This window comes from Eupeodes corollae, chromosome 1 (assembly GCF_945859685.1).
Source record: "Eupeodes corollae chromosome 1, idEupCoro1.1, whole genome shotgun sequence".
In the NCBI taxonomy this organism is placed as follows: domain Eukaryota; kingdom Metazoa; phylum Arthropoda; class Insecta; order Diptera; family Syrphidae; genus Eupeodes; species Eupeodes corollae.
Window position 1 is genome coordinate 160,239,467 of NC_079147.1, and position 288,358 is coordinate 160,527,824.

Genomic DNA, 288,358 nt, shown 5'->3' on the forward strand with positions numbered 1-288,358 from the left:
CCTAACTCGCATCCACCCCAAATCCTATAGTGAGCCCAAGCAGGGGGGTTGCAGGGGGGCAGCATGCCCCCCCTTACGGATCCCACTGTTGCATACAACCAAACTTGCACCTACCATTGTTACTATCAAAATAAGATTTTTGAAGCAAAAAAAAAGAATTAAATTAAAATAGTAGTTGTGGTTATTTTCAATTTTCTCAAAAACTAAAAGACATAAAATCATCTAGTTTTCAGTTTTCGATCAAAAATAAATAAGGGCAATGTATTCTAAAAAAAAAAATTGTAGATAATCTAAAAGTTTCGAAATATTACACTCTAAACCATATTTTTAACTTTTTTTTTGACCAAATTTTGAGTTTAAAACAGTGTTTTTCGCAAACTATGCATAGTTTTGACTTGATTTAAAAACAAGCTACTAGACACAAGTGTTGGCTTTAAAAAAAGGTATAATACTTAATTGTAAGTATTACCGTTATTTTTTAATTATTTTTTTTCCATTTAAAGTACATGTTTTTTTAAATTGCCCCTACCGCCTAAACGGGGGGAGATAGACCCCCCCCTCCCATAGTAAAAAATGCTTGTATTAAGCCCCTCTACCAAAAACCGTTATTATATCTCGGCGCCAAAGTTATCGTACTCGTGCCAAAAAAAATAAGGTGGGTCGACTTTCCATTACCGCAGCATGAATTTCCTTCTGATTTTTTTTTACAGATAGGTAGGGGTCTCAATATAACATGTTTTAAATATTCAGTCGAGGAAACAACTTTAAGTCATAGAAAAATATATTTTCTTTTTCGGAACTAACCCTACTTTTTTTGTATTGCATGTTTTGAGCCTTAAACAAGTTTTTTTTTAATTGATAGCACGGGGTACTAACAGCTAGGAATGTAAGGGGGCATACTGCCCCCTGCTTGGGATTACTATAGGATTTGGGGTGGGTGCAAGTTTGGGTACATGCAAAGTACTTTTTGCATTTGAGCACTAAAATAAAAGAAATACCCAAAAAAAGCAAGTATGACAACACTGAACTAAAAACATGGAAGAAGTGTCAAAATCAACCATTTTTGCGTGTTTTGTATGTAAAAAAGTGAACTTTGAAAATTAATTAAAAATAGAAATAAATAATGTATCCTTGCTCTAAAATTGCTATAGTTATTATTTATTTGCACATATCTATCAAATAAAAAAAACCGCAAATCGAACTTCGTGCTGCGGTAATGGAAAGTCGAGCCCCTATCATTGGTTTTCATCATTGAAAAACATTGGAATGTTTTTACAGGTCATTTATAGCTATCCTTAAAAATGCTTAAAAATGTCTGTCATTGAAAAAAATTTCCTGATTGAAATCCACCGAAAAAAAATTGAAAAATACACTTTTAGAGAAAAATAAATTTGCAATTACACTTTTTTTTCTCAAAATAAATTCTTTGTGAGATTTCCGATCGATCGTATATAATTTTTATTTCTAATCAAAGGAAAACACCGTCAAATATCGATATAAACATTTTTCCGGATCGATTTCAATGATAGCTATAACTGGCGCCTTAACATCATTCGGTTTTTTAAAGATTTTGATACCAGAGAAGACGCTTGTCTAGTACCTTTTCCAGAATAGTTTAAGTACATGGTAATAACGAGATAGGTCTATACTCGTCGACTTTATATATCTCCTTTTTTGATTTATTATTTTTACATATATTCTTTCTTAAAAAGTTTAATTTATTGTTAACGTGACATAATTGTTATAAATGAGTTTAAAATTGTACATCATCATCATCTAGTTCAACAAGATCTGCGAAATCATATTCAATTTCTTCTGAAACGATATTATTTCGATTCTTAAGTAAATCCATCCAAATCACCCTCTCTCCACACATAGGGCACTCTCCTTCGATTGGGATGTAATGTCCCTTATGAGGTTCATTCGACGTTAACATATGTTCTGCCATACAGACAATGTGGCAGGTTAATTTGCATTTAGCATTCAAACAACCAATTCGGGATCTTTCTGGATTTTCGATTGGCTTCATGCAAAGATGACATTCTAAAGCCCACATATGAGTGGGTAGTTCTTCCACATTTTTCTTCGTTTGTTTGTCGATTTTTATTCTTCCACCAATAATTTTCATGTGTTTCGGCGGTTGGTACTGTGGAAGGAAAGACAATGATTATAAAATATTTTTCTAAAATAAATCTCCAACCTTAAAAGGCATCTCTTTGTTGGTCTCAAGCCATCTTATAGTCAATGGCAGACGATTCCAAGGACCAGTTCCGAGCATAACAGACAAAATACGAAAATTATATTGCAGATGACTTTCTTTGTTATTTTTTCTCTTCAATTCGAAATTGTACTTAAGACGGGACGAGAGTGTTGGCTGTTGCCAAGCCCATTCAAACTTGAATTAAAAAAAGGAATTAGATCTGAACAACAAAATTTGGGAAAAGACTAAATTAGAATTAAAAGAGATAATTACTTGCAAAGCAGATATATTGTTTGGGAAACCATAGACAATCATTATCATTCTCCAAGGGCCTTTATTGGATGTTTTTTTAGCTCCGCCAAAATCCCGACCACGATTGTGTTGGTTTATTCGTCGGTTTGGGTTAACAGTATAGCCAATGTAACATTTACCATTGTATTTCTTTTCTTCACTATCGCTGCATAGTAAGTATACTCCATAAAAATCAGATTTAATAATTTCAGTGGTTGCCATTGCGGAGATTTAAAACTGTAAGAAATAAACACAAAATCAATTAGGTATTAGGGACTATGGGCAGATAATAATGGTTGCATTCACAAAGCTAGTGGCTACGTAGTCAAAATTCAACTAGCTTTGTGAATGAAAAACTACACTACAAAGCTAGTCAATCTGGAACTGTCATTTTATTGACAAATGCAAATATATAAAATAAAAAACATTTTTGATTTGATAACTTTAACTTATCTTTTGTGTTTTTAAATTCAAATAAATCAAATTTAAGACAAAATTTGAATGATTTATATTTGTATTTAAATATTGAACGATTTATTTCATTTTGAATTCGTGTTACTTTACCGAGCAGCTGATTGTGAAACGTCAAAATCATTCTCCACTAACTTTGTAGACAAATTTTGTACACTACCTCGGAGGGGAATTTTCAACTACTTTTGTAGTTGGATTAAGCCAATCAGAATCCCTTGACTACGTAGCCACTAGCTTTGTGAATGCGACCAATGTTATCTAAGTTATGTTCGACAGGTAATTAGGAATTTGTAATGAAATGTAATCGTTTTTTAACTGTTTCTTCTCATCTTATGTAAAAATAGTAATTTGAACATCAATTTCTCAAAAGAAAAAAAAAATTATGAAGAGCTTGCGGTCGAAGATGTTAAGAGCTTCAAAAAAAGGGAAACGAAATTCACAAGTACATAAACACCGAACCAAAAGCTGCAAGAGACGAAATTAGAAACATCATAGAAGCTGAGAATATGGAAGGACCACTTCTGCAGACTGTGTAACGGTGACAAATAACCGAATTCCGCTGTCAGCCAGGATGATCCATTCAATATCGACGACGAAAGCAAACAAATCCGTCTTCACAGCTTAGACGAAGTAATTATTGCCATATCTAAGATGGAGTCTAACAAAAACCATTGTATGTATATATATTTACTAAATATTTATTAAATATATATACAATGCAAAAACGTGGCTTGAGTACCGAGCTCTTCAAAGCAGCTGTATCAATATCATCGGAAGAAAGCATGCCCGATGAATGGAACCTTAGTATTGCTTTCCGATGCTGAAAAAAGGAGTGCTTCTAAACTGCACGAACTATAGAGCAATCAGTATACTTAACATCGCTTAAAAAATCTTCATCGTCAACAACCTAATAGGTCCTAATCAGTGTGGATATAGACCAGGAAAGTCCACAGTCGATCAAATATTCTCATTAGATCTTGGAAAAAACCTAAGAACATAAAATCGGCACTGATTTCAAGGCCGCATATACAGTATAGTTTTGACATCCCTGATAAACTCGTCCCTTTGTGCAGGATGAAGATGGACAATTCACGCTGCTCCATAAAGGTTAGAAACAACTTAACAGAATCTTTCGATGTCAAAAAAGGCTTGAGACAAGGTGATGCGCTGTCATGCAATTTTCTTAACATTGTCCTTGAAAGAATAGTGTAAACACTAGAGGCACTATCTTGCAAATCAAAGTACATGTTTTTAAGAAATGTTCTACAACACCGACGGAGAGGTCTCGGTCAAAACGTCACTATCGACAGACGTAACTTTGAGGTAGTTTAGGACTTTGTCTAACTAGGTTCTGCCACGGAATCTACGTTTACTTAACAGCGCAATACAATTATAAGTTTGTTGGATAAGGCCCTTGTCCACACAGGACTGTAGCGCAAGACATGTCGCGAATGGTCAGCCTATGCAATCTTTAAAAGTACACTTAGTTTGGTTCACCAGTATCTTAAACAAAACAAACACTAAATGCCCAGACTCTCCAAAGAAGGCCAGTTAAGATGATGATTTGATATTATGTATTGAAAGCTTGAGCTACTGATTTTATGCACAAGAAAATGTTTTGGCAATTATGCTGCACATGCCTTTTTCCTTTAAAAAAACACCCTTTAACGTCATTTATGTTTCTGATCTAAATTTTATTAAGATAACATTGGGGTACGGAATCTAAACCAATTCCGATATTGATATTCTTGCTCTGAGATCCTAAACGACCTCAAAATTGATACATCAAACGTACCTTGTGCAAACAAAAATAATTTTTCTATATTGTATGAAATTGTATCTGCCGATGCGATTCCTCCCGCCGATAACCTAATACCTGCTACGTGAGAACGCTATTGACCCGCTGTTATAAATTCTACCTCTGCTATTCCTAAAATTGAACCGCCGACTAGCCCCACCCCCTCCGAAACACGCTTCACAAAGTTTGGTTCCTGTTGGTCTAAGAGGGAATGGATAGAAAGATTCGATGAACCAGAGATGCCGGTTCCGAATGGGTCCAATCGTTCTTTATAAAGAATGACTCCATCCCCAATGTAGAATTTCATAGACTTCTGCTAATCACAACAAATAGGAACATATCAAAATGCATAGTCGATCCATCCCATGATATATCGTCTCGTTTTACTCCGAAGACTAAACTAGAAGACCTGCAGCAACTAATACCACACTAAATTAATCACCAAAACCAAACCGGAACTCAACTCCCAAAATGGGTGTATTTCCCAATTAAAAAGCTTAGACCCCCGCGAACGCATTAAATGATCTTTCAACCTCTCATAGTACTTCCGGCCCATCTAAAAAAAAAACAACTCACTCAACACCCCTCCTCTCCTATTCTCCCCGATTTCGACCTAAGAACAGGAGCTAAATATTTTAACTTCATAAGCTCCCGTACTTGAAACCCCACTCAGTTAACTAATATACCTCCCATGCGCACAGTCCTTTATCATCAACAAAATTTAGACAACTCTTTTGATCCTTTTTTACCACCAGTAGTCAAACTCACTCAGCAAAACGCGGTTTCTAGTGACAATCGGTTTGCTCTCTCTGGGCTTAGAGACAAACAAAATTATGAGAACATTCGTATTTTTCTACCATTTCTGCATAACAAGTCAGATTCTTTTTGCTACGAAGGCAACACCACATCAAGCATTTTGTTTCCATTTGACAAAAAGTTCTGTCTTCTGAATTTTCTATACTCGTGAAATTTTTTATCAAATATCATTATACTTTTATAATATACCTCCATAAAAAGGCAAGAGGAGGATTTTGGAGACTTTTGGAGTGTTGCTTAGGATGACATGAATTATTTTGGCCTTTAAACCTGTCTTTCCTAGACTTTATGGGATTTGCTTAGAAACGAAAACTCAGTGGTAGTTTAAGCGATTTGATAAGCTAAACATAATTAAATTTGTGAGGATATTTAACAATCTTATTTAATTTTTGTTTTGTATCTAAACCGATACAAATAAGTCACTCATTGCTTGAATGTTATTGTTATAAACAATCTAATTAACTTTCTGTTTCTTAATAATCAAATCAAAATTAGACTTACCTCAATCGTTTAAATCAGTGGGGCTTTAAACTGAATGATGGCAATTAGAATCACGTCCTATAAGGATTTCGATTTACTACTTGTTGTTTTTTAATTATTATCATCGGATTATTCAAAAGTAAAACGGGAATATTTCTATAGCTAAAAAAGGTAGAAAACTTTAAATAATACTACACGTCTCTAACCGTACAAGAACTTGTTTCACCTTTCTTGATGTAAAGTAACCATAAGTAACCGAATTACTTGCTTCATAACTAAATTAAATGAACCCCATATTCGTCTTTGCTGGTCAAAGAAAAAAACTACAATTTGCGAAATTTTTTTCTGAATCCTTTTAATCCTAAAACAGTGAGTTTAATAAAAAGGATTCCAAATTACTGAGCAGTATTCTAGGGAAGATCTCACATAAGCTAAAATAATGACCGAAGGGTCTTTATTTAAACTCTTTTGAGTTGCGAACTACAAACCCTAGCATAGTATTTCCTTTAGCAACCACAAAATCAATGTGGGAGTTGAAGTTTAGTTTGTATCAAATATTACACCAAGGTCTTTCTTTTCTCTAAGCTTAGTAAGTTGTGTTTTATTTATTTCGTATTGAAAACAAATAGGACTAAGACTACGAGAAAAAGATAAAGATTGGCATTTAGAAACATTAAAGAATAGCTGGTTAGCAGTACACCATACAGATAAACGCTCAAGGTCACTTTAAAGTAACAGACAATTGTCCAACGATTTAATGCAGCGGAAAATTTTGATATCATCCGCAAACATTACGCAGAGAGAATTGTTGATAACCGTTCTTATGTCATTGATTAATATCAGGAATAGAAGGGGTCCCAAGTGACTTCTTTAAGGAACACCAGAGGTTACATGAATTACTTCAGAAAATAAATTATTAACGCGGACAAACTGTGGTCTACCTATGAGATAGGACGCAAACCATTTCAAACTATTTGAATAGAATCGGATAGATTCCATATTTCTTAATAATATAAAATGGTTGACCCTATCAAAAGCCTTCGAAAAGCCCGTAAAGACTACATCAGTTTGAAAACCATTTTCGAGATTTCTAATAATTTGTGACAAAAGACTGCTAGGTTTTTGTAGTGGCTCTTCCAGTTATAAATCCATGCTGACAATATTGAGAGTAGACTCCTCTGAAGCCAAAATATCTTGAATGATTTCATATTTTCTTCTTTTTTTTGAAGTAATGAAAATGTCTCAACGTGTGTGTTCAACGAATCCCTAATTACACCTTAAGTCTGTTCCAGAGAAGTACGGGATTCTTTAATTTCAACAATTTTATTCATTTCGGAAGGAATCAATGTACGTGATCTTAGTCCAACTGGTAAGTCATCCTTACCAAGAACTTCAATTTTTGCCCTGGCCAAATTCAAGCAAGCGTGCGATCTTTGGTCGTCACAAGCGATGAATTTGAAAGTACCTTTATGCCAACCGGCATTCTTTGTGATTGGTGGGGGTCCTTGGTAGATAGCCATAAGCTTCGCTTTAACCAACTCCCATCGATCAATGGAAATAACACAATCTAAATCGCTCTTATAAATACTCACTAGAGAGATTTGGCTCAACTAGGTTGATGAAGAGGAGAGTTGATTTTAAACGCATTTACCCTGGATTCGCTCATAAGCTCGATATTATGCATAGCTGTATTCTGTAGCCCATTTAATCCTAGCAGCTTGTCTTACTCTTTTTTCGGTATTCGGCGTGTCGCAATCGTTTTTTATTAGATGAGTTTTTTATGTCTCACGATGCATCGCCCACTGTAGACAGGATTTGATAATCTGGTTAGATCAGTATTTATATTTCGACAGACATACATATAAATGCTGCTCTGACCAGGGCCAGAGGAGCCTTCGCTCTGACGAAACGGCTGTTTTTTAGCAGTCGGCTTGACCCTAGAGTGAAGGTAATTTGCTACATGGCCCTCATACGGCCGATGATCGTTTATGGTTGTCCTGTGTGGTTCAACGTTGCCCCTTCCCAGATGTAGAAGTTTCGGGTGTTCGAGCGGCAGTGTTTACGACGCTGTACCGGCTTATATCGAACAGCCGAATCTTCTTATGTGCATTACTATTCCAACTAGGTCCTATACAACGGGGCTCGAATCAACAGAATTGACAATTTCGTGATAAAACTCGTTCGAGGTCACTTTGCTAGAGCTATGTCTTCGACCAACAATTTAATTTTCGGGGCGTTCTATCCGAACGATGAGTATTTTGAAAGTGCACGCTTGAGCGGCTTTATTCCACCAAAGGCATTCCTCTTTTCAGACAAATGCGGTCTAGATTGCGGATAGATTGGCAGTTCCGATAATCTACCACGTCAGACGAAGAACCGTGGATAGGCGACTCCTGTACAATCGGGACGTATAGGGCTGTGTCCGGACGGGACCGAACTGATAGGGTGAAGCAGGAGAACCAGTTTTGTTTGGTGGCTTCAATCGGCACTTGATATTGGGTAGTCGGGATGGGGTTTAACTTTTAAGCCTTGGCCGGCTTACATACTTGTTTTATAGTTTTAGGGTTTAGTTTTAAGTAGAATAGGCATGGTGGCACAAAAAGAAGTAGAAAAAAAATACAAAACAGAAAAAAAATGCAAAACAGAAAAAAAATACAAAAAAACATTTAAAAAAAAACATGGAATAAAAAAAACAAAATTAAAAAAAGACAACAAAAATGTTAGATATTTAGACTTGCTGCTGTGGTTGTTCTAGTTTTAAGTAGTTTGTAGGTAGAATAGGTAGTTTAAGTTAGCTTTAAGTTTTATATTAAGGACCTTATTTTAAGTAGTTTTTAAGTACAAATAAAAAAGGATCTTGATATTAGTTTTTTTCAAAATTTTCTAATAAATACAGAAATAAATAAAATATAAATTGAAGTAAAATAGATCTTAGGGCCGAAAGGCATTAGTAGTTAGTGTTATAGTTTAACTTAGAGTGTCCGTATGGGACCATTAAGTTAGTTGTAAGTTATGGATAATTAGGCTAGTTTTATGAATTTTTGTCCAGCTTTAAGAAAGGTTTAAGATTGAATTAATAAAAATAATTTTAAAAAAAAATCAGGATTTGATATTGGGCAGGGACGTCTTGAGATAAGAGATTTTTCATAATTTGAATAGATATATAATATCAAAAACAGAAAGATCAGAAGGCGGCTTCTGGGTCGAATTTGCTGCCAATTCTAAAGAAAGACTCGATCTTACCATCAAAATTAGAAGAAAGAGAATTAATTTGGTTCTCACGAGTAATTGAGGAGGGCTGGTCCATCTGCACAGAGATCCGTATATGCAATCAATACTAGTTAGCGACGATTTAAAGAAGCTGAATACGATGTTCATAGCGGGGCATATCATAAGGATCATCCCAAGGAAGACCCTAAAGGACAAAGCGAATGAAATTATTACATTACATTTTACTCAGCACATACATTTACAGAGTAGAGAAGTAATAACAACACAAGACATTTATAAAAGACACAAGGACAGAAGAGGAAGAACAACAGACAGAAAAAACACATGACATCTACCTACTAATCATGCTCAATTATGCTTGATTTCGGTGATCGATGGGAACCGAAGTTTTATCAGCAACTAGGCCGTTGCCTAGAAATTAAATTATGTTGAATTGATTCAATACGTTTTCTATGAATTTCGTGACAGAATGGCTTTCATAGGGGAAAACCAGATTGAGCAACGATTAAAGACAATTTCTAAGTTTTACCTCATAGGATCTGTTTTCAAGGTAAGATATAAACCAAGCTAAGAAAAATGGTGGAAAACTAAATGCTTTAAGTTTAAATAAAATATTTCCTTTTCTATGCTCGTGTAAAGCTTTAGAAAAGTCAATGTATATACAGTCAACTTCATAACCTTGTTCTAAAGCGTTTGAATATATGTTTAAGAAACAACTTCAAAATGTTTAGGAATGTAACAAAGTTTTACAATGGGCCTGTAGTTGGGTTGCCCGCCTTCTTACCTTTCTTGAATATTGGTGTTACAAATGATTCCTTCTATGTTTTTTTTTAAGAAGTATTGCATACAAAATAATTGAACTAAATCTCTTTCTTATTATAAAAGACTAGAGACATGTCCCAATTTTCAAAAGGTACCACTTATGGCCTTTAAAATGTGTATAAAATAATGAAGAACTGAAAGAGTTCTGTTATGAATTGTCATATTTTGAGTCTCTTAGTACAAAAGTGCAAACTTACAATTTTTTTCAAAGCTATAACATATTTTGACGCCTCAATAACACGAAATTTTAAGCAATATAAAACATAACACACAAATAAGTACATTTCAGTTTTGTTTATTTCTACTTAAAATATAATATACATAAAGCAATATTAATTATAATTATATACAAAAATATTTACATTTTATATTAGGATTATTTTCGAACAGCTAGTGTTAAATTTTTTGTCCACCAGGGCCAATTCCATTTTGTTGATTAGCCACACCGTTTTGCATAAAATGCGCATTTCCAGCATTACCACCTTGCATTGAATTATTATCCTGATTTATTCCTGTGTCCGGTGGTGTTCCATTAACAGCATCAAAGAGTTTAGTACGTTTCCTTGTGTAATGTTGCCAAAGTAATATTGCTTGGTCGTCTATAAATTTCGAACATTGTGAATTGACTATTTCACGTCGAAAATGTTCGTATTGTAATAGATCCAAGAAGTACAAACACATAGGATACATTAAATATTTGGCATATTCGGGTTCTTTCCAATATTGTAGATATTTGAGATAGTTTATGAAAGCTTGATCCTTAAAGTATCCGCGTTGGGCTAAAACTAAAAATTAAAATAAATGTTAGTTTATAAATAATTCTGTCTCATTAAATATACAATACGGTTCTTATTTTTGTGATATTAAACAATGGGATGGCTATATGACTAAGTCGATTTCAATGATTGTAAACACAAAGTCTGTGCCTTTTTGGCTTATTTGTCGTTATCTTACTGAAGCGTGAGAGAAAAGCGCTACTGAACAACATTGATTGTCATTCCAATCTTATTAGTAAATTAATGCTTTTTTTAAATTTTCCTTTTAAAGAAGAAAAAGGTTAAGTGAAAATAAATACATTAGTCTTAAAAGGAAATTTTCCAGAAATCAATATATACTATTTTATATAATAATTTATAGTACCATTGTACAACTGTGAACAACTAATTTTTTAAATACATTACTTGCTTCTCATTTCACATTCACTTTGTCATGTGTGACTAGAATAGCGGTATCCTAAACGGTGTAATTGAAGCGTTATTTGATTATTGTTTCAAAAGCATCACTTCTGCATAAGTCTTTGCATAGTAAGTAGAAAAGTCTGAACTGTCTACAAACGTTTTTAAAGAATATGTTTTTAAATTTTGGAGGTGATTGCCATGGGAAAATTAAAGAGTTGTGATCCTCCTACAAGGAAAGCGATTCTTGAGCTTTGGAAACTTAAAATGTCATATAGAGCAATTACATCTCAAATGAACAGTTCTGTAAAGATAGTTTTCAATGCAATTAAGTACTTTCAAAACTTCGGGACTGCTGAAAATCTACCTCGTAAAAAACGGGCCCGTAAGACAAGCTGCCAAATGGATCGAACAATTAATAGGCTGGCCAAAAAAGACCTAAAAATAAGCTCCAAAGAGATACAACGTCAACTCTCGGTTGCATTTGATGTCCCGATAGACCCACGCACAATCAGAAGAAGATTGGTGGAAGTTGGGTTGCATGGTCGTGTTTCTCGGAAGAAACCATTAGTAACCGCAAGGCAACTTAGATTTAGAATAGAGTTCACAAGATCACACGCCAACTGGACAACATAAAAATGGAAGTACATAGTGTGGAGTGACGAAACTAAAATAAATAGGATGGGCCAAGATGGTGCACGATATGTCCGAAGGCATATCGTGCACCATCAAGGAACAGCGTCCCACCCTAAATATGTTTTGCCAGTAATTAAGCATAGAGGCGGCTCACTTAACGTTCGGGGTTGTTTCTCATGGTGTGGAGTTGGCCCAATCTATCGAATCGATGGAACGCTGACAGCCGTTAAATACATTTACATTCTTAAGGAACGATTAGTGGATTGGGTCGATGAAAACATGCCAGTGATTTGGAAGTTTCAGCAAGACAACAACCCGAAGCACACTGCACTCAAGTGCAGACTTAATCCGATAGAGCATCTTTGGGCCGATGTTAAAAAGCTTTTGCTCTCAAAAATAACACCAACAATGATGTTCTGGAACGAAGATGTCGGGAAGTTTTGAAGAAAATAGGATTCGCAACAAGGTATTTAAGGTAAATATAAGGTAAATGATATAATAAAGTCATATATTTATAATATGATGATATGATTTTTCTCTTTGTTTCTAATTAGTTGTCCATAAAAGCTGTGTTTTTCGCAGAAACTGCCATATGAAATAAATGTTATGTTTGTTTTAAGTTTAAAAAATAAGTTTTGAAAAAAAAAAATAAATATTTTTCAGAAAAAAAAATACAGATACTGCTTTAAAAGTGAATTCAATATGTGTTTCTTATTAGTTGTTCACAGCTGTATATATAAAGTGATATTACTACCGTGGAACAGACATTTTTAAAGCCTCCTACCACCTAAATGGCGTTGATCCCCCCCTTGCAGATAATTTTTTTTTTCATTTTCATAGGAACTTCCATGAATTTCAGTTTATATAATTTGTGTTGGTAAAAACCAAATAAATATTCCGTTCAATTTAACAAAACGATAGGATTCTACTATAATAACAATCAATTAAAAAACACCCTTTTATATCATCGAGAGAAATACGAACCCAACTCGACCTGAAAGTAAGCACAAGAACAATTCGAATGCGAGCTGTTGATGGTGGATTAAAATCTTTTAAAGATATAAAAAAGCCTTTTATTTCCAACAAAAAGCTGGCGAGATTAAAATTTGCTCATGACCACTTCAACCGGACCATTAGAAAATGGATTACTATTAAGGGTCCAGAACAGCCAAATCCACGTTACACCGATTCTGTGAAATACGGATGAGGTAATATAATGATGTTTTTCAGGGCATGGGCTGGGACCGATTCACCTAATAGATGGTACAATAGATCGTTTTATGTACCTATACATTATTAAAACATAATGCTGTCATACGCTGATGATCAGTTGCCTGTGAAATGAATCTTTTAGCAGGACAATGATCCAAAGCACACGTCCAATACGGTTAAGACGTGGTTTCAAGAAAACCAGATTTACGTGTAACAGTTCCCAGGTCTCAACCGAATAAAAAATCTCTGGCAAATTGTAGATCGACGAATTGTAAGGATTAATTGCAAAAATAAAACAAAAAAAATGGAAAGGGAAAGGGAAAGTATCCCAAACAACATTATAAGCAATTTAATCAACTCCATGCTGAAGTGATTAAAAACAAGGGTTTTGCTACCATATACTAGCAATATTTTAGTACGACTAAAAAAATGTATGAATTTAAAAGTTGCTTTTGTGTTGACCAGCCTAATATTGAAATAAATGTTGAGCTATATTTAATGAACTATTACAAAAACAACTATATTTTATTTACTGGAAATATTTATTTAAATTTAAAAAAAAACGAAAATATACAATTTTTGAATCCTTGTTTTTTAATTATTTAATAATCGAGGCCATAAAAGTTGCTTTTGTTTCGGCCAATACTGCAAGCACATACAGTGCGGCACTTAATTATTGGCACATCAAGCTATTTGAACTTTGAAACACCATTTTGAGCCTTGGAAACATGCTATTTTGTTAATTTTTTTTGTCTAGTAAGTCTAAGATTTTCAGGTTTAAAGAAAAAAAATATTGAAATTAAAAAACATCTTATTTCTCCAGCACAAAATTATTGGCACAGTATGTTTGTCTTAAAATAATGACAGTTCTGTCAGCCAAATTAAAAACTGCAGTAGTTATTTTGAAAAAAAAAATAGTTTTTTGCGAAAATAAAATAAAATTTATTACATTGAGCCCAAAAAATAAGGAAACCACCGAATAAGAAAGAAAAATAATTATTTACATGCATGGTCAAGACAGGTCATATGCGTAGATTGGACAAATTATGGACAGGAGCAGATACCCAATTCGCACCGTTGTGCACCGTTTCAAAGGGGAATCAAACTTCAAAAGTGAAAAACATTTTGGTCGTCCTCGTGTTTTGAATGTCCATGAATGCAGCTGCATCGTACGGAAAGTGAAAGTTAACCGTCAAATTACATCAACTAAAACAGCTGCTGAAGCCAACTAAGAATTTGGGAAATCTGTTCACCCTATGACGATAAGATAAGTACTCCATAAAGTTGAATACAACGCACGTATTGCTAGGCGTAAGCCAATGATTTCGCCAGTTAACCAAAAAAGACGTTTGGAATATGCCTTTGAGTACGGAAGCAAGCCACTCTTTTCTGAGAAGAGTAAATTTAACGTTTTCCGTTGTGATGGTCACACAAAAGTCTGGAGAAAACCAGATACAGCATAAAACAATAACTTGCAATAAAACACGGCAGTGGAGAAGTGATGGTATCGGGGTGAATGTCTGCTTTGGGTGTGGGCGAGCTTGTTTTTATCGACGGAATTATGGACAAGAATTTTTATATTAACATTTTGAAAGAAAACCTGAAAAGAGTGCTGAAAAGTTGAACTTAACTTAACACAATGACCCGAAACATACGGCTCACGACGTGCTTATGTTGTTGGCATATGACACCCTCCACAATCCCCGGATCTCAATCCAATTGAGCATTTATGGGAAGACTTGGATAGATGCGTAAAAAAGCGGGTGATATATAATAAAGCTCAACTCAAACTAGCATTGACATTGAGGAATGGCAAAAAATTGGAAAAGAAACAACCAACAATTTGGTGCATTCTATGCCAAGGCGTTTGGATGCTGTTATAAAGCAAAAGGGCATTCCTGCTTAGAACTAATACTAACTTCTATTTATCTAAATTACTCTGTTTAAAGATTTAATATATGTATGGTGCCAGTATTTTTGTGCTAGAAGAATTAGATGTTTTGTTGTTCATTATTTTTGTTTTAATCTGGACAAGTTATTTTAAATTAAACTAACTGCGTTTAATAATATATGTATATATGCATGTACCAAAGAAATGCAAATTGTTAAAATATCGTGTTTCCAAGGCCTAAAATGTTGCTTCAACGTTAAAAAATCGTGCTGATGGACATTTCTTGCAACTGGCTATTTCACTAGAGCATTGTTTATAAAAATAACGATAAAACAATGATAGGCATAAGACCTTACAAACTAACTTCTCTAGGTATTCACTCTTCCCTACTAAAGTGGCTTGAATCATATTTAGCTGGTAGAATTCAAATAGTAAAAGTTGATAGCTCGCTTTCGAAATATATCTCGGTCCCATCTGGTGTTCCACAAGGAAGCCATTTGGGTACATTATTATTCTTGTAATTTGTAAATGATATACCTGATATTTTTCATAATTCAAACTGCTTTCTTTTCGCGGATGATCTCAAACTTATCGTGAGATTTCTTGTCAAGCCGACTGTGTGCTTCTTTTTGGAAGATCTGTTAAGGCTCGATAATTGGTACAAGCTAAATCACCTACTGTTAAATGCCTCTAAATGTCAAGTCTTGTCGTGTTTCCGTAGTTCTAATCCCATAGTGTTTGATTATACTATCAACCATGTAAGTTTAGAGCGTGTAACAAGAAAGAAGGATCTAGGAGTAATCTTAGATACTAAACTTTCCTTCTTACCGCACTATGATTATATCATAAACAGAGCAAATCAAATGCTTGGTTTCTTAAAAAGAAACACCAAGGAATTCTCAGATTCATATAACTTAAAATCTTTGTACAATTCACTAGTAAGGTCAACTTTTGAATACTGTAGCATTATTTGGAACCCTTATTACAATAATTCAATAGACAGAATTGAATAAGTTCAGAAAAATTTTACAAGGTTCTCATTTTATAAGCTAAACTGGAGGATTGTAAGGCCTTCTTATTATACGCGATGCTTATTATTTGGTATGCAATCTCTTTATGAATTGTCCTCCTCTACGAAGAATAGTTAACTGTGTAAATGCAACCTCTAGAACTACACGCTACCGGTTTCATTTTATGAGCAGTTTCATCGTACAAATTATGGCAGGAATGAACTCATTACGCGTTGAACAAGAGAAGTGAATTTAATTTGCAATAGGATTGATTTTAATCTTGATTTTTCGAGAGAATCATTTAAAAAATATGTCTCAAATAATATTTAAACTGCAACATCCTAAAAAATGTTAAGACTTAATATTTTTTTTTTTTTAAATCATTAAGTTGTAAATTATAAATAAAAAATGTAATATTTATTTATTTGTATTAGTATATTTCCACCAACAATTATAGTATATTTTGTATTAGTATCTAGTCTATAAGATTGTAATCTGATTGATGAAATAAACTAAACTAAACCTTGTGGATGTGTTCAAGAGAAGCAAATGACTGGTTAAAAGAACGCTCTTCTATCATTTTCAATTCTATCTAGAAGACTCAAGTATGCAAATACCTAGAACTGAAAGCTGTCCAGTCTCCTCAATTCAGGTACCACCCATGGATTGTGATATTAGGTTAGGGTTACGCTTTTGAGACAGTAGAAAGCATTGAGTTTTGAAGCATTAAATTCTAAACGATTTTTTATTCTCCATTGGACAAGGCTGTCAAGATCAGAATTTAATGAGCTTATTATGTGCTGCTGTCGTTAATCTACATCCAAAGAACAAGGATGAGAATTTACAAACAAATATGAACATCAGGGACACAATTTACTAAGTTAACATTTTAAGATCATTTATAAAAATAAGGAAGAGCGTGGGAGAGAAATCGGAGCCCTGAGGAAAACCACTTTTTATTTTTCAGATTGAATTGAACTGTTCGAAAGCTAATTTCTAACCCAACAAAGAAGAGATTCGTCAATACCAAAAACACGTTTTTGATAAGAGACCCTGATGCCAATCTCTATCAAATCCCTTTGAAATATCATGAATGTAATAAAAATGTTTTTTTTCTCTCTCAAACTCTCTTATTGAATTATGTATTCTTATCTATTTCCTTTTCTTTAATTATTTTTTTCTATTTTTAAATTTCTGGCTCATCAATACCCCACCACATTACATTCCAAATTCTTTTAGCATTTTACCAGCAAGCGTCTTGCCGTTCGTTCCTCTTTATGATAGTACTATTCAAATATATATACAATGGTAACTGTAAAGTCAGTATTAGTAAAATTAATTTTCCGAAATCGATGTCATTAACGAGCCATCCCATTGGAAATTTCTGAAACATTTTAAGTTAGGTACTTACAATTGAGGTAATTTGGATTAGCGAGGCACTGCACAAATTCTAATTCAATTTGCCATCTTAATCTTTGATGTTCATCGGATTCAATTGAAGCTGGAAACATAAATAATTTATTAATTTATTTGTATTAAGAATTAAGTTGGGTTTGAAAATTTGTATTTTGTTTTTATTTTATCAAATAAACTAAAATATGATAGGTAGGAGAAAAAATATAAAATTAGAAATAAAAATAAAAATAATAAGAAAAAATAAATGTTCTGTTTGTTATTACATAATACATACGCATTTAGAATGTTGGTTTATTCAATAAAATAAAGTTTTTAGTATCTTAGATTTATATTTCTAACGCAATACGATATTTATTAAGTCATTTAGAGCTTGTACCTCTCTAAGAGGTAGTTAGTTCACAGTAAGTCATCTTTAATCCAAATGCCCTTGTAAACCACAACCATGTTTATAAAGGAATTTATAAAAAGTTATGGGATAAGCAACAAGAGAAACAAGGCTTGGACAAATATTATAAAAAGCGTGTGAGCTAAAGATCATAAGTATATTTTACCCTCTTTGTAGAGATTACATCTCTTTTGAATTATATATATGCCAAATAATTTAAAGATATGGAAAGTACGTTTAAGCTTGACCCCAGTAAATTTGACTTATAATAAAGATAACTTAGTTTGTACTCCATAAATTAATTAATTAATGTAACGCGTTTGTTAGCAACTTCCAGCAACCTTTCATTGTTACTATTGTGAAGATTATCCCCAGACTACCTTTAATAATGTTCAAATGACGTTAGACGAAGTTGTTTGCATTACTTGTAATTATTTAAAGATGGTTAATTTTTCTAGTCTAGATCGAATTTATCCAATTCTTAAACAAAAATGTAAATCAGTAGTGGATCTCCATATCTTCGCATATTTGCACTATCCCATTTATTTACATTTATTACACCAGTGTTTAAACAGAGTTACAAGTCTGAAATTAGTAAATACAGACCAATCTCTAAACTATCATGGTTTATCAAACTTTTTAAACAAGTTGTTTGTGATAGTTTTTGATATTTTTTTGATATTTATTTTTTTGTATGTCAGCTGAACATCAAGTTAAACTTATAAATAGTACAGGATATAAAACATTGATTTAAGATACAATTAACAAAAGATATATTTACAAAGATGTGAGAACAAAATTAACAACAAAAATTAGTTAAAATTAATTATACATTAAAAATGGACTAAAATTAAGAATTAAACATTTCAGAAAAAAAAGACATGTTAATTAAAAGTTATCTGAATTAAGAAAATAAAATTGAAAATGATTAATTTAAAAGTACGTTCAGTTCAAGTTTGAGAAATATTCAACACAAATTGCTTGAAACTTTCTGTTTTCGATTCTAGACCTCATGTGACTGGGAAGGTTATTCCACAATCTAACAGCATGAACGAAAAATTGCCTGAGCGATGTCAAACACGTAAAGGTGCACGAACGCAATAAAATGGAACGGCTAGAAACACAAAAATTAAGTCTGTTACATAGATAACTTTTAGTCTTTTTAACAATCAATTTGAAGAGTATAATACAACAACGGTATTTGAAGACAGCTACCATATCGCAATTGCAAAGCTGACGAGCTTGACAAAAGACGTGATCGAACCTACGTAGGTTAAAAACAAACCGTGCTATTGCATCAAATGCCACCTTTAGTTTGTGAGCTGATTGATTATCAAGATCAGCAAACAGATCTAACCCGTATGTTATTATAGGTAGGACAAGTGCTTTTACCAGCTTTAATTTAATATGGGTAGGTAGTATGGATTTAGTAACAGAAAGTCGTCTAAGTGAAGCATAATTCTTTGACAATTTGGGCAACATATTCAATACTACAATTATTCAACATAACGGAAGGGAAATTATCTGGGTTGGGTTTGTTTATTGAAATCGGAAGAGCTTTAGTTTTTCAAGGATTGAGTTTAAGTCCGTTCCGTATCGACCAATCATATATAGCCTGTAAATCAATGTTCATTTTCGATATTGCATCCTTAAGCATCATCTCAGGAAAACTAATATATAATTGGACATCATCTGCATAGATATGAAACAGACAGTAAGACAAAACAGAGGGCAGATCATTGATGAACAATGAAAACAGTAAAGGTCCAAGGATTGATCCTTGAGGAACACCAATATTTACAGGGAGGAACGAGGACATTCTACTATGACAAGACAAGGCTTGAATACGATTGGTCAATTATGAGTAAATAAGTTTTTAGTTGTCTCAAAAGACGACCCGTCAATTTATCACAGAGAAGATTATGGTTTAAACAGTCAAATGCCTTTGAAAAGTCAAGTAAGGCTTACACAGTTGTAAATTTATTGTCTAAAGCATGTGTCATGTCATCAGATACGTTGAGTAAAGCTGAAACACAAATATGTCCAGACCGAAATCCAGATTGCAAAGGATTCAATAATTGCTTGTCTTTTGTATGCAGAAAATTGATTGATACCTACCTGAGTTTACATTTTAACTGCAAGAATATTATGTGTAATCATTACATTACACGCTACTTAGCATGCAAATGTGCAGAGTAGAGAACACAGCACCTTGAGCGACTAGACTATGTAAGGTGATATCAACACAAGCCATTAATACAAGACAGAAGAGAAAGAACAACAGACAGACAGAACACATGACAACAGCATGCGGTAGGTTTCGAGACGGTCCCCCATCTGTTCACTAACCACGCTCACTGATGCTTGATTTCGGTGATCGATGGGAACCGAAGCTTTATCAGTGACAATGAGGGCAAGACCAAGTATATGCTGTCATCAAAAAAGGACATAGTTTCTTTGGACTTAGAAGGCAATTGAGAAGTAAAGTCCTCTCTAGAGCATCTAAAATCACCATCTATAAGACCCCCATCATCCCGGTTCTCATTTATGGCGCTGAGGCCTGGACCCTGTCAAGAAAGATGAGAACGTCTTAGGATGCTTTAAGAGAAAAATTCTTCGGGTGATTTTTGGTCCCGTACGCATAGATGGAGAATGGAGAAGATATAACGACGAACTATGGGCTGTACAGCGACAGCACAATTAAAGTCCAACGGCATAGATGGCTGGGTCATGTAGAGCGAATGGACATCAACGCTCTAGCCCGGAAGGTATTCGAATCCAATCACGAGGGTCGGCGCAGTAGAGGAAGACCGCGACTCAGGTGGCGCCCCCAGGTGGAAGAGAACCTCACAACTTGACGTGCGAAACTGGAGACAGCTAGCTAGGGACCGAGCTGGCTGGAGACGCATGTTGGTTGAGGCCCAAGTCCGCCCGGACTGTAGCGCCACCTTAAGTAAGTAAGTAAGGTCGACAATTACTTATCTACTTGCATTTTTGCATAATTTCTCAAATACTCAGCACTTTCTCATGCTTTCTTCACATTTAGGCTTAATACAATGGAGTTTCCTCCTCAGTTTATGGCAAGGATATCATCTTATCTTCAAAATAGGTCTTATTAAGTTAAAATCGCAGCACTCTATACATCGCTTTCATAGTTTTAAAGATATTGGAGTTGTTATTAATTCTAATCTAGAAATCGCGGAACATAATAATTCGATCGTTAGTAAAGCCAATTCTATGTTAGGTTAGGTTATGTTGAAGTGGCTGTCCAAAATGGAAACGGACCCACTTAGGTCAGTTTAATGGCCCATTGTAATGCCACATGAATCTTGAGGCTTCCTCCTAAGCTCAATGGAAACAGGTTGCGTACCTTACGAAACGTAAGAGGCTGATTTCACTAATATTATTTAGATCGTTAAGATCGTTAAAGAAGAATTCTCCTAGGTAATTCTTGCGTTGAGAGACTTAATTTCAGTCGTTCAGAGTACACACCTCCATCAACCCCTTCTCTTTTATTTTAGGATTAGTTACACTTTGGTCTAATGAACCTCAGGAAACCTATGTTACTCTCGGCTTCTATAACACTTTGGTCCGCCACCATCTTGAGTACGCTTCCAAGTTATAGACTCCTTTTTTACAGGATTCACAAAAAGAGAATAGAATCTCTTTATACGTTTCGCCTTAAGAGGGCTACCATGGTCTTATATCCTTATCACGTCTCTTCTTATGACCATTGGATAAACCTACTTCAAATGCAGCCTCTGTCGCAAAGGAGGGTTGATAATTATACTGATAGGCAAGCAACTTCCAACCAATTGAACACTTCTCTTAAAATGACCGTTTTTAGAAAAGATATTCAGTACTTCGGTAACAGAGAAGATGTAGACGTATAAATAGCAAAGGAACTATCTAATGGTTGCTACCGTAAAATTACAACAGCTGCAGCTCGAAGTTCTTTAGGAAACACCCTAATGTCCAAGTTTAATACAGATAGACTTAAGGATTCTGACCCGACCTCCATCGAAATATTCGATCATATTCAGCGTTGAAAGTATAGTCGTAAAGTGGTGCTTGGCTTTCTGAAGAAAATTGGATAAGGCCCAACAAAAGAAAACAACTCATAGCTCGCATCGCAGCTACTAACCCACTAACCCCATCAACGCATTGTCTAGAAAAGCAGAAGCAGCTGCTTTTAGGTGTGAAGTCAGACATTCTAAGGCAGAATTACTAAGAACTCACAGGTGCCCAGACCTCTAAACAACAACTAGTAAAAACACAAACGAATTCTTGCTAGTTTTGGATGAGGACCGACTTAAAAGGTGTAACTATGTCACTCGAATACGCACCGTATCACCCCATTAAACAAGAAATGGTTACTGCCATCAAAATTCTGAAGAGCAATCAAGCGGTTAGACTTGATGGTATTCCTGAAGTCTTGGTACGAACACCCCTAGCAACAACATTCAGCGAGCTACTACACCCACTTATTTGAACCGCTTGGCAATCAGTCTCCTTCTTCTCTGCCATAATATGTAAACCTCTAAAGCCCTTCTCCAACATGGACATGGAGCTTGATAGAATAGTGCAGAGCTCCCACATAAACACTAGAGGCACTATCTTCCAAAAGTCTATCCAATTACTAGCATATGGTGATGACATTGACATAATAGGAAGAACTCAGAGTGATGTCAATGGAGCTTTTGTGAGTATTGAGGCAGAGGCGGCGAAAATGGGTTGAAAGGTTAATCGAGCCAAACAAAACCTGCAACACCGAGGCGTCGCGTCGTCTCGATCAAAACGTTACCATCAATAGACGTAACTTTGAGATAGTTAAGAACTTTGTCTACCTAAGCTCCGCTATGAACACCTTGAGTCGTTTCGAGAGAAAAGTTCTTAGCGTGGTCTACGGTCAGGTAGGCATAAAAGGTGAGTGGAGAGGAGAAGATGGAACGATGAGTTGTACGTACAGTACAGCGACGTAGACTTAACCAAAAGGATAAAAGTCCAACGTCTGAGATGGATCGATCATGTGGAGTGCAAATAAACCAATGCTCCGGCCCGGAAAGTCTTCGAATTCACGCCCACATTACAGAGCAGTAAAGGCAGACCGTGGATCAGGTGGCGTGCAAAAGTGGGGATATAGCTAGATGGAGAAGCGTGATCTTCAATTTAATGTTCACGTTATCGGATTGCATTTTTTAAATTCTTGTTAATTCAATTTATTTTTAGGAAGGGAGCTTATGGCTTCTCATATTTTTTACTATAAAATGTGTTTTACATATTATTTAAAAAGATCGACATTTTTCCGTCTCATTTTAATATTTCAAAACTTTGTACCTTGTTTCGTAAATGTACACGGGCCAAAGCACACAAGTTATTCTAAGGCAGAGGACCATAGAGGAGGTCGAGCAGTTTAATTATCTGGGAAATCCTTTCTCCTGTGTGGAACTCTAGCAAAATATGAAACTCTTCGAATCCAAAGTCAAATCAGTGCTGTTATATGCTTCTGAAAAATGGAAATGCTCTGCCAACATCTCTAGCAGACTACAAGCTTTCGTTAACCGTTGTCTGTGCTCTGTTTTGAAGATGCGGTAGCCGCAAACCATATCTAATGTTGAGCTGTGGAATAGGACCGGACAGAAAAAATTGGACGTAGACACCATGCAACGGAAATGGCGTTGGACATACACTGAAGAAATCGGACGAAAATATACCAAAACAATCCGTCCAATGGAATCCCCAGGGTAATAGACTCGTTGGAAGACTAAAAACAACTTGGAGGTCATCAGTTTTGAAGGAGGCTCGGTCTCAAGGTATTCAATATCGGCCACAGCTGAGGTCAGTTGCCGTGAATCGGGATAGTTGGAAGGATCTTGTTGCTGCCCTATGCTCCAGGAGGAGTTAAAGCGCTGCTGTACTTGCAGTCGGACAACATATATACTGCATCTTGTCCCCGAAAAGTCAATCTGATTGCATTTAGCAATCTTATGGAACCCTTTTAACTAAAGAATTATAGAGTAAAGATCTTGGAGTAATTTTCGACACACAAGCTAACTTTCACTTAGTCACATCCATCTATGAGCTCTATCGTAGCTGAAGACTATGCATGATTTTATAGAAATTCTGAATACTTTGCAAGTCATTTCACATTTGAAGTAAGTCTGAGGTGATCTCTTTGTTAGCATACGACACAACTTTGTCTACCTCAAATAAATAGATTTCAAAAGAGTAGAAATGGGTTAGTAAACTATTGCTGCTAAACCTGGATTTTAAATATAGCACACATATTCATAAGTACATATAAATTTATATGAAAGTAATTATGTATTTTTATTTTACTTACTCTTACCTTTTCCATACATTTTTGCCATAATGAATGGAAAAAGTCGATGCAACCGAAGGATTTATTTAGAATGTATGTATTTGTCTTTTGTTTTGTTTTCAATTAATAATTTTTAAAACCAAGCAATGTTATAATTAAAGAAAAATATCAAAATCAAAACTTCAAATAAAATAAATTTTTAACACCTCTGGGAACTTATTTTAATTTTTCTTTTTAATTTTTGGTTTTTGTTATAGTTAAGAAAAAATATATGTAAAATTATGTTGGAAGTTAATCTTTTGTTTTATTTATGATTTTTCAGTGTTAGACAAGGTTTATTTACAATTTTGAATTAAAATAAAAACGCAGCAAAATCAACATGAAATATTTTTCACACGATAACTTAAAGAAAAACTCCTTTGGATTTAAAAATCGAAGGAAATAGCTGACATAAGATGCCCAAATACCACACAAATGATGTTTCTTTTTTAATTCTTCTAAACTTTTCTTGAGTTATTTTACAAACCGTATGAAATCATCGCCAAATTATGTTTCAATCACAACTCTTATTTTATTTTATTTTGTTTTATTTTCAATATATTTTGGAGTTTAGTTAAAAATATAATTGAACTGAACTTAATTTTATGAAAATTATGATTGACATCGTGTTGCTTTGAGCGTTTAGCCAGCGTCAAAATAGCGCAATTAAATTCGTATTAATGATTAAAGGTATACTTACACTCGTGCAAACTTAATGCAATAACACAATGGAAGCGATTTAAATATGCCAACCAAGCAACTTCCCACTGGACTCTTAAGTTGTGCGCAACATTGTATATGCAACTACATTTAAAAGATGTGGGCAAATGTAGTACAAAAGAAATTAATGAAGCTCTTAGTTTGATATTAGCTGTAACACATTCATTAGCGACATACTTTTTAAAAGAAAAACGGATTAAAAGAAAAAGAAGAATAATAAAGTAACACAAATTAATAGTTAAACAAAGATAGTATAAAATGCGTTTAGCTGCACCTTTTCAAAGTTAGGGGCGTTGTTGTCGGTAGAATGTCGCAACTAAAAAAAAAGGACAGTGACATCTATCTCTGAAAAAGCATACGAACATTTTGATTAGTACATTCAAATTATATGTCACCTTTGTTTATAAAATCTATAGTATTATCATTTAGCGTTTTTTTACTTTCGTCGTAGATTCAAGGTGAAATTGGAAGTTTTTTTTATAAAAACAAGTGTTTTGTAAAAACAACAGTGCAATAGGTAATGTCGCCATAGCCATTAGACGACAAACCCGTTAAAACTTTGGAATACTTACTTAAGTTGCTACTACAGTGCGGTCCGGATCTGGGCTTCAACGAACATGCGGCTCAAGCCAGCTTGGTCCTAAGCTAGCTGTCTCCAGTTCACACACCAAGTTGGTTTAGGTCTTCATCCACTTGAGTGCGCCACTTGAGTCTCGGTCTTCCTCTACTGCACCTTCCCTCGGGATTGGAATCGAAGAACTTTCGGGCTGGAGCGTTGACATGACAAGGCCATTTAAGTCGTTGGACTTTACTTTCTGTTAACCAGGTTGACAGGGTCCAGGCCTCAGCGCCTTAAATGAGAACAGGGATGATGAGTGTCTTCTAGTTTTGGAAATTGAAAATGATTAAACATTTTTCAATCGAAAGTACAACCTTTTCGGATCACATGCTGCTACTTTTAGGTACTAAAGCTTTTGAAGATACGCAAAGTTCCCCTCGTTTATTGTTGCTTCCAAAACTTAAATGGTTTAACCATGGACCGGCTTAATACATGAACAGAATTGTTGAAGTTGCTGTTCAAAAATCTTGCCTTTGGATAGTATTGAAATACGATGCAACTCCTTAAAAGAGTGTATCTATGCAGCATATGAGAACCCTATAAATACCAATGTCCAGTTTGAGCGAGAGAAACCCTGGTTTGATATGGATTGTCATAAAGCTCGAAAATCTTCACTTAAACTACTTAACATTTACAGAAAATATAATCTCGATGCAAGCGAAAAAAACTATTGCGAAGCAAATAAGAAGTACAAATCCTTATGTAGAGAAAAAACAAAGATCGTTCTACCAATGCATTTCCAGTCGACTTGCAAGTGTTAACACAGCAGAAGATTGGTGGAAACTGGCCAAAGAGAAACTCGGTAATCCTACGAATACTCGAACCCAAATTACAGCTTTTGAATTTATGTCATATTTCGAAAACTCCCATAATTCGGATCTATTAAGCAGCGGAAGATATTCCTGTGAAACAAATCTACCTGAACTTGATTACCCAATTGATTTGAATGGGGTAAATAATTGCGATTGAATCTTCAAAAGAAAACAAAGCTCTGGTTATAAGCGGCATCCCATTTGAATATGAGTTTTATAAAAATGCGAGTAATTCTTTTATTGAGGAGATTCACACTTCGCTGAAAAGGATCTACGAAACAGAAACAATACCAACATCCTTCAAAAAATCAATTATCTTTCCGCTCTACAAAAAAGGTGACGCTAGTCTTATATCTAACTATCATGGGCTTTCATTTTTAGATACTCTCTACAGATACAGTTGCCATCGTATGGGATGAAGGCAGTATCTCTTATTTCTTTAGAACGAGCAAAGGCGCTAAACAAGGTTGCGTTCGGAGCGCTCTGATTTTTGTCTTGTTCTTAAATGACCTACATTCTGAACTCCCAATAGGAATACAAGTGGAAAGAATCGGTATCAATGTTCTTTTGCATGCTGATGATATTGAAATTTTGGCTGAGAGTCCAGCTTCACTTCAAACAATTATAAACAAGTTCAGCAGCTATTGTGATAAGTGGAATATTGAAGTTAATCTTGAGAAATCTGAAATTGGCATTTTTAGGAATGGAGGCCGAAGAGCATTAAGTGAAAAATGGAATTTCAAAGTTGTAGAAGTAAAAACTACAAACGAGTATAAATATCTTGGCGTCGTCATATAATATGTCTTGGTCTGAACATCTGGCAAAGAGGCTTGTAACATCAAAAAATGCAATCATAACCTGGTCTAGGTTCCTAAAAAATAAGTTAGTGCCAAATTCAGAAAAGTTTAAAATCCATGGCTCAGCCGCCAGATCAATTATGTATTACTGTGCTCAAATATCGGTGTACAAAGAGTACATACAATGTGAAAAGCTTCAAAGGTTTTTCGTAAAAAGATGTTTCAACCTACCAAATAATACACCAAACTACGTTATAAACATCGAAATCGGTCTTCCAAAAGCGTTTCTTAGTACCTTTGAAATACATTTAAAATATTTGCGAAAAGTTTTCAGTATACTCAGCTTTAGATTACCACGCATACTTTAAGCAACTAATTTTGATTGCAAACATGCCCACAACATGCATTTGATTAAACTAAAAGAACAACAGTGAAAAGATTCTACCAAACGTGCCTTACAATCGCAATTTCACGATGAATATAGCAATGTATCATACACAGATATACCCAACTATTTTAATGACTCAAATTCACGAGAAATGATAAGTATGATCTTAGGAACGAGGTGTGGATTACTTAACTTGAATGCTAGGGCATTTCAGCATGACACTGTTGGCTTATGCACAATGTGTAATCTTGTTGCAGCTGAAAACACCTACCACTTCGTCAGCATCTGCCCTATTTTCAATTCATACCGAAGATTATTTCTAGGAGCTGAAACAATAAATCGCACCAATTTTTTTTTCAAATACAGAATAGCAAATGTTATTTAAATCTATACAAATTCTTTAAATATATTCTTAATTATCGCAATTTAATTGTTAATGAATATAATATTTCAAGTAAATTCAAGCTAAACAAAAATATAAATAGTAAAACTTTAACCTGACAGACAATTTCAACAAGTTATTGTCCTAACTAATTTTGAATAAAAGCATTATCTTGTATCTTTGTGGTTTAAGGCTCTCGAGAGAGGATTTTACTACTCAATCGCCTTCTAAGTTCAAAGAAGCAGCGATTTGCAAGTAGTTATTTTTTGTTTTATTTCAGCGTTTTCAATGCTAATGAGTCTTAATCCAACAAATACACGCTACCTTTGTTCTCATTAGCACTCGCCGTAGTATAAATCACAGTTCTTTAGTTTGCGTTTGTTCAATCCATCCCATCGCACTTCTTGGATGGCGGTAATATCTGCCTTGCATCAGCACGTGGTCTGTTAAGGGACCTAACATTCCACGTGCATATCCGAAGTTGGTTGTCCTGAATTCATTTGCGTAGGTTTTCAACAGTAAATCGTGCGTATGCGAGACTTGTTGGTGTTTTGCAACTAAGATATTTTTACGTGGCAAAAAAGTCACCCTGACGGCACAACCCCCAACCTGGAGGGCCAGATCCTTAGTATAACTCCAAGGAAGGGGAGCCGGATAAACCGCTCTTTACAGGCCTGGGCTCTAAATATGTCGAAGAAGCCCTATAAGGTATTCACTAAGTAGTTCAACCTTACTGGAACTGTAGACACCACCGTTGATTCCATCTCGGCAATTTTGGGTTTTGACTTACCCTAAAAAACACCGTTTTTTGTTGTTTCAAGCAAATTTAGAGCGTATTTAGAAAAACTTATTTGATATAAAAACTTTCTAACTTTCATTTTAAGATTAAAGAAAAACACTGTGTTCCAAATTATAGCAAACATTTTTCCGTTTTTGGTTGTCCGAAGATATTTTTCCCATTTTCTTACTATTTCACTGGTTTTGTTAGGTTTACTTTGCAACATTTTTCCTTTTTTGGTTCCACGAAGATATTTTTCCCATTTTCTTACTATTTCACTGGTTTTGTTAGGTTTACTTTGCCTGTTGTGTACTGTCAAAAAGTTATAATATTTTATAGGAAGTAGAAAAGAGTTACCACTTGTGTATTCTTTCCCACTTTCAGATGTTGGTGATATGTTATTATATCTCCCTCTCTCCACTTTTCTGTATTATGCAGCTGCAAAAACATGTAAATCCACTTTAAGAAAATTACATGAGACATTTTCTTTACATTTCTCAAAATACGGAAATATCTAAGATAACTATACAAACTGGCTCTGAGATCCTGGAAAAATAAACTAGCCAAATCAACACAAGAAAACTACACTTTTCTTCCAGTGCAGCTGATTGAACAGAGCTTTTATTTGTGACACTGACAGATGTCAGTTGATAAAACAAATACAAACCATAAACAAAAAACCATACGAACCAAAAAGGATTTAAATTTTAAAATACTCATTTAAAGAAAAAATATAACTTATCTGCTATTTTCTTTATATAAAATTGATAATTATTTTGTTATATTAATATCGAAGAGTTATTCACACACTGCCAGCAAATGCAATTATGAGTAAAAAAGATTCTAAAAACGGAAAGCAGCTTTCCTTAAGTTCATTTTTAAATTACAATGAATTAAAAAAGAAAAAAGCCGCCATAACCGAACAAAATAGTGAGTATTTATTTCAAAATCAAAGCAAAGATAATTTACATAACAAACATAACATTTATTTAGCTTCCAAAGGTCTACAAAATGTGTCTTCTGTTTCCAAGAATCCTGTTCGAAAGAAAATCAATGCATTATGTCTGGAATCTTCAGATGAAGAAATATTTGAGAATGAGTATAAGAGTTCGTCACCTGTTAAGAAAACTAACATATTTAATCGTCACACTGGGAATACATCATCACCTAAACCCTCATCAATTAATTCAGTAGCAGAAAATGTAATTGATCTTGATCTTGATCTCGATCTTGGCCTTGAAAGGCAAAAATCAATCGAAAACTTATCTCCTATGGAGAGTAAATATAAGACCAACCATTCGTTTATTAATAATCATTCACTATCTCCTGTGGAGAGTAAATACAATCTTAATAACTCAACCATATTATCACCTGATAAATTAAGTCTAGATTCTATTGATGAATTGATTCGAAATGATTCAGTTTATACTAAAGCCTTGTCCAGCATCAACAGAAATATTGAAAAAATAAACAAAATTGAAAAAATCAAAGCAACGCAGTCAACAATATCACCTGTTAAGTCAGCTCCATCGATTAAGCTTCCAATAAGCGAATTGTTGCCAAACAATAATAATAATATCAATAGTATTAACAATGAAAAGATAGGTAGTCTTAAAGAATCTCCACTGTTTTTAGAGGATCCAGTTAAACAAAATGATTCAATTAATGTTGATGACGAGAATGTTCAAGTTGATGTTCCAAAGAAGCATTCGCCAGCTGTATATGAACCTAAGACAACGGAAACTGCCTCGGATAATGCGAAGAATGATCCTGAAGTGCAAGAAGAAAAAAAACCAAAACCATTTGTTGTTTTTGAGAATGGTCTCGATGAGTATTTATGCAGTATTCTACAAACAGATGACTTTAAATCTAATATTATGATGGTAAGTACACGTTACACCAATATACCAAACAATTTATATTAAAATATTACGTACAAATATTTTCTATAAATACTCAAATATTAACAGCACATTTGGATATATGTACAATAATTAGAAAAATCATTTCAGAACAAGTTATACTTGAGGGTTATAATTCCACAGTTCCTCTTTTCCAATTGTGACAATTTGAGTAAAACGAAAAAAAAAACAATTTTAAGGAGCTTTTTTTTAAACGTCGAACTTGTCGAGTTGTAGAAGATGAGTAAGGTCAATGATTCTCGAGAGTCCTGAAACTAAAGGACGTTCTTATCCCTCTACCTTTGTAGAATCATCACCCCTTCCCACATAAACGAGGAATACAAGCCAACGTTTATGTCACCAAATCTCATCCCACCTCCCACGTTGTAATGGCGAAAAAGCTAGACAGCGCTCCTCTCTCTGGTGCTCCTTTCAACCCTAGGTAAACGTAGCTCAATTGCTGTTTACCGATCCCAATCATTTCCTTACATATCAGAATGATGTTCTTAACATCAACTGACTCCTTGTTCTTTCTCTTCCTTTCTAACCACATCTTATCTTTATTGGGCTGGATCTAAGGTGTTAAACGACCCGTGCCGATGATCAGCCTGGCTGGAGGCCCAATTCAAAAACAGCTCAGTCTCTAACGGTGTATCCGGATATCTTTCGACCTCCGGATTAACTAGCCTTATCTATATATGCGAATTTCTGTACCAACGGACCTCTCTTTCTTTGTAACTCGTGGGACCAAAAAATGAATAAAAAGAAATAGAAAAAAAGATGAGACCGGTATCTCTTCAAGACCGGGCGGCGCGCGGTTCGGCGTCAAAGCCTGTTGCCGTATCTCTTGCGGCCAACGCAGAGAAGGGAGTAGTGGCAATCCATGGACCCTCCTCTGCTGTTAGTAGAAACGAGAGTAGGAAGGTAGCAATACCTAATTCCAGTAGTAGCAGGGTTGTGAATAATGGCCCTACCACTAGTACTGAGAGTACATCCAGAAATGGAAAGGGTAACTCTCAAAAAGCCTATATAGACAAAAGGCAAGCTGCGAAAATCCTAAAGGTCTCTGGTGCATCATTGGAGGCTGAATGGACACCGCAGCAAACCGCTCGAGTTGAATGGGCAAACAGTGTTCTTGCTGCAACAAGCACTAGTAAAGACTCTACGTCTGAAAGGTCTCTTGAGGGGCCATACCGACACCAAAACGGCCTCGTGTGCACAACACCAGCACTATCCTCAATCCCATCAGGAAAACAGGCTAGTTTCAGTGACGTCACGAAGGGCAATGTCGTGGTTGCGGTCATTGACAGGAGCACAATATCGGCTGATCTTTGGCAGCTGGTCAAGGTAAAGCTCTCGGGTAGCTTTTCAAGCATTTTGAGAGAGCTTCCAGGACCACTTCCTTCCATAAGCGATGGGGTTTTTTATATGGGTCATGTCAAACTCATGGTTTGTGACGACCAGATGTCTTGTGACTTATACAAGCTCGCTGTCAGCTGGGCCAGGTGCGAAGGTCTCTAGGTCTGCTAGGAATGTCTTCCTTAGCGACAACCTCGAGACCGCATTTGGATTCCAATCGAACCTGCTGGTATCGAGGACATTCTCGAGATGATCAAAGTTTGTAATCCATCCCTTCCGACACATAACTGGAAGATAGCCAAGCTAGAATAAAACTAAAATTTGTTGCTGTATTTTATGCATTTGCACCTGATCGCTTTTCTAACCAGACAATACCCGATGGAAGCTATGTTGAAGTCTTTCTTAAGTTAAATCAATTAATTCAGCTTGCTAACGAGCAAACTCGAATGCCTGACGTTGCATTCCAATCCGCCAACACTCTAGACTTCTTTCTTACTTCTGATCCTTATAAATATACTGTCAGTGTATTATCGTCTCTAAACACATCAGACCATTGTGTCATATCTGCAAATTTCTCATGCCAAAAAACGCCAGTTAAAGTTAAAACCCCTACTAGAACCGTTTGGCAACATGAGAAAGCCAACTGGGACGGTCTCAATGATTTCTTCAGGAACTTTAACTGGTATGTTTTCTCTAAAGTGACGTAGATTCTAGCACAGATATGGTTGCAATTATATTCTTTGCGGAATGAGAAATGTTGTCCCAAACAGTGTAAAATGTATGAAACCCAAAGAGAGCTCATGATTTGATTCGAGCTGCAAAGAGGTTATTCATAAAGTCAACCCCACTGAGGAAAACCGGAATAAGTTCGAACAAGCTAGAAGGAACTATAATGGACATATACAATTTTTTCATGACTAGAAACATACTACAGTGTCCCAAAGGTAGTAAAAATGTCTGGCCATTTTGTATATAAACGTACAAAACACTACGTCATCCTCGGCTTGAAAGCTGACACACCCTATGTAAGCTCGATTGATAAAGCCAATTTACTTGCAGGACTGTTTGCTGTTGATTCCACGCTCCCAGAGAGTGTCATGAGTCCTCCTGTTCTTGAGAGCGTAAACGATTTTATGGAATACATCTGCTTTCGCTTTCCTGCAGTTAAAAGTGTGCTGAAAGGCCTTGACATACACAAATCCGCTGGCCCGGATAGTATCCCCCCATTGATTTGAAGAGATGTTCTTCAACGCCGGCAAAACCTAAGCAGTGATCTAACATCTTTCCTACTCTACAGGTCCTTTTCCGAGCCTAAAAAAGGTGAATCCTAGTCCCCCTCCAAAAATCGGCCATAGCACTCAAGTCCCTTCTATCATAAAAACCAAGCTAATTAATTATCGGCTTAAGAAATATCTTGAAGAACGAAAGCTTTTTAATTCCCGGCGGTACGGCTTTCGTAGCAATAAGTCCACCGTTAATTTGATGGTTTATCTAACCGAACAGAAGAACAAATCTTTACATCGTTTTGGAGAAAGATTATTGCACTTGATGTTTCAAAAGCATTCGATAAAGTTTGGCACCAAGCACCAAGTTCTCTTTTTGAAACTTTTGGTATCGATGAATCTGTTCTTCGTTGGATTAAAAATTAGCTGTTTAACCGTTTAAAACAAGTTGTATTCGATGGTTTCATCCCATGTCTCCGTTACGCCCCCGACTCCCTTTTCTTCCACTTCAAATCCATTAAATCGCTTCGCTGACGAAAGTACCGTATGCTTTTCATATTCGTTTCTAGATTGACATCTTTGTCCTTCGGATGTGAAACTTCAACGCTAGCCTATGTTAAGCTCAATAATTTTCAATCTCGACAGAATTGTCCATTTTCATTTGCTTCAAAAGCTCAATGCTATCTCCTGTCGTTAAAGCGTTGCCACTATCCATGAGTCGCGCTTGCATCCAGGAAAGTAATCAACTTTCAGTACTCGGTACTGATCACCTCTTATGGAATGATCAATTAATCGATATTGCCAAAAATGCTGCTAGGTGCAAGAAATTTGTCTTCCCTTTTGATCTGGCTATAATTTACAAGTTTAAGTCTTTTGGATAGGATTAAAAAAGAATTTGGAAAATGATAGACGATAGAACCGAAACAATTACGTTTTTCGAACACCGCCGCAATGTTTCATGCCTTTCGGTTTTCTACTGTTATACTGTGTTCTATCAAACGAGCCAGTGACATTCCCCCCCTCAAACAATTCATCTGTAATACTTGCACTTCTAGGAATGCTCATCAGTTTATCATTGAGCTCACTTTCAGACGTACTGTCAAGTATAGATATTCTTTTTTTAACCGCACTTGAGGATGTTTTCTCTTATCATTTTGATATTCAAAACTTCAAGATTAATGTGTATCGGTATTTCGTAAACTTTTACATGTTAAGCGTATTTATAACCACTTAAGTGCCTGTTTTGGGTTGTAGATCAGATTATTAAGTTGACACTGAAGGAAAGTGTATTATGCATTACAGGAGTCCATTCAAACATCTCACAGACACAATTTTCCATTCATACACAATTCTCTCTTTAAGTCCTCACAGATTTCTTCAAATGTTTTTGGGACTAAAGTCGATACATCAGGAAAAATTGCTTATAATTTCTCAACTGCTAAATATTTATCAATTCAATTCAACTGCTTATAAAAATAAATTTAACTAATTAATTATTTAATTTTAGGATAGTGAAATGGCTCTCGCATCGAGACTCTCATTCTTCAAATCAACTTATCTGGACCTTGTTGAAAAATACTGTAATATAATTGATCAAATACCAACTGATTTTTTCTCAGCTATTAATGGATTTCAACCTAATACTTTTCTAAAGCTTAAAATTCTTCGCCAAAAGTTTAAAGCTAAAACAAAACTTATTCAAAATACACTCTCGAAACGTAAAGAAGAGAGAGAAAAACAATTCCAACACCAAAGTTTTTCTGATAATGATGATGAGGAAAATCAGATTAGTCGTCAGCTTACAAATGTCAAAACCAACCAATTACAGTTAACAAATAAACCTGTTTACCAAAATTTCCCAGATGCGGATGAGGAAGAGGAATTGCGACAAATGGAAATTGATTCAAATGCAATTCATTCAAATTATCCAGAAGAAAATGAAGAAGAAGAAATCAGGCAGCTAGAGGAAAGGTCTCGAAAGCAGAAATGCCCAATCTCAGAAAGACAAGACAAAGATATGATAAGAAAACGGCAAGAACTCATTGATGATTTATGCGAAGAGGTACCAAGTTATATGAACGAAAGCCCCCAAGTCATTTGTCTGGACGATGATGATAGCGTTCGTGATTCGAAAGCGAATACTGACGATACTGATGAATTTGATAGTTTTCTGCACGAAATTAAAAGCCATGAAGATATGCTGCATGGTAAGAAATCCGAATATGATTCTTTTATTTATAAAGATTTTGAGGATACAAGAGTGGAAAATGACAAGGAATCCAAAACCACTGGCCAGAGAATTCTTTTCGAGGACAAACAAAGAGAACCAACACCCGAACAGGTCGATGCCGACGGATGGCAAGTGTATGATTTTGAAAAGTTCGAAAGCGCTTCACAAGTAGCAGCTGCACCAAAGAGTGCACCGAAAAGTGCACCGAAGACTGCACCTTTAATTCAGGTTCGAAGTTTCCTTGAGCTTCAAAATCCTTCGACTAGTTTAGCGATGCAAAATCGAAATTTGTATAGTCCAAGCTCATCACAGGCTTCATGTTCACCAAAAAATACTCATCTTCCAAACAAATCAGCGCAGAAAGTTGATGGAAAATTCCATTCGAACATAAACAACGATGGTATTACAGGCGAGTTCGATGGTCATAACTATCCGCATTCGAGTACTCTAATGGAGGCGTTACAATTTAGCTTTGGTCTAAAGACTTTTCGGCCGAATCAGTTACAGGTTATTAACGCAGCACTCACAAACCACGATTGTTTCGTACTAATGCCCACGGGTGGGGGTAAATCTCTATGTTATCAGCTTCCTAGTATTTTAACTGAAGGTGTCACTATTGTTGTGAGTCCCTTGAAGTCTCTAATTTTGGATCAAGTCAATAAATTAAATTCCTTGGACGTAAGTTTTATTTACCATAATTTAAACAAAAAACTAGAAATTATTTTAATGTTGTTTTCCTTCAATTTGTAGATCTATGCAAAGAATTTATCAGGGGAACAAAGTTTGAGTGAGGTGCGTGGTGTTTTTGTTGATTTAGAATGTCAGCCACCAAAAATTAAAATCCTTTATGTCACACCTGAAAAGATATCAAACTCAGTAAAGTTCCAGGTAAGTAAATTCTATTACTTTTTTATGACCGCATACCGTGAAGTTTAATTTTAAAATAACACTACTCTTGTCATCAATAATTCCCAAAGGAAAGTCTCAAAGTCATTTCGGTTTTTCTTTCTTTAACAACTTACTGAAGTCTTAAATTTTCTGAAAAATCTGCTTTGAGGTGGATTTCTTCCAGTTCGTGAGTGTAGCATATCGATCGATATTCTTCTTTTTTGTGCTAACAATATTCTTTCAAGCTTTAAAGTCGAAAGTCTTTTAACTTAGCACCTCATTACATATAGCACCATAGTTCTATACGACAGCATCTTCAAAGTGAATGTTTTTTTAATTGTGCCCTTAAAAGTGTTACTTTCTGGCGTATACGCACTTTTAATCTTATATTGTTTTTTTTAACGATACGAGATTGAAAGTAAAATTCTTTTTTAAAAAATAAATTAATATAATTGAAAATCTAATAAATGTAAATGGATATCGAAAAATCTCGTCTTTTATTGCCTAAAGACTACATCACAAAAGCCCTATTGGTTCGTAATCATATGACCATTCTGTCCCCAAACTTCGACAAGTCTATTACAGGATCGATATTCATCAAATCCTAGCTTCAATTAAAATTTGGGATGTTGGGCTCAAAATGTTCAACTATATCAAATCCTCTTTGTCAAGAAGAAAAAACTGCATTAAGTAAAATAACTATTTTTCAGAGTCTTATTCTTTCCAAAATAACATCCCCAAGGATTTCCAGATTAGTCGTGTTAGTTTTATTTGCCTTCGATGACACTCGTTCTAAATATAATAACCAAAACTTCCAATTAGATCACTATATCTACGCCGACGATGTATGTGTCATATGTAGGCACAACAGCCTGGTAGAACAGCAAACTCTTTTTTCAAATGTTCTAACAGACATTTTGACTTAGTCTGTTACCTAAGGTGCCAAATTATCTGTTGATAAATGTAAAACAATGCACGTTTGTCGTAAGCCTTTTTGTGCAGTAGTCTTTTTCAATTTCAATATTATGACCATAGAATATGTTAACAATCTAGGTATTTATTTTAATAATAAGTATAACTGTACGACCCATTGCAATTGTACTGAACTTAAAAAGAACCTAGCTGCAAACATAGTAAAATACTTATCTAGCAATAAATCGTTTGTACATATAAACACACTAAATACTATAACAAGATCTTTTGTACTGCGTAAAATAGATTATGGTCTTGTTATCTACGGCAAGTCTCCTAAATCAACTATAAACAACATCAATCTGTGCACAGAAGCATAAATGCTTTCCCAACCACTCTAATACCCAACATAATAGCACAAGCTGGTCTATAAAATAACGTATTCTAGAGACCAAACTAGCCTTCAGCGAAGGTTCTATCACCATCAGCTATTTCCACAGCAATTAGAACCAACCGGCAAGTAAATGAAAATACCTGTATTTTGAAAAAATTCTCATCCTATTTATCTTATCGTCTGCATATTCTTTTTAACGAATAACACCGATACATAAAAAGGGTAGTACAAATGAAATACAAAATTATCGTCCCATTGCAAAACTGTCCGTCAACCCTAAGTTATTTGAGCCCATTATTTGTTAAGTCGTATCGTTTAATTGTGGTCCCGTGGCATAATGGTTAGTGCGTTGGACTGTCATTCGAGAGGTCTTGGGTTCGATCCCTGCCTGTGCCACCTAATGTTTTATTCACCGGTGATGCCTCTTGCGAGGAATTGACAAATTCTCCAAGAGTAAATCTTGTCATGAAAAAGTGCTTTCTGAAATTAGCCGTTCGGATTCGGCATATAAACTGTAAGTCCCTTCCATCCCTGACTACAGTACTCGCACACAAGAATGGTTGAGATTTGTAAGTCACTAGGCCCTGGTTCTCTACGGACTGTTGCGTCACCTTATTTATTTATTTATTTAATTGTAAGTCTATAATTTGTGAAAGTCAACATGGTTTTGTTCGTTTGAAAAACGGAAAAAAGGTGACTGTGTCTTCACAGACTTCATAAGGCCTTTGACAAATTGTGTCATTAAACGTTAACTTCAAAACTTAAATCCCTAGGCTTTACCGATAAATTTGTTAGTTGGGTTTTGTCGTACTTATATAATAGATCATACAGCGTAGGTTTTAGGAATGAGCGGTCATCATATTTGTATACCAACTCTGGCGTACCACAAGGTAGCCACTTAGGACCTTTACTGTTTATTTTGTACGTTAAAGACTTAACTTCTATTATATACTCATCTGTTTTAATCCACGTTGATGACATTCATATTTTGAAACGTATTGACTCACTTGACTCCTACAAGAAGATCTAAATAGTTTTCACGAATGGTGTTTTATAAATAAGCTTTTGCTAAACATAGACAAATGTAAATCAATGTGGTTTACCCGCGACCCTTATATTTTTAAACTTTTTTATATAGCATTTGGTAGACCAATATTGGAATATGGCTGCATAATATGGGCATCCTTTTATTCAGTCCATATAATCAGAATAGAAGGAGTTCAAAGAAGATTCAAGAGCGCTTCTGCCTCCGTTTCTTCCCATGGTCCAATAGGCTCGAACTTCCGCCCTTCTATCATAGACTCACGCTCATAAATCTTCCATCGCTTTCTAAACACAGAGAGTACATTCAGCTGTGCTTTATTATAAAATTAATCTACGGGTCAGTCATATCACCATCAATTTTGGAACAATTAAACTTTATTTATAGCCGTTCAAGTATTAAAAGACAAGTTCCTTTGCGTCCTATATCGAGCAGATCGAACTATGGCAAAAACATTCCCCTCAACCAATTGATTTCAGTTTACAACAAGTATTACTTTTTGGTTAATTTCGTAAGGGATGATTTTAAAAGTAAAACATTTAAAGTAAATTTGTTCAATACTTCAGTTTAGCTTTTTTTGTAAATTGCTTAAAGCATTGTAAATCTATTAATCTAAGAATAATAAGATGTTCAAATGGTAGACATGTGCATTCAAGAGGACACAAGCGTCCACAGGTTTTTTTCTTAAAACCAACCTCTGTCTATCAACTCCTACTCTCACCTCTACGTGGTGAACATCGGGTGCCTAGTACCTCAACTGGAGATTGGGTTCCAACCCCAGTGGAAAGTTGTTGGGGGCAGCAAACGAGAGAGGTGGGGAGAGGTGTTTCCACTAAGGCACCTCTCCTTATCCAGACGGCAGCGGAGAATTCCCGAGATGGAATCAACGGTGGCGTCTACAGTTCCAGTAAGGTTGAACTACTTAGTGAACACCTTATAGGGCTTCTTCGATTTATTCGGAGCCCAGGCCTGTAAGGAGCGGTTTTATCCGGCTCCCCATCCTTGGAGTGCGTCGGGGTGACTTCCTGGCCACGTAAAAGCTTTCAAAGTTGCGAAGCACCAACAAGCCTCGGATACGGACGGATTTACTGTTGACAACCAATGCAAACGAATAAAGGAAAACGAACTTCGGATATGCACGTTAAATTTTAGGTCCCTTAACAGACTACGTGCGGCCGAAGAATTAGCGGAGGCCCTAGAACGATATAAAGCAGATATCACCGCCATCCAGGAAATACGATGGGATAGGCCGGGCAAAAAGAGGATGGAAAACTGCGATATTTACTATGGTGACTGCTACCACGAAAACCAACAGCGCTTATTTGTATGCGTATTCGTCATTGGAGCTAGACTAAGGCAAGAAGTATTGAGCTATAGGTGCATCAATGAGCGCCTCATGACCATACGCATCAAGGCTAAATTCGGCAACATTAGCCTGATATGCGCGCACGCCCCCACAGAAGAGAAAGACGACAACACCAAAGATATGTTCTTCGAGCTCTTAGACAAAACATATGAGCACTGAGCAGTGCCCTAGCTACGATATTAAAATAGTCCTGGGCGATTTTAATGCCAAGCTAGGAAGGGAAGACATCTTTGGTGGAATAATCGGGAAAAACAGCCTGCACGACAACACTTCCGACAATGGATTCAGGCTCATAGATTTTGCTGCGGGGCGAAACGTCATGGTAGCCAGTACGCGTTTTCCACACCTCAACATCCACAAAGGAACTTGGACTTCTCCAGATCAATCTACCGTCAACCAGATTGACCATATTGCGATCCACGCCAGACACGCTTCCAGCATTATGGATGTACGAACTTTCCGAGGAGCTAACATCGACTCGGACCACTACCTCGTTGTAGCCAGGGTAGCACTTCGGATCTCCAGACCCAAGGCAAAACAGGGAGGTGCTGGGAGAAGATACAACGTCGAACGGCTACAATCGCCAGAGATCGCCAAATCCTTTTCCGACCGAGTGACAAGTAACCTCTCTCGAAGTTCTCTGCCGCCAACACAATGTATCGAAAACCAGTGGCAACATTGCCAAGATGCAATCAGAGAAGCCGCCTCTGATGTGCTGGGTTTCAAACAGCCACCAACAAGGAACCCCTGGTTTGATGAGGAATGTCGGCAGGCAAATGCAGCCAAACAACAGGCACGCAAAGCGGCGCTTTTTTTTCGAATCCGCACCCACAGGACAGCGCAGTAGAGGAAGACCGCGGATCAGGTGGCGCGCACAAGTGGAAGGTGACCTCACCCAACTTGGAGCGCGTAACTGGAGACATCTAGCTAGGGACCGAGCTAGATGGAGAAGTTTGTTGGGTGAGGCCCTAGTTCACACTGGACTGTAGCGCCACCTTAAGTAAGTAAGTAAGTAATCTAAGAATAAATGTAATATTAGTCTTAAGTTCTAATGTTAGTTTGTTTAACGAATTCAATAAATAAATAAAGCAATTGCTCACCATGTTGGACACAGTGTTGTCAATTTTCAGTGTCAACCTTCGTAAATCCTGTTTTTAAAAGATCTTTTTCTTTTGCAAATTCAAAAGACTAATTTCGGCCTAACACAAATCCTTTCACTTGAGACTAAACAAGCTCTACGGGCTTGAGTTTAAGAGGGCAATCAAACAAATTAATTTTGTTCAGATTTGGTCATTTCATGCAGCACATAGCTTTCATACTTTGACTTGTAACGTTTCACTTCTCTTAACAACTCCGCTTTTACCATATCGTTTTTACAATTAGAACTCAGCCACCCTACTCATAATTTTTTTTTGTGGAAGTTCCGGATGATGAACGCAGTCCTATCGACAATCACTATTTGTGTGCTGGCCTATTTTTATAAACTAAAGAATTATTTGACATTTAAAATTGAAGTTATGTAATCCTTCCTTTAGAAAAATACCCAATTAATATTTGTATAGCTGCATTTAAACCTTTTAAAAAAATATATATAATAATTTAAACGGAAAAACAAGACACGAAAACACCTTTTTCCTTAAATTTGAAATATATACTCCCTAAAGTTATAAGAAAGCTTCATAGCAACAACCAAAGAAAGGGTATTATAATGTTTATCAACGAATAATTATTGTAACTCTGAAAAAAATATGTTCACCCCAATATATGTGAGATAAAATAACGATCAGTCTCCTTTCAGAAGGAGAATGTGGGTTTATGGAATATTACAAAAACAATTTCAGTATAACTCAGGGGTGTTGTTTTTATTTTAGTAGCTATTTCTTGAGTTGAGTGCCTTGCTCATCTATAAGGCCTGTAATGCCTATTCAAATTTAACAGAGTATAATAGTATATTGTGTGTATAAGAAGTAGTTGGTATTTAAAGTAATATTTTATTCGAATTTGTACTTGCAGGATATTTTGGATTTACTCTACAGCCGAAACTGCATCAGCCGATTTGTAATTGATGAGGCTCATTGTGTTTCTCAATGGGGACATGATTTTCGACCAGATTTCAAAAAGTTGGGAATACTTCGAAAACGGTTTCCAAATGTCCCAACAATGGCTCTAACAGCAACAGCAACCCCTCGCGTCCGTATTGATATCTTACGACAATTGGGTCTTACTCAATGCAAATGGTTTCTATCGAGTTTCAACCGACCAAATTTGCGTTATTCAGTCTTACCAAAAAAAGGTGTAAAAACTTTTGATGAAATTATAAAATTCATAAAATCTCAGCCCGTCTCGTCAAGTGGTATAATTTATTGTCTGTCGCGAAAAGAATGTGACACTGTTTCCGATAAAATGAACTCGTGTGGTATTAAATCAGCCAGTTATCATGCAGGCCTTAACGATAATCTTCGAGAATCCAGACAAAAAGATTGGATTACTAATAAATTTCGTGTTATATGTGCGACGATTGCTTTTGGCATGGGTATTGACAAACCAGATGTACGTTTTGTATTGCATTATTCAATGCCAAAGAGCATTGAAGGCTATTATCAAGAGGCTGGTCGTGCTGGACGCGACGGTGAACTTGCTCATTGCATACTCTACTATAACTATGGCGATATGTTGCGCTATAAAAAAATGATTGATGCTGACGGTAAGACAAGAATAGTAATAATAATTTTTAAATGTATATTAACAACATTTTGTTTATTGTTATTCAAGGTGGATGCGATTATAATGTTAAAAAAATTCACATAGATAATCTGAATCGAATTGTTGGGTTTTGCGAAAATGTAAGCGATTGTCGAAGGGCTCAGCAATTGGACTATTTTGGCGAACACTTCACGAGCGAACAGTGTTTACAGAATCGTCAGACGGCATGTGATAATTGCTTGAAAAAAAAAGATTATGTGGTAAGTAAACTTTTACTTGTTTAGTGAACGTAATTTTTGAAGGTTACTTTGATCTTGCAAGTGCAAATGTGCCTTAGGAATCTTTTCGTTTCTTTCGCCTTCTTTTTAACTTTTAACTTATTTAACTCAAAAACCTTTTTATTTTAACTTTTTATGAGATATTGAAAAACTGGCTAGTTTAGTGGCACTATGACTTTATAACTTTTTAAACATACATCTTAATTTAAAATTAAATATTTAACAGCCAATTTCTTAACAAGGTTCTAGTCTTTAAAACTCAATTTATTGAAAAATTGGAACTCGGTTAAGTACAATATTTCCATAGGTAGATATTTTGTTTGTTGAAAGAAGTCAAATCGTGTCTGTGGACATGGTGTCTTTAAAGATGCCATAATGTTCATTTAGTTATACTTTGTGTTCAAAAACAATAAACAAGTTACAATGAAAATTAAATTGCAGAGTAAAATATGACTAAGTCTCATTAATGTTTTTCCAACAACGAACGTGATACATTTCACCTACCCACGGTGTTAAGAAAAGTCCATAGACCTTGTTTCAGTTTCTGTATTTTTCGAAAATGTATGAAAACCAAATAAGCAAAACATTGTAAAAGCAAACAATACAAAATAATATTGGGAATACAAATAAAATAACTTCTAAACGGCAAAATTGTTCACCCCTAAATTAAAACCGACAAACATTCAAAACTTGAAAACTTACTTACTTGAGGTGGTGGTACAGTCCGCGGACCTGGGCCTCAACCAACATGCGTCTCCAGCCAGCTCGGTCCTTAGTTTCGCACGCCAAGTTGGTTGAGGTCTTCTCCCACCTGGGTGCGCTACCTGAGTCGCGGTCTTCCTCTACTGCGCCGTCCCTCAGGATTGGATTCGAAGGCCTTCCGGGCTGGAGCGTTGATGCCCATTCGCTCTACATGACACAGCCATCTACCCGTTGGACTTAATTCGTCGTTATATCTTCTCCTCCATTCTTCATCTATGCGTACGGGACCAAAAATCACCCGAAGAATTTTTCTCTCGAAGGATCCTAAGACGCTCTCAACTTTCTTTGACAGGATCCAGGCCTCAGCGCCATAAATGAGAACCGGGATGATGAGTGTCTTATAGATGGTTATTTTAGATGCTCGAGAGAGGACTTTACTTCTCAATTGCCTTCTAAGTAAAAAGAAGCAGCGATTTGCAAGAGTTATTTTTCGCTTCATTTCAGCTCTGGTGTCGTTGTCTGTGTTTATAGCGGTGCCTAGGCAGACAAAGTCCTCAACTACCTCGAGGTTATAGCTATCCATGGTGACGTTTTTTTTCAATTATGTCAATATCATCTGCGTATCCGAGTAATTGGATGGACCTTTGCAAGATTGTGCCTCTAGTGTTGACGGTTGAGTTTTGCACAATTCTTTCCAGAACGATGTTGAAGAATTCGCATCACAGTACATCGCCTTGTCTAAAACCTTTTCTGACATCAAATGCATCCGTAAGATCTTTTCCGACCTTGATAGAGCAGCGTGCATTCTCCATCGTCATTCTGCACAAACGGTTTAGGGATGCCAAAACTAGACATTGCTCTGCAGAGCTCTTCCCTATGGATGCTGTCGTACGCGGCTTTAAAATCGATAAAGAGATTGTGGGTATCGATTTGAAGATCCTGGGTTTTTTACAAGATCTGCCATAGTGTGAATATTTCGTCGATAGTGGACTTTCCTGTGTCTGACCCTCTTATATTGTTGACGATCGACTTCAGACATTCACATAATACGGCAGAGAGGATCTTATATGCAATGTTAAGGAGACTGGTCCCTCTGTAGTTGGCGCAATTTAGAGGGTCTCCTTTCTCATGTATCGTGTACAATATGCTGAGATTCCACTCATCGGGGATGCTTTCTTCCGACCATATTTTGCAGATGAGTTGGTGCATGCTCCCTACCAAGTCATCACCTGCTGCTTTAAATAGTTCGGCAGCGATGCCGTCAACTCCAGCAGCTTTGTTTGACTTCAGTTTAGATATAGCTATCTTCATTTCGTCGAGGTCGGGTAGGCGGAATTGTTGATCTGAGTCGCCTAGTTTGAGTGGTTCTACCTCCCTTACAGAGGAATTCGGTTCGTCATCGCTGTGATATAATTTGGAGAAGTGGTCTTTCCATATTATCAACATAGATTGCTGTTCTACTGCGATGTTCGCCTGATCGTCTTTACAGGCTTCGGTTCGTGGCTGGTACCCTTGGGAGTTTTTTTTACCTTTTGGTTTGTGACATCCCTCTATCTCCTCGATCGCTCGCTTTTCGTGCTCTCTTTTTTTCCATCTAAGGACCGGTGTTCCTCTCTCCTCTTCTGCTCGTAGAGCTCGCGAGCAGCTCTGGTCGTTCTGTGCTGCGCCGCGCCGTTTTGTATGCGTGTTGTTTCGCTTCGTGCGCTTGCCGGCATTCGTCGTCAAACCAGGGGGCCGTGTGAAACCTAGCACTTCAGAGGCGGCATCTCTGATGGCTGCAGGCAATGGTGCCACTGGTTTTCAATGCTTAATGCAAGCAGCATAGGATTCCTTAAGAGGTTATTAGAGACTCGATCGAAAAAGGACATGGCAGTCTCTTGCGATTGTAGCCGTCTAACGTTGAAACTTCTCACAGTTCTTCCTTGTTTTGGCTTAGACGGGGATGCCCATAGCCGTACTTTGGCTACAACGAGGTAGTGCTCCGAGTCGATGTTGGCCCCTCGGAAAGTTCGGACATCCTGTATCCTGGAGAAGTGTCGTGCGTCAACCGCAATCTGGTCAATCTGGTTGCCGGTTGATTGGTGAGGAGATTTCCATGTCCCCTTGTGGATATTAAGATGTGTGAACTGCGTACTAGCTACCAAAACGTTGTCGGAGGTGGTGTCATGCAGGCTGTATCTCCCGATTGTGCCACAAAAGATGTGTTCTCTTCCTAGCAAGCGTTAAAATCTCCTAAGATAATTTTAATGTCATAGCCAGGGCACTGCTCATAAGTCTTGTCCAAGAGCTCGAAGAATATGTCTTTGGTGTCTTTATCTTTCTTGGGCTTATTTTGGCGAATTTAGGCTTGATGCGGATTGTCGTGATGCGCTCGCTCACACTGTTGAAACTCAAGACTTTTTGCCTGAGTCTAGTTCCAACAAAAAATCCGAACCCAAATAGACGCTGATAGCAGTCGCCGTAGTGTATATCGCAGTCTTTTAGTTTGCGTTTGCCCGTTCCATCCCATCGCACTCCTTGGATAACGGTAATATCTGCCTTGCAGCAGTTTAGAGCTTCCGCTAATTGTTCGTGTTCTGTTAAGAGACCTAACATTCCACGAATAGATCCGAAGTTCGTTGTCCTTATTTTGTTTGCTTGGGTTGTCAACAGTAAATCCGTCCGTCTCCGAGTCTTATTAGTGCTTCACAACAAAGGTATTTTTTACGTGGTCAGGAAGTCACCCCGACGGCACAACCCCAACCTAGAGGGCCAGATACTTAGTATAACTCAACGGACGGGGAGCCGGATAAACCGCTCCTTGTGGGCCTAGGCTCCGAATAAGTCGTAGCAGCCCTAAAATTTGGAAACTTCAGACAATATAAGAGACTTCATTTGCAGTCAACTGCATTCTTTGAACTTCAATTTTTGCCAAGGTAAGTGGTGAGATGGTCAAGTGTAATAAACTTCAAACTTTGATCTTTACTTCACTAACATCTACTTCGGATGATCGTGTAAAAACTAACTACCTACCTAGACTGTATAGAAAAGACTTCCCAAGCATGAAATTGGCTGTAAATATTTTTTATGTACCACTACAACAATAATTTTTTAATAAAATCCAAATTTTAAATTCGCGTTCCTATGCTTACATATTGGTTGAAGACTGAATCGGAATTGAAAGTAAGTATTTAAAAGCAAGAATTAAAATATTTTGTTGTTGTATTTAATTTTTTTACGAGAACCAGTGGCAACATTATTCTTTTTTTTTAACAAGTAGTCTTTTATTTTACTTATTTATTTTATTATTTGCATATTTATTGCATGAAAAACCTATGCATGTTCAGACATTATTGTCTTATAATTTAAGTAAAAACTACAATTGAATATGCAATTTCGAAAAGGGCAAATGTTGGATATTTTGTCAAACACGTTTTTTATACCAATGTGACGTAAACGCTTGTCCACACCCATTGGCGGCGTTCAATTTGAGACAGATAGGGTATCCGGTTACCTTTTTGTTAGTGTTTTACGTTTAAAATAACAGCTGATCAAAAACAGCTGAAATGTCAACAAAGGAATCCAAAGGTATCCAAAAATGTCTGGGTATGTAGGTATCTGACAGAACAGCTGATTCAACACATGGTTGGATTTCAAGAAACTTGAAAATTGATCCTCGATTCTGTTAGGATAGTTTTTTGTTAAACGTAAATCGTTTAAAACCGGAGATTTCGCAAGTAAATTATTAATCGTATAGAATTCCAATTGAGCTAAGAGAAAATTTAACATAGATTACAGATTGAGGTTATCTCTTATTTATTAAATTGTTACGCACCTATCAATTCATCGTCGTTCGACGAATCAGTTGAATTATCCATTAAATGTTTCTTTTGCAACAGTTTTGACTTCGAAGCTTAATGTTTATCTACTTTTTGTGAACAGCTGAAAGTTGTTTTTAATTTTTGACAGTGATACCAATCGTCTAACAAGGTTTCTAAAAATCTACCTATCCAAAAATACCCTATCCAACACAATAGTTAGGGAAATTTTTCTTGACTAACTTTCCAGTCAACTTTCCATTAAAGTTCTCTTAATTGGAAGGTAATTTTTTGGCAGCTGGACAATACTTTCAAGTCCCTTATGGCGTCTGAACCTGTCCATCTAAAGCAACTTTATAGGAAAATAAGTCAAGAAAAATCTCCCTAACGATCAAGTCAATGGGCCGGTTCAGACAACATAAGGGACTTCATTCATTCTTTGAACGTGCATTTTGAGCAAGGCAACAAGTTAGTTTTTCAAGTGACGTGAATTTCAAATTCAGAACTTTTTTCGAATACTAAATGCATAAAAGCTTAGGATTATGTTAAGACAACCAGATTTAAAAAAAAAAAACACATCTAATATACATATCTTATTTTTTCAGGAATTGGATGTAACTGAAGACTGCAAGGTAGCTCTTCGCGCTATTAAAGACATTTGTTCTGGCCGTTCCAGATTTACTCTACTACACATTGGTATGGACAATTAGTAAAAATGTCACATTACAGAATAATAAAAAATATTATTTAATTTATTTTTAAACCATGTTTTTGTTTTTAGCTGACGTCCTCAAGGGATCATTGATAAAGAAAATTGTCGACAACAGACACAATACACTGCCTTTTCATGGACGTCTAAAAGATTGGGACAAAAATGACATTCAACGACTCCTACGGAAATTAGTTATTGAAGAGTTTTTGCGCGAGGACATGATATTCTCGAATGACATTCCTCAAGCCTACATTAATATTGGACCCAAAGCTCAAAGTCTAATGACTCAGAAAATTGAAATACGATTTGCCATTATGAGAACCGAAAAGGCAGCAAAGAATTCAACAACCGAAAATGATGAACCAACAACATCAGGTCAATCTCGTAATGATCGTAAATCTCCGCCAGAACTGAAATCGATTTCAGAACGTTGTTATACAGAACTTTTGGATCTGTGTAGAACTATAGCAGCAACGAAGAATGCAACAATGGCAAGTATTATGAATATTCAAGCTCTAAAAGCTATGGCAGAGTCCTTGCCAGAGACAGAAGCTGATATGCGTGCTATTCCTCATGTCACGAAAGCAAATTACGATAAATATGGTGAGAAGATGTTGGAAATCACTCGAAATCATGCCGCGGAAAAACTCTGTCTTTTAATGGATCTGGAAGAGAACACTTTGATAGAAGATGCTAGTGATGTTGAGATGACCATTCCTCCATCGCCAAAAGCTTCTGTTAGCCGGAAAAAAACAACAAAACAATCATTTGGCGACAATCAAAATAATATGCAAGATATCGATGACTTTTCTACCTCGTGGGATTCAGTTGCACCTAGTAAAACAAATGGGTACCGTGGAAAGCGGAAAGGGTCATGGCGAGGGAGTGCGGCCAAGAAGTACAAAAGAGCGGCAAACACGTCAGTTAATGGAGGAGTTTCAAGTTCATATATAGTAAAGAGTCCGAAGAAGAGGGGTGGCAGGAGAGGAGCTGCAAGGGGTGGGTCGGCAGCTGGAAGCAAGAAAACTGGAAATAGTGGTTGGATTTGCAAGAAAAACAGCAGTTCTCAAGGTTTGTATATATATACATATATATATTCACTCGCATGTGATAACTAATAATCTATTATTTATTTTTACATTGAAATATTACAAATTTTTGATTTATTACAAATCACAAATTAAACTTACCGTTTTCTATCTTTTTCTAGGTGGTTTTGATCTAATGCCGATTCCAAAGCAGAAGTAGAAAAAGTGTACCTTTTATGTTCAATGTTAAGTAATGTTAAGTTAATGCATTTAAGAAAATTAAATATTATATTTGTGAGAAAGTTCCACACAAACAGATTTCCTAATGTCCTACAGAATGTGCTTTTTCAAAATAAAGTTTCTATTTTTATAATTGTTTGTGTTTTATTACTTTTTGGTGCAATACTGAAGGGGTGTTTGTTTCTTTTTTCGGTTTTATTCGCTCGGGCACTAAAGTTGTTTTTTTTTTCAGATAGTTGCACGCTTACGTATAATTTAAATCCTAGATGGATTGCTATGAGCTACTTTTCGGATTAAGATCTTTGTCCCACTACATGAGATGGGTATTTTATTTTAGAAAAGTGAGTTCGGTTCTAGATTCGCATCATTCGGCCCTATCGAGGTAACCGTCGGTCGGAGCGGAATTCTTTCTGATTTCCTCCGAATCGGAGACATTTTGCTTTAAGGTAGTTGTCTGATCAGCTGAACGGACATTCTCTCCGACAAAATTAAATGCATGCAATTTGCATGCGATGCTTTGCGATGAAGTACTTGTTTGGTTTTATTCTTGACAGATACAAACATACAATTTTCCGAAGTCCTCCGACAAGTTCTTGTTGCGGAAAGTGTTTTCTTTTTTTTTTAAATAGTTAATTAAAATGTAAGTAATACAAAAAATAACTTTATTTTCGTTATCTTATGTTGTTAATAATGAACTGTTTGTTTTTAGGCAAAACGAAAAAACAAGGGTCAGCAATAAGAGTGAAGGGTAAATCTGCTGAGCGAATATCCAGACATACATAGCTCCAAATTATACAAAAAGGTCACCAGAAATTGTGGCTGTGTTTTGGGAAGATCTGGCCAATCAGCTAAATTCATTAGGACTAAGGCAAAGGGATGTTGGGGGATGGAAAAAAAGTACGTTCGTGATTTTATGCATTGATTCCATTGCGATTTAAGTATACATATTTCATTGATCGCATTCACAAAGCTAGTGGCTACATAGTCAAGGGATTCTGATTGGCTAAATCTAACTAGAAAAGTAGTTGAAATTTCCCCTCATACGTAGTGTTAAAATTTGTAACGAGTTTCTTCCGATGAGGTCCTTGCTGGCACAAAAAAAATATCCCTCGCTAGCTCAAGAGTGGATTCCATGACCTCCTCGTTAGCAAAAAAATATGCCAGTCTTTGCATCTAGCTGGTATTGATGCGCGAGATGCCCTCTACCCACCCTACCTGGTTGCTTTCTCGCTAAACAACCCCTTTTATTCACCTCCTCTTTTCCTCCTTCCTACCCTTTCATCTTCACTTCCTCATCTCCCCCTTTTTTAAAGCAAATTAAAATTTCATATTTTTATATAAGGTGCATATAATTTAATAATTCCATTAGGTACATTTATTTTAATTATAATTCAGGTTATTGTCATTATATTAAAACCAATATAAAAAATATATATGCTTTCAATTATTTAAAACAAGAGTAAAATTTGAAATGAAAAAGGGGGCAACGCTTGAGTGATATATATATATATATGTCAACTGGGACATGAACTACAAGAAAAACTTACCTCCAAAATTCTCGACGCAGTGGCCACTTCCTCGATGAATCCTGGCGGTTCTGATGAGCAATATGCACTTTCCTTTTTTTTTTGTTTTAAAAATCACACAAAAATTACCACCACTTTCTTTTTGAAAAATTACTTTAGCAAAATTGTTACTAAAAATTCAATTATAAGTATATGTATATATATATCTGTGTACGCATATGAATACACGCCAAGATACTGATATATATATATATATGTATATATGCACTTTTAATTAATAAAAATTGATTTTTTTGTATATGATTAATTAAGAAATTAAATTTTTTTTTTTTTTTTTTTTACAAAATTAACTAATTTATAAAAATCACTTTATGCACTTTTGCAATTAAAACAAATTTTAAAAATTGACGTTGTCTTATGCCTTGTTGAACTTTGACTTTTCTTTTCTGCTACCACTTCCTGAACCGTCATAAGGATAGGTATTCCTTTGTTCCCTTTGGTCCCTTTGTTCAGGCCGCCAAAATTTATTTTGACGACCTAGCTAGTTTAAAAAACACAATTTTTAGCGAACTGCCGGTTTATGGTAATTTTGTTATGCCAAAATAATTAGGAAACCTTACCTTAGGCGGTTTAATAGTTTAACTCCTTTTAAGGAATGTGGTGGAGTATATATGTATATATATATAAATATATATGATTATATATATCTATTCTCCCTCGTATAATGGGACGTTCGTCCTAATTTCCTTAAAATTTAAATAAGTTCTTTACTCATTTGAACTTCACTATATTGATGTAATTTACTTACTTTCAAACAAAATTTTGAATTTCCTATCTGACTTCAAAATAACCGATTGGCCAAGTCTTTTTCTGGGTGAGTATCGAAATATTTATTTAAATAAATATCGTAATAGGGTTTCCGCTGCTCGACTTGTTGTCTCTGGGGTGTCTTGGTTAAAAAAGAAACCTCCTACCAACGCTTTTTCTTTATGGACCCTATATCAACACCCACACACCTACTCCTACTTTTCCAGCCTTTGTTTCTTCCTAGGCCTACAACCATTATCCATAATGCACTTGTGGGTGAAAAGCTCCAGGTTTTTTTATACTTATACAATGTTGTTCATTAACTTGCATTCAAACAGTGTAATGCAACATGAATATGTTGCCATATGATGCGGCAACAAAGTTGCGATTTTCCATCACCGATACATCCTATAAATGGAGTGGTGAATGTCACTCAATTATAGTGCTGTCGAGTGACATTTAAAAAAAAGGGAAAACATTACACACTACACACGCATAAGACAAAAGATCTCCTTTTAGTAGGAGCAGTGCACCTATCCTAGCTTTAGAGCGAGAGGGTAGTTACATTTTGTTTACAACTTGGAATTGAAAACAGTCATACAAGAAAAAACATAAATTGAAAGCGTTCGTCGTCGTCGGTCGGTGTCAAGTGGGTTTCAAAGGTTATATTTTCGATTTTAAAAATATTTATTCAATTAGAATAAATTTAATAACAAAAGCCCATTCGGTTACAGGGCTTCGCGTTTTTCAGATAATATATCTGGAATATGCGAAACGAACCCACTTTAGTTCTTCGTGTAGCCGGGTAGTGTGTGCAAAAAAAAATTGTTCAAATGTAAACAACAGGTGCAAGTGCAAGTGCTATTTCTAGCGATGATTTCGCTTATAATCTCTTAAGCCAGTGCTATTGCGATTACTTTGTGATAATCAGTATAAGTGTTTTTTTGAAAATTTAATTCCAAAAAGTGTTTTTATTGCAAAAAATATAAAAAAAAATCGTACATAAATTTCGTTTTGGACATGTGTGACTGCGACAACCATTGTTCGGGAGCGTGTATGAATGAGATACACGATAAAAATCCGCTATGCAAAAAAAATCAAATTGCAAACCGTTTGCTCGTTTTAAAAGTTATATGATGTAATTTAACTCCGTTAAAAGACGAGAGGTCGTTCACCTCTTTCTAGAATAGGTATATTCGTGTCAAAAAAAATTGTTTGTTTATAATAAATCGATTAGAGTTGCGTTTTGCCGACGGGGTTTCAGTGATCGATTGCCGACGGGGTTTCAGTGATCGATTGCCGACGGGGTTTCAGTGATCGTTCTATGGGAACTTATAATCTCTAGTCGGTAAAGTTTTCATTTTTTTTTTTTTTTTTTGTTAATACCAGTAAATAATTACGTTTACGTATACCGGGTCGCGTTTTGTCAGTTTTTCGTTTGTGCCAGCATAAATGCTAAATGTGGGGCGCGAATCCACTTACCGGAACAGAAGAATGTAAACAAACATAATCAGATAAGTTAACAAAGTTTCTTTATAATTTGAACTCGATACTTTGTGGTCAATTTTCTTTTCTTTTCAGCATTACTGCCGAATGTCTTTGGCATGGAAAATGCCGAGAGGTTTACCAGCTCGAGTTTCCAGCTCGTACATGCAGTTGCCCACTACTTTTTTGACGCGGGATTTTAAAAATTTCGGAAGCAACTTGGCATTAATGCCTTGCGCAAAATTGCTTTGGGCGAAATTTCTATGGAACACTTCCTGACCTTCACGGTAAGGGACATTTTTCGACCTTTTATTATATTGATTCTTAGACTTAACGTATGCCCTGTCCAAATTCTCCGACAACGTCTGTCTGGCTAGTGTCAATTTAAGTACGCGCGGTTTGACCAACATTTCAGGATCGTGCAATGCGTTTAGTTTTCTTAGCAAAGAATAGGTAGAACCGTGGTTTATCATGTTTTGTCCAAACATGGCGAAATAGGGTTGACAATTGAGTGCGTCGTGCATGTCGGATCGCAACGCACATGCTATACTGGACAAGTGAAGGTCCCAGTCATTTTGCTCCTTTGAAATTAAAATTCTCAACTTGCTAAGAAAACTACGATTGACCCGCTCCGAAATGTTGGCTTGAGGCGAATACACTGCCGTTCGCACATGCTTAACGCCGTAGTTATCCAAGAAGATTTTGAAATCTTTGGACACAAATTGACGACCGTTGTCGGAGTGGATTTGTTCAGGGGTCCCGAAAGTATGGAAAATCTCTGATTCTAAATATTGAATCACACGGTTTGACGTAGCTTTTGGTAAGGCTTTGAAAAACATAAACTTTGTAAAATGGTCAACCACAATGAAAACGTAAATGTTTCCTATCTTAGTACGCGGATACGGGCCAAGGAAATCAACGTAGAGTCGTTGCATGGGCCTTTCCGTTTTTGTTTGGTTGACTATCGGTGGGCGTAGAATTTCGTTTGGCGCCTTAACCATTTTACAAACTTCACAGTTTTTCACGTAAGTCTTAACATCTCTAATCATTTTCGGCCAATAATATTTGGATCGTACGCGAGCATAAGTTTTATCAAAACCACTATGGCAACTTAATTTGGTATTATGGCACATTTCAATACACTTTTGAGTTAGTTCATCTGGAAGCCATAATCGCCAGAGTGAATCTTCTTCGTCAGCAATTCCGGTTCTAAACCTGACTCTCCGGTAAATGAATTTTCCGGACACCACGAGGTCTGGAAGGATCGATTGGTTTTCGGAGATGTTTTCTCTCAAGTGGGTATATTGTGGCGAATTGAACTCAGCCGAATCTAAATCGATATCACCGCATGTCATTATCGAAGAATCTTCACAAATCCCATTTCCCACTAACGTTCCGCTCGCTGTGATTTCATCCATGTTTATCCGTGATAGGCAGTCCGGCACTACGTTTAGGCTACCTTTGCGATGTTCGATTGAAAAGTTATACCCTTGGAGTTCTAAACTCCATCTGGCAAGTCTGCCTGATAACTCTTTCATCGACATGAGCCATTTAAGACTCGAATGGTCTGTGATGATTGTAAAGGGCAATCCGTCGACGTAAGGTCGAAATTTTCGTACGCTTAACACGGCAGCGAGACACTCTTGTTCTGTAACTGTGTAGTTTTTCTGGGATTTGTTAAGTTCTTCGACATGAAAGCGATGGGCTTCTCATTACCGTTCTCATCCACTTGAAAGAGAACGCCGCCTACTCCTTCAGACGAAGCATCGCATTGAATTATGAAGTGTTTCGAAAAGTCTGGTTCAGCTAAAACTGGAGCTGACGACAGAGCTGTTTTAAGTTTTTTGAAAGCTTTAAGTGCTTCCGACGTAAACTCAAATTTGGATCTCTTTTGAAGGCAATTGGTTAAGGGAGCGGCTAAATCGGCATAGTTCCGGATAAATCTCCTATACCAACCAGTCAGACCCAAAAATCTCCTCACTTGTCTGACAGTTGTTGGAACTGGGAAATTAACCATTGCTTCTATTTTGTCTGGGTTAGTTTTCAGGTTTCCCTGACCTACGATAAAGCCTAGGAATTTGATCTCCTTCATGCAAAATCTACTTTTTTCCAAATTGATGGTTAGATTTGCTCGGCGAAGATAAGATGCAACTTCTTTAAGGATGCGTAAATGCGACTCGAAATCCGAAGTACATATCAGTAAGTCATCTAAATAGACAAACACATTATCACGGAGATGACTAGGGATTACTTGATCCATAACTCTACATAGCGTTTGTCCAGCGTTGCTCAAACCGAATGGCATTACCTTGAACTGGTAGAGCGGCCTACCAGGTACGGCAAAAGCTGTTTTCTCCCGAGATTTTTCATGTAGAGGAATTTGCCAATAGGCGTCTTTTAGATCTATCCCCGTGATAAAGTGCGTGTCTTTTATCCGACTTAACAAACCTTCGACATGAGGCAGCGGATACGCATCCTTAACGGTGACAGCATTGACTTTTCGGAAATCTAAACAAAGGCGGACTTTACCGGGTTTCCTTACCAACACAACGGGACAACTCCATGGCGAGTTACTTACTTCTATTACTCCTAGCTCCAACATACGATCTAACTCCTTATAGACTTCGCCTTGTCGAACTGGAGACAACGGATAATGCCTAGATTTAATCGGGGCTGCATTTCCAGTGTCAACGACGTGACACCCAAGGTCTGTCTTTCCTAACCCAAGGACAACGAAATTTGGAAACTGTCTCTTGACATTTTCTAATTGAAAGGACTCTTCGTATGAAAGTTTCATCAACTCGGTTTCGTTTTTAAAGTTTTCCTCAGTTTCACCGGAGGTGAAATCCAACTCGACTTCGCTTATTTGTGGTATTAACTGAAAGCTTCGCCAGAAATTCATACCGAGATAAACTTTTTGCGTCAAATTTGGTATTAAATAAAAAGTTAAGTTCTTTGATATGCCGTTATATTTGGTCTCGATCTCGCAATATCCCACAATTTTGTGTGAATTGCCATCTGCCGTACGCACTACGTTATTGTAGGGTAACATTTCAACCCCTAACTTACGAACTAACTCGAAGCATCCCTCACCCAATACGGATATCGAGGCTCCACTGTCGAGAAGTCCAAAAACCGACTCATTATTTAAAAAGACGTTAGCATACATGCGTCCGTCTGTATTAGACGATATAATCGTTTCGACTATTTGTTTTCGAAACTTTTTTCGATTTTGAAAACGATAACGACACTTAGAAATTTTAGAACTTATTGGTTTTATGTTGGTTCCGAAGATTCGGGATCGAACCTTCTCATAATTTATTTTTCTCTCGTGAAGAGATTTAAGATTATGGAATTCCATCGGATGAAATTGTTCAATCTCGACGTTGGACCTTTCCCTTTTTAGAATTTTAATCGGACTCAGGTCTTCGTCGTTTTCATCCGTGAAATTCATTTCATGTTTGTTGTTTAATTTTGTGAGTGGTTCGTGGGATTCCTTAAGGAACGAATCTCTCCACTCCTCGTTTCGTCCCTCGGGAAGTTTCCCTTTTGGTGTTTACCGCACTGAATAGTGGTTACACCCTTTTCACCGCACAGAAAACAAAATAAATTTCTTACCTCGGATGGGCAAAAATGGTATGCATGACCTTTTTGGTCGCAATTCCAACAAATATAGTTTGCAGTTGAAATGGGTTTTTGTCTTGAAGAAATCGCTGCAACGTCTTCAACTTTTTGATCGCAATCATATTCTTCTTCGACTACGATTTCATGGACTGATCGATGACTAAAATTTCGTTTGTTTAAAAACCGTTCAGCTTCGCGAGCTTTTTGTCGAAGTTGCTCTAAGTTTTTGACTTCAGCTGACAACAAAATCTCGCCTAATTTTTCTTTCGAATTACCTCTTATAATTTCGATCAATTTCTTATCATTAAAAGGTTCTCTCAGACGGTCGTTCAAGCCACTGATTGCAACATAAAAATCGTCGAAAGATTCCTTAGGACCCTGTTTTCGACACATGAGTTTCATGTAGATGTCGATTTCAGACTCCATCCTACCGAACTCTTTCTTCATGGCTTCTTTTATAGAAGCTAAATCCGCGTTTGGATACTTCTTTACGTATCCCCAAAACCATTTATTTGGTCGGCCTTCAAGCAAAACATGAAAGTTTGCTGCGATTTGCTCGTCGGTATAAGAAGACGAAGATTGCATTCTTCCTATCTTTAAAAGGAAATCAGAAACATTATCAGATCCATCGTATTTAATGCTCCAACGATCTAGCCTACATGGACCCGAAGCGCTAAAAGTTGTTGAGCCACTTGAACTCCTGGGTAAAGGAACTTGGGCCGTCCTAGAGCTTTGCCTGTCTAATTGAGGAGGGTTGACTGTTTGTTGCGGCTGTAAGCGCAAACCTTCTAATTTTTGTAACACGTTCCCCATGAAAATATCCATTTGTTGAAAAATTCTCATTTGGTTCTGAACCATACTCCGTTCTAACCTAGAAATAATTTCTTCATTCGGATTAACATTAACTTCACCTTGATCTGTTCGTTCCTCACTAAGATCTTCTGCTTGTAACTGGCCTTCCAAAACCTGAGGATCTTCTTGATCCGCCATATTAAAAGTTGAATTCGAAATACAAGATTCTAATTCTTCTGAGAAACTGAATGAGTTATCTAGGTTGAACCTATCCACCGTATTTCTAAACCTTTGAAAAAATTCTTCGAATGTTGCTTCGTGGTGAGCGTTTATAACGTCTATGTCGTCGTAAATTGAAATCCGACGACTTCTGCTCATACTTCGGTCGAACGAACCTAACTTTAGTTAATTGTCTTTTTGACCTTTAATTGAACTAAAATTTAGGCCTCACTCTAAAAACCTACTTAAAAAAAATCGATTTCCTTCTCGAAATTGCTTCTTCAAAAACTCGATAGTAGTTTCAATTCAAAATATGTAAATGTTTGTTTTAAATCAAAAAATATTCTTAAAGTGATTTATATAAATTGTATATTAATAGAATTAATGATCTGATTATTGTAGTTCAATAAAAGAAATTTTTATATCAAAATTAATATATTATATGGTATATAATATGTATGTAAGTATGATAGGAATCGTACTTACTTACTATATATTTGTAGTTGAAACTTTAAATAAAAAAATCAATTTTTTTTTGTTTCTATCATAAAAATATAAAGGGAAGATGAGAAATGAATTCGAAAAAGGTAACTGCTGAGGATAAAAAGGAGGTTTATTTCGAGTCAACAAAAAAAAAATCAATGATAAAAAAAATTAAAATAAACTAGTGGTTTGTTTATGTAATCTGTTGTAAATTATTTCAGCTGTGATTCTTAAAACTTTTCAGGACATCAGTGACAATCAACATCATCATATGAAGACTCTGAAAAATTCCAAAAACTCAGCTGAAATTTGTGAAAATCAAAATTTTATATGGACCATCCAAGACACCACTTGCATCAAGAGGTCTCATATAAATGTGAATATAAAAAAATTTGAGATGTACCGTATCCACCTGCGATTTGGATACCTTTTTCTTCAGATGCCCAAAGACTAGGTTTTTACGGTCATTTCGTAAGCTGCAATCGACACGATGCTGAATAAAAAAAATATGAAAAGAAAAAAAAATGTTAAACTGAAATTTGTGACTCAAAAAAAATGAAAAAGTTAAAAAAAATAAATGTTTGCCTCACTATCTGCTGATAGTAGGACACCACGTTCTGGGCGCCATTTTTGTAACGAGTTTCTTCCGATGAGGTCCTTGCTGGCACAAAAAAAATATCCCTCGCTAGCTCAAGAGTGGATTCCATGACCTCCTCGTTAGCAAAAAAAATATGCCAGTCTTTGCATCTAGCTGGTATTGATGCTTTCTCGCTAAACAACCCCTTTTATTCACCTCCTCTTTTCCTCCTTCCTACCCTTTCATCTTCACTTCCTCATCTCCCCCTTTTTTAAAGCAAATTAAAATTTCATATTTTTATATAAGGTGCATATAATTTAATAATTCCATTAGGTACATTTATTTTAATTATAATTCAGGTTATTGTCATTATATTAAAACCAATATAAAAAATATATATGCTTTCAATTATTTAAAACAAGAGTAAAATTTGAAATGAAAAAGGGGGCAACGCTTGAGTGATATATATATATATATGTCAACTGGGACATGAACTACAAGAAAAACTTACCTCCAAAATTCTCGACGCAGTGGCCACTTCCTCGATGAATCCTGGCGGTTCTGATGAGCAATATGCACTTTCCTTTTTTTTTTGTTTTAAAAATCACACAAAAATTACCACCACTTTCTTTTTGAAAAATTACTTTAGCAAAATTGTTACTAAAAATTCAATTATAAGTATATGTATATATATATCTGTGTACGCATATGAATACACGCCAAGATACTGATATATATATATATATGTATATATGCACTTTTAATTAATAAAAATTGATTTTTTTGTATATGATTAATTAAGAAATTAAATTTTTTTTTTTTTTTTTTTTTACAAAATTAACTAATTTATAAAAATCACTTTATGCACTTTTGCAATTAAAACAAATTTTAAAAATTGACGTTGTCTTATGCCTTGTTGAACTTTGACTTTTCTTTTCTGCTACCACTTCCTGAACCGTCATAAGGATAGGTATTCCTTTGTTCCCTTTGGTCCCTTTGTTCAGGCCGCCAAAATTTATTTTGACGACCTAGCTAGTTTAAAAAACACAATTTTTAGCGAACTGCCGGTTTATGGTAATTTTGTTATGCCAAAATAATTAGGAAACCTTACCTTAGGCGGTTTAATAGTTTAACTCCTTTTAAGGAATGTGGTGGAGTATATATGTATATATATATAAATATATATGATTATATATATCTATTCTCCCTCGTATAATGGGACGTTCGTCCTAATTTCCTTAAAATTTAAATAAGTTCTTTACTCATTTGAACTTCACTATATTGATGTAATTTACTTACTTTCAAACAAAATTTTGAATTTCCTATCTGACTTCAAAATAACCGATTGGCCAAGTCTTTTTCTGGGTGAGTATCGAAATATTTATTTAAATAAATATCGTAATAGGGTTTCCGCTGCTCGACTTGTTGTCTCTGGGGTGTCTTGGTTAAAAAAGAAACCTCCTACCAACGCTTTTTCTTTATGGACCCTATATCAACACCCACACACCTACTCCTACTTTTCCAGCCTTTGTTTCTTCCTAGGCCTACAACCATTATCCATAATGCACTTGTGGGTGAAAAGCTCCAGGTTTTTTTATACTTATACAATGTTGTTCATTAACTTGCATTCAAACAGTGTAATGCAACATGAATATGTTGCCATATGATGCGGCAACAAAGTTGCGATTTTCCATCACCGATACATCCTATAAATGGAGTGGTGAATGTCACTCAATTATAGTGCTGTCGAGTGACATTTAAAAAAAAGGGAAAACATTACACACTACACACGCATAAGACAAAAGATCTCCTTTTAGTAGGAGCAGTGCACCTATCCTAGCTTTAGAGCGAGAGGGTAGTTACATTTTGTTTACAACTTGGAATTGAAAACAGTCATACAAGAAAAAACATAAATTGAAAGCGTTCGTCGTCGTCGGTCGGTGTCAAGTGGGTTTCAAAGGTTATATTTTCGATTTTAAAAATATTTATTCAATTAGAATAAATTTAATAACAAAAGCCCATTCGGTTACAAATTTCGGCTACAAGGTTAGTGCTCTGGTTTTGACGTTTCACAATCAGCTGCTCGGTAAGGACACAATAATTCAAAATGAAATGAACCTTTCGGTATTTAAAAACAAATATACATAAATCAATTATATTATAACTTCTATTTGGTTTCATTGAATTTAAAAAAAAAACAACTATTTAAAGGTCTAAAAACACAAATGTTTCTTATTTTTTACTTCCCATAGGAAGTTATTGTAATGGGTCCGATTTGTCAAATTGAAAATTTTGAAATTTCTCGACGTTTCAAGGTCCCTAGAGTCGAAATAAAAGATTTTTAGAAAGATGTCTGTGCGTGAGTGTGTACGTAAGTTCGTACGTCCGTACGTTCGCGACGTTTTTTTCGTCGTCCATAGCTCAAGAACCAAAAGAGATATCGACTTCAAATAAATTTTGTTATACAGATAATAAGGCAGAAAGATGCAGAAAGGGCTCTCAAGAAAATTGCGTGGGTGGTTTTTTTACCATAGCAGTTTAAAAAAAGGTGAAAATTTTGGTTAACCCTAAATATCTTACGAACCAAAAACGCTAGAGACTTGAATTAAATTTTATATAGTATATTGTAACGTGATACAAAGCAGGTATATTTTTTGAAAAAAATAAATATAACGGTTTTTTTATAAATCAAAAAAACTAGATAAAAAAATTTGTAACCTCCAAAATTTTACGACTGAAATATGGTTTCATCTCTAAAACAATTTTGTGCAACGACGAATAATGTTTTTGACATCTGATAAAATTTTGAGAAAAATCTAATTGACAGTTTTTTTAACAAAAAATAAAAACCTAAAAAAATATGTATAAAAGTTGGTAAAAATTGATTTTCGACTCAAATATCTTTTCAAAACTCTGAGATATTTATTTTAATTTACTTTTATCGGCACGAGTACGATAACTTTGGCGCCGAGATATAATAACGGTTTTTGGTAGAGGGGCTTAATACAAGCATTTTTTACTATGGGAGGGGGGGGTCTATCTCCCCCCGTTTAGGCGGTAGGGGCAATTTAAAAAAACATGTACTTTAAATGGAAAAAAAATAATTAAAAAATAACGGTAATACTTACAATTAAGTATTATACCTTTTTTTAAAGCCAACACTTGTGTCTAGTAGCTTGTTTTTAAATCAAGTCAAAACTATGCATAGTTTGCGAAAAACACTGTTTTAAACTCAAAATTTGGTCAAAAAAAAAGTTAAAAATATGGTTTAGAGTGTAATATTTCGAAACTTTTAGATTATCTACAATTTTTTTTTTTAGAATACATTGCCCTTATTTATTTTTTAACGAAAACTGAAAACTAGATGTTTCTATGTCTTCTAGTTTTTGAGAAAATTGAAAATTACCAAAACAAAATATTTCAATTAAATTACTTTTTTTATATCCAGTTTATTTAGATGCATATGAAATTTTGCATGCACTCACCGAACCTTTCACCCTCTCCACCTTGCACCCACCCTAACTCGCACCCACCCCAAATCCTATAGTGAGCCCAAGCAGGGGGGTTGCAGGGGGGCAGCATGCCCCCCCTTAGGCATCTTACTGTTTGCATTAGAAATTTCGTATATACCTACATATGTGATTGTTGTTTTATTTTGGTTTTGGGGTTTTTAAAACTACTTTTTAAAGAGTTTTTTTGGTATTTACTTTCAGGATAATTGTTAAAGATTAGGTCATTTTGTGAGTCAAGTAAAGCAATTCATTTAGCATAACCCAGAATGCACCACGAGGAGGTAGAATTGCATTGCATTCCGCGTCCCAGTCAGTTAGTTTTTAAGTAAGTCAGGAGTTATTGAAAAATAGTCACGTTAATTTTCAATGTGTTGAAGGTATGTAGGTCTCGTCAATGAATTCATCGTCCGTACTAGTGTCACTGTGGAGTTCGTTAAGTCGTCATTGATGGTCAAGAGCCGTGGTTGTTTTGGCGGTAACACATCTTCTAGGTGTTCACTGCAAACGTCGGGAGGGTCGAAGTGCTTTAGTTGCAGACCTACACTTTCTTGTCCATTAACCATAACTTGTCATATCTAGTAAGAATTCCATTATTTGGGATCCCAAATCGTCTTTATATTTTTTTTCAAGGCAATATTTTCTATAAAAGAAAAGTGCCATATATTGATGGATGTGGAGTGTGGTTTTGCGGCATAAAATTGTTTTTTTCAGAAGTTTATTTTGATTTTCTAGATCGTTTATTGTGTTAGTCTTATCGGCTTTGTCGACATATTCGCCTTTGCTGTGGTTTGTTACGCCATGACTAGTAGAACTGGAGAATAATTTTTCAACACCTATGTATTGGCGTGCGCTGTCGGTACAGATACGACTTGTATTGGGGTTAACATATTTATGAATATAAGGCCACAAATCTTCCCTACATTTGGAATTGACTTTAAAGAAACGTCCGACTTTATCTTCTTTGCAATATAGCCCCAACACTACAATTGTCATCTGTTCTGTGACACGGCCTTTGTGGTATTTTCTTTTCGTTAAAAATGTTTCATCGATTTGAACCGTTTTTTCTTCACCGCCAATATTAATATCAATATGGGAGGATATTATTTCGGCTATTTCCCGACAATAATTATAGTAATCTATGATGGTAGATTTACTTAATTTATCTTTATTGTCGTGATTTCGCCAAGCAATTAATTGCTAATTTGAGAATTTACGAAAATATTTAAAACAAAATCCTTAAATTGTAGCTTAAGATTTAATTAATTACCTGGAAAACCATGTTTACAGGCATTTTAATCACAAAAGAGATAATTATAGCAAGCACTTCATTTATCTCTAGCCGACATTGAGGGCCATGGAAAAATGTTCCTATTGATGGGTTGATTGTATTTCTACAAGTTTTGTCACCTTTTCTTTTTGAGCCCTTTTTTGAACATCGCCAAAACCAACCGAACTTTGATCTTTTTGAATTTTCCACGGTCATTAAAATATCACAACACAGAGGTGGAGTAGACGTTTTGGAGGGAATTAACCCGATTTCTTCCAAAAACGCGAAACTTTTTTCGTTTGTTGATACCAAATCCCCAAACGAACAAAAAATCGAAAAATTATTTAATTTTGGGTGAAGAAGTGGATGTTTAGCCGCCATTTTTAAAAAGGGAATCCGACTTATTCAAACGTTAAATGGAGAATGGCTTTGGTAAACAATAACCTGCACCAAACTTGTTAAAAAAAACGGTTAAACATCAAATGCTTCCTCTTGTTATTTATGATCTAACTATATAGGTACATACTTTTTACTATGGCTGCATTATATGTGTGTACATAGTTATATGCATATTTATGTATGACATAAACATATGTGCATGTTAAGAAACTACGAGAATTTGCTTCCGTTGTGTTGTTGTAAAGGTAATGCAAATTTTTTTATAATGCAATACATTTTTATGCTCAAATATATTAAATGTTAAAGTTTTTGTCAAGTACCTAACGGTATATTTAGAAAAAAAGAGATTGAAATGGACATGACATATATGTACATATGTTTATGTATATAATATCAATTATTTTTTAATTCAGCTTATTTAAATGCAAAAAAAACTTTGAATGCACCTCATCTTGCACTCACCGAACCTTGCTCCCTCCTCACTTTGCACGCACTCCAACTTGCACCCACCCCAAATCCTATAGTGAGCCCAAGCAGGGGGGTTGCAGGGGGGCAGCATGCCCTCCCTTACGGATCCCACTGTTGCATACAACCAAACTTGCACCTACCATTGTTACTATCAAAATAAGATTTTTGAAGCAAAAAAAAAGAATTAAATTAAAATAGTAGTTGTGGTTATTTTCAATTTTCTCAAAAACTAAAAGACATAAAATCATCTAGTTTTCAGTTTTCGATCAAAAATAAATAAGGGCAATGTATTCTAAAAAAAAAAATTGTAGATAATCTAAAAGTTTTGAAATATTACACTCTAAACCATATTTTTAACTTTTTTTTTTACCAAATTTTGAGTTTAAAACAGTGTTTTTCGCAAACTATGCATAGTTTTGACTTGATTTAAAAACAAGCTACTAGACACAAGTGTTGGCTTTAAAAAAAGGTATAATACTTAATTGTAAGTATTACCGTTATTTTTTAATTATTTTTTTTCCATTTAAAGTACATGTTTTTTTAAATTGCCCCTACCGCCTAAACGGGGGGAGATAGACCCCCCCCTCCCATAGTAAAAAATGCTTGTATTAAGCCCCTCTACCAAAAACCGTTATTATATCTCGGCGCCAAAGTTATCGTACTCTCCCCCTTTTATCTTTCAAAAAATCTTGTTGTCAACATTCAGTAAAATTTTGAAAAAAAATCGAATTGACAGTTTTTTTTACAAAAAAAATAAAAACCGAAACAAAATTAACAAAAGTTGGTAAAAAATTATTTTCGACTCAAATATTTTTTAAAAACTTTGAGATAATAGCTTCTAACTAATTTTATCTTATAAGAAATATTGTTTTCAACATTTGGTAAAATTTTTAAAAAAATTCAAATTGACAGATTTTTTACAAAGAATAAAACTCTAAAAAAACAATACTAAAACTTGGTAAAAATTTACTTTCGGCTCAAATAGCTTTTCAAAAATAAAAAATATTGGCTTCAAACTTATTTTATTTCACAGAAAACATTGTTTTCGATATTCAGTAATTTTTATATAAAAATCCAACAGTACATTTTTTCATAAAAAAATAAAATCTACAAAAAATAGTACGCAAATTTGGTTAAAATTGATAAGAGTACATATAGACAAACTTTCAAGCAAGACAAAACGACAGACGGGATGGGAAGTTATTAGTGTGGGTCGCATCCCAGCCTCTTTTATATATTTGTATTTGTCATTAATATGACAGTTCCGGATTGACTACCTTTGTAGTGCAATTGTGCATTCACAAAACTAGTTGAATTTTGACTACGTAGCCACTAGCTTTGTGAATGCGCCCTAGACAAATAAAATAGAAATAGCGGGTACTGGTGAGAGGACCATGCATGCAAAAGTCTTTCACCCCTTTAGAGGACGCTGTGATAACCTTAACAAATATTGGCAGCTTTGTAAGTTGCATTAGAGCGGGAAGCACATCACGCCAAGTGCCACCTGCGGAATCGTCCACATCAAATACCGCTGTCGCTGATGAGAACAAAAAAGAAGACAGCTTTTAACAAAACAGATTAAAAATCAAGAACATTTTTAAAAGGACGCAACCAAAACCTTAAAAAGGGTTTCTTGGTCACTTGAAGATGTTTACAAAATTGAAAGAGAAAAATTAAAAGAGGCCCAAACTCACAACACTGAGATGAGGAGAATAGCTTTGCAGAAGCTCCAACTGAAAAAAAAACAAAATTGGAGTTGGAAATTGCAAAAGCCAACATTTTGATGGATTGATTTTTTTTACTTATTTCAATTTGTATTTGTTTTTATTTCTAAGAAACCTAAACAACGCCATGTAGGCAAGTAATTTTTTAATTTTTTAGTTTTAATCATTTTAAGGCAAACGCCAAGGAGGCCAGTTTTTTTTGAAAAATTAGTTTTAAGAACCAAAGACAAACACCATGAAGGCTTGTGATATTTTTGTTTTCAAATATATACATTTATTTTTAATAAATGTTTATGCATTAAAGTAGATTTCAACTATTTCATTTCGAATTGTAGCTGCTTGGCTTCGAAGCAAATAAGTCTGAATTTCATGAATTTCCTCTTCCGTATTGTTTAAATCTTCATGATCGAAAATTTCATAACTTGAATCAAAATGTAAACATATGTTGTGTAAAACGCAACAATTTTCTTTATTTTGCGCCCTTAGCACATTGGATTCAATATTTAATATTCAATAGTATAAAGTCAAATAAATAAATACAAATTAAGTTTCAACAGCTTTTTTTAAATTTATATTTTTCCTTTGACACTTCAAATAGAAACAAAAACATATGTTTGAAATAGGGAGGGTACTTTATTCGATAGTTTTGATTTAAAAACCGTTGCATATAATTAAGCACTATTCACATGAGCAAGATCAACGAATGAACGAATATTCGTCGATTTTGACATTTCTATCACATGACAATTTTTAATTCGTCGCGAATGAATGAACAAGAATGATTTTTTTAGCTTAAATACGCGCGATTATTTTATTCGTGGATAATGTGGAACGAGAATAAAGTTTGACAGTTCTTATCAACTACAATCCGAAAACGGATGCGTTGCGGAGAAAATTCCGCTCCGACCGATAGGGCTTACCTAGTATAGCAGCTAAATTTAGTATAGCAGGGATTAAGAAGGTGCTTGCATTTTTAAATTGACCTTCCAACTTGTTTAATACGAATACAAACGCTGCCTTATTCAGTCGAAAATATGATCTGAAACTTAAGGAATTAATTAGAATTTAAAGAACTTCCAGTAGAAACAAAATATTTGTTCTACTCACAGATAATTAGGGAGTTCCAAGAAATTAGAGTTGTCTCAAATATTCTTACGCAGTCGAATCATTCCTCCTTTTTTTTTGGTAATTTCCGTTTTCTCCAAAAAATATACGTTGCTTATCATTTTGGTTTATTTTGCATTTTTATTAAATATGAAAATTATCAATGAATGAACACAACATTTTTTTGAAATTTCATGGGCTGACATTTATTTATGCCTGTTTTTTTTTTTTTGTAAGGTAGCACTGAATTTCGAACTCGCATTGTTAAATTCGAAGTTTCTCAAAAACAAACGGAGATTTTTTTAAATTTTCTGTAATTTTCTGTAATTGTTATTTCTTTACGTGGCTTCGTAAGAAAAACATATTTTTGTATTGCTGCGGAAAGGTACCACTCATAGAACCGTTATTTTGTTTTTTAATTTTCTAAGCAACTGATGAACAGATTTTAATAATTTGTTTTAAACGAGATCTTATATTGCCTTAACAATGTTTGTTTATCAAAAGTGATTTTTTTAGTTTTTATTTTTAAATTAATATTGAATTTCTTTTTCAAAATTCTATATCTCAAAAACGAGTCATTTTTTTACGAAATTCAAATGTACAGCTGTGTTCAAAATAATAGGAGTGCTTTTACAAAATTGGTACTGGTAAACAGTCCATTTCTCTACCGGTAAGTAAACGGGACGTTAAAGATGATAAAACAATGAACTGGTTTGCAATTCAAAACCGTTTACATTTGTAACCAGAGATCAAATGTTCTTTACTCTCAATCAGGCTATTCAAAATAATAGGAGTGTGAGTAATATTGTACATACAAAAAAATCAAAAACTTAAATAAATAAACAGTAAGTAACTAAATTCAAATAGGAATATTAAATAGTTGGAATATCGAATATCTAAACAAGTTTGGTTATTTAGTGGGCCGAGGACAGCACTGCACCTACGAAAAACGGGAAATCATAAAAAAGTTGCGAAATGAAGGAAAAACGTATAAGGATATAAAGTTGTTGTTGGGGTGCTCTGACCAAATGATCGCCAATGCTGTAAAATATGAAAAAAAGTCGAAACCGGGGGCCGGAAACGAGAAACGAGAGAAAATGACGATCGTCGTATTGTTCGCTACAGCCGAAAGGATCATTTTGCGTCCTCTAAGATGATCCAGGAAGATCTAGGACTGGCAGTAAGTAGCGTAACAATAAGAAGGCGATTGTTGGAACACAAGCGGAATATGTAGCCGCTCGTTTGAAATTTGCAAGAAGCCATGCTAATTGGCCTGCAGAGAAATGGCGAAACATTTTGTGGACTGACGAGACCAAAATTGTTTTATTCGGTGGAACTGGCTCTAGGCAATACGTCCGACGTCCAGAAAATTCTGAGTTTAAGCATCGGTACACCATTAAAACGGTAAAGCGATGGCTGCTAAAGTGATGGCATGGGGCAGTTTCTCATATGCTGGTGTTGGCCCCATACATCAAATCATTGGCACAATGGACCAGCGCGTTTATATGGATATAATGTCCAGTGTGATGCTGCCTTATGCGAGTTGGAATATGCCGTTTAAATGGGTATTTCAACAAGACAACGACCCGGAACACACCAGTAAGTCTGCCAAGGAATGGTTTCGGGTCAATGGGGTTGAGGTCATGGACTGGCCAGCTCAGTCGCCTGACCTCAATCCCAAAGAAAATTTATGGGCAGATGTTAAAAAGGTTGTTTCTCAACGAAGACCCTTGAATTCGAGGCAGTCGAGATAACATGGAACCAAATTCCAGTTGAGCGTTGGCAGGCCCTTGTGAACTCTATGTCACGCAGATGTGCAGCAATTATTAAAAACAAAATATTTTCCACAAAATACTGACAAAAAAATCTTAATATTGAATATTTTTTTTTAGTTTTTTATACTTTATTTTGTTTACTCCTATTATTTTGATCAATTCTTTTTGGCTTTATTTTGATAAAATTCATGTTTTTACTACCATATTTGTTTTAAACAAAGTAGTGTTTAAGCATAATAATAAAAGACTGGATTACCTATTTTGTACAAAAGAAAAAATAAATTTAAAAAAATTATACAACTTTTGAGTCACGATATAATCCCAAAAGAACAGGCATTCCTATTTTTTTGAACACAACTGATGCATATTGTATATTTACAAAAACTTAACAACTGCATACCAAACATATTTTTGAAACAAAATTGATAAATTGTATAGTAAGAAAACTAGCTGACCAGACACACGTTGTTTTGTCATATAAATAATTTCTACGTAGGTGTGTAAGGATGTGGTATAGACGTTGGAGAGATATAGAGCACTATAAACGGTGACAAAATATTAAAATAACAAATCACCAAACAATTTTCTTTTAATTTATTAAAATTAATTCTTTAAAATTATAAAATTTACTACAAAAGTATTCTCAAATCAAGTTCTCAAATCTAAGCCGCAGACAGGCATCTTTTGGCCTTGAGACTTATTGGTAGCCATTGGAAATGCACAATCTAATTGGAATTTTGAGTTAAATTGGCACACCGTGTGTAAAATAAAGATTCGCAGTAATAATATATTTTCACATCGGAATTTGTCATTTAGAAATATGGCTTCGATAAAAGTTTTCATTCAACCCGTGGTGGGTTCACATTACGAAGCAAAATTAAATTGTGCGGTGGCATGCCTGGTACATCCATTGAGTTCGAAAACCCAGTTGGATAATTTACAGCTTCGGTAGCATCACAAACTATATCAATAAATTTGTATGACACCTGGTAACAAATCTTCACCCTTATTGTGAAGATCAACTATCAATTAATAATTGAAATTTTTCAATCAATTTTATTAAATGGTATTGTGAGTGTTATTGTCAATGAATTGTTGATACATTGTGAATTTGTATCAATAACCTATTGTGAATGGAAAAAATTGGTATTACGAAAAAAAAATTCTTGTCAACTGGCAATTTTTTTTTTCAATCGTAACTTTGTAGTTGATGAGTTCGTGTTTGCTGAAAAAATACCAAAAAAATGTGAGTTTCGAATTATAAAAATTTATATAATCGTTTATTTCGTATTTTAAAGTTCTCAAAAAGTTATTAGTAAAAAAAAAAACAGATATGCAGATTAGTCCAGTTGATGGAACAAAATATTGAACTCTCTAAGGGATTCTGCACAAAAGCTGGAGCACATTCAAAATGAGAAAAAATTTCTGTAGAGCTGAATAGCTTAGGGCCGCCAGAACGTACTTCAGAGAAGTGGCAAAGAGTATGGGTCGACCTAAAATGCAAAACAAAGAAAAAGAAAACAAAATCGAAATATCAGCCACTGGTGGTGGTCCAAATAGACTTCACCACTTCAGCGATATGGAAAAATCTGTTGTAAGTTTATTGCGTCTAAATCCATACATGGCTTTCCAGTTCCAAAGGATTGGATGCATCTCTCAAACTCCTTTGCATTCTCGCCATTTCAATGAGTTCAGAATCATTTAATACAATAATTCAGTCGAAGTAATTTTTATTTTGTTTTTAGTTTTTTAATTTGCTTTCAAAACTTCTGTCAGTTGCAAGAATTTCACAATACCGATTTTGATTTGAATTGATATAGTCTATCAACCGTCAATCGGTTTATAGTTGATCTTCGCAATAAGGCTGGTTGTATATTGAGATTTAATTCGTTGACATCCACATCTCCGCAATCTCAGAAGATGCAACAGCCAATGCGATACCATTATTTGATGGTATTTTAGCAAGAATTAGCGAAATAAGGAATGTTTTGACAGTTCCACCTGGTGCATCAAAAAAAAACAAACCACCTTGTTCTGCCGAAACTGCGAGTGATTCTTTGTTATTTATTCTTTAGTGGGACATTGCGAGCAACAATCGCTGCCATTTTTACGGTATTGTAGTTCACGATTCAATTCAATGTCTATTAAATAAGATGCATTTTGATTTCGTGAATGCATACCGAGATGACTGAGTGATATTTTAGCAATGGCAATGATATTGCAAAGATCCTCAATAGCAATCAATGCTTCATTTTACATAGCATCTCTGAATACCATCGTATGATCGTTGCACCGTGTACGATGTTGATGCAATTAAACTATAGCACTTAGGAATATAAAAAATAGATAAAAACCTTTCTCAGACCTTATAAACTCTATGTTTGTGCTAAAAACTAGTAGGAAAGAAGGAATGTGATTGGATTGTAATACGTACCTTCTACCTACCCATAACTTTCCTTTATTATCATCAAAAACATGTCTTTATCTATCTATCTTCATAAAGCTGAGCACACGCCTATGAACTATTTTACCTTCAGATAATTTATTTTCCATCCTGGTTCTTCTAATATAAAATAAAATAAAGATATACAAAGGAAAAGGCTTTGAACGAACTAGTTGAATACACAAACAATTACAAGTATTTTTCATTTCCGGGATGAGTTGTGTCTTGGGATGAATCGCGCGGTTTGGTATTTATATCTTTGAAGACAAACTTATTTAACAGGTATATTTTTAAATCTTATATAGGTACTTTTTTAAACAACTCTTTGCATACAGGAGCAAGTTCGTGCAACCTAGTCGTGTATTTAATAATATATATAATGAAAGAGCATCATTATATACTTGTTTTGGGAGAAAAAAATTACTCTTAAACCTTACCGTTATTCTCCCACGGTAGCTTGAATAAAAACAAAAATACATTTTAAATTTAATTCTTTTGTATTAATTTTTGCTTTACAACAACTGTACCTACTAAAATTTTAAACAATTGTTTTCAAAGTCCTTCCCCTTTTAGCCAGTAAATGTGTAATGTCAATCTAATATGACGCAACGCGTGGCCGAGTCAGCTAGTAATAAAATAAAAATACATCGAATTAAAAATACAGTAAGATTTATAAAATAAAGCACAAAATCCAAAACAAATAATCACAAATGTGATTTAATCGGTTATACACTCCGCTTCAAATGAATAGACACATAAAATACCGTTTTTTTTTTCTTGCTCTTTTGAGTGAGAATTCCAATATAAAGTAATAAATTTCCAGATTATTAAAAAAACAGAAGATAGAAAAGAATGTATACAAATTCAGTGAAAGTTCGAGGGAGTCAATGAAAATACATTTTTGTTATAATTTATCATTTATATTTTGTATAATTTGTTTTTTCCATTGTTTGATTGGTTGATTGGCAATGAAATCATTTAAAAAAAACACACACAGGACAAAAAATAGAAGAAAAATTAGAATATAAACTTTTTGTGGTTGCCAATTAAAAAAATTAAGGTTTTCCCTATTTTGTTCGAATCATTTTCAAATGAGACAAATATTTTTAAAGCATGATAATAATAGTGTGAACATTTTTAACTTAACATAGAAAGTTATTGTATTGGGTCCGATCTGTCAAATTGAAAAGTTTGTCATTTCTCGACGTTTCCAGGTCCCTCGAGTCGAAATAAAAGATTTTTAGTGAGATGTCCAAGATGTTCAAGAACCAGTAGAGTTATGGCCTTGAAATACATTTTTTTATACAGATAATAATGCAGAAAGATGCAGAAAGGGCTCTCAAGAAAATTGTGTGGGTGTTTTTTTTACATAGCAATTTGAAAAAAATGTAAATATTTTGGTAAACCCTAAATATCTCATGAACGATACATTTGGAAAAATTCCAATTAACGTTTTTTTATAAATAAAAAAAAAACTGAAAAACAAAATATTTTTCACCTCGAAAATTTTACGAACAAAAAATGATTTTATCTCCAAAACAATTTTATGTAACGAAAAATAACGTTTTTGACATCTGGTAATATTATGAGAAAAATTTAATTGACGGTTTTTGTAAAAAAACATAAAAAAAATAATACTAATACTTGGTAAAAATGTACTTTTAACTCAAATACCATACAAATAAATCAATAGTAATTGAGGTGAAAATTAAAATTGACAAAGATTTAGTTAGAAATAAAAAATTAATTTAATTTTGATTTGAAATTTGATGTGTATTTCTTCAGTGTTAAGTTTTTTTCATCTTATTCCTTAGTAAAATTCCTTAAAATTGGAATGTCATTTTTGTAACGTGATTACTTAAATAATTAATTACACCTGACAAACCAAAACCATTTCCCCTTTTTCAAAGAACGCAAGAAAAAGATAGTGTAGTAAGCTTTAGCCATTTGTCCGTTTTTTGAAACAACCAAAATGAGGGTGAGGAGAACAGTAGGTTTATAAACTAATTTTGTTACCTTTTTGGTTTAATACATTAATTTAACAAAATTATTCCCTAAAAACTTCCTTACATTATGATCTACGCAACAACCTGCCAACCTAAGCACATACTATCGTACTTATTCATGTACGTATTTTAACTCCAAAAAGGATAAATATAGAAAATAATGTTTTAAAATAGGTAGACATGCATAAATTATTATAATTTTTTCCAATTTTAACACAGATGTTTCGCACTGCAAAATATTAAACGGTCAACGCGTTGTCTCTTTGACGTAAAATAGACGTCATTTGTAGATCTACAATATTTAAAAACTACACAATAATTATGTAATATGCTTACACTGTACCAATTTTAACATTTGCCCCCACCCAATACATTCCACATGCAAAACATGTGGAACGAATTGTTTAGGAAGTCGTATAAAGGTGTCAGGTCGAGCGTCCCCTCTTCATGATAGTACTATTCAAATATATATACAAAGTACAAAGGTTTTTCTTTTAATATTTTTGTATGGCTTATTTAGTAGTGGGTACTGCCACCATTATTCGTTATAACTTCGTAAATACCGTCTGGCATGGAATCGTATAGGCTCTTTAAATAGTCCAGCGAAATTTTACTCCACGCTAATTTAATAGCTGCAATAAGGGATTCTTTGTCCCCAAACTGACGGCCAGACTGATTCACTTTTCTTACCAACCACCCCCAAACATTTTCAATAAGTTTCAAGTCAGGTGAGTATGGAGGCCATTGAAGCAATTCAATATTTTGGTCTAGTATCTAACTTTTGACAATGCGCGCCGTGTGGATGGAGGCGTTGTCCTGTTGAAAATGGAAGTCAGTAGGTCCAAAAATATTGGAAAATTTCTTTCCAAAAATTCCTTTGTATGTAATTGCAGTCATTTTTGACTTTTGAAACTCAAGATCAACAGTCCCATAGTGTAGTATTTTCCAAAACGGGCAAGATTAAAACACTTTATTTTATAAGTCTAGACAAACCAAAGATATATTTTCAATGCTCAAACAGTTATCCCAAAATATCTAAAAGCCAGACAGGCCAGTTCAGCTTAGTGCTATTTTGTTTCAGCTTAGTTACAACTTAAGGGTGTGTGCACATGAAGCTGCACTACATCTCCTTTTTTTAGTTACATTTCTCGTAAATTATTATCAGTTCAACTTAAAGGTAACATTTCTATTTTTATATTTCAATTTTCTTAAAATCTAATTTTAGTTATAATTATTTTAATTAATAAAAAATAAATATAACTATTTTGCGTTTACTTTAACTTAAATATAATTTTGATAATGTATGTAAACTTAGCTTTAACATTTGTATTTTATTATATAAACGTATGTTTTTTTTTTTTTTTTTTTTTATAAACATATATATATTTTTTTTTTTTTTCAGTGTATGCCTTGAAGTTATTTTTGTTTTAACTATTGTACATAATCTTTCATCCATGTAGGTGCATTTATTTTTCGACCCGTTCTTGTTGAGGAACTAACTTCTGGAATTTCTTCATTTTCTACAGAAGGTAGCACCTCTGGATTTCTTAGATTAATATCATCTATATCATTCTCATTTTGATTTTGAACTACAATATCTTCTAGTGGACTATACAATTCTTCGGAATCACGAAAACCATGAGCATCGATATTTGGAGCTGGAATTAAATGATATCTATTTCGCCTATATTTTTCCCCGTCAGCTTGAATCAAATAAGACCGTGGTTCCTCCAATTTTCTTAAAACTCTACCGTATTTATGTAAATCTGTTATCCATACTCTGTCTCCGTTTTTTAATTCTGAAAGATCTTTAGTCCTATGTCGTTTATTATAATTTTCAATTTGCTTCTCTTTAATTATGCGTTCTTTTTCTATTACTTTTTTATTATTTCCTGTTTCTAATAAACTAGGTAGAATTGGAACCAAAGATTTAAATTTTCTCCCCATCATTAACTCGGCAGGTGAAAATCCGTTTGCTAATGGAGTTGAACGATAGTTTAGAAGACCTTCTTGAATATTAGAACATTTTTTGATTAATTTTTTTGCCATTTTAACTGCTGCTTCTGCAGCACCATTTGATTGACTGTAATAAGGGCTACTTGTTACATGTTTGAAATTATAATCAAAGGAGAATTTTTTAAATTTTGATTGAAATTGAGGACCATTGTCACTTCTACATATAGAACAAATACCGTATCTTGAAAAAAATTCTTTAACTTTTTCAATTATATCTTCTTCGGTCATAGAAGTGAGTGAAAAAAATTCGAAATATCGTGAGTAGTAATCGGTTATTATAAGATACCATTTATTCCATTTAAAGAGGTCTAATCCTATTTTTTCCATAGGTCGTGTCGGGGGATCTTCGTATTGAAATGTTTCCCTATTATTATTCCGTTCTTCAATACAATTTGGACATTTTTTTACCAAGTCTTCTAACTGAGAACTAAGGCCTAGCCACCAAACTGAAGTCTGAGCCAGCCTTCGACATTTTGTAATGCCTTGATGTCCAGAATGGATGAAACCAATTACCTCTTTCTGTAAATCGGGAGGAATAACAATTCGACTATCTTTTAATACTAGACCTTCCGTAAAGGAGATGTCAAAACGGTATTGATAGTATGGCACCATAAAATCAGGTAATTTTTCCCGAGAAGGCCAACCATCCGATGCATACTGGACCAATAGTTGACTTACTGGATCTTGTTTTTGTACTTTTATTATTTTGTCCATGTAATAATCTTTCACAGGAAGATTCTTTACTACAAAACGTACAAAAGCTTCCGTTTCCATTTCTAATTCCTGTGGTTCATTTACATTACAAGGAACTGGACTACGAGACAAAGCGTCAGCTATTTTTAAATCCTTTCCTGGTACATATACAACGGAGTAGTCATATCGCATGAGGCGCATTCTAAACCGCTGAAGTCTCGGTGTTAGCATATCTAAATTTTTTGATTGTAAGAGTTGAACCAAAGGTTTATGATCGGTTTCAAATATTACTTGAATCCCTGTTATATATTCAGCCAACTTTTCTGCTGCCCAAGTTATGCCTAAGGCTTCACGCTCAATTTGAGCATAATGTTTTTCTGTAATAGTCATAGTTCTAGAAATATATGAAACTACCTGTCTGTTTCCTTTTTCGTCAACTTGAAAAAGACATGCTCCAATGCCGTAGCATGATGCATCAGAGCTAATGATTATTTGTTTTGATGGGTCATAGTAAGCAAGAGTTGGAGTTTTTGTTAAACTGTCTTTAATCTCCAAAAACGCTTTTTCTTGAATTTTGTCCCAAACAAAATCAACTTTACCTGTTAAAACATTAATAGGTCCTAATATTTTCGAGCGATCTTGGACGAACTTTGCTACAAAATTCACCATACCAAGAAATCGCTGGACTTCTGTTTTGTTTTCTGGTCTTGGATAGTTAATAATTGCTTCAATTCGTTCTGAATCGATGGAAATACCCTTTGCTGATAGGACATAACCTAAATATGTTACTTGATCAACACCGAAACATGATTTTTCTTTGTTGATAGTTATTCCCTCTTCATCAAGACGGGTTAAAACTTTTTCAAGTGCTGCATCATGTTCATTTCGGTCTTTTCCAAAAATTAATATATCGTCCACGTGAGAGATACAATTACTAATTCCATCTAGAACTTTATAGAATTTTGAAACAAAATATTCAGGGGCACAAGAAATACCAAAAGGTAATCTCTTAAAAATAAATCGTCCGAATGGACATATAAAACAAGTGAGGAACTGACTTTCACGGCTGAGTTTAATCTGATAAAATCCTTTATTCGCATCAATTTTTGAAAAAACATTTGCTTCTTTTATCTTAGCTAGTGATAGTTCTATTTTTGGCAAACACAAAGTCTTATTTCCCTATTTGGCTTTGGAACAACTACTATTGGACTTACCCACTCCGTCACGTCCTCCATTCGTTCAATTATATCCATGCCTATTAATCTTTCAATTTCAGATTTCAATTTTGACAATAACGGAATTGGCACTCTTCTAGGGACCGTTTGAACAAAGGGAGTAACATCGCTTTTTAATTTTATATTTATTTCCCCTTTGAACTCTCCGATGTCCCGAAAAAGTCTAGGAAAATTTTCAACTATTTGAAAAGTTTTATTTTCCGAAAGGCAATAATTTTCAAGTACTGGAGGCTGTAAAATATTCAATTCAACTATAGCATTACGACTTAATATAGGAGTATTAAGTCCTTCAACTATGTATACGTCATCAGTATATTTCCTATCATTACAGATTAAAGTAACCTTAGCGAAACCCAAAACTTTAAGCGGATTTCCATCTGGTCCCTTTAAACTGGATTTTGATTGAGAAATAGATAGCTTCTCTATTTCAACAGATTTTTTTGGAATACAGACACAGTCTGCCCCCGTATCTATAAGAAAATTTAACTTTGTTTTTAATTCGGCGATCGTACACTGTACGTACCACGATTCTACACCTGATTTTTTAATATTCCCCAAGAACAATTCTTCTACTTTTCCAATTTGATACTCAAAATTTTCCCGATTCTCAGAATTGCTAGGTTTACTTTTTTGTAATGAACTATTATCAACCTGAACTGAATTTATTTTGTTAATTTTATTTGTTCTTTTATTATACAAGTTTTCATTTTTCTTAGTGCATGCATTTGAGAAATGTCCTCGAACATTACAAAAATTACAATTTTTATCTTTAGCTGGACAATCTTTTCTATTGTGTGGTTTATTGCCACAGTAATTACATTTATTCTTAAAATTATTATTATTGATACTCTTACCATACATATTCATACCCGGGATGCCTCGTTGATTATCCTGTTTTCGTTGACCACCATTTGTCTTGACCGCCTGGATGTTATAGAAATTCGTTTCTTCTTTGATGATTTTTGTCTGCATTACCTGGATCTCTGCTTGGCGCGCTGTATCCATTGCCATTTTGAGTGTTAGCTCGGATTTCAGTTGCATTTGCTCACTCACTTTTGTGTTCAGCATTCCGACGACAATTCGGTCACGGATGAGCTCTTCTTTAAGATCGCCGTAGTCACATTTTTCGGCGGAGGCATACAGGTCTGTAATAAAATTATCTACAGGTTCACCTTGCCTCTGAACCCGAGAGTTAAACTTAAATCTTTCGAAGATTATGTTTTTTTGCGGGTTGAAGTATTTGTCGAACCTATCCAAGGCATCGGACAAATTTGTTAGTGTAGCCCCTAGCTGTAACCAAATTTCTTCACTTTTTTCACCCATCACATAAAAGAGCAGATCTATCTGGTCTCCTGGTGATTTTGTTGACTGTCCAGAAACATTTATGTAGCGCTCGAACCTTTTTCGCCACTTAGCCCAATTCTCTGGTTGGGTGAAATTAAAAGGTTCTGGAGGAGCGATGTTTGCGACAAATATGTTGTCCATTTTGTCTTCCTTGGGAGGCATTTCTTTCTTTTTTTTTTTCGTTTTCTTTCTATTTAATTCTTTTTTATACTTATTTTGTTTACCGCTGCCACCATGTAGTATTTTCCAAAACGGGCAAGATTAAAACACTTTATTTTATAAGTCTAGACAAACCAAAGATATATTTTCAATGCTCAAACAGTTATCCCAAAATATCTAAAAGCCAGACAGGCCAGTTCAGCTTAGTGCTATTTTGTTTCAGCTTAGTTACAACTTAAGGGTGTGTGCACATGAAGCTGCACTACACATAGTAATTAACTGCACCCCATACCATAACTCCACTTTCCCTACTATGATGACGCTCTTAACAGTCCATTATTAATAACACAAGATAACGAAAATAAAGTTAATTTTTGTATTAGGTACTTACATTTTAATTAACTATTTAAAAAAAAAAGAAAACACTTTCCGCAACAAGAACTTGTTGGAGTACCTACTTCGGAAAATTGTGTTTGTATCTGTGAAGAATAAAACCAACCAAGTACGCAATTTGCATAAGTTGAATTTTGGCGGAGTGCATGTCTGGGCCCTTATTATAAATTACGAAACGAACGGCAGAAAAAACGAAACTCGAAGAAACGAAAGTCATGGTGAAGAGCGATTATAAGATACGAAAATAGAAAGCAAAAAAAGTTGCCAGGCAAAAACGAAAAATGATAATTTTTTAAAGGAGCAACTAACTTCACTCCTATTAACAAATGTCAAAATATAAATAGAGTCGAGGAAATTTCAAAAATAAATGTAATTTGCATAAATTCTATAAAATGTTTTTTCACTGCGACTATTTCCTTGAAAGCGAAGATGAATCCCAAACTAACGAAGAAGAGGAAATGCGTATAAAAAGAATAGTTTTAAGAGATTCATCGAACCCAATGAGCCTTCCAAGTTCTTATCAGTCAAAGCCTTCCAAAGAATTTTGAATTTGGCTTTGGCTTGGCTCGTCGGCAAGTAATTTTTTGCTATGTTTGGATTGGTTTCCATAAAAGCTACCAGCAAATCCAACTGCTTAGCATTAGTTGTAGGCCTAGAAGGTTAGAAATAACTTATTTGTATGTTTTTGACAATTTTATTTATTATTTACTTGCATTTTTTTGCGCACTTAACAAAACAAAAACCAACCAAACAAAAACAAAATAATAAATGACATTTGACATCTACCCCCAAAACGAAAGCTGAGCGAGAGCTGAAGGCACTCGTAAATAAAGATACGAGTATCGTCATTTTTACGATTCTCGTTTTTCTTAATCGCAATTTGACGATTTAGTGGCACTACAATCGTTTTTTCTAATCGCTATTTAACGAATAAGCGTTAGTTGAACTAGTTTCGTTTTTCATAATAACCCCCCTGATCAGCTGATCGGACAACTAGGTATACCTTGAAGCAAAATATCTCCGATTCGGAGGAAATCGGAGAGAATTCCGCTCCGACCATGGTTACCTCGATAAGGCCGAATTTGTGTGTCCATTCAGTTGAAGCGGAGTGTACCTATGATTTAAAAGCTGTTATTGCGGTCAGTCACTCACTATTCCGCCTTATTTTGACATTCTCTTTCGTTCGAAAGTTATTCGAATTCGTATGATACGTATTTTCACTTTCTAACGATTCGAAAGTTCATTTTAATTCGAAACTTAAGCAAAGTTTGACTTTCTAATCATTCGAAACAAATGTCATTTCATTAGCGTTCGATCCTCAAAACATGTAAGCTTTGATATTTGTGTTGAAAAATAGATAAAATAAAAATCTTTTATGAATTATTTGTGTTTTTTTTTAAATAAAGGTCGCAATCGCATTCCAATTGGACCAACCGGGAGCAGAAGGAGATTCTCATCAGATTAATGGAAGAAAATCCTGAGATAGCCAAGGGATTTTCAACAAACCGGGTTGACATCGATCGCTTTTGGAGAGATGCTGCGGAGAAGCTGAATAGCTACGGACCTCCTTCTAAAGACGGTGCGACTTGGAAAAAGGTCTATAAATTAAATTTTAACACAAAAGGTGTATAGTAACAAATGTTTGGTTTCAAGGTTTGGGCTGATTTTAAATCCAAAACAAAAAAGAAACTGGTGGTAAATAAAGTAAAAAGGAAACAGTCGGGATTCAATGACAACAATCTTGTAGCCCTAACCGAGTTCGAGGAAGCTATTGTCAGGATCACTTCACTTAAGCAGTCCGTTGAAGGCATAAGTGCCAGGGTATTTGGCATAATCCAAGTAGAGGAGAGGCATAATCCAAATGACTCGAATAGTCAAATCAAACTCTAGTATTTCACTAGTTAATTTTATTCTTTTTCATGTGAATAAACTTGTATTACGGTTCCAAAAAAAATAAATTCATGTTTTCGTTAATGCATTTCAAAATAATTAACTCATCCCAGCTTCCAGCAAAACATTAATTCGCTTTATGCTTTTGGAATATGTAGGATTAATTTTCCGAACATTTTTAACAAAAATTAAATAGTCTGCAAAAGAATCAGGTTGGTCATACTACATACAATCGAAATGTCAGTAAATTACAAGCAGCTGATTTCGAAAATAATATTCATTTAAGTTCATTTTGTGAACACATTCTACAATGAATATCTTTCGTTCGAATTTGAAAATACGTGAAGTTCATTCGAATAAATAGATCTATTCTATCGAATGAGCTATTCATTCGAATCTCAGAATAAGGCTGATTCAGTATGAAAACTCAGGCGTTTTTTTTTATATTTTTTGTAATTTTTATATTTATTCTTAAATATGGTTTTTCATTCTTTTTTACATAATTTATTTATATGTATAATATATATTACTACAATCATTCACTTTTCCTTAATAAGTTTTTTTGTATTACTTTTTTTTTTGTTGTTTTAATTATTAGTGCATTTCTTTTAAATATTGTTTCCTTATTTATATATATTTTTGTTTGTTTAAATATATATTTATATATATATATATTAATAGTATCCACCATTTATTTGCTAGAATTATTTTGTTTAATTTTTTTTTTCAAGAAGGTCTTGTTCTTCATTTTCATTTGTTAAATTAATTTACTTTTTTCATGTTTATTTTTTTTTATTTTCATTTCGATTCTTAATTAAATCTTTTATTTCTTAAATATATATTTTTTTTTTCAAGAAATTCTCTTAAATATTTTTAATAAATTACACATCATGTTTTCATGTATTTTTTTGTATAATAGTTTTTATTTGTTTAATATTTGCCAGTGAATTAATTTATATTTACTTTCAATAAACAATTTTCTTATCGTTTCCTTTGTTTTTTATTTTTAATGTTTTTTTTATCGTCGGTGTGTCGCTTTATTTCTTCTTTTTTTTTTGTTTTAATTAATGAATACTCTTTGTTTATGTACTAACGCATTTTATTTAATAATAATTAAAAACAAGTAAAAATATAAGAAATGTAAAAAGACTAATAAAAACAAAACAGAAGTATTTAGGTATACACATTCAATTATTGAAAACGGTTATATTTCTTGTAATAGTAAATAAGCATGCATTTCATTTTTGTTGTATGTTATTTTTTAAATTAATTTATATAAGTTACCGTTGAGAGGCTGTGTATAGGCGCAATATATATAAAAAATAAAAATACAGCTACATACATTTAATGTATATTATTTTTTTTTATTATTATTATTTTATGTAAAATAGTTTCATATAATAAAAAAATTTGCAAATTAAAAATAAAAATCATATACAATTACAAATAGTCGCTATAATTATTTTACATATACAATTACGATAAACATATATATTTATATATATATATATATTTTTGTTTTTTAATATATCCATTATAATTTAGTTTATATTTAATTAATATTTATAAAAATGTAAAACAAAATATGCAGTTTATTATTTTTTATAATTAAGTTTCTTTAATGTGTGTCATTGTAATGTTTTTTTCATTTATTTGTGAAATATATTTTGTTTTGATCTAAATATTGAAGAGAAAGTCAATGTTTAGATTTAATTATTTATAATTAAAGTCAATTATACATACATTTCTGAAGTTATACATATATATATTTATATTTGTTTGTTGTTGTTGTGTGTTTTTGAAGATTAAACCTTCTATGTAGATCTTTTAAAGAGAACAATTTAATATGTTTTTAATTTTTTTTGTTGTTTGTTTGAAGAAGTTATTAAATAAAACAAATAAGAAATATTAAACAAATTCTAAATACGACTACAGCTTTGATTTTTTTTTAAAAAGTATAAACATTCAGACATGCAGCAATTGTTAGCATTCACCATCAATCAGCGTTATTATTTATATTTATTTTATTTATAATAGTTAATATAAACTTTGAAAGTTGCTTATACTAAAATCTGTAGTTTAGTTTTTATTTTTTTTTAAATTTATTCTTTAAAATTTGTTTTAAGGAAATATTATGTATTGTGGAAATATTTAATAAGTGTGTGGTTTTTGTCTCAGTGTGGTTACATGTTTAATCATAATAATTACTTAAATATATAATTAAGTTACATTCATCGCATACCTACTCTTTTCTGCTAAAAACTGCAGTCAAGTAATGTTTTGTATTTTAAATATTTAAATGTTATCATATTGAATTTTTGTTCATTATTTATTTTATACAAGTTTCGTTATGTGTTTTGTGTGTTTGGGTGTGTGGTGTGTTGTGTTTTATTTTGTTTTGTTTTATTTTGATCAGTCATCATAATCAATGTGTGTTGTTTTATGTTTTGGCTGATTTCATGGATTACTTAGTCATCTCGTTTCTTTGTTTTTTTTTTTTTTAATTTTAAATTTTTTTTAAATAACAGATAGAAAAATACCCATTTTTCATTTTTACATATATTCTTATATATATATACATATTATTATATACAAATATGTATATTTATATAATATTAATTAATTTTTAATATTGAGTGCAATATTTAAGTATATTTTCTTATTGTTGCGTCACGTATACATCGCTGGCGCAGTCTCAAAGTTTTTTTTTTTATTTTGTATTTATATTCATCGAGAATTGTGTATGAAAAGAAACAAAGAAAAAAGAAAAACAATTTGCCCCGGAAAAATACTTCTTCTACTTCTTCTCATCATTATCTCTTCTTTTTATTCAATCACAGCATCGTTAAAAGCAAACATTTAAAATTAAACAAATCTTATTTCTGCTGATGAGTTGTTTTATCTTCCGCTCCATTTGTTTGTTTTGTTTTTTTTTATTAATTTCTTTCTATTTTTTTTTCTTTTTGCTATACATACATAAAAACAACCGTAAGCTACCGTTAATTCTACTACGACTACTAGCACTAATTGAATTGTGTTTTGTTTTTCTATTAATTTTATTTTAAAATCTTTGCTTTCATACAAATTTCACACACACTCTATTTCTGTTTCTATTTCTGGATCGCAAAGCTAAAATTGGTATGCTTTTGGCTGCCCTTAAGTTTCAATAACTATTTCTTTAGACCTTCCTGTAGTTGTTTTAGGATGTTACGATGATTTCTTTATTTACTCTCTATGACTCTAATATCTGTTGTGGAATATTTCAATACAAATAACAATCAATCAGTGTGGTGAATTTCTTTCTGCGTTAAAATTTAATCCCTTCTCTCAAACATTTCAGCCCCAACTAATGATTTGTAAAATAATTAATAACGACTTCGTCGACATCTTGGTTACTACGCAACAGCGGCCGTAGTTGATGCTGTCGCCGTTATGTTGCTATTATTATTGTTATTGCTACTACTGTTGCTATTGTTATTATTATTATTATTACTACTACTGCTACTATTACTACTATTTCCTGTTATTGTTGCTGTTGTTGTACTCAGGTTTTTATTATTATTGCCGACTGCAACAATCCCTCCCCCACTGCTACCCGATGTTGGATTCTCAATGCTATTGGGCGCTGTTGTTGCAGGCGTTGATGACGCAGTCGCTCCAGCAGACGATGACGCCGTTGAAGATGATGACGATGGTGAAGCTATTGATGGTGCGATAGTGGCACCGATAGGAGCAGTGATGTTGCTGCCACTGTTGCTGCTGCCACAACTGCTGTTGCTGCTATTGCTAATATCGTTAAGTGTTGCCGACGGTGGTACTACTAGGATTTCTTCGGATTTGTTACAAGTGAGGCTAGAATTGCTATAACAACTACTGCTGCTATTGCTATTACTACTATGAACATTAGATGATGAGAAGTTAGTTACTGCTATGACTGTTGCCGCAGGAGCGACATTTGCATTTGTACTTAAATCACCACCGGCAGTGGGACAACCAACTTCATCGACAACTATCGCTGGTAATTGTTGATTTACATTCTGCTGCTGCTGTTGTTGTTGCTGTTGCTGCATCAATTTCCTGTTTTCATTGGATTTTATGTTGTCTTGTTGTTGCTGATGAAGCTGTTGACGTTGCTGCAGTCGATATTCCATAGATGGCATGGGGCCAGGACCGCGGGAAACTTGAAATAGAACTCTCGAAATAATGAGAGCAACCTGCTGATCTAGTATATGGCTCATAACTAAACCCAGAAGACGAGGTTCCTGCTGCATGAACAATGACCGATTGTCTGGATGTCGAGAGAGATGGAGCAAAGTTCCTGCTGCTCGTCTTAGCATATCTAAACTCGTTCCCATTGAATCGGGATTTTCACGGAGGTAATTAATGCCGTGTTGATTTGCCACTCCGATGGCAGTTTGTTCGGCTTGCTCTATAAATGCTACTAAATATGATATACACGGTGATTGCAAGGCTACGGAACGCGCCATTGAGCTATCGGCGGCCGCGAGGTAATGCAGCAAATTTACGGAAAACTCCCTAAGAACTTGATCTTCATTGCGACAAAGGTGTCGTGTTAGAACAGCGCATAGCTTTTCGAGCCGTGAATGTGGTGGGGTAGCAATCACCAGATCAACGTTCGCATCAGTCACACACAATTTACACAATGCTTCTAGTGCTAGACGCTGTGGTGATAACGCAGAGTTTGATCCACAAGAAGGGAATGGATCTTGGCCATGCGCCGATGGACATACCGCCCAATGCAATAGGCCATCAAGTACAGGCCTAGTTATAATCTCTTCGTAACGCGACAATTCCAGATGGCCAGCAATATTGGCCACTGCCACGAGCATATTCTCTCGGATTGTAATCAAATAATCCCACCACCATTCTTTTTCTCCATGCAGCGAACTACATGAGTCAGAGAAATCAGTGTCTTCTTCCCGATCGTAGTTACGAGTTTTTGGTGTTCTTAGTAGATGCTCGTGGTTAAGTAGAAGCAGCTTTCCGAGCAGAGCGAGGAATTTCGATGATTTCGCCAGGATTGTCTCGTTTCCAGGAACGAACGTCAAATTGCGGAATATATTTGACAGACAGATGCAACGACGAGCCAGTGAATCCTGACTCTCGTTAACCAAATAGAGACTAGCTTCGTCGCGGGTGTAACACTCGTCCTCATAGCCAGACATGCGACGACGTTGAAGCACTGATGCTGGATCTCGGACGCTTGTCTTTGGATCGAAATCGGATTTCTTAGAAGGCGGTGGTGCGCCATTAAGAAGCACACGAGGATGTTCAATGTCCATGTCCACTTCTCGGCAATCGCTGTCAAGGAGATCCTTTGGCTTGACCACACTATCACTACTTTGTTCACAGATCAAACCATCGGCGCCAACAACAATATCCTCTGGTTCAACTTTCTTCACCTCTGTCTTAATTGAAACGGCAAGTGGTGATGAAAAATCAGCGCTGCTGCTTTCTTCTAAGAAATTCATTTTACTTTTTTTAGCAGATCCGACCAGATTGCTGCTGAGTCCATTTTTATTATTATTACTGCTTGTGTTGCTCGAAATACTAATGTGTCTTCGTTTTTTGTTGAACGCAAGTACTTTGTTGTTGCTATCCTCTTCATCGTCTCCTCCAACAACACCGACTTCATCACGATCCAAATAATCATGGAACAATCTGACGGATTTGTCTTTTTTACTTCTTCTGCCACCAATGTATCGCGCAAATGGAATGTCAATGATCTCAGACTTAAAAACGTCGATAACATTATCGTGTGGATCGCGTTCAATGTGATCGTACGTCCAGGCATCACTGCCGATCGGCACTGTAAGTTGGTACTTTTTGTTTGAATCAAAGTCCCAAGGCTTGAGCTGCTCTGAAACGAATATATCATCTTCGGCATTTTGTATTCGGACGGGCATGTTCTTGCGTGAGACCATTGTGTAGTTTGGGGTGTTTGAAAGGAGTAGTACCTTCTCGTCAGTGTTTGTGGGCGCCATTAGCTGACCCAAGTCCACATTGTAATTACAGTCTTTATCAGAGTTGTTTTCGTAGTGCCGCGCCCTGCTTCGGCTACAGATACTTGTGACGCAGGCATTGTTTTCATTTTCGAACATTTCGGCGAGGTTCTTTTGGAAATGCTCCAACAGAAGACTTAGTAATCCAGGCAGATGTGTCAATCCGAAGTACTGAATTGTAGAGTCGTCGTACAGCAGAATGTTGAGTATATCTAGGGCCCAGGTGCTTTCCGATAGCAGACCCGACCGGAGTGACATAAATATCCGCCATGGATCTATAGGGCACACATCGCTTTTAACCAAACGTTTTCGTCGATATAAGACCGGAGTTGTCGATTCAACGCTATCTGGTGGAAAAACAATGTCTTTCTTTTGCATTTGGGCTGTTGACGGGAATTGGCCCGGCTGCGGTGGTGGAGGTGTTGCCTTACTTCCACCGGGCATCACATTAGGTCCAGTCGGAATCGATGGACCGCTCACAGCAACTCCTGGTGGTGGTGGACCCACCGATCCAGGAGGTCCAGGTGGTGGAGCCACAGTACTACCACTGGGTTGAGGTGGCGGCATGTTGAATGGTGGCTTACCTCCTGTACTGATGGACACTGTAGGTGAAAGTCCAACAACTGTTCCACCACCGGGCAATCGTTGCGGCGGTGGCCGTAGTGGGGAACCAGGATTCTGTTGTGGTGAGGTCATGTTTGTCCAAGGTTGCTGCTGATTACCTGGATAAGGGGGTTGAGACTGTGTAGGGTAGCGGTGTTGATCCCATTGAGCTGCTGCTTGTTGATTCGGCGGCGGAGGTGGTCCAGAAGCACGCGGGGAATTGCACCATGCTTGCGGCGTAGGTGAAGGCGGGTATTGGCCACGGTACTGACCAGCACCACCTTGCCAACCACCTGTGAATTGAAAGGGAAAAAATGTTCAATCTATCTGTTTTGCACTTTTTATTTTTTACAAAATGTCTGTCAATACTTACCATACATTTGCGGTCTCTGATTGTAACCAGCATAGCCCTGAGAATCTTTAACAAAGTCTGGATGTCGCCTTGGCTGCGGACTCTGTTAAATATTTAAATTAATATTTTTTCTCTTTTCAGTATTTTTATTATACTTTACCTGCTCAGGAGGTCGATAATAATCTGGTTGTTGTGGAGCTGCAGCAGGATATGTACTTGGAGTTGCTCCAGCTCCAGTTGGAGGACCAGCGGGCGTTGTCGTGCTACCACCAGGTGGTGGAACCGTTTGTGTAGCTCCTGGAGGTGGTTGGTTATAAGGCCGACTTGCATACGCGTATGTATTTGCAGCCGGTGAAGAACTTAAAGCAGAAACAAATATTTGTTTTTGAGAAATGATGACGAAATTTATGTAAACATTTGCATCATAAAAATTATGAATTATTGACATTACAAATAATAATTATAGTTAAAAAAGAAAAAGCGAAAATTAAAGACTCACGCTTCTCCCTCCGGGCCATAGGGAGGATACATGTTACGATTTTGTGGTGGAAACTGGCCTTGACCTTGAGTAAACTGTCCGGCCGGTACTGAAGAATTATATTGTTCATTCGACCCGTATTGGTTATAGCCTGGTTGACCTGGATATGGGGCACCTAGAAACAAATTAAATTTGTGTTTATTAAAAAATATTATAACAAAGAAATAAACAACAAAATTTTGTTTTTTTTTTTAAGACAAAATATAAAGATGTACAACTCAAGTCAATGAAAATGGAAGATAAGGACATGAATTTACTAATTTTTAATTGTATGCATTCAAAACAGTAAATTATTAATAATTCAAGCAGGTTAAGCGAATTAAATCGGGAGTTGCAAAAAAAAAAACATTTAAAAATCAAAATAAAAACTTATGAATGAAGAAACAAAACTTTAAATGTTGCAGTAAATCATATTAATAAATAATTAAGCCTTTAATTAGGTTCTTAAAATCTCAGAAACGATAATTCAATTCAGTGCGAATTCTATACATTCAATTGCATCTTTCTAACTGGCCCTTGATAAACCAACCTATCAAAAACTACGGCTTCAGTTTGAAAAGGAAGGGGTGCGTTTTATTAAGGAGTATATCCTTTTATTTTAAGTTATAAACAACCGACATTTAAAACAACCACTGCATGCAAAATGTTTTCTTTAAAAGACAATTTTGTTAATTGTGTTAAAGTTTAAGTATACTGCAAACAGCTGATGATTTGATAAACTAATGTTCTTAAGTTACAATGTCTCATTTCTATTTAATACAAAATATTAAAAATGTTACGCTATTTGACAATTTTTGTTTTAAACTTACTTAGAACAGTTCATAAGAATTGGGTTTGTTAAAGAATTGAATGGTAAACCTTAAAGCCACGGTTTTCAAAAACAACGCTTTGAAATGCCGTTTCAGTTTTTAAAACTTTAAACTTTTATCTCTGAACTTAATTTTTAGTTTTGAGTAAACATAACAAAAAAAATATTTCCATGACTTAGGTTTGATCAATGGCCAATTGTGATACCACATGGATCTTGAGGCTTTCTTCTAAGCTCAATAAAACCAATTTCAGTGCCTTACGAAACATGAAACTGATTATGTTAATATTTTTGAAATCGAGAAGAATTTTCCTAGGTAATTCGTGCGTTTTTGAGCTAGATCAGGAGGTGACAACTGTTTCATCCCTTACCTTATCCATACAGCTTCTGCAATTCATTTGAGAATACGCTTAGCCGCGTGCTTTCCTATTAGACAGTGCCCGGTTATAACACTGATTATAGAACTTAAATGCGATCTGATTAGAGAAGAGATAGCAAGCACATTTAGTGCTTCAAATCTAGTGAAGGCCAAATGTATTTCGTCACCTGACACGTGGTGACGTTATTCCACCTGGTGTTTGCCTTCTTCATAGCGTCCTGCATTAGCAACAGTTTACATGTAGCGATTGGTATGACAACATTTGCCAAACGTGGTTGTACGGTGCCAATGTTGGCGAGTTCATCTGCCTTACAATGTCTCTATGGCCTGGCACCCAGCAAAGGTTAACATTAAACTGTTGTTCCATCTCCATAAGAGATGATCGACAGTTATAAACTGTTATAGAATTTTTAGATACAGAGTCCAGAGATTTGATATCTGAGAAAATGCGGATATCAGATGTTAATATCACGTTTTCTTTAAGCCAAGACAAGATAAGACATTCAAGAGATAGCAAAAGAAAGAGTTTTCTTTTCTGTTTTATAGTCGTACTACCAAGGAAGTTTTTCAAAGAGAGATATGGCAGATGGACCAGAAGAGCACAACATTTACCGTTGTGGCACTAGGCAAACTTCTCAACTGAAATCCGCAACTGGTCGTCAAGGTGAAGAACCCTAGTCGATAGAATAACGTATGTAAGAAAAGTGGGCAAATTAGATCTGTAACTACTTCATAAGGATCAGCTCTGAAGATTGAGATAGTCGGGCTTGAGTTCGTTCTAAGTAAAACTAACGAATAAAGATTTTCATGGAACTCATTGCGAACCACTTTTGAGTTCTTTGATAAAATTTTTATTGTATATCTGCCACAATTTTAAATATAGTACATTATATAAAACAAGAAGGGATGTCGGTTAAAAGTCATGTTTAAAAACTTATTTAAAATTATATTATTCGTGAAAATGTAAACAAAATATGTGATTTAAGAATAAAAACTAATAAATATGTGTTTTAGTTGTTTCCATCTTAATAGATATTTGAATTGTTGTAATTGAATTCTCGAAATTCAAAGAAATTGTTAAAAAATTGTTCATAATAAATAAAAATATCCTTTTTACTTTATTATGTATAGTTTACTTTTTAAAAATATTAAAATAAAAATAGCTAAAATTTTAATAAAGCGTATTTTTCATAAATATACAGCTGTATTAAAAAAAAACAGGAGTGCTTAAATAATCGCTAATGTCATGAATTACAAAATAACATCTAAAACCTGCGGTGGCAAATGGAAGTTATGGTATCCGAATATCTTCGTATCGTTTGCCTCAGTCTAAAGGATAATTTTTAATTTTTATTTTAATTTTTTTCTTCCTCACGGATGATGCAGGAAGATCACAATACGAAGAGGATTGCTAGAAAACAATCTAACCGCAAGAAGTCTACGAAAAGTGCCAATGCTGACAAGAAACCAAGTAGGGAGGCCAGGCCTACAATTTGCAAAAACACATGTTTACTGGCATTTAGAAAAATGGCGAATTGTGGATTTGTGGATCGATAAGACAAAAATTGTCTTATTTGGTGGATTAGGTTCCATACAATATGTGTGCCGCCCAGAAAAGAGTAAATATGAGCCCTAGTACGCCAATAAAACTAATAAACATGAAGTGGCTAAGGTCTTAGGTGATGGCATGGGGCAGTTTTTCATATAGTGGGACTGGCCTAAAAATCCAATAATTGGCACGATGGATCAGCGGGTTTATATGGACATCTTATCTACTGTGATGAAGCCTTATGCAGAGTGGAATATGCCCTTGAAATGGGTATTTCAGAAAGACAACGACCTGAAACACTCTAGTAAATCCTTAAGCAATGGTTGAGGTTGTGCAATGGCCAGCTTACTCGCCTGACCTTAACCCCATAGACAATTTTTGGGCAGATGTCAAAAAGGGTGGAAAGGAAGCATGAGATCAAATACCGCTGTCAAACTCTTATTGACACAATACCACGTATATGTGCAGCAATTATTAATAACAGAGGATTCTCAACAAAATACTTAAAGGAAGGAATTAATTTTGAGTTAATGAAGTCGTTTTATTGCCAACATTTGTTTTAGACAAAGTATTCAAAAGGCATACATAATAAGGGGCTAAAAGGCATATATTATATATATCACAGCTGCACATATATTTTGCATTTTTTTGATGAAAATCTTTTTTGATAAATAAATAATTAAAGGTACCTTGTCAATGTTAAATGATATGCGCGACTAGATCACATTAGTCTTAAAGTTGTATTCGTTGGTTTGAAAAAATCCAAACCGATTTAAATACGGTTTTAACGTTTTTCTTAGAAAAATATATGTATACATTTCTTGAACACAAACTTAACCCTCTGTGGTCACACGGGTGCAAATCGAGCTGGCCACAAATTCAAAGTTCCCGCACTCTTAGCACAAGCGCTTTAGCGCCATCTAGTGTGCATGATAATTATGTCCTACTATAGGGCTACCAACGGGTAAGTAGTGCGGCGTCAGTCGCTTGAAGGGCTTGGCACTGTAAGGATGCAAAAGTGCACATAGGCCAAATTTGTACACGTGTGACTTTAGTGTCGTAAAGTTCTGTCATTGCACGTACGGATATTGTCGAAATAAAAGCGCTCGTCGTATTTGTTATATTCGCTGGAGTATTGAAGAAAAATATGTAATCTCAGCATTCGTGACATGTAGTCAGATTTATACGGATGTGGTATATTTAAGTGCACTCTGCCAATGCAACGTTTTAAATTTTTAGTAGGTTGTTTACGTCTCGATGATAAATCAACTAGACCACAGCGTAGAATGCTAGATAAACTTTATAAATACATTTTCATAACAAATTGCCAAAAATATTATGAGCCGGGTAACAATGTTGCGAAAAAAATTTACAAAATATTGAAAATCGACGAGAGAATCATCACAAATGTCAGCATTGTGAGGGAGGAAACTCGATTAAAGTGTGGCTTGTGCACAGGGCCGCAAGCTACGCGGACTCGCAGAACACCGGGCAGGTATATGCATAAATTGTATAGATACCGTCGAATAAATTAATACCTATTATACAAACAAATATTGATGTTCCTACATATTTTGTACTTTTTTTTTACAAAATTTTATTCAATAAAAACATTTGATAAGCCTGTTTTTTACTTTTTAAAAATATGCATATTTAAGCACCCGGGAGAAATATTAAAATAGCCCTAATCAAAAAAACCTTTTTCTAATTTCTTTCTACAACTACTAATAAACTGCAAATATTCCAAATTTTAAAGCTCTATATAATGTTTTTTTTAATGCTTATATTCGTAAACCGCAATTTTTCAAAAAAATGTCATAAATCGCATTTTTTTATAAGATAAAGAATTTTTAGAATATTCTGCCTTGCATCATTGGATTCCTGAGAAAATTTCCCATAAAAAACACTGTTTTTTAATAAAAATAAATTAAAATGAATGGGAGTTTTAAGATGGCAAAAGTACAGGATCCCAATTTGCACCCGTGTGACATTTAATAGAAATATTTAAGGGTTAAAATGTTTAATAAACCTTAATTAGATGGTCTCTGCATGCTTAGAACCCGAATTTGGTCCACAGCATGTTTTTCCATTTAATTCAAAAAATTAGCCTAGTTTCAGAGGGCGAAAAAAACTAGCAACAACTCATATTGCTTTCATCGCCAAAATCCTTAACTATCATCTCCGTTTATTTGGGATCGATTTTCCCATCTTATCTAAACAAATTTGTCTTTGTTTTTCTAAAAAAACGATCAAGAAACTTTAATTCGATCACAAATACATGAAGATGATAGTTATTTTTCATCGTTTCTATTATTTTTTCTATGATTTAATATTGGAATTTAAAAACATTAAATCGATAGATAGTATTTATTCGAATGTTAACCTTAATATGATAACATTAAATATATCTGGTGTCTGCATAGGTAGGTAGCGAAAGAGCGAACTTAATGAGCGCTGTGAATAAAAACGAGTACGAGTCAATCCGAGGGTATACTAGCAAGTATTTACTCGCGAGACAACTGAATTCACAAAAAAGGCAAGTAAATACTTGTAGCGCCACACAGACTATGCATCATTTCCTGTTGTGACTGGTTCTGTTTTCGCCTAAACTAACCTTGACTCCCCGTCATTACTCACAAGTCAGTTGTCGTTCCCGTTTGTTTTTGTCCTCTTGCTCCAATACACTACAATACAAAGTCCAATACACTCGAAAATGTTCTGCTGACGGTACTTCTTTCCACCCCCATGTCGTTGGCAACACCACTTTGGAATCCTGGATCACTAACGTATCTCAGAAATTTTCCATCTTTTTCCGTGCAGTTAATCCTCCACCCCTTGCATCACTGTTTTCACCAAGAAAGTGCGAAGTGAGAAAATCTACGTTTTCGCTCTCAAACCGTATAGTCCCTTAGATAGATCAGGACTTATATCACACCGGTCTCTATAACGTTTCACACCACTCAGGTTCATAAATGCAGCCATTTTTTGTGTACAAGTACGACTGCAAGGTCGGGTTAAACGCGGTCGGGTTGACTTGCGAATAGAAGAATATTTACTTGCTACAGAAGTATTTACTTGCATCTCTTCACACCAAAATTGGCATTTGTTCGGGTTTTACTAGCCTCTCAAGTATTGAATCGCGAGTAAGAGTAAATACTTTTTTTATTCACTTGAATTTTGGCGTTATTTTGATATTCCTACTCGTTTTTATTCACACCACTCATTGAACTATTTACATTCGAGTCAATGCGACTTACGAGTAACTGGATTTTCATGCATGATAATGACCCAAAATATGCAGCAAAAATCGTGAAGGAGTAGCTTACAATCACAGTTTTTTGATTTTCTAAATAAGTAAGCTTTAATAAGTCCATAGCTGTATTTAAGTTTAGGATTAAAATTACATTTAGAAATTTATAAGGTATAGGACACATTTGATAGTTTTCTATTAAGTGTATGAGCAGAGGCAAATTTGGGGCACCCGGTCCGGTGACGAAAGTACGGACATTGGCAGCATATCTAATTTAGCTGCGTTTCTTTCGACCTTGTGACACAAATTTTTAACGTTTTTGAGGAATAATTGGAACAAGTGCCGATGCGTGGAACTACAACAGAGAAGGGCATAATTAAACTGCAAACATACAATCTTTCTTTATCCAAATTGATTTCTGTTGCAACAGATGTTGCTTCTTCAATCACCGAAAGAATAACGGTTTTGTAGCAATACTACAAAGCAAAATAAGTGAAACTTTACAGGAATCACACGCATTTTTTTATCCACCAGAGGTTTTGTGCACAAAATTAATAAACATGAAAAATGTGTTGATTTTTTTTAATTGAATTATAAATAAATAAATTGGGTGGTGCAACAGTCCGTTGAGAGCTAGGACCTAGTGACTTACCAACTCTCAACAGTTTTAAGTCGATTTCGAACGGCTTATTTGAGAAAGCACTTTTCATGACTATTTTTAATTGAATTAGTAAGTTAATATTCCGTTTGAACACACTTTTAAATTCCCAAAAGATTCTGGTATTTAAAAGAAGAAATTTGTCAATTTTTGATAACTTAAAATAAAGCCTCCAGGATATATCATGATCGGGTATGGTTGCAGGATTTATTTTTCATGATAGATTTAGATTTTGAATGTTTGAAAGCACTTATCGATGCGAGCAACTGTTTTCACTCATAAATGGGATTGAATCACTTGTGAGAATAACTGATCTACACCTGGGGTTTGTTTAAAAATTAATGACATCTAATAAAATGTACCCACAATTAGAGAAGATAATAGTAACAGAAAAGAGATGTCAAGTTTTAGTCAACCAGGTTAGGTTAGGTTAACATGGCTGCGGATTCAGAATCCACACACTTGGGCCAAAACAAAAGGCCCATTGTGATACCACATGAATCTAGAGAATTACTTTTTACTAGTAGAACCATTTTGAGCTTTTTATAAAGCGAAGAGTTCACTGGAATTATCAAAAAGGAAGTCTCCCAGATGAAGTCTGCGTATAAGTGAAAGAGCAGGGCAAATGCAGAGAAGGTGAGATATTGTTTCCTCTTCTTTCTCGTCCATACAGCTCCTGCAGAAGTCATTTGAGGCTACACCAAGTCGTATTGCTTGTTTGCCTATAAGACAGTGTTCCGTAAGGACACCTATTAGGGAGCTAATATGAAGTCTGCTTTGAGATAACAAGACTTTAGAGCGCTTTAGGTCCAGCGAGGGCCATATCAGTTTTGTGGCTGCGCCCGTTAGTACATTGTGCCACCTAGAGTTTGCTATCGCAAAAGCTGTTTCTTTTAGCTGAAATTTACATGTAACTACCGGTATACCTATCTTCTCCCTTTCAGGTGAAATAGGTATGACGGTTCCATTTTTAGCGTGTTCATCGGCTCTACAATTACCTGTGATGTCTCTGTGGCCCGGCACCCAACAGAGGTGAATGTTAAATTGCTGCGCCATCTCCATAAGAGACGATCGACAATCGAGGGCCGTTTAAGATTTGGTTGAGACACCGTCAAGGGATTTGATAGCAGCCTGACTGTCAGAGAAGATGCGGATATTAGAAGTTGATATCAAATTTTCTCTTGGCCAGGAGTGGACCTCTTTGATCGCTAAAATTTCCGCTTGGAAGACGCTTAGATTAAGCTTTTCTAAGTACACACCACTACCAACTCCCACATTCGTCTTGGATCCATCTGTATAAAAATGAATGCTTCTGTTATCCAGGAATTTTTGTCTTTCCATTCATCTCTGGATGGAATGGCTACCTGGAAGTTTTTTCCAAATAGGGGTTTAGGAATAGTGATGTTCAAAACGATGGAGTGCCCCACATTGTTGTTGGTCAAGATGAGGCGTTGAGTCTTATAGCTGTACTCGCTGCCACTTGTTTACTGAAGATGTCGAGGGGTGTCAGATAGAGGAGAGTATCTAACGCTGATGAGGGTGTGGTTCTCACTGCCCCGCTTATGCAGACAAGCAGTGCGTTGGACTCTGCTGAGCTGGTGGAGTATGTGACTTTCTCTAATGCAGTCCACCATACTACAACTCCGTACATAAGTATTGGTTCGATGACCGATGTGTATAGCCAATAGGTTATGCAAGGTTGAAAACCAAATTTGCTTCTTATGGCTTCCTTGCAAGTGGAAAGATCTACTGTAGCTTTCTTAACTCTTCCCTAAATATTAGGTTTCCAATTTAATTTTTTGTCTAATATCAGACCAAGATATTTGGCTTCATTGGTAAAAATTAGTGGTACACCTTTTATTGAAGGAGGTACAATTACTGGGATCTTGTATTTCCGTGTAAAAAGGACGACGTCTGTTTTTTGAGGATTGATACTAAGTCCGCAGTGATCAGCCCATCTAGAGAGCATATTGAGTGCGTTTCGGAGTCAATCAGAAAACATCAATATTATTATTATTATTTTTGTCCCTAAATCTGTTTCAAAAACATTCTTATTGTTTCTTTTTAATGTTGCGGCCCTAACAAATTTAGACCCTGCTGTTTTAGACCGTGTTAGCCATTGAGTTGCACCTGCATTAATATATCCTGCCCGGAAAGTCTTCGAATCCACACCCACAGGACAACGCAGTAGAGGAAGACCACGGATCAGGTGACGCGCACAAGTGCAAAGTGACCTCACCCAACTTGGACCGCGAAACTGGAGACACCTAGCTAGGGACCAAGGTAGATGCAGAAGTTTGTTGGGTGAGGCCCTAGTTTACACAGGACTAATTTTTGTATTCAAAAGGCGACCTTATTTCACCACAATAAAAAAACAAAACTCGATATTGAATATGAGTCTTGCATTTTTCATTTGATACTTTCAGAAAATCTAACATCACCGTTAATTGTTTAGATTTTTGAAAAAAACCCTTACTCTTTATTAAATGTCAAAAATTAAACCAAAAATAAAATTACTTTCAATTATTATAGGTAAACAAAAAAAAGTAATCATAGTAAAAACGATAATAATTATAAAATTAATAAACACATGCAAACAAATATGTAATTGTTTTTAAGATATAGACATTTTTAGAAGAAAAATAATGATTTGCAAATTATAAACAAAATCGAAATTTATAGAAAGAAGCTTTGCACATTATTAACCAATATTACAATAAATAAAGTAGGTACATAAATATTTGATTTTTGTTTTGATGTGTTGCAAATATATATAAAATGGATTTGTTCAATATTTAAAAAAAAAAATAAAATATTTTCGTATGTAGAAGAAGAGAGAAAGAAGAAGAATCTCATTTTTTTTTTTTAAACAAACAAACCAAAAAATAAAAGTGAATTAATTAATACCTTGCGATCTAGACACCGGAGGATATGTACTACCCTGTTGATAAGGGGCACGAGGCTGTGCACCTACCGGGTCATCAAAAGGATTGCTGACACTAATATTATCACCAGCTGTTGCTTGAGTATTTCCTATTTATTACAATTGTAACGTACAAACACACGAATTTTTGGTTTATTAACTTAAATAGAAAGTATGGAAAAAGGAAAACTTAAAGAACAAAAGTATTTGCAATTCAAATTACAAAAGAAAACTAAAAACGTTAACTTAAACTATTTATAAACTAACTAAAAAGAAGAAGAAAACAATTCGACTTGTTTTTTTTTTTGAATTTTGTTTAATTTTTGATTTAAAAAGAATTTATAGTATATTATAGCAAAAAAGTAAATTAATTTGAATTCTTATTTTATACCAGTGACTAGCTTTTAGATTATTTTAAAATTTTTATTTTTAATCACGTTTTAAAAAGTGAAGGAAGTAGGTGAAGTAAGAAACTAAAAAGTCAACATAAAAGCCAAAAACTATAATGTTAATGAATTTCCAACAAACACAAAACAGTGTCCATTCCTTTTTTTAGATAAAAAGGACAAACAACGATAAACAAAACAAAAACAGAGGAAAGAATAATAGGCAAATGAGGCGAAGATTTGATTAGTTTAGATGGAATTAAAACTTTTTACACGTTCATATAAAAACTAATGAATATGATTTGTAATAACAAGTTGAAAATATGTAAGTATTTATATACAACAAAATAAACTTTGTTACAATACAAGAAAATAATAATAATAATAATATGATTTGTTTTATAAAGTTAATTTTTTTTTAAAATGAAATTAATGAGAGTTGAATGAAAAGCGTTTAGTCACCTGCATGAGGGGTTTGTGCGTTAGTTTGTGACGGTGGCCTTTGGATTTGAGCACCTGCATTGTAATCGGGCTGCGCTCCAGAAGGATAACCGCTCGGATAACCCGGATAACTATCAATAGTTGTGTTCGCCGCCACCGGTGCCGGGAACGAGTCCTGGGAATTCGATGAGCCAGCTGTTGCAGAACCAGTTGTTCGTAATTTAAAATGTATGAATGAAAAATGAGAGATTTATGTCGAAAAGAAGAGGAAGAAAAGGTAGAAAAGAGAAAGGGGCGGCGTGTCGTGAGGGAGAGAGAGAGAGAAATAATGAAAAAATATTTTAATGTTTCATCGTCAATCAGCTTAGTTTAAAGTTTTTATTTTTATTGTAACTTCTTTTAAATTTTTGATTTACACACTAACCTGGTGATGGAACTGATGCAGCTTTGGCAGATTTCTTTTTGGAGCCAGCCTCGACTTGTTGTATTATTGGCAATGGATCAATATCACCGCGATCGAAATGACACTCGAAAGCCAGTAGATTTTTGGTGTAGTGTTTCCGCAGGGTATATGCTGCGCTACTACTCGCTCCTATGCCCAGAAGTCCAGCAATATCTTTCCATGTTTTACTTTTGGTAACCTACATTTTTTTTGTTTTTTTTTTTTAGATTTATGATAAAAGAAAAAAATCATTGTTAGAAAAATACTAATTTCGAAAAATAATTGTATCAGACAACAAAAGCAAGCAATGCTGAGCAATAATCGATAGAAACTAAATTATAAATTGACAAACAAATACAATTTAAGTTTGATAACAGCACAAATGGGACATTAAACAAAAATATTCTTATATATTCTATAAATGACACATATGTATGTAAGGTATAAACAATCAATAATAATAATTGTTCCACGCAACTACTAAATACGGGTTTTTGGATGGGATCACTACGGGGTGATAATAAATCGAAATGAAGTAAAAATTTTGAATGTTCTTAATGTAATGCAAATTTTGTACGTATAATTTATTTTTAGTTTCCTAGAAATGTGGATTGCAAAGAAAGGAAACTAGTTTTATGAATGTAACAATGAATTGTATATATTTTGTTACAACAAATGAATAAATATGGTAAATAAAAATGTTTTAAATGTTTACAGTCATAACCATTTCCTTTGACCTATCATTTATCATCATAAGAATTTCTAAATAATTTACAAGATTTCGTATTGCTTTCATTTTAAGAGAAGTGAAAACTCTTGAAACATTAATCCTGTTTGATTGAAATTTAAAGGCCGAAATTGGTAAAACAGAATTACTTAAAGTGGTTATTTCATAAAATTGTTTGATTTCATTATTGAAAGTGATAGGAAATCATTTTGCGCTCCTTTATAATTCATTTTGGAGAATATTTTTTTGACAGGATCTCATAATGCCGGGTGGAAGAATTTTAAATGCGGAACAAAGGTCAAAAATCACTGCATGTAAAGATTTTGGCCTTTAATATCGAGAAATCGCTAGAGAAATAGTATTATTCATAACCTTTTCCAAGATAAACTTTTAATAGCTTGCACACCAAATTATGATTACATAATTTGAAGTAGTGTCCTGCAGATCTCGGCTCCTCCTGGTTATTGGTTTTAAGATAAACCACATTGCCAGAAAAATAAGTTCCACAGCTTACAACTTTAACTTTGTGCGCCTCCAGGGACGCCTGTTAGCGTTGTACCGGATTGCGTTTCCTGAGCGTAGACGGACCCATTGGGGCAACTATCGGTTTTGTTTTAGCTTTTTAGCTAGTTTTTGTTTAATACGAAACGATTTGTGGGCAGCCATTTCGTACGCTCTTGGCAAAGATTGGAAAGTTAGGTGAAAGTTATGGAAAAATTTCCAACCTCGAGCAAAATAAAAAGCTTACAACACGTCAAGTTCGAATGATATCGCGTAAAGCTCCACAATTTAATCAGACTTACCCTGAATTCCATCGTAATCGGAAATTTTTACAAATCCCGAAAAACTGTATCATGAAATCCGTTCGTATATAAAATTGTATGAGATTTTTCACTACGAACGGATTCCATGATACAGTTTTTCGAGAATCGTAAAAATTTCCGATTACGATGGAATTCATGATAGGGCTGAATGCCAAATTGGACTTGAATGTTGGAACCCGACGCTTTAGACATATTTTAAAAGACAACTTCAACCTTGTTTAAAAAATAAAACCCAAGAAACCAACTTTAGATGCATCCCATAAGGCAGCCTGCTGCCTCATATAAGCTGGAGTGAAGAGTGAATAAAGTTCTATTAAGTAATGAACAAAAATTCAATTTGGGTGGTCCAGATGGATTTCAGTCATATTGTCATGACAAACGTCTTCAAACAGAGGTGAGAGTGAGTCGCAGCTTCGGTGGCGGCATCTTTTTCTTCAAATGGAAAGACTGAAATTGCATTGGTATCTGGAAGGATGAATTTAGAAATGTATGCGGAGTTGTTAGAAGATATAGCAAAACGGTTGAGAGAGTTATGTGGAACTGGCTTCATATTCATAGACGTCTCTTGAAGGATGAGAGACTGGTTTGAGGAGAAACAAATAACATTTCTCGATTTGCTGTCTCCAAATCACGATTTAAATCCTATAGAGAATCTCTAGGGAATACTATGATTATATTCAACCGTATTGTGAGTTTCACGTGAACAAGATTCCACCCGAAAAAATCCCTCTTTTTTATTCGCCTACAATGAGTTTCGGGCGAAAAAAAAATCATGTTCGAAAGATTTCCCTTCTTGGGAGCAGTCAATTCGGGCGGAATGAAATGTCATTTGGGGATAAAATTTCCATTTAGTTTTTAGAGGTGAACAGAGGAACAACAAAGTTTAGAATGTAAGTTATTTATATTAATTGTAGTTGCGAAAAAAAAATCAAAATAACTTTTGTTTGTATCTATATGTAAGGATCAAATCAATAAATGCAAATCAAAGCGATATGCTGCTAAACAAGATGCAGGAAAATCCTGAAATCGCAAGAGGAGGTGGACCTAATAGGACAGTAAAATTCTCTCCTGCTGAAGAAGCCATCTTCCAGTTTGTTTCTTTCTTCAAAATCGTTTGGGTTAAATCCACCCAAAAAGAGGAGTTTCGAAAATATGGAAAATGAAATTCAAATTGAAGATTTTTTGGACGAATTTGGAAATGATGAACAACATAACCAACAAAGTGCTGATATTATAACCTATTCACTTTCTGATCCTATTAAAGTCGTACCTGCAACTATTCTTGCTTCAACCAGTCAAACCACCAAGAAAAAAATAATGTTTGCAAAATGAGTACCCAAGAAGTTGTTATGGAGGAACTTCAAACGCATAAACTTTGTGACAAAGTGGGTGAAGCAATATCCATCATGAAAGATCAGAGATGAGGAAATTTATTGAAATTTATTGACTTACTGTGCTGTCAGTTCTGATTCGAAGTGAAATTCTATTCGGGCGAAATTCGGAATAGCTTTTAAAGTTCCGGGAGAACAAAAATATTTCGGGTGAAGGATTTTCCGGGCGAAACTCACAATAAAGCTGATTATATTTATGCCAACAATAGTGACAATTTAACAACGTTCAAGAGCTTCGAGAAGCAATAATTAAACAATGGGCCCCAATTACAACCGCGGAACTGGAAAAGCTTGTGGAATCCATGCTAAGATGAATGGTATCGTCGTACAAGCAAGTAGTGGCTCTACAAAATAATTCTTTTTAAATTAACGGATAGCCTTTAAATTGATTTGATGGAATATCAATTTTATATGTGGCTAATCTTCGGATTTTGTGTCTTAGTTGAATTTAGATAAGTGAAGCCATTTATAATTGGGTATAGCACAGAGAGAGGTTGAATTGGCTTTACTGACTTCTTATTTGTATGCACTGTTTTCCATTCAAAGTTGTTACTGTTTAGAACCGGGAACTGAGTCAGAATTAGTTGGATTTGGTGGTTCAGAAATAAAGTGAGATGGGGCAGATGATACTTTTGATGGGTTTTTAAAATTTTCCACTACCTTTTGGGAATCGTGATGGTGACTCACGTAGGGGAAAGGGGATTCAGTTTATTTCTCAATGATTTTAGATTTTTTTGCACTTTTTCGTTTAGGAGAGTTAATGGTAACAACCGATTTGAGATCACTTAAATCATTTTTTATCTCACTCAAACTTAGAGAGAGCTCATGAAAATTAAGACAAAAGATGGAAAGGTTAATGTTCACACAAGAGTTACATTTCCAGAATATATTTGGATTAATTAATGATTTAAAGTTATCATCCGATAATTGAAAACAATTTTTATGAAAATGAAGACCGCAGTAAAAAACCATTCTCGACGGATTCAGAATTTTGGGAACGTTTAATGGGTAGATTGCAATTCGCACAAATTTTAGATATTTTAGGAAATAATCTAAAACCGACTCAGAGAGAAGTTAGTCGAAGACTGAAATTTGTATTTTTATAAACAAATATCAATAAAATAATATATCAATAATCTAGGAAGTATAAAAGCGTATACAATGTGAACCACTTCAAAATAGCGGCATCATTTAAAAAGCTTTATAACAAGTTAGGTTTACTGTTCTTGAAATTGAAATAAAACCTTATATTCGCCATGTAAGTTTTGAAATGATTTAATAACGCTTTAAGGGGGTCATCCCATGTGTAAAGATACAGCAGGTCCATGGAAAAATATGGGGTAAAGTATATTGCATAAATCGGTATACAGTTAGTTGAAATGGCTAGCTACTTATCAGTTATCATCTTTAATGAAGGTTTTGAAGGTAATTTGAAAGTAATGTCGGTTATGGAATGCCCTATAGGCCGCAAAGCCCATACTTATGATGAGAAACGTGATGAAAAGCGAATCTCACGTTCTGAGCGGCACGTAAGTGATGCCGTTAAAAAAAGCCAGAATTGATTCAAGAGCTGAACAATCTGCTTTGAAGGAGTTTCAAGAAGAAGACGAAGGAATACTCTATGGACCAGGCATCGCCGATTGAAAGGTAAGTTGATATTTTCATAGTTAAGAGGACTTGAAGCTTTAAACGAGTTTTTCTCAAAATTGTTTTTTCAAACTTTCCTCCATCGTATCTTAAAAACAGCTTGACCGAATGACTTGAAATTTGATGGGTTGGATTCAGCACATGTAAACGCATGGATTGAACTATCGACAACCAAAAATGTCGATTTTTTATAGCAAAAAACAAAACGCAAAATTCGCGACAAAAGTCCAATTGTTGGTATATTTATTTGATGATAGTTCATTCCATACATTTAGACTCACAGATGAAAACTCCGTTTAATTTTTTTGTTTTGGATAAGAAAATCAGCTGGAATAGTGAAGGAAGTGCGAGCCCATATTTTCGAGGTGGAGTTGTTCACACCGGTGTACTCGTAACTCATGTTCTTTACAATTATTTTTAATTCAAATTCGATATTTATACTGTCGAACTATGTTAATAAATGATAATAAACTTAATAAAGTTGTATCTATTTACTGGTCGTAAAAAAAAATCCTAAAAATTGTTTAAAATGCAGGCTGTCATATGGGATGACACCCTTAAAGAGCCCTGAGTGGACTTAAAGTCACGCTGTAGTAAAAACAGACATTTTTGTATGTGTCGAAATACGAACAAATATTCCATCAATAATCAATCACGATCATTTTCTGTCTCTTGTAAAATAAGTCAATACATTGACAGTTTGTAAATCCGTACGAATTTTTTAACTTATGAAGAAGGTTTACGAATGAGTCTCTAAGTCATTAAAAAAAAAACCTACTACCCCCAAAAACTTACTCAAAACATATTAAAATACAAACTTAAACATTAAGCACCCAAATATCAATATTTTTGCATCACAATAAGAACAAATTAAATTAGAATTTAAAATTATTGAAAAAAAAAATCTTTAAACAAAAGAAGACAAATTCAGCCAAAAAGTTAAAATGACATGCTTTTAAAAAAAATTGAGATTAAAAATGATTTAGTAATGATTTTTAAAATTGAATTTAGCTGATTTTTGAAAGGTTGTTTTATTGTTGGTGGTGTTTTCTTTTTTCTTTTTTTTTAAATTTTGTTTGATTTGGCTAGTTTGATTCTAAAAAAGTTAGTAAAAGGAATTACTACGGCACCTTGCATACCTCGACGAATCCTCCTCGTTCTTTTACATAAATATATAACCTATATAAATCTAAGGGCTGCTTTGAAATGGTCGGGCATGCCGTTATTGGTGTTCGTCTTTCCTCCATAAAGCTAAGCAATTTATCCAGCCAGCCTCGACGATCTGGATTGTCGTCCATGTCGTAGAGCTTGCATAAACTATCGGATTTCTTTGTCGATGTCCGGTAAGTTTCTTGAGGAACGTGGCTATTGAAAACCTGCTATATAAAAATAACATTGAGAATACAATTTTGATTTTAATTTACATTAAGAATATAAAGAAATCTAAAAAAACTAACCGGACTAGCTGGTGTTCGTGACCAATTTGGTGGTGAATTCATTTCAAAATCCTCATTGTGAGGATGTCCACCGGGCGATGTGCTTGGTGGCGCTAAATGACTTTGGCTGTATGGATCATTTTTCCGTGATTTCGGTGTTGTACATTGGGGATCTTCTCCAGATGCTTGAACAAAAAAGATAAAGAATTTAAATTCATATTCAAGAATTTAAAGTATGTAATATTTATTATAGTTACCTGCTGAAGCATTTGACAGTGTACTTTGTTGGCTGGCTTCATCCAATGGGGTACCATCGGGACCTGTTGTAACAACAGAAGTCACTGGATGCGTGCTGGCCGCCGCCGCCGAGCCTGACGAAGTTATGCCATTGTCCTGGGAAATAACACCATGATCGGGTGTTGAAGTTCCATCGGTGGGTATCTGTGCCGATGGAGGGCCACCCTGTTGCAGGCCTGATGTTGGTGGGCCCATATTCGTTGGACCGTGTGGTGGACCCATGTGATGGGGTGGGCCCATTGGCAAATGCATACTTCCCGCCGGGCCATTGCCGTAACCTTGTGGCGGAGTTGGACTAGATCCTCCCACGTAGCTGCCCTTATGTTGGAGGTGCTGCTTCAGGTAGTTGAGAGGTCGTGGAGAGCCAACGACGTTCGCTTGTGGAGGTGGTGGTGGCGTTCCCTTGCCTTGCACATGATTGCCCATCATTCCTGCATGACTCTGTGGTGACGGTGGCACCCAATTCTGCTGATATGGCGGGAATTGTGAGTGCTGACTGCCACTGTGATTGGGCAAAGGTCGTCCTGGATATTGATTTGGTCCAGGTGGCATTGTGTTGGCAGATGACGCTTGATTTGTGGATGGTGTTGGTGCATAGCTGCTGGGATATTGAGGACGAGGCGGGTAGTTTCCTGAAAAAAAACATATTTTCAAATGATTATAATATTGAATTTTAAAAATTTATATCGTAAAATAACAGTTACACAAAAATTATCAATTTAATGATGTTATTAGAAAATTACCTTGGGAATATTGTTGCGGTTGTGGCGGCGGTGGATATGGAGGCATATTTTGTGGAGCTGAGCCGGGGCTTTGCCCTGAACCTGGTCCCATTTTATAGCCATGCATATGAGAAAGTGGTGGAGGTTGTGTTTGATAGCTACCTTGTCCTGACATACTGTTCACAGATTGATTTGGTGGCGTTTGTTGCTGTGACGCCGGTGATTGTTGAGAATTACCTGACGACACTGAAGGCATCCCCGGTGGCTGAGATTGCTGTTGAACGCCGGCAATAGATACATTGCTACCATGGGACATATGACTTGCGGTTGTGGGTGGCATTTGCTGTCCCGACTGAGATTGATTACTCGATGGTCGCGATATAGGCAAATTTTGCACTGATATAAAAGAAAAATATTGTGAATTATTTCAAATTTTTCATTTCTAATAAAAATATTTCTTATTTTTTTCGCGTTTTCTTACCTACAGCAGGAGACATTGATCTTGAACCTGATGAACCAGTTGGCGAGGGGGTAGGTCGCATCACTTGTTGGGGTGTTGGTGTACCTGGGGGTCCCGAACCCAAACCACTGACGCCACCACTTGAACTATCGTTGCTATTTTGACCAATAAGTTCCTGAAATTGAAAAAAAAAACAATAAGAAATTATTTAATGTATACGAAAACAAATTTTTTTACAACTACATAGTATTGAAAAAATTTAAAGACAACAACAAAAATCAAACGATTTATTTGTAAAAATTTCCAGATTCCAGAACAGCACACGCAAGGGGATTATACCTTATTATGCAGAGACACAATGTGAAGCACTAGAAAAGAGAGAAAGAGGGTTTAAAACGAGATTTCGGTGCACATTGGCTTTGAATTCCTGAATATTGTAATGACTGGGAAAGACAGGGTGTGGTAAGGCATTCCAGATTCCCGTAGTACGGCTAAAGAATGAATCTTTGTGTTTGACAGTAAGGCCGAAGTTGGAATCGAGCAGTCCTAGAAGCGCGAGTACAAGTATAGAACTGTTTAAGGAGAAGAATGTAACAAGCTATTTCTCTAGAGCATAAACCGCTAAAATAACGGTACAAAAGGGTGAGACAAGAAACTTTTTGACGATGTTCAAGAGACGTAATGGAACCAACGATGATATTATCACCCACCAAGCAATTTAAATGCTCTACGTTCGTTCAATACTGTCCAAGAGGCTTATGTAAGTTGGAGGAGCACCAGACCAGGGATGGGAGTCATACTCAAGCTTTTGACGTATACAAGGCATGTAGATAACAGCAAGATCGGAAGGGGAGAAAAATGTATTTCATCGCCTTAGGAAACCCAAACACCTTGCGGAATTTTAGACGAAAGCGCGTATGGGATTGTTCCATAAAAGGTGGTTGGTGACACTCATACCGATAACATCGAGACGTTTAGTCTCATTGATGCCATCCATGGATAATGGCAGGGGATGATATCTGGCTTAAACGATACAAGCCCTCATTGGGTTTTTTAAGCATTAAATTTGATGCGGGAAGTGAGTAGAAGTTGCAGACGGATCTTTCATAAAAATGAAGAAGAATGTTGGAGATAGAACAGAGCTTTGGGGCACACCAGCGTTACTTTATTTATTTACTTATTAAAAATTGCCATCAACTTGACATTTGATTTTAAGTTTGCGAATATGTCCTAAATTTATTTAGATGTTATAAACTGATTGTGGTCTTTATTTCAACAACCTTATAGGTACTTATCAGTGTTTTTTTTGGATCAGGAAATTCCAGAGTCGATCAAATATTCACATTACGGCAGATCATGGAAAAAACCCAAGAACATCAAATCGATACAAATGTATTTCAAATAACTATATGACAGCTTCTAAATTGAGAAGCTGTATAGTCATCTGTAGTTTTGGCATGAAACAACTTAACAGAACCTTTCGATGACAAAATAAGGCTATTGACAAGGTTATGCCGTCATGCGATAAAATCGTCCTTGAAAGAATAGTGCAGAGCTCCCATGTCAACACTAGAGGCGCTGTCCAATTACTAGCATATGCTGATGACATTGACATAATCGGAAAAACTCAGCGTGATGTGAATATGGCCGGAAAGTATTCGAATCCACGCCCACAGGACAGAGCGGAAAGTGACCTTATCCAACCTGGAGTCCGTAACTGGGCACATGTTGCTAGGAAACGAGTTAGATGAACAAGTTTTTTGGTTGAGGCCATAATTCCCAGAGGACTTTAAAGCCACCTTATTTAAGTAAGTAAGGATAGTTATTCAAAGGATTTATGTATGTAGATTGTAGATACTAGTGAGTTAATTAATAAAATTATCGCTAACATCAAAATGATCTTTCTACGAATGTCTGTTCATAACTTGGAATAATTTCAAGGTTTGAGAATAAGAATCCAGTGAATAACAAAAAGAATGTTTGCTCCCCACTACAGACTACAGATACATTTTCCCGCCAATTGTTTATTCTACACATCCAAGATAGCTGATCACACAGGTTATTCAACAAGTCAAGATATTTAGTATTTTTGGATTTGATCATGACAAAAACAAAGGCTTTATTGAATCAGATAATAGACAGCACATGTTTTTGTTGATGTATTACATTCAACAGGTTGCAAGAAATTATATTTGTTTATTTTTAAAATTTTAATCTTATCAAAAATTATTTATAAAAAGAAACCTTACACCGCCGCCGCCGTTTGCATGTGGAAGACTTCATCGACAAAAATGAAAAAGAAAGTGCACAGTGTAATGAATTTGAAAAAAAATAATAATAATAATAATCAAAACAACACATTGATATAAAATAAACGCGTGCCGGTCTTTCATTGTTTAGCTTTTTGAGAACATATTGTATTAAAGGTATTTAAACAAAAATAAATGTTACGAAACCGGTTAGGTTCGATGAAAGTGAATTGCAAAAATAAAAAAAAAACAATGTTGCGATAAGAAATAAAAAGAACCCGATTTGACCTTATTACGCAAAGTTACAAAGCCCTTGAGCTAACGTCAACAGTATGACATTAAACCATCACCACCACTACTACCATTCCTTCGTCCCAGGTTATTCGTTCCTTTTGTACCCTTATACAAGGAGGGCGATTTGAACTGGAAAACGTGAATCGAATACTAAATTTAGGTTGGTGACTGGATATACCCTCCACACTCACCTACAACGTTCATAGGTATCTGAAGTTGAACTCTAAATCGCATCTTTCATCATTACACCTTATTGGAAACTACTTTGCACCTTGTACTATAGTTTAAAATATGTCAACTTGCTTCTTGAAGTGTGTACTGAACTATTCTCAAATTTCTCTCTCGTCATCGTTTTAGCTGGAAAATAATTAATTCTTAATCTGCCTGATGGGGTGACAGTGTTTCAGGCTTATAGGTAAGTTGATAACTTAACTAGAATCAATAAGACGTTTTTAATAGATAAATTTTGTTTATTGTGGTACCTTGACAGAAGGGTTTTGGTTTCCACAGAGTCCTGAAGATTTGGTTCTTATTATTATTTAGATGAAAATCAGGAAAGACAAAAGTCCGACAGCAGGATCAAAATAATATTCCAAACTACTTATTTAAAAGTGAACTAATAATTAACAAGGTAAGTTGGAACTGACAATTTTGGAATATTTACACTGTGTTTTAAGTTAAGTTATTGTATTGGAATGAAAAAGATGACAACAGTTTTTAAGCGGGGGTTGAAAAAAATCATAAAAGTGGTAGGTAGGCATTCTTTAAAGACTGACTATAAAAGATAACTTTTTCGTTGAATCTTGCATGGCAAACACATAACATATTCAAATCGTCATTATCATCATAACGACAAAGACCACGTCCCCGACGACGCCGCCATCATCGTCGTCGTCGTCATCATCATTATCATCTTCGTCTTCACTTCACAACTGAAAACTGAAATGATTACACACTCAAAATATAATGAAAGCAAAAATAAAATAGAATGAACAACAAATAACGTAGGTATAAAATAAAATAAAATTTTAGACAACTACAGCGACATTGAGGAGTTGAAGATAAAGCGAGAAAAATAAAATTGTAAAAAATAAAACAGGGTAAGCCACATACAGACGCCAGAAGTTTGTGTTTCTATACTATGAAGGATTTTAATGTTAAAATCCCCTACTATCCGTCCACTTTATCTCTGTTCTGAACCCTGAGTTTAAGTGAAGTGAACCAACTAAATCGTCTCGTTCGTTTCTCGATTATACGACTATACGTCCGTCGTCGACACAACTTGAAACCGACCAAAAACTGAACACAAGAACGACGACGGCAATGGCAACGGCAACGGCAACGACGACAACGATAATGATGAAGACCGTCTCTAAGAGGCTTTTGTAGAATGCGTCGTCGTCGTCTTCGTAGTCATCGGGTAGGAGAGGCAAACGAGTATATTCGACAGGAATATGGATTGCCTCAAGTGAATATTAACTGAGGAACTCAAGAAAATTCAACAACACACACGGCACAGATCGAACGAACGAACGAACCAGCCTCGGAGCATTGCTATAAACTTTCAAGAAACTCGAACTACGACGACGACGATGAAGAGAACGACAACGACAAAGTGAAATGTATACAAAAAAATATATATATACAATAAAAACGATAGCGACGAGAAGACGACGAATGCGACGATGACGACCATCAGTTGTTGGTTCAGCTTGCTTGCTTCGTTACTTGACTAACTACATTATATTCAAGTTGGTTTCGCCGAGTCATACACTCCGGCTCTATGGGCCCCTCCGGAGATATACTAAACTGACAACAGTAATGTTGGAAAAGTTCTGACTTGCTAAAATATAAAATTTGTAATATTATCGTGATAAAATATTTAGTAACAATCGGAAAAAGAGTACCTATTATTTTGTTTGTTAGTCGAATCATATCTATCAGAACAATGGAAGACAACTTATTTTGAATGTGTAAACATTTTAGTGCTTATGATAAGTACATACGATTGGAAGGTCTTCCAATATTGGCCGAACTCACAAAAGTATTCCTGTATCATTCAATTAAGTGAAAAGTGCTAAAAGTACTTCCGATATTGATCAAACTGCCATAAGTTTTTCAATAGCATTCAATTAGGTGTAAAATTGCAATATTGGGCAAACTGTCAAAAGTGTTTCAATAGCATCAAATTAAGTGACAATTTGCAAAAGTTTTTCCCATGTTGGACAAACTGTCAAAAGTCTTTCAATAGAATGCAATCAGGTGACAATTGCCAAAAGCTCTTCCAATATTGACCAAACTGTCAAAAGTCTTCCTGTATCATTCAATTAGGTGAGAATTGCTAAAAGTACTTCCAATATTAACCAAATTGTCAAAAGTTTTTCAATAACATTCAATTAGGTGTAAAATTGCAATATTGGGCAAACTGTCAAAATGTGTTTCAAAAGCATCAAATTAAGTGACAATTTGCAAAAGTTTTTCCCATGTTGGACAAACTTTCAAAAGTCTTCCAATAGTATTCAATTAGGTGACAATTGCTAAATGTTCTTCTAATACTAGGCAATCTGTCAAAAGTCTTCCAATTAGGTGGCAAAAGCCAAAAGATCTTCCAATATTGGCCGAACTGTCAAAAGTCTTCCTGTATCATTCAATTAGATAAAAATTGCTAAAAGTACTTCCACCAATATTGACCGAACTGTCAAAAGTTTTTCAATTAGGTGTAAAATTGAAATGTTGGGCAAACTGTCAAAAGTCTTCCAATTACATTCAATTAGGTGACAATTGCCAAAATATCTTCCAATATTGGCCGAACTGTCAAAAGTCTTCCTGTACCATTCAATTAGGTGACAATTGCTAAAAGTTCTTCTAATATTGGGCAATCTGTCAAAAGTCTTCCAATAGAATTCAATTAGGTGACAATTGCCAAAAGCTCTTCCAATATTGAACAAACTGTCAAAAGTCTTCCAATTAGGTGGCAAAAGCTAAAAGATCTTCCAATATTGGCCGAACTGTCAAAAGTCTTCCTGTATCATTCAATTAGGTGAGTACTTAAAATATTAACAAAATTGTCAACAGTTTTTCAATAGCATTCAATTATGTGTGAAATTGCAATATTGGTCAAACTGCCAAGTGTTCCAAAAGCATCCAATTAAGTGACAATTTGCAAGTTCTTCCCATGTTGGACAAACTGTCAAAAGCCTGCCAATAGTATTCAATTAGGTGACAATTGCCAAAAGTACTTCCAATATTAACCAAACTGTCAAAAGTTTTTCAATAGCATTCAATTAGGTGTAAAATTGCAATATTGGGCAAACTGTCAAAAGTGTTCCAAAAGCATCCAATTTTCCCATGTTGGCTGAACTGTCAAAAGTCTTCTAATAACATCCAATTAAGTGATAAATGCCAAAAGATCTTCCAATATTCGGCAAACTGTCAAAATTCTTACTATAGCATTCAATTAGGTGACAATTGCCAAAAGTTCTTCTAATATTGGGCAATCTGTCAAAAGCCTCCCAATTGCATCGAATTAAGTGACAATTTTAAATTTTCGATCAAATGAAAACTGTCCGTTTATACGGTTGTTTGGCAGAGAATTGGGTGGTTAGATTTTTTCTGTAACTTTTGACAGATAGAAAATTGTTTTAAATATTTTGCGAAAAATCTGCCTTGGATATTTCAATCGTGTGTATTTAGCTTAAGACTGTTATTTCAGTGGAATAATAACTGTAGGTCACATCCATCCCCTACAACATTACTTGCACACAGGTATGGTTGTGAGTCCTAAGCCATTAGGCCCCAGTTTTCAACGGACTGTTGCTTTACTTAACATTAATAGTTTCAAATCACAAATTGTGAAACTTAAAATTTGAGTTAAATGGGTTGAGAAGAAGACGATCATGACACTCAAAGGCAGTTTGTAATACCTTTTTTGTCTACTGAATCTTTTCTCTGACCTCCGCTTACACTAATAAATTTTGCTAATAGACGATTTGTTAGCATTTTATTTGTTCTCATATTTTTTTAACCGAATCAGTACTTTAAAAAAAAATTAAATTAGCCATTTTGAGTTTTGACACTGGTCGACAAAATAAAGTTTTGTATTTCAGCCGCAGAAACAAAACAAGACTTATTTAAAAGATTAAGATGCTCTTAAACTAAAATCTTGCCTTTACATTTTTTTATCACATCAGGTTTTCAAAATGCCAAAAACAACCAAAAATGGGGTTTTTGAAAATTACAATTCTTTCTCTTTTAGATACAATTTAAAGCATTTAAGTATCTTACTTAGTTTATGGAAATTTTCATTAGTTATAATTCGTTATTTAAATCTATATGAAGTTTTGAAAAAAAAGCTTGAATTTGATACTTTGATTTGATAGTTTTTGAAAATATGTTTTGGGCTTAATTTTTAGTGCTGATTTCGAATCCATATTCTAATTTTAACTATTTGCGCAATTTTTAAAAAATACTTTCGATTTCAACATTATTTTTATATGAATGTACATATTTCAAAAACTTGATACGATCGAATTGTTTAGAAAATAGATTCGTTTCAAAAACAAAACTTACTTTTAAACCGTTTTGTCTTTTTCTGTTTAAAACTATTTGAATTTTGGAAAATCACCACGGATTCTATTGAAAAAAAAGCTACTTCATAAATTTTTTGGAATTAAAATATCAAAAACCTGACGTAATAAATTAATTTTGAAGTCGGATTTGAATTAAGATTATCAAAATCCATAGGAAAAGTACAATTTAAATGTCAGTAAGAAAATCTTGTCCACCAGTGTGATCTGTGAGGTGAATTTAAGTTAGTTAAGGAATATACTCAGATGGCTTACAATTTTATCAGAGCTTGTAAGATTCGGAACTAGGTATTTTGTTCAAAAGACATGGCTTGGACCTACGACGGATATCGAAACGATTTTCAAATTTTTTGTAACAGCTGTAATGTGCTATTTGTGTAAATATGGTATTGGGCTAATTCAGACAAAATAAAATTATGCAGACAATAAATAAATCATAGAGTAATCAAGTTCAGCTTTCATTTAGAAAAAAGATGATAAGCTGTCATTTTGACGTAATTGGACTTGACTTGATAGTTAAAGAGACTAATTTTCCAAATGTTAGGAAATTTTTTGGCAGCAGACAAAAGAAGCTTGCCCTACTTTCAAGTCCCTTATGTCGTCTAAATCTGCCCATTTCAAACTAACAAATCTGACAGTCCCAAAGAATTTTCTATTAAAAACAAAAAACACAATACCTTTACAAGTTTTAAAATGACATAATGCAAAAAGGTTACAAATATTGAAAATAAGTTAATAAGTTGCAAAGTATAAAAGTAGGATAGATCAAGCTAACATATTTTGGCTCATAATTTAATTTTATCAATGGTGTTAACAAATTTTTATCAACACTGTATAATGGCATTTACTTGACAAAAACAAACAAAAAAAAACGAAGAAAAACGTTCCGTAACTCAGTCATTTTCGTTAAAAGTTGTAGTCATCGTCAATCTGGTGTATAAGGTATAAGTCTTCAGTGTATGTATGCGAGCCACACCAAATAGCACAAATAAAATATACGGCAGCAGCAGCACCACCACACAACAGAACATCTCTACTCTACTGGCCTGGCCTGGTGCTAGTGCTGGTGCTGGTCTGGCTTGCCAAGCAGTAGCTAGCAGCATAGCACAAGAGAACGCCAACATCGCAAATAACACTGGTGACTGGTGTACGCGGCACGGGAGGCAAGCGATTTCAGCGACCGACTTACTTCTGCCCAACCGAACAAACCCCTCTGGTTCCACATTCATTTTTCGACTAATGCTTCTCTACCACCTCAGTGGCTCGTCGTTGTTCATGCTGTTTCAGCTGATGTCCCACATATATGACTACGACGACGACGACGACTACGACGAACCAAGCATTCAAAATGACACACAGCGCAGCGACATAGCAAAATATAATTTCAGTTTAAGCAATTTTCTCTGTTCTCAATGACTCTACCGGCTTGGCCTGGCCTGGCCTGCCCTGCCACTAGCACGATGACTATGAGTATGACTATGACTTCGACTACAAAACGAACGTACGAATGAACGAAAAATGGTCTGATCCGATGGTATGGCAAGCAGTTAAGCAAAAGTAGAGGCAGCCCCCACAGGCCACATCACGGAACAGGCAGGCACAGCGCATAACACACACCACACAAAGAGCTTATTCCGAAAGATACAGAATTTAACACACAGAGGAGGAAATTGTATAGAACGTATGTACGACGACTTCAACATCGAGAGGGTGTAAATATAGCAGCGGAGTAAAGAGATACGGTTGGTTTAGTTTGATAGCTTTAGTGTGGATGTGGAATAAGAGCTAGTTGGGGATTTTGGGTTTGGGTTTTGCTATAGCTATTTCTAGTGGATGGAAACGTCAGCAACAAAAACTGACTGTAATGATGGTGTTTTGTGCTGTGCTCTGCTGTGCACTAGGGCTCTGGCTCTGGCTACAGCTCTGACTCTGGCTGGTTGGCAATCAGGCAAAGCAAAGCATGGCCGCATGGAATGGCCTCCTTGTCGTTGTCGTCGTCTATCTATATACATATTCCATACTCTGTTTCTGCTATGAAGTAGGTAGGTAGTAGTATGGTTGGAGTGGAATGAAGTGAAGCAACGCTGTATATTTGCTGTTCATGCTTTGTCGGATTGGATCAGGTCGAGATCTTAATGTCATGACGAAATGTGGATGTGCATGTTGTTGGTTGTGCCGGTTCGTTCTATGGAGTGCCAAAGCTTGCTTTTTCTGTTTTTATACTTTTATATATTTATACTGCTTCTAGCTATTATAGCTTTTACTTTGCTGATAGACGAGATAGGTGGTATAAAAATGGAGGAACGAAAACAACCAACGACAAATAAAAAGCAGGAAAACGCACATCCAAAGCAAAAAACCATCGAATGCCAACCACATTTAATGTGATATAGTAGGTAGTCGTAGTCGTAGCCGTAGAGTAGGTATTATATTAGATGGCTGCGCTGTTTGGTGATTTGGTATCTTTTTGTGCTCGATGCCGCCGCTCCGTTGCCCTATCGCCACTCCGACACCACCACCACATTGCTACAATGCTTCTGATAGTTTCGTAATGAATTGAAGAATGGTTTCAGTTCAGCTTCAGAAATCAGAAGAAAATGTTAACGGCTATATAGGTATACAAATACAATACCTACCTTCATAAGATGAGGAACTACAGTAGCAGCGAGAGACGAACGGAGCGATGAATTTGTTGTGGCCTTTTAAAAGCATGAATGCTTAAGTGTTACCAATTTAGTAGGTTCTGGGGCGGTAGATTTTTGATTGAATTTTGTCAAATTTCCTTTAAAGCTATGAAATTCCACATTGGGCAATATTAAGATTATAGTTTTGACATTTTGTTACTCTTAACGGAAATAAGCTGATTGATTAATGTCATTAAAAAACATTAAATAGGTAACGTTTGTAGTCTTAAGGACTATTCACATGAGAACGAACAACGAATTTTCAGTTTATTATGACATTTCTTTCACATGGCTTGTTTTTAGATGCGCAACAAAGACTATAATGTGTGGATTGTATGTGGAACGCGAATTAAGTTTGACAGTTCGTTCCAATTTTAGATTGTTAAGCATCTTGCACATGAGCTACGAACTGCGAACTGTGGAGTTTCGCATATTTTGACTTTTCTTTTACATGAGCTTTATTTGTATTCGCATACAGCGACGAATTGTCAATTTATAATTACCCTTTTAAACAAACAAAACAAGAGTGGTATAATTTTGGATTAAGTTGAGCGCGAACAATTTATTAGTTTATTCAAGTTTGACAGTTCGTAGCAACCCCACACTGAAATTCGTTACTACCAAATTGTTTTTACAAAATTGTCTTATTTTAGAGAACAAAATGCAAATTTATTAAAATAAGTTATATTTACAACTTTTTGTTTACAATTTGAATGAAAGAATTTAGAAATTGTCGGTCGTTGGTTGCTCTCATTTGGAAGTGTGACAGGTAATGTACGCCTTTTCTTTTAGAAGAAAAATTAATGTGATTAATTATTATTAACCCCAAAACATTTAAATGTTGATTTCTTAGCGCCTTTTGAGGCACTTATCATCGTTTTGAAACGAAATGGAGAGTCCTAGTTTGAAATGAATCTACATACAGTGAGTGTCATTTATATTCGGTTTTTATTCTTATACATACTTTTGGTGTTTTTCTCGTAGTAAAAGTTGAATTTAGGTTTATTATTTGGTTATTTTCTAAATTAGTATATTATTCCCTAAATGTTTCATTAAAAAATTTTTGCAATTATTTAATTGCATTAAGATATACGATAAACAACGCAAAAAGGACACATGTAAGCGCTTCATTAATATTCTGTTTTTTGTTTTCTTTCCTGAGTTTGACATTTGCCCCAATACCATTATATCAGTTTGTCTATTCAAGAGTACCGTTAAAATAAAATGTAAGAATTAGATTTAGAATTTAGTATAAGATCGTTTGGTTTCATTTAAAACGTTAATCATGGGGCGCCAAGGAAAAAATGCAACCTTAAAAAAAGATACCTTGTTATTTTTCCCAATAATAAAGGTGAAACATACAAAAAAAAAATTGCTGATATTTTAGACATGAAGTCGTTGATATTGTTCGGAGGTATAAAAGGAAGGGAAGGATCGAACCAAAGAAGCAGATGGGTCAACCAAAAAAGTTAACAACGAAAGAAGATCGGCTTATAGTAAGGAAATTAAAGCACCAAGAAGTGTTAATGGAATGCAAAAAGAAAATATCTGCATCAACAGTACGCCGAACCATAAAGACAAATAGCAACAATGGATGTGATGCCCGAAAAAGTCATTTATCAATATGCGCAACAGGCAAATTCGGATCAAATATGCGAGGGAACACAAAATAAGGATGCAACTTGGTGGGATGATTTAATTTTTGCTGATGAGAGTAAGTAAAACCTCATTGGATCGGATGGAAGAGTTATGGTGTGGCACAAGCCAAATTAAGAGCTTAGAAACAGGATCACAAAGCCAACAGTGAAGCATGAAGACGGGCACATCATGGTTTGGGGTTGCATTTCGGCAAGAGGCATGGGAAATTTAGTATTCATCGACGGTATATTGAATAAAGAATACTATTTGAGGATCCTAAAAGAAAATTTAAGGCAAAGTGCTGAGAAAATGGGCATTTTAAGGAATTTCAAATTTTACCAAGACAACGACTCGAAGCACAAGGAGCTTGTTGTAAGGGAATGGCTTCTGTATAACTGTCCAAAAGTTATCCAAACACCTCCACAATCTCCAGACCTTAACCCAATTGAGAATTTGTGGGATGAATTGGACCGTCGAGTTCGCGAAAACCCTGCCTCGTCAATAAGTACACTAAAGCAATGGCTACAAGAAGAATGGAGCAACATTGGCATTGAAAACCTTCAAAAAAGTATGAAAAATATGTCACAGCGACTGGACGGAGTTTTATCCAATCAAGGGTACCCAACAAAATATTAAAATCAAGGGTAAGAAAGATTAAATCAAAAGTTAATAGAAGTATGTAAAAAAAACCGAATAAAATGAAGTGTTATTTTTTGAGTTTATTTATTTTATTTTGTTTATTTGCTATTTTAATTAAAAAAATTATACATACTAAAATTAATAAATACAAAATATTTTAAAGAAAAACTGGTTTTTAACTTTTTTTAAAGTTTAAAGTAAAGTGTTTTTTATTGAAAAAAAAAAAAAACATTATTATACGCACTCACTGTATATGAAATATAAACAATGAACTAGAAATTTGTTACAAATCAAGAACGAAGAAGTCTTAAATGGAATGTGATTTCAAAATCATAAATTTATGAAAACTGGAAACCGATTAAGCAAAACTTAAACTGTAACTTTTGACGTTAACATATGTCATTGAAAATAAGGCAAGTTTATAATTTCTGATGCCACAAAATTGCCTTTGATGTTTAATGTTAGGGTTCCCTGTCAAATTGGAAAAGAAATGAATACTTTTTTTACGAAAATACAAAATACAATTCAAGATGGACTTGTAGTTTCACTGATTAATGTTTTGTAGACAATAATGGTATTGGTAGTTTTTTCACGATGAACTAAAGGCAGAGGTTAGTGAAGTAAAGTTCTGAGATTGAAATGTATGACACTTAAAAAACTAAGTAGTTGCCTTGGTCTTAGTACCAGTGGCATGATGGTTATAGAGTTGGATTTGTAATGCCCGAGGTCTTGGGTTTTTAGTCTCTGCCTGAGCCATCTAAAGTTATTTTTTTCAAGGGTACTGCTTCTTGCGAGGAATTGATAAATCCTCCAAGAATTATTCTTGTTAATAAGTTTATAATCCAAAATAAGATAAAACTATTTTCAGGCGTCTTTTTTTTCAGTCAAAAAATTAAGAGTGAATCCCATTTTTCTAAGGATAAGGCAAACAAATCAGTTAAAATTTATTGGTTGCAGCCTGTAACTAATTTGCTCCTTTTAAGTCACAACGAATCATGATAAAAATTAAATAGGCATAATGGAAACAACAATTTGTAAACCTATAACTAAAGGTACAACGTTACAATGTAATTCGTTAACTAAATGAAATGATACTTAACTTTAAAATGTGGTCATTAGTTATGCTTTACCCTCTTCTTCATATATATACCCATGCAGATACAAATAACCTCTACAAATTCTTTTGATTGATATTCAGTTTGTCTTCTAATGTTCTTGGCGTAAAGTTTCTTTTATTTTTAAGCTACACCCCTCTCTTCATAGTACACAAACGTTCGTATCTAGCAGATAAATGAGAAATAGATAACATCTACTATAGCACACAAAAACACCACACCAAACTTTATATAGGCAGGGGATTAGAATAGATATACTCCTCGTAGAACCCTGCCCTCTGCCAACAAAACAATAACAAAAAAAGTATCTATAGAAGAAATTCAGCGCTGTCAAACAAAAGAAGAGAATAAGATATTTATTTTTCCTCCATCATTCCCCTTCGCTTCGTACTCACCCCATACTTTATCGGGGACATACGAAGGTAGATAGACAAACATTAGCAACATAACGAAGAACTAGAAAAAGGTGTGGGTGGTTATTTTGTTCGTTCGGTGAAATGGACAGAAAATTATTGTACGTGCATATGTGTTCGAAAGTAGGTTGTAGCTTCAAAACTTCGAACATTTTAGGGTGAGGGTTTTTTTTTTGAAGAGTGTTGCTGGTGTTCAGCTTTGAGCTTAGAAAAAAGAAACATATACAGTGGTGACCAAAATAATTAGAGTGAATCAATATATTTTTCTTAACTTTATAAATTCTTTCTTAATAACCTTTCAAAAAGTCACTGAAAAATGTTCACAAGTATTTATCAAAGCAACGTTATATTTTTCAAGAAACTCATTTTTCAACGGATAAAATTATAAGCTGTAAGTTTTCAAAATTTTTGCGAAATTATTATTGCTTCTTCTTTTTTAATATCAAACTAAACTTATAGTCCTGTTCATAAAGGTTTTCACCTCAAAAAAAAATCCAACAGTTTTGAAACTTGGCACACTTACTAAGGGATGTCTGGTGATGACCCAAAAAAATTCCAAAAGAACCCGAAGTGAACTCTAGCGGCACTTAAGAGAAACATGGAGTTTGTTTCAGTTTTTCACGTTTATCTCGAAAACTATTTGTCGTATCAAAAAATGTATTTCCACAAAATTAAAGCTCATTAAATTTTATAAAAAAAAGCTTCAGTGAATTTTATAGTTTATAAAATAACTCTAGCGGGAGTGAAGAGAAAACTTGACCTACCTTCGCCAGAAAAATAGTTAGAGAAGATCTAAAGGATCCATTTGCAACATCTAGCTTAATAAGAACAAATTTGTTGTTGGACGTTAGCTAAAAAACGATATGCCGACATTCGCAAGGCAAAAAAATTCACAGAAGAACAACTAGATAAGTTCCATTGCTAAGAAACATAAAGCAACGCTTTGAATCCGCAAGCTCAGACCAAGCATCAAGGAGTTCAAGAAGCTGGACAAATATTTTGTACAGCGACGAAAAAATTCGATTGGTTCTGATGGCCGGATATATTTTTTAAGGAAAAAGAATGAAAAACTAAATCCTAGAAGCACCCTAAAGATAGTAAAGCATGGTGGCCGGTAATATAAGAATTTGAAGGTGTTTTTCTTATACTTAATGAAGTAGGCTCTATATTTTGGATCAAAAATATTATGATCAAAGAAACGTATGTACCTCCAAATATTGGAAAACATTATGCTTCCATTTGCAGAAGATAATATGCCATTAGTGTGAACATTCCAACGGGATACCGAATAGAAAAATGTGTCAGTTTTACAATGGCCTTCACAATCGTGTAAGGCCCATAGACAATCTTTCGCAATATTTGATAAATAGAATATCGTGCAAGAAGACCAAATACTGAAGCACTTTGAAAAGAAATTCAAGAACAATGGTACGCAACACCAGTAGAAACATGCTAAAAACCAAATTGTCGTGTTGGAACGTTGGAGAAATAGAATATCGTGCAAGAAGACCAAATACTGAGGCACTTTGAAAAGAAATCCAAGAACAATGGTACGCAACCCCAGTAGAAACATGCTAAAAACCAAGTTGTCGTGTTGGAACCAATGGGCATAAGGCAGGATGGTGTTACAAAGTCTACATCGTCTTCAGACTTCATTATGCCCTCCACTTGTCGAATTGGCCCAATTTCTTGGTCAAAGAAGCAGCCGGCCAAGACCAAAATTGAACCACCTTCATTTTCAACCGCCCATTTAGTGTATTTTGGATTCAGCCTCTTACCTCTTGGCCATCTGATATGTTGTTTACCACCCGATACGTGCATATTGAACTTTGATTCGTCAGAAAACAAGACCGTTTCTCATTTTTGGGGACTCCAATTGAGATGAGTTTTTGTAAAAGCCAAACGAGCTTTCACATTTTTTTTAATAAAAAGCTCTTTTGCTATCTGAAAACAACGCAATCCGGCCTGCATTGAGAGCCGTCTGATAGTTGATGGGTCAACGGGTAACCTAAGTTCAATTTCTTCTGTCCTGGATGATTCCGTGGGTGTTCTTCTGAAGAAATTTGTTATTTTTCAATCATCTTTTGCTGTGGTGCTTCGAGGTCTTCCTCCTCTATGATCAAATAGTTGATTTTTGAATGGAATATTTCTTGAAATTTCTTTGTGTGATGCTCCTTTTTTGAAATCACTCAAAAATTCTGGATTTTATATACGATGAATATTTATTTCCCGCCATATTTCATTTTTTTTTTTTTTCAATTTAAGAAGAATTTATCTTAAAAAACCGTTCTATCGATCGAAGTCACTCCTAACACTAACTAAACAAATCAAGCTAAGCGTATAAATTTACCAACCTCAAAATAAATCAGATTAACCTTAATCAAAATGAGACGAGAAGAGAAATGGCCACTAGATGCTAATGTTTTGCAAGCACAGTACTGTAAGTCACCGAAACAATCAAAAGATAGATGATAGGTGGACTGGCCAAATCTACTTCTTGTTCACTTTTACAGGATCGTTTTGATCATCAAGAAAATCCTTTACTGCAAAGATTTTTTGTCATTGTATTTTGTATTTGCGGATTTTTCTTAACATGGACATTTTCAAGCCAAATGTCTTGGTTTCAATCCCTGCCTGTGCCACTTAAGGTTTCTCTCACGGGTACTGAATCTTGTGGTGGATATAAAATAAAATAAAATATTTTATAATTATTTTCCAAAATAAAAACGCATCGCAACTTTAAATCGTACCGCATACTTGTGTTTTAAACTTCAAGTTTTCATTTTCTGAACGCTTACCAAAGCAACTTAACGAAAATTAAAGTCAGATGTCAATCATGTTTTCTTAATAAATGGTTCCCTCTGTCATCACTTGTTCGGTTCAATTTACAATATAAAATTTCAATTGTGTGCTGGTGCAATATTTGCTCCCAACCTAAAACTAAATTATTTGTTAAATTATTAAAAACTAATTAAATAAAAACTAAAAAGTGTTTCGTCCTCGATAAGAAGAGAAAAGAATAGCCACGCAAATACGTACTATAATCTCACTCATCCAAGAGTAATTCTCGTCTTGAAAAGTCCTATCGCATATTCTTCTAAAAAAAAAACTGTAGGTCCCTTCGATCCCTGAAACTTCTGGCACACAAGAATGGTTGAGAGTTGTACGAGTAAGTCACTAGGCCCTGGGCCTCAACGAGCTTTTTCAACATTTAACAAATTTCTTGTAATTTGTAGTTGATGCACAACAACAAAAATCGATATCTAGTATATTTATGAACCGCCAAAAGTTCTGCCCCTCATTTCCAATTTCCCTCGCGCACCGAAGTAGATTTCATGGTTAGTAAACCTAAACACCACGTAACCTAACCGGTTCATAGTTTACTTTGAACTCCACACTTTATTCTATAGTCTTTTTACCACGTGCCATACCTATTTGCATTCCTATCCCAATTTACTTCTTAGCAGCACCACTGCCATTTAGGAATGTTTTGAATCCGCTCAAGTTGTTTTTTTTTTTGTTTGGTTTGTTTGTTGTTCTTAAGTTTACTACCTACTATTTTTGTTTGTCTGTCTTTTAAGCTTTTACATTTATATCTGGGGCATTCAAAGTTAAAACAAAATAAAATGTAGGTATGTATATTTTTATAAATACAAATTGAGCCAAAGAAAAAGAAACGACAACAAAAATAAGAGAAAAATCGGCGAGATTGATGTCGAGAGATGTTCATATCTACACCTACATATTATATACATGAAGAAAAAAAGGGATTGCTCGACAACACGGGGGATGATGAAAGTAAAAGTCTACGTTTCATTCATTATTTAAAAAAAGAAAATAAAAACAAGCAGACAAGTTTAATAGCCCAAGAGATATAGTTAGCGATTTTATATTTAATATTCTGCCAAAAGCCCTCGATATATTTATGTATATGTAGGTATGAACAGCAAGTCGTTTTTGAAACTAGATTTTGTTCTTTGCAATTTACTAAAATGATGGTTTAAACATTCTAAATTTCTTTGAAAAGTAAAGGGTTTTCCAAGAAGGACTTGACATTTCGACGGGGAGTAGGTACAATCAACTCGGTGGATAAGGTGAACTCATTTTTCGACCCAACAAATAACACATACGTAGGTAGATAGGGGGAGATGACAGTCACAAGCAGCCCTTGCCCCCAGCCGGTTTGGTACCATAAACTCTGTCGAACTATGAAGTGAACAATTTAAAAAGATAATATTATGATGAACCTAGAGCCATTTCGTCGCATTCATAAAGGAAATCGGATTTTTTATTTTCATCTTGGAAAGTTCATCAAGATCTTAATGCTCTTCCGAAGAGCAGGACATTTACAGAGAAACTGAATCACTGTCTCCGTTTCATGTTGGTTTCCGCAGCCGTGAGTATTGTGAGGGATACCCAGTTTTACTGCTCGCTCTCCTATCGGCTATTGTCCGTAGTGACTGTATTATGCATGGGTCTGCATAAAAATTCGATAAAACGGTTTTTGTTATAAGTAGGCAATTACTTCTGAATATGGTATTCCCGACGGAATTTCACACTCGATCTTTGACCCGTCAGTAAAAATAGTATAGTATGTCTTTCGCAACCATGCCATCCTCCCAATCCCTTCTGACAGGAAATGTGACTTTAAAATCTTTACTGAGGTTCAAGGCAGGGTTATAGCAGTCGGTGTTTGTCGCAAAACTATCCGCCGGAATCAGTTCATTAGTGTTGCCTTGCCCATAGGGACTGGAAAACCAACAAGTTTGATTTTTTAAGCCTTAGCGCGCTGTACGGTACTAAATATTTAATGTGTAGGTCTACTGGTAAGAGGTGCAGAATTAGCAGGATCGAAGGACCCTGTAGTGCCGAAACTAGCTATTGCTTGAACCTACCTTAGTTTCTCAATATTGTATTTCTTGTTAAGAGCATGCCACCACAAAATCGATCCATAAGCCGAAATAGAAACTATAAGCGCTGTGTACTTGCATAAAATCCTATTCAATTGAATTCTCTACTTTTTACCAAAAGTTGTCTTCAGGTGTAAATGGCAATGCTGACCTTCTAAATCCGTTCTTCAATTTTTACTTTCCAATTTAGATTGGGATCTAGACTGACTGCTAGATATCTAGATATTTCGTGCTGGAGGATAAAGACAAGATTTGATCGTTCAGTCGGGTAGGGTGAAGGCAGGTGATTTCCCTTAACACGTTAACGAACTTTCCCGACACTAGTAAACCAACCATAACAAATAACAGAAGATATTTTGCTTACTGACGAAGCAATTGAGTCAAATATGTGAGCTTTATCACTGAAGATGATTTGTGTAGGTTGATTTTGAATTTTTTTAGTTAAACAAATATATTTTCAATGGCGGTTAGTGACAAGTCCATATTGAAAACCCCGATATATGACAGATTTGTCTTAAGGGTTATGTGAGATAATTCTTACGAGAAGAAAATGTAAAACAAAACCATCAACTTTTCGCTGGTGACAACAATAGTAAACATTTTACAAATTTGTTCAGATACGATGGCCAAAATTATGTCAAGAAATAATAGAGCTTTAAATATGATCTTAAATACACGAAGATGAGAGTTAAGAGTTTTGGCTACTTTTTCCATAGCTTATATTATTTTTTCGGTGGCGCAAAAATCCGTTGAGAACTAGGGCCCAGTGACTTACAACTCAATTATTCCTGTGTGCGGGTAGTGTTCTCAGGGATGGAGAGGACCTACAGTTTTAAGTCAAATCAGAGCGGCTATCATGACAACAATTACTCTTGGAGGGTTTGTCAATTCCTCGCAAGAGCCAGCACCCGTGAAAAAAATAATAGATAGCATAGACATTAACCATCGTGCCACGGTTACTATCTCCATAATACAACATATTTAATGGAAGGCCCACCAAAATTATTCGATTTTAAAATAATGGGGGGATTTAAAATAATCTGCAGGCCCTTCTTAAGGTTAAAAATAAAAAAATTGATGGTATTCCACAGTTTTCAAGACAGCTGTTAAGGTGTTTAATTCTATATTAAACTATTAAACGATGCGGTTATGCTTCCTTAAATAGAAGTGCAACAAACATGTTTTAAAGGATTAGCAACAATTTTAACCATTTAATAGTACTTTTACAAAAATACAGTGCCATTCTTAATTCGTTTCTATTATTTTTTCCAGGGCAAAATTAGTGGGAAAAACTTAAGAGATTTTTTTTACCTAGTCTAGCCATAAGTTCTGTTACATTTTAAGCGCGCAATAAAAAAAATCTAGTACATTTTATATCATCAAGTTTAAGCCTTAATGCAGGCTTTCAAACGTTGTGGCCATTGGTCTATAGCGGCAGGCATTGTGTCGATAGGTATTGACGACGCTGCTTTTTACAAAACAGCTTTAGGCTATCCTAATTTCGATGGGGAGTCTTACAGGCCATGTTCTCCAGTTCGGATCACAAACTGTAATCCAATGGATTCAAATCTGGACTCTCCAACCTGCAGCTGTAATAAAATCGGGAATATTTGTTCTAAGCCACTCTTGTGTAGTTTTGCCCTTGTGTGCTGGAGCAGAGTCTTGTTTGAAGGACCCATTTTTCCTCGTTGAAGAGAGTATTTGTTAATCTGTTAACAACACCATCGAAAACATTCACCTGATACCCTTTTTCACCGGTTTTCACGCCTTTTTCACAAAAGTGCAGTGATTGGACACCTTTATGGGTAACCCCCCACCAAACCATTACTGAAACGGGGTGGTGTCCACGTTGAACCCTTGGAACAACATTTTTGTCTTCTTTGGATGACTTCGCATAAATCTTATCATTTTGTTAATTATAAACTTCTTCTATTGTGAAGATATTGTATGGCCATTCACCGCGTGCCACTGCAAAAGCTTTTTGCTTCTTTCAAGCCTTATTTTTTTAAGACTTGGAGTTAAAAGATGTTTCATTAGGCTTTCATGTGAAGATCATCTCGGATTAGCCTTAACATGAATCTGGCGGATATATCCAATTATTTGGACATGATCTTCAGCTTCCGGAGAGGATTCCTACGAATTCGTTTACGCACAGCTTTTACTTTTGCGCTCGTGAGAGCGAGCGAGTGACGCTCTACTCTTAACAGTTCATCAAAACGTTTTATAGTACGATACACAAACATTCGCGATAAACCAAGTGGGTTTAAAAGTTCGAAAATTTGATTTGATTTTTTTCCATACTTTTCGTTGCGATTATCGAAACTGGATTTTCTTTAAAAGCTCTTCGATCAAAAGCTGAAACCAAACAAGCTTCCATTCTTTACTTATAAGATGACGTGTTTCGAAAAAAATAGATAACGAAAAGAATTACGCAACTTTGCACCTCAGACTATTGGTTTTTATTTATTTGGATCTACACGCATAGCGAAGGTCAACCGTCATATAGACATCGACTTGATTAAACACACTTTTCGTATTCGTAGATATGTATGTACATATGTTTAAATACTTCTCACAGTAAAATATACCCAATTTAATTGGCTTGGAAAGTATTGAACAGAAAGAAAGAAATGCAACAAAGTAATCGAAATTGTTGAAACATCAAGTTTTCTATATTTCGTTATGAGAGTTCCTTTTTGCTAAGTACCTAAATAAATACTTATAAAATGAATACAGTGTGGCATTAAATTCTATGCATATTTCCTAAACAAGCAATAATATTCGTAAAAGTAGAAACAATAATTTGAAAACTGAAAATCACCGGTACTAATATTATTGGTGTGATTGATGATTTTGAAATAGGAAGCGGAGTCAGACAGGGCTGTATTCTGTCCCCAATATTGTTTTTGTTGGTGATAAGCGATGCACTACGCTCAGCTCTGTCAGGTAGCAGAGGGATCCAATGGACTTTGACATTCTATTTTGGATTACGCGGATCATGGATCCCCATCAAATGACAATAAGTGTGGAGAGATAAGCAGCTGTTGGGGGCTGAAATTTAATTCCAGCAAAACAAAAATGATCAGCCTCGGAAACCGAGCATTCTCTTAAATAAAATTACCTCGCAACCGGTGGAAAAAGTGGAGAGCTTTTGATACCTTGGAAGTATCAAAGCTACTACTGTTTCGCACAAATGTCGAATCTGTGCTTGTTTATGGATGCAGCACTTGGAAGGTTACTTCAACCATAACAAGAGAGCTACAAACCTTCGTAAATAGATGTCTTCGTAACATATCAAGGATTTTCTGTCCAAAACGTCCTTCATAGAAGGACAGGTCAGGAACCTATATAATCTATAATACAAAGACGTAAGTGGCAATGAATGGGACATACGCTTCGAAAAGGTAACGACTGCATTGCAGGCCAAGTAATGTAGTGGAATCCGCTCACACAAGAAGGAATAAGAGCTTGACGACCGAGAAGCACTTGGCGCAGGACAGTCGAGGCGGAATCAGCGTCACTAGGCAAGAGTTGGAGGGAGCTGAAACACATCTCCGGAAACCGTACATGATGGCGCGTAGGCGTAGTAGATGCCCTATGCCCCTTAAGGGGTACCCAACGGACTTAGCAGGTCTGAAGACCTAAGTAAGTAAGTATGATTGTCATAGTTAGTTTCGAGCTAAGTATTATGAATTGCGATGTTTATTTTACTTATATTTTATATGATGAGTAAAGCCCCTTTCATTTGGTGCAGATGTTAAATAGAGTACATATACCTTTCATAATTAAAGTATTAAGTTTTTTATACCTATAATTTTGTTCCCTACTTTGTCTTCATTTAGCCTCGTTTGAGAACTTTAATTGGATTCCTTTAATATAGGGAGAACTAAATCGGTTTCGTGTGGAGTGACACCCAGGCCGATCAGCCCAAAGTATTAGTTTGTCTCTGAAACTCTCCGCATCCAGACCAGTTAATATTTCATTTACCACCAGGTTCCAGAGAATAGGGGATAGAACACCACCTTGCGGTGTCCCTCTACTAACGAATCTTCTACCAGAAGTTTTGAGTTAATTATTCAGCTAGTCAATATGTTGAGACATTGACAGGAGTCTTGTTTCAATACTTGCTCTTAAATGGATATCAAACAATCTTTCTAAGGTTAAGAAGGCATGATAATGTGTTTTAAAAACAACTTTTACTTTCCTCCATGCCGACGGAATATGGAACAGATATAAACAGCGGTTAAAAATTGCCTAAGGATTGCTATAATTATGGGCCGTATTATCACTCGCGAGTCGCCTAAAAAAAATAAGCGAATGTGACTTTTCGCATTAATGTTTGCGATTCGCCAAGATGACGTTCGCCTTAAACTTAAAAAATTTGGCGAATTGAAATGTCGTTCTAGTACAATTGGCGAATGCTCGCCTTTATCCGTCATAATCGGTCGAACTGTAATTCTTGGTGACTGAAAAAATCACAGTCTACATTTTTTGTTGCGGCTTAAACAAAAATGAGTGAAAATCGACAAAGGTAAGAACTAAACGAATTGGGACCTCCTATACGAGAGGGTAAAGAGTGGCATAAGGTACGTAACAAAGAATATTACAAAACGGTTTTAGAAAATAAAATTTTATAGGTTTGGCTGAACTTTAAATTAAAACTGAAGAAGAAAATCGCGACAAATAAAAAGAATGAAGTCGCAACAAGTAGAGGAAATTTTTGGGCAGTTGTCTTTGTCCCCTTTGGAAAAGACAGTTGACAATTTGCTTAATTAACAGCAGGCTGTAAATCCAATGGGTAATACGTTTGGAACAAATTCAACTGCAACAGTGGAACAACCCGATAGCTTGTTTTTTTTTTTTTTAATTTTTCGCTAAACCTTAAAATGACTCCGAAAGGTAAACAGACGTCTGTTGAAATAGGAAAACTGGTTATAACGTATAATCGGAATGGGAAATCATTTCGAGAAATAGCCAAAATTGTCCAACGGAGCCATTCAATAGTTAAGGACATAATTATATGTTTCAAAAATTAAGGTAGGATCCTTAATGTTAGCATAAAAAAACAAGGAAAAAAGTTGGAAATGTACGAAGAAAAGCTACTTGTTCGCCAATTGCTTTGTGTGCAATTTTTTGATGTAGTGTATATGATTTTAAGAGAACTTATGTATATTATATAATATACAGTTGTGGCGAATAAATTAAGAACGATTTTACCAACTCCTGGTAACACCGTTTGGTTGATCATGAGAGATGACAACCAACATGAAAGTACCGCTATTCCTTCTTGCATCTCTATTCTAACGTAAACATCAACTTACATAGTTATTGTACTAGTATAATTTGGTTTAAATTGTTTATTTGATAAATTTTATAGTATTTCAATTGGCGATATAATTAAGAACGATTTGTTTCTAGTTTTATTATTTCGTTTTTAAACGTTAAAATTTGTAAGTTTGTTTGAAAATTAACTGAATTACAAGTCCTCACTTTGAAAGAGATATGGGAAAGAACAAAAACTGTACAAAAAATCTGAGGGAAGAAATAATAAATCTAAGGAATAATGAAAACTTGTCATATAAGGAAATTGCAAATAAGGTTAATTGCTCCACAAGGATGGTTTTCAATGCCGTTAAATATGTTGAAAACCACAAAACCACTGAAGCCCAGGATAGGTTAGTTGTTCGTGCTGCGAAAAAAAATCCATTTTTGAGTTCTAGAGCAATACGAAAGGAAGTTTTCGGTGAAGACCCAAATGCACTTTTAGCACGCTCGATTAGAGAACGATTGTGTGAGAGCCAGCTATTTGGAAGATCGGCCAGAAAAAAACCACTGCTCGCATTAAAAAACCGAAAGGCTAGGTTAGCTTTTCCAAGAGAATATGAGAACTGGACCATCTCACAGTGGAAACAAATATTGTGGAGTGACGAAACTAAGATCAATAGAGTCGGCTCCGATGGAAAGCAATATGTTCGACGACCAAAAAACGAAGCAATTAAACATGGAGGTGGAAGTGTCCGTTATATCGCATAGAAGTATAATGAATGCCCAAAGCTACATAAACATCCTTGAAAACGTTATGCTGCCCTATGCAAATGGAGAGTTGCCCGTGACTTGGAAATGTATGCACGACAATGACCCTAAGCATACTGCGCGAGCAACTAAAGCATGGTTTTCCAATAATTCTGTTGATGTCATCGATTGGTCTTCATGTAGCCAGGACCTAAACCCTATCGAAAACCTCTGGAACGAATTGAAACGAGCAGTAAATAAGCATAAAATAAAAAACATAAATGAATTATATGAGATCGCTAAAGCAGCTTGGGAAAACATAACCTCAAAAAAATGTCATCACCTAATTGCTTCAATGCACAGGTGGTGTAAGGCAGTAATAAAAAATAAGGGCTTCCCAACAAAATATTGAAGTAAGACTTCAAATTTGGACTAAAAATTAATTGTTCTTAATTAGTTCGCCAGCTAATTTTGTTTTTTTTTTTCAAAACCTTTTGAATTTAATTTTATATTTTTTGTTATGTAAAAATTCTGTTTAATTATATTAATATACTAAAATATATATATTCTTTTTATAGAGAAGAATTTTAATAAAAATTTGGAGTACATAAAATGTCTATAATCGTTCCTAATTAGTTCACCACAACTGTATGTTTTCGTAGGCACATACCTATTTAATTGATTTTTCGGCTTTGGATTTATAAATTCGCGCAAGAAGAGAATGTAAATTTCTTACTTAATTGATTATAAACTTTCTGAAGGTCAAAAGTACAATAGATATTAAAAAATCAAAAGAGGTCTTCTTGTAAAATAGCAACTTTTCAATGCAAACAGTTCCAATCCCTCTACTTCCGTTGTCCAAAACAAAAAAACTAAATTGTACCTAGTTGTCGACGAAGACGACGCGACGCGACGGCCGTCAACATCAATCCACATGTAGGTGAATTGATAATAAGAAAACAATCTGGGTCAGTAGCACCAATTGAAATGTAAAATGTAAAACATAAGAAATGTAAACAAACCATGAATAAAAGAACATGAACAAAAATAAAAACACATCGATAGATATAAAACGGCATGGAAGAGGGTTAATGACCTAAAAACAGAATGTTCCTTTCCTCATACCTCTCTGTATAAATAATATAAAAAAAAAAAAGAAAATGATAAAGAGTTTAAGGAAACAAATAAAACGACAACATAACTATGGTTATAGGTATGAAGACCAAGTTGAGGCATCTTTATGTATAGTTATAGCTTATAGGTATGTATAGCAGACATTTGGGAGCACACCACACCAACCAACAGCCATGTACTTAACTTATGTATGTACAAACTACAAACCTACATACAATATGATGATGGACGTGAAAAAAGATCATCGCGTCGTAGTCGTCGTCGTCGCCATATCATAGCTATAGGTATCTATAAATAAATAGCCAGACTCGTCGAGGAATAAGCAATATGTATGTAGGTATGTAGGTACGAGAAGGTACTCTATGGGTAGATTTAGGTTGGTCTTTTCCAAAGCCTCTGCATTCTCTTCATGCCACCATTGTATTTTTATATCTTTTCTGCCGTTTCTACGCTTGCAAAAATACCCACATCTTTCACATTGTATACATTCCATTCCATTACTGCTGCTATAGGTAGGTACCTATAACGTATCTGCGTTGAGTATCTATAGATAGATATGCACTAAGTAAATGTACCCAACAAATACCTACCAGCTGATGAAAGCTTATATGGGTAGTTTTGTAGGTAGTCATCAACCCTCTATGTCTCTCCTCCTTTCACCTATTTTTCCCGAACTCAGGCACACAGTTCTGGGTTAGACTCATTTAACTAAACACTCTAGCTGACGCGACCGACCGACCGACCTACGCGACGTCGACAACGACGATGACGATGACTACAAAACGAAATACCTCTACGCCAACGATAACAACAACGAACGTTCTAAAACACAAAATCCCTGTTCATCACAAATAGGTCAATGTCAAGGCCGTTTTCCGTTTTCAGTTTACTGTTTAGTCATTTTTCAACATCTATGTATGTACAGTACATTGTACATGCATATATCTACATATATGTATAGACTCTGCGATTTCCTTTGAATTTTGTCGTTTATTATTCAACTTATTTTTGTTTTCTTTTATTTTAATAGAGAAAATGAAAAACTTGTAAATGTACGGGGGGACCGACCATATTCAGAAACCCGATATTTTTAAATTATACAAAAAATTACACTTTATTGACAGTAGTCTGCCTCTAAAAAGTAAAAGTAAATTCTAAACAATTTTAAATTAATAAAGTAAAAGTAAATTCTAAAGAAATGTAAATGGAAAGAGACTACGGCTTTGGAATATCGACGATCTCTAGACTTGTAACTCTAATCACTTCAAATCGAGGACTTTTCCTTCTTAGACCGGATTGTGAAAGTCTCATACCCACAAGAAGGAATCAACCAACAGAAATAAAATACAAAAAAAGAACCCTGGTTTGACGAAGAATGTCTAAAAGCTCGTAAAACATCATTTGCGTGGTTGAGGATCTTCCGTAACGCAACCCAACTGCTAACGCCCAGCATACAGTGTTGGGTAACACGGATATAAACGACAGGGGTGAGTCTCTTTTCGACTGTATTCTAGACACAAACCTACTCATAAGTAATGTTGGTAAAGAGCCAACCTTTATTACCAAAAATCGACAAGAAGTTGTCTCCGACTTCATCTATCTAAAGATCACTCCTTTTCTGATCATAGATACATCCAATTTAACTTTATAAATGAAACATCTTGCCAACCGATATTTCGAAATCCAAAAAGAACAAATTGGCCAAAATACAAGAGAACGTTAAATAGTTTAGTAAAACCTGAACTGTTTAATACCTCCTCCAACACTGAAGATCTTGTCGACAAAGTCAATAATCTAACATTAGCCCTAAACATAGCTCTAGATACTGCATGTCTTCTTATACAAGTAAGAGGTAAAAAGAAACCACACTGGTGGAACTCAGGGCTAGATTCACTACGAAAAAAGAAAACTCTTTAACAGAGCGAAAGCTTCTAGAGACATGTCTGACTGGGATTCGTATAAAGAATCCCTGAAGCTATATAAAAAGAATCGAGGAAAACCAAACGATAGTCCTGGAGAAACTTTTGTAGCAACGTGGAAGATTGCTTTGAAGCATCCAGGTTGCGCAAAATCCTCTCCAAAAATCCAATCATGCTAAGCTGCTTGAGGCCTCTGGACCAATTCAAGCGAAGAATTGCTCAACTTGCTACTAGACGTTCACTTTCCTGATAGCTCTAATATAATTAAAAACATTGTACCATTGTTGTGACAATACATTATATCCCCCACAAGGTCTAGTCACTAGGGAAAAACTCAAATGGGCTATTAACAGCTTTAAGCCATATAAATATGCACGTCCGGATGGTATAATTCCAGCTGAACTGCAAGAAATGTTAGCAAGTTTTCTAATACCCATCCTAGAAAACATCTTCAAGGGATGCCTTAAATTGGCATACATCCCGATGTCTTGGAGACAAGTTTAAGTCGTTTTTATTCCCTAAGCTGGAAAATCCAGCCACGTTAACCCTAAAGACCTAAGACCTATCAGCTTATCATCATTCCTTCTCAAAACTTTTGAACGTTTGATCGATACCCACTTAAGGGCAATTATTGACAAGTCCCTCCTTTCAAAGGCTCAACACGCCTACAACAAAGGGAAATCAGTTGAAACGGCTCTACACAGTATAGCTCGTTCAATCGAATATTCCCTCCATCATAAAGAGTACACCTTAGTTGCCTTCTTAGATATAGAAGGTGCATTTAACAATGTCGGCACATCTGCAATTGCACGTGTATTGTCATCTCTGAAGGTAGACAAGTCGATCAGCGAATTGATTAATCAGATGCTGATAAGCAGGATTATCAATTCAAAACTGGGCGATTTTACTACACTAAGGGGTGTCAGCAGAAGTACGCTACAAGGTGGTGTCCTATCCCCTCTCCTCTGGAACTTAGTAATAAATGAATTACTAATTACTCTAGAAAGAGAGGGATACAGAGTGTTTGCTTATGGGGACGATTTTGTTATTGCAGTAACGAGTAAACATCCCAATGTACTAAAAGTACTCTTACAAAACGCTTTAAATCGGTGGGGACCAGGCGTTAACCCACAAAAAACCTTGCAGAGAACAACTATTTGAAGGATTCCAATATTGTCCGTGTGATTTCTATGATGGTCAGACAACGTAGTGAACTAATAGATTTAAATTTCATTTCACACAAACCTCTTCAGAGTGTAATATTTGCAACCTATCAGAAAGAGAGGATATTGTCCACTTTTTGGGAAAATGCCCCATTCTCAGAGAAATCAGAAGGAATGTATTTAGAAAAGACTTTCTATCGGAAGATCAAGTGATAAGTTTATTGAATGAAATGGATATTGTCAATCTTTACGAGAATCTTTAGCTAGGACCTGTGGATTTCAAAAACCCAGAAATACAAAAACTCACGAAGTCAAAATTCATTTCACTGCTGCATTGGTTTCCATAAGCTTTACGTGATCCAGCCATCTCGTTGGACTTTTATACTTCTGGCTTATTCTACGTCGCACAGTGTGGTATTTGGACATGGCCATCAAATCCCATCAAATTTTCAAACCCTTCTGACTTGATTAGAGGACTTTGACTTTGTATCAAACGAGGAGCTGTATGGTCTAATAGGGATTGTAAAGGTACTTCAGCTTCAGATTCCGAAAATTTCACATCATCAGGATAAGATCTTTTTTTCTCTGCCTGTACTAATTTGTATGATGGAAATATATCTTTTACATTAGTCTCTTATGATGTAATACTGTGTTCTTCTAAGCTTAGCGTCAATGAGAATTGAAAGTGAATGATTATTTAAGTGTATGCAATCTTTAGCGTATGTTGGCACCGTTGAACCTTTTTTAATAAAATCCGCTTCCATAATTTTTTCTTCAGCTCTTAAACTAATCTGTGCGCCATAAGTCAGCACATCTGAAGTATGTTGAGCACAGATATTAGCTGTTTTCCTTCGCTTAGGTTAGGTTAGGTTATAGTGGCTGTCCAAGATGGAAACGGACACACTTAGGCCAGTTTAATGGCCCATTGTGATACCACATGAATCTTGAGGCTTCCTCCTAAGCTCAATGGAACCAGTTAGAGTCCCTTACGAAACGTGAGAGGCTGATTATACTGATATGATTTAGATCGTTTAGACCGTTAAAGAAGAATTCTCCTAGGTAATTCTTGTGTTTTCGAGCTAGAGCAGGGCATGTGCAGAGAAGATGAAGAACCGTTTCTTCCTCTTCCTCGTCCATACAGCTTCCGGAAAAGTCATTTGAGAATACTCCTAGTCTCGTGGCGTGCTTTCCTATTAGACAGTGTCCGGTTATGACACCTATTATCGAGCTTATATGCGATCTGCTTAGAGAGAGCAAGCACCTTGAACGTTTTAAATCCAGTGTTGGCCAGATGTTTTTTGTGGCTTGACACGTGGTGATGTTGGTCCACCTGGTGCCTGCCCTCCTTGCAGCGTCTTGCATTAGTAGCAGTCTACAAGTAGCGATTGGTATGCCAGTACTTGCCAAACGTGGTAGGATGGGCTGTACTGTACCGTTCCTGGCGAGTTCATCTGCCTTACAGTTACCTAGAATGTCTCTATGGCCCGGCACCCAGCATAGGTGAATATTAAACTGCTGCGCCATCTCCATTAGAGATGCTCGACAGTTATGGACTGTTATAGAGTTTGTAGAGACAGAGTCCAGAGATTTGATAGCGGCCTGGCTGTCGGAGAAAATACGGATATCAGATGTTGATATCACGTTTTCTTTGAGCCAAGACAAGACTTCCTTAATCGCCAAAAGTTCCGCCTGGAACACGCTACAATGATTGGGAAGGCGGAATGAGAGACTTAATTTCAGTCGTTCAGAGTACACACCACCACCAACCCCTTCTTTGGTTTTTGAGCCATCTGTGTAAAAGTGGATTGACTCATCCTCTAAGAATGTCCTATCCTCCCAAAAAGATCTGGTAAGTATAGAAATCTGGAAATTCCTGTCGAATTGTAGTTGGGGGATGGTGTAGTCTGTGTGCTTTGGAATTGATTCTAAGTACCTTAGAATTACGGAGTGGCCAATGTTGTTTCGCTTAGAGCTCTCGCAACTTTCGACAAAGGAAAGACTCGGTCTACCACCTTTTTTGGAAGTGTAGAAAGTAAACTCGCAACATCCACTTAACCAATCATTTCATTCTTTTTAAATTTAGTTGCACCACTCTTCGCCCATTTTGCTTTTAATTGACTTTTAAAATTTCGAAGCTTATTGGACAAGTATGATTTTTCTTCAACGGGACAATTTGTTTTGACAACTACATATTCAATAATTTCGTCAAATTTGTCATCAAAAACCTTTTTAACACTGTAATTGAATATGTGAAAAATGTTTTCCGTTTTGCTAATTTATTGATTGCAGGTTGAACCGTTGGTAAAAAGGCAAGATACCAGTATGCGATTTGCAATCACACCAAGAGTGCGGCTTGCGATCACTCTTAGGTACATCGGAACGGGTGACTCTTATAGATCGTTTGAGTTTTTATCAAGGGTATCCCGCAGAACAACTTCAACGTTTGTTCCTTTCCCTCAAGAGATTGATTAAATGCTTCGTTTCGCTTTGGGAAAGTTTGCAGTCAACCATTAATTCTGATAAACCTGTTTAAAAACATTTGTTAAAAATGCATTTTATGAATAAAAAATGTTTTATTACCTTATCTCCTCTTGTTAATTAAAAAAAAAAAGTTCTAAAAATTGTATTCCCGACTCGAAAAAAAAAGATTAAAGCGCGATAAAAAAATAACTTCCTGCATGGGAGACAAAAAATAATGAGATGAAATGTCAGCCGCACAGAAAAAAGGAAAAAAAGATATCCGTCAAGATTTGATGTCAGGCATCGATGTCAAAACAAAATCGAAGAGAGAGAAAGATCGCTAACATCCCAACACAACATATAACAACGCGACTCCATTAGACATTTCAAATCAGGATGAGTATTTTGAGAGAAATTATAGCTAGTGGAGTCGGCCTCAAGTGAAAATTCAAGTAAAATTCCCCTCGATGAATAGCAGAATAGGCCTGAAAGTACCGTTTAGGCAAAATATGCGTAAAAGCGATGTTTTCGACATTTGACATATCTTGAAACCGCTCCAAGCGGTTGTTCGTAGAAAAAAGTTAATAAAACTAATTTGTAGAACACGTCATCTTAAAATTTAGAATTTAATTGGAAAACTTCCTTGTAAAATTGTTGGTCAAAAAACCTTTCATTTTGTATTCTCTCACGGGATTGTTGGATCTTTTTCTCACTTGAAGTACAAGTCTTCTCAGTGTCCGTACCAATCTTCATCGATGTACGAATTATTTCGAGGTGTCTATTTTGACTCGACTTATAAAGTTAAAGATATCCTTTAAGACACACAAACGTTCCAGAGCGGGTGCCGACGGCATATCTAAATGAAAAGAAAGTTAAAATTAAATCAAGTTCTCAAGGTCACATATGAAAATCTCATTTTACTCAACCCCTTTAATTCATTCGCATTTTTCAACCTACTAAGCCTACTATATCAACTGAACACAATACCTATGTAGGTGCATAGGTATAGTCCACTATGTGATTTATCATATGTTTTTCCATTTATCAACATCCGACTCTTTCCCTGTTGCGTATAGTGTACAAAGTTGAAAAAGCTTAATTTTCTGGAAGGCTTTCATACTATAGTATTTTGTGTGTTGCTTTCTTATTCAATTGCTGGGCATCGAAGAAGAGTCTGCCGTTTTCACCGGTAGGTATGCGGAACAGGACAGTCCTTTTAAAATTCCCCACTTCACAGATGGAAACAAAATTCGCCAAAACAGCAAAAGAAAGGAAAGTAAAACTTAAAACAATATTCATCCATTCATTCATTCATGTGTTTTCTGCTCTGCTTTTGGTCTCTGGGATTGGAGCAGATTTTATGCGTGCCGTTCGTATTCGTATACGACGCATAACGGAAATCGAGTAGGTAACGACTAACGACAACGACGACATCGGCCGGACATCATTCATTCTTGATGAAACGTGCAAAATAAAGCAGCAGCTGCAACAAAAACGGAGTCCAATAGCAAAACAAACTCGAAGCTGAATAGATTCCGAATTCGATGTCGGTGTCGATGTCGTGGAACTGCAACTGAGTGGAGTGCTGCTGTTTGTTGTTACTAACTTGGCGTTGGCATTGGATGCGATGCCATCCTTTCGCAATAGCAAAAACGACCTATACTACAGAATACAGATGTCTTGTTTCGAGTCTTTGGTTTGATGCCTCTATATTCCTAGTGGCTCTTCATGTTCAATAAATGTTTCCTGTTATTGTTGTTGTTTTTGATTATGAAGAGAATGACGATGATGATGATGATGACGACAAAGACTTGGGTTGGCTGCTGTTAAAAGACTGTGAGGAGGAAGCAGTGTTATCGGTATGTACATTTGATTTTCCTTTCATTTGAAAATAGAATTCGAAACAGGATCCAAAAGAAGCGGGTGAGGATAGTCATAGTGTTATAGTGAGTAAAACCATATCAACATAGACAATCAAGAATCGATGCAACTACTAGTGTTGGCGGTGTTGGCTAAAGCGCCTGCCATGTACATAATATTTGTTCCATTTACCAATTTCGCCTCATGGTCTGGTCTGCGTTCTCCTCCTCTGTGCTGCCAATTGGCAACGAAACAAAACAAACAGGTTGCCATATACGAATAAGTGGATGCAGGAGGAACAACGATGCCATGTCTGGCTTTGGCTTTTGCTTTGGAGAACATAATAAATGTACTGCTGAAATTAGACCAATATTCTTGCTGCATCTCTCGGTGGCAAATCGTAGGTATTCTTTTTTTTTTGTACTTACCCATAGTTATATGACTCCATCTCTTGGATGCCATAGTTTCATAGTCAATTCAGTATTCGTCGTCGTCGTCGTCGTCATCATCATCGTCGTCGCCATCGCTATTGCCATCGACCGACGTCAAAGGAGGAGGCCTAACTATGGTAGTATTATAATGGTATGCACCATGAGTATTTTCCGTCAGTTGGTTATATCAAAGCCACTTGATCGGGTCAAAAGTGGGGTTTCGCTTGAAGCTAACATCTGCTTTCATAGACGCATTTATTTGGGTTTAGGTACCTATAGAGTATTATAACGTCACGGATATACCCAGAGACACACTTTCAGATTTCGTACACAACCTATAGTATATGGTACAAAGAGTTGATTCATAAAATTGCCTAGATGTACCTACATATGTATACTTTCTCAATTCCCTTACTGGAGTAATACATACGTATTATTGTTGGTTGACGTTGACGTTATCCAAAACAAACGATAGTGATAGTGATACAGTGACGATGGATGTAGGTACATATTACGAATTCCAAGCGAACTTTAGAACGAAAATACCAAAGAGGCAAGATTTGTTCTGATTAGGAAGCTATTGTAACGTATAGTATATGTGTTGGCACCTACAAGGGGTATTTTGTGTGGTGGTTTGGTTACAATTCTAAACAGCCAATTTTTTACACAACTTGTCATATTCTACACCGTTTAGCAACGATAACCTTAATAAGGCAAATGATATAAAAAGGAATGATTATAAGAGTAAGACCATTCACTCATTATGTTTAAAAATTTAATAAGGGACAAGCGAGTACATTAGGCATAGTCGTATTTTTATTTACGAGTGCCCTCAAGCACTTGTTCAGCTTTTGTTTTGGCGGGTTACTGTCAAGTGTCAAACATTGTTGTGTTTTGGTTTGTTTTTGATTTTGATGAGGGAGAAAAAATGTAAGTTAAATAATAAATATAATGGTGAAAAACATAAAAATAAGATATTTCTAATATTTAGGCCTACAACGAATGCTAAACAAATAGACTTGGTGGTAGCTTTCATGGAATGTAATCCAAATGTTGCTAACAATTATTTGCCGACGAGCCAAGCTAAATCAAAGCCAAAAATCGTTGGAATAACTTAGCGTGTGTGCCCTTGTTACACGGATTTCTCCTTCGGATTCAGATTCATCTTCGCTTTCAAAAAAGTAATCGCAATGAAAAAAACATTTTACCGAACCGAATGCAAATCAAATTTAAACTTAAAAGTTTTCCAACATTCACATTTTTACATTTGTAAATAGGTGTGAAGTTAGTTGCGTTTAAAAAATACCATTTTTCATTTTTGGCGGGCAACATTTTCTTGATTTCATTTTCGTTTCTCACAATCGCTCTACGCCATTAGTTTCGTTTTTCTGGGTTTCGTAAGATATAACCGCCATCCAAGAAGTGCGATGGGATGGAACGGGCAAACGCAAACTAAGACTACACTACGGCGACTGCTATCGAGAACAAAGACAGCGTCTATTTGGGTGGGGATTTGTTGATGGAACTAGACTCAGGCAAAAAGTCTTGAGTTTCAACAGTGTGCGCGAGCGCATCACGACAATCCGCATCAAGGCTAAATTCGCCAACAATAGCTTAATATGCGCGCAAGCCCCAACAGAGGAGAAAGATGAAGACACCAAAGACATATTCTTCGAGCTCTTGGACAAGACATATGAGCAGTGCCCTGGCTATGACATTAAAATTTTCTCAGGAGATTGCCATGTCCTTTTCCGATCGAGTCCCTAGTAACCTCTTAAGGAGTCCTATGCTACCTGTATTAAGCATTGAAAACCAGTGGCAACATTGCCTTGCAGCCATCAGAGATGCCGACTCTGAAGTGCTAGGTTTCACACGGCCACCACAGCTAAACCCCTGGTTTGACGACGAATGTCGGCACGCAGAGAAACAAGAGGCATACAAAACGGCGCTGCACAGAAGGACCAGAGCTGCTCGCGAGCTCTACGAGCAGAAGAGGAGAGAAGGACACCGGCTTCTTAGATGGAAAAAAGAGAGCACGAGAAGCGCGCGATCGAGGAGATAGAGGGATGTCACAACACGAATGAGGTTCGTAAATTTTACCAAAAGGTTAAAAAAAAAACCTTCTAACGGTACCAGCCACGAACTGAAGCCTTTAAAGACGATTATGGGAACATCGTAGTAGAACGGCAGTCGATGTTGAGAATATGGTAAGACCACTTCTCCAAATTATATAACGGCGATGACGCACCGAATTCCTCTGTAAGGGAGATAGAACCACTCAACCTCGGCGACGCAGATCAACAATTCCGCCTACCCGACCTTGACGAAATGAAGATAGCTATACCTAAACTTTAGTCAAACAAAGCTGCTGGAGCTGACGGCATCGCTGCCGAACTATTCAAAGCAGCAGGCGATGGCTTGGTAGGGATCATGCACCAACTCATCTGCAAAATATGGTCGGAAGAAAGAGCATGCCCGATAAGTAGAATCTCAGCACAGTTTGCCCGATACATAATAAAGGAGACCCTCTAAACTGCGCCAACTACAGAGTTGTTCTCCTTCACTCTCCTCAACATTACATATAAGATCCTCTCTGCCGTATTATGCGAACGTCTGAAGCCGTTCGTCAACAACCTGATTGGTCCTTTTCAGTGTGGCTTCAGACCAGGAAAGTCTACTATCGACCAAATATTCCCACTACTGCAGATTTTGGAAAAAACCCAGGAACTTCTAATCGATACCAACCATCTTTTTATCGATTTTAAAACCGCGTATGACAGCATCTATAGGAAGAGCTCTACCGAGCAATGTCTAGTTTTGGCATCCCTGTCAAACTTATCCGTTTGTGCAGAATGACGATGGAGAATGCACGCTGCTCTATCAAGGTCGGAAAAGACCTTACCGATGCACTTGATGTCAAAAAAGGTGAAAGAATTGTGCAAAACTCAACCATCAACACTAGAGACAAAATCTTCTAAAGGTCCATCCAATTACTCGGATACGCAGATGATATTGACATAATTGGAAGATCAAAGCGTGATGTCAGTGGAGCGTTTTTGGGCATTGCGACGAAAGCGAAGAAGATAGGTTTAGTGGTCAATGAGGGAAAGACCAAGTATATGCTGTCATCATAAAAGGACATTGAACAACGACGTCTTGGACAAAACGTCACCATCGACAGCTATAACTTAGAGGTAGTTAAGGACTTTGTCTACCTAGGCACCGCTATTAATACAGACAACGACACCAGCGCTGAAATCAAACGAAGAATAACTCTTGCAAATCGCTGCTTCTTTGGACTTAGAAGGCAATTGAGAAGGAAAGTCCTCTCTCGAGCATCTAAAATCACTATCTTCAAGACATTCATCATCCCGGTTCTCATTTATGGCGCAGACGCCTGGACCCTGTCAAAGAAAGATGAGAACGTTCTAGGATGCTTCGAGAGACAAATTCTTCGGGTGATTTTTGGTCCCGTACGCATAGATGGAGAATTGAGGAGAAGATATAACGATGAACTGTACCGGCTGTACAGCGAAACTGACTTAGTTATCAGAATTAAAGTCAAACGGCTTAGAAGCCTGGGTCATGTAACGCTCCAGCCCGAAAGGTCTCCGAATCCAATCCCGAAGGACGGCGCAGTAGAGGAAGACCGCGACTCACGTGGCGCACTCAGGTGGGTGAAGACCCCAACCAACTTGTCGTGCGAAACTGGAGACAGCTAGCTAGGGACCGAGCTGGCTGGAGACGCATGTTGGTTGAGGCCCAGGTCCGCCCCGGACTGTAGCGCCACCTTAAGTAAGTAAGTAAGTCTTAGGGACTAGAACTGTCTCAAGAAATTCGCCGTTGTTTACTTTAAATTATCGTACTTAACTTTGAAAATGTTTATTTCTAATGTATTCACCTCTAATTCGGTTCAACCACCTTAGTTTGGTCTTTTGTTCAAATGTATGTGTCCTGCTATGCAGCTTAAAATGATATAAAAACCCCAAAGGATTATGGTGATCTTTTTTTTTTTTTGGTTTGCAATTCTGAATTAATATTGATTTAAATTTTTAATTAGTCAATGTCGAATCCTTTCCTTACCCCCTGAAATTATTACTGATGTTGTTTGTGCTCAATTAAAATTAGTGCAGAAGAACTTTATATAATATACACACAAATACATAATTATGTATATTTTATTTACTTAGCAATTCGTAAACATCATTCTCTTCGACACGCATTTTCCATTGTGTCCTTTTTTTTTTGAAAATTAACAAACTAAAAAATAAAACACCTCTTATGCAATATTATGCAGTGGGCGAGAATAAAAGAAATGTAAAATTTCCATCAACATTTTTTTGAAATGCACATTTATGTAGATGCAAAACAACACACTGGGAATGACACCCAATCTGCTGGGTATTCCCGCATCGTGTCCGTGTGTCGTCATCCTAAACGAACGCACAATATTTGCCATTGCCATCCATGGATTAATTTAAGTTCAGTCATTATTTTAATGCGAATCTTTTATACGCAGTAAACAACCAGAGACACAGGCATGTGTGTTGTGTTGAATGCCACCAAACATTCAGCAGCACATCCGTGCGTTGCGTTGGGAGAAACAAAAAATTAATTAATTTCAACAATAAGTTGTGTTGTGCTTAATGTATGTATGTATATTCTACACATGTACATACTCCAGCTCAATAAGTATTTAAAAAAAAAAAGAGGAAAGACCAACCCGAATATCCCAAAAAAAATACATATATATATATATACATATGTACAAACTGGACAAAAGTAGATATGATGTGACAGGAGAGGAGGCAGAAGTTGGACTGCAATCAGCAATTGACTCTGTGAACCTACAAATCATCAGGGGAATTTACCGGAATAAAACATGCATCCAGCAGTAGCAGCAGAAAAAGGACGTACCATAATACCTTCTCTTCTTTGTATCCTCCCTCCCGCGATCGATCAGATGGTTCAGTATGGGACTGTAAAACCGTTTTGGCCATGCTCAATTTTACGTACGCCAGGGACGAAAATGCAAGGATACGAAAAAAAAGTGTATATCTGCATAAAGCACTACCACCTCTACGAAATCAACACAACTGATGAGGATGACGACGTACACAACAACAAAAAACTACTAGAACCATGGAGGGAGGAGGGATGGGGGGTTAGGTAGACGAATGTTTTAGTATAGTAAATTGTTCGACTTTACTGGACACTAAGTATGGCAAAAAATTATTTTTTTTTCCATTGCCGCTTTGGCACTAGGACGAGGATGATTCCAGTTTGAAGGTTTTTGTCTGAATAAACCAACAACCACCTACTCTCTCCCGTTCGACGTTGTCCAGTACTGACTGATATAGATTATAATCTCTGAAATGATATTTGCAGTGCCGTCAGCTTAAACAGTGCTATATATTTTTTTTTTGAAAGGAAACAGGGTTGCCATTATGCAAAACTGATTGTTAGTTTTAGTTATTTTCAAAGAACAAATAAGTTATCAGAACTAGAACTTTAGAAATGGAATCACAAGACCAATCTCCAACTCCTGTCTTGCTCTTGACCATGTTCTTGGTCGTTTTACAAACATTTCTTTAGACCAGTTTGCTGGAATTAACCTTAATCTCGACATAACCGATCATTGCATGACAGGTATCTTGATCGAAAAACTAATAACCCAAAACACTGGGAAGTATAATTTGTCAACTTGTGTTACTATAATTAGATTTGATTTACTTAACAATGCATTACGTTTTGAAAATTGGAAAGAAATCTATGAAGAAGTTCATGCTTCTATAGCGTATGATCTATTTTTGTCACTAATGAAAGTTTAGCCTAAATTTTGTACTGACAGTCTGAAGTAAGGCTCAAGCCATGGATTGATCGCAATTTACTAAAGAAAATTAGATTAAAAAATCAATTAGGAAAAATTGTAGTAACATCCACTTAATCATCAACTTAAAAGACGTTTCAAAATATAAAGTGAAACAGTTGGCTAGAGAAAGATACTATTACTTTAGAAAAGAATGGAAAGCAATAAGTAGTATCATTGATGGCAAGTCTCAAAGTTCTCCTAAATCTATAATTCTTAGAAATGAAAGTGTTGTTATTGATGATACTACAATTATGTCGAATGTAATCAATGATTTCTTTTCTACGGTTGGTCAAATATCCCATGAGAATGAGTATCTCAAACATTGTAGGCATTGTACAAGGGCTCAACTAATGGCAGACAGTGTAAGTAATATAAGTTTTTTCTTTGAACAGATTTCTGGCCTTGAATTTTATAAAATTATAAATTCGTTGGATAACTCCTATTCCTGCGGTTGTGATGGTATCTCAAATATTATACTTAAAAAAATAGCACTAAATATTGTAGATATACTAGCACACATTTGTCAGCCCTAAATTGTCGATCATCTCTTACAGTTCAACATTCACCTTCTCTGGGTGCCGGGCCTTAGACATTCCAGGAAATGGCAAAGCTGACGAACTTGCAAAAAGCGGAACAACTTTACCTCTGCTGGTTCACTATGCTAGGTATCCCCTTAGCTACATGTAAGCTCATACTAAAGCAAGATACAATAGAGAAAACAAACTTCACGTGGAAAAACACCACCACCTGTTTAGCGACAAAACTTATTTCGCCTAATTTTAGCGCCAGGCGCTCAAAACAATTAATGTCTCTGAGTGATTGCACATTAACTACTTTATAGGTGTCCTGACTGGTCACTGTTTAATAGGAAGGCATGCTATTCGACTTGGAGCCCATGCAAATGATTTTTGTAGGAGTTGCATGGACGAGGAGGAGGGGGAGACAATCTCTCATCTTCTGTGCACATGTCCTGCCTTATCACAAAGACGTAGAATCCACCTGGAAGACTACTACTTCAATGATACCAGCGATGTAAAAAATTCTGACATTATTTTTCTCCTACGCTTCATTTGGTTCGACGAGTTAAGCTGATCAACTGATCGATGTTGTATCACAACGGACCATACTTTGGTCTAAGTGTGTTGGACTTCCCAACCAACAGCCACTTTAACCTAACCTAACCTAGCACACATTTTTAACTTGAGTGTTCTCACTGGTAATTTTCCTGACAAATTAAAGTATGCTTATGTAATACTCTTTTTCAAAAAAGGGTAGTAAATCCGAAAAGAATAATTATAGACCTATTTCGCTATTGTCAGGAATTTCTAAAATTTTTGAAAAAAACAATTAAGTGTAGGGTAATGGGTTACCTAACAATAATACAGTTTTTAAGTCCAGCTCATTTTGGGTTTAGAGAGGGGCTTTCTACTGAAGATGCCCTTTTAGAATTCTGTTCTTTCATATATAAGGCGTTGGATGACAAAAAAAAACTCTGTGCTGACCTCTTTGTGGACATAACCAAGGCGTTTGACATGGTAAACCATAGAGTCCTATTAGAAATTATATTGCGTAAGTTAACGGGGTTTAATTATGATTGGTTTAAGTCTTACCTAAAGGATAGAAATCAAAAAGTTAAAGTCGGAGATATACTTAGTAACTCAAAGATTATAAATCAAGGTGTGCCCCAAGGTTCAGTCGTGGGGCCTATATTATTCCTAATGTACATTAACTCTCTTTTTAATCAACTGTTTAAAGGTAAGGTTACAGCATTTGCTGATGATCTTTCCATTGCTTACAGTTCAGATAGTGCTTTAAACATTAGTGCTGAAATGAATCGCGATGTTCAAATTCTTCGAATTTGGTTTTCTGAACACAAATTTTTTGTGAGCAAGAAAACAAAATAATGTTCTTCAGCCATATTAGTGCGGAAAGATTTGGTGGCGAAATTTATTTTCATGCCAACAACTGTCTTAGGCAAAACTTGTTGAGAAGGTATAACTATTAATAATAATATGAGATGGCTCGAACATGTTTCAAATCTAAACAAATATTTACGTTATTGTATTCGTAGTTTTTTTCGACTCAGAAATTTCTGTGACAGTAATCAAGATTTCAGTTTGACTTGAGTTGTTGGGGGAGGGGGTGCTTACGATGCAATTCTCCAACCAATCCTTGTTTTACAAAAGTGCGCTATAAGAAAAATACTCAGAGCAAATCGTTTGGCTCATTCTATGGTTCTGTTTACGACATTGGGAAACCACACTTGAGAGGTGTTTTGTCACAGTCCAATTTTTGGCATAAGGTATTTGCGTAGCAATTCGGTTAATTCTGTTCTCGCACGATCATTTCGAACTACACATTTCAGAAACTTTTTCTCCGTTGTATCATTTAAATTGATCAATTGTCTACCTATGAACTTTCGGTTTATTAGATCTCTAACTAATTTCATAAATAGAATAAAAAGTTGGCTTCTAGATTTCAATCACCGTGAAATCAAAACTCTGCTGCTGTATATCACTTAATTATGTTTTTCATTTATGTACATTCATTTACAACTTATGCCACACTATTAAGTATACCTTTAATATTTTTTTTCCTTTTTTGTTCTAAGCATTCTGCTCATTAATGAAATTCTTTACCTTTCATTTACATAAGTCTTTAGAATTTTGATAAAATATCACATATTCTGTATTCCATTCATCAAAAAACTTATTTCGACCCAAAAGCATATGGTTTTGATAAGTTTTAATTAAATGGTGCTTATCGACTATGCAGGAATTCAGAACCAGTGCCTAGTTACAAGTAATGTCAGGGGAGTTTTCACACCGAAACTGAGAACTTTTCATGACAAGAATCAGGCAAGGATTGAATCCAGAACTCTGTGTAATCCATGTAGATTTGTAATGATATAGTCGGCTGTTTAGTAGGATACACTTAGGCCACTTAAATACCACATGGATCTTGAGGCTTTCTTCTAAGCTCAATGGAAACAGTTTGAGTCACTTACAAAACGTGTAATGATGATTTTGTTAATATGATTGAGATCATTTAGATTGTTATAGAAGAAATCTCCTAGTTAATTCTTGCGGGGAGGTGAAGAATTGTTTTCTTCTCATCCTGATCCATATACCTTGATCGCTTTAAATTTAGTGTAGGCCAGATGTAATCCCACCTGACGTTTGCCTTCTTCATAGCTTCTGGCATTAGCAATACTTTGCATGTATCAATTGATATGCCAGCATTAGCTAAACGTGATAGAATGGGTTGTACTGTACCATTGCTGGCGAGTTCATCTGCCTTATAATTTCCTGGAATGTCTTTATGGTCCGGCACCCAGCAAAGGTTAAACTGCTGTGCCATATCCATTAGGGATGATCGACAGCTATGGACTATTATTTGCACAGTCCAAAAAATTTGATATCGGCCTGACTATCTGAGAAAATACAGATATCAGAAGTTGATATCACGTTATCTTGAACCCAGGACTTGAACAGGACTTCCTTTATAGCCAAAAGCTCCTCCTGGAACACGCTATAATGATTGGCATAGTATACACCTCCACCAACCCTTTCATTTTTTTTCTGATCCATCGGTTTACAAATCGATTGACTCGTCTTCCAGGAAATTCCATTGCCTCCTAGAAAGATCTGGAAGGTATACAAATCTGTGTGCTTTGGAATTGGTTCAAGTACTTACGAATTACGGAGTGTCCAATGTTGTTGTAAACCCATTGCGACTAAGGTTTAAGGCAAATAGCAGATCTTGCAGCTATTTGTTTGCTAAAAATAGCAAGGGGTTTGAGCTAGAGTGGGGTATCCAGAAGCGATCCGATTAACATTCCCAAGCTGAACGCTGAACTTTTGCTTTTTTTAAAGCAATCCAATATAGTGCCACACCGTACATTAAAATCGGTCTGATTGCCCATGTGTGTAACCAATAAGTAATTCAGGGTAAGCCCCATTTATAACCAATAGTCTTTTTTCAAAAAAAGGGAGCTTACTGTAGCTTTGTTGACTCTTTCTTGTAGAAAAGTGCAACTACTTAAAATTATAAAACTTATTCTTACTGATCACATAAAACACGTCCCATTTAATGCATATACAAATTTTTGAAGATAAAAACATTTTCAATTTGTTTTTTTTTTTTTTTTTTAGAAAATCCATACACTTCCTTTGAAGAGAACTGTATTTTGGCAGCACTAAAGGTGCATTGCACTGGTATTTTAGTATAATCATTTCACTCACAACAAAAAACACTGCACAGCAAATTCATAGCATATATCACCGACGTCGATGTCGACGACGACGACGTCATGTGCAACCAAATCATCGTAAATATAGAGCTTTTTTTGTTGTTGCTGTTGTTTCTGTGCTCCTTACGGTCGATAAATTAAAATTCGTTAAAAATTAATTACCTGATGGGGTGATGGAGATGCCTGCGATGGCTGGGGAGATGGGCTTGGAGCAGCATGACCAGGACTATTGGGAGGTGGCCCACCGTGTTGTGGTTGATGAGGAGATGCTGGAGGATGTGGATGACCACCAGGACCGGGACTCGCAGCAGGCGAGGATCCACCTGGCCAAGGTCGATTTGGTTCTGGATACTGAAATATAAAAATAAAAAAACAAAGAATTAGTTTCAGTGTGCACAGTATGTTGGTGTTTTTTTTTTTGCAAAATGTACATGTTTTTGAAATTTTGATTGATGATAGGTGATTGTGAGAGAATGAGTAAGGTGCGGTGGTGTTTGGTTAAACGCGCGCAGTTTTTTTTTACTTTTATCGATATATGTATATATTTTACTTATGTTCGACTCCGAACAAAAATGTGTAATTAAAAAATAAGGATTCGTTGGTGAAGATAATATCAGGCAGGAAGGGCAGAGAGACAGAGATAGAGCAAGGATGCAATTTTATTATTTATTTTTTTAGTAGGTATGTTCTTTTATATCTCACACACATGTGTCATTTTTACGCATTGCGGACATAGAAAATATCTAAAATGAAAAAAAAAAACTCCTAGGCGGGCTAGAAAATATATAATTATAAAAAAAAAAATTGGTGGTTTGGTTAGTTTAAGAACCAACGTTTTGTAATAGGCTGATTTTAGTTTTTGCAACAGACAGTCGCAGAAGAGCACAATTAATTATTTACATAATTTAATATTTAAAAAATTGAGTTTTTTTGTCACTGAATGGGTTGAAATGTGTTTTTTTATGTATTATAATTATCACATATCGCATATACAAACACCGAAGGATATCAAAAACAAAATTAATAACTTTTGAAATTTAGATTTGTCAAAAACCTTCAAAATTAGGAAAGAAATATTATAACAAAATCAGAACTGACAAAATTAAGCTCAATGGAACCAGCTTGAGTCCCTTACGAAACGTGAGAGGCTGATTATACCGATATGATTTAGATCGTTAAAGTAGAATTCTATTAGTTAATTCTTGCGTTTTTGAGCCAGAGCAGGGCATGTGCAGAGAAGATGAAGAACCGTTTCTTCCTCTTCCTCGTCCATACAGCTTCTGCAAAAGTCATTTGAGAATAAGCTAATCGCGTGCCGTGCTTTCCTATTAGACAGTGTTCAGTTTTGACACCTATTATCGAGCTTATATTCGATCTGCTTAGAGAGAGTAAGCACCTAGAACGTTTTAAATCCAGTGTTAGCCAGATGTTTTTCTTGACCTCACACGTGGTGATGTTCCACCAGGTGCCTGCCCTCCTCAGCGTCTTGCATTAGCAGCAGTTTACAAGTAGCGATTGGTATGGCAGTACTTGCCAAACGTGGTAGGATGGGCTGTACTGTACCTGGCGAGTTCATCTCCCTTGCAGTTACCTGGAATGTATATATGGCCCGGCACCCAGCAAAGGTGAATATTAAACTGTTGTGCCATCTTCATTAAAGATGATCGACAGTTAATGACTGTTATAGAGTTTGTAGAGACAGAGTCCAGAGAGCAGAGCTTGCATCTATTTGTTTGCTAAATATGTCAAGAGGTGTTTTGTAGAGCAAGGTGTCCAGTGCCGCAAACCGGGTCATGAGAAGCGATCCGCTTATATATAGGCAAGCTGACTTTATTTAGCTTATCCCTGTTTATACCTTTCTCTAAAGCAGTCCACCATACTGCCACACCGTACGTTAAAATCGGTCTGATTACCGATGTGTATAGCCAATGCGTGATTCTAGGTTGTAAATCCCATTTATTACCAATAGCTTTTTTGCTAGAAATGAGAGCTACAGTAGCTTTTTTGACTCTTTCCTGTACGTTGCGTTTTCAATTTAGTTTTTTTGTCTAAGACAAGATCCAGGTGTTTAGCCTCGTCTGAGAATTTTAATTGGATTCCTTTAATATAGGGAGGGTTGACAAATGGAATTTTGTATCTCCTCGAAAATAAGACCAGATCGGTTTTGTGTGGGTTAACACTCAGTCCACACCGATCAGTCCTAAGCATTAGTCTGTCTAAGGCTTTTTGTAAGAGTTCTTTTAAGGTGTTAAGATGCTTTCCTGACACTGCTATAGCAACGTCGTCAGCATAGGCTATCACTCTGAAGCCCTCCGCCTCCATACTACTTAGGAATTCATTCAAGACTAGGTTTCAGAGGAGAGGGGATAGAACACCACCTTGCAGTGTCCCTCTACTAACGAATCGTCTGTCAGAAGAGTTGCCCAGTTTTGAGTTGATTATTCTGCAAGTCAGCATTAAATGAATCAACTTCCGAAGCGAACTCTCTACTCAGAGATGTTAGTGCAGATGTGATTGCAGATGTGTCCACGTTGTTAAAGGCACATTCGATGTCAAGGAAAGCAACCATAGTGAACTCTTTACGATGGAGGGAATATTCGACGGTGCGTACTAAGGTGTTTAACTGTTTCTACCGATTCACCTTTTGCAATAGGCATGTTGAGACGAAGACAGAAGTCTTGTATGAATACTTGCCCTTAAATGGATATCAATCAATATTTACAAGGTTTTAAGAAGGAATGATGATAGACTTATATGTTGGTGGTAGATCTTTAGGATTGACTTGTGAGCATTTACCTGCTTTGGGTATAAAAACAACTTTAACTTCTCTCCATGTCGAGGGAACATGGACCAGGTAAAGACAGCTGGTAAAAATTGCCTCAAGGATTGCTGCAATTATGTCAGAAGTCTTTTGTAATTCGGCTGGTATTATTCTATCTGGTCCCGCAGATTTAAATGGTTTGAAGCTGTTTAAAGCCCATTGTAACTTATCCCTTGTGATCAAACCTTGTTAATATGTTGTGTTTGAACTTGAACGTATATAATTGTTTCAAGTTTCGGTAAGAGAACTACCAGGAAAGTGAGTGTCCAATAGTAAGTTCAGCAATTCATTTCTTGAATTTGTCCAGGAGCCGTCTGCATTTTTCAAGCAGCTTGGCATCGCTGGACTAGTTGAAAGAATTTTCCGTAACCTAGAGGCTTCAGAAGTTTCTTCTATTGTGCCACAGAAGGATCGCTTAGATTTCCTTAGTGCCTTCTTGTAGATTCTTAGGGATTCTTTTTCTTTGTAAGAATCCCAGTGAGAGCTAGTTTGCGGGTCGTAGACATTCAAGGAAATTTTAAGGCAGGTGAACTCGCCAGAAGTAGTACAGTACAACCTATTCTACCACGTTTAACTAAAGCTATCATACCAATTGCTACATTTAAACTATTGCTAATGCAAGACGCTATGAAGAAGGCAAACACTAGGTTGAATAATATCACCTCGTGTCAGGTCAAAACTAGGTTTATGTGGCGGCCACCTGAATAAAATGTTATGTTTAAAAATTAATTTGAAAATTAAAAGATAAGTGCTAACATTATATCTAGTATGGTTTAAAAAAAAATGAAGTATTCTCAGCTATTTGAGATGAAGTAATCTCAAAACATCAAACGTCAGAACTTATTGGAAAGTTATCATTAAAAAGGAAGATAATTTTTTCGTGACATTTAGTTGAGTTTAATAGCTTTATTTTTAGTTTCGATCTGATTTGCATTTAATGTAAGCCTATATTTAAATTTACAGCCTGAAATGAGCTTTGAGGTACTTAATCTAAATGTACATAAATGTACTATATTATGGTCTTTTAAAAATAAGATATTAATTCAAAATTAAATTAAATATAACAAACTCTTTTCACTTTTAAGCTTAAGAAAACACTGACCGTCCACGACTAATAGGACATACAAAGAAATAATTTTGGAAGTACAATTTCTCTCTGAAAATGTATGGAGAGTGTAGAAAATTATTAAATAGAAACCATTAATACTGATTTTTACAATAAAAGTTTAATTAAAATAAAAAAATATAAAAATGTAAACAAAAATCAAAACAAGTCAAAGTCAACTTATTTCGTCTCTACATACGAGGAAAAGCTAGTTGTTCTTGAAGTCAGGAACATGCTTTTTAATTCTCGGAATCTCTGAAGGTGAAGGAAAACACGATTTGAATGGTGGTGCAATTCGAAAGAAGGCATTTATAAGTTAAAGGCTTTCAATTGCTAAGGAACATTCTTCGTTCTGAAATAAGGTAAAAAAAAAAACAAGTGACGAATTGTCCCACTAACATACACGGGCAACTGTGAAGAATGGCGGTGGGTCGGTCATGGTATGGGGATGTATGTCGAGTTCTGATGTTGGAAACTTACACTTTGTGGAAGGTAAAATGAACCAAAAGAGCTACGGTAACAATTCAAAGCAAAATTTTGTGCTAGTGTTAGGCAGCAAGTTGGGAATGCAAGACAATTTTGTGTTCTATCAAGACAATGACCCTAAGCATACATCTTATACAGCAAGGTCGTGGTTGTTATATTATTGTCCAAAAGTACTCTAAAGACCTGCACAGTCCTTCGACCTAAATGCATTTGGGCATAGTTGGGATTAACTGGGACGTCAAGTTGGTCAAAAAAAATTCAAAATATTGTAATACCATAATAATTGAATAATGAAAATTGACACATGTAAAATGTAAATGTCCTATTATTTTTCGTTTCGAGCTGTCAAACAGAACCGATTTCTGTTATTGACAGTAACTTGAAAAATTCATCTCGGGCAAAAATGGAACATTTTCGTGCGATTATTTTTCATAACTTTCGACATGGATTATCAAGACAAGAGTGCAGCAATGAACTTAATTCTTTCTACAGCGATAAAGCACCATCCTATAGCACTGTAAAAAACTGGTATAACGAATTCAATCATGGTCGTCGTTCGCTCCAGGATGAATTCCGTAAAGGTCGTCCAAAATCGATTGTTGTGCCACAAAATATCGATGCTGTGCTTTATGCAAGATCGACTTGTTACATATCGTAAGATAGAGGCAGCTTTGGGCTTTAGTATGAATAGCATCAATAAGATATAACATGAACATTTGGCCGTGAAAAAGGCTTGTTCGCGTTAGATCCCGCAAAATCTGACAAATACTCAAAAGCCTCGTGTCGATTGGTGCAAGGAAATGGTGAAAAAATATGGTACAGGTGTATGAAAGGCTGTGTATAATATCTACACAGGTGATGAATCATGGATCTATGGGTATGAGCCCGACACAAAACAGCAATCGACTGTATGGATCTTCCAAAATGAGCCAAATCCAACAAAAGTTGTTCGCGGAAGAAGCACATCGAAGCAAATGGTTGCCTGTTTCTTCGGCATTACCGGTCATGTGGCGACAGTAGCGTTAGAGTAAGGCAAGTCGCTCAATTCTAAATGATATACAACCATTTTTTTGACAGAAGTCATCGGAGAAATTCGAAAAAAGCTGAAGAAGAGGCGAATCATTCTTCATCATGACAATGTAAGCTCTCACACATCGGCTCAAACAAAGGAGTTTTTAACCCGCCAAAACATCGAATTAATTGGTCATCTGCGTTACACTCCTGATTTGGTTCCCAATGACTTCTTTTTATTCCCGCACATTAAAAAAAATGCCCTTAAAAAGCCGTTGATGCATTCAAAAACTATGTTTCGGAAGTACCTCAATCGGAGTGAAAAAAATTCTACAAAAATTGGTTCAAACGCATTCAAAAGTGTGTTGTCCTTCTTGGAGAATGTTTTGAAAAACATTAAAACCAATTTTAATCGTAATTCTTTTTTTTTGTATTATTAGGCAAGAAATATAAGTAGCTCGTATAAGACTCTAAAAAAGAACATATTTTTGCAAGTAAATCATTTCATCACTTAAAAACGTTCTCGAAAATGCCTTAAGACTATAAAAATGATGGATTTTAATATCCTTTTAATGGAATCAGAACTCTAGATGTGTCAGCGAAAACTTATCACATATTCAATTTGTTGTTCAGAGTATTGAAACCAAATTTAGTTATAAATTGTAGATTAAGTTGAGATTTTACGATCCGATACAACTTCCTGGAAAATGGATAAAGCATTTGTTTTTTAAAGTTTGTATTGATTTCTTATCTTATCTCTGGTGCTATTCTAAAAGTTACTCATTTTAATGAGGTTGCACCTTTTTGACTATTTATTTTAAATAATCAATAAAACCAATATGTCAAAACAGTTGCTCATTTCAATAATGTTTGCTGTTTTTTTTGTGTGTTCTTAAAATTGTTATAGTTAAGATGTTTCTCAATGTTAATTATAGGAAACTGAATCGCACTTAATCAGCGAATGTCATGTCATTACAATTCTAGATACTACCGTTATAATATAATGTACTAAATACATATATATCTAAGTACATACTTTGGTCTGTGAGTGGATTGTTTGATATTCAATTTTGGTGTGATATTATATTGCAGGGAATAGATATTTAATAGACAATGTAGTTATATATATGAAGGTGCAATATTATATAAGAGTGCATAGATATATTATCTTAACAAACACATTAATTATGCAATATACTTATGTATATACATAATAATGAGCACATAATATTTAGGTACAAAGTGTGTAGAATTAAAATTGTTTGTAATTACCTGATGCGTTGAATAGGCAGTCCTGTGATTTGGTCCTGTCGCCGGGCCTGGAGGTGTGGGATATCGCTGCGGGTATGGTGAATATTGAGATGTACCAGAGCCCTGCGCCGTTGTCTGGGGTGGTGGAGGAGGAGGTCCACCTGGCTGTTGTTGGGGTGAACTTGGATAGGAACCTGAATTTTGCCCATGCGTTGGGGGATAAGGTGATTGACCTCTGGAAGTGTTTGACTGGAAAAGATAATGTAAATTGAATCTTATTAATAGGTCTTTTACAAAACAAACAACATATAATTATATACAACTGAATTCAATATAATAAACTTGTTTCTTTTTAAAAGCTTAAGGAAACACTTAATTTGAGCTATTCTAATCTGAACACATGCATTACAATTTTTTTTTATTTTTGACAGAAAAGACAATGCAATATTTTAAATTCTTAAAAATCTAAGAAAGTGTAGATACTTTAGATGTGCATAGTAAACCTATGGATTTCCGAATAAGGTGAATATTCATAAATCACATTTTCAAAAAAAACATTTTCTTTTCGAACTTATTATTTTCTCTACTATCCTTGAGGATAAATTACGTCAAGGTGAAAATAAGATTGTGATTACACTGGAAGGATTAAGATGTCCCGAATTCGAATCTTGCCTTTAAATTTTTCTATCACATTAGGTTTTTAAAAGTGCTTAAAACAACCAAAAACGATTTTTTTAAAGCCTAAGTTAAAATAAAATATAATAATAAATTGTATGATAGTTTAAAAAAAAAAAAAGCATTTTAGTATCTTACTTAATTTCTGGAAATTCTCATTAGTTATGAATCTTTGTTTGAATCTATATAAAGGTTCGAGAAAAACTTGAATTTAATACTTTAACAGTTTTTGACTTAATTTTTAATGCTGATTTCGAATCCAAGTTCAAATTTTAATTATTTGCTCAAGTTATGAAAATACATTCGATTTTAACATTATTTTCTGTATGTTTTATATATTATGTTTCAAAAACTTCATATAATAGAATCGTTTAAACGACCGATGCGTTGCAAGACCAAACTAACTTTCAAACCGTTTTGCCATTTACTGTTGAAAACTATTTTAGCAAATATGGCTCAGCGTTTCTTTTAGATTTTTGTAAGACAGGTGATATCTAACAACTTTTGAAGTTTTTTCGAATATTGTATGAAATAATATAAATATTAGGATGGAGCGAAAATGGCAATAACAAAAAAATCATTTTTTTTTTGTTCCTGTATTGTTAACTGGTGACCCTTTATTAGGACATCATTTATGCAAAAAAATCTTTATCTTCAGGTGGCGCAGATGACTTGCCTAAGACTCGTAAAAATACGCGTTGCCCTCTTTTGGGTGATCCACAAAAACTGAATAATAATTTGTTGCCAACTTATTGTGATATAATTAAACATTATTTGTGGATTAGAAACGATTTAATTGCATTGCATAATGGAAAAGACAATTCAATCAAGGAAGTAAGTGAAATAGTTTCCAATGACGTCGAAAGTATATGGAATAAAGCATCATTTCCTACCATCAGTCATCAACAAGTTGTTGCAAGGTTGATTTCGTATTATAATAAGTATAAAAGTACGAAGAAACTACGCAGTGAAACAAAAAAGCAGGAGTTTTATGAAGATTCTCTGCAAAAGTTGCAAATGTATTTCAAAAGGATTGTGTAAATCTGAGACAAAAATACCCATTGGAGAAGAACCCTTCTTAAAAGATCAACGAAATGCTCGTAAAATGTATATTGGATCTGTTGATCAGGTGGCAACCAAGTCTTTGCATCGTAAAGATCTTAGGGAACGAAAATATCAAGAATTTTTAAAAACTACGGCCGATACTCCAACCAGTAGCACTTCTAGATAGATCGGAGAAAATTACGACAACAGCGTCAAAAAGCCCGTGTAGGTTTACAATCTGAAGCTGCAGGTTTAAGAAAAACTATAATATCCTCACTTTATTTTGACGTCCGTAAGGACAAAACATTATTCATCGCTAAGACTGACAACATTTTACATCGAAAGACTGCTACTGAAGAACATATATCACTTATATCGGAGCCAGATACTTTCTAAAAACAAATTTTGTACTTCGTACGTCTTTGGTAGCAATTGGTTGTGATGGCACTGCTGTAAATACAGGACATAAAACCGGAGCCATTGCATTGTTAGAAAAACATTTTGGTCGTCCTTTACAATGGTTTGTGTGCTTATTACAGCAAATGAGCTACCGCTTCGTCATATGTTTGCAAGTCTCGATGGAACCACCAGCGGCCCTAATAGTTTTTCTAGAAGCATTGGGAAAATGCCTGAAAAGTGTCTAAGCTTCAAGTAGTAAATTTTGAAGCAGTAACTGCAGCACTTACGGATGTGGATGCTGACTTCTTAAGCACAGATCAAAAATATTTGCATCAAATATGCTTAGCTATTTCTAGAGGTTCAATTTTGCCCGCTTTAGCTAGCAAGGACACATTCCCGATGGCTAACTTGTGCAAACAGGATTCTTCGATTTTATGTTGGCACAGAAAATTCTCCAGACAACCTCAAAGAACTTGTCATATTTATTGTGAAAGTCTACGCTCCAACGTGGTTTGACATAAAAACAAAGCCATCATGTAAAAATGGTCCGCTTCACATTTACAACATGCTAAAAAGATCATTGTACTTGCGGGATGACCTTAAGAACATCGTTATAAGAATTATACAAAGAAATTCATTCTTCGTACACCCATAAAATATGTTGCAAGATGACCAATCACACATAAGAGAGCTAGCTCTCCGAAGATTAATAAAGGCAAGACAACTTAGAAACGGCAATGAAGTTCGTGAGTTTCAACTTCCTAAGCTACATATAGATGCATCTAATAACTACGAATTAATATACTGGTCGAATGAAAAAGTAACCGAACCACCAATGACAATGAATTACAGCGATACAGAAATATCGAACATGATTTCTTCAAAGCACAATTTAATGTTTTTGCAGAAGTTGCCTTGTCACACTCAAGCAGTAGAACGTTGCGTTAAGCTTGTTACAGAAGCCTCATTATCTGTTTAAGGACAGGAGGCACGAGATGGCTACATTAGAGCAACGATCAAATCCAGGCAAGAACTACCGTTTTTTGAAACAAAATCGCAATATTTCAACCGTACCGGAGGCCCAACAACTTCTGCTGGAAGCAATTAAATTTATTTCATATTTCAATAATTTTCTTTTATCTTTTTTTAAAGTACATATAATTAATTTAAAAAAAATATATTTTAGTGCATTTTATTTGCACCGTTTTGAAACGCCTTTTTTTGCTTATACTTCAAAGTTCTATTCTAGCGCGCCACCTGAAGATGTTGACGTAGAAAGCTGAAATTTAGAATTTATACATTAAAGACAATGGGTCAAAAATTTTGAGTACAGGAAACAAACAAAAATTGGAAACAAATTTTGCTCCACTGGAATTCCATATAGTACAGTGAGAAATCGTCAACAAAACGATCCGCAGTAGCCAGATTCTACATGTTTTGTTTTAATCAAATTAAAAAAAAATGGATATGGTGCTGAACCATTCAGTTCTTAATTGTTTAACACGAATCAAACTATTTTCATAAGAAACATCGAAAAACCATTTGCATTTTAGAAAGTGCTGTCAAACTTAATCATTTTTCAATCTTCTTGTGCGGTTGAAACACCAAAAAGATTTATTTAATCTAAACTGAAATAAACCTTTGGTTGAAACATAAACTTGTTTTTTTTCTATTGTTTTCTCTTGCAAATAAGCCCAGCTAGTCCATTTTTATTAACAAAACTCAATAATATCAACAGGAACAGATTGATTTTTGTCCCCAATGGAAAACACATGATTCCAAATGCACAACTACTTAACGAACACAGCCATCGAGATACAAATCAATCGTATCAACATTTGAGAACGAAATCACATAAGATCCATTCGAGACTCGTATAAATGTCAAAAACCCCATCCCTAGTAAGATTCTACTCTGACTTTTATCGCTAGTATTCATACTATGGATATTCAGCCTTATTTTGACTTTCTCTTTCGTTCGAAAGAAATTAGAATTCGTACGATACGTATTTTCACTTTCTAACGATTCGAAAGTTCATTTTGATTCGAAACTTAAGCAAACTTTGACATTCTAATCATTCGAAACAAACGTCATTTATTAAGAGTTCACATTTTGAAGGGAGAAATTAAAAGAAAAACATGTAAGTTCTGTTTTTTTTTTCCCGAAAAATAAAGAAAATGTAATATATTTTAATTTAAATTTTTTAAAGGTCACAGTCACACTCAAATTGGACAACGAGGGAACAGAAGGAAGTTCTCATAAAGCTGATGGAAGAAAACAGAAAAATCGCGAGGGGTTTTTTAACAATTTATATTTGATATATTTGATCGTTGATCGGTTTTGGAGAAATGCCGCGAATAGCCCCCAACTAAGGATTTGATGCGTCCATAATCCTTCTTCTAAAAACATGTTCCCATTCTTCGCCAGAATTAACAAACAAAACTATTGCCATTGTTTACTTTCTCCAAAATAAATAAAAAATACACCGATTTGAAGTTTATAAAATTTGATTAAACGATTTTAACGACTGTGTAACTTTTTGGTTCTTGTTGACAATTGTGAAGTGTGACCAGGTGTGATTCAAATAAAGAGACTTCAAAGATACATTTTTTGGTAATGCATGTGGTACAAAAGCAAATCGAATTATAAGTAAATTAATTATTTTATTAAATTTAAAGGTGCTGAGTTAGCTGTACAAAATTTTGTAATGTATTTTTTTTTTACTTTTCATATCATTAAACTTAAATTTATGTTCCCATATTGATACCATACCAGTCGAAAAGCAAACGATTTTCTTCACGGTAGATTTTTACATCTAAGAGAGATATTGTTTTGTTAACGTCATTTTCGATTGTGAATTGAATTTTTGGGTGGAATGTTTAGTACTTTGTCTATGTTTCTTTTATCCATTATTGCAACTATGTCGTCAACATATTTAGCTACAAACGTATTTAGGTTTTTTTGACGTGATACATTAATTTTGAAGTCGGATTTGAATTAAGACCTTCAAAACCCATTGAAGCAAACCAAGTTTAAATAAGATAAAAATATTGGTATTTGTATCATATATATGTACCTCCAAAGTCTGAATTAAATATTTATAATGCGCACGTGCATAATATTAAAAATGTTGTTTCCAATTTTGATCATAATTCTTTTGCTGTTGTTATAGGAGATTTAAATATTTGTAATATTTAATGGCTTTATTCTAAAAATCATAAATGTTTATTTCCAATACATGTACTAAAAGATTTTGAGGCCATTGCAACTGATACATTTTCTGCTTTAAATTTATCTCAACTTAACAATGTTGAAAATGAAATAGGAACAATTTTAGATTTTGGTTTATATTCAAAATAAATTTGTTGTTTTGGTTATTGAAGATGATAATCCGTTGTTAAATAACGGTATTCACCATGAAGCGTTAAGTATAGAATTTAAATTATCAGTTTTTAGATCTTTATCTGATCCATTATCTATTGTAGGTTTAAAATATGATTTCAACAGGGCCCATTACATTTGCATTAATAATTATATTCAAAATATAGATTGGTATTCATTTTTGGATCGATTTGCATGTTTCTCTGGTTTTATAAATTTAGTTCAAGATTTGTTTAATAAGTTTATACCTAAGAAAGCTGTAAGACGAGTACCTATCAAAGAAGCCGGTATGGTTTTCTAAAGGCTTACATCCCAAGATCAATTCAAATCTTCGAGGCAATTATTGTCGCCTGCTCAGGGAATATAACTATTTAAAAAAGTTGTTATATAAAAATTATTTACCGTCCATTGAATCAAGGATCAAAGATGATTCTAAATCCTTTTGGAAATTTTATAATGAAAAAAGGAAATCGGTAGGAATTCCCTCAAACATGAATTACAACGGTAATGTAAGTAGTGATATTAATGAAATATGTAATATTTTTGCAACTTTTTTTCAATTAAACTTTATGGTTGATACTTCAACTAATGATATTTTGATGAATCGCTCTGAAATAATCGATATGGGTTCAATATTTATATCTGAAGAAGAGGTTTATAATGAACTTTTAAGTTTAGATAGTAATCTTAACCTTGGACCTGATAATATTCCTGCAAAGTTTTTAAAAGAATGTTCGTCTAATTTGTCGAAACCTGTACATATTCAACTTATCTCTTCAAAGTGGTGAGTTTTTAGATGCTTGGAAATTTTTATATATTAGTCCCATTTATAAATCTGGTTCAAAGCAAGATGTGGAGAAATATCGACCCATTGCCAAATTGCAACTGATTCCTAAGATCTTTGAATCGATTGTGAAGAATAGAATCTATGAAGTGGTGAAGAATCATATATCTGTTTACCAGCATGGTTTTGTCCAACGTCGATCGACTGCGACTAATTTGCCTCTTTCTGTAAACTTTTGCCTAAAAAACATGGAAGTAGTTTTTACTGATTTTTCAAACGCATTCGATGGGGTAAGCCATCGAATTTTATTGAAGAAACTGTCATTCTTAGGTTTTCACTCAACACTCCTTAAATTGATGAGTAATTACTTATGCAATCGCTTACAATTTGTTAAAATTGAATCTAAATTATCTGTCAAAATTAGAAATTTGTCTGGTGTGCCTCAGGGCAGTCACCTTGGACCCTTGTTGTTTTTCTACTTTTCATTAATGATTTACCCACGGTGATAGCAGTGCTGATAGCTTAGACTTACAAAAAGATATCGAAGCATTGAATGAATGGTGTTGTTTGAATGCTTTAAACTTAAACATAAATAAATTCTCAGTTATGTCTTTTTCAAGACCCACTGTGCCAATATTTTTTGAGTACAAGATGGTAGATACAGCTTGCAAAAAATTGTAAGTCAAAAGGATTTGGGAGTTATCTTTGATTCACAACTTTCTTTAAATGTACATATTGATTATGTTATATCGAGAGCTAACACTAGTCTGGATTTGTATTTAGGAACTCCCAAGAATTTAGAGACCCTTATACGTTGAAATCCCTTTTCGTAGCATTAGTTCGTCCAATTTCGGAATATTCTTTTATTGTATGGTCTCCTCTTTTTAAAAAAAGATTTGACTCGTATTGAGAAAATTCAAAAACGATTTACTAAATATGCGCTTAGAAGACTGAATTGGTCTGCTTGCTTGCCATCGTATAATAGTAGGTGCTTATTAATTGGCATAAAGCCTTTATCTTGTAGAAGAACTTACTTTTCGATAGCATTCGCAAGAGATATCATAACGGGTCATATAGACTGTCCCCCTCTCCTCTTCTAGCTTTGTTCGGTATATATGCGCCTTCTAGAACCTACGACACATTTCCACAATTGTTAACTAGGTTTTTCTTAACATCCGTCAAGCCTATTGTCATGTAAAATTAATAGTTTTGCAATACTGACTTTAGGCATAAGTGATTTGAAGACGATACAAATCTTTTTGCCACTTACGATAATTTTGCGAAAAAGGTTCGATATTTCATCTTCTTATCTAAGATCTCTTCTTGATTTGTGTGGAATCGCTTCTATATTTGATTCCCTTATCACTTTTTGGAGCAGCATAGAAGAAAACAGCCGCCCTTAAGAAAAAAAAATCTACATAACTCAACGATCAACAAAAATATATATATAAAAAAAAAAAATACAAATGAATAAGAACAAAAATATCGCATAACATTTGCACCCCTTGTCATTGTACGTGGTATTTCGTACTTCTTCTTCATATCGTAAAACATAAAAGTTCCAAAGACTCTCTTGTTGTTTCCTTGTATAATTTTACTTCTATTTTTTTTTTTTTAACTTTGTGTTTCATGATCCCTTTTATAATGTTCTGAATTTGAACCACTGGCATTACGAACAAAAGTATAGAGGACACACTATGAAGACCAAGACGACGATGACGATGAGGAAGGATGAAAATGAAGACCGACAAACGGAGGAAACCTAAAGGGGATGCAAAATGAAAATCCTTTCATTAATGCCGCTCTCTTAGATATAAATATATGACTTACATGTACGAGAACAGTTTCGCGAAGGGGGTAGTAGTAGCTTCAGCACACAAAAACCTATGAAAAAAAGAAGAAAAACAAGCGTAGAAACGAACGTTCAACGATTCGTTTGTTACGTCAAAAGACCCTAAGAAGCTAGCTCTGCGAGTGCCGGTTTCGAAGGTAATGTCTGTCTTTGCTGCTACTGCTGCCATCCATCCTCATACAAAGCAGAGAATTTTGTTGAAAAAAAAAAAAATAAAAAAAAAAAACATAGATCCGTAAGCAATGCTGATGAGGCCGGTATGAGGGCTGAATGTAGGAGTTCTGTAGAAGCAATGGAGGAAAGGATGAAGGGAAGAAGAAAAATAGTCCTCACAACTACACAAACAACACCACCCTAAAATGGAATCTCTTCTCTTTTAAACAGTCAGTCAAATAGCCTGAACTCCCCCTCTAACTCTAACAGAGATAAATACACAGATACACTCCCAGATAGAACACATCTATTTCATTTTCAGTTCAGTTCATGGTTAGATACTCGGAGCAAGCAACCAGGACTGGATGTGGAAAATCGATTAAAATATTTTCCAAGGGGTGGAGCGTGGAGCAGTGTGTGTATGAATAGAGTTGGTTCTTGTTCTCCTGCGTGTGTGTATCTATATATTCCAATTTGGAAAATAGGAAAAAAAGAGAAAGATAGAACAACGATGAACGATGAACGAAGAAGAGACAATCACAACGAGAATATACATTTAGCTAGAGTCAGCACAGCACTAGGTATCTATAGAGTCAGCTCAGCACTCAGCAATGAGCAGACCCAGCCAAGTCAGAGTTAGGGCAATCAAATGAAATCTCTAAAGGCGCAGATGATAGAGCCAACCGAACCAAACCGAACTCGAATAACAAAAAAAAAACATATAAATTCTACTTTTTTGCACTTTTTTGTTGTTGTTGTTTTTGTTTTTTGATGGGGATCCCATCAGTCTTGGTTTTTAGTCGTATTCTCGTTCGTAGTTGCCCATTCGTTCCGTGTCATTCTTCCTTCTTCAAACACCTCCCCCGCCAGTCGCCACTGTCACTTTATTTTTTTGAAATTATTTTTCTCCCCTTCACCATGAGTAATATAATTTTAATTGTTTGCTGGAATACAAATTATGTCGTAGTTTTTGCTTTTGGCTTTTCTGTTCGTCGTTCTCTACCATTTTTTAATTTTTTTTTTTTTCTATCTTTTATTTTTATTCTGTAGGTATTTGCTTTTTGAGAGAATCCAATCCAAAATCCAATCGATAGTCGACGAGCTGCTGATGATGCGCTCAAAAAATTATCGTTCTGTTTTATTTTTATGTTTATCTAGATAGTATATTTATTTTGTGTGTTTTGGGTTTTTACATTCAAGCTACATTTTTAAAACATTATATAATAATTCTTAAGCTGGCAATTCTGGATTTGTTTAAATTGACTTTTTAGAAGTTTATGTTTTGTTAGGTTATAAGAATCCATTGGATCTCTAAATGTGTATTTAGTTTTTAGTTTATGTTTGAGTTTCAGACGCAGCACCGACATGACTCTTTTCCATGCAAACAATGTTGATTGTTAAATGTTTCCTATTTTTCAATTTTTAAAAAATTTACTGAAAAGTGACATTTGGCTGTTTTTGTGTATACCGTTTGATTTTATTCATAGTTTGAGCGTACAGTAAACCATAGAGAAGATAGAAGAAGCTCAAGATTCATTCAGTAGAATAATCTACAGTCAACTCAACTATAATCTAGGTTCCAGAAACCATTTCAAGGATTCACTGAGTTCTGAAGAGATATCCCCAATCCAGTCTATCAGCCGGACGGCAACAACGCCATGTCCTTATAACCCTGTCAAATGTCAAAAAACATAAATAAAATCGAGAAAGCTGCAGCAGAAAAAAATGTTGAAAATACTTTTACATGGGAATTTTTTGAAATCATTCTTTAAATTGAAAATGGTTGTAAGAAACACTTAGGTGACATAAATTAGAACTCAGAACCGTCTGAACCATCTCAATTAAGAGAGTAGTTTTGAAATGACGGTGGGTTGTATGTAACACTTTTAAGAATTTTGTATGATTTTCTCTCGAAATTCTTGGAAGTGTTACATACAAACCACTGTCATTTCAAAACTACTCTCTTCTTTGGGATGGTTCAAACGGTTCGGAGCTTTAATTTATGTCTGCTAACTGATTCCGTAAACTCTATTAAATTCAAAAAAATTCCATCAAAAAATTGTTTTAACTTTTTTTTTGAGAATCAAAAAATGTTGAAAATACTTTTACATGGGAATTTTTTGTAATCATTCTTTAAATTGAAAATGGTTGTAAGAAACACTTAGGTGACATAAATTAGAACTCAGAACCGTCTGAACCATCTCAATTAAGAGAGTAGTTTTGAAATGACGGTGGGTTGTATGTAACACTTTTAAGAATTTCGAGAGAAAATCATACAAATTTCTTAAAAGTGTTACATACAACCCACCGTCATTTCAAAACTACTCTCTTCTTTGGGATGGTTCAAACGGTTCGGAGCTTTAATTTATGTCTGCTAACTGATTCCGTAAACTCTATAAAATTCAAAAAATTATTTCAAAAAATTTCCATCAAAAAATTGTTTTAACTTTTTTTTTGAGAATCAAAAAATGTTGAAAATACTTTTACATGGGAATTTTTTGAAATCATTCTTTAAATTAAAAATGGTTGTAAGAAACACTTAGGTGACATAAATTAGAACTCAGAACCGTCTGAACCATCTCAATTAAGAGAGTAGTTTTGAAATGACGGTGGGTTGTATGTAACACTTTTAAGAATTTTGTATGATTTTCTCTCGAAATTCTTGGAAGTGTTACATACAAACCACTGTCATTTCAAAACTACTCTCTTTATTGAGATGGTTTAAACGGTTCTGAGTTCTAATTTATGTCACCTAAGTGTTTCTTACAACCATTTTTAATTTAAAGAATGATTTCAAAAAAATCCCATGTAAAAGTTTTTTCAACATTTTTAGATTTTTGTGATTTGCACATTTTCAGAAGTTGTGGAGCTACAACTGGCACTTGAATCATCATCGTTAAGATTCAATAGGGATAAAATTGAATTGTTTGATTCTTCGCTTTCATCACTTTCAAATAAAAACTGCAAATTATAAAAGTTTTTAAAAGAGAAAAGAAATAAAAATTAAAATGAATACTTCGATCAACCACAGCAGCTTCCATTTTGGGTATTTGTTTATATTTTTTTTGCTTCGAAATGTCACTTGAAAGAACGAATTTGACACTGCTACCAAACTTTAACTAATAAAAAATATGATGATCCAATGCTGTTTTATTATCATGATCTGATCGGGATCAGATCACGGTGATAATAAAACGCGGCTATTATTTTCGAAATGAAGACTCCTTAACTGTCATCTTCGTGTTCTTGTATAAATACAACTCAATGTGTATTTAATTTTCTATAAATATTTCAATAAAAGTTATTGTCATCAGCCAATAGCGGTTCAGTTTTGTCAGTTTCTCTTCTCTAAAAAGAATATAAAGGCTCTGCCTTTTGCTGTACCTTCATAATGTATGTGAGGGTGAGAAATATTGATCTATTTTTACTCTGTCCATCTAATTGTGCTGAACTGAATGCAGTCAACTGAACATGTTTTGTATTTGATTAATATCGATGGGTGGTTGTTATCGGAGTTCAGAAAATAAGCAGAGTAAAACTATTCATGTGCATTCTGATAGGAAAAAGCTATTCAAGGTAATGTCATCATTGAAAAATATTATGTTCATGCTATCTATACACATAATTATTCTGATACTCGTTTGTTCGAGTAGACTTGTCTCGGTTTAAGTCTTTATATCAGTTGTTCCAAAGAGCTTACAATAATTTTTAAGCAACTAAACTATAAAGTACAACATTAAATAAAAAGTTAGCGTGTTTGTCTGTGTGTAAGAAGTTATTGTATATTTTTTTTAATTTTGCAGTCTCAAGAATTTTAAACAATTTATGTTGGATTTGCGAGCAATGAAACAGTGGTTGTTCAATAGAGACCGAAGTTCTTTACGAATGCAGAGTATTATAAAGTGCCATAATCCATATAAAGGGTGATTTTTTTGAGGTTAGGATTTTCATGCATTAGTATTTGACAGATCACGCGGGATTTCAGACATGGTGTCAAAGAAAAAGATGCTCAATATGCTTTGACATTTCATCATGAATAGACTTACTAACGAGCAACGCTTGCAAATCATTGAATTTTATTACCAAAATCAGTGTTCGGTTCGAAATGTGTTTATCGACAAATTTTGTTCAGCGTTGAGGCTCATTTCTGGTTGAATGCCTACGTAAATAAGCAAAATTGCCGCATTTGGAATGAAGAGCAACCAGAAGCCGTTCAAGAACTGCCCATGCATCCCGAAAAATGCACTGTTTGGTGTGGTTTGTACGCTGGTGGAATCATTGGAGCGTATTTTTTCAAAGATGCTGTTGGACGCAACGTTACGGTGAATGGCGATCGCTATCGTTCAATGCAAACAAACTTTTTGTTGCCAAAAATGGAAGAACTGAACTTGGTTGACATGTGGTTTCAACAAGATGGTGCTACATGCCACACAGCTCGCGATTCTATGGCCATTTTGAGGGAAAACTTCGGAGAACAATTCATCTCAAGGAATGGACCGGTAAGTTGGCCACCAAGATCATGCGATTTGACGCCTTTAGACTATTTTTTGTGGGGCTACGTCAAGTCTAAAGTCTACACAAATAAGCCAGCAACTATTCCAGCTTTGGAAGACAACATTTCCGAAGAAATTCGGGCTATTCCGGCCGAAATGCTCGAAAAAGTTACCCAAAATTGGACTTTCCGAATGGACCACCTAAGACGCAGCCGCGGTCAACATTTAAATGAAATTATCTTCAAAAAGTAAATGTCATGGACCAATCTAACGTTTCAAATAAAGAATCGATGAGATTTTGCAAATTTTATGCGTTTTTTTTTCAAAAAAAGTTCTCAAGCTCTTAAAAATCACCGTTTATAAAGACGAAAATGTTCATCTTCATGGAGTCATTCGTTCAAACAATCTGTTTTTTTTGGCATACAAATATCTCCCGCTTTATTTTTTCTCAGAATTGTAGATGACGATGTAAAGCCACCACAAAAGTTCAAGAATTCATTCTTTGTAGGTAAGGTTGGGTAAAAGTGGCTGCGGATACTGAATTCACACACTTAGGTTAAAAGAAAAGGCCCATTGTGATACCACATGAATTTAGAAAATTACTTCTTACTAGTCGAACCATTTTCAGCTTTTTATAAAGCGAAGCATTTGATATCCTTATTAGCTAGTTCACTGGGATTATCAAAAAGGTAGTCTCCCAGGTGAAGTCTACGGTTTAGTGAAAGAACAGGGCAAGTGCAGAGAAGGTGAGAGATTGTTTCCTCTTCTTCTTCATCCATACAGCTCCTGCAGAAGTCATTTGAGGCTACACCAAGTCATATTGCGTGTCAGCCCTAAAGACAGTGTCCCGTAAGGTCACCTAATAGGGAGCTAATATAAATTCTGCTTTGAGATAACAAATCTTTAGAGCACTTTAGGTCCAGTGAGGGCCATATCAGTTTTGTGGCTGCGCACGTTGGTAAATTGTGCCACCTAGAGATTGTTATCGTAAGAGCTGTTTCTTTTAGCAGAAGTTTACATGCAGCTATCGGTATACCTATCTTCTCCCTTTCAGGTGAAATAGGTATGACGGTTCCATTTTTAACGAGTTCATCGACTCTCCAATTTTCCGTGATGTCTCTGTGGCCCGGAAACAGAGGTGAATTTCAAATTGCTGCGCCATAAGATACGATCGACAAAAGAGGGCCGTTTGAGATTTGGTTGAGACACCGTCAAGAGATTTAATAGCAGTCTGACTTTCAGAGAAGATGCGGATATCAGAAGTTGAAAACACGTTTTCTCATAGCCAGGAGATGACCTCTTTGATCGCTAAAATTTCCGCCAATCCGGAGGTCGCCTGGTATCCGGATACTCCGTTAATGACTGAGCTATTTTTGAGAAATTGGGCCCTCAGCTTGGCTGATCATCGGCACGGGTCGTATAACACCTTAGATCCAGCCAATTGGGAATTTGAAGGGAAGTATATGTTTTGGAAAAGGAGAGACGAACAGCAATTGAGTCATAAGCGTCCCAGGAAGGAAAATAGGTACTGACGATTCTTTGTCTTTAAACTGATGAAAACCATCATTAACTGTGGGTATCACCATCACCAATTATATTTAATAATTTTTAGATCAGATGATCACGGCAGTGTTTGATGGAACTGCTCCTCTGTCCAAGCTTTTATTATGCACACTAAGTGAATAGGTGCGTTATCATGTTGACAGGCCAAGTTTATTGGTCAAAATTTAAGATTATTTAGAACAATTTCTTTCGAAGATTCCCTTATCCCTAGCTGCAGTAATTTTTGATGTAACGACATTAACCTTAACTGTTCCATAATAACAGACAGCTTTCAATACAACAACACTTCCTTGACCGTTGTGAACAGACAGCTTTCAATATAACAATACTTCCTTGACCTTTTTGATGAATCTTTTAACACCTTTTTACTTTCTGAAATCGTCAAATTGGTTCTGATGGGTCACGAAAATTTTTTAAATAGTTTTATCGTCTCAAAAAAAATCCAAGTGATACCATTCTTTTTCAGACTACTTGAGTTTTCAAAAACTCTACTAGCATAACTTTCTGTTGTTCGTCAAGTAGAGATTTTGTCTTGAGTTTAATTCGTTTAAGATAGCTCGAATTCAAATATTTTTTTAAAACTGCTGAAAGACTTGCGTTTACGCCAATTAATTGTTTTATGTTTGCCCAAAATCCCATCAATCAGATGCACACCTTAAAATTCATAGTCTTCAAGTTGCTGTTTTGCAGTTCTTATAACCTCTTATTATGTTTTATCTATAAGAACCTTTATTTTTAAAGTAATAATAAAATCCATTAAGGCTTTGGCCAATTTTATCAGCTGCTGCACGCGCCCGATTAGGTCTTAGTGTCTATTCAAGTCGATTTTAGCTTCTGAAACACTGCTTAGGCAAGTATATCTATCTACCCATTGGATTTCACTAAAAACACTAAAATGTGTGAAACTATCGGACTAACACTACTAAACGGTCGCTCAAAAAGTGATGAAGAAGGAAGTTTAACTTTTATTAGGGGTGCTGCGTGCTCAACGATAGATTACTGCTTCATTAAAGGGAAATGGCTTGAGTGTGTCGATGATTTTAAGGTGAATGATTCAACTCGTTCAGATCACCAACCAATATCTTGAAATATGATATACAGCTCTGATGATGGCAACACCATCGATCGCAGTTATCTATTACCAAAGCTGCAATGGAGAGAACAAATAAAAGAGAGATATAGATCAAACCTGGATCTGAAGAACTTATGCTAGTAAATCAGAGACTGATCGAAACCATCAACGGAACAGACGAGCTAACAACCTGTATAGTCACAGCCACAAGACCACTCCAATCGAGACAGAATATAAAAGTTGAGGCTTCTATGTTACCGAACCATTTCGAAAAACTCCTTAACAACAACCTCAATGAAGTCGAACTTCACTTTGCGCTGCCATTTTTGGAAGAAGAAGAGCTATATCGCCCAATAACTGCACAAGATGTAAGCAGAGTCATTTCCCGCTGCAACACTAACAAAGCTCCTGGTGAAGACCGTATTTCATATGAATTCTTCACAAATTCAACCGAAACTTTTCTAAAAGAGCTTACAAAGGCTTATAACTCTATTTTTAATTTTGGAAAAGCACCGGAAGACTTCAAGAAAAATATAATATTTGCTTTACTAAAGAAGGGTTACCCAAAAGATCCAAGCAATTACAGAGGACAAAAATATTTACTGTGACTATGTTGGAGAGACTGAAGAACTGGATCCGACACAACGATCTACTCAGTGAGTTCCAAGCTGGTTTCCGAAAAGACTACTCCAATGTGGACAATATTTTCTCCCTTACTGGCGTTACGCAGTCGTTCCTGGATAGAGGAAAAAAACTTAACGCATTCTTCGTTGACTGGCTGCTTTTGAATCGATAGATACATAAGCTCTATTTTTTAAAATGAGTAACCTAGGGATGTCAACGAAAATGCTCAAGGTATTGCAGAATCTATATGAGGATAATCTTACAGCGGTATGGGATGGAAACACTTTGTCTAGTTGGTTTCAGACGGAAACAGGAGTCAAGCAGGGATGTCTTCTGAGCCCATTACTCTTCTCAATTTTTCTTGATAATCTCAAACATTTCCTACCTGCTGGCTGGTATATGCTGATGACATTGTCATAATAGCAAAGAGCCCCAACATGATGCACTTGATGATTAACAACCTACAGCAGTATTGCTACTTATGGAATCTTCAACTCAATACGAGCAAATCGAGAATCATGATTTTTCACAACGGACGAGGCCAATTTGCTGGAAACGAAAAATGGACTTGGAACAATGAAGATCTCGAAATAGTCAAGGAGTATAAATATATTGGTGTACTCATGACACCTCAACTGTCTTTCAAAAAGCACTTGCAAGAAAAACTAAAAGAATCAAAATTAATAATACCTGGAATGGAGTGTTGAGCAAGAGGAATATCCCTCCGAGCTCGAAGTATAAGATTTTTGATGCAGTTATGAGATCCATAATGTGCTATGCAGCACAAGTCTAGGGAATATACCAATATGAACGTGGTGGAACAACTTCTAAGATATTTTGTCAAAAAAATCTTCAGATTACCATACAACACTCCAAACTACACGGTACATCTGGAAACCGGTTTACCACCACTTTATAAACACACTCTTTCGGTAATACGAACCTTTAAAATGAATTTTACCAACATTAAAATCTTAAATATTGAATGTAACTTTAAATTCAAATACATAATTATATCATTTAAAAAATTGCACTATTGTGAACTGAATTGTATGAGTTGTGAACTGTACTGGTTTAAATTTCAAACTTCCCGCCCATCCGGCCATATTTTATTTAAAATTTAAAATTAAGAAGAAAAAAGAAAATGAAATGAAATAGAACCATGTTAAGCAGCGTCATTTTGAAATACAATAACGAGATACCCTCAAGGAGTAAGATACAAGATCTAATATCAAAAATAGAAGAGTCTACACGAAATGAATTTAAGAACCAAAGCGAACAAGGCCAGTCAAGAACAACATACAGACTATTGCAGCATGATCTTGGTCCGAACAATTATTTTGATGATAGATTTAACCTAGATATGATATCTACCATTTTTAAAGCCAGGGGAGAACTACTATACTTAAATTATGAAACAGATGTGGAGTACACTATGTGCAACTTAAGAGTAAGGGACGATGTACAACACCTCGTGGGTTCCTGTCCCATACTAAGCCCAATAAGAAGAGCAATCTGCGACAAAAATACACTGTCGTTGGACGAAATCCTGCAAATCTTCAACGGAGAAAACTGGAGTCTTCTATATAACTTCTTTAAAACTGCACAAAAATACCGGCAACAAATTATGAATGAAGCATTCTAAATAAAGACATCTATATTCTTTTCTTAATAGTAAAACTAGATGGTCAAAAACATTATTTAAACTTTAATTACATATTTATTTAAAGAACGTTACTTATATACCTCTCAAGAAGGTAGTTAGGATCTACAGATGTGACATAAACCCTCAATATTTGGAAACAATTTAAAAAACATTTTCAAAAATGTTTTTGCGTATTCAGTTGAAGCTGAGTAATAATCCTTAGATTCAAAAAGAATCTACCATCAAAAGAAAGAAAATTCAAATTCAATATCATGATTATGCGAAACCTTGACTATAACTAATGCTTTTGTTCACTTTATTGTGCATAATCCTGTATTCTTAATCGTCGCTCGTAGAGGGAACACCATAATAAAAAACATTATCGCTATTAACCCACAACCATCTCTAAGCTATTGTTTTGTTTTTTGAAATACACACCAAGCCAAACCCCACAGGTAGTAGGTTTTCGTTTGACGTTTGGTATATTACCACACTTTCGAAATTAGGACAAAACAGAGGCAATGACTTTTGCTCCGAATGTCCAAAAAAAAAATAAACAAACGAAAAATCAAAAAAAAAAGAAAGGAAGAACACCAATTTATGGCAAGAGGAATGCCAAAAGGAAAAATAAGAAAGAAAAACACAAAAGGTTTCCGCGCTCTTTGTACGCTTATACGCTATACGACGAAAATGATACGATACAGTGCGATACTATGATGATGACGATGACGACGAACCCAATAAACATATAACCCTATTTCGGTTTCGGAATCCCTGAACACTTGGCAAGATGGTTGCTTGGTTGTTTCAATGGTACTCTACTCCGTGCATTCGCATCGCAAGAGTTTTGCTTACAGTCTACCTCGTACCTAGTCTATACCATGTCTATATTTTTATATGTACACAAATTTTCTTTCCTGTGGGTGAATGAATGAAAACATTTCGAGGCATAAACACATCGTCGTTTTCGTTGTCGGCATTATTAACACCTCAAACCCCTCCTTCATCATAAAGCATGTTCCTCTCTCTTAGCACAGCACACGTCACTTCACTTCAAAATATCCAAAACACAACTTAACACAAAATAATAATAAAAAAAAAGAAAAAAACACCAGAAAAGGATGAACCGCTGCCTAATAGGTAACTGGCATTTAAACAAAACCCAAACAAACAATGCCAAAGCAGAGAAAAATATGGCGGAAAAAGGTCAATGAGGATACAACTCTGCTTAGAGCCTTCTTCGCCAGTCGGTGTCACTTGCGATTTAGTATTTGTTTACATTTTTTTTTTTAAGGAAGGAAGAAAGGGACTGTCTTACATACATATATCTTGATTTTTATTTTGTTTTCCTTCTTATCATATTACCATAGAAATATACCTTGGAGAACTTAAGATTATCATTGCCATAATAACAATAATGAAAACCTGCAAATTTGATTCGAGTTTTGATTTTTCTACAATTATTTTTAACACAAATTCCCGTATGGGTCTCAACTAGAATAGATTGCTCAGTTAAATAAATGCTTTAATATATGTAAAAAAAGAAAACCGTGCTGCGCTAAAATAAGACATATTCCAACCATGGTTATCAGATACAGTGGTGGACACGAATTTAGCACATAAGAAAGAGTACAAATACTTTCAATTCTTTATTACTTTATTACAAAAAACAGTTCATTTTTATGTTGTTACTGTGACTACTGAAAATTTAACAAGCTTTTTTGTTAATTAGCTCTTACTTGAGCTGTTAAATAACTTCGCAACTTAAAGAATTTAAAACTTAAGCGAAAAAATGCGGATTAAATAAAACGCGTTTTGACTGTGCGGAACTATCGTGTGGAATGGTTTTATTTAATTTCATTTTCTTTTCCTTTTTCATCTTAATTATAAATTTCAAATAAAATATGGCCGGATGGGCGGGAAGTTTGAAATTTATACCAATACAGTTTACAATTCATGCAATTCAGTTCACAATAGTGCAATTTTTTTTTAACTGATATAAATCTATTTTACTTTTAAGTTAAATTCAATATTTATGATTTAAAATTCATTTTATAAATGTTTGTACTAACGAAACAACTACCTTATATTGTAATATAAATGTGTAAGTGATTGAAAAGTAAAATACCGTTTTGCGAAAAATTAAGATTGTTTGTGTTTTGCGTTGTTTTTAGCTGGACATAAATTAAGCCCGTTTTGCAATCAAAGACTGTATTTTTTTAAAAGGAAAATAATATTTTTTGAGGTAATTAAATATTCCTTTAATGATCTATATTAAAAAAATTAAAAAAAAAAATTAGTCATGGCAAAAGGAAAATGGTGCTCAAAGGAAAAAAGAAGTCTGATCTTGAAAATGAAGCGAAAAGGGCGGATGGTAACATACATTTCTAAGTTGTTAGAATGCTCCAGGAGGCTGGTTTATAATGCCCTTCGTAATTTCAAAAAGTTTGGAATGATTGAAAACGACAACAAGAACTCCCGGGCCAGAAACACTACTACAAAAGAAGATAGAATTATTTATAGGTTATCAACCAAGGATGCGTTTAGGACTTCCAATGCCATTCGGAGCGAACTTTTAACAAACTATGGAGTAAATGTTTCCTCAAGGACCATAAGACGCCGATTAAATGAAATTTATCTTCGTGGGTGCGTTGCTCAGAGAAAACCGCTTGTATCAAACAAAAAATTTGAAATCTAGGTTACAGTTTGCCAAAGCTTTTTTATTTTTTGAAAAAACCTGTTCTGGAGCAATGAATCCAAATTCTGCCGGTTAGGATCGGATGGGAAAAAATATATATGGCGTCCAAAAAACAAGGAATATGATCCAAGGTACACCATTAAGACGGTGAAACACGGTGGAGACAATGTTATGGTCTGCGCTGCTTTTTCATGACACCGAATTGGTCCCATCGTAAAAATTGACACCAAAATGGGCCAGAACGTGTACAGAGATATCCTGTTGGATCATACGATACCCTACGCAAAAGACAATTTGCTGTTATTATGGCGCTTAAAGTTAGTGAAGTGTGCCTTCAAAGTGAAGTGCGTCTCAAAGTTAGTGAAGTGTGCCTTAGAGGTGAATAAAATCGACGTTTTGAAGTAGCCAGCATAGTCACCCGATCTTAACCCGATCGAGAATGATGTTGAACATCACATTGACCAAAAAAAAACTTACAATTGTAGCAGGAGATTCAAAATGCTTGATATACAATTCCAAAGTCACGATGTGAGGCTTTGGTTGAAAGTCAGACTTTGAACTTTATACTTGAGCCCAAGGACATGTACAGTTGTACCCCGATTTTAAAAAAATTAGTACATCCAGTGACGTTATTGTTCGACTGCCGAGAACTTATCCCGACGGATTCAACTACAAATTATTCTTTGACAACTGGTACACGTCCTTAACGCTGTTGACTTATCTGGCAAAGAAAGCGATTTTACCGCTAGGAACCATAAAAGCCAATCGGGAAGGAATTGACAGAAAAATGAAGAAGTGCAACTGTGGAAAAACTGCAATTAATAACCTGGATAATTCTGTGGTAATATGGCTTGACAACAGAATTGTGAACTTTGCTTCGACATATGTCCGCTGCAAACTGTCTTCTGAAGTCAAACGCTTCAACAAAAAAGAAAAGAGCTACCAAACTGTATCATGTCCAAAGGCAGTCATGACATATAATCGGCATATGGGTGGAGTTGATATTTTGCTCACAAAAATTTTACCACAGAATATTCTTCCACATGATCAACATGACAGCCGTGAATGCGTGGCTATTGTACAGATGAACGCTTGATTGTTCTAAAGCTGCCACTAACGGATTTCAAGTGCCCGGTAGCCGAAGATCTGTGCCATGCCAGCAAACTAAGCACAACGTACAAACGCTGTTATGTCATGCAGAATAATTTACAATTGAAGAAATTGAAAGGACCTGTTGTCATAATACCATCGCAGGACTTTCGATTAGATCACCTTCCTCTTTGGACCACAAGACAACCAGCGGTGTAAGGTTCTAGACTGCCATGGAAGATCTTATGTGGAGTAAATCTTTCTCTATGCTACTTCAATGTCCACTCTTAACAAATTACTGTGAAATACACCGATAAAACAAAAGGTATTACATTGCTCCTAAAACAATTCTAATCTAAAACTGAATTTAAACAAAATCCTAATTTACAGTGGTGGTCCAGTATAACGAATGCCGATATAACGAATGATCGATATTACGAACACTTTTTTCAAAGTCCTTGAGGTATTCTATATAACGAACAAAATAACGAATTTCAGAGATTAAAACAAAAATTACTCCAAGTTCAGATGAGGAATTTGATAAGGAGGATGATATTAATCTATCAGCTCTGCGTAATCAAGACAATATGATCGTTGTAGCAAATACGGTGGCTCTTATGAGAAATATTTTGCCAGAGGTAAACACAATTTTAAATTGCTAAAACTGTTTTGTAAGCTATGAAGTCTTACATAATTTTGTTCAGACTGAATTCACTACGCATGATTTGGAGTCCTGGAATGATGCAGATCGACTAAAAATTGAACCCGAAATTATTGATAGCAACAATGTTGAAGAAATCGGAATGTTTTGATTATCATAGCGATAAAAATGATAGCTCAGAAACTGAAGTTCAAAGAATGAGTCATCACGAAGCTATCCAAATGGGCAGAACAAAATGGAATTGAAAACTTTAAAGTCTTAGTTCTAAGAATTCTACCGGCAGAGGAATTCAATAATAACATTAAACGCCCAAAAAAAAAAAAAACAAATGTATATTAACGATTTTTTTTTCTCAAATATGTGTCCAAATATTTGTATGTACTATTTATGTACATAATTTGAACAAAACTATTACAAGTATATTCCTTTAATGTTTCGTTATATGTAAATGAAGTTTTATATGTGTGTTTTTTATTCTATTAAGTGAAGTATGTAATTATTTTTTTTATGAAGTTTGAAATAAATTAATGAAAAACACAAATGTACTTTCTATTAACCTAAAAATTTGTATGAAAAAAATGTTTCGATATAACGAATTTTCGATATAACGAATTTTCGGAATATCGAATTTTCGGTATAACGAATTTTCGGTATAACGAATTGACTCTGGACATTATATCGTTCGTTATACTGGACTACCACTGTATCTATAAGTGTATGAGTAAAATTTATCTTTTAAACACTTGTAATACACAAAGTTGAACCTTGTCCAGTGTTACATGAACTGATTCTTATTTTAAAATTAATTTGAATCTATTTTTCAAAAGTTCATTGAGTTTGTATTCTCAATTAAAAACAAAAAACTTGTTTTTCAGTTAATATAATTTGTATAGGTAGTCATTTTTTTTTCATTTTTATAAACAATAGACATTGTAGATCAAGTAGTTATAGGTTCACACCGCTACACACAATATTCAAAAAGGCCAACATCCATCATTAGACAGGTTAATGTCTAACATTGATTTAAGAATGTGCAAAGTTAAGTACAACGTAAATCTTTTATAATTATCGTTCTAACTAAAATGTATCAAGTCAATAGTAAATAAATAATTACCTTCCTCTGGACGGTATGAATCAGATGATTTGAATTGGCTGATGATCGATAGAAGTCGGGGTTCAATTCCAGCGCATGGTAAATAACTTCTTTTTTTTTCAGAAAACACTGCTTTTTGCAAGTAGTTCAAAAATATTCAATAACGAATTTTATTTGTGAAACAATATATTTCGAGATTAACTTTAAAAAAATATAGTTTAAGTGAATTAAGGATGCACTTCGCCTTTCAAAATTCAACGAACTAGAATAAGCAAACTAAAAGGTGGTTAAATTTTAAGGGCCGTTATTAAATGTGAACTACACCTAAACATCAAGTTTTGTTTTCTAATTTCAGTCTAACTCAATTTGAACCCTAAAAAGATACCCAATCAAAGAAATGGGCGTTGCATATCGTACACGTGATTTTTCCGGTCAATTTAACCGTCCAATTGTGCGTACAATCGGAAAAATCGAAAAAGCCATCAACCTCAACTCGCCATCGTGCCCAAAAACTGCACCTTTACACTCGTCGTTGATGAACATTATACATAAAGACTTGCATTTACAAGCTTAGAAGGTGCAATTGACTCAAGAACTAAAGCATTTTGAGTTGTTGACCATTTCAAGCGTCGCGTCGTCAATGTTCAGAATGGTGGCAATTTTTGGAGAAATTAGTCTTCATTTATGAGGCGCATTTTGACCTCAGTGGATTCGTCAATAAGCAGAACTTGCAAATTTTGGCAAATAATAATCCAAGAGTGACTATTGGAAGAAGTGGATGTGGACAATTATGTAATTTGACACCATTGGACTTCTTTCTTTGGGGTCATTTGAGAGAAAATTTGTACGTCGATAAGTCAGCAACAATTTATCAAGGCACATTATAAGCATAGAACCTAAATTATGCCTCAGCATTATCGAAAATGTGGACCATAGGATGAAGGTATGCTGCCGCGGTCTTGGCGGCCAATTTGGACGATATTTTGTTCAATACATACTTGAACCATAGCAATATTATCATAATAAAAAGAAATTACACTAATTTTCTAAATAATTTATGCTTTATTCAAAATCACCATCAGCCCTTAAAATTTAGCCCTCCTTTCATAAGCAGACTTAAGATTGCTGTGTTAAGCCTAGTTCGCAGCTGAAGTGAAACTAATTTTTTCGGCGATCTTCAAGTGCAGAGTAAAATGAAAACGAAACCCATACCGGACAAATATTTGTGGAGAGTTCTGTCAGCTGACAAAAACAATTGACAAGTTCTGACATTCAGCTGCTGGTAAACAAAAGTGAAAAGAATTCTATTTATTAACATTTTGTTGAGCAGTTAGTACATGTTTTTTTTTCATTTCTGCAACTATATTACTCCAAAGGCTAGCAACGGCTGAATTATTTTTGTGAAGCTTTTGCTCCAACTTCCAAATAGCTTCACTGGATTCGACCAACGAAACCAGTTTCTTTTTTTTCCTCCGAAGAGAAATCAATTTTTTTTCTTCAATTTATTTTTCGGAAGTTGAAGTTTACTGCTCGTCTTCATCACTTCTTGCATATCACTAATAACATCTTCAACACCCTGAGTTTCCGATTAAATATAAATCAAAGTCAAAACACAGAGTCACAATTTTTTTTTTTTTAATACAAAAATTAAACGTCAAAATTGAGAACGAAATGAGTGGAGAATTGTACTAAGAAATCTAGTACAGCTATCCACTAAAATGACACATTTCGTCATTCAGCAGCGTACTGAAAAACGAAAAGCACAGCGAAATTTTTCGTTTATGATTTCGTCATGTCATTTTTGAATGGGAATTTTCGTTTCGCATCAGCAGCGTACTTTTACAAATGTATTTTTGGTTCGATTAAATATATTGAAAACTGCTTCTGAACTGAATACGCACAAACTTTTAAAATTTTTTCCAAGTATTGTGATATCTATCGATGCTAACTACTCCATTAAGCATCTTACACATGAGCTACGAACTGCGAACTGTGGATGTTCGCATATTTTTTTCACATGAGCTTTATGGCTGAATCACAAACACTATTCAGCTTCGGCTTCGTCTGCGTTACGGTGGGCCTGCTTCGAGATTGCTTTGAATGGCATTTCTATTATTTCATCTCTCCAAAGAGCAAATATTTTGTTTGTTGATATTTTTGTACAGCTGTTGGGCTGTCAGACAAAGCAAATGTTCAGAAAATAGAACTAGAGCTTCCGTTTGAAGTCATATTACGTTACATTACGTTCTTTTCCTTACGATTGTCAAACGAGAGCAAATATTTTGTTTGTTGACATTTTTTTACAGCTGTTGGGCTGTCAGACAAAGCAAATGTTCAGATAATAGAACTAGAGCTTCCGTTTGAAGTCACATTACGTTCTTTTCCTTACGATTGTCAAACGAAACGTGAAGCGAAGCCCCATTGTCATAGCATGCATTGAATTCCTATGGCTGAACTCGTAAATGTCAGGTGAAGCCGAAACTGAGGGTGTTTGTGATTCAGCTATTATTGACAATTTATAATTACCCTTTTCAGCAAACAAAACAAGAGTGGTATAATTTTGAGGTTAGTTTGACGAGAACAATTTATTCGTTGCAGTGTAAATGGTATGGGGAACGCAAAAAGAGTTTGACAGTTCGTAGCGACCACACTGCAATATTTTACTACCAAATTGTTTTTACAAAATTGTTTTGTTTTAGAGAACAAAATACAAACTGTATTATCCTAACATAAGTGTCAATTGTTTTTTTTTTTATAATCTTTTGGCGTTAGGTACAAAGGTCTTAAGTCAAAAAATATGTATAGGCTTTTTTTGTTTCTTTCGATTTATATTATCAACTTGAGTCTAGAACAACTGCTAAATATCGTATTAATTTCGTCTTTACGCAATAAGACAGACAAAAATGTATTTCTTTTGACATTGACGTTTTAAGTTCATTGAGCCTACGCAACCAATTTCTGACTTAAGACGTTTTTGCCTAACGCCAAAGAATTTAAATGAGTTTTTGTTTGAAATTGACTTTTTGAAATGTGTAAAATAACGGTTGTTCGTTTATTTGTTGTTCGCTCTCATGTGCAAGGCCCTTTAAGGTGTAAAGAAAAAAATATCTAAATAAATAAAACTGCGAGTGTTGTTTTCGCCAATTTGTTTTCATTCAATTGAATAGGTACAACGAAAATTGAGTCGTTGTTTAAGAGCGTTTTTAAGTACTGGACAAATAATTTTAGTGTTTTAAGTGAATTAAATTTCTGATCTAAAATTTTAAGACAATGGGTAGATTTACATGTTATAGCAGTGTTTCAAATGTTAAAACGACTTGAATAGATACCAAGACATAACCGAACGTGCAGCGGCAGATACTTAAAAAAATTAAGATTTCTACAGATAAAACATAAAGGGAGGTAAAATGAACTGCAAAAATAGCAGCTTGAAGATAACTAATTTTAAGGTGTGCATATGACTCTTGTTATTCTGGAGCAAAAATAAAACAAAAAATTGTCTAACACGCAAGTCTCTCAACAGTTTTAAGAGTTATAAAGATTCAAGTTATCTTAAACGAAATGAACTTAAGAAAATTTATTTCGAAAGCTACCTGACGAACAACGGAAAGTTGTAGTATTTGTTTTTTTTTAAACTCAAATAATCTTTAAAAAGAATGGTATCACATGGTTTTTCAGACGATAAAACTATTTAATTAATTTCGGTGGCCCTGATTTGTCAGCCTTTTATTTTAACTATTTGAGAAAATAAAGTGGTTTTATAAGCTTCATCATAGCTGTGAACGATGTGTTGTGATATAGAGAGCTATCAGTTATTATGGAACAATTAAGTTTGAGATCGTTACATAAAAAATTACTGCAGCTGGGTGTTAGGGAAACTTGGCAAGAAATTTGTGTAAATACTCTTAACATTTTTTGACCCATAAACTTGGCCTACCAAGGAGCAATGTTTGAACTTCCTTCAATAACTGCTGTACTCGTCTGATCTAAACATTATTAAATATACTTAGGGAGCGAGTAGGACGTTAATCGTCACTAAGGCGACAAAGAACCCTTAATATCTGCAATTACATTAGCGCGGAACTCTATTAAATGGCTGTAGGATTCATACCGGAACTGATTTCGGAATGATTTAAAGTAAAGGTGCAAGTACCCACTGCCAAACTTAAACAAAAACTGGTTTAAGTTCAATCGAATCAGTTGACTCAAAAAAACATTCAATTTTTCCTAAGTAGAATGTTTTGAAAGTGGTCAGAAAAAAACTAGTGGTTGATTTTGGACAATTCTTTTCTTAACATCTTAAGGGAGTAGTTTGCACCAACAGATGGCGCATTACTTATCAACATTTGAAAAAATGTAAAGAGTTTTGAAAAATATACGTGCGTATTTAGTTAGGATTAGTGGAAGTATAGTTTTCCGTCGGCTTTTTTGCTCCCTGTAATTTTCGCAATGAAACAATTAAGTTACATTAACTTTCCCAACATTTCGGCAGGGTTGCTGACTTCTTCAGGGGCACTTTATTAACACAAAAAAATACACAAATGATCTTAGTTATATCAATGGGATACAAATACAATATAGTTTACAAGAAAAAATAAAACTATAAATATAATAAGCACTTCGAAGAATGAAGTTGAGTCTAAATTGAATAAAGCCAAATTACATTTAAGAAGAGAGCAATATACAACAGAAATATTTTGTGCGTCTTGTTTTAGGTTCATGTTGTTTTTGTTATTGAGAATATGTAATGTTTCTAGCGTATTCCGAATTACAAAAGGCTTCTGATAAATCCTTGGGGCAATTTTTACCAGCTGTCTTTACCTGGTCCATGTTCCCTCGGCATGGAGAGAAGTTAAAGTTGTTTTTATACCTAAAGCAGGTAAATGCTCCCAAGTCAATCCTAAAGATCTACCACCTACATATAAGTCTATCATCATTCCTTCTTAAGACCCTGGAAAGATTGATTGATATCCATTTAAGGGCACGTATCGATACAAGACTTCTGTCTTCGTCTCAACATGCCTACTGTAAAGGTAAATCGGTGGAAACAGCGTTACACACTTTAGTACGCACCATCGAATATTCCCTCCATCATAAAGAGTTCACTATGGTTGCTTTCCTTGACATTGAAGGTGCCTTTAACAACGTGGACACACGTGTAGAGAGTTCGCTTCGGGAGTTAATTCATTTAATGCTTACTAGCAGAATAATTAACTCAAAACTGGGCAACTCTTCTAGCAGACGATTCGTTAGTAGAGGGACACCTCAATGTGGTGTTCTATCCCCTCTCCTCTGGAACCTAGTGGTGAATGATATCCTAACTACTCTGGATGCGGAGGGTTTCAGAGTGATAGCCTATGCGGACGACGTTGCTATAGCAGTTTCAGGAAAGCATCTTAATATCCTAAAAGAACTCTTAGAAAATGCCTTGGACGGACAGGTCTTGTCCTAGACAAAAAACTAAATTGGAAACGCAACGTACAGGAAAGAGTCAAAAAAGCTCTCTTTTCTTGCAAAAAAGCTTTTGGTAATAAATGGGGTTTACAACCCAGAATCACGCATTGGCTATACACATCGGTAAACAGACCGATTTTAACGTACGGTGTGGCAGTATGGTGGACTGCTTTAGAGAAAGGTATAAACAGGGATAAGTTAAATAAAGTCAAACGTTCAGCCTGCCTATGTATAAGCGGATCGCTTCGCACGACCCCGTCTGCAGCACTGGACACCTTGCTCTACCTTACACCTCTTGACATATTTAGCAAAAAAATAGCTGCAAGCTCTGCTATTCGCCTCAATGCTTCGTCGCAGTGGACTAACAACAACATTGGCCACTCCGTAATTCTAAGGTACTTAAAATCAATTCCAAAGCACACAGACTACACCATCCCCCAACTACAATTCGACAGAAACTTCCAGATTTCTATACCTACCAGATCTTTTTGGGAGGATAGGACATTCTTGGAGGATGAGTCAATCCATTTTTACACAGATGGCTCAAAAACCAAAGAAGGGGTTGGTGGAGGTGTGTACTCTGAACGATTGAAAATAAGTCTCTCATTCCGCCTTCCCAATCATTGTAGCGTGTTTCAGGCGGAACTTTTGGCGATAAAAGAAGTCTTGTCTTGGCACAAAGAAAACGTGATATCAACATCTGATATCCGTATTTTCTCTGATAGCCAGGCCGTTATCAAATCTCTTGACTCTGTCTCTAAAAACTCTATAACAGTCCAGTTTTATATTCAACTTTGCTGAGTGCCGGGCCATAGAGACATTCCAGGTAACTGTAAGGCAGATGAACTCGCCAGGAACGGTACAGTACAGCCCATCCTACCACGTTTGGCAAGTACTGGCATACCAATCGCTACTTGTAAATTGTTGCTAATGCAAGACGCTGCCAGGTGGAACAACATCACAACGTGTCAAGTCACAAAAAACATCTGGCCAACAATGGATTTAAAACGTTCAAGGTGCTTGCTCTCTCTAAGCAGATCGCATATAAGCTCGATAATAGGTGTCATAACCGCACACTGTCTAATAGGAAAGCACTCCACGAGACTAGGTGTATTTTCAAATGATTTTTGCAGAAGCTGTATGGACGAGGAAGTGGAAGAAACGGTTCTTCATCTTCTCTGCACATGCCCTGCTCTAGCTTGAAAACGCAAGAATTACCTAGGAGAATTCTTCTTTAACGATCTAAATCATATCGGTGTAATCAGCCTCTCACGTTTCGTAAGGGACTCAAGCTGGTTCCATTGAGCTTAGGAGGAAGCCTCAAGATTCATGTGGTATCACAATGGGCCATTAAACTGGCCTAAGTGTGTCCGTTTCCATCTTGGACAGCCACTATAACCTAACCTAACTTAACGTATATTGTTTCGAAACATGTTTTTCTGGCTGTAGAACTTCCACGCTTTCAAAGTTTGGAGAATGACCTCTTTCAATGCTGTGACTGGCCAGGGCTGTTTTCTCAGAATTTTTTAGTTTTATCTCGGACTTATGATTCGAAGATTCGAAATGCGTTATCTAAGCAGTTGTTTTGTGGTCCCAAATAACACAGGTTGCACGGTTCATTTGATTTACCATTGTAGTTAATTTTGTAGATCACATGTGTTTGTTTTTTTCTTATCAGGTTTCGTCTTGAGTTTAGTAAAACAATGATCAAGTGTTTTGTTTGATTTGAAAGCAAGGCGAACCTCTGTCAATTTTTTGGAAATGGATTTTTTGAAGTTTTCGGATACAGTTGGGACGTAAATCATGGGTTTGTGGTGCGTTCTACCGGGTTCATCAATATTTTCTCGTGCGTACTTAGTTGAAACGGAGTGTTGTACGAGGTAACGAAAGAAATGAAAGAACTGCTTTCTCCAATCATGTACAACCAGTCTCTTCTCTTATACTTTTTTTTAAACATCGAAATAAAATTAACTACTTGTTAGAATACTTATGTATACATTATCACATTAACAACAAAAATATTACATTTTGATTCGCATTAACAAGAATGAGTTAAAAAAAATACCATATGATTTCTTAAACCAAAAAATGTTTGAGAAATGCTGTTGTTTAAATTGTAGGGACTTTTTTTTGCGTCACAACACAAGAATGTATTTCATTAAAACAAAAAAAAATATTTTTTATTGATGTTTCATTTTATTTTTATTCGCAGATTATATTGGTTTTTCTTTTTTTAAATTTTTTACTATTGAAATGAAAACAGCTGACGACTACGAAGACCACTAAGGCGACGACGGATACGGATATAAATACCAACTTGATTGGCAATCTATATTTACAGCTGTAGGAGGCTTGTATGAATTGCATATACGAACGTACGTACAAATATACAAAGCTATGAGTACGACGACGTGCATACAAGTGCTATGTACCATACATATATCTAGACGTAATTCCACGTGGTGGGTTGGTGTGTTTAGAAATTGGTGCTCATGATATTTGAATCTAAACACAAACATTGTGAACTGTGAAGAGTATAGGAAGGGGGGGGGGGGGGGGTTAGTGAATGGCGTTGGGATGTTGTTTTATGAAAACAACGATTCAGACTATAACAACAATTTAGCCGGCAGCAGACACACCATTTAGACGAATTTGAACTTGAATATTCATAACTTTCTATGCATAACGTAAAATGGTTCCGATATTTATATACATATAATGTATTTATATTTGTACATACAAAATGTATGTATTTAAATATTATATACATATATTTTTATATTATTGAATGAAGGTATTTCACGTGTTTTTTTTTCTAAGTTTGTTTTCAATTGTTTAGCTTATAAAATATGAGGACATATCAACTCAATAACATCAAAACAATGAATTCACATACATACATGGAAAGTATTAACAAAAAGAAACGATATCAAACCAAACTGAAGGCAACAACAATAATTGGTAATAGAAAAACATTCCCTGACCGATACTCTAATCATAGAAATAGAAAGGTAATCAAGTGTAAAACTGCTTCATATAGGTATATATACATAGATATCCATAACTATGTACAAACATATGTATGAATAAATAATATGTAGATTTATTGTTACTCTCGCTGCTTGTACAAGTGGTTTAGATTTTTTTTTTGTTGGTTTGTTTTTAAGCGAATATCTGAGTGCAACACAAAGTTTTGAGAGCGGGTGAGATGAGGATGAGGGGTGATGTTGGAGTGGTTCCACCCGTCGGAACAGAGACCGTGATTTCAAAAGTAAACAATAATAACAAAAATAAAACAGTGATTCATTGCAATGACTATTTTACTATCAGTGACGGGGATGAAATCAAAAACAAAAAAAAAAAAAAAAAACAATCTAGGTACGATACTTCTTTCGGTGACGTTTACTTTGAGGGTTAATAAACTTATTCAAGAATATGATAAAATAAAACAACAGTAGGACGATTTATTTGATCACACGGTTCAAGGTCGTATTTTTCTCTCTTTTTATACCTACCTACATAATAAGTTAATTTGAAATATATTTATGTACATATATAATATCTGTATGTACATATCTATACAAAAGGAATGAAGGCGGGCAGACAGAAGTTTTATTATGGGTTATAATGTGTGTGCATCTATATGATGTGACGTAACATTTCTTCTTATTTTCAATTGACCTAGTTTTAATGGGTTTTTATATGGCAGTGGATAACAAAAGAAAAACATACAAGGAAATACCCTTCATATGTATAAAATCTGATATTACAGACTTTTGCAGTCACTGAAATCGTTGTTCGTCAATTTAATTTAAAATTAATATATTTTCTTCAAGCGGTTTTAAGTTTATTTGAATGTAAATTTTCTGGGAACATTTGCGAGCTAGTTTTTACAGACCTTTTATTACACTAGTTTTAAGGCAAAGTTAAGTTAGAACATACCCCTTAACAATAAATTGTATGATGATTTTGCAATGTACAAATTTGTTTCTTAATTTGTGTAATAGAATCAGACTGGTGGGACTGTCTAACGGACTTTACCATATGAAGGAAGATATGGCCTACCTAAAGGGTGATTTTTTTGAGGTTAGGATTTTCATGCATTAGTATTTGACAGATCACGCGGGATTTCAGACATGGTGTCAAAGGAAAAGATGCTCAGTATGCTTTGACATTTCATCATGAATAGACTTACTAACGAGCAATGCTTGCAAATCATTGAATTTTATTACCAAAATCAGTGTTCGGTTCGAAATGTGTTTCGCGCTTTACGTCCGATTTATGGTCTACATAATCGACCAAGTGAGCAAACAATTAATGCTATTGTGACCAAGTTTCGCACTCAGTTTACTTTATTGGACATTAAACCAACCACACGAATGCGTACAGTGCGTACAGAAGAGAATATTGCGTCTGTTTCTGAGAGTGTTGCTGAAGACCGTGAAATGTCGATTCGTCGCCGTTCGCAGCAATTGGGTTTGTGTTATTCGACCACATGGAAGATTTTACGCAAAGATCTTGGTGTAAAACAGTATAAAATACAGCTCGTGCAAGAACTGAAGAAGAACGATCTGCCACAACGTCGAATTTTCAGTGAATGGGCCCTAGAAAAGTTGGCAGAAAATCCGCTTTTTTATCGACAAATTTTGTTCAGCGATGAGGCTCATTTCTGGTTGAATGGCTACGTAAATAAGCAAAATTGCCGCATTTGGAGTGAAGAGCAACCAGAAGCCGTTCAAGAACTGCCCATGCATCCCGAAAAATGCACTGTTTGGTGTGGTTTGTACGCTGGTGGAATCATTGGACCGTATTTTTTCAAAGATGCTGTTGGACGCAACGTTACGGTGAATGGCGATCGCTATCGTTCAATGCTAACAAACTTTTTGTTGCCAAAAGTGGAAGAACTGAACTTGGTTGACATGTGGTTTCAACAAGATGGCGCTACATGCCACACAGCTCGCGATTCTATGGCCATTTTGAGGGAAAACTTCGGAGAACAATTCATCTCAAGGAATGGACCGGTAAGTTGGCCACCAAGATCATGCGATTTGACGCCTTTAGACTATTTTTTGTGGGGCTACGTCAAGTCTAAAGTCTACACAAATAAGCCAGCAGCAACTATTCCAGCTTTGGAAGACAACATTTCCGAAGAAATTCGGGCTATTCCGGCCGAAATGCTCGAAAAAGTTACCCAAAATTGGACTTTCCGAATGGACCACCTAAGACGCAGCCGCGGTCAACATTTAAATGAAATTATCTTCAAAAAGTAAATGTCATGGACCAATCTAACGTTTCAAATAAAGAATCGATGAGAATTTGCAAATTTTATGCGTTTTTTTTTTTTAAAGTTCTCAAGCTCTTAAAAAATCACCGTTTATAACAAAAACTACTCTAACGAATTTTTATTAAGATCCAGACATGCTATGGCCAGGGTGACTGCAATATGTACCGCACATTGGCACAAGCTATTCAAGTTTTCTACCCAAAAATAATGCAAATATACTTCACCAAGTATGTAAAAAAATTAGAAGTGGAAAAAAAAATTGTTTTTAAAAGCTTCATCCAGAGTGAAAATCCTTAGAGACATAGAACCTGGACTGGAACTTCCTAAACAACCGATCATAACGCGATGGGGGACATGTCTCGAAGCGATGAATTACAAAGCCAAGCATTTTTAACTGATTGTTCGGATTTGTATGCTTTTTATAAATCAAGCTATGGATTTCTAGTAACATCAATTTCAAAAATTGAATCACATGGTTTATCGCTCAATAATACCAGCATACAAATTATAAGTGATGCGGTGAAGACAATCTACAGCATTAACAGCAAGGCTGCGAAATCAGTGAAAAAAAGAATAGAACATGTAATTAAAAAAAAAGCTGGATTCGAAAAACTAAAAATAATTGCAATGGCTTTGTCAGGAGTATTGTCAGGCTTTGTGCATAGCAGTTGAAGAACATACAATTGCTGAAGTTTAAGCATTGAAGCATGAACGGAGCTTTCCCAGGTATAAAAGTGTTTTTCGATTAAAGAGACAAAGCTTAATTTTCAATAATAATTGTTAGTGAAATGTTAGTTATTTACTGCAACAAAGATTTGCAATAAATTTTCTTACTGATCGCTGACATTAAAAAATTTCTTCTATTCAAAAATTAACTAGCTTTGTTAACTTTTTTTAGGACATATTTTTGGTTGCCCTTATCATCAAAATCTGCAAAATGATTTAAATATTTTATCCGTTTGGTGTGAAAGAAATGTTCTTTCTTTAAATATACAAAAATTTAATGTTTTTACTGCACTAGTTTTATTATAAGCTTTTTAGGGCATATTTTTATTTGCCCTAATCATCAAAATGATTTAAATATTTTATCCGTTTGGTGTGAAAAAATGTTCTTTCTTTGAATATACAAAAATTTAATGTTTATACTGCATATCGAACTTTGGTTGCAATGATAAACAACTACCAAATTTTCAGTCAGATTCTTGATCGCAAATCTGAGATTAGTGATCTTGGAGTCATTTTCGATTCAAATTTGTTGTTTTCATTACATGTGGACTATAATATAGCCAGGACTAATTCAATACGACTAACGAGCAAACGATGGCAGATGCGTCTGTTTTATCTATACTTAGATCTAACAATGGCTGACTCATGGCTGCTCTACAAGAAGGTGTGAAAATACAAAAACATTCCTCACAAAGCCGTCATGACATCAGCAGATTTTCGCATAGAAGTCGCTGAAACTCTGTGCAAGATGATTTCAAAAACCAGTTTGACCACACGCCGGCCGCTCCTTAGAAAGTGAGATCTTGGCAAAAAAACATAAGGGACCTGCCCAACATGTGCCACCACAAGCAATCCGCCAAGACCAAGTCGGTCACTGGCCTGAATGGGCCGAAAAAAAAAATTGATGCAAGTTCCCAAAGTGTGCTGGATTACTCATACGGTGTGCGGGAAGTGTGGCGTAGCTTTATGTTATACTAAAAACAAAAATTGTTTCAGGAAATTCCAACTATCGTAAATGGTTTACAAATTACTAAAAAAATCATCTGACTTTTGATCTTGTACTTTTTCTTTGACGTTGTAATACATTCCCTCTTTTGTTATTTTACTGATTAACAATAAATAATTTCAAAATTTTAAAAAATATATGTATAGTTTTTTTTATTTATAAGCCTATCCGATTCCACAAGGAAAATTATATTTGAAGTTCTTGAGTTATAGAGGGTTAAGCGAAACTGCCAATGAGTTCTCTTACCCTTACGCTTTAAAATCAGTTAACATGTCTTTAGTTCGTCCAATTCTTGAGTATTGTTCAATTTTATGGTCTCCTTCTACTTCTATTAGGATAGCACGTATTGAAAGAGTGCAAAAGGCTTTTACAAGATTTGTAGTTAGGCAGTTAAAATGGAGAATTGACACACCATCATATGTATCTAGGTATGTCTTAATTGGACTTGATTCATTAGAAGAAAGACGGTCTATTCAGTGTTTGGTATTGATGTTGAATGCCTGCATCTGCTAGAATCTTCTTCATCTTAATATTGCAATATTTCTTTCCATTGTCGCTTCTGATTTTCTACAAAATTTTTGAACTCAAACAACGTTTCCATATTCTCCACAACAAAACGGGTTGGCAGAAAGAATGAATAAAACCATAATCGAAAAAGCGCGTCGTCTTCTCATCGAGTCTGGTTTACACAAACGTTTGTGGGCTGAAGCAGCAATTACGGCAGTTTATTTAACGAACAGAACACCTTGCAAAGGTACAAAAGAAAAAACACCTGAAGAAATCTGGAGTGGAAGAAGAGTGAACCTGCAGCATCTTAAAGTTTTCGGTTGTCAATCAGTTATTAACATTCCAAAAGAAAAGCGGAAGAAACTCGATGCCAAAGGAAAGGAAGTAATTTTTATCGGATACTGCACGCACTCAAAATCATATCGCATTATGACGTTAAGAAAAAAGAAGTCATAATAGGTCGAGACGCAGTTTTCCATGAGCAAATTTTTCCAAAAGATGGTGAGACCAACGATTCATCTTACGGATATTTTTACAGGATATGATTCAGTGAGGAATGAAGACGAAATTCAATTAAAATGGAAATAAGTGACGAAACGGCGAAAGAAAACTGTTTTTTGGATGCCCAAGATGATTTCATTGTTGAAGAATCTTCAGAAGGAATCATATCTGAGAGAGGAATACGACAATCTACCAGAATATGAAATCCACCTGAAAGATACGGTTATCTATCGTACGTGGAAAGCAACAATGATGAAGATCCAAAGACAATCGCTGAGGCAATGAAGAGCGAACATATGTATGTCTGATTGGAAAAAATCAATGAACAATGAATATACAGCTCTTTGAAAAATGGCACTTGGGAAATAGTTTCTTTACCAAAAGGATAGAAAGCCATAAATACAAAATGGACATTTAAGACGAAAAAAGATGCAAGTGGTAATGTCGAAAAGTATGAAGCTAGATTTGTCGTAAAGGGGTATTCGCAACGTCAAGGGATCGATTATCAATAAATATTTCCTCCCATCGTAAGGTACACGTCCATAAGGGTACTTTTAAGTTTGTGACTGCTTTCCTGCAAAGTGAATTTAACGAAGAAATTTACATGAATCTCCCTGAAGGTTAAGGTGTGTACTCTGAACGACTGAAATTAAGTCTCTCATTCCGCCTTCCTAATCATTGTAGCGTGTTCCTGGCGGAACTTTTGGCGATTAGTCTTGTCTTGGCTCAAAGAAAACGTGATATCAACATCTGATATCCGCATTTTCTCTGACATCCAGGCCGCTATCAAATCTCTGGACTCTTTCTCTACAAACTCTATAACAGTCCATAACTGTCGATCATCTCTAATGGAGATGGCGCAACAGTTTAATATTCACCTTTGCTGGGTGCCGAGCCATAGAGACATTCCAGGTAACTGTAAGGCAGATGAACTCGCCAGGAACGGTACAGTACAGCCCATCATACCACGTTTGGCAAGTACTGGCATACCAATCGCTACTTGTAAACTGTTGCTAATGCAAGACGCTGCGAGAAGGGCAGGCACCAGGTGGAACAACATCTCCACGTGTCAAGCCACAAAAAACATCTGGCCAACACTGGATATAAAACGTTCAAAGTGCTTGCTCTCTCTAAGCAGATCGCATATAAGCTCGATAATAGGTGTCATAACCGGATACTGTCTAATAGGAAAGCACGCCACGAGACTAGGCGTATTCTCAAATGACTTTTGCAGAAGCTGTATGGACGAGGAAGAGGAAGAAACGGTTCTTCATCTTCTCTGCAAATTCCCTGCTCTAGCTCGAAAACGCATGAATTACCTAGGAGAATTCTTCTTTAACGATCTAAACGATCTAAACGATCTAAATCATATCGGTATAATCAGCCTCTCACGTTTCGTAAGGGACTCAAGCTGGTTCCATTGAGCTTAGGAGGAAGCCTCAAGATTCATGTGGTATCACAATGGGCCATTAAACTGGCCTAAGTGTGTCCGTTTCCATCTTGGACAGCCACTATAACCTAACCTAACCTATCCCTGAAGGTTTTGATAATGTTCAAAATAAATTATGTAAACTCAAGAAATCACTGCACGGTCTCAAACAAGCTAGCAGAGTTTGGAATAAGAAATTGGATGAAACTTTAAAGAAAATTGGACTTAAACAATCAAAAACCGGTCTGTGTATTTATTACAAGACAAACAGACGACATACTGATTTTTAAAAATAAAAAAGATGAAAAAAGAATTATCAAAGAAAATTTGGTTAAGTCATTCGAAATGAAAGATTTGGAGAAGCTAAATTTGTGCTTGGTATGCAAATAACTCGTGATCGAGAATAGGGAAAGTTATGGATAGACCAACGGACATACTTAAAGAATATTCTCAAGTCATTCAACATGGAGGATTGTAATCCGGTATCCACACCCTTAGATATTAACCAAAAGCTTATAAAAGAAACACATCAACAAAGCAAACACGAAACTGATTACATGAAACCCGTTCCATATCAAGAAGCTATTGGAAGCATTTTATATACAGGACAGCCCAGATTTATCCTTTGCAGTGGGGGCTTTATCAAGATTTAATAATAATCCTTCAAAATCTCATTGGATAGCGGTTAAACGATTTTTCCGTTATATAAAAGGAACAATAAATTACAAGCTAGAATACACTCGACACATTGAAGGATCTTTAGAAGGATTTTCGGATGCTGACTGATCTAGTGACTCAGATGACAGAAAATCAACTACAGGTCATCTCTTTAAATACCAACGAGTACCTATTTCGTAGACTGCAAAGAAACAACCTACTGTCGCTCTCTCCAGCACAGAGGCTGAGTATATGGCCTTAGCCACAACATCTCATATTTGGCTTCCATCTTTATTGCGAGAACTAATTAATTGGAATCTAGAAACTTGCGCCCTCGTGACTTCGATTTTTTAAATGTTCCTTACCACAGTACTAGCTATGCTAAGTATAATCCTTTTAATGAATATGATTTTGCAATTGACTTTAATATTTGACTTTAATATTTGTTACCTATAATGCTATAATTAAATTTGCCCATGTTCTGCATTTCACTTCTTGTGAATACACTTTGCGAAAGTGAATTTGGGTGTTCTGTATTTCGGTTTGTTCCATTTTTTGAAAGCATTCAAATCACATTTTTTATTTCTGTGAATTGATCTTTGGTTGCTTCCTTCTGCTAGGAATCGGAGGGTTGCAGCAAGTTTTTGAATTGAAAGAATCGATGAAGGTATTATAAAAAAACGTCTTTGCTTAATCTTCAATTGCAATGAACGCTTAAAAGAGGAAATCAAGAATTTACTTTATTCATTAGAACAATTCTTCATAATTTTCACACACTTACATTGTGTCAGGTAAATCGAATAATATATTCGTTTTGTCTCTCGAAATTCGTCCTCTTATTTTTTCTCTTAAATTCAGCTTCCTTTTTTCACTTAAAATTGCCAATAATATTGCATCCATCTTCAAAACAAAAAATTGTACTTTAGAAACAAAATAAAAATGGATCATCCTTCAGTTCTGACAGTTCGAAGTAATTTCGAAGTTTTCGAAATCGATCGAATTGAAGAACATGCAATTTCATTTCACGTGAAATTGTAAAGTGATTTCAATTCGCTTTCGATCGAAATTCGGAACATGGGCGATTATGTATTTTATTTTTATGTTATGTATAATTATTAGTCTAAATAGAGTGTGTAACTTTTAAGACGAGTAAATAAATAAATAAATAAATAATGGAATGCAATAACAAGAGTGCAATAAACATATCCAAAAAACAACGTTTATCACGCACGTTTAAAGCACATCGATGTAAGGCATCATTTCATTCGAGATCTTATAAAAGATAATAAATTAAAAGTAGAATATTTGCAAATTGAAGAGATGCCTCCTGATGTTCTAACCAAAGGACTCCCAGCTACAAGACATAACAACTGTTGTACTCTCATTGGTATAAAAGTGTAAAAATCTAGTGAGGTGTTGAAAGTTGAGATTTGATACTTTGTTTTTAAATACTTAGTTTATATTATCGTTATCAAATTGTACTAATTTTTATATGTTAATAAGATTCCGTAAGAGATAGACGTGTTTTCAAGTGTTCTGAGTGATTTAAAGGAAAAAAACTAATATTCTGATTTAATTTATTTAACAGCAAAAGTTTACAAACTTTGAATTTGATGTGGATTCAAGTTGCTGTTTAATATGGAAAATACTTGCAGAAAATGTAAAAAAGCCATTCGCGGAGAAACGGGAATAAGATGTGCGGGTGTATGCAATAAAATTTTCCACGTAGTCCTTAATCAAGAGAATAGTGAAATAGAACAAATAATCTGTGATAGTGAAGTGATTAAGAATAAGTCTGACATAGCTAATAAGCTGAATACATTTTTTGTTAAGAGTGTATTGGAATTAAATGACAAAATACCATTTGAACATTATAAAAATTTAATAAATATAAACCCAGAAATAAGTTTTAAATTTAAGCGAATTAATATGAGTGATTTAACACAAATAATGAAAAACATGAACAATAAAAGGGACTTCAATGGTTTGTCAACTAAAATGATGTTGTGTACTATGGACATTATTGGACCTTGTTTTTTGAGTATGATAAACGAATCTCTTCGTAGTGGTGTTTTTCCTAGTTCCTGGAAAGAATCAATTGTAGTGCCAATAGAAAAAGTTAAGGGGACTGTTAATCCGGCTGAATTTCGGCCGGTCAACATGCTTATGACGGAGAGTAAAATTCTTGAAAAAGTTGTACATAATCAGCTGCAGAATTATATGGAAGCCAATCATTTCTTAACGGATTATCAGTCTGGATTTAGGCAAAATCACAGTTGTGAAGCATTACTTAATCTGGTAATTACGCAATGGAAAACCGATGTTCACGACAAGAAAGTTATTGTTGCGGTTTTTCTGGATCTACAAAGGGCATTTGAGACAATTGATCGAGATATAATGCTGAAAAAACTGAATCGATATGGTATTAAAGGAGTGGAACTACAATGGTTCAAAAGCTATTTATCAAACAGAACTCAGAGAACCAAAGTGTCAAGTAATTTATCAGAAGTTTTGGATGTAACGCTGGGTGTACCTCAAGGAGCGGTGTTGGGAACACTTCTTTTTATAATTTACATAAACGACGTGGAAAATGTATTAAGACATGCGAAGGCTAGGCTGTTTGCGGATGATACATTGTTATATGTGTCTGGAAGATCTGCAGAGGAGTGTATCGATCAACTGAATGCGAATTTAAAAAACATTGAATCTTATTTTAAAATGAATAAATTAAAGCTTAACACTTCAAAAACAAAAGCTATTATAATTAATGGAGAGTCTGTACAAAATATTATTATTAATGAAGTGGCAATTGAAAAGGTTGAAGAAATTAAGTATTTAGGAGTTATTATTGATAAAAAATTAAGTTTCGAAAATCACATTAACAATATATGTAATAAAATTGCTAAGAAAATAGGATTTTTCCAAAGAATAAGAGGTAAAGTATCTATGAATTGTGCAATTAAAATTTATAATGTAATGATCAAACCACATTTTGAATATTGTTCAACAATACTGTTTTTGGGTTCTAGAAAAATATCAGAAAGGTTGCAAAAATTACAAAACAGGAGAATGCGCTGTATTCTCATGTGTAATAGGTTAACACCGATACAACTTATGTTAGATACTCTAAAATGGCTTAACATCAACCAAAAAACATTAATGAATGTACTAATGTTTATCTTCAAAATGAAAAATAATATGTTACCTAATTATCTTAATAATGAAATAGTCTATGTATCTAATGTGCAAACACATAATTTAAGAAATGGTGGTGATTTCAGGCTACCATTTTTTACAATGATTTATAATTTTGACCAAGTTGATGTTTATGTTTGATTTGAGAACAATTAAGTGGTGATTCTCATCGGCTTTGTTGATCTTTTTGATGATTAAATGAAAACAATTTTCATTTGATTTTTCCCAACGTTTCGACGGTGATTGCCGTCTTCTTCAGGGGATGTCTTTATTCACATAAATGATAAGAGTGTTTATTAAATACATACGAATATTATGTAAAGCTTTCAAGTATGACTTACATTGATTTAAATATTACAAAAACATTAAAACAAAAAATAATTTAAACAATTAAAACAATTAAAATTTAAAGCGCTTCCGACTTTGAAGACTTGTCACTGTTAAATGTAAACTGTTGAATTGTTTTTGTCTGAAACTAAGGAACAGTAAACGGCGGATATGTTTTGAGTGTCTTGTTTGCGGTTCATATTATTTTTGTTATTTATTATGTGAAGTGTTTCTAATGTATAGCGTTTGGATGTATGTTTCTCCGTTGCAAGAATTTGGACTCCTTCAAAATCTGGTTGATGTCCTGTTTCGATGGTGTGGCATGCTAGTGCTGTCTTTTCCGGGTTTTTTTGGCGAATGTCTGATTTATGGTTAGCCATTCTTTGTCGAAGGAGTTGTTTAGTTGTGCCAATGTAGCAGAGATTGCATGGTTCGTCCGGTTTTCCTTTGCAGTTTATTTTGTAAACTACGTCTGAGCGGCGATCCTTGTCCGTTTTCGTCTTTAGGCATGTAAATAAAGATGCAATTGTCTGGTTTGACTTATATGCTAAGTTCACGTCAGAGTTGTTTTTGGCGACAACTTCTTTGAAATTTTCCGAGAGTTTGGGAACATACACAACACTTTTATAAACACCATTCTTCTCTTCCAACTTGTTTCCGGAAGAAACTTGATGTTTTTGACGAAGTATCAAGTTTCTTATGATTTTTATCACCACTTAATTGTTCTCAAATCAAACATACCATTTTTTACAACAAGTAGATCGCAGAATATATTGTATCATAAAGGTTTTAAATTATTTAATAACTTGCCTTTTGACTTAAAGTCAGAAAATAATTTTATTGTTTTTAAAAGAAAAATGAATTATATTTAATTAAAAATAGTAGTTTTTTAAGTTAAAGATTGTAAAAAATAACAGAAGCTAAATAAAGAATCAAATAAAAAAAAAAAAATGTTTGATGTATTGAAAATAAATATTATTACTGTTCAGAATCTTAAAACATCAGTTATTTGTGCATGATCTATTTTCTCATCGTATTAAGTGTCCACCGATTCTTACTTACTTTGAGATCTATATTGCGGAGAGAGAATTGCGGTTACGTCATTTTCTTAATAATCCAAAACTTAGATACAATTATGGTGGCAATGAATCTTTTTCTAGGTGTATTAAACTTTTCAATACTTTATGTAATGAACTTGATCTCTCAACAACAACTCATCCGTAGATGAATAAATAAATAAATAAATTTAAAACACTTATCATGACAAGAATGTAATAACTATTCAAAAAAGTTCTACCATCTGAGAATGAAAACAAATGCAATCCCCAAGTTTTGAACTTGACAAATGTTTTCAATAAAAAGATTAAACTTCTACATAAAACAAAAACATTCATCTCATTATTAAACTAGGTTTTTTCTTTTTAAATTACAATATTTTCTTCATAAGAAGAAATTGTTGAGCGAATTAACAAAAATACTGATTCATTCACTCAACCCACTATTTGTAACATTCGTCATTGCTGTTTACGTCGTCAGTATTGTACAAGTATTTATGTCTTACGTGAAGATTTTTTTTTCTTTTCTTTACAATATAAAAATGTTGAAAGTAAAAAAAACAAAAAAACAACAACAAAATGAAAGCAAACAAAAAAGAGGAAACGATTGAAAGCGCAATGTTTACAAATATAAAACCAAATTCCGAATACAAAAAAAAAAAACAAAAAAAAAAAAAAAAACAAATTAAGACACTGGTTGATGTTTATATTATAAGACTGAAAGAGGGGTGGGAATGTGTGGAATACGATTGTGATGGTGGTTGGAGTTGAAAAGGGGCTGGTAGTGACAAAAAAAAATATATAAAAACTTCGGCCGGTCATAAATTGTTGTCTTCAATGTCAATGTCAAAAGCAGATAAAATAAAAATAATAAAGGACACATATCTTTTTCGTGGGTTCTTTTTGTTTAACATCCCATAACGTGGTATATTTTTTTGTTTTATTCGTTAGTACCTAGATTTAATTTTCTCAATTCGTTTATACCTATGATTACCTATTTTAAAGTTGTTTATTAAAGTGTATCTTAAGCTCCATGACTCACTTAAACGTTATTTTGAATAAGATGAACATTTCATTTCTATAATATTGACTTACAGCCCTTTTCTGATATTCACGTGGATTGTATATTCGATTCACCCATTCGATTCCCTTTCACACTGCCTTTGCATTCTGCTATCCATCGGGTGAACTACATTATCCCAAACCAATTTGACATTCAAATAAACAGCTGTTCATGTAAAAATCTTGGGAATGTTGGATAAATTGTTTCCACCTAAACAGAATGTGTAATTCTGGAAATGGGCTGTATTGGACTTTTTATTCCAATGAATTGTATAGAATTAATGCTTTCACGTGAATAGAAAAATACCGCGCTGTATTATCGACGTTACCGACATACACAGATTCACTTCGAATGAATAGCTATAGCAGAATAATGATTAGAGAAAATTCCCTCCGTTGAACAGAAGAATGGGCCTCTTAGGGTCTATCTTCCCAAAAAAAAAGTATAAGTTACAATATAATTGATCTAATTCAATAAAATAAAATATCAGATTCTATACCTACGAAATGTTCAATCATACCTCATGATGTTAGCAAACGAATGTATCTTAAAAATTGTTAGTTTTGTATTTACTAACACTAAAGATCTTAGATAGTTAACGACAGAAAATATTCTATAACTACTTAGTATCATTCTTATAATCGGTTTCCTGTTAATTATTTTTCATCCGTTCGAGATAAGAACAAGCGTTAACTTAAAATAAAGACATCTATTTTTGTAAATAACATGTTATCGATTTTGTGGTTTTAAAATTATTTTGCAAAACTATTTTTTCAGTTGAGTCTTAGTTGTTAAAAACTACTACAAAACCACAGATCGTGCTTTAAGAAGAGGTGATGGGGCGTATTATCACTCGCGAGTTGAAAATTCGCCTAGTCGAATATTTTTTTTTTATATTCACAAGCTCTAAAGAGGTTATTAGTACCCTTTATATGTTTATATTTAAACAAAGTGCGAGCGTTAGGAAAATAGGGAAGGATTTAAAAGGAGATACCGGTGCACATTTGTCTTAAAGTTCTGAACATCAAAATGGAGGGGGAAAACAGAGTTGGCCAAAGCATTCCACATCCTCGATGTGCGATTTAAGAAAGAATCTCTGTACTTGACAGTACACCCGAAATTGAGCTCAAGGGTAAACTGATGAGCATTCCTAGAAGTGCGAGTATTACGGCTGAATTGTTTAAGGGGTGGAATGCAACTAGCTAATTCGACAGAACATTGTTTGTAAAAATATCTATAAAATAACGAAAGACATGAAACATTGCGACGGTGTTCTAGCGATGTAAATGTTTCGATTATAGTTCTGTCGCCTATCATTTTTAAAGCCCTTTTTTGAATTCTATCCAAGAGATTTAAACTTGTTTTGGGGGCACCTGCCCAGATATGCGAATTATATTCAAGCTTTGGACGGATAAAAGCTTTGTAGATTATAGCCAGATCAGAAGGGGTGAAAAATTTCTTGCATCTTCGAAGAAATCCTAAGCACCTGGCAGCATTTTTGGCGATATCGAATATGTGATCATTCCATAAGAGGTGATCTGTGATATTCATACCGAGTACTGAAAGTTGATTAGTTTCCTGGATTCAAGTGCCGCTCATGGATAGCGGCATCGGGGGTGGGTTACGCTTTAACGACAGGAGACAGCATTGAGTTTTCGAAGCATTCAATTCTACACGGTTTTTGATTCCCCATTGGACAATGCTGTCAAGATCAGAATTTAATGAGCTTATCATACGCTGCCGTTTAAATTCCACATCCGAAGGACAAGGATGTGAATCTAGAAACGAATATGAAAAGCTGAGGGTACTGTCGTCGGCAAAACAGTTAAATAGATTAGAAGTGACAGACAAAAGATCGTTTATGAATATAAGGACAATTAACAGTTTGGTGGTATTACCAATGGCGAACTCCGTAGTTCGTCTTTGAAAACAAAATTGCCAACATTAAAAACTGAAAGTGAAATGTCATTCATTGTCATAAATATTTATAAAAGTCGATTGAAGAATATTGTTTTTTTTTGTGTGAACAAAAATAAACAAAAATAAAGATGATTAGCAGCGTTGAATTGTTTTTCGAGGATGAAAATCAAGAAGTAACAAATAAAGAAGAAAAAATCATGATCTGCAAATTGTGGAAAAGTTTAAGAGAGATGCTTCCAACCCACTGGAAGTACCAGATAATTTGTAATAAATTTAACAATTACTTTGATAAAATTTGACTAGATTTTTTTTCATAGATTTATGTTATACTTTCGCCTTAGCAAACACGCATTTAAATATGTTTTAAGTCAGATAAGTTCATGATTTCAAACGACTTAAAGTTCTGCAATTCCACCAATTTTAAAACTTGCCTGCGCACTACGATTTCTCAGATGTGGAAGTTATCAAAATAGTTTAGGAAATGACTTTGAGCTTGATTTCTCCCAACCTAAAGTTTCAGTAGTTTTAAGCAAAGTTCTTAATTTGCTGGAAGCAAGAATCTGCCCAGTTTGGATCAATGCAGATATGTCCACTTATGAAAACAAGAAGTGAGAACCTATTTTTTTCAAAGAGCAGGCTTACCAGGGATAGTTTAAGATAATTACTCGCAACAACGACACCTGGCTATAAGACCTTATTTTTTGGCAAGCTTTTAAACTTGCTGCCCCTTGCATTACTTTGTAGCTTAGTTTTTGAAATTATTTAAAAGTATTTCACAAGATTTACCCTCTCTTTTTTGGCGAAATGTTTCGAGTGAGTTCCTCTTTCTAAGCTTACCAGGGATAGTTGGATGTGTAGACGGAACTCACATTGGTATCATAGCTTCTGCTCAGTTACAACACCAATATTTAAATAGAAAAGGTTTTTACAGCTTAAATGCGATGGTGGTAAAGTACTTCAAAATTGAATCTTGATGTTTAGGTAAAACATTTCCATTTTAAGGCTTCTGAGAATAATGGAGTAATGAGATTTATTCGTGCTAGATATAATGGTTCTACGCATGGCTCGTTTGTGTGGAATCATAGTGCGTTAAAGGAATTGTTGGAAAGGTGATTTGGATGATCTAAACATCCCGACACCTAACTTTGAGAACTGGGCCGTGTTGGTTTTTTTAGAGCTATACCAATAAAAGTTGTAACTATAATTTTAATAATTATTTAATTTGTTCAAAACTTTGTCGATTTTCACTCGCAACAAAAAATCTAGACAACTACTTCGAATTAAAAAAAAAAACTGTGATTTTTCAAAGTCACCAAGAATTAACAGTTCGACCGATGATGACAGATAAAGGCGAGTTGGCGAATACTCGGCTTTATCGGTCATAATCTATGAAACCACATTTCAATTCGCTAAATTTTAAGGCAAATTAAGTTTAGAGCGAACGTCAACTTGGCGAATCACAAACAGTAATGCGAAAAAGTTACATTCGCTAATTTTCTTAGGCGACTCGCGAGTGATAATACGGCCCTATAGTTTATACATAATCGTCCAACTACGGAAGCAATTGGAAAAATTATGAACACATTTGAAGAGACTCGATTCACTCGTACCACTTAAATTCTCACTCGGTGGCTATATTAACATTTGGGGTTCTGTAAATCTTCAAGTAATTGAAGAGAGTCCATTATTACATCCACAAACAGTCACTGTTTGGTGCGCTCTTTAGTCCAGAGATGTGATTGGACCTTGCTTCTTCAAAAACGACTGTCACGGTCATATGACAACCAACTTTTTTTGCCTGCTATTGAAGAATACGACTTCAAGAATATGCGGTTTCAACAAGATGGTGCCACATGTCACATTTAAAAAAAAAAACGTATTCGTCAAGTTATGGCTGAGATACCGCCCAAAATGTGTCAAAAAGTGGTAGAAAATTGCATGAACAAAAATATTTCATATGTATTTTATTTACGCTTACTATTTCGTTGGTAAATAAAGACAAATATTTCTGTAAATATAGTAAATTTAATTTTAATATGTTGATGAAAACTTTTTTTTTAAAAAACTTACACATTCCATTCTGAATCTCAGGATTTACAAGACATTTAAAGCAATAAATGTTACAGAACAATTTCCTATAAAATTTTACAGACATGTAAAACATTGTTTATCTGGTTATGATTTAGGTTTTAATGGGTTAAAGAGTTTGAGGTACCAATTGGTTTTCTAAATGCTTGTACTAGTATTGGATCTTATTCAATATTAAATTTATATAGCTTTGATTTAAAACAATTAAAATAATAATTATTAGATTAGAATATTTGTTTGATTACTTACCGGTGGCGGTGTCCTATAAGCCTGAGATGGACCCAATTGCGGACTATAAGGTCTGGGTGGTGGTGCCCATCCTTGTTGGCCACCGTATGGCTGATGAGGAGGTGGTGGTGGGCCATGTTGCTGCTGTTGTTGTTGTTGCTGCTGCTGTTGTTGCTGAGACCCCTGTTGTTGTTGTTGCTGCTGCTGTTGTTGCTGTTGGGGGTCATAACTATTGGAATATCGATGTTGGGACGGTGGTGGTGGTGGATGCGACTGAAGTAACGAATTTAACGTTGGCGTAGGCCCCTGTGGTGGTTGACCCGGTATATAACGCTGAGGAGGTGGCCTGTTGGGTGACGAAATGCCCGAAGGTGGAGGTGGTGGAGGCTGCTGCTGTTGTTGTTGTTGCGATTGTGGTTTACCACCACCGCCACCTACAGCACCTGGACCACCAGCACCAACCAATGGCTGCATCGGCGAATGACCATAACGATAGGGATCCATATTCGGATCACCATGATGGTACCTTCCGTAAGCAGAGGGATGATGTCCCGGCGGAGGTCCGGGTGGTGGCGGTGGGCCTACGCCACCAACCTGAGGTGGTGTCGGCGCTGTATAGGCATTGATTCCATCGTCTTTGGAAGGCATTTCACCGCCAGGTTGATGCTGTTGCTGTAATTGTTGTTGTGACAAATGATGTTGCTGTTGTTGGTGTTGTTGCTGCTGTTGCTGTTGTTGATGTTGTTGCTGTTGATGTTGGAGATGTTGATGATGCTGTTGCTGCTGTTGTTGATAGTGAGACATTGCATTATCTCCACCATATGGAGGATGACTATGGGGAGGTTGCTGTTGTGGTATTGGTTGACCTTCACTATTATTTGGGGGCACTCCAACGGGATTGTTATTAGCACCACTTGTATTACTATTACCGCCACCCTGACCGGAGGGTGATTTTATCTTTTCATTCATTATTCCTCCTGATGGTTGTTGTTGATGTTGTTGTTGTTGCTGCTGATGGTGTTGCTGTGGCATAATGCCTCCTCTAGAATGATGTTGTAGGTGTCTACTGTTACTGCTACTGCTACTGTTACTGTTGCTACTATTTGAGTCAGATCCATTTTGAAAGTTTTGCGCTTGCGATATTAAAAGATTATGATTTTTTGTATGATCATCGGCGTTACCGACACCGGCGGCGGCGGCGGCACAAACTATATTAGCGGGCGAAGCAATATTCACATCATTCAAATTGTTATCCGCCGATTGCTGATGGGCCATAATATTCTAAACAAACAACAATAATCTCGCGTTTTCTTTTATTTTCTCCTTTATTTTTTTTTTTGTTGAAAAACTGTTCTTTTGTTTTCTTTTATATTATTTCTCAAAATTTAATTCACAAGGAAATATATATTCAGTAATTTTATTTTTCAAACTAGTTTTGCAGTTTTTTTTTAATCGTTTCTTTTCACATTTGTGTATGCTTGACACATATTATATATTATATTATTATCCTTCATATTTCCAAATGGTGCTGATGGGAAAAAGCGAAAAAGAAATTAAGGAATGATTTAACAAAGAAAAACAAAAACAAATTGACGTGTGTAGAAAAAGGGAGAAGTGGTGAATGGTGGGCGCAAAAATTGTGCTGATAGGAAAAAGCGAAGAAGAAATTAAGGAATGGTAAAACAAAAACAAATTGACGGGTGTACAAAAACGGGAATAGTGGTGTTGGTGGGCGAAACGATATACAAAAAGTAGAAACCGACAACAAACGGCAAGTGTGTTGTGCTGTGCCTCCCGAAAAAACAAGAGAGAGCGAAAAGGAAGTAAAATATATATTTTTTTTCTTTACAAATAAACTTCTCTCTTTTATTTTTTGTTGTTTTTGTATGTTTTGTGCTGTTTGTGGCTTTTTTTTGTTTTTTTTTTTAAAGAAAAATCAATCGATGCGGCGCAGAACAACTGCAAAAGCAATCATCATCATTACTCTTTGTGTTCTTCGTGTGGTTGTCGTCCTCTGTTTGTCTGTTCTCTTCGTTAAATCGTTTCGTTTGTGTCAAAAGTGAAGTAGAAGCAGAGAGATAAGTTTCACAGATTTTTTAGTACAAATGTTTTATTGTTGTTGTTGTTGTTCTTGCTTTTTACTATAACTTGTCTGTGTATTTCTTCATCTATGTATTATTTTTTGTTTCTTTTCGTATTCTCTTTTTACATTTATATTCTTCATTCAATACATACAAAGTATTAAAAGTATTACAAATCGTCGCAGGAACTTCAAGATGTTTCAAATGTCGCACAGTAGACCATTTTTGATGATGCTTCGAACAAAACACACATCTTATTGGGTTAAATTTTAGAACAAAATTTAAGCCGAAATATCAACTAAAATGCATGTAGAAATCTTTGGAAACACAGAAATAATGAAGATTAGACTTTTAAAAAGGAAATATCCAAAAGGAATCAGATATCAGAAGACTTTTGAGCAGAATAGTTTTGGTTAAGAGATCCTGATCATGTACCTAGTTTTGTTTTTATCGATTACTAATACGAAACTCAAGTTGGCAGCATTAATTACATCAATTCGCATCCATACTTTTCTTTCTACTCATGATTTGAAATCCAATCAAAGCTAAAATGTCTAAGTATATTATTAAATTTCACGGCTATCGCAGCTTATTGGACTTTCCTCAAAAGTTATACCTAAATGGATGTATGTAAATGCGATAGTTTTGGTTAAGAGATCCTGATCATGTACCTAGTTTTTTTATCGATTACTAATACAAAACTCAAGTTGGCAGCATTAATTACATCAATTCGCATCCATACTTTTCTTTCTACCCATGATTTGAAATCCAATCAAAGCTAAAATGTCTAAGTATATTATTAAATTTCACGGCTATCGCAGCTTATTCGATTTTCTCAAAAGTTATACCTAAATGTATGTAAATGCGACACTTGCAAAAAAACAAATAAAATCAAGGGGCTACTTTCCACTACCGCATCACGTGTTTTCTTCTGATTTTTTTTGTTTTACAGTTAGGTAAGGGTCTCAATAGAACATGTTTTAAATATTTAGACGAGGAAACCCCGTTTAGTCAAAAAAATGTATTTTGTTTATCGAACTTAACCCTACTTTTTGTCTTTATTTTTTAAGCCACTGTTTACACTTTAAACTGTACTTCGTTATGCTAACAGCAATTTATGCAACCCCCCTTCTTTGAACAATATAGGATTAAGGGTACATGCAAAGTACTTTTGCACTAGAATACATTAAATCTTTTATTTTAAAGTTTTCTTTCGTGTTCTATTTAAAAACACCTGACTTGAATTCAGTGAAATTTTCTTAAAATTTATGAATATGTAATTATTTTCCAATTATAAATCAAGTATGGCAACAAACTGAAACAAAAAACAAGGAAATAAATGTCAAAATCAACCATTTTTTCGTGTTTTATGTGAAATAATCATTTTTGAGAATTAATTGAATTAATTTAAAATATCGTGATAGGTAATTTTTATTTATTTGCACATGCATATCTGAAGCAAACAAAAAGTTGAATCGTTATTTTCTTTTTATAATCAAAAATCTATAATTTCATAGTTGTTTTGGTTTTGTATCTGAATCTGCATCTGACTTATTTTTACTATTTATATTTTATTGAGTAATTTAGTCCTTGACAAAATCAAAAATGGTCTACTGTCTATTGTTATGTTTAGTGTATAGCTGATGTTTATATATTATATGTACATACATATATACTCATTCAAACACACATAGTTCGTTCTCTAGTTCCACCAACATCGTTTCGTTATCTTCCGCCGTTCGTTTCGTATTCGCCTTTAGTTCGTTGATGATGATGATGATGATTGAGAATTGAGAAGAGATGAAATGAATTTCGATGTTTCACTTCAACTTCTGCCGACGAGCGACGGTGTGGCCCAGCAGGCTAGTTTGTTTCTTCTCTCAGTATAGTATCAGTAGAAAGAAATGCTGATGTTGTTATATCGTTGTGCTCTACCTCACAAAATGTCTGATTTAATCATCAGTTTGTTTCAGTTGCACTAGCAGTTAGAAATGCTTCTAAAACCAATTGTTATCTCTTTCTTTCTTCTTTTTCGTTAAAATCAATTTTTTGTTTTTTCTTTTCCTTCCTTTTTTGTATTACAAACTAATATTCAATAAAGGGAAGGAACACTTTATGTTAAATAATAATACAAAAAGAATAAGAAATAATATTCTTGGAAAATTAATCATGTACTTTTTTTATTTTTTAATATTGTTTGCTGTCTATTTTGACATTTAAGTAGCACATATTTAAAGATTGTAGTTGTAGGACTGGTGTGCGGATGATGGGATTATTATACACCACGTAGGTAGAAAGTATTTTTCTTCTTTCTACTTTGTGCGCTTTAACTCCACAATCCACACTAGAACAGAACAGTTACAATAAATATATTTATATTTTTGAAATTTGAATGGAAAATCCTTTTAAACATTTTGAATTTGAGTGAAAAATCCTTTTAGAGATTTCAAAAACTTTATTTGAAGATTGAAACTGAAGAGGAAGACATTCACATTTGAAAACCCTTACCTAAAGATTGCACGTTTCGTTATCGTTTTCGTTGTGGTAAAACATTTTATTTATTTTTTTAACACAAAATCCAAAAAAATAGAAAACAAATTGGGAATCGAAAGTAAGAGAAAAATTATCGAGCAATTCTTTTTGTAATTAACGCCAACACCCGAGACATTTTTTGGTGGCAGCAGCAAAAAGCAAGTAGCAGCACAGCAATGGCGATTTTACGCTTTTCTTGTATACTACACCACATCACTTGAAGTTTTTTCTTTTATTGGAAATTTTCTTAGACTTCCTTGGAACACTTACATTAAATTTTTACATATTCACAAAGTAAATTGATTGGAAAATATTTTAGTCAAATTTTTGGACAAAACACTTGTGTAATTGAATGGATTTTTCATTTGGAAAAATAAGCCAAAAACAGATTACAGAACCGAAAAATATGGTTCCCGGATTTTTTGGTTTCGGTTCGGCTTCGATTCGACGTTCAATTTCAACGACGACGACGACTACGAACGAAGAGCTTCGACTTTGCGCGAAGCATGAGAGAGAGCGAGATCAAGGGTTATCTCGATGACATACATAGATGTGTGAGATAGAGAAAACAACTGAAACACTGCTTTGTTTGTTCTAGTACAAATTTGATTTTGCTTCACTCGGCTCGGCTGTACTAAAAAAAAAAAAAACTAAATTATAAAACTTGTTTCGCGGCACTGTTGGATGAGTTTTTTCTTCTTTTAATTTTCTCTATATAATCTATATATAATTTTTCTTTCCAGTCAAGAAGGGATAATTTTTGATTTCTTCTCTTACTATGTATTAGGTTTCTTATTAAGATTGATTTACACTTCAATTTTAATTGATGATGAATAAATTCCACTCAGGAGACAATCAAAAAAGAGTGCAATCTATTTTTATTTTTGCACAATTCACACAACACTTTTTGTTATTTGGGAACACATTCCTTTTATATGTATATTGAACAAAATACTGTACGTTTTACACAAACAAATGGACGCATATCCGTTTTTGATAATTTGTTTTTCTACTTCTTTGATAAATTAATATCGATTTGTGTAATTATTATTTTTTTAAATTATGTATAAAATTGTTCATTATCGGACATGTCCTCCTATTTCGACATGAAGACGCGAACAATATGGCGGTCGGAAAATGACTTAAAGTTCTAAAAATATGAAATAGACAAGGCGATGGAGGAATTCTAAATTGTAATAGATTGAAGAGAATTGGCTGTTAATTTTTTGACTTTGACTATGGGCTTACATTAAGAAGTTGAGCCAAGGTTTAAAATTAGTTTCAATTCAAACTTTAGACAAATTTGTGGCTGTTTTTTAATTTATGAAAATCTCTGTTTATGGCCTGATATTGGTAGATTAACATATATCTGCAAATTTGAACAAATGTAGAGCGGGATAGACGCATGTCAAGGAAACAAAATTTCAAATTAGCTTACCGAGAGCTATTCGGTTCGGATTGGTCAGCTTTAGTACTAATTGCACAATGGCGGTTCAATTCTTTAGTTGAAATTTTGTTTCAACTTAAACACATATTAATGAGTTAAGTTAGTGTGTTATTGCACTCAGACATTTTAAGAAAGACGCAAATAAGTGCGAAAGAGAAAGTAGGTTAAATAGAAATACTTTAAAAAGTCTTAACACGCAGAGTTCTGAGTTCAGGATATCTTGGATGGTTTTTGACGTTTCTTTTTCTTGCCTTTGTTTCTTGATGTTGCTTTATTATTCTTTCTAGTGTTTTCGCGTAAACAAGATTATGCCACCGGACAATTTCAAGTGGAGGAAAGACCTTATAACCGAATTAAATGAAGGAATCATTGAAAGAGTTTAGCTTGGTAGTTTAAACTTTGGATTGTTTCACCCGTTGAAACAAAGTGATAGCCAACTTTTCTGTCACTCAAAATTGTGTTTTTTTTTAAATGTCGTTTTCAATGGACTACAAAAGCAGGTTAAAAGTTTCTTCATTCATCCTTATATAATGAAGGATTCTCTCCAGATTTCAATCCAATTTCCTTTTTTCTTTTTCTTGGGAATTTTTAAGGCATTCTCACAAAGGTCTAACACATCTAACAACATTTCGGAATTATTATCCATATTCATGATGCCAATAAACATTGCAGAACAAAAAATGAAAGAGAAGTGTCAAAAACACGCAACCAAAAAACATCCTAGTGTAATAATGCGAAATTGACGGGATGGGTGTTCAAAAGAAAATATGCAAAACACGCAGCATACAGAAAGTCTAAGTGCAATAGCACACTTAAATAAAATTGGAGTTTATGTATGTATACTAGTAAAAATAACTTAAATTAAATTAAATTAGGTGGCGCAACAGTCCTTTGCAAACTAGGGCCTAGTGACTTACAACTCTCAATCAGTCCTGTGTGCGAGTAATGTTGCCAGGAATGGAGGGGCCCTACAGTTTATATGCCGAATCCGAACGGCTAATTTGAGAAAGCACTTTTTCATGATAAGATTTACTCTTGGAGAATTTGTCAATTCCTCGCAAGAGGCAGTACCCGTGAAAAGACTTTAGATGGCATAGGCAGGGATCGAACCCAAGACCTCTGGCAGGACGGTGCAACGCACTAACCATCATGCCACGGGTACTACAGTAAAAATAACTAGTCAATCTTAAATTTGCACAATTTTTTGAAATAATTAGAAAACAAATACTTCGGGCTACATTTTTTTTATTTACAAAGTGGTATTTTTAAAGATAATTAAAATATATACCCGTTTTAAATATCTACATGTTTTTTTCAACCTAAAATACATGAGTCAACTTATTTTAAAGAATAAAAAGTACAGTAATCATAAAGAAAATAAAGAGTATGCAAAATATTGAAATCACATAAAAAGTTGGAAATGCAGATTGTCTGTACCTGCATAATGCAGAAAATTAGAGGGCGGCACATATATATGATGAAACCTGAAAGTGGGAGGGATTACACTAGTGATAACTCTTTTTACTTCCTATAAAATACTTTAACTTTTTGACAGTGATACAAATTTAAAAAAATACAAACACTTTAGAAAAATATTTCAATTAGTTTCATGAACCTCAAAAATAAAAGGAAATTTTTGTCAAAAAGGTGCAACGAAATTTAAAAAAAACTAACATAGTGACGAAATTTAAAAATATTAGCACAAAGATGAACATATTCGTTTTCACTACAATCTTCATATGATTTTCTCTTTTTACTTCTTGTGATAACTCTTTTTACATCCTATAAAATAACAGTGTGAACAAAATCTAAAAAAAATGCACACATTTTGAAAAATATTTCAATTAGTGGCATGAATCTCACAAATAAAAGGTGGAACGAAATGTTAAAAAAACTAACATAGTAACAAAAATTAAAAATAAAGAAAAAATCAAGGCTTTTGGTACATTTGTAACATTGATATATAGTATCAAAGTATAAAATTAAACATGTTCGTTTTCACTATAATCATCACACGATTTTCTTTCATTTACATTTTATAAAACGTCTTGGATCTACCCTCTGTAGCCAACCAGTGTGATTTCATTATTTTACATCCTCTTTGTTCACAGACTTGAAAGTACAGATACATGTTATACCACCATAACAATTAATACATACAGTTTTCAAGTCTCATCAAATGGAACATGCCTAGAATTGCCACCGCCTTATCACCACAACATATTCTTGAACAAGCCTTTTTTCTTATCAATATTCACTTTTGACAGTTAAAAAGAACAAAAACCTGTTTTCCATCAACCTAAAAAGGAAACCGATAACAAACACAAAAATAAGCCAACTTCTTAGCTTGAATAGATATGACGGCGGCAGCAACTACTCTCTGTAAATATTTAATCCAACACAGCAGATACCTTAGTAGTCGTCCCACATCATCGACAGATTTTCTTGTTCGTGCCATTCGTGTTCAGTTTTCTTTAATATCTCCTTACTCCAAAATGTCCAATTCGCGTCCAAAAGCTTACGTTACTCGTCCCGATTATGCAGCAATTGGAATAGACCTCCTTAAATCGGAGTAAATATATTAAAAGAAGACAATTTTTGTATGTACTTATATGAACAGAATTTATTTATGGCAGATGTGATATATCAATGTGGAATGAAACAACTCCAGTGCCACGACAAGAACTACTTAAAAATATTGTCGGCAAGAATGCTCTATTTTGTGCACTGACTGATAAAGTTGACAAGGAAGTTCTTGATGTTGCCGGACCCGATCTAAAGGTTATTTCAACTATTTCGGTTGGATTCGAACATATTGATGTGACGGAATGCAAGAAGCGCGGAATTCGTGTGGGCTACACACCAGACGTTCTAACCGATGCAACTGCTGAACTGACTGTCGCTTTGCTTTTAGCCACAAGTCGCCGACTTTTCGAGGCTAACAAGGAAGTCTATAATGGTGGTTGGAAATCGTGGGCACCCAGCTGGATGTGTGGCCCTGGTTTGAAAGATAAAACATTGGGATTGTTTGGTTTTGGTAGAATTGGAAATGAAATAGCCAAGCGTCTGATACCATTCAAACCTAATCGTTTAATCTACACAAACCGTTCACAAAAACCAGACGCTGATAATCTCGGCTTCCAAAAGGTGGATTTTGATGTGTTACTAAAGGAAGCTGATTTTATTGTAGTGTGTTGCGCTTTGACCCCAGACACAGCTGGAATCTTTAACAAGGAGGCATTTTCTAAGATGAAATCAAATGCAATTTTCATCAATACATCTCGTGGGGCGGTTGTTGATCAGGTGGCTTTGGTTGAGGCTTTGCAAGAGAAGAGAATTCTAGCTGCTGGATTAGATGTAACTACACCAGAACCATTGCCTTTGGATGATCCCCTCTTGAAGCTTGACAATGTTGTTATTTTACCACACATCGGGAGTGCAGACATAAATACACGAATTGAAATGTCTAGAATAACTGCCTGCAATATTATTAACGCTTTAAAAGGTGAAAAGATGCTAGCGGAAGTTTAATAAACTACATAAATAAATAACGAATTTTTGTATTTCAAAAAAATAATTATTTCATTTTGAAACTTCAAATATTTTTATTTTTTTTTATTTATTTATTTATTTGGTCTATAAATACATGCTACTTTTTTAGACAGGTAAAATAAAAAAAACATTTCGTGGTAATCATAAATAACAGAATTAGTTGTATTATAATTCAACTTTATCAATTAGGTACATAAACAATGGTAAGGTTAGGTTTGGTTAAAGTGGCTGTTTGGTTGGGAAGTCCAACACACTTAGATCAAAGTATGGTCCGTTGTGATACCACATGGATCAGTTGATCAGCTTAACTCGTCGAGCCAATTGAAGCTCCGAATGAAGCGTAGGAGACAAATAATGTCAGAATTTTTTAGATCACTGGTATCGTCGAAGGAGTAGTCTCCTTGGGGGCAGGGCATGTGCATTTAAACAAAAATCATTTGCAGGAGCTCCAAGTCGAATAGCATGCCTTTATTTTATTTTTATTTTATTTATTTAGCTTAATACAAGCTATCATAACTTAACTTAACTTAAAACTAGCTTAACATTTTTTTTTTTTTTTGCAGTTCTTGTTATCAGTTTTCAACATTAATTCATGGGGGCCCTAAGTCCCACATCAAAGCTCTTTAATGTACAAGAACTAACAATTTTGATTTTACTTAACTTAAAATTACAGGGGACGGGGAATTCGGACTCAAAAAGGGAAAAAGTAAAGGGTATCTTTCAGATGGGATTTGGAAACGTTGAAATCGAAAACTACCATAGCAGCGTTGCAGTGACGAAGAATTCTGGACATTGGTTCAAAGTGCCCGTAATTAGTGCGGTGATGAGGGATATAGAAAAGGGAAACAGATCGCAGATTTCGAGGGTTAGTGTTAAGATGAATATCACTCAGGAGTGCCGGGGAATCTATATTGCCCATTAACACTTGGTGAGCAAATAATATATCAGCGTTTTTGCGTCTAATATATAAGGGCTGCAAACCTATCAGTTTTAGTCGATCGGCATAAGGAGGCAAGTTGGATGTATCATCCCAGGGGAGGCCACGTAAGGCACATCGAACGAAACGTCTTTGAACATTTTCAATTCTGAGTGAATGGTTTTCATAAAAGGGAGACCATACTTGGCATGCATATTCAAGATGAGGACGGACTAGGGAAATGTAAAGCGCTTTAGTTACATAGGGGTTGGAAAATTCTTTTGACCATCTCTTAATAAAACCGAGAGATCTATTAGCTTTATTAATAATTTGGTCAAAATGGGAATGGAAATTCAGGTGTTTATCACACATAATACCAAGATCTCTAATAGAATCGACTACGTTGACGGCGTCATTAAGGAAGTAGTATACTCTATGAGATGGGATTTGTTTGCGCGAAAAGGTCATTTGTTTACATTTACCTACATTTAACTCTAGGAAATTATGCATGCACCAAATAAAAAAGATATTAAGATCATTTTGTAAAAGTAAGAAATCAGATATATAATCTTAAAAAATTTCTTATCATCCGCAAACATTAGGATATCTGAGTTTTTTAATACAGATAACAGATAAGACGAAGAGAAGGGGGCCAAGGTGACTACCTTGTGGGACTCCAGAAGTTGCATGTATAGGACTGGAGACTGAGTTACGGAAAAGGACTCTATAAGTTCTATTCGCAAGATAGGAGCTTATCCAGTTTATAAATATAGATGGAAAGCCTAGAGCTTTTAGTTTGAGATAAATTATGTTATGGGATATTTTATCAAAGGCTTTGCTGTAATCAGTGCATACGACATCAACTTCTTTGCCATTCTCAAGGGCTGACAAAACTTTGGATATAAATTCAATTAAGTTAGTCGTAGTGGATCTACCTTTAAGAAAACCATGTTGAGCGGGGGAGAATAAAGGCTTGCAATGGAAATAAACGGAATCATAAACTAAGCTTTCAAAAAGTTTTGGAATGCATGAAAGTTTAGCAATAGGTCTATAATTGTTAATTTCAGTTTTATTGCCTTGTTTATGAATGGGAAATATAAATGAATCTTTCCATATATGAAGAAACATACCTTGGGAAAGAGAGAGTTCAAAGAGTGCAGTTTGAGGCTTTGACAGAGAATGCATACATTTTTTTAGAAAAACTGATGGGACGCCATCAGGACCAGGGCTAAAGTTTTCTTTGAGGCTTTGACAGAGAATGCATACATTTTTTTAGAACAACTGATGGGACGCCATCAGGACCAGGGCTAAAGTTTGATTTTGGCAAGTACCATTTCTTCAGTTATTGTAAACGATGAAAGGGAGGTTTGAGTGCAACCATCTAAATAACTAAAGTAGTGTGGATCAGGATCATGCAGATGTTCAGTATACGATTTGCTAAAGTAATTAGCAAATAGATTTGATATGGTTGTTGGATCAGAGGAAATTATGTTGGAGAAACTCATTGAAGGTGGAAACCCATCAGATTTTCATTTGACATTTATAAACTTGAAAAATTTCCTTGCATCAGAAAGAAGGTTATTTTCCATTTGGTTAAGGTATTGGTTATAAAGGGATTCCCTTAATTCAGAGAAAGAATTATAGGCGAGAAGATAGTTGTTGTGATCAGTATCAGATTTTTACTGTAAAAAGATCTTCCAAAGCTTGTTACGGGTATTTCTTAGGCTACGGAGCTCTCTGTTGTACCAAGGGGGAGCAGAGGTGAAATCTTTTCTACGAGAGAACGGTACCGATTCTTCAATACAGTACGAAAGAATCAAATAAAACCAATTTGTAAGGGACTCAACTGTTAATTGGAGGGATCTTAATTCAAAATCGGCTGAGCTAAGAAGATTTTTAAGTTTGGAGAAATCAGCCCTACGAAAATCATAACAGTAATTTTGCCTTCCTATTATGCTGCGCCCAGTCAGGACACCTATAACGTAGCTAATGTGCAAACTACTCAGAGAGATTAATTGTTTTGAGCGCCTAGCGCTAAGATTAGGTCAAATTAGTTTTGTCACTAAACAGGTGGTGGTGTTTTTCCAGGGGGGAGATAATTTCTTTGCTTTTTCGCAGGAATTCCCTTTAATTCAAAACAAATCGTATTGCGTTAATGGATATGACCCCCCCTTATATTTTGAATTATTTATTTTTTGTCTATGAAAATAACATTTATATTTTACTTCCTTAAACTTTGTTGCTAAAAGAACTACTTTTGACTGAAGATTGGACCAAGAACATAATATGAATCGGATATTGAGCCTTATTCTAACAAAAACAGCACAAATTCAATAACTTTTGAACAATTGACGATGCAGGGGGGGGTCACATGAGCCAAAAAGCTTATAACAGTTAAGTTGTATAAGTAAAGATTTCATTTAAAGATTTATTAGTAATTTAACGACATTCACCAAAAAGTGGTTTGCTGTCTAAAACAACTCAAATTTTTATTTTCGCTCAATTTAGAAATTGAAAAAACTTTAGTCATGCTTTAAATTATTTTTATAAAAATTGTTTCTAAGAAAAAGAGCAAATGTTCAGGTTCTTAAGAAGAAACCTTGATTAAGAGATCATGAATTTTATATTAAGTTGCTTTTGAATTCCTGAAAGTTGCCTTCAATTACATTATTACATTTTTTTGACACACATAAATAGTGATTATTGAAGTGATTTTAACTGCGACATATAGGAACTAGGAAAAGGCTGTCGAGCCAAATCAGGTGTGTGAACGTGTTGTCAACCCTGTGGTTGCTACTAGTAGCGAGAGTACTTTTCCCTCTACTAGCCGCAACCTATACTTAAAGGAATTACCCGTCAGTGGAACAGCTGTGACGCTCGGCTGTCCCAAGGGTGGTAATTCCACACCCTACCTCTTCCTCGCTCCTGCTAGGACCCCAAGAAGGGACACCCCATCCGGAGAGACAAAATCTGCGACATGTGGAATTGACTCGAAGGGTGAGGGCACACCCGGATTGGTATCGGTAGCGATTAAATCTGGAGGTGGACCCACATCTGTGACACACGGACATAGCTCTGGGCCGGCCAAAAAGAAGTCGAAGAAGTCACAGGCCAATCCAGACCAACGCAATGCTGAAAGGATTCTAGCCGCAGTCGGTGTCATACCGGCGGCGGAAAGAACCCCAGAGCTCGGTTTCAGATTTTTATCTGTCATCGAAGAAAATCCGGGGCCTCTCCCAGACACAGCAGCTGCAGGATGGTACCAAAATCATATCAAACTCATCGCCTGTGGTGATCAGAGATCTTTCGATCTCTACAGGGCTGCTGTCAATGGCTTGCCAGAAATCTGGCCGGTTGCCAAGCTCGAGGATGTTGCAAGGGAGAATATTTCTTGCCGGCCAAGAGCACGTATAATGTCCCGGCTCTTCGCAACTGTCCAGACATGATCATGAAACTGATCAGAACAAGTAATCCGGACCTGCCTACGCACGACTGGAAAGTACCAAAGGTTGAGAAGGAGACAGTGGGTCACTATAGATCGGCTCACGTGCTGATCAATAGGGAATCACTGGCTCCACTGGCTGCGACCAAAGGCGTGATTAGGTATGGTTTTGATGAAATCATGATCCGAATATACAAAAAAGATGAAGATACGCTAAACACGCCCCCCACAGAAGCCCCTTCAGCGGAAGGAAACGCTTCACTACCACCAATAATGGAAGTCGATGCAACACCACAAGTGGAACCATCGACCTCCACAGCCGCAAACAAGCCATCCGACGTGGAGGCTAAAACTACAGTCGACAGTAACTCCGACATGGAGACTGAAGACGCCATCTTAGGCATCACCCGGAGTGAGGAAGACCTTCTTAGGTCCTCCTCAGACGAGGAAAACGCCGACAAAACAGTGGTGGAGGGTGATCTGACTAACATTAGCAATGCTGCGATTAGTCACACCATCATGGCCACGAACAACCTGATACTCCGACTGCATATGAACAAGGAAGACATCGTCTTAATACAGGAGCCGTGGGTCTCAAATTCCATCATCATAGGTCTTAGGACTTCTGGCTATAAAATATTGTACGCATCGGAGAAAGGTGAACCAAGGTCATGCATGTTAGTAAAAAATGACTTAAACGTATTTTAACTCCCCAGTTACGGTGACAAGGACATCACCACCGCTTTCTTAACGACGGATAAAGCCACCTATTGGCTCATATCCTCTTATCTTGGCCACGACAGCTCAATTCTGAGAGACACCTTGAGGAAGGCAATTGCGGACGCGCAATCGAAAAAGTTGGTCTCCTAATTGGTTCAGACGCTAACGCCCATCACACGGTATGGGGTAGCTCTGATATAAATGAGAGAGGTGAGTCCTTATTTGATTACTTACTAAGCACTAACTTACTCATAAGTAATATTGGTAATGAACCCACTTTTGTAACCAAGAATAGGAAAGAGGTACTTGATATTACACTTACCTCTGACTCGATCCACAATATAATTTCAAACTGGCATGTCTCAAAAGAGAATTCCTTCTCTGACCACAGATACATTCAGTTTGAGCTCAAAGATGTGGCAAATACATCTACGGGTTTTCGCAATCACCGATAAAGGGAGGTACTAGCACAACTGCTTGATCACAACCTTTTTAAAAGCTCCTCCAGTAAAGATGAACTAGACCTTTCTATGAATCACCGAAGCCTTTAATGAATCAATGAGAACTTCATGCCCTGTAACCATTTTAAAGGGTAAAAAGAAACCTCATTGGTGGCGTAAAGAACTAGAACCATTCACAAAGAGCTGTCGCAAACTCTTCAACAGATCTAAGTACACTAGATTTCCTTCTGACTGGGACTAATACAAACAAGCTCTAAAGCAGTATAAAAAAGAATTAAGGAAGAGTAAGAGGTTTCATGGAGAAACTTTTGTGGTAAAATAGAAAATACTTCAAAAGCCCCAGGAGCCAGGAAAATTCTCTCAAAAAGTCCAACAACACCCAGTGCTTTAAAGACAGAAGCAGGCACGTGGACTATCACAGATGAAGAATCTCTTAATCTGTTATTAGACACCCACTTTCCAGGTAGCTCTAACATACTCAACGACTTAACATCAGAGTCTGAAGCTTCTTCAAGCGATTTAGTTGATATAATAACGCGGGAAAAACTCCAATGGGCCATAGACAGATTTGATCCATATAAATCTCCAGGAACAGACGGAATCATTCCGGCCGAACTACACAAATGCTCAGACATGATCATTCCACCATTGGAAATCATTCTGACAAGCTGTTTAAGGTTGAGATATATTCCCAAAGCCTGGAGAATGGCAAAAGTAGTCTTCATTCCTAAAGCAGGGAAACCCTCCCACGTTAACCCTAAAGATCTACGGCCAATCAGCCTATCATCCTTCCTTCTTAAAACCTTGGAAAGATTGATTGAAATTTACATCAGACATAACTTAAAACCATGTCTCATTTCCACAGCTCAATATGCTTACTCTAAGGGAAAATCAGTAGAATCAGCACTTCATTCGCTGGTACGTATTATTGAATATTCCCTCGAATACAAAGAATATAACCTGGTAGCGTTCCTAGATATTGAAGGAGCTTTCAACAAAGTCAGTTACCAGGCGATCACAGCAGCAATGGATAAGCTGAAATTAGAGAAATCACTCATAGATCTTATAAGTCTCATGCTCAAAAGCAGGACAAACTTCTAGCATGAGAAGTTTTACTGCCACCAGATCGGTGAATCGAGGCACCCCGAGGTGGGATCCTTTCGCCTCTTTTATGGAACTTGGTAGTCCACGACCTACGACGTTGCAATATCTGTATCTGGGAAACACCCCAAAGTTCTCTCGGAACTCCTACAAAACGCCTTAAATAGGCTAACAAAATGGGCTAAGCACTGTGGCTTGGTCGTCAATCCACATAAAACAGAATTAATACTCTTTTCGAAAAGATATAAAATTCCTCAGATTAGCCCACCCAAGATTAAAGGAATACCATTAAGCCTCATTTTAGACAAAAAAAAACTAAATTGGAAGGCAAATATTGATGAAAGCGCATTTTACTTGTAAAAAGGCCATAGGATCAAAATGGGGCTTTTCAACAAAAATAACCCACTGGCTATACACTTCGGTAATCAGACCGATACTCATTTATGGAGTTGTCGTATGGTGGACCGCACTGGACAAGATGGTAAATCTAAATATGTTCTTCAAAGTCCAGCGGTCAGCAGGTATGTGCATCACAGGAGCACTTCGCTCAACACCAACCGCAGCAGAAGTGCTTTTAAACCTAACACCTCTTGACATCTTCTCCAAAATGGTGGCAGCCAACCCATGTGTGAGGCTTAGAGCCACCTCTCAATGAAACAGCAACAATACTGGAAATACTACTATTCTAGACAATTTCAGATCTATTCCAGATCGCTTAGACTATACCACCCCAAAAATGGTATTCGGTAAAAGCTTCCATGTGTCCATCCCTTCAAGATACTCCTGGGAAGAAGAAAGACCCCTGGAAGACGATGCGGTACACTTCTATACAGGCGGTTCAAAGACCGATCACGGAGTTGGAAGTGGTATCTCTTCGGAACAACTGAATTTCAGTCTATCCTATAGACTTCCCAATCAATGTAGTGTATTCCAGGCAGAAGTAATGGCGATTAAAGAAGCACTATCCTGGCTCAAAGAAAACGTTATATCTTGCAAGGATATACGAATCTTCTCGGACAGCCAAGCCGCTCTTAAATTTCTCGCGTCTGTCTCCACAAACTCTCAAATAGTCCACGATTGTCGATCATCTCTTAATTAGATGACGGAACAGTTTAATATTCACCTCATTTGGGTGCCGGGCCACAGAGACATTTCGGGGAATTGCAAAGCCGATGAGATCGCCAAAAACGGAACACTTCTGCCTAATGTTAGACAAAAACATAACATACGAACACCACTTGCTACATGCAAATATCTTCTCAAGCAATATGCTCTAGAATCAACAAATACTAGATGGTCACAGAGTACCACCACCTGCTTAGCAACCAAGCAAATATGGCCAAGTATTGACTTAAAACGGTCGAAAGGCTTGATATCATTGAGCAGACAAAGTAAACGGTGATTTTTTAAGAGCTTGAGAACTTTTTAAAAAAAAAAAAACGCATAAAATTTGCAAAATCTCATCGATTCTTTATTTGAAACGTTAGATTGGTCCATGATATTTACTTTTTGAAGATAATTTCATTTAAATGTTGACGGCAGCTGCGTCCATTCGGAAAGTCCAATTTTGGGTAACTTTTTCGAGCATTTCGGCCGGAATAGCCCGAATTGTCTTCCAAAGCTGGAATAGTTGCTGGCTTATTTGTGTAGACTTTAGACTTGACGTAGCCCCACAAAAAATAGTCTAAAGGCGTCAAATCGCATGATCTTGGTGGCCAACTTACCGGTCCATTCCTTGAGATGAATTGTTCTCCGAAGTTTTCCCTCAAAATGGCCATAGAATCGCGAGCTGTGTGGCATGTAGCGCCATCTTGTTGAAACCACATGTCAACCAAGTTCAGTTCTTCCATTTTTGGCAACAAAAAGTTTGTTAGCATTGAACGATAGCGATCGCCATTCACCGTAACGTTGCGTCCAACAGCATCTTTGAAAAAATACGGTCCAATGATTCCACCAGCGTACAAACCACACCAAACAGTGCATTTTTCGGGATGCATGGGCAGTTCTTGAACGGCTTCTGGTTGCTCTTCACTCCAAATGCGGCAATTTTGCTTATTTACGTAGCCATTCAACCAGAAATGAGCCTCATCGCTGAACAAAATTTGTCGATAAAAAAGCGGATTTTCTGCCAACTTTTCTAGGGCCCATTCACTGAAAATTCGACGTTGTGGCAGTTCGTTCGGCTTTAGTTCTTGCACGAGCTGTATTTTATACGGTTTTACACCAAGATCTTTGCGTAAAATCTTCCATGTGGTCGAATAACACAAACCCAATTGCTGCGAACGGCGACGAATCGACATTTCACGGTCTTCAGCAACACTCTCAGAAACAGACGCAATATTCTCTTCTGTACGCACTGTACGCATTCGTGTGGTTGGTTTAATGTCCAATAAAGTAAACTGAGAGCGAAACTTGGTCACAATCGCATTAATTGTTTGCTCACTTGGTCGATTATGTAGACCATAAATCGGACGTAAAGCGCGAAACACATTTCGAACCGAACACTGATTTTGGTAATAAAATTCAATCATTTGCAAGCGTTGCTCGTTAGTAAGTCTATTCATGATGAAATGTCAAAGCATACTGAGCATCTTTCTCTTTGACACCATGTCTGAAATCCCGCGTGATCTGTCAAATACTAATGCATGAAAATCCTAACCTCAAAAAAATCACCCTTTATAAACCTTACAATTGGAGTAATAACAGGACACTGCCTCATAGGAAGACATGCTCTGAGGCTAGGCGTCTACACAAATGACTTCTGTAGAAGCTGCATGGACGAGGAGGAAGAGGAAACAGTCCAACACCTTCTATGTACATGTCCAGCACTCTCCATTAAAAGGAATAACTTTCTCGGTAATCCCTTCTTCGATAATACCAGTGAACTGGCAACGATTGACACAAAACGTCTCTCTAACTTTATTAAAAGTACGAAATGGTTTGTTTAAGTTCATTACTTTCCCATGAGTAACCTCATTAGTGGTATCACAATGGACTCTTGAGGTCTACGTGCGTCAATGACATCTGGACAGCCACTCCAACCTAACCTAATCTACCCTACAAGTTATTTTTTTGTTATTTTTATTGAATATACAAATTGAAGAACGAAATGGCTTCACTAGAATTGTTGTTTGAAGGTATTTGTATTGAGGAACGAAGGTTTATCGTGCAAGCTAAAATTAACAGTATTTTGAGATGCTTCAAACCCACTGGACAAACTTGGTATTACGACTGTCAAAAATTATGATATCCATCTGGAGGCCCCAAGCTATTCAGGACCAGAGCGATGACTTCCCATTTTTTGGTTAGGACTGACTTAGCACAAATGGCTTTTGCAACCTCAGGATTTTTCTCCATTATGGCTGAAACACATACACGCTTCAGCTTCGGCTTCGTCTGCGTTACGTTAGGCCTGCTTCGAGGTTGCTTTCAATGACATTTCAATTATTTCATCCCTCTAAAGAGCAAATATTTTGTTTGTTGACATTTTTTTACAGCTGATGAGCTCAGATAATTGAACTAGAGCTTCCGTTTGGAGTCACATTACGTTACTTTACGTTCTTTTCCTAACGATTGTCAAACGAAAGGTGAGGTCGAAGCTTCATTGTGATAGCATGCATTGAATTCCTATGTCTGAACTCGTAAACGTCAGGCGAAGCCGAAGCTAAAGCGTGTTTGTGTTTCAGCCATTACGTTCCTTTCCTTACGATTGTCAAACGAAACGTGATGTCGAAGCTCCATTGTGATAGCATGCATTGAATTCCTATGGCTGAACTCGTAAACGTCAGGCGAAGCCGAAGCTGAAGCGTGTTTGTGTTTCAGCCATTAGTTCCACAAGCCTTTCTATTTGTTTTCTGTTGCTAACTATTATACTCCTAAATAAACAAAATATTATTAAGAAAAAAGAGACATTTATTTAATGAAAACAACTAACTGCCGACATTATTCATAGACCAAAACACAAAAACTCAACACAAATGACAAACGTCAAACACCAAACAAAACCTATTCACAATCGTATATTGATTAGTATTCACAATGGGTGAAAAATTATCATTTGATACTCATAAAACCAAATTATCAATAAATTGATAGGAGTTATCCGTTATAGCCATAATAGGGCTTATTGAAACGTCAAACCAGATCAAAAATACTAATTCAAAATCGCTTAAAAATTAAAAGTTGATACTCATAATACCAAATCGTCAAATAGTTGATAGATATTATCAACTATCAAATTGATACTTATAATAGGGCTGTTAGTACAAGTTAGAGAAATGGCCAGAAAGAGTATATGCATTTTCTATTAGAATCACTTTTTAACGTATACACATTATACCTTTAAAGGTATTACGCACAACCTCTAAAACTACTGCTTACGTGTCACTTTACAACTAAAATCCAAAACGCACAAGAGCCTGACTAAACAATACATGAATATCAATTTCTTGTACATCTTCGTATGCTTGTTTTTTTTTAACTTTAGAGCCTAGTACATACTTCATCGTGAAGTGAACGTTCGCCAGTGGAGAAAGTGAACTTTTGACATTGCTCACTGGTACACACTTGTGAGTACACGTTGTAAAATGCGGAAACCAAATGTCAAAGCTTCACCAACAGTTCCCGTACATTTTGCACGTGAATTGCCCGTGAACGAAAACTCTCCACTTTGTTCTCCACTCAGCTTCACGAGCAAGTTCACGGGTGAACCAAAAACTGAAATTTGTATGGGTTCACGAGATGGTTCACAAGTATGTACTAAGCTTAACGAAAAACATAAACTGAACGTAATAACTCTATGTTAGGAAAGAAGGAATATGATTGGATTGTAATAAGTACCTTCTACCTTTGTATATGAAAACTATAGTACTCTCATGAGCAACATTTTTTAGGGCGACCGGATGCCGAGCCATTGGCGCTAGTATCGAAAGTGGAGACATTTCGGGGGAGCGAAGGAAAAATATTATTTCCATTTCCATAAGCAGCCAGCAGAATAAGGGAGATAATTATTTTTATTATAAGGTATGTTTACTATCTTTTTATATGTGTACAAAATTTAACGTGCATCAAAATATTTTATTTCACTATAAGTTGTCAATAATTGTGTAACCAGCTTTTCAATTGCGTTTAGTATCAATCCACAGATTAATTGATTAAAAAAAACATCGTTCTGTGAGAGTACCTGTTTTAAATTTACTTTAATTTAATAATACTTTTTATTTTTTTTATATATAACCTAAGTTTGTCATATATAGTTTTAATTTTAAGATTCATTCAAAAACTAAGAGATCAAATAAAAATAACTAATATTTTTTAAGATTGATCTTTAATTCTGAAAAGGCCATAACAGTTCTAAGACTTTGAAGATTTAAATTTATGCTCGATTTGAAAACAAACTGTAATAAATTTGTGTTGTGGACGCCTTTTCAGGAACCGCCTCCTTAATCCTAGGATAAAAATAAAAAGAATAGTTAAATAATAATCACATAAGTTTCGTACTTACCCAAATGTTGTTTATGTTTTGTAAGTGTAATGCTAAGTGATGCAGCTGTCACTTGCCCCATTGTTGGTCTCCATGGAAACTCTCCATACCTCAGTGGAGAGAAATTCCATGGGAAAGCAATGGGTGCGTTCCGGAGGAGATCTGGGTTTGGTGTATTGTCGTTTAAGTTGGTTGAATTGTTAAGTTGCATGTGAATGAAACTTTGTTTTATGTCCGTGTTTAGTTTTCAGTACTGAAGGTTAATGCATGTCATTGCAGTCATTGCAGTGGTTAGGTGATTCGTATTCATACGTTTTGTGGTTACTTTGTCATTATATGTATGGATTTTTTTTTTAAATGTTCTGGTTTCATGTGGTTCTGTGTTACAGGTCTCTCCGATTTCGACCGTGGAACACACCCTTAGTTCTTGGGACACTGATACCCCTATTCTGTTGGAAGTGCACTAATACCTACGTGGTCTCCCACTATTTGAGTGTGATGATGTTGGTTGGGGGTATCCAACACTGGCCGTGGATACCTAAAGGTAGGGTGGGTAATGGCCTCACTGCACAACATCCGCAGTGCCCTGATGTGCCAATAGTCTGTTGGTTTATGTTTCTTTCCTCTTCCTCATTCCTTGGCCTGATTTATGTTTTTGCTTGCAGGCGAGGTTGAGCTTCGGGGGCAAGATCCCCCCCGTCCCCCGGAGCTCAACTATCCCACCTAACCTTTTCCAAATCTTCCTATCTCTTTTTCCTACATCATCCTTATCCTACCCTTCCACTTCACCCACCTCCACACCTCCTCTTGCCTCGCAACAGGTTAAGGCGATCAAATTTTAAAAAAAATATTTATTATCTGTTATTTCATAACAACACAATAACTACATATTAACTTGCCTTAAGGCAAGTTATAATTCCCTAATACAATCCTCAAATCATCAAAAATATAAAATTTCAACCAAGAATATAAAATTCCTTTCCTACACGAAATTGCAATTCACCTGCTTTGTCTTATCATCTTTGTATAGAACGTCTACCGTTTTGCGTATGTAAAAATATAACCAAACCAAAATACAAACACAAAGAAACAAATGTGTATTCCTTTCGCCCTCAGACTTTCGTTAATTCACTATAATCTTTCTCTATTGCAAATTATAACATTTATAAGTCTCCCGACTGCAATCGATTTCTCCAATAATGTCTTCGCTAGACGTTCCACAAAAAATATGTAGATGCCGCCCTATTCGACTTCCACCGTGAGAGTACTATGGTCTTCATATACAAAGCTTCTACCTACCCATAACATTGAAGTTATTGGGTAAGTAACAAATTAAGAACATACAAAATATGCCTCTGACTTGATCACCGAATATGAACGAACAAAACCCATCAAAAAGACCGTTTACCGAAATGTCTTCACCAAAATCGAATTCATCGAGTACTGCACTCAAAAATAAAACACCGGTTGGGAACTTGGCAGTTTGTGATCTGAAGAGAATATTACAGAATTCGATGGCTAATTTGTTAAATGTCTGATACTGAAGGAATCAGCAGAGAGAGAAAATGGAGAATTACTTAAAAAGAAGTCAAATGAGAGGAATGTCATAGTGCATCTGCAACCTCCGACGTTTAATACTCAGGATAGGATGTTGTTTAGAAAGCTAAAGAAATTTGTCTAGATCTCTTGCAGACATCTAATACATCTAAAATAGCTGCTGCACGTCAAATAAGAACGGGAAGAAATATCGCAAATATCTTAGTTGCAATATCCAACAGAAAAGATGTATTTAGTCTGCAACGCAAGAGGCTTAAAGCTTATTGACCTGTGTAACTCGTATGGGTTAAGAATACCAAATGGTACAAGCTTGTTAGATATGGAAGGTCAATTAACTTTTGTCAGTGGTCAGGGAAGCTATGTGATAGACTATAGTCTCGTAGGCAACGAATGGAATGAGCATACGATTTTTTTTTTTTGACAGGAGGGAATTTTGAAAAGACACTTGGCAGTATTCGACACCAAGTAGTGTGGGGCTTTTAACCACTAAAACCACCTCTTCATCAGGACCAATCTTGAAGGATCGACTTCCGATTTTTCTTTCTTAATTTTGTACAATCACTTTGGGGGAAGTTTAAACTTTTAATACTTTCCCATGTTTTTTTAGACCATAAGCTCATGAGGCTTGGTTCTTCTTAATCTCTGAACATGGTTTCTTATATTCAAGACGGACTCCATTTCAGAATTAGTATGACTTTGCAGTCTCTGGTTGTGCGATACAGCGTATTTTTTAACAACTTCTGTAACCATATATATTTGTACGTCACGATGTAGATCGGTATTTCTTATGTACCAAGGTGCATTAACTATTAAACGAAGGACTTTGTTTTGGAATTTTTGGATGATTTCGGTATTTGTTTTCATTGTACAGCCCCATAATTGGATTCCATAGGTCCAAACAGGCTTTAGTACTTGATTATACAGCATTATTTTGTTTTGGATTGATAAATCAGAGTTGTTACCAAGCAACCAGTACATTTTTCTATATTTCAAGTTTAGTTCTTCTCTTTTCTTTTTTATGTGCTCTTTCCACTTAAGCTTTGCATCCAAAGTCATTCCAAGGTATTTGTCCGTATTGGCGTAAGGTACAGCTTGATTATTAATGATTATTGGAATATTGTTTATCTTTTTATTTGTAAAGTTTATATGTGAAGATTTTGTTTCATTGAGTTTGATACGCCATTTTTCGGTCCAAGCTCTCACTATGTCGACGGTATTTTGTAGTTTTACTGCTGCCTTAGAGACACATTTGTCGGGTACCAAAATTGCGGTATCATTTGCAAAAGTAGCCATTATGGTGTGATTACCAACTGGAATATCCCTTGTGTATAGTAAATACAGGGTAGGACCTAGGACACTTCCTTGTGGTACACTGGCTTCTATTTTCTTCAATTCCGAGTATTCTTGATCGTACCTTACTCTAAACAATCAGTCTGAGATGTACGATTTTAATATTTCAAAGTACTGCCTGGGAAGATCAATTTGCAGTTTGTACTCAAGTCCCTCATGCCAAACCTTGTCAAAAGCTATAATTGTTTTTCTTCTAATGCTTTTTCTATTACATCCGATATTCTATGAACTTGGTCTATCGTGGAATGTTTATTTCTAAGGCCAAACTGATGGTTTGGGATTTACCTTCTTTCTTCTATGATTTTGCTAAGTCTCTTCAGAAGCAGTTTTTCAAAAACTTTTGCCATAATTGGTAAAAGCGATATTGGTGTGTAAGCCGTCACTTCTGTAGGTGGTTTACCTTGCTTTGGTATGACAATTACTTCAGCAATTTTCCAATGGTGTGGGACATACCGGTGCTTAAGGCATGCATTTATTATAGATATATTGGAGTTTTATGAAGGCTTTCAAAGGCATTTCTTTCATAACCTGAGCAGTAATTAGATCGTAACCTTTTTTATTTGGTAGTTGATGTAAACACATACTTTTTATTTCTTTAAGTCTTACAATTGGTATTTCACTTTCATCTTTCTTATCAACAAACTGTAAGTTATTTTCAGCCGCGTTTGATGGGTATGGCTTAAAAAAATTCGCAAGATGTTCTGCGAAAAGGTTAGCTTTTTCTTTCCGGTTACGGATCCATTTGCCATCTTGAGATTTCAAGGGCGAATTTTGTAACTGCGGTCTTTTCAGGCGCTTGGCTGCTTTCCATAGCGAAAAATCGGTTGAAGCATCAGCCGTTAAATTCCTTAGGAATGTACTGAGTGAATCATTTTTGAAAATTTGTTTCTTAAGATTGTTGCTTTTACGGTTAAACGTTGTTTTATCATCTGGAAATCTACTATTTTGCCATTTTCTCCGAGCTCTTCTTTTCTCTATTATCGGCCTGTTGCACATCAGCAATAAATTGTTCCACTTCATGGTCAATTTGCTCGATTGTATCGATAGGAGATCTTAAATTTATAAAACTTAAAAACCTTTCTCTAAAATCATTCCAGTTTGTTTTCTTATTTACAAGCTTTGGATTACTTTTTTCTAGTACTTCCGATTCACTTAGTGATAGAATCACTGGAGTATGATCTGATGACAGGTCATAATTACCTTCGACACTAATGTGATTTCGTTTGATTCCTTTAGCTATGAAAAAGTCAATAAGGTCTGGTATTTTGTAAGTATCGTAAGGCCAGTAAGTTGTATTGTATTTACGGCCTGCTTGAAAAAGTCTTTTGCCTTTTGTTGATATAAGTCTTGAACCCCAATGGGTGTGTTTCGCATTGAAGTCTCCGCCAACAAGAAAGTTATGCCCAAGAAGATTAAAGATCTGTATAGTCATCTTCTGTCGGGGAGCGCCTTGGTGGGCAGTATATAGCTGCTATCTTAAACTCTTTCTTTTTCATACCAATACTAATAGTTGTTACTTGCATATTTTCACTAGTAAACTTGGCTACTTCATAATGTTTTAAGCTTTCTTTTATAAGAATCGCCGATCCACCTCTTGCCTTGTCAGCTGGATGTGGAGCGTTTTAACATGAATAGTTTTCTATTACATTATCTAGACTTTGCCCATTGGAGAAATGAGTTTCGGACACCAGGCAAATATCGATATGTTCTAGATCTAAAAAGATTTTTAATTCGGATGAATGTTGTATAAGACCGTTTGCATTCCATGTAGCGATTTTAAGTGTTCTGTCCATCATTGTTTTTTAAGAGCGACTTTTTCGCTTAGCAGTTTGATATTCAAATCCTGTTTATCAATTCTTTTAAGAATAAGTTGTAGCATTTCTTTTATGGAATATATGATTGACATGAAAATAAAGACTGTACCATATTCAGACCACTTTCCTATGATCATAACGTTCGGACTGATTCCCAGAGAAGCTCAAGAGTCCAAGGTTATAAATTCCCTACCCAAACTGAAATAGAAACCGACAAACGAGAGCAAGGCTTGACATCTCGCTGCTGAGTCAAAGAAATTGTGATCTATCCAAGCTGGATAAAATAACCAAGGAGTCGTATCCAACTGTAGCTGCCAACAGCAAAGCCCGGGAGAACTTCATAGAGTCATGGTTTGGTGTAGACTGTAGAAAGCACGGAAGTTATCGTTAAGCTGGCTTAGAGCATACAGATATTTGAATGATGGCTACTTCAAAAGTCAATATTTGTTGGCTAATAGGCAGCATTCTTCGAAGCTGAATCCAAGAATTAGCTTTTTGTAAAAGTGGAAATGAGTTTTGGAACCTGGCAAAGCAGCTGAACGGAAAAAAGTTTTCAATCGATTTTAGTATAGGTTCCGATAAGCTGGCAGATCACTTTAAGAGTTTGTTGAATGCAACAGAAAGGAACCTTGTTTTTCAATACGCTACTCCGGGTTTAAAAATGAAATTCTTGATGCTGCCATAAGACACCAAGAAGTGATTTTAGATGTAATGGAACTAAAGGATGGGAAAGCATGCGGGCCGAATGGCATACCAGCAGAATTGTATAAGTATGAAACAGCAGAGCTAATTAATCGACTGACAGCTATATATAACAATGTCATGGAAACAGGAATGATACCACTAGAATTCAAGGAGTCCATCATTTTCCCGATTCATAAGAAAGGGAGCTTTGCCGATGTGTCTAATTATAGAGGAATATCCTTTCTAAATGCTTCATATAAGACGCTGGTCTTCCAAAAACGTTCTAATAAATGAATGAGTTTCAAGCAGGCTTTAGGACGGTTGACCACATTTTGACTGTTAAAAGTATCGCAGAAACATTCCTGAATAAGGACAAGAAGCTATATACGTTTTACGTCGACTTTAATTATGCATTTGATATGATCGATAGACATGCGCTTATCTACAAGTTGTATAGTAACGGAATGTCATGGAAATTCGGAGGAGTTATACAGAATCTATATGCAGATACAATTGCTAAGGTATGGAATGGAGAAGAGTTGTCAAAAGGGTTTAAAACACAATCGGAAGTCAGACAAGGCTGTACATTGAGTCCGAGTCTGTTCTCCTTGTTTATTAAAGATCTCACAGACCTCTTACCAGGGGGCATATACTTCACCGGACAAATAAAAGCATTGCTGTTTGCGGAGATTCGGGTGTTTGAGAGATAATCACCCCTATCACAGAGTCCCTCGTAGCGAGTCCCCGAAAATTGTGTTACCCTACGAATACGAATACATTTACATCATAAGCCCCGAACGAATTCAAGAAAGCATTGCCACACAGAAAAACTAATTTCGGAGTTTTAAAATCAGCTGATATGCGTCAAAATAAGAAAATTAAATAAAAGTTCGTTTTTCATCTTTCGATTTGTTCTTATTTTTATTTGTTTTTGTCTTTACAAGTTGATTTTGGTATCAAAACGGCGCACTACAGCGCTAATTGGATCTCAGGCTAGGTTGCCTTGAGATCGCCATTTAAAAGTTGATTGTATTGTCGTTGCAATCTTTGCAATAAATGAAGGAAATACACAAAGACTGGATGAATCATATGATTGACATCAACTACGTCTGATAACATCGAAACATCGGCAAGTTGGTTCTTTCACAAGGTTTATTTGATTCTAAAGGCTCGGAAGAATTTTCGAATGTACATATAAGATTGTGGATCTTTTATTCCGCTGGTCAAAGTTCATTCATTCTTATGACACCTTCTTCGAGGCTGCTAAAAAAATGCATTCTATTTGCTCCGCCACCTGTAGCTTTGCATTCTTTTTTATTCTCAACCATGTTCCTCTTGATTTATGCCTTCCAATCTAACCACTCTAAAGAATTAAATTAAATTATAAAAAAGTTTTGACTAATTTATTCAATTTACTTTTTTCCAGCTAGAGGTGTCCTTAGAAGGTGGGCCTAAGCTATTTAACTCTATTTTTACTGCTTCCCAAAACGAATTCACTTCGTCCTTAGGGATTTTTGAAAAATTCTTGGGCAATTTCAAGTTTTTCTTGAAGCATTTCATAAAGCCTTTCGAATTAAATTTTATTTGTGACAACTTTATTTGCCCTTCAAAAAAAACATACATAGGTAAACACTTTCACATTAAGACAATAGTAAAACTTACATGATTCTTTTCATATATTTTATTTTTATTTAATTTATCTTCGCAAGCTTAATTTTTTGTTCGTTTTAAAAATTCCGATCAAAATAGTTGTTCGTAGAAAAAACTGCCAAACTTCCTATTCATTCGGGGCTAGTGATATCAATTTTCACGAACTCCGAATTTCGTAGCAAATTTTTTTAGTACGACGGGACCAATGATACAATTATTCGGGGTTCATACTACGAATCTATTACGACGGGGCCTGTGATAAGGCTGAATAATGTCTGCGACGTTGCCTTGGATTACACAGAACAACAGAGTCGGAGTACAAACATTACTATTCCAACTAGGTTCTATATACAACAAAGCTTACTTAAACAGAATAGATAATTTCTTGCTGAAGCTTGGTAGGGGTCACATTGCGAGAGCGATGTTGTCGACTAACAGCTTAATTTTTGCGGCTTACTACCCCAACAATGAGTACTACGAAAGTCCACGTTTAAGTGGCAACATTCCACCCGAAGTTTTTCTCTATTAAGACAATCGACGGCTGATACAGCATAGGGAGGTGTTTCCGCTAATCTACCACGTCAGCCGTAAAAATGTAGATAGGCGACTCCTATACAGTTGAGACGTCCTCGTACTGGACGGAGCCGAGCGCCTTCGGTTCAGTAAGACTGTTTCCGATAGGGACCGAAGAGATAAGGTGACGCAGGAGAACCAGTTTTGATGGCTTCAAATTGAGAATGTTATTTTAAGTTGTCTAGGGCGTTTGGTCTTGGCCCCTTGGATTAGGTTAGGGACAGTCAGGGTGACACCAAAAAAAAAAGAATTACTGTGGCTGTTCTAGTTTTTAAGTAATTTTAAGTAGTATTATTGGCTTTGGTTAGTTTTAAGTAGCTTAAGTATTATAATTTAATTATAATGGGTTTCGGTTTTCTTCTTTTGTTTAGTTTTAAGTTTTATAAAAAATAAAAAACAAAGATACCAAGTTTTTTTTTAAATAAATTTTCTTGGTTTTAAATAAAATCTCTTTATTTAGCATTAATATTGTTCTTAAGCCGAAAGTCAGTAAATATAAGATAATGAATTAACTTATAGCACCCGCATAAGGCCAGTAAGATATTTTCTAAGTTTTTGAAATTTACGCTAGTTTTTTTAAGAATTTGTGTCTAGCTTTAAGTTAGTTTAAAGATTTTGATAAAATACGAAAAAAGCCAGCGACGACGCAACGATCGAGTAAACAGAAACAAAATGAATTTGACAGATGGCCAAGTAGCAGAACCAATTATAATGTCTTGAATCCTTAGACACTTCTCATAAATCTTTTGTGCGTTCCATCAATAGATATTCAAAAGTATGCAAACAATAATATGACTTTGTTCAAAACACTTATATATATTTATTATAAAGAAAAAGTTGTAAAACAACTTGAGTAATGTAAATATGTTTTTTTTTACAACGAAGGGGACATCTTATTAAGAAAGTTATGGAAAAAAAAAACATAAAATAATAATTACAAAATAGGTTAAAACAAAAAGTAAAGAAGTTCAAGTTCTGGCACCGCCAATTAAGGTTTATGTAACAAACTCATCGCTGATGAGTTTAATCGGTTTACGTCTTGTCCTCTTTGATGGTGTATCTTCTTGGTTCACGTTTGTTTGTATCTCTAAATTTCGTCGTTTTAAAGTTGACTTTGTGTCTTTTTCTTGTTCTGGGCCGTCAGATTCATCGGAAGTGGTTTTCATTGCTGCTTTACGCCCGCCGCGTGTTGTCCTATTGAGCGTAGAAGATTTGAGTGGAGATCCTTTAGGTTCTGCTGCGGCTGCTCTTCTGGCTCGTGTTGGTTTTTTGTCAACTATTTCTTCATCATTGTTCTGGCTTATTTCTAACTTTGCATTGGAAAGTTTGGGGTCTGATATTTTTTCTTGGATAGTATCTTTTTCATGGTGTTCTTTTGTGGGAGCTCGACCTCGACTTCGAAGTGATTTTGGCTTTGTAGCAGATGCAGTTTGTTCCTCCCCGGTGTTTGTTGTACTCTCTAGTGTTGAATGAGTTTTCGGTGGAGCCCTTCCTCGTCCACGGGTGGGTTTCTTCTGTGTCTCTTCAATTTTTACTTCTTGCTCGTTTGGTTTTGGGATCGGTGGGCTCGTGCCTCTGGAATTATCTCTAACTCTAGGATTATGTTTGTCTTGTGAATGTTCCTCAGTTTCATCTAAAGCTGAAACCGGCTCGCATGATGGATCAATTTCGTTTCTTGCACGTTGTTGGTCCTTTGTTTTGCCTTGACGGCCAACTCTACGAGGTAAGTTTAATTCTTTTTGTTCATCATTTTTAACAATTGCTCTACGACTACGTTTTTGTGTTGGAGTTGAATTTTCTTGAGTTATCTCATCATTTTGTAACTTTACAGTGATTGGTTGCTCACATACAGTTTGTTCTTCCTCGATGTTCGAAGTACTCTCTTGTCGAGATTTTACTCTGCCACGAGTAGCTTTTTTCTGTTTTCTGGCCTCAAGATCTGATTTTTGATCCTCAGAAGCTGTTTTTAAAGAACTCGTAGTTAAGTCACATGATGCATCGTTTTGTGGGGGATCTTGACTTAATAATGTTACAGAAACTTCGTCCTTCGATTTTTCTTGTCGATCAACTTTACTAGGAAGAGTTATAGATTTTTGAACATCATTTTTAACATTAGCTCTTCGGACACGTTTTCGTCCTGGTGTTGAATTATCTTGAATAGACTCATTTTCTGAAGCTGTTTTTAAAGAACTCGTAGTTAAGTCACATGATGCATCGTTTTGTGGGGGATCTTGACTTAATAATGATACAGAAACTTCATCCTTCGATTTTTCTTGTCGATCAATTTTACTAGGAAGAGTTATAGATTTTTGAACATCATTTTTAACATTAGCTCTTCGGACACGTTTTCGTTCTGGTGTTGAATTATCTTGAATAGACTCATTTTCTGAAGCTGTTTTTAAAGAACTCGTAGTTAAGTCACATGATGCATCGTTTTGTGGGGGATCTTGACTTAATAATGATACAGAAACTTCATCCTTCGATTTTTCTTGTCGATCAACTTTACTAGGAAGAGTTATAGATTTTTGATCATCATTTTTAACATTAGCTCTTCGAGTACGTTTTCGTCCTGGTGTTGAATTTTCTTGAATAGACTCATTTTCTGAAGCTGTTTTTAAAGAACTCGTAGTTAAGTCACATGATGCATCGTTTTGTGGGGGATCTTGACTTAATAATGTTACAGAAACTTCATCCTTCGATTTTTCTTGTCGACCAACTTTACTAGGAAGAGTTATAGATTTTTGATCATCATTTTTAACATTAACTCTTCGACCACGTTTTCGTCCTGGTGTTGAATTTTCTTGAATAGATTCATTTTCAAGAGTTTCTGGTTTTATTTCATGTACTAAATTGCTAACTACGAACTCGGCAAGTTTTACGGGGGTTTTACGAGTTCGTTTTGTTACACAAACGATCTCGTTTTTGTCGTTACACAATTCAGGAGCTCTTTTTTGTCTTGTTTTTTGTTCAAGTGGTGAGTTTTCAGTAGAAAGGGTTTCGGATTTAATAGAATGTGGTTCTGTGTGTGCAGATGCTTTGCCCTTACTTTCGACAGGTTCAATACTATGTTCGGAACTTTTTAAATTGCCAATAACATTAAGTTTCTGATTCATTTTAGGTCGTCGCCGAGATGATGGAATCTCAACATTAGATTCCAGTAAAGCATTTTGAACATTTTCACCCTTTGTTCGTGCACCTTTTCTAGTTGGGGGTAAAGATTCAACAACTTCTTCGTGAACTTCAACTGGAGTTTCTTTTGATTCCGGCGTTTTTTGAGCTCTTCTTCGAACACCTCTTCTTACTGGTGTTAAACTTTCAATGATAGCTTCATTAGGTATTTTATCAAGTGCAACTTTATGCCTGTGAGTCTTTACAATTTCTTCTTTATCATTTCCTTCGTTCTCTCCGTCGTCTATCGAAGTCTCTGGTTCTAAAATAGGGACTTCTTCATACTGTTTTCGTGTTGTTTTTCGAACTGGTGTCACAATTACTGGTGTGGATAGTGCTGGTTCTATTTTTGCTTTACGTCCACGTTTCTGTACAGGAACTGACGCCATTGTTTGTTCAGTAGTAGCAGCATATTTTGTATTTTCGTTTTGGCTGATTAAATTAGTTTGCAAGTCTTGGACATTTGTCTTTATAGCTTCTTGATGATTTGTAGTTCCTTCCAATGGTGGTGTTTCAGATATCTGTTCGTTATCACTATTCTGAATGATTTTGGCGTCTGATACGACATTTTCTGACTTCACTGCTGCTCTACGTCCACGTGTTTTCAATGGTATATGAGCTTCTTTTTTGTTTTGAATTTCTTGAGGCTTACATGAGGATCCATCAGTTCTTACAATATCTTCAATATTTGTAAGGTTGTGTTTTTGACCATCAGTGTTGACAGTACATTCTGTTGTAAGGTCCAGTTTATGACTTTTAATTAGCGCCTCTGGCTCTACTAGCACTTCCGATTTGTTTCCACGTGTTTTCAAATAAACTGGATCCACTTGTTTTTCTAAATCGATTTCATGGAGAGTTTTTGAATCAAATTGCTTCTCAACCTTTTGTTCTGCGACATGTCTACGACCTCTTTTAACGACCTTAATTTCATTTTCTGGTTTTACAGCTATTCTACGTTCGGAAGTTTTTACTGAGTCCTGGACACTATCTGAAGCTTCAATTAATGGAGTTTCGGTAGCTTTAGAAATTCTTTCATCATTCTTAGAATTTTCTTCTGTTGGAACTTCGTCATTAACATTAGACTTAAGAACAATGTTTTTAATCGCCTTAGAACGTCCAACTCGTCTATTCGTTAGTTTTGGTGCAGTAATTTCATCTTCAGTTTTCATGGATGTACTTGTGCTTATATTTTTCGAAGATGTTTGGTTATTTTCATCTTCATCTGTTGTATCTTTGGCTGTTGGAATTTCTGGTTCAAGCTGGACTTTTGATGAAGCGGGCTTTTCTTCTCGGATTGAGGAAGATTGAATGCTCTTTATTGTCACTTCATTTTTACAATCTATCATTTCGGAATCTTCAACAATTGCACTCTCTTTTGAAGTAATTTCCTTATTTCCAGACATCTCTTCTGGGCAAGGGTTTTGCTTATCTAGAGGAACAATGTTTTCAGAAGTTGTTTCTAACTGCATACTTGTCGGATTTTCTGAAACAGTATTCTGCCTTACAATTGCATCATTTGGGGATTTTTTTAGTTTGTTGGAAAGTTTTCTCCGACGAGTCTTTCTCTCTAAAGGTGTTGACGGGACAATGTCTTCGTCGTCAGCATTCGTTTCAATACTATCCACAGTTTGTAATTCAAGATTTTTATTAACACTGCCCTTGCGAGTTTTTCTGAAGGCTGGAACTGGAATTAATATATCCTTAGTTTTTGATATTCTTCTTGCGCCCGAATTCAATGGCAGTGGAGTTGAGGGAATAGATTCATCGACATCTTTGCTGGACTCTTCTAACTTAGAATTGGTAACTTCATTTATTTCATTGTATTTGTTTTTACAATCTTCTTGTCTGGAACTCTTTGTATCAGTTGAAACGGTATTTGTATCACTAGATTCTATAAGCACCACATTTAACTGCGCTTTGCGTCCTCGGATGCGACTTCGAGATGGCATATTGCTTAAACTCATGATTTCATCTGCTTCAGCTTTAAGAGTTATTTTTGATTTTGCTTCGATATCATGATCTGATATATTTGGTTTAATCTCTTCTTCATCGATTTGCCCTAAAATATGTTGGCGTTCTGTTCCTTCTTCTTTGAAAACCGTCTCGGTGGTGTTGGAATCGATTTTACTTATTTTTCTGTTTTTGCGGGGATGAATCGATTCGTCCTCAGTAGAATCAACGTCAGTGGAGTCTATTCGTTGGCTGAAAGTTTTTATTGACTCTTCATTGTTAGATGCTGCCTTAAGCTGTTTGTGCGGACGAGTAGTACGTTTTGTATCATCTTTTAAAGCATCAACTGAATTTTGACGTGTTCTTCGTATTTGCGGCATGTTGTCTTGAAGAATCGTCGTAGCCTCTTCTGCAGGTGAAGTCTTAATATCATCTTGTATTTGAACTTCTTTTCTACGGGTTCTTCGAAGAACAGTGGTCTTGATGTTTTCATTTTGGGAGGCTTTATTATTGATTGGGTCTGGTTGCTCTAATGCATTTGGATTTGGTTTTAATTGCTTATTTTCGCCTGAAGCTTTTAGACGTCTTCTCGAAGACCTTAATGGAATGCCTTTTTCATTTGGTGTATCGGAAATTGTCGAAGCCACATTTTCATTCAACTCATCAGTTTCTGTAATGGTGTGATAGTTATCAGCATGAACTTGTAGATTCTCGTTTTCAATCAGAATCTCTGAAGATTTAGTTGAGAAAGACATTTCTTCAGATTCTGAACAAGCTTTACTATTTTTAGCTAATTCCAACTCTCTTTTAGTCTTGGCTGCTTGCACATCCAGTTTCACATCTGAGACAAGCGCACTACCAAGAGTTCTTCTGTGATCTTTTAGGGCTGCCTTCTTAGGTTCTGGTGTTTTGACTACCCGCTGCTCCGAAAATTCTGGTTCCTCTTCAAAGTTCTCAAAGGCCAGTTCCAATTCTCTTTCGGCTTTGGCTGCTTGCAGATCCAGTTTCACATCTGAGACAAGTGTACTACCAAGAGTTCTTCTGTGATCTTTCAGGGCTGCCTTCTTGGGTTCTGGTGTTTTGACTACCCGCTGCTCCGAAAATTCTGGTTCCTCTTCAAAGTTCTCAAAGGCCAGTTCCAATTCTCTTTCAGCCTTGGCTGCTTGCAGATCTAATTTCACTTCTGAAGCAAGCGCACTACCAAGAGTTCTTCTGTGATCTTTCAGGGCTACCTTCTTAGGTTCTGGTGTTTTGGCTACCCGCTGCTCCGAAAATTCTGGTTCCTCTTCAAAGTTCTCAAAGGCCAGTTCCAATTCTCTTTCAGCCTTGGCTGCTTGCAGATCTAATTTCACTTCTGAAGCAAGCGCACTACCAAGAGTTCTTCTGTGATCTTTCAGGGCTAGCTTCTTAGGTTCTGGTGTTTTGACTACCCGCTGCTCCGAAAATTCTGGTTCATCTTCAAAGTTCTCAAAGGCCAGTTCCAATTCTCTTTCAGCCTTGGTGGCTTGCAAATCTAATTTCACTTCTGAAACAAGCGCACTACCAAGAGTTCTTCTGTGATCTTTAACGGCTACCTTCTTAGGTTCTGGTGTTTTGACTACCCGCTGCTCCGAAAATTCTGGTTCCTCTTCAAAGTTCTCAAAGGCCAGTTCCAATTCTCTTTCGGCTTTGGCTGCTTGCAGATCCAGTTTCACATCTGAGACAAGTGTACTACCAAGAGTTCTTCTGTGATCTTTCAGGGCTGCCTTCTTGGGTTCTGGTGTTTTAACAACCCGCTGCTCCGAAAATTCTGGTTCTTCTTCAAAGTTCTCAAAGGCCAGTTCCAATTCTCTTTCAGCCTTGGCTGCTTGCAGATCTAATTTCACTTCTGAAGCAAGCGCACTACCAAGAGTTCTTCTGTGATCTTTCAGGGCTAGCTTCTTAGGTTCTGGTGTTTTGACTACCCGCTGCTCCGAAAATTCTGGTTCCTCTTCAAAGTTCTCAAAGGCCAGTTCCAATTCTCTTTCAGCCTTGGCTGCTTGCACATCCAGTTTCACATCTGAGACAAGCGCACTACCAAGAGTTCTTCTGTGATCTTTCAGGGCTACCTTCTTAGGTTCTGGTGTTTTGACTACCCGCTGCTCCGAAAATTCTGGTTCCTCTTCAAAGTTCTCAAAGGCCAGTTCCAATTCTCTTTCAGCCTTGGCTGCTTGCAGATCCAGTTTCACATCTGAGACAAGCGCACTACCAAGAGTTCTTCTGTGATCTTTCAGGGCTATCTTCTTAGGTTCTGGTGTTTTGACTACCCGCTGCCCCGAAAATTCTGGTTCCTCTTCAAAGTTCTCAAAGGCCAGTTCCAATTCTCTTTCAGCCTTGGCTGCTTGCAGATCCAGTTTCACATCTGAGACAAGCGCACTACCAAGAGTTCTTCTGTGATCTCTCAGGGCTAGCTTCTTAGGTTCTGGTGTTTTGACTACCCGCTGCTCCGAAAATTCTGGTTCCTCTTCAAAGTTCTCAAAGACCAGTTCCAATTCTCTTTCAGCCTTTGCTGCTTGCAGATCTAATTTCACTTCTGAAGCAAGCGCACTACCAAGAGTTCTTCTGTGATCTTTAAGGGCTGCCTTCTTAGGTTCTGGTGTTTTGACTACCCGCTGCTCCGAAAATTCTGGTTCCTCTTCAAAGTTCTCAAAGGCCAGTTCCAATTCTCTTTCAGCCTTGGCTGCTTGCAGATCCAGTTTCACATCTGAGACAAGCGCACTACCAAGAGTTCTTCTGTGATCTTTCAGGGCTGCTTTCTTAGGTTCTGGTGTTTTCACTACCCGCTCCGAAAATTCTGGTTCCTCTTCAAAGTTCTCAAAGTCCAGTTCCAATTCTCTTTCAGCCTTGGCTGCTTGCACATCCAGTTTCACATCTGAGACAAGCGCACTACCAAGAGTTCTTCTGTGATCTTTCAGGGCTACCTTCTTAGGTTCTGGTGTTTTGACTACCCGCTGCTCCGAAAATTCTGGTTCCTCTTCAAAGTTCTCAAAGGCCAGTTCCAATTCTCTTTCAGCCTTGGCTGCTTGCAGATCTAATTTCACTTCTGAAGCAAGCGCACTACCAAGAGTTCTTCTGTGATCTTTCAGGGCTACCTTCTTAGGTTCAGGTGTTTTGACTACTCGCTGCTCCAAAAATTCTGGTTCCTCTTCAAAGTTCTCAAAGGCCAGTTCCAATTCTCTTTCGGCTTTGGCTGCTTGCAGATCCAGTTTCTCATCTGAGACAAGTGTACTACCAAGAGTTCTTCTGTGATCTTTCAGGGCTGCCTTCTTGGGTTCTGGTGTTTTAACAACCCGCTGCTCCGAAAATTCTGGTTCTTCTTCAAAGTTCTCAAAGGCCAGTTCCAATTCTCTTTCAGCCTTGGCTGCTTGCAGATCTAATTTCACTTCTGAAGCAAGCGCACTACCAAGAGTTCTTCTGTGATCTTTCAGGGCTAGCTTCTTAGGTTCTGGTGTTTTGACTACCCGCTGCTCCGAAAATTCTGGTTCCTCTTCAAAGTTCTCAAAGGCCAGTTCCAATTCTCTTTCAGCCTTGGCTGCTTGCACATCCAGTTTCACATCTGAGACAAGCGCACTACCAAGAGTTCTTCTGTGATCTTTCAGGGCTACCTTCTTAGGTTCTGGTGTTTTGACTACCCGCTGCTCCGAAAATTCTGGTTCCTCTTCAAAGTTCTCAAAGGCCAGTTCTAATTCTCTTTCAGCCTTGGCTGCTTGCAGATCTAATTTCACTTCTGAAGCAAGCGCACTACCAAGAGTTCTTCTGTGATCTTTCAGGGCTACCTTCTTAGGTTCTGGTGTTTTGACTACCCGCTGCTCCGAAAATTCTGGTTCCTCTTCAAAGTTCTCAAAGGCCAGTTCTAATTCTCTTTCAGCCTTGGCTGCTTGCAGATCTAATTTCACTTCTGAAGCAAGCGCACTACCAAGAGTTCTTCTGTGATCTTTCAGGGCTACCTTCTTAGGTTCTGGGGTTTTGAATACCCGCTGCTCCGAAAATTCTGGCTCCTCTTCAAAGTTCTCAAAGGCCAGTTCTAATTCTCTTAAAGCCTTGGCTGCTTGCAGATCCATTCTTACTTCTGAGACAAGCGCACTACCAAGAGTTCTTCTGTGATCTTTCAGGGCGACCGTCTCAGGTTCTGGTGTTTTTGCTACCCTCTGCTCCGAAAAGTTAGGTTCCTCTTCAAAGTTCTCAAAGGCCAGTTCCAGTTCTCTTTCAGCTTTGGCTGCTTGCAGATCCAGTTTCACATCTGAGACAAGCGCAGTACCAAGAGTTCTTCTGTGATCTTTCAGGGCGACCGTCTCAGGTTCTGGTGTTTTGGCTACCCTCTGCTCCGAAAAGTCTGGTTTCTCTTCAAAGTTCTCAAAGGCCAGTTCCAGTTCTCTTTCAGCTTTGGCTACTTGCAGATCGAGTTTCACATCTGAGACAAGCGCACTACCAAGAGTTCTTCTGTGATCTTTCAAGGCTGCCTTCTTAGGTTCTGGTGTTTTGACTACCCGCTGCTCCGAAAATTCTGGTTCCTCTTCAAAGTTCTCAAAGGCCAGTTCCAATTCTCTTGCAGCCTTGGCTGCTTGCACATCCAGTTTCACATCTGAGACAAGCGCACTACCAAGAGTTCTTCTGTGATCTTTCAGGGCTACTTTCTTAGGTTCTGGTGTTTTTACTACCCGCTCCGAAAATTCTGGTTCCTCTTCAAAGTTCTCAAAGACCAGTTCCAATTCTCTTTCAGCCTTTGCTGCTTGCAGATCTAATTTCACATCTGAGACAAGCGCACTACCAAGAGTTCTTCTGTGATCTTTCAGGGCTACCTTCTTAGGTTCTGGTGTTTTGACTACCCGCTGCTCCGAAAATTCTGGTTCCTCTTCAAAGTTCTCAAAGGCCAGTTCCAATTCTCTTTCAGCCTTGGCTGCTTGCAAATCTAATTTCACTTCTGAAGCAAGCGCACTACCAAGAGTTCTTCTGTGATCTTTCAGGGCTATCTTCTTAGGTTCTGGTGTTTTCACTACCCGCTCCGAAAATTCTGGTTCCTCTTCAAAGTTCTCAAAGGCCAGTTCCAATTCTCTTTCAGCCTTGGCTGCTTGCACATCTAGTTTCACATCTGAGACAAGCCCGCTACCAAGAATTGTTTTGTGGTCTTTCAAGGTTACACTCTTAGGTTCTGGTGTTTTAACTTCATGCTGCTCTGAAAATTTCTGTTTAGAGTTTTCAAGGTCCAATTTAATGCTTTGTTGTGGTACATGTTGTTTTTCAGACAAAATTGTATACACGTCCTCTCTACTGTGTTTTGATTGTGATATTAAGTTTTTTTCAGAAGACGTTTTTGATTTATCAAATGGCATTTGATGCTCATTTTGCTTTGCTCTATATGCGTTAATATCAAATGTCGACTCAGATGATATCTCATTTCCCATAGTTCTTCTTTTAGAAAATATAGAAAGAGTTGGCTTCTTTGCCTCTGGCGTTGAAGCAAGCCTCTTTTCGTCCAAGGCCTTTCGCTGTTTTTCAAAATTTTTGAATGCTTCTTCTATTTCCTTGCGCGCTTTGTCTTCCTGCGATACATTTAATTCTTTTTCGTTGTTAGACAGGCCTGTCTCTTCATGAGCTTCAGTTAGTTTCGTAGACTTTTCAGTTTCTTTTAGTGATGCATCATCAGAAAGAGCAAGAGTTTCTGAGAATATCGATTCTGAAGTATGATCTAACAATCCTATTCCACTTATATTCGGAGAAAGAGATCTTGGAACAGTCGTTTCCAGTGGATCTTTTAAAGCAATTGGTTGTGATTTGTTCTCCTCTTCTTCGTATTCTTCTTTCAGTGTCATCTCAAACTCGTCCTTCGGTGTATTTATTCTGGTTGCTGTTTTATTTTTATTTGAACTTCTTTGCACCGAGTGCGTCAATAAAGGATCACGAGAAATATCATTCATAGCTTCTGCTAGGTAAGAAATTTCATCTTCTTCTTGGGGAATTGCCAATATATCATTGACGTTATCTATCCATTCCTCAATATCCGTGTTCGGTAAGCTTAAATCACTTGAAGTTTTAAGAGGAGTTTGCTCTTGTTTCTTTCTTGGTGTCTTTCGGGCATAGCTTTTTTTAGTAATGGGTCGCCCAGCAAGCATATCGAAGCGTTCTTCTGGTGATAGAGCTTCATTGGAAACAACTGTCGAGGGAGTAGCAGGATCAACACGTCTGGTTATTAATTCGCTTTGAGGAGTTTGGAAGAGTTGATCAAGATTTACACTTAAATCAAATTCTGTTGAATGTATCAGCTCCACTGAATCTGAGGATGTTTTTTGAAGACTTATGCTTTTCGGTGAGCTCAAGATCATTACGTTTTTAGCTTTAGGAGTCTTGAAGATCTCGTCCACACCATCATAATCGTAATCTGTGTGTTCGAGTGTGTTTTGAAAATGTTTATCACCCATGCTTTCATTATTTTTGGAACAGTTTTTTGAGGATTCAAGTGATTGTGGATTTCTGTTTTTAATAATAAATTGTTCCTCATTAATCTCTCTGCCTAATTGCTCTGGATTTTCAGATATAATTTCTACCTGGGAAGCAATAGACGATAATTGCTCCACCTCAGACTCTGTTTCGACTGATGCTTGATATTTGGATTTAGTTGATGCACATAGTTCTTCCGTTCCTATCGGTTTGTCTAAAGTAGATTTAGGCACGACTGAATCAGATTTAAAAGATGATTTGCAATCAGCCACTAATTCCGGTGTCGTTGATGTTTGTGTAGATAGAGAAACATTGACTTTTTTGGGCGAAGAACTAACATTTTTGGTAGAAGAACATCCGTCCTGTGTCGATGCAATATCATTCTTATCGTCATCCTCAATGGTAAAAGTATGATTAAGTGATTCGTCAACTGCATATTCGTCAGGTTCATTGGAATTTGCAATTTTCTTTTCTTCTACATGGTGTAAAAATGAGACCGATTTTCTTGGCTTACTTTGGGTTTTTATACATGAAACCGAGCTTCGTTTGGGAGTCAGGGTTGCAGTGGAAGGTGTCATCGCGAGAGCTTGCTTTAGCATTAGCGAATTTCTGCTTTCTTTCTTAGCACTTCCGGATTGACAGCTAAGTGCTAAAGAACGTCTTGATGAACTTGATGGTGAAACTATTTCAGTTCTTTGGCGAAATGGTGTCGAAGTTACTAAAGATCTTCGTGGTTTTCCTGCAGAGAGACTCTCAGCAGGTGATGGAAGTTTTCCAAGGGATTTTCTTTGTGGAGTGCTTTGACTTTTGTATCGTACAGCGGAAGGATTTTTTGAAGTTATAGGCGTAAATAATTGTCTAGATTCAGTCTGATTAAGACACTTTTTATTGACAGCTACTTTTTTAGCACTGCTGAGTATGGCACGTTTCATAAGTGACTGAGGAGTTCGGGCTCTAGGTGGAGTCTTTGTTATTGGTGATGTTGAGTCGCTACAATCGTCCGAAAGTACTATTACACTTTCATCGTCAGTAGAATGGACGCTATATACAGTATCAGCGCTTCCTGGGGTTGAAATATCTACTGTTTTTTTCATTTTTTGTGGGGTATGTGGTGATGATCCCTTAAGAATGTTTCTTTTAAGGGTCGATTTTAAAAGGGTAGGATTTGGGGACGATGCGGGGGGTATGCGTTTTTTTGGAGTTATAAGATCAATCAGATGCATAGAAGGACGATAGTTTTGATTTGTTTGTGGCGAAACAGTATGATGAAAGGGCCCTAGGCTAATATTTGAGGCTTTATTAGCATTTATTGTTGCCAAAGGTGATTGTACAACCGCAAAAGATTTTTCCTGTCTTATACCAGTTTCGCGTGGGGAGTACGACGTGATAACAGTTTCAGACAGTTTGCAACAGCTCCATTGTTGGTCTCTATGACTAAATGATTTTTGTTCTATTTTGGGTGTATTTAAATCGATAAAATCTTTAATATTTTCAGCTGGTGGTGGTGACGATGACAATCTCTTATTTGGTACTGAATCAGCATCTATTATTCTTTCGTGGATGTTCAAAGGTTTATTTTCATCAGCTGTAGATTTGACGTCTTTCGGAGTTTCACCGGCTTTGATGTAGAAGGCAAAACTTGAAGAAAAAAAAAAGAAAAATGAGTAAGTATTTATTTGTATATGGAAATTACGTGCGGTTAGAAGAAAGAATAGGGATTTGTGTATTTAATGAAAGGACATGTATTTTTGGTTGAATTTACACAGAGTGTGGTAAGGCATTTCACATTCACCTAGTACGGCTAAAGAACGAAGCCCTACTTCCGAATAGGGCTCGAGGTATACTGATTATTCCTAGAAGTCCGAGTATTACGGTTGAACGTTTGAATGCAGCTGGTTATTTCTCTAGAGCATAAACCGCTAAAATAACGGTAAGAATAGGTGAGACAAGAAACTTTACGACTACGTTCAAACGACGTAAAGGAACCATCGATGATACTATCACCAATCAATTTAAATGCTCTCGTTTTCAATACTTTTCGAAATATTTTTTGAGATGATAAATAATCAGCATTTCCGTGCCTTTTAAAGAAGGATCGCAAGTACAATCGGTCGCTAATTTGATCGAAGAAGAAAACTCAACTTTTTTGGGATGGGCTGGACTAAGTACGCCCGAAACTGATCTCAAGGGTAAACTGATGAGCATTCCAGGAAGTGCGAGTATTTCGGCAGAACCGTTTAAGGGGTGGAATGCAACTGGCTAATTCGACAGAACATTGTTTGTAAAAATATCGGTAAAACAACGAAAAGCATGAAACATTCCGGCGGTGTTCCAGCGATGTAATAGTTCTATCGCCCATCATTTTTAAAGCCCTTTTTTGTATTCTATCCAAGAGATTTAAACTTGTTTTAGTGGCACCTGCCAGATATGCGAATTATATTCAAGCTTTGGACGGATTTACTTTGTAAATTACAGCCAGATCAGAAGGGGTGAACAATTTCTTGCATCGTTGGAGAAATTCTAAGCACCTGGCATCATTTTTGGCAATATCAAATATATGATCATTCCATAAAATGTGATCTGTGATACACATACCGAGTCCTGACCGTTGATTAGTTTCCTGGATGGGGTGTGTTACACTTTAACGACAGGAGACAGTATTGAGTTTTCGAAGCATTAAATTCTACACGGTTTCTGACTCCCCATTAATGCTGTCAAGATCAGAATTTAATGAGCTTATAATATGCTGCCGTTTAAATTCCACATTCGAAGGACAAGGATTTGAATCTAGAAACGAGTATGAGAAGCTGATGGTACTGTAGTCGGCGAAACAGTTTAATGGATTAGAAGTGGCAGACATAAGATCATTTATGAATATAAGGAAGAGAGTCGGAGACAAAACGGAGCCCTGGGGGACACCAGCATTTATTTTATGAATCTAATATTAATTAATTAATATGATTATTAATCAACGTTTCCATGACCTTGGAAAGAAGGGACGTGAGTGCTATTGGACAATAGTAAGAGGGAGAGGAGGATTCGCCTTTTTTAGGGACAGGCTGTACAAATGCTGTTTTCCATTCGCTCGGAAAGAGACCTGTAGAATAGGACAGATGGAAAAGCTTACGCAGTGGTTTTGCCAGCGTTGAAGAACACCTCTTCAAAACAATAGGGGGAATACTATCCGGGCCAGCGGATTTGTGTATGTCAAGGTCTTTCAGTACTCTTGCGACGCCAAGAGTGCGAAAGAAGATTCGTCCCATAGATTTATTTACGCTCTCAAGAACAGGGGCACTCATGACACTGGTAGCGTCAAATTAACAGCAAAATGTACTGCAAGCAAATTGGCTTTATCAATCTAGCTTACAAAAGGAGTGTCATTGTGGACGAGCGTTGGAACCGAGGATGACGTGGTGTTTCGTACGTTTTTTACAAATGAACAGAAATGTTTACTACCTTTGGGGCATTGTAGTATTTTTTGCCTTAATTTCTGATCATGCAAAAATTTGGTTCGTCGAATATGACCATTACAGGTCTTTCTAGCTTGTTTGAACTTATTCCGATTTTCCTCAGTCGGGTTGGCTTTATAACAACGGGAACATACATCTCTGATCCTTACCCTTTTTACAGCTCGAATCAAAGTATGATTTCTCTTTGGGTTTGATAAATTTCAGCCCATTCGGAACAAAAATTTCTCATTCCACAAAGAATTAAATTTGTAACCATATTTTCGCTGGAATCCGCGTCACTATCGAGGAAGCATAGTGACCAGTTAAAGTTCCTGAACAATTCATTGAGACCGTCCCAGTTGGTTTTCTTATATTGCTAAACAGTTCTCATAGAAGTTTTTTTTTTAACTGGGTTTTTTACAATTAAAAAATTGCAGATACGATACAACGGTCTGATGTGCCTAGAGGCGTTTACACACTGATTGTGATTGTTAGGATCAGAAGTAAGAAAGAAGTCTAGGGTGTTGGCGGATTGACCTGCACCGTCAGGGATTCGAGTTGGCTCATCGACAATCTGAGTTAATTGATTTAACTCAGCAAAGATCTCAACATTCAAAATTCCTTCCGGTGTTGACTGGCCAGAATAACGAAGCCAAGAAGAATTGTGTACATTGAAATCGCCCGCAATTCCGATTTCAGTGTGAGGATAATGGGCAACAATTGTTTGAATGGAGTCAGACAGAGCATCAAATTCGTTAAAAGTTGAATTTCTGTCCAGATTTGGACTTCGATATAAAAAACATGTGTGGATGATGTGCTTATTTACTGTGAATTTTAACCACATGAAGTTAAAGTCTGTGTTAGAGCAGAAACCACATTTTGGTTGAAGTTGGTATGCAACATCATTTCTTTTATAAACGGCTCATCCATGATGAAAAAATAATGGCACTAAATTATACCCATTTAGATTTAATTTCGAATGATCAGAATCTTCACTTATTTGAGTTTTACTCAATGCCAAAACAGCTGGCCTATTTGATACAACCTCCCCCTGAAATACCTAAACGAACGCAAAAAATAAATTCACAATCTTCCACTTCCACTTCCCCCCTCTCACCACTAACTAAAATCACACAAGAACAAATAACTCTAAACAACTATTTTCTTAAAAATTCCGATCGAATAGACGATGATGATGCCGTATAAACATACAAATAATTGCAACAACAACGACCCCGGCGTCCGGGAGCTGGGGCAATCAAGCTCGTACACGAGCTAGCTTGTCCTCGCCCCTGAACAACGGGGTCATACCGCACAACCTCTTACTTTTCATCAAACTAATCTCATACCACATGCACACCAACATTCTCTCCAGAACTCCACTCTTCAAGACAAATGCCTATTGAAGATTCTCCAATGGAATCTGAAAGGTTACTTTAATAACTACGTTGAACTAAATATAATAATTAAAGAACACAATCCAACCGTTATATGTCTTCAAGACACACTTTCCATGCAACACCACACCAATTACTCCTAAAACATACAAATCTTATTTTAATAATCTGAATGTTAACACACACATCAAGCCGTCGCAATACTGGTAAAAAACAACATACCACATAAAGAAATCCTAATCACCTCAAGTATAGCCTGCTCCGCAATAGAAATTGCTATTCCGACCAAACTTTGTATAATATCCTTTTACATCTCGACGCATCAGTTTTTCCAAAAACGACATTGAATCCATACTATACCAGGTCTCTCACCCAGTAATTCTAGCAGGTGACATCAATTCATGAAACACCCTTTGGGGATCTAATATCACAAACCATAAAGGTAAGATAGTCGAAAATTTTCTTTTAGACTCCAATCCCTAGATTTTGAATGATGGCTCACCATCTCATCTCCCACTCATAACACCCTAACCCACATCGATATTACCTGCTGTTCTCCTGAACTCCTACCAAAATTAGACTGGAGAACCATTGATGACCTTCACAATAGTGATCACTTCCCAATTATCACAACCATAAATTTAAATCAATTCAGCAAACATCACTCAACTCCAAAGTTTAAAACCGACTTTGCGAACTGGCCTGCTTTCAGAGCTCAAGCTTTAATATCACACTATGATAAACACCAAATTTCAAGTACAAATAAAAAAGCGGCCTTATCTAAAAAGACATTAGGTCTGCTGCAAATGTTTCTATCCCTCAAACCCACTTAAAACCACGGCAAAAGGTATCACCTTGGTGAAATACAGAGCTTGTAGAGATACGAAAAGAAAAAATGGCAGCATGGAAATGCTTTAAAAGACATCAAAACCAGAGCAATCTCATAGTTTTCAAAAAAGGCAAATGCCTAATTCCGAAGGCAACTCAAAATATCTAAAGCAAAAAGCCTTGAAGAGTTTACTTCTACCATCAATACTAACACCCCTACAAGTAAAATTTTGTATAGCATTAGATGCCTTACAGGTAATCCTTCTTCTCTTTCAATAAATCACTTGACAACACCAAATGCTCCAATTTCAGATTCAACTGAAATCGGGAACTACATAGCCCACTAATTATTATAAAATTTTGAAAAACTTGCTTTAGACTTCGAAAAAGCGTTTGACAGAATTGGTAGACATGTTCTCTTAAATAAGCTCAAAGAATGGGACGTTGGTCCCAAGATGTTTAATCATGTAAAATCATTCCTCAGTAACAGACAATTTTGCATCCAATCCAATAATACCTACTCCCCCCCCCCCCCCACATATCGACTTGAAAACGGAATCCCCCAAGGATATCCTTTATCAGTCATTTTATTCTCTATTGCTTTTCAATACATATGCGATATTTTATCCAAACAAAAACTTTTAAATTACTGCCTATAAGCAGACGACGTTTATATAATGTGTAAAAGCAACAAAGTAAATGATATGAAAACTTTTCTTACTAATACTCTTAAAGACATTTTAGATTGGGGAATTTCCTCTGCTAAACTCGCATTGCCAAAATGTAAGATTCTGCACGTACGCCGAAAACATTCCTGTGATCCTTCTACTATTAATATTAATAATATAGAAATAGAAAATGTTAAAACATTGAACATTTTAGGTTTAATATTTAATAACAAATATAATTGGCGAAATCATTGCTTAGATATTAAGAAATCGCTAGCTGCAAGGTCGAACATTGTTAAGTATTTATCGAGTAGGAAAAGTAGCGTACATGTTACCACACTGTGTAATATAACTAAATTATTAGTTTTAAGTAAAATCGACTATGGCAGTTGTATATAGGCATTTCCACAGAATCTTTCATTTTCAACAATTGAAATTTTTTTTTTTTATTTTGAGGCACATCTATACACAAACATTTTCTTGGTTGTTTATCATCTAAATAACAAGAAAATACTTGCCTGATTCATTTTGAAACATCGTTAATAAATATCTTCAGTTCTGTGCAGTGCAGTGGAGATGTGTGCATTCAATGAAAAACCCTCATTTCATACAAAAATTTGATTTTGTACTGTCGTACAAACTTTGAAACTTAAAAATTTCTCACTATTGATTATTTCTAAAATTATCATTCACAATCATTTATTTTTCTGTAAGATCTTATCGATAGGTGTGCCGCTAAAAAAATCACATATTCTATACCAATCACGTTTTCAATTTTAAACTTTAAAATGACATTATTTATTTTTAAATAGAGGCACATGATCCAATTAAATTTTAATTGATTTATTGATTGATAGAGAATAATTTAAGCCTATAAAATACTATGTATGTTAAGGTCACTTATTTTACCAAATCTTTTTATGAAACATCTTAAAAGTTGGTTGTTTGAATCTGATTTCGGTGATTTGGAAAAAATTATGTTTTCATAAACTTAATGTTTTTTTGTATTTTCCTTTTAATTTCTGGTGAATTTTTGGGAATTGGTTTTCTAATTTGTTGAAATTTTTGTATCTGGTCGTTCTTTTTGTAATTCCTTAATTAAGATTTTCTGGACTTTGCTTCATTATTTTTTTAATTGAGATTCTCTTTGATTTATTTTCCAATTGTACATATTTATATTTATACTTGAAGTTTAAAATTAAGGGTCACCCCACCCAATTTATTTATTTGATTTTTTGTTAATTACCGAAGTGGCATTTAATACTGTTTTATTTTCTAACAATAATGCCACTACTTATTTCATTTTTTTTTTTATTTACATTTAAGTCTTATTGAACTTGATGTATCTAAACTTATTATAAGAAATAAATGAATTTTTAAACCTAAACCTAAACTACCAGAATTGATCGTTGAGAAAGTTATATAGAGAAAAAGATCAAATTTTAATATTTGTAAAATCGGAGGTACTTTAATTTAATTGCTTTGTATTATTTTTTAAATGATAGCACACCTTTCTTTCGAGGTTTTTCTATCAGTGTATATTATAAATAATTATAAATTAATGATGTTAAGTTGGGTCAAAGGTCGTTGAAATGTTTTTTGTTTATAAAACTTAATAAATTTGCATCTGGTACGCTTGAAATTTGCAATATTTAAACCTATTTTTTATTAATTTTAATTAAAAATTTTAATCAATCAGGTTATATAATTGAAATAAGTCATGATACGAAAATCTATCCACTTAGAAAGTGCCAATTTCATTTCTAAGGCTTAATATACTGTGGTAACATGAAAGTTAAAAATACTGTGGAAATGCCCCTATACGGCAAACCTGAAAACCACAATTGGAATCATAAAACCAACTTACCACCAAGTAGCAAGATATAGTGTTGGCGCCTTCTGCACCACTCCCATAAAGAACATTCTGGCATAGGCGGGCCTATCTACTTTTGAAGAGCGTGAGAAACCAACAAACATAAACTGTATGCTAAACTAATTTTTTCAACTAAATCGTTAATCGGCAAAGCAATCAACCTCACGGCTAATCAAAAGAGAATATATAAAATTCCATCGGCTATCTACACAACTCTTCAATCCGGTAACATCGACTTTCCGAAATATAATCTTCTAAAAATTAGCGATTCATCTGCTCTAGAACCACCTTGGTTCATAGACTCAAACTCTTTTATAATGAAACTTGCATCATATAAGAAATCTAGTACAACCAATGAAATATAACGCAAACTCTTCCTCAGCATTTCATCTGAGCTCAAGGCCAAAAACTGGAAATTCATATTCACAGACGGATCCAAAACCTCAACCACTACTCACCCACGAAGATGGCAACATAATACGTGTTTGATTACTCCCACAAACAGCTTCCATTTTCACTGCAGAAGCCTTTGCCATTCTTACCGCCATTCAAGAAGCCGCCAACCTTGAAAGCAAATCACCAATTTATCTGCATAACATCTGCACTAAAGCTGACCTCATTAAAAACCAAACAAGAAGACTCACCAACACCGAACAAATCGAATGGAGCTTGTATAATCACCATTATACTAAAGTAAACCCAACAAAACCAGCACCCATCTACTCCACAAGTATACAAACAAAAAAAAATCACCAACTTCATCCGACTTCGACTCGGCCATACCTCTGTCCCCCACCTCCACATCTTCAAAAAAGAGTAACCTCCAACATGTCCTATCTACCACACTACATCTAACCTTCAACATCTGCTTTATGACTGCACCAGACTCAGACCAATCATCAATAACATATTGAATGAAAAAGACCTCACCGACATATTAAAATGCCCAAATACATCTAACATATACAAAATCAACGAAATCTTTAGAAACAGAAATAAATGTATAAATCAAATTAAGTATAATATAGAGCTGTAGGCCTTTGCAGCTAGTAGCGCTTTAAATTTATTATTAGCCTGTAATTAATTACATGTTCAATAAATATATAATAATAATAATAAATACTTCAAAAATTTGTAACTCGTTTGCTAACAACTTTCAGCAGTCTTTCATTGAGACACTCCTGTAAAAATAGATGAGAATTTGTTTCTATACTGAGACTGTCTCCAGACTAAATTCAAACGTTCGACAATTACTAATCTACTTGGATTTTGGAATAATTACCCTAAAACTCGGTCAAGAGCCAGATTAATTACATTATTCTAAAGGTTTTGAAAAACTTTTTCATATCATCAAATTAAGGCAATGGGGTTTCTTCCTAAGAGTATCACATAGATTTCATTTTATCTTCAAAATAGGTTATATCAAGTTAAATTCAGAAGTGTTTTCTCTAACCCTTTCATTGGCAAATGAGGAGTTCCCCAGGGTAGTCATTTAGGACCAATACTCTTTATCTTAGCTATCAATCTACATTTTTATCTATGCGATTGATACAAAAATCTTTAAAAGCATAAAATCTATAAACCGTCGATTACAACTCCAATATCATATTAACAGTTTTGTTATTTGGTGCAAAAAAATGGACTGAACCTTAATACTATTAAATGTAATTAATCCAATTAAATGTCAGGCAATGACTTTCTCTAAAATACGTACTTCTAGATTGTTTTATTATACTATAACGCAGATCTACGAGTTCTTTTTAATTATATTAAATTGATAGTTAGTAAAGCCAACTGTTTGTTAGGATTTGTTAAACGTTAGTCTAAAGCAGTGATTCCCAATCTTTTTTAGTCGTGGAGCACTTATTTTGTTTTGATTCCAACATATGCAGAGGTCCCTGAATCCAAGAATTCTGACACAAGACTTCTTTGTTGCGAAAAGTTCCTTTATCGAAGAATTTGTTGTCAGATCAATCAATCATTCAAACTGCAGCGATGTCAGTGAAGTTGGTTTTTCTAACGCGGCATAGTACGGGTTTATCACCTATACCTTTTCCTTAATGTTCAGATGGAATTCGTCTGGAAAATAGTGGAGAAAGTATAGAACGGGTTATAAAGACTGCAGCCCCTTTCGTGTTAAAGAGTACACACACTTTTGTTGCTAAAAATGTATGGTTTGATAAGGATTGCAGAAATCTCCGTAAACTTTCGTTTGTTTACTTAAAACTGTTTAGAACGACCAATTCTCAATTTTTCAAAAACATCTATCTTCGCGTTAATAATGATTTTGAAAAAATGTGCTTAGTTAAAAAAATCACCTATTTAAAAAACTTGGCTAAGAAATTGGAAAACTGTATAAACTCAAAGATATTTTGGGAGACAGTGCGCGAACTTGGTGGGCGCAATCAGGGTATGAAACTCTCTTTAGAAGCTGAGACGTTAGCAGCTCATTTTAAAACTCTACTCTCAGTTGATAAAGACCTTCATACCTTTGATTACGCGCTACCTGATACTAGAGTCAACGAGCTGGATTTAGAATTCTCATTGCCCGAATTGGAAATAACGCTCCAAAAAATGAAAAATAGCAAGGCTCCTGGCCTAGACGGCATACCAGTCGAGTTTTATAAAAACAGCAATAATGATTTCAAAAACTACCTCGTGTCTTTTTATAACAAGTTGTACAATTATGGATGTGTACCTATCAGTTTCAACGAATCTGTAATTTTTGCCATTTTTAAAAAAGGTGATGCTAACGCTGCGGAAAATTATAGAGGTATTTCAATTTTAAATTCAATAAGAAAAACTTTTACTGCAATCCTATATGAAAGGCTCACAAAATGGATTGAGGATAACAGTCTTTTGAGCATTTTTCAAGCATGGATTATATCTTCGCCATTTCAAGCATTGCTCAACAATTTATAGATAGAAAAAAGAAACTATACACTTGCTTTGTTGATTTTAAAGCTGCATTTGATAAAGTCAATAGACAAGCTTTAATTTACAAACTCTCTTGTATTGGTTTGTCACGAAAGTTTCTCTAAGTGTATGCAAGTTTTATTTCGTCAACAAATGCAAGGGTATGGGACGGTATGAAATTTTCAAATCGATTTGAAATAACTGAAGGTGTTCCTCAAGGTTGTATCCTCAGCCCACTATTATTTGCCCTGTTCATAGATGATGTCAGCGATCTTCCTCCTGGTGGAGTTAATTTTGCTAACATTCTAATCAAAGACCTGTTGTACGCGGACGATCTAGTTATGCTTGCTGATAATCCTTTCACGCTACAAATGCAAATAAACCCTCTAAGTTCATTTTGCGAGTCTTGGGGCTTGCTTATCTGTCTCTATCTAGTGGAGAAAGCTATCCAGTAAACCTACTAGGTGGATATTAAACACATTTAAAACATCATTGGGAATGTCCAAATCTATAAAGAAAAATCTTTAAAGAAATCAGTCGGTTTGCTTTTGCAATCTGGATGAATCCCTGCAAAGTGACGTTTGACTTTTGCTGAAACATTGCATTGAGGGTTGTTGTCACTTGTCTCAGCAAATCCAAAATTCAAATATGAATTGTGGTACTTCCTTTTAACTGATTTTTTTTCTGTAACATTGATCACCGTGGAACTAGTACTAGGTAAACTATCAAACTCAAAACCTTCAGAAAACTCTGACCCCGCTATCTCTATTGCATCATTTTCCTTCCCGATTAAATAAGTAAATATATGGAAAACCAAAATTGAACAAAACAAAATAAAATCATTTTGTGCTGTAAAATGCTTAAAAAGCTAAATTTATTAACCGGGGATTACTATTTTACGTACATAAATTATGATTTTGTTTAGAGATACCCGTCAGTTGGTGATTCTTCGGCAGCTTTGGGTGCTTTTGCGGAGCATTCACTTGGTTTTTTCAAAGATCCGGACTTAAGCCAGCGATTCTTTCGAAAATGTTATGTATAAAAACAAAATAAAGTAAAACTCACGCACTAAAAGCAACTGCAAATTAACTTGAACGTCCTACGTTTAAAAGTTTGTATGAATTAAACAAAAACTGTTTCTATTTCAATCGTCACTCTCACAATTCTTCGTGGTATTGTATTTATTAGAGTAAGATAGAATAAAAAATAGAATTTGTCCATGAATGTGTTTTTACCGTTTTTTCTGTTTGGATGCAAAGTGTTCCTTACAACTACAAAATTATTTGAAATTTTTTTGTAGTTACCTATGCTGATTTTTTTTTAAATAAGAATTTCAAATTCGACTACTGCGATCAAAATTACAAGATCAGAAGCCCAAAATTAACTAATAACTAGTCCGTCTTGGAATTTTTATAGTTGTTCAAATATTTGCGCGAAAACCCGGGTCTAAAGAATTTCAAGATGCTTGCGTTAATCCCGCTATATATAACACTTTGTTCCGCCCCATCTTGAATACACATCAACGCAACTTCATGCGTCTTAAAATGGTGTGATAAATGCACCGGATTTATAAAATTGTAACCACAATTCAAATTAATGCATGTTTCTCAACACCGCACTAATTATGGCATGCATAATCCATTAACTCGCAAATCTAAACTTTTTTAAATATGAACTCAAACCTATTCTTAAAAATTCGGCAGTCGGCTCTAATGCCATGCTTGTAAGTTTTTTTTCTATTTTAAATTATTATGTGTCGTTTTTAATGAATAAAGATTTATCTATATATTCTTAAAAATATACTAAAGACCAGTGTATCACGCACTTAAATGTTCTATGCATTTTTTGTAATTTAATTTTGTTTATATTTGTTTCCTTCTACTTTTGTTTTTTGTACTATTATAGTGTAAGTTATCACAATTCATTATTAATATGCGATCATCAAATGCATGCACATAATTTGCTGACTTGTATGAAAGCATGTTAGAACTTGCTGCCCATTCTCACGATCGCCGAATATCAAATAATAGTGCATAGAGGTAAATTCATCGGAAAATTGAAGGTCGCTGACGGAATTAGTATTAATACGACCAATACAAGATCAAAAATATATTTTTATTATACTAATTAAATATACCAAATCGTTTTATTTAGTAAGTCAAACCTTTGGCCGGCCTCACTGAGGCTGGTGATCGCATTATTTTGTTGATGTCCCCTTAAAGGACTCAATAATTTGTATTATGTTAGTGTAGTTCGTTTTATATCACATTAAGGGGGTCATCCCATGTGATAGGTTCAACAAATCGATTTTTTCATAAATTGCTAGTCTAGAATACGGTAGTAAAGGAATTTTTCAAAATTCGAAGTCGTTTTAAAGATACGACTTCGAGTTGTTAAGAAAGATAAAACAAATAAAGGAATCTGTGGAAAAGGACCAGGTAAACTTACTGACAAAGTTATAGGCCGCGAAGCCCATACTTAGCCAGAATTGATTCAAGACCTGAACAATCTGCTTTGAAAGAGTTTCAAGAAGAAGAGTAAGGACTCTATGAACCAGGCATCGCCGATTACAAGGTAAGTTGATATTTTCATAGTTAAGAGTACTTGAAACTTTAAACGAGTTTTTCTCAAAACTTTGTTTTTCAAACTTTCCTCAATCGTGTCTCAGCACGTGTTAACACATGGAATGAACTATCGACAAGCAAAAATTCGATTTTTTATAGCAAAAAACTAAACGCATAATTCGCGACTTTTTTTTCAAAACTCTCCCAAAACTCTAATTTTTGGTATATTCATTCGATGATAGTTCATTCCATGCATTTAGGCTCATAGATTAAAACGCCGTTTACTTTTTTTTGTTTTAGATAAGCCAATTAGCCGGAATTGTGGTTCGAGCCTATTTTTTCGAGATGGAGTTTTTCACACCGGTGTAACTCGTGTTCCTTACAATATTTTTAATTCAAATTTTATATTTATACTGTTGAAATATGTGAATAAATGATAATAAATTTAATAAAGTTGTATCTATTTATTTTTCGTACAAAAAAAAAATCCTAAAAATTCCTTAAAATGCAGGCCGTCACATGGGATGACCCCCTTAATTAAATGACTTCTTTATGAAGTTTATAATTTATCCTTACCTGTGAATTGTAAGTCTGGTGTTTAACGGCCTTCGCCACTAAAAAAAAAGTGGTGAAAAAAAATACATATTAAAAAATAAATTTATTATTTGTTGTATATGTTTACCTTTCGAGCTGGTTCTGAGTTGGGGGGCTGTTCAGGCTTTTTACCTTGTTTAGAAGGGGTTGAAAAATTACTGGTATCTTCCATTTGGAATCCTCTAGGCGTTGGGTTGCCATCGAAGTGCCAAAGATATTTCTTATCCAATATACAAATTTCTGTGTTATGCAGCAGTGGACGCATTTTTACCAACGTTTTTCCGTCTAAAGTTATTGGTTGATCACTGCATCGGTTTTCAATAGTAACCTTAGATATATAAACAAAACAAAAAATAGAACCAAAAACAATCGCTATGATCAACAAAACGGAATTACCCTGCCAAACGCATCACAATTAATAACACACTGCAATCCCATTGCTTCGGGATGCTCAAGAACAACATCACAGTCCATATAATAACCAAATTTGAAAGTTCTGCCATTTGCGGGAATAGTTTCAAATTTTCCATCATCATCGGCATTCAGGCAAATTATTTTTGCACCTTCTAAGGACATTTTGAATTTTAATATATATTGTTTGAAATTATAAAGTTTTGCTTTAATTATTAAATAACTTCATATTAGTTATATCGTTGTTATTAATTTGCCAATAAATAATTAAGTATTTAAAAAAGTTAAATTCACGGGAACGACGCTTCTTTTTTTCCTGTTGTTTGGTTTTCGTGTTTCTGTTTCTGTTGGCGTTGAAATTTGATTTTGAAATGGAAAATTCAGTGAATTCCGCCAATCTAGCTGAAAAAGTTTTGTCAGCAATTGAGATTGTAATAGAATAGGGAATTAACGCCGACGTTACATGATCGAATTATCGATAATTGTCTGCTCTGATTTTTTATGTCAAACGAAAATTTTTGAAGTGTCATTTTTACAAATTGTTGGAATCAAAATAAATGTAATGTACTATGATATAATTTATAAACGGAAGTTGAATGACCAATCCAAATTTGGCTAGCATACACGACAAACTAAGAGCCACTTTGACACATTCCTACTTTGTATGCTTAAATACTGATTAAAATAAAAACTTATATTTGTAAAAACAATACTCTTTTTGTTAGAGAAACATGAGTGAAAATTGTTACTTTGTTAATTATTTTATTTATTTAAGCTGGAAACTGAGACTATGAAAAATCATAAGAGAGTGTCTCTTGGGGTCTCCCTTACACATTTCTAATGACGGGACTATCTGCCTGTCATCAGATAATCCAATAGAGACCAACAATCGAACATCCAGTGCATGTTTCGGTCATCGCAGTTTGGATTTTTCTAGTGGATCAAAATCCTGTCATCAAATTTGACGTTTGTGTTGTATTAAGTGGTGAGCGTCCATTTTCCACAGCCTTTTTGAAATTAAAATATCATTTTGTTTAAATTGTCGTCGAGTGCCTAAATTCATTAAATTAAAGTTGTTTTTACTAGGCACAAAACAGCTTCAAAGCTTTCGACCGACATCCTACAAAAATTCTTATAGTCTGCACCATATTTCCATAGTATCCAAATCACGAAGTTCCCTTTCTTCGAGAAATGGGTTCTCCTAAACCTGTGTTTTCTTTTATCCTCTTGAATAGTTAGTTTCATGTGAAGAAATTAATTAACTAGGTTGTCCAACTGTAAACAAATTTACAAAAACAAAACAAGTAAAAAGAGGTACACTAGGTCGGTTCGTACACTGTCGCGGCGTCACGTTGCAGTTGCCGTTGAGGCAGAATTAAAGTTCCGACAGTAGGCTACTTTAAATGAGCTCGATTAGGGTAGGGCTGTTAGGGAGCGAACCGAGTTGGCATCCGTCTCTGAATTTTTTGTCATTTATTTATATTTTTTTTTAAATTTATTTATTAATAGAGACTTGTTTTTTTATTGGTCATTTTTTATTTAATAAACAAATTTGCATCACACCAATTTATGTTTTTTCTTGAGTCTAACTGAAGACATGATGTGGTGAGGTAAAAGTTTCAGGGGGTGGGAAGAGGTGAGCCGGAGGCAAGAGGACACATGGGCTGATGACTAAATAGAGAAGGATAAAGTCCCAGGGTGGTCCAACTAGGATGTTTAAACGAACCCACTGAAGGGAGAGCGTGGACGAGCCACACGACATCAGCGGTCAAGTCAAGTTAGTTAAGACCAGTGATACCAAATAAGCGGGGATATAAGTGTGTGGTTGTTTGTATTTGTGTTGTCATTTTTGTAGTCACGATTTATGTTTTTGTTGATGGCTCTGGTCGAGGTGAGAGCAAGACCTCCCCCCATACCGGCGAGCTTAGCCGAGCGTGCCATCTCTTTAACCTCGATCGATATCATTTAAGGAATTTTAGCAGTCAGGGGCTCGCAACAAGCTATAATTTTTGTTAAATAAAATGCATTTTTTGTATATAATTTCTTTGAAAGTATGTTTTGCAAAAAAAAACAATAACTACAGACACTAAAGGTAAATCAACAACAGATTAACCGTGTGGCATTTAAGGTTGCTCATGGTAAGACATAATATGCCTCAGGGTAAAGATTGGTGACTTGATATGTACTATTCTCCTACAAAATCCCTCTTAATAGTGCTTCTACCTCTTTAGGTATGCTCGCACTCTCTTTTAGGTTTGGTGGAAAATAATATATATATATATATATTAGAAAACAACACCAGCGCTAAGTTCAAACGAAGAATTACTCTTGCGACCGCTGTTTTTTTTAACTATTGAAGAAATTGAGTAGCAGAGCCCTCTCTCGAGTTGCCAAAATGTCGCTATATAAGACCCTCACTCTTAACTGTCAGTTATCCAGTTATCTACGCTAAAAGCTTCTTTATCCACCCAACATTATCTTCTAGCGAGACCTATTCAATTGTTGTGAAAAACTAATGTGAATTTATTTTAGTTTCGAAACTGTTTGGTTTCTAAGCTGAGCACTATAGACTTGTATGAGTGTCCGCGCACATGCAGAAACAATTCTGTCGCCCATTCGGGCAACTTTTTAGTTTGTGTATTTGACGCACAAAAGAAGAGAACCACTTTACATCCCAGTTTTCTCTTTCATACACTGAATGCGAAAATTTATTAGTTGCTTAAACCTTAAACTCATAAAAAATGTCTGTATCCTACTATGATACACGTAACTACGCCCACATTGAACTAAATAGTTTCTTTGGTATGCATGTATTAGGGAATTTCAGTCGAAGCACAGTGACTATGCTTTTGTGTTTTAAAACAGGTCCTAAAATAGTATTCACATGAACGCGACCAACGAACGACGAATGAATTACAAAATTTGAGTTTATATACGTTTGAAGACACATTTCCACACAAATTCTTAACAAAACGATAGCAATATACTTTCTATTTGATTTATGATGCATACAATATCATATATTAATAAATTTAAGAAAACAAATTTATTCGTCGCGAAAAAGATTGTAGTTGATACGAACTGTCAAACTTTATTCGCGTTCAACTCGCAACTCGAATAAAATAATCGCGCATACCTAACCTAAAAAATCATTCTTATTTTGGTTTCAGTGGTGAATGGTGTTTGGCTGTGGCTACTTGTCAAACTTCATTCGCGACGAATTAAAAACTCTCATGTGAAAGAAATGTCAATATCGGCGAATATTCGTTCATTCGTTGGTCGTGCTCATGTGAATAGTGCTTTAGTCACAAATCTATCAAGTAAAAGTATTCGCGGAATAAAAGACGTGCTTTGAGTAAGGAAAGTTTACCCGAAACTACAACTATTCATTGATTAATTAATGTTATAATTTTGATTCGGATTTTAATCACTTTCAATTGCAAATAGGTATTTTTGGGTTGTTCATAAACGAAAATTTAATTGAATTGAATAAATTGTGGTTGCACCCTTAATTTAATGAATCTTCGAACGCATCTTATTCGAATTCGAGGTGAATTCTAAAAATTGAAGAATTTCATGGTTATTATTGTAAATTAATGGCTTAATCAACAAAACTAAATCAATTGGTGTGCTGTTAACATATAACAAGACTTAAAACTAACGTTTTCATCAAAAAAGTAGGAAAAAACAAAAATCTCAAAAAAACGAAGTTCAAGAACTGAAAAATATATATTACTTGACTAATTCACCTCACTATTTTATTGTTGCTTTGTTAAGGGGAAACCCCGATAGTGAAAGAAAAGCATTTGTGACAGAAGCACTAATAATTATATTCAAACACACTCAGTCTCTTAGAGTGTTTTTGATTATATCTTTATACAGTGTTTTTGGTTTGTGCTGTTCTTCATAGATTCATCCAGTAATTTCCGTTCAATTTTTCATTAGTAAACTTCAATTTTGGATATAAAATGGGATTGCCGATGTACTTGATTAGCTCATTTCTTGGATTTGCATTTGGAATAGGGCTATTCTTATATAATCAGGAATCGCTACAGCAAGGGCAACATCAACATCAACATCAACGTCAACATCAACCTAAACATCATCAGGGACAACGAAATGTATAGTAAGTACCTGTCTACAGTGTATCAAAATAAAACTAGCGCCAAGCATCCGTTTGTAGAAGAACTGAGAAATAAGAAATAATATGTAACCGATATATTTTAGAACATGTACAGCTGTTTTACAGTTAAAACCGTAATTTGAAGATTTGTTAAGAAAAACTCTCGAAAATCCATTAACAAGTACTTTCAAAATTAATCACAAAAAACACCTCAAAGTTAAGCTTGTACATTAATTTTGTATGTAATTTAGCCCTATTCAATCGTCCAAAGCTTGAGTTTAACTCCCATCTCTGCGCTGGTGCTTCTGCAACTTACTTAACCCTCTTGGATAGTATTGAACGTAGAGCATTTAAATTGATAGATCAGTGAAGTAGCCAGCTGTATTCCTCCCCTTAAATAGTTTAATCGTAATACTCGCGCTTATGGGAATGCTCATCAGTATATCCTCGAGTTCAACTTCGGCCGTACTGTCAAATACAGAGATTCGTTCTTCAAGCGTACTACGCGTATGTGGAATTCCTTACCACACTGTGTTTTTTTTACACTTCAGAATTTCAGAAGTTCTCTGCATGAACTCCTATAGGCCAATGTCCGGTACAAACCGCAACAATCCTGGTTATGTCTTGCCTTGGCCTGCATAGAAGATCGTTTGTATGGGTTTTGTTATAGGTGGGCCATATCTTCGTAGATATAATGCAGTTGGGTAAATTGCTCCACCTTCGGTTTGATTCAGTTTGGTAGATAGAAAAGATTTTACCTTTCATAGCACCAAGAGGAATGTTAACCATTTCCGCGAATGAGCTATGAAGGGCCGATCCTTTGTTGGCTAGCTCGCCAGCCCGTTCATTTCCCACGATACCACTATGGCCCGGAACCCAGATCAGGGTGACACCGAGGTTAATATTCAGGTTCGCAAGCTCATCGCGACATTGCTGGACCAATTTAGATGAGGATATGGCCCAGTTAATGGCTTTGACAGCTGCCTGACTGTAAAGATAGCCACATTTCGGTTTTGGTTTGGGTTTTGTTTAAGCATCTTACATGCCTCCCTTATTGCCAGCAGTTCAGCCTGAAAAACGCTAGCAAAGTCAGGAAGTCGTCATTCAACGCAGATAAAAGATCAAGGACCGCCCACTGAAGCACAGGGATGTGACTACAGCTAGTTTGCGAAAAGAAGTGAAGATTTATTTTAATTTAATTAATTTAACTTCTTTCAGGCTATTAACAAAGGACTCATGGAAATTTGTTGCGAAAGCGTTACAGATATCAACAGTTTTATCTAATGAAAGGTTCTTGTAAGTCAAGTTAACTGGAAAGCCATCTGATTTTTTTCTTTGAGTTTACAAAATTCCAATATTTTTTAGGATTCTCTTTCAAAGAGGTGCCCATATCAGTAACATAACAAGCCTATACAAAATTAGAAAGAGACTTAAATTAGTTAAAGAGTTCAACATGAAAAGAGAAGTTGATTGGGGACAGAGTTTTGAGATACGTTTTCCATGCCTTATTTTTTTTGTTACGCAGTAAAGGCAATTCTTTCATGTACCAATGATGGCTAAAGTTTGTATTTCCTGATTTCTTTATGAGTACATTTTTTTCAAAACAATTACTAAGGATCTTATAAAAAGTTGAAAGTGCTTCGTCAATGTTAGAAAATGGTAATGTATCAGCAATTCCAGAAATGATTAAATCTTCAGACAAATGCTGGAAATAAGCTCTTCTGAAATCAAAATTATATAAACAATCAAAGGAATTACTGTGTTCAGTAAGGTGATTACTTAAGTCAAAAATAATGTCCAAAGGGGGGTGATATTTATCAATATTAGTAATTCCTGATCTAGATTCTAGAAAAAGAGTACTAATAGCGTCAGAAGAAAAGACTAAATCGAGAATTCGATTTTTTGAGTTTTTAATACAGCTTGTTTGCTGTAAGTCATTAAAAATGACTTTATCGAGAAGAGATAGTTCCATTTGTGAAGTAGAAGGAGAAGCTTCAAGGCAGGATTCGTCTTCGGATGGATTCCAGTCAATGTGTGGTAAATTAAAATCACCTAGAAGCAAAATATTGGTGTCAGAGCTGGACAAACTTAACATTAAACAGACTCGGAACTTTTTGGAGGAATGTAGACGTTGAAAATGAAAATAGTCTTAGTCTCTATCATTATCTTTACACATACCAGTTCAATTTATAATTCAAATGGAAAAGATACAGAAGAAGAGAAATATGTATTTTTTACCGCTATGAGAACACCTCTACCTAAATCCTTTGCATTACCAACATGACGATCGTTTCTGTAAACTTCGAACTCTTGACTGAAAAGTTCTGTGTCGGAAAATACCGACAAATTTTTTTAAGTTTCAAGAATATAACTAATACTACTCAAATAAATAAATTTACATTTTTAATAATAGGGTATCTAATCCTAGTTTTTATTTAAAAATTCCTAGCTTCAATCATATTTTATTTTAAAAATATTATAAATTTAAAATTTCACTTAATAAATTTACTTATATTTTATTTTAACATTCAATTTAACTAATATTAATACAATTTATCTATATTATTTGTTTTGTGGAAATGATTGGGAGTTAAGAAAAATGTTAGCAGTCTTGCTACTAAGTCCCCTTACGTTTTGGTAGAAGAGCGCAAGTCTGTTAAGTTTTTTGATTTGGTTTTCAAAGAAACATCTTGTTTTTGACTTTGAGTAAATTCTTTGACTAAAGTCTCTGCGGGCCATATATTTGGGTTGCAAATAGAATCAAAGTAAGTGGGATTCGTTATTAATTTAAAAAAAGGAAACAAAATCTTTCCTAGTCACGTCAACATTCTTAAATCGAATTTACATGCCAGTGCCCATAGACTTGGTAAAACAGGTGGTTTCCTTTTTGAAAAATACACTTAAAAAAAATATCTTGTTTAGTTTGGTCTTTAGAGGGGTGTACTCAAACGTGTACACTGGCCGGATATGGGTACATTCCTTGCCTAGTTATGAAATATTATGAAGCACTCTTATTCGATACAAAGAGCAGTATGGCACCTCTCAAACATCCATAGAACTCTGCTGTGGCATATCCGGCATTGTAGTTGATTTTTTTTGGGGAAATGTCCTCCTTAGGTTAGGTTAGATTGGTTAGGTTAGGTGGCTGTCCAGATGTCATTGACTTACCTAGACCTCAAGGGTCCATTGTGATACCATTAATGAGGTTACTCATGGGAGAGTAATGAACTTAAACAAACCATTTTGTACTTTTAATGAAATTAGAAAAACATTTTGTGCCAATCGTTGCCAGTTCACTTATATTATCGAAGTAGGGATTACCGAGAAAGTTATTCCTTCTAATGGAGAGTGCTGGACATGTACATAGAAGGTGTCGGACTGTTTCCTCTTCGTCCTCGTCCATGCAGCTTCTACAAAAGTCATTTGTGTAGACCCCTAGCCCCAAAGCATGTCTTCCTATGAAGCAGTGACCTGTTATTACTCCAATTGTAGAGCTTATACCTTTTCTGCTCAGGGATATCAAGCCTTTTGACCGTTTTAAGTCTATGCTTGGTTGCTAGGCAGGTGGTGTGACCATCTAGCATTTGTTGATTCTAGAGCATATTGTTTGAGAAGATATTTGCATGTAGCAAGTGGTGTTCGTATGTTATGTTTTTGTCTAACATTAGGCAGAAGTGTTTCGTTTTTGGGGAGCTCATCGGCTTTACAATTTCCCGGAATGTGGCCCGGCACCCAAATGAGGTGAAAATTAAACTGTTCCGTTATCTCATTCAGAGATGATCGACAATCGTGGACTATTTGAGAGTTTGTGGAGACAGACGCGAGAGATTTAAGAGCGGCTTGACTGTCCGAGAAGATTCGTATATCCTTGCAAGATATAACGTTTTCTTTGAGCCAGGATAGTGCTTCTTTAATCGCCATTACTTCTGTCTGGAATACACTACATTGATTGGGAAGTCTGTATGATAGACTGAGATTCAGTTGTTCCGAAGAGATACCACTTCCAACTCCGTGATCGGTCTTTGAACCGCCTGTATAGAAGTGTACCGCATCGTCTTCCAGGGGTCTTTCTTCTTCCCAGGAGTATCTTGAAGGCATGGACACATGGAAGCTTTTACCGAATACCATTTTTGGGGTGGTATAGTCTAAGCGATCTGGAATAGATCTGAAATTGTCTAGAATAGTAGTATTTCCAGTATTGTTGCTGTTTCATTGAGAGGTGGCTCTAAGCCTCACACATGGGTTGGCTGCCACCATTTTGGAGAAGATGTCAAGAGGTGTTAGGTTTAAAAGCACTTCCAGTGCTGCGGTTGGTGTTGAGCGAAGTGCTCCTGTGATGCACATACCTGCTAACCGCTGGACCTTAATGAGTATATTTAGATTTACCATCTTGTCCAGTGCGGTCCACCATACTACAACTCCATAAATGAATATCGGTCTGATTACCGAAGTGTATAGCCAGTGGGTTATTTTTGTTGAGAAGCCCCATTATGGCCTTTTTACAAGTAAAAAGCGCTACAGTAGCCTTTTTTACTCTTTCATCAATATTTGTCTTCCAATTTAGTTTTTTTTTGTCTAAAATGAGGCCTAAATATTTAGCTTGGTCGCAAAAGCTTAATGGTATTCTTTAATCTTGGGTGGGCTAATCTGAGGAATTTTATATCTTCTCGAAAAGAGTATTAATTCTGTTTTATGTGGATTGACGACCAAGCCACAGTGCTTAGCCCATTTTGTTAGCCTATTTAAGGCGTTTTGTAGGAGTTCCGAGAGAACTTTGGGGTGTTTCCCAGATACAGATATTGCAACGTCGTCAGCATAGGCAATCACCCTGAAACCCTCTGCTTCCAATGATTCAATAATACGTACCAGCGAATGAAGTGCTGATTCTACTGATTTTCCCTTAGAGTAAGCATATTGAGCTGTGGAAATGAGACATGGTTTTAAGTTATGTCTGATGTAAATTTCAATCAATCTTTCCAAGGTTTTAAGAAGGAAGGATGATAGGCTGATTGGCCGTAGATCTTTAGGGTTAACGTGGGAGGGTTTCCCTGCTTTAGGAATGAAGACTACTTTTGCCATTCTCCAGGCTTTGGGAATATATCTCAACCTTAAACAGCTTGTCAGAATGATTTCCAATGGTGGAATGATCATGTCTGAGCATTTGTGTAGTTCGGCCGGAATGATTCCGTCTGTTCCTGGAGATTTATATGGATCAAATCTGTCTATGGCCCATTGGAGTTTTTCCCGCGTTATTATATCAACTAAATCGCTTGAAGAAGCTTCAGACTCTGATGTTAAGTCGTTGAGTATGTTAGAGCTACCTGGAAAGTGGGTATCTAATAACAGATTAAGAGATTCTTCATCTGTGATAGTCCACGTGCCTGCTTCTGTCTTTAAAGCACTGGGTGTTGTTGGACTTTTTGAGAGAATTTTCCTGGCTCCTGGGGCTTTTGAAGTATTTTCTATTTTACCACAAAAGTTTCTCCATGAAGACCTCTTACTCTTCCTTAATTCTTTTTTATACTGCTTTAGAGCTAGTTTGTATAAGTCCCAGTCAGAAGGAGATCTAGTGTACTTAGATCTATTGAAGAGTTTGCGACAGCTCTTTGTGAATGGTTCTAGTTCTTTACGCCACCAATGAGATTTCTTTTTACCCTTTAAAATGGTTACAGGGCATGAAGTTCTCATTGATTCATTAAAGGCTTCGGTGATTCATAGAAAGGTCTAGTTCATCTTTACTGGAGGAGTTTTTTAAAAGGTTGTGATCAAGCAGTTGTGCTAGTACCTCCATTTATCACTCTCAGTTTGTATTACGGTGATTGCGAAAACCCGTAGATGTATTTGCCACATCTTTGAGCTCAAACTGAATGTATCTGTGGTCAGAGAAGGAATTCTCTTTTGAGACATGCCAGTTTGAAATTATATTGTGGATCGAGTCAGAGGTGAGTGCAATATCAAGTACCTCTTTCCTATTCTTGGTTACAAAAGTGGGTTCATTACCAATATTACTTATGAGTAAGTGAGTGCTTAGTAAGTAATCAAATGAGGACTCACCTCTCTTATTTATATCAGAGCTACCTCATAACGTGTGATGGGCGTTAGCGTCCGAACCAATTAGGAGACCTACTTTTTTCGATTGCGCGTCCGCCATTGCCTTCCTCAAGGTGTCTCCTGGAATTGGGCTGTCGTGGCAGCCCAGGCACGATATGAGCCAGGCTTTGTCCGTTGTTAAGACAGTGGTGGTGGTGTCCTTGTCGCTGTAATTGGAGAGTAAAAATACGTTTAAGTCATTTTTTACTAACATGCATGACCTTGGTTCACCTTTCTCCGATGCATACAATAGTTTATAGCCAGGAGTTTTGAGGCCTCCGATGATGGAGTTTCAGACCCACGGCTTCTGTATCAAGACCTTGTCTTCCTTGTTTCTATGCAATCGGAGTACCAGGTTGTTTGCGGCCATGATGGCGTGATGGAGATTAATCTGTACTAATCGCAGCATTGCTACTTTTAGTCAGATCAACCTCCACCACTGTTTTGTCGGCGTTTTCATCGTCTGAGGAGGACTTAAGCAGGTCTTCCTCACTAAGAGTGATGCCTAATGTGTCGTCTTCAGTCTCCATGTCGGATTACTGTCGACTGTAGTTTTAGCCTCCACGTCGGATGGCTCGTTTGGTACTGTAGATGTCGATGGTTCCACTTGTGGTGTAACATCTACTTAAATTTTTGTTGTTTGTGAAGCGTTTCCTTCCGCTGAAGGGGCTTCTTTGGGGGCGTGTTAAGCGAATCTTCGTCTTTTTTGTAGATACGAATCACGATTTCATCGAAACCATACCTAATCACGCCTTTGGTCGGCCAGTTTAGCCAGTGATTCCCTATTGATCAACACGAGAGCTGATCTATAGTGACCCACTGTCTCCTTCTCAACCTTTAGGGCTTTCCAGTCGTGCGTAGGCAGGTTTGGATTACTTGCTTTGATCAATTTCATGATCATTATACGTGCTCTTGGCCGGCAAGGAATATTCTCCCTTGCAACAACCTCGAGCTTGGCACTCGGCCAGACTTCTGGCAAGCCATTGACAGCAGCCCTGTATAGATCGAAAGATCTCTAATCACCACAGGCAATGAGTTTGATACGATTTTGGTACCATCCTGCATCGGCTGTGTCTGGGAGAGGCCCCGGATTCTCCTCGATGACAGATAAAAATCTGAAACCGAGGTGAGCCTTGACGTGTGCCCATTGATCATGAGAGATGTTACCATCCACATGACTCCTGTCAATGACTATGATCTTGCCTTTGAGCGCGTCGCTGAAGGAAAGATCTTTGGACATTTTTTGTTCTATTGTCACGAACCGTAGCAGTTGCTCGAAATCCTTTTTTGCGTAACGTAGCCATAAGGTCATGGCTGGTAAATAATTGTCCATAAAACGATGTGGTCACTTGGCCTTTTTATTACTTCCAGTAAAATAAAGCACCACTCGAGATTTAAGTGGTAAACACTTATTGCTTGGAATTACATTTTTGGCACCGCAATATATGTCAAAGTTATAGCAATATCCATCGCTACTGCACAACATCTACTCCTTATAGCCAAAACGGACAGGCTTTCCACGGATAAACTGCTTTGCGACCAAAGTATTTGATCATAGCCTCATCAGTTTGTCATGATAAAAAGCCAATTTTTCATAGTTATGTATTGCAAATGATTTTTATCAATGGTCGAACCTTTGCCATTTTATCGCTCTTACCAAGGCATGCATTGTTGGCCAAATGTATAAAACGCTTAATTTCCTTGAAGCGATTGCAGGACATGGTCATGACATGTTTAAAGTTTTGAACTTCGTATTGTGATGCTATTTTTTCTCTTAATTTTGCTATATTTTCCAAATAGTCGAAAGTTTCATCTATTTCATTAGCATAAACCACATGCTTTGACCATTCAGGAGCATTATTTTGAAACTCACCTCTCGCTGAGCTTTCATCCCTTAGCCAAGCAAGTGGGATATCGTCTTCACTGACAAATTCATCGGTGACTTCAACCTCTACTGCTCCTGGTATGTATGTCAACAAGAATATGGAAATCAAACAAGTCATCCTCACATAAATCTTCCTCGTCCGTTTGTATATGAACATCCGGTGGAATAACCACTACATCTACTTCAATACCATCATCTGGAATATCATCAACAGCTACCATAAAAGCTTTTCCAGTTTATTGATGAAAATGCCATTTCTCTGCTAATTCCGTGAGAAAAAAATTAGCACGGTTTTGTCCATTATACTCAATTAAGTACACCACTTTTGTAGACCACTTACCAGGAGCAAAAAACAATTTTCGTAATGTGAATTATTTACAATGTTGATCTTTGGTAAAAAAAATGTATTTAACAGAACTAGTAATTCAGAAATTTGCCAAAACTTTAAATTTTGACTAACCTTTTAATTTCCCAAGGACACAAAACAGCTTGAAACAAAAAACACAAGGCCCAAAAGTTGACCAAATAAGTTCAAAATAGCTTTCAACTTCAAAAGAATTATTTATAATGTCAAAAGACATGTCCATGCTTGCTTTCACATTGAGAGAAATTTAAATCAAAGCCCACTATTCAAGAAGAATTAAACTGAAATTATCAGAAATACTGTACTCAATTGAGTTCAGTGCCAGCTAATGGGTTAACTTTATTGAAAATATATGGAGTATACTTACTTAAGGTGGCGCTGCAGTCCGGGGCGGACCTGGGCCTCAACCAACATGCGTCTCCAGCCAGCTCGGTCCCTAGCTAGCTGTCTCCAGTTTCGCATGCCAAGTTGGTTGAGGTCCTCTCCCACCTGGGTGCGCCACCAGAGTCGCGGTCTTCCTCTACTGCGCCGTCCCTCGGGATTGGATTCGAAGACCTTTCCGGGCTGGAGCGTATTTATAGCGGTGCCTAGGTAGACAAAGTCCTTAACGACCTCAAAGTTATAGCTGTCCATGGTGACGTTTTGTCCAAGACGTCGTTGTTCAGTTTCCTTTTTTGATGAAAGCATATACTTATACTTGGTCTTGCCCTGATTGACCACTAAACCCATCTTCTTCGCTTCCGTCGCAATGCTCAAAAACGATCCACTGACATCACGCTTTGATCTTCCAATTATGCCAATATCATCTGCGTATCCGAGTAATTGGATGGACTTTTGGAAGATTGTGCCTCTAGTGTTGATGGTTGAGTTTTGCACAATTCTTTCCAGAACGATGTTGAAAAAGTCGCATGATAGTGCATCGCCTTGTCTAAAACCTTTTTTGACATCAAATGCATCGGTGAGATCTTTTCCGACCTTGATAGAGCAGCGTGCATTCTCCATCTATTAATATTAGTTTATCTTTATTAATTGTTTAAAGGAAAAAGATGGAGTGTACAAAAGTAAAGTAAGTATATCAAACAGGAAATTCGTTGTAATACAAAAAGCAAAAGGTAGTTCAGAAGTTAGTCATACAATAAAAACTCAGCAGAGGGGGTTAACTTTAAATTGATATGTGTACATTATAATTTAACATTTAGATGTGCGTATTATTATTATTACAACACCCCTCCTCAATTAAAAGTTATTTAAGATTTAACATTTTACAAAATTTCTTTAAATTATTCTTATTAAACGGTTTAGTAAGTCCGTCAGCAACTTGGTTGTTTGTTTCAATATATTTTACATCAATAATATTTTTCAAAATTTTATCTCTAACAAAATGGTATTTAATATCAATGTGCTTAAGGCGTTTATGATTTTCTGGGTTTTTCGAAACAAATATAGCAGATTGGTTATCATCAAATATTACAGCTGGTTCATTTTTATCATTAAGTCCAATTTCAATTAATAAATTTCTAATCCAGCAAACTTCTGATACGCCCAATGCCAATGCCACAAACTCGGCCTCTGTTGATGATAGGGCCACGCACTGCTGCTTCGACGATGACCAGGAAACTGTGCAACCATATACCATCATCACATAGCCCGATGTTGATTTGCGATCTTCTTTGTCACCTGCCCAATCCGAATCTGCGTAGCCAACCAATGTTTCAGAAGTTCGATTCTCAAAAACTAATTTTAAGTCCAAGGAACCTTGAATATAGCGGAGGACTCTCTTAAGTGCTTGCCAAAGTTGCTCGTTGCCGGATGATTGATATCTGCTGAGGTAGCTAATTGAAAAAGATAAATCAGGTCTACATGTTAACATACAATACATTAAATATCCTATTAACTGTCTACATCTGGATGTTAATTCTGAATCATTAGACGGTTCTTTAGTAATGGTTGTATTAGGTTCGATTGGTGTTGTAACTGCCTTGCAATGTTCCATATTGAATTTAACAAGCAGGTTCTTTAGGTAATCCTTTTGATCAATAGTTATTTTATTTTTAAATTGTACTATATTCATGCCTAGATAATTTGAAACTTTTCCTAGGTCTTTCATTTTAAAAGTTTGGTTAAGTTCTTCTTTTACCTTTTTGACATCACTTTCATGCTCTCCTATTATTATCAGGTCGTCAACGTATAATAACACGAACATTTTTCTTGCTGATTTGAAGTAAAGGCAGTAATCAGATTTACTTCGATCAAATCCTAGATTCGTCATGAAGCTATTGAATTTTTGGTTCCAGTACTTGGGTGATTTCTTTAAACCATACAATGATTTATTTAACTTTAATACTCTTGAATCATTCTTCATACCATCTAGTTTAAATAAGTATACTTCTTCGTCAATGGAACCATTCAAAAAGGCGCATTTTACATCCATTTGATATATTGGTATTTCATATTTCAAAGCTATGGCTAATAGAATTCTTAGTGTAGGTAACTTGGCGACTGGAGCATAAATTTCAGAATGATCAAAATCTTCTCTTTGCTGAAAACCCTTTGCTACTAATCGCGCCTTAAATTCTTTTTCGCCTTTCATTCCCGATTTAATTTTAAATACCCATTTGGTTTCTATAGCTTTCTTTCCTTTAGGCAATTCTGTTTCTGTCCATGTTTCATTTTCCTTTAAGGAATCTAACTCGTTTTGGATCGCTGCTGTCCATGAATGTCCGTCTGCTCCTGTTACTGCCTCCTCATAACTTATCTGATTTAATTCTTTGGCCATTAACAAACACCCCATATCATAATCATTATATTTTGTTGGTAATTTAACTGACCGTCCACTTCGTGTCAAACTTTCTGTTTCTCTATCCTTCACCTCAACTTCGCCTTCCATGTTCATTCTGTTTGCACCCAAACCTCTATCTCCATCTATGTCAATGTCAGCATTAAAAATATCTACTCTGTTTATTTCATCATCTGTTTCTAGAGATTCATTTTCTTCGACTATTTCTTCATTTTGTTCTTTCTCTCTATCTGTGTTTGCATTATGTGCATATTCTGTTACTATCGATGCTTTGCAACTTTCCTTAGTATTTATTTTGTTCCTGTTTTCTTTTACGTCTATTTTTCTTGAACTAAATACTACATTTATTGCTGTCACTACTTCTTGTTCTTCGTTCAGGTATATTCTATAACCTTTTGTGTTTTCTGTGTAACCAACTAAAATTCCTTCCTTTGCTTTAGCATCCCATTTCTTCCTCTTTGCATCAGGAATATGTACATAAGCAACAGAACCTATGGCTTTAAAGTAATTTATTTGTGGCATTTTCTGAAACCACAATTCGTAAGGGGATTTATTTTTGATTGAACTAGTGCCAGTGCGATTAATTATATATGTTGCTGTGTTAACACATTCGGCCCAAAACTTTTTGTCAAGACTAGCTCCTAACAAGATGGCACGAGCAGATTCTACTATCGTTCTCATTTCTCGCTCAATTTTCCCGTTTTGTTGTGGGGCATACGGTACTGTGAGCTGGTGTCTAATGCCTTTTAAATTCAAGATGTCTCTTACCTTAACATTTGAAATTTCCGTGCCGTTGTCGGACCTCAACACTTTAATTTTCACGCCAGTGTCATTCTCTGCTGCTTCAATGAACTCTTTTAATTTGTCTGCGACTTCTGTTTTGTCCTTCAAAAAGTAAACAAATCTAAAATGAGAATAATCGTCTTTAAAAATTAAAAAGTATTTGCTGCCACCGATGCTTGTGACTTCCATCGGTCCATTGAGGTCGACATGGACTATTTCACAAAGGCCTGTTGTTGAATGGGTACTGCTCTTGAACGGCAAACGATGCATCTTGCCCTTTTGACAAGCGTCGCAACAATCGAAATCGGTTTTATTAACTTGGATATTATGCTTTTCTAAGATATTCTTACACTGCAGAATGTTTTGGTGTGCGAGACTTTCATGCCATGATGTCAGTGACTGTGATAGCAATGCGATTGGTGGTAACACTTTGAGTTTCATGATGTATATACTTCCTCTTCGTAATGCCATTGCTTGAATATTGTCTTTAGAATCTACGATTTTACATACATCTGAAAGTCCTTCGATTTTGTAACCTTTTGTTAACACCTTGCCTAGAGAAAATAGATTGGTCTTTAGCTCTGGAACATGTAACACCTCTAACATGTCTCTTCTCTCCCAACTACTCCCGTTGTATGCCGAAACTGACACACTTCCTCTACCCATCGCCTTAATTTCTCTGCCATCACCTATGGTTATCATCATGTCAACCAATTCATAGTTATTTATCCAATCTTTGTTGCATGACATGTGGTGACTTGCACCACTGTCCAAATACCAAGTTTCTTGTTGCAAATCAAAACCACTGAACAACGCGGAACCAATAAAAGCAGTCGGATTTTGTTCTTTTTCTTTCTGAATCCGGTATCTGCAATCCTTGATGAAATGTCCTGGCTTCTTACAGAAGTGACACAATCTTTTTGGTTCGTTTTTGTTAATTTGTTTTTGCCTGTTGAATCTTCCATGGTATTTGTTTTTATGTTGGCTCAGAAAAGCTATGTCTTTTGATGTCATTTCAACTTGACTGCTGCTTCTCTCTTCTTCCACGAGCAATCTGGAAATGAGCTCGTTTAACTTTTGGTCCTTTGTTGGGACAGATTCCCAAGCAGACACGAAATGTTTATACTTTTCTGGTAGCGACATTAGCACTTTCGTCACGACCATAGTTTCCGAGAGGTTTTCACCCATGCCTTTGAGTTGGTTCACTAAATCTTCGATTTGCGAAATGAACGCCGACATTGGCTCTTCGAATTTAAGGTTAAAGAACTTCTGTTGCAGTAAATGAAGACTTACTTTCGATTTTGGCTCATAAATGGTGTTTAATTTTTCCCACATCTCTGCACTGCTTTGACATGCTAACAAGTGTGTTAGGATTCCTTCTTCTATCCTGGTAACCAGTAGTTCTTGTGCGGATGCGTCTTTACTTTCCCATTCCTTCAGCTTTTCAGTTTCGGTTGGCTTCAAAAGAGTTCCATTTACAACTTCTAGGAGTTTCTTGGACCTAAAAACAATCGTCATTTGGAATTTCCACGTGGGCCAATTTCTTCCATTTAATCGATTGTGGACAGCAACATCGACTTTAGTTTCCATTTTTAATGAATCGACTTTAAACTAAATTCTTATAATTTTCAATTTAAATTGGTGTCTGGGCCCATAACCTATTAATATTAGTTTATCTTTATTAATTGTTTAAAGGAAAAAGATGGAGTGTACAAAAGTAAAGTAAGTATATCAAACAGGAAATTCGTTGTAATACAAAAAGCAAAAGGTAGTTCAGAAGTTAGTCATACAATAAAAACTCAGCAGAGGGGGTTAACTTTAAATTGATATGTGTACATTATAATTTAACATTTAGATGTGCGTATTATTATTATTACAACACCATCGTCATTCTGCACAAACGGATAAGTTTGACAGGGATGCCAAAACTAGACATTGCTCGGTAGAGCTCTTCCCTATAGATGCTGTCATACGCGGCTTTAAAATCGATAAAGAGATGGTGGGTATCGATTTGAAGCTCCTGGGTTTTTTCCAAGATCTGCCGTAGTGTGAATATTTTGTCGATAGTGGACTTTTCTGGTTTGAAGCCACACTGATAAGGACCAATCAGGTTGTTGACGAATGGCTTCAGACGTACACATAATACGGCAGAGAGGATCTTATACGCAATGTCTAGGAGACTGATGCCTCTGTATTTGGCGCAGTTTAGAGGGTCTCCTTTCTTACGTAACGGGCACACTGTGCTGAGATTACACTAATCGGGCATGCTTTCCTTTGACCATATTTTGCAGATGAGTTGGTGCATGCTTCGTACCAAGTCATCGCCTGCTGCTTTAAATAGTCCGGCAGCGATGCCGTCAGCTCCAGCAGCTTTGTTTGACTTAAGTTTAGATATCTTCACTTCGTCAAGGTCGGGTAGGCGGAATTGTTGATCTGCGTCGCCGAGGTTGAGTGGTTCTATCTCCCTTACAGCGGATTTCGGTTCGTCATCGCCGTTATATAATTTGGAGAAGTGATTTTTCCATATTCTCAGCTTCGACTGCGGTTCTACTACGATGTTCCCCTGATCGTCTTTACCTTTTGGTAAAATTTACGAACCTCATTCCTGTTGTGACATCCCTCTATCTCCTCGATCGCTCGCTTCTCATGCTCTCTTTTTTTCTCCTTCTGCTCGTAGAGCTCGCGAGCAGCTCTAGTCCTTTTGTGCAGCGCCGTTTTGTGTGCCTCTTGTTTCGCTGCGTGCGCTTGCCAGCATTCGTAGTCAAACCAGGGGGCCGTGTGAAACCTAGCACTTCATAGGCGGCATCTCTGATGGCTGCAAGGCAATGTTGCCACTGGTTTTCAATGCTTAATGCCGGCAGCATAGGACTCTTTAAGAGGTTATTAGGTACTCGATCGGAAAAGGACATGGCAGTCTCTTGCGATTGTAGCCGCCTAATGTCGATACTAAGATGCGTAAACTGCGTTCTCCCGATTATGCCACCAAAGATGACTTCTCTTAATAGCTTGGCATTAAAATCTCCTAAGACAATTTTAATGTCATAGCCAGGGCACTGCTCATATGTCTTGTCCAAAAGCTCGAAGAATATGTCTTTGGTGTCTTCATCTTTCTCCTCTGTTGGGGCTTGCGCGCATATTAGGCTATTGTTGGCGAATTTAGCCTTGATGCGGATTCTCGTGATGCGCTCTCTCACACTGTTGAAACTCAAGACTTTTTGCCTGAGTCTAGTTCCAACAACAAATCCACACCCAAATAGACGCTGTGTTTGTTCTCGGTAGCAGTCGCCGTAGTAGATATCGAAGTCTTTTAGTTTACGTTTGCCCGGTCCATCCCATCGCACTTCTTGGATGGCGGTAATATCTGCCTTGCAGCAGCTTAGGGCTTCCGCTAATAGTTCGGCTGCACGTGGTCTGTTAAGGGACCTTACATTCCACGTACATATCCCAAGTTCGTTGTCCTTATTTCGTTTGCGTGGGTTGTCAACAATGAATCTTTCCGTATCCGAGGCTTGTTGGTGCTTCGAAACTAAAGGCATTTTTTACGTGGTCAGGAAGTCACCCCGACGGCACAACCCCCAACCTGGAGGGCCAGATCCTTAGTTTAACTCCAAGGAAGGGGAGCCGGATAAATTGCTCCTTACAGGTCTGGGCTCCGAATATGTCGAAGAAGCCCTATAAGGTGTTCACTAAGTAATTCAACCTTACTGGAACTGTAGACGCCACCGTTGATTCCATCTCGAGAATTCGGGTGCCTTAGTGGAAACACCTCTTCCCCCTCTCTCGTTTGCTGCCCTTAACAACTTTCCACTGGGGTTGGAACCCAATCTCCAGTTGAGGTACTAGGCACCCGATGGTCACCGCGGGGAGGTGAGAGTAGGAGTTGATAGACAGAGGTGGGTTTTGAGAAAAACCTGTGGACGCTTGTGTCCTCTTGAATGCACATGTCTACCATTTGAACATCATATATGGAGTATATTTCTCAAAAAGGTTCTACTGGAAGCATAGACCAAAATACCACCCTCTTACTCCGATTAATTGGTCAGATCTATGCCAAACACATTTTAAAGACAATAATAGTCGCCCAACAAAATATTAATTTATTGTTTCTTTTGTTTGTTTATTTTTTAAACTTAAAGCATTGGTGTACTAGTTTAGCTTTGATGTGCAATTTGGATTTACATTATAAATGCTAATTTTAAACTATCTTGCATTTTGTTTTTTTATTTAAATGGAGCTATTTCCGGATAACATAGAAGCACAGATAATAAATATACAGATGTCATATAAATAATATACAGATAAATATACAAATGGACAAGTAGATTTTGTGCAGCAAAAAATAAAATATGTACTGTTTTCTGTTCAAATAAGGGTCTTCCTGTAGATTTGTATTGTCTGATTTGTATGTTTCCTTGACATAACTGTATAAAAAAAACGTGTTCCTTTTTGATTATTGTAGTGGGTCCGATTTGTCGAATTGAAAATGTTGACATTTCTCGACGTTTTAAGGTCCATATAGTGGAAATAAAATCATTTTGGGAAAATGTCTGTGCGTGTGTACCTACGTTCGTACGTTCGCGACTTTTTTTTTGCTGTCCTTAGCTCAAGAACCAGAAGAGATATCGACTGCAAATTTTGTTATACAGATAATAATGTAGAAAGATGCTGAAATGAATCTCAAGAAAATTGCGTGGGTGTTTTTTTTTTTACAATAGCAGTTAAAACAAAAGGCGAAAATTTTGGTTAACCCTAAATATCTCACGAACCAATAACGCTAGAGACTTCAATTAAATTGTAAAGGTATTATATATTGTAAAGTCTATATAAGGAAGATGGATGGGGCAAGTGTAATCCTGGTTGATCTCTGAGAAAGTTGAAACCACAGGACGAACGTTTGCGATAAAATAAGTTTCGCAAAAGTCTTGGTGTTTTGATTTACGATTTCGATTTACGTATACCTTCCATTAAATCGATTTCTCTTTCGAGAGAATTCTTTTCATCAGACCAAAGCCTTTTTTTACTCTTTTTAAGTCGACTAATTTTCTGTAACATGTTTATTTAAAAAAAAAAACTGCTAATTATCGAAAACAATATTTTCTGTGAAATAAGAAAGAGTTGAAGACAATATTTTTAATTTTGAAAAGCTATTTGAGTCGAAAGTAAATTTTTACGAAGTTTTAAAATTGTTTTTTTGTTAGGTTTTAACATTTTTTTTTAAACTTTCAGTTCTATTTTTCTCAAAATTGTATTGAGTCGAAAATCAAATTTTATTAATTTTCTTGTTTAGGTTTTTATTTTTTGTAAAAAAAACTCAATTTGATTTCTCTCAAAATTTTTCAGAATGTTGAAAACAATATTCCTTATAAATTAAAACTGTTTGGAAACAATGATCTCAAATTTTTGAAAAGATATTTGAGTCGAAAATCAATTTACCTTAACTTTTATTGAATTGTTTTTTAATTTTTTATTTTTTGTAAAAAAAAAAACTGTCAATTCAATTTTTCTCAAAACTTTACTGAATGTTGACAACAATATTTTTTTTAAATTAAAAAGTAGTTTAAAGCAAATATCTAAACGTTTTGAAAAGATATTTGAGTCGATATTCAATTTTTAAAAACTTTGAGTAATGTTTTCTCAGGTTTTTATTTTTTACAAAAAAAAAACTGTCAATTAGATTTTTCTCAAAATTTTACCAGATGTTAAAAACTTTTTTTTCGTTGCAAAATTGGTTTGGAGATAAAATAATTTTGTATTCGTAAAATTTTCTAGGTGACAAATTTTTGTTAAGTTTTTTTTTTTTGATTTATAAAAAAACCTTTGATTGGATTTTTTCAAAAAATATATTTTTATCTGTATAACAAAATTTATTTCAAGTCTTCTGATTTTGAGCTATGGACGACGAGAAAAACGTCGCGAACGTACGATCGTTCGAATGTAAAACACAGAAACCAAATCATCTGCACATTCACTTGCCACTTCTTGCCCACACAATATTTTCATATAGCAATACACAAGCAACTTCTTCTATTCTCCTTACCGGACACCTAACAATCGACATTCACAAAAAATAAACAAAAAAAAGATCCAACATTATCACCTCTTTCGTCTTTTACGCACCAAAACGCGCATAAAAAAAAGATATACATTTGTTTGCAACGGACCAAACTTTGTTTTTGTATTCGTTGGAAAACAAAATGACAAATGAGAAAAAATAGCAAGGCAAAAGAGCTTTCTCAGCTTTATTTTTAAAAGCTCTTGTCTGTTAAGGCTTGTCTGTTAAGAGAAAAAATGTTTCATTTTTTCCTGCTGGGATGAGACATCTGTATAAATTTATTATCTGTGATAGAAGTCTTAAAAAAATAAAAATTATTTGTTATAAACTTGATTATCGAAATAAGTTGTTATGTACATATAAGGAAAACAAGACATTTTGGCGCCTTGTACGTGTTTTACTTTGATACACGGTATAATATCAATTGCTAGTAAAAAATGAAACACATAAATACTACAACCTATAAATAATGTTTTGTTTGACATTTTTATATATTTTTTAAAATAAATTAATATGAATGTATGTATGTATATTTTCTTTTATGTTTCCTTAGTTTCACGGACACTTGCCGAATTTGCCTAGAAAAATTTGACGGTAAAATAACATTACTTCCTTGTGGACACTCTTTTCATGTTGAATGCCTTAAAAGAGCTTCGATTAAGAGGTGTCCAGTTTGCAGAGCCACCATACAATAATGGAAAAGGAAAACCTGCATTGAATTATACTCGAGTGTATGTACCTAGTTAGTTAAAAAAAAATGTTTTGTACTTTTTGTAAAATTGTAATAAAATGTTACTAAAATATGTACCTACTTATAATGTTTTAAAAGTATTTTTGGCAAATGAATTCTATAATGAGGCCTTGTTAGCTTGTATGAAGCTAATTGAAACGAGAGTCTGAACAAATATTGAATTGTGCGGCATCTACATTTAAATCCAATGGCAGTTTTCTGTAATCGCTCGCATAGTGTAACTTAAACTAATTTGCAGCCGTCATTTTGTCATTCGTCATCGTTATCACAACCAGTTCCGGGCCGGGCAATATGGTTCAACACCTTTTAAGGTTGTTGGCCGATAACATTCAGGCTTCTATCATAAAACTATCGGGGTGGGCATGGGCACGCTTATGCTTCCTGTTGCAAGCTACGTCTCGTATCCATAAGTGAGTATTGGTGTGGCCATAGTTTTATAAATACAGCAGTAGTTTGGAATTTATGGTGAGATTTTTAAATTTATTTATTCGTCTTAAAAGTTACACACTCTATTAAGACTAATAATTATGCATAACATACAAAAAAAATACATAATTTACTTATAGCATTATAACAAATTTAATAATTTATGTTTCAAAACATTTCTATTAATATTAAAGTCAATTACAAAATCATATTCATTAAATTCCATTCAAGCTCTTGTAATAGGATTATACTTAGCATAGATAGTAATGTGGTAAGGAACATTAAAAAATCACAGTCACGAGGATGCAAGTTTCTAGAAGGCGCATAAATAAAAAACATACATAGATAACAAAACTGGACGCAATCAATATTAAAATTCAAGACATCAAAAGCAAAAAGTATTGAGTTTAATTTTTTTCTCTGAGCAAGAGGTCTTAGATCAATAAAAATACACCTCGTCTCATAAGATGGAACATTGGAATAACCAAACATTTTTCATAAGGAAAACTTTGTGAACCTTTTTTGATAATTTTTTATACGACGAATGCTACACGCGGTATAGGAGATCCATATAACAGTAAAGTATTCTAAATGTGCTCAGACGAGACAAGAATAAAGAGCTTTTAATGTATATTGCTTTTAATGTAATGATTGTGTGTGGAGATATTAATTGCAACTTGCTAAATACTCGTTCCTCCGCTTCTTTAATTGATAAATTTAAAATTTTGAACCTTATGCTCACTCTGCAATTAATGAAACCCCCAATCTTCTTGACGTGTTCTTTGTTGGCAATTCCGAGAAAAGCCTATTTTACAACCAACTTTCCGCGTCAGGTTTCTCTAAACATGACTTAATATATTTAACCTACGATATACAATTTGATATAGCAGAAACTATTACAAGTTATAAGGATTTTCAGGCGATTGACTATTAGAATCTGCAATATGACGTTGAGAATATAACGTGGGAACAAATTTATCAAATGCAGTCTATAAACCAACAGGTAGAGTTTCTACACGGTCATTTGTATGAGCTCTATGGTCGTCATATCCCTCTTAAGTTCAAAAGGATAGGTACAACCTTTGGCTGAATAGATCTATAACTGATTTCATTCGAAAACGAAATCTTATCTATTGCCGTTGGAAGCGTTTTAAACTTGATGTGTTTCATGAAAGATTTTGTTCTCTCCGTAATTTAGTTGCGCTTCGTATTAAAACAGCCAAACGACGGTACTACGCTAATGTATTGAATCCTGATAACCAATCTGGAAAAAATGTATGGCAACATTTTCGAAAACTAGATGCCAAACGACTCATAGAAACTCCTAATATAGATTGCAACCTACTCAACGCCCACTTCGTGTCTGTATCCGATCCTTCAACAAATAATTAATCAAGTACCTACTCATGACTCAGAGCATTTTAATTCGATTGAAAATGCTAATGATTCTAATGATGACAATGTTTTTACTTTATTCATTTTACCGAAGAAAATATAGTAGAGGCTATTTTATCTATTAAGTCGAACATGGTGGGAATAGATGAAGTAAATCCTAAATTTTTGAAAATTGTTTTGCCTCAAATCCTAAAATTTTAAACTCATTTATTCAACTCTATATGAAGTACTTGTGAGTATCCAAGGCTATGAAAGAATGCCAAGATACTTCCAATTCCTAAGACAAAAAACCGCTAACCCTGAATACCGGCCTATTGCTATATTGCCATACCTGTCAAAAGTTTTCGAAAAGTCGATTTTAAAACAAATCCAAGCATACCAAAAAAACAAACCGCCTTTTAAGCTCAAACCAATCAGGTTTTCGAGAAAGCAGAAGTTACAAAACGGCTCTTTTACTTGTTGTAGATGATATTCGAAGATCGATGGACACTAATTGTGCTACTTTTTTAACGTTGTTGGACTTTTGCAAAGCGTTTGACACGGTTTATAACTTTACACTTTGTAAATAGCTTAGAGATGATTTCGGTTTTTCTTCTTATGCATTAAAACTTTTGCACTCATACTTAACAGATCTTCAGCAATGTGTGGCTGTGGGAAGCCAGTTGTCGTCATATCTTGCAGTCCCTGCAGGAGTGCCACAGGGTCCATATCTTGGGCCGGTATTATTTTCGCTATATGTCAATGATATTCCTCATCTAGTTAAGTCATGCAACGTTCATATGTTCGCAGACGACGTCTAATTATACATTATGCAGTTCCTTAGATGGCATAAGTAATGCTATCAGCCATATAAATGAAGACCTAGAAATTGTTCTTCAGTGGGCTCTAAAGCATAACCACCCGGGGAAGTCAACGACACTATGCATTTACATACACATTTTAGATACGTCAAGTTTTCCACCAGTTCGACTCAGTAGATCGACCATTGACTATGTGCATTCTGCCAGGAACCTGGGGATAATTTTCAACGAAACTTTAACTTGGACTGATCATGCAGCTACTACAATTGGTAAACTATATAGTGCTTTGCGCCTATTATGGTCAACCTAAAAGTATGTTCCTGTCAAAACTAAGATGTTGCTTGTCAAAGCACTCCTGCTACCTATTTTGTTGTACGGATGTGAAGTTTTCTGTTGTGTTGACTCCTTAACAAGGCGAAAACTTAATGTCATATACAACAATCTTGCAAGATACATCTTCAATATAAGATATTTCGAGCATATTTCTAGTAACTCAAAACAAATAATGGGTCTGACTTTCTATAATCTCTTAAAGTTTAGGTCACTTATCCATTTACATGTAATTATGCAGTCTCGTTTTTGGAAGTTCACCTAGAACCGCGGTCCTAATTCAACCCAGATTGTATTGCCTACAATCAGAGCGTACGTTTTTTGTCTATGCCTTTCAATTATGGAACGCTTTACCAACAACGATCAGAAGCATTCTCCTCTCGTTGAGAACGGACGTGTTTCTTAAGGTGTCGTGGGGTGCGCACAATTACTACAAGTACTAATGATACTTATTTTGGTGGTGGAGTAGGAGTTTTTGTACGCGCAGTGCATGAATATGAAATAAAAGTTTTCAATCTAAAAAGAGCAGATATTATCGAAGTGTGTTGTAACATATATGATGAATTATTTACCTTTTTTTGCATTTATAGATTACACGCTTCATCTCCCCTCTATTTTATAAATGAAATGTCAAATTTGTTTAGTCTTAAACGATCGCAGAATCTTATTATTATAGGTGATTTAAGCATAGATGT

The 288,358-nt window shown here is 35.5% G+C and overlaps 6 protein-coding genes across 13 annotated transcripts; 2 read left to right on the plus strand and 4 right to left on the minus strand.

Annotated features, from left to right (window-relative positions):
- Positions 1-1,453: 1,453 nt before the first annotated feature.
- On the minus strand, positions 1,454-24,819 carry LOC129940679 (structure-specific endonuclease subunit SLX1 homolog). The gene is made up of 4 exons (XM_056049086.1): positions 24,683-24,819; positions 2,474-2,728; positions 2,201-2,395; positions 1,454-2,146 (listed from the first exon to the last, which is right to left on the minus strand). Exons 2-4 carry the CDS (start codon positions 2,711-2,713, stop codon positions 1,754-1,756), a joined length of 828 nt encoding a protein of 275 aa, XP_055905061.1. The 5' UTR covers positions 2,714-2,728; positions 24,683-24,819; the 3' UTR covers positions 1,454-1,753.
- LOC129940681 (mediator of RNA polymerase II transcription subunit 31-A) lies at positions 10,389-24,822 on the minus strand. 3 transcript variants are annotated; one of them, XM_056049091.1, is made up of 3 exons: positions 24,683-24,822; positions 17,445-17,534; positions 10,389-10,894 (listed from the first exon to the last, which is right to left on the minus strand). In XM_056049091.1, exons 1-3 carry the CDS (start codon positions 24,693-24,695, stop codon positions 10,506-10,508), a joined length of 492 nt encoding a protein of 163 aa, XP_055905066.1. In that variant the 5' UTR covers positions 24,696-24,822; the 3' UTR covers positions 10,389-10,505. The 3 variants fall into 3 exon arrangements, with proteins under 3 accessions (XP_055905066.1, XP_055905065.1, XP_055905064.1); XM_056049090.1 differs by having other exon boundaries at positions 24,184-24,689; XM_056049089.1 differs by having other exon boundaries at positions 24,178-24,689.
- Positions 24,823-29,372: 4,550 nt separating this feature from the next.
- LOC129940674 (recQ-like DNA helicase Blm) lies at positions 29,373-49,599 on the plus strand. 2 transcript variants are annotated; one of them, XM_056049081.1, is made up of 10 exons: positions 29,373-29,621; positions 29,685-30,574; positions 34,682-36,082; positions 36,155-36,292; positions 42,020-42,710; positions 42,779-42,969; positions 46,834-46,851; positions 48,092-48,182; positions 48,268-49,269; positions 49,409-49,599. In XM_056049081.1, exons 1-10 carry the CDS (start codon positions 29,519-29,521, stop codon positions 49,444-49,446), a joined length of 4,563 nt encoding a protein of 1,520 aa, XP_055905056.1. In that variant the 5' UTR covers positions 29,373-29,518; the 3' UTR covers positions 49,447-49,599. The 2 variants fall into 2 exon arrangements, with proteins under 2 accessions (XP_055905056.1, XP_055905057.1); XM_056049082.1 differs by lacking the exon at positions 46,834-46,851.
- A 33,761-nt stretch (positions 49,600-83,360) lies between these two features.
- Positions 83,361-211,971, minus strand: LOC129940673 (trithorax group protein osa). Of its 5 annotated transcripts, none has more exons than XM_056049077.1 (16): positions 210,824-211,971; positions 206,256-207,762; positions 157,590-157,817; positions 151,057-151,245; positions 107,285-107,438; positions 106,825-107,199; positions 106,042-106,713; positions 105,806-105,969; positions 105,479-105,724; positions 99,742-99,958; positions 99,339-99,512; positions 98,475-98,600; positions 88,885-89,038; positions 88,546-88,744; positions 88,407-88,488; positions 83,361-88,326 (listed from the first exon to the last, which is right to left on the minus strand). In XM_056049077.1, exons 2-16 carry the CDS (start codon positions 207,507-207,509, stop codon positions 84,803-84,805), a joined length of 7,758 nt encoding a protein of 2,585 aa, XP_055905052.1. In that variant the 5' UTR covers positions 207,510-207,762; positions 210,824-211,971; the 3' UTR covers positions 83,361-84,802. The 5 variants fall into 5 exon arrangements, with proteins under 5 accessions (XP_055905052.1, XP_055905053.1, XP_055905051.1 ...); XM_056049078.1 differs by having other exon boundaries at positions 105,488-105,727; XM_056049076.1 differs by having other exon boundaries at positions 105,479-105,727.
- A 2,611-nt stretch (positions 211,972-214,582) lies between these two features.
- Positions 214,583-215,871, plus strand: LOC129940678 (glyoxylate reductase/hydroxypyruvate reductase). Its single transcript, XM_056049085.1, has 2 exons — positions 214,583-214,866; positions 214,931-215,871. The coding sequence occupies exons 1-2, from the start codon at positions 214,652-214,654 to the stop codon at positions 215,823-215,825; spliced, it is 1,110 nt and encodes a 369-aa protein (XP_055905060.1). The 5' UTR covers positions 214,583-214,651; the 3' UTR covers positions 215,826-215,871.
- Positions 215,872-236,149: 20,278 nt separating this feature from the next.
- On the minus strand, positions 236,150-262,201 carry LOC129946372 (uncharacterized). The gene is made up of 4 exons (XM_056056530.1): positions 261,853-262,201; positions 261,545-261,784; positions 261,439-261,476; positions 236,150-248,805 (listed from the first exon to the last, which is right to left on the minus strand). The coding sequence occupies exons 1-4, from the start codon at positions 262,030-262,032 to the stop codon at positions 236,592-236,594; spliced, it is 12,672 nt and encodes a 4,223-aa protein (XP_055912505.1). The 5' UTR covers positions 262,033-262,201; the 3' UTR covers positions 236,150-236,591.
- Between the last annotated feature and the right edge of the window lie 26,157 nt (positions 262,202-288,358).

What these genes read in the sequence shown, in the direction of transcription:
- LOC129940679 (XM_056049086.1), bottom strand. Translation starts at nt 2,713, where the DNA reads ATGGCAACCACTGAAATTATTAAATCTGATTTTTATGGAGTATACTTA. An exon ending in ACAATATATCTGCTTTGCAA is followed by an intron (nt 2,396 to 2,473) that starts GTAATTATCTCT and finishes TTTTAATTCAAG; the next exon opens with TTTGAATGGGCTTGGCAACA. An exon ending in ACAAAGAGATGCCTTTTAAG is followed by an intron (nt 2,147 to 2,200) that starts GTTGGAGATTTA and finishes TTCCTTCCACAG; the next exon opens with TACCAACCGCCGAAACACAT.
- LOC129940681 (XM_056049089.1), bottom strand. Translation starts at nt 24,205, where the DNA reads ATGGCAAAAATGTATGGAAAAGGTAAGA. An exon ending in AATGTATGGAAAAGGTAAGA is followed by an intron (nt 17,535 to 24,177) that starts GTAAGTAAAATA and finishes TTATGTTTCCAG; the next exon opens with CTTCAATTGAATCCGATGAA. An exon ending in TAATCCAAATTACCTCAATT is followed by an intron (nt 10,895 to 17,444) that starts GTAAGTACCTAA and finishes TTTAATTTTTAG; the next exon opens with TTTTAGCCCAACGCGGATAC.
- LOC129940674 (XM_056049081.1), top strand. Translation starts at nt 29,519, where the DNA reads ATGAGTAAAAAAGATTCTAAAAACGGAAAGCAGCTTTCCTTAAGTTCA. An exon ending in ATAAATTAAATTCCTTGGAC is followed by an intron (nt 36,083 to 36,154) that starts GTAAGTTTTATT and finishes TTCAATTTGTAG; the next exon opens with ATCTATGCAAAGAATTTATC. An exon ending in AAAAATGATTGATGCTGACG is followed by an intron (nt 42,711 to 42,778) that starts GTAAGACAAGAA and finishes TTGTTATTCAAG; the next exon opens with GTGGATGCGATTATAATGTT.
- LOC129940673 (XM_056049076.1), bottom strand. Translation starts at nt 207,509, where the DNA reads ATGGCCCATCAGCAATCGGCGGATAACAATTTGAATGATGTGAATATT. An exon ending in ACTGTCAAATGCTTCAGCAG is followed by an intron (nt 105,970 to 106,041) that starts GTAACTATAATA and finishes TTTTTGTTCAAG; the next exon opens with CATCTGGAGAAGATCCCCAA. An exon ending in ATTATCGACCTCCTGAGCAG is followed by an intron (nt 88,489 to 88,545) that starts GTAAAGTATAAT and finishes AATATTTAACAG; the next exon opens with AGTCCGCAGCCAAGGCGACA.
- LOC129940678 (XM_056049085.1), top strand. Translation starts at nt 214,652, where the DNA reads ATGACGGCGGCAGCAACTACTCTCTGTAAATATTTAATCCAACACAGC. An exon ending in ATAGACCTCCTTAAATCGGA is followed by an intron (nt 214,867 to 214,930) that starts GTAAATATATTA and finishes TATTTATGGCAG; the next exon opens with ATGTGATATATCAATGTGGA.
- LOC129946372 (XM_056056530.1), bottom strand. Translation starts at nt 262,032, where the DNA reads ATGTCCTTAGAAGGTGCAAAAATAATTTGCCTGAATGCCGATGATGAT. An exon ending in ATTGTGATGCGTTTGGCAGG is followed by an intron (nt 261,785 to 261,852) that starts GTAATTCCGTTT and finishes TATATATCTAAG; the next exon opens with GTTACTATTGAAAACCGATG. An exon ending in ACTCAGAACCAGCTCGAAAG is followed by an intron (nt 261,477 to 261,544) that starts GTAAACATATAC and finishes CTTTTTTTTTAG; the next exon opens with TGGCGAAGGCCGTTAAACAC.